A 288,351-nucleotide genomic window follows, 5' to 3' on the forward strand; every position below is an offset into this window, starting at 1 on the left:
CAAAACAGACACTCATACACACTTACACACATTCCTTAATCCCCCCCCATATGCTGACTTCCCCCCCAAAATAGAAAGCAGTAGTTGATAGTATACATCTGTTAATATCAGCCCTCGAGCCACACCGTGCCCACGCCTTGCTTCAAATGCATCCCCTGGCTTTGTCTTATTCTGTCAATTCTGTCAATCACAGATTGAGCCAGTCTTCTGTATTTCTCAGGTAAATAGCATCCTATTCCCTACGTAGTGCACTACTTTTGGCCAGAGCCCTATGGGGAAAGTAGTGCACTACGTAGGGAACAGGGTGCCATTTGGGACGCACCCAAATGACTTATCATGGAGCTGCCAGAGCTTGTTGGGTAATGGAGGTCATTTAGAGACGTGGCACATTATTAGACAGGGGCTTAGGTTACATTTTAGCTGCAATTTGGGGATATTTAGCACCCCCCACACACTTCCTCCTCTAGAGTGGCACTGAAACAGGCCCCCGAGACTACGGATTTGATCTTGCTGGGTAATGTGTGCTGCCGTGTTCTGACTCTCCATACCCCCCCTCTTTGTCTCGCTCTTTCACTCTCTCTCTCCCTCTAGTCTCTCTTTAACTAGCAGTTAAGTAATTAACTGCTAGTTAAAATCCTTTAAAATTCCCAGATGGATTTTCATGGTGTCTTCTCTGGACTGCATCAGAGGAGGAGAGGCCAAAGCATGTTGCGTCCTCTACTGTCAGATAAAATGTCACCGCAAAATTGCCAGAAAGACACTGGTCTGTCAAGGACAGAGTCTTAAAGAAAATGGTCTAAAAATCAATGCTGTATCCCCATGTCACACAATCACTCAATAATGTAGGATAATAACAGTAAATGACAGTAAACCCTTTGCATTTATGCATGAACATTTCAGTTATCAGGAGCGCACATCGTCAGTGTTATCGCGAATACACCGTCCACTTCAGGTAGAGCAGCGCCAACTGCAGCAGTTTCACTTCGACCGCCCTGCTATATCCTGCTACTTCCTGTTCCCCACCACACTGTGGTACAGCTTCCTCTGCTACACCTGCCGAAAGGGTACTCAACCTATTTTAGTCAGTCTGTCAATTCTACCAGACCTTCCTATATCCAATGTCTCGTTGCCGCGAGGACATAGGTGAGAACACAATGGGTGCGTCCAAAATGGCACCCTATTCCCTATTTAGAGTACTATTTCCGGCCAGGGCCCATAGGGCAGAATAAAAATATTAATGCATTAGAATAAAAAGTAATGCATTATATAGGGTATAGGTTGCCGTTTGGTAGGCAGACAATGTGCCTCCTGCTACAGGCAGGGAGCTGGCTGGCTGTGAAGAGAAATGCATTCATTTCCTTTTCCTGCTAATCCCCAATTCCCTTGAGATCCCCATAGAGAGCTACTGAATACAAAATCTGATTCACTGAACCGGTGTTCTGTAGGCTACTGTTCCCCGCGATATCCCGTTTCCCCTGCATGCTTCAGATTCATCATGGCAGCTCAGTCTTTATTGTTTAATTGTTGGTCAAGAGTATAAAGTGCCTCCTCTGCTTTTTCCTTCCGGTGTGAGGGGAAAAAGGCTCACAAGAACGCATGCGGACCTGCGCACATACGCACGCACGCACACACGCACACACGCACACACACACACACACACACACACACACACACACACACACACACACACACACACACACACACACACACACACACTGCACCCCATCAAAGGTTAGATAAATCTCATTACGAAAGACTGTGGTTATGGAACTCAGTTAGTGTGTGTCTGTGGGTGTACTTTTATGTAATCATGTCATTTACATATGCACTGTCTATTTACCTCGTCATAGCCCTTGCCATTACACACTGGAGCAAGCAGCATATTCTCCTACTGTATTTGAATAACAACATGGTATCACTTATCAAGGCCTGTTGTGTTGAGTTCAAGGAACAGATGCTCTCTTAAAAAAACAGATTGTAAATGGTCAGATGTATATCTTTCTCTCTCTATAGTTACTCTCTGACAGACAGAGGAGTGTCGAATTGCTGACCTAATGTATATAGTTACTAAACATGTTACCAAACTGTTACCAAACATTCACGATTACGCAAAGGGTGAAACTCAAGACAGGTGTTCGACAAAGTATAACAGCATGGTATACACTTTGGTCTTCACCGAGTTCCGGAGGTCCGCACTGAAAATGCGTTATATTTCGCAAAAATTTGCAAAAAAAATTTGCAAAAAAGATTCCCATATCCATTGCTTTTGGAATTTACGATGCTCCCTGACTCTCTAGCATTTGTTTCGATGACTGTTAGCAAGCTGGGCAGAGTGAAGAGACTATAAACTATACAAGGTCCATTATAATTTTTACACAGTTTTGATTGGGTTTCAGTCATTTCAATGTCAGTTGAGAACATTTTTCCAGAAAAAAAAAGATTTCTGAAATATATATATACAGTGGCTTGCAAAAGTATTCGTACCCCTTAGATTTCTTCACATTTTATTAAAGTGGGATAAAAATGGATTTCATGTCTTCAAGCTCTGTCAAGATGTTGGGGATCATGGCTAGACAGCCATTTTCAAGTCTTGCAATAGATTTTCAAGCAGATTTAAGTCAAAACTGTAAATTGGTCACTTAGGAACATTCACTGTCTTCTTGGTAAGCAACTCCATGGTAGATTTGGCCTTGTGTTGTAGATTATTGTCTTGCTGAAAGGGGAATTCCTCTCCCAGTGTCTGGTGTAAAGCAGACTGAAGCAAGTTTTCCTCTATAATTTTGCCTGAGCTTAGCTTCATCCCGTTTCTTTTTATCCTGAAAAACTCCCCAGTATTTGCCGATGTCAAATATACCCATACTATGATGCAGCTACCACTACACTAGAAAATAAGGAAGTAATTACTCAGTGATGTGTTGTGTTGGATTTGCCCCAAACATAAAGTTTTGCATTTAGGCCAAGAAGTGTATTCCTTTGTCTTGTTTTTCTACCCAGTATTAGTGCCTTGTTAAACAGTACCGCAAAATAATTTACTTACAGAGTGCATCAAACATGATTTAGACCTTGTTTATAGAAAACTGTTTATAACTGTATTTCATGGTTGCAACTTGCTGAAAAATGTCCACAGTGTTCTTATCATCTCGTTTAAATACAAGTTTTTGAATATTTTTATTCTGTATATTTATATTCTTCTTTTCACTCTGTCATTTAGGTCATTATTGGGGAGTCACTACACTGTTGTTGATTAATCCTCAGTTATCTCCCATCACAGCCAATGAACTGTTTTAAAATTACCAATGGCATCATGGTAACATCCCTGAGCAGTTTCATTCCTATCCAGCAGGTGAGTTTAAAAGGACAACTGTATCTACGTATGTGTCTGGTTGGTTTAATACACAATCCACAGCATACTTGTTAACTTGACCACGCTTAAAGAGATATTCAATGTCTGATTTGTTATTGTTACACATCTACCAATCACTGCCCTTCTTTATGAGGCATTTGACAAGGTCTTTGTAGTTTCATCTGTGCTTGAAATGTAATACCCTGACTGAGGGACCTTACAGATGTTGAATGTATGGGGGACAGAGGAAGGGTTAGTCATCCAAAAATCATGTCAAACCCTATTACTTCACACAGAGTCCATGTAACTTATTATGTGATTTGTTAAGCCAAATCTGACTCCTGAATTAATTTAGGCTTGTCTAAACAAAGGGGCTGAATGCAACAACAATGTTTTCGTTATCAAATGTTTATTCATCTTTAAGATGTTGGAATTTTTCTTCCACTTTACATTCCAGAGTATTCTGAGTAGATTGCTGCCAAAAAAAAATACAATTAAATACATTGGAATCTCACTTTGTAACAAGAAATCCAAGGGGTCTGAATACGTTTGCAAGGCACTGTATACAGTATACAGTGCATTCGGAAAGTATTCATACACCTTGACAGGATGCACCTGAGCTCAATTTCAAGTCTTGTAAAGGGTCTGAATACTTATGTAAATAAGGTATTTCTGTTTTTTATTTTTTATATATTTGCAAAGAAAAAAAACTTGTTTTTGCCTTTTCTTTATGGGGTATTGTGTGTAGATTGATGATTTTTTTTCTTTTAATCCATTTTAGATTTGTTTCACCTGTCCTTGTGCTTGTCTCCACCCCCCCCCCCCCCCAGGTGTCGCCCATCTTCCCCATTATCCCCTGGGTATTTATACCTGTGTTTTCTATCTGTCTGTGCCAGTTCGCCTTGTTTGCCAAGTCAACCAGCGTTTTTCTCCTAGCTCCTGTTTTTCCCAGTCTCTCTTTTTTCTCGTCCTCCTTGTTCTGACCCTTGCATATATATATATATTACCTTTACATTACCTTTATTAAAATGTGCATTTTATTTATTGCAAATGTACCATATGGACAATTCCTATGATATGTCCGTATACCTTTAGACATTTACACCAAATCCCGACTGACAGTGTGGCCCAAAGATACCATAATGTGTCACTACAGAAAAGTGGTGGTGATCTGAAAAGGAAAGAACCTTGGTGCTGTAAACGTCAACATCTGACACCTCTCTATAGCTACCTGTCTGCCTCCAGCCAGCTCCAAGGCTATAATCAACATCCATCAGGCCATCCGGCCCAACTGGGTCTTGCCTATATATACCTACCCTGCATCCCAAATGGCATCCTGTTCCCTATATAGTGTACTACTCTTGCACAGGCCCTGGTCAAAAGTAGTACACTACATAGGGAATAGGGTGCCATTTGGGACAAATACTATATATACACCTAGCCATTACTGGCAGAGGTAGAGGAGGAGATCGAAGTGGAGGTCACATCGGTTCTCCCTGACGAGTGCCTTGGTTCCTTGACCTTACGGCCGCTAATCACAAACAAAGCCAGAATTCTGTCAAGCATGGGAGAGGGATAACGTGTTGGAGTTGGAGGGATGTATGGATCTGGCCTGGTGATGAGAGAGAGAGAGGGCTTGTTCACACTTTTAGGCCTGGCGGAGTGTGTGTGTGTGTGTGTGTGTGTGTGTGTGTGTGTGTGTGTGTGTGTGTGTGTGTGTGTGTGTGTGTGTGTGTGTGTGTGTGTGTGTGTGTGTGTGTGTAGGCCAACTCAAGCTGAGGGACAGATGCCTCTTACTCACCCCACCTCTCTCTCTCTCCCTCACTCTCCATTCCTCTCTCTCACGCTCCGTCTTTCTCTCTCTGCCTGCGATCGATAGCTCTCGCTCAGGGTTTTAATTAGGTAATCAGTAGAACATGGGCTTTTAAGCGTGGTGAAAAAGCTCCCCTTAAAACCTGACGCGTCAATAACAATTAAAATGGCCGTCTGAGCTGGGGCTAGGAGAGAGGCCATTGTTTTTTATGGATTTCTAAGCAGCCTAATGTTGTAATGAAACTCAATTAATAGCTATTGAAATGACGAGTTAAACAAGAGGAGCGGGAGACTGGCATTAACCCTCTGCAAGGTGTATGAAGGACAGATGGGTAGGCCAGGCAGGCAGACAGACAGACTGAGAGAGTATCAAGGCTGTGCCACCCTCAGAAACACATGTAAAACTGGGCTTAAACTTTTTGTATGGTTTACTCCTACCTGTTATAAATACTGGTGCCATAACAAGCTAGACTGTGACAAGTAGACATAGACAGCTGAGGTATTCAGCATATAATTAGCCATGTTTGTGCAGCATGCTTATGTGCTTTTTTATCGGGGGAGTGGGTGTGTTTTATTTGTGTCCTCATGCATATTTACTTACTTGTGTTTGTGTGTGTGCACATTTGTGTGGGTGTGTTTTTCTGTGCGTGTGTGTGTTTACCTTGAACTATAACTGTAAATGGTGGTTTGGTGGTGACAGTATAAGTGGTTCCCTGGTATTGCACCAGTGTAGTCAACAGCTTATCTCCACGCCAGGGGCCTCTGAGTGAAATCTAGCCCCCTCTCCAAGCACTGTGGTGGGATACAGATTCAGACCAAGTTTCTATTGCTGGGTCATGTGAAAGTAGGCCGGAGTCCATTGAAGCCGATATACCTGACAGAGGGACAAAGACAGGAAGAAAAATAAACATGTAATGTCATACTTCCTTTATATTTGTTTCATGGTCTGAAAAACTTTAGGCCAATATGAATAACTATCAACTGACTTAAATAAAGTAAGTGAAACAGAACAGTATGACGTGAGGTAAGGTAAATAAGATTTATAGGACAAGCTGTGAAACACAGGACATTCTTCCACCAGGGACCAAGACTAAACATTGCCTAAACATACAGTATGTGTGTTCAAAGCAGCCATGTTGTTTCAAACATGAAATGAACACCTTCAAAAAGTATATTTAACACATCAACATTTTCTGAGTTCGTATCAACCATTTAAAAAAGCGCCAGAGATGGGCAAAGATACATAAAAATGTATCTTGTTACAAAATACTCCCCAAACAAATGATCAAACTACAAAATACCATTACCTACAAATATATGGTATTTTAAAATACAGAAAACACAAAATACAAAAGTTGAATTCACCTCCCCCTTTTGTACCAGGTTCACTATCCTCGCTCTGGAAGTACACCACTGTCTTTCAACTTTCTTGTCAGCTCCTCCACTTGTTCACCAACACAACTCTCACTGTGGCATTTGGCTTGTTACAAGTTTTCCTTGGGTGTAAATATGGCATAAAACTTGTAACTGGATGGATATTCCCTGTTACTGTTAGAGTTCGTCTGGGCACAAGCCAGATCAGGGAGAGGTAGCTGCTAGACTCCAACCATGCCATTGCAAGAATATTTTTTTTTGGTGTGTATTGTTGATGACCATCGGGAAGCTATTAAAGTCAAGTATTGTTTGTTTGTAGGAGTGGCATCTTGGAGCCCAGCGAGGTGAAGTGCAACCCTTTAATTGAACTGTTTGTATATTAATTTGTGTTAAAGGGGAAGGCTGAAGTTGTGTATTGCTTGGAGCCTCAATAGGTTTCTTATTGTAATTAACCAAGCTTTTTGTAACTCCTCACTGTTTGTTGTGCTGTGTATAAACGAACAATCTGAGTGCAGTGATATCTCTAACATATTTTGGTGTATAATATTGGAGTGGTATGATATCTCACATATTTTGGTGTATAATATTGGAGTGGTATTGTCACGGCCGTCATATAAAGTGGACCAAAATGCAGCGGGAGTGTATATACTCATCTTCTTTTTATTAGGCAGAAAGAAGGAAAAACAAAACAAAACACACGTATACAAAAACAACGACGATAAACAGTCCTGTAAGGCTTACAGCTATACAAGGAACAACTAGCCACAAAATCCTATAGAAAAACACCCCTCTTAAATAGGACCTTCAATTAGAAGCAACTAGGAGCAGCTGCTTCCAATTGAAGGTCAACCCAACAAACACCACATAGAAATATACATACTAGAACTAACATAGAAATAGACTAACAAGAACATAACCCAACAAACCCAAAAACACTCTAAACAAACACCCCTCTTAAAACAGAACATAGCCCAACAAACCCCGAAACACTCTAAACAAACACCCCCCTGCCACGTCCTGACCAAACTACAATAACAAATAAGCCCTTATACTGGTCAGGACGTGACAGGTATGATATCTCACATATTTTGGTGCGTATTTAATCTGCAATGTAACTTCTTTAAGTAAGCTACTGTTCAAGTATCTATTGAGCTGGTGCAAGAAGCAAAGATTTGAAACCATATTCTTGCATTCTAATCCCCTTGTTTCATTGGAATTTGTAATAACTGTGTAATAAAATATATGTTTTTGTAATTCTGTCTAGCATGATCTAATTCCATGGCCTTGTACCCAGTCGTACGTCCTTGTTGACTTTACCCTATCTGCAAAGAATCTGTTTGTTGCAAGCGCACTTCCATTTTCAATGTGCCTGTCTTTCAAAAAGCCTAAAATGGTTGAAAATGCAAGTTGCTTCCATGACATTTTCACTTTAAATGATATTGTAGTAAATTACAATTGCCACTCCTTTCCAATGAACGTAACTTCTATACAGTACATATCCTGTAACAGGCAAATATAATGTGTAGCCCTGTATTTGTATCTAAAATGTACTTTGTAACTGCATGTACCTACAAATTTGATAATTGACATGAATATTCATGAATGTGAATGTGTTTTCATGAAGGTGTATTGGATGCATGCATTGCTCTTTCAGTAAACAGGAAATTTAAGTGGAGTGTTTTCCATAATGGCACAAAATACATTCACTTTCAACTTTCATGTTACAAAAGATCCTGGGTCATATTCATTAGTGCACACCGTAGCAAAACAGTTTGCAACTGAAAATGAAAACAGGTTATTATTGAACAAATTCAGGTAGGTCCCTCCTGGTTTTGGCCCATTTGGTTTTGTTTGGTCTCTATTGAATACCACTCAGAAAGATAGGTTTCATTTCCATCTAGCTGCTCCCATTTTCTCCCAGAAAGATAGGTTTCATTTCCATCTAGCTGCACCTATTTTCTCTACAGGAAGATAGGTTTCATTTCCATCTAGCTGCACTCATTCAAAGAAATGTGCAACAGATGTAAGGGTGTAAACAGAATCTGAAAAGTCAGAGCAACTCAGCACTGCCAGTGGAGCAACATCCATCCACCAAGGTAACTTTTTATTTTTATGAAATACATCTGTATATCACCTGTATCACATTTTTAAGAAAAATAGAGACAGAAATGTAACATTAGAGCAGACACACGGTCAACATCCAACAATATTTATTTTAATTTTAAAACGGTTTATTATTCAAAGTAACAAAAAATAGGTTAAGTTGTAGAACGAGAAGTAGTAGAATTACTAAATTGTTTCCAGCAGTACAGTTACAGTCACCAACGCTCTGGATAACATGAAAACAGCCTAAGCAGCTCTGCTAGGGCAAGTAAAATGGTCAGAGTGAGGTGTTCTCTCATTTGTGTCTGGAAGTAGCTAGCAAGCTAGCCAACGTTAGCCAGTTAGCTTGGGTGCTTGACTGCAGTTGTGAGGCCAGAACGCTCGGATCAACCCTACTCCTTGGCCAGAGCATCCAGTGATACTGCCTGGTAGTGTGCGCTCCGAGAGTGAAACACTCTGAATTTACGAACGGACAATCCAATCTAACAACGCTCTGAATTTACAAACACCCAGAGGGCACTCTGAGCGCACTCTGGCACTCCAGATTGAATTTATGAACGCACCCTCATGTGTGAGTTCCAAATATCTCTAACGGTCGCCCCAGGGTGAGTTGTTTTATGCATGTGATGTCAGAATGCACTCATTGTTCCAAAATGTGATTGTTACGCAACAGGACAGTTAACCCATACTGCCTGCTAATTATCTATAGGTCAATTTCAATAGTCAATTTCAGTTCCACCTCATTAATTCATATAGAATTAGCCCATTTCACTGTTGAGGGCAATTTATGTTTGAGGCTTTACTGAGCGGACAAACTTTTCTCCTCGAGAAGAGGTCAAGCACTTCCCCAGTGTTTCTGCAGATCAAGTAGACATTTGACAGTCTTGCACAAACTTTTCCTCCATGGCACATTTTCTCGCTGGCGCTGGCGTTGCCTTCATTGTTGTTTTCCCTACAAGTAATAACTTTGGACATGTGTGCATTCCTATCAAAATAAGGGCCTTATTTACTGTATATTGTGTTGTTGTTTCTACTGTAGCATGTTTGGAGCATAATGTATTTACAGTTTTATTTACATTTTTAAGTACTGGTGCCAAATAATGCATTCCGATTATTGCATAGCTTGTAATGGACACCTATGATGTGCGTAAAATACTTTTTTGAAGGTTTTACTGAATATGATGAGCTAATGCTAAGCTATTTGCCAGCTATGTGTGGCGCCATGTTTGTTGACATTATACAATGCATTCTGGGTGTCATGTAAATGTCTGTGAGACCAAAGATGTTATCATGAGGTGAAGGAATGGTTCACTCATCTTTTGAGTAAACTTCCAGAAGTGAATGAAGGGAAGTCAATGATCGTAGATGATACACCCCCTTCAACTGCATACTGAAAACAGACAAAACTCATCTTGTCTCCTCTTCTTAACTTTGGTTGACGCAAAAAAAACAATCATGGTTGCCCTCACAAACTGCCCATCGTCTGAATTTTTTACTCAATTATTTCAATCAATGGTGAGCTCACCCATGATGTGATGAATTGTAAATAGTAATTGCTATTAGCTAATTTATGTTGTGGTTTCAGTCAGCCGAGAGTTAGCTAGATATGACCGCTAATGTTATATCAATCTTTCCTCAGATAGCTCTAGGACTAATATAGGCTACATTTTCCGGTTTCGAGGATTGTGTTATGCCACTTCTGTGAATGTCTGAACATTGCAAACAAAAATAAACTGGTCACATTCAGGACATAACTTTGTAAGGACTGTGTTTGTGCAAAAATGTTTCTGTGAAAAAACAGTGTGGCCAGCTCAAACGGTGACTGTTGAGTCAATCGAAACTGGACGTTCTAAATAAGCGTTCTAATCACACCGGTTTGTTGGTAGGTGTCAATTATACAGTCTCCATTCTATTCCCTTGGCTTAGTTTTTCTGAAATGAAATATAACCATTAAGGAACAAAGGGTAGACAATTGCACACACTTCTTATTTTATAGGTTTATTCTCGTATTTGTCAGATATGAAAGTTCAGTGCCATTGCCAATATAATAATTAGTGATGGGCACTGATATGGAAAATCTATATCAGTAACAGTTGGATTTTTTCTAACCATTGTCAATCTCATATCAGTTTTATGAATAACATTGCAACTGTGTGAATGTTTTGATTTTCTCTTTACTTCCACGGTTTTATGAAGTCCAGACAATTGCTTGCTGATTGCCCATTTGGCCAAGTGTGAATGTTCTGGGTGCCTTGTGTGATGTACATGCTAACCACAGTCTAAGCCCTGTCTAAGCTGGGGGGCCGGCTTCAGGCATAAGCGACATAGGATGCTTTGGGCCCCCGGCCACTCAGCCTGGGTCTCAATTTACTGTTGACAGTTAGATTAGTAGAATACATGTTAGAATGTATGTTAGAAATGTGGTTGTGCATCAGCAGTTACTCTCTTGATTTGTCAGTCACTAGCTAGGTTTCCATCCAATTGGCAACAGATTTTAATGCGAACATTCTAAAATCTGCATAAAAGCTATATGCAGATTTTCCCACCAGAGATGTGTTTTCATCCAATTGACTTGTTGCAGATAAAAGGCTGTGCATGATGACATAGTGCACATAAAAATTACTTTTGCAATTCCCATGTACCGAATAAAAAATAAAAGTAAAATGAGTCTCCATCGCATTTTCAGCTCTACTGATGAGTTTGAGTCACAAGAAATGTTATATAGTGAATGCGTTATATAGCGAATGTGCCCACTCTGGTATTGGCACCTACACTCTACCCAACAGCTCACAGATACAGCGCGGTGCTGTATCTGAGATTATTATGGACGAGAGTGATATTATTTTTATTTGTCAAATGGCAGCCAAGCATTGATCAGCATGTCACCAGAATAAGACCCTTGATAATTATTGGAAAGGAGCTCAAGCTCATCACATTGCACTTTCACCACCCTGTGAAGTTCATCATAACTTATTTCATCTGTAGCCTAGTAAATGGCATACTTTCCTGAGTCTTTGATATAGTGGTTATTATATCAATATTTGCTCGTAAAAGCGTTTCCACCATCATTTCTCACGTAATTACTTTTACAGAAATACAAATATCCCACTTTGTCTAGTGTGTTTTGTTTTGCCGACATTTGGAAAGTTTACAGACAAATTTGTTATTCCCATCAGGCCTGTTGTGACATTTTTTATCCGACATGTACTTTACTCACATAATGAAAACCTGGTTACTGACAGTCACTCAATTAGCCATGTTAGCTAGCCATTTTTAGATTGGTAAATTAGTCTAGGGGCCCTGACCTCCAGGGGGCCCCCATTGATTTTGTTAGTCACTCTCACTCAGCTATCGTTAACATGGCATAAGTAATGGCAAAAATGTTCATTTTATTTATATCTCATCTTCTCTTTGTATTGTTGGTAAGGGCTCATAAGTAACATTTCCCAAATTAAGTAGCTGCAGGAACAGGATTGGAAAACCCATAGCATACAGAGTTTGGCCGGAATATCACCTGTCGTGCAGTGAGAGCATACTCCATCAAAGTAATCCGGCAAACTCGTGAATGAGGATTGTTTCAGCTGTGTAGAAAGATTACCATACAGTGCAGCCGTCGTTGAGTGGAATTACTTTTAGATGGACAAATGGGCAAGGCGATGTGGTTTACCAAAAACGGTGAGTAAAAAGCTAGCTAATGTTACTGTGTCGTGCATTGTTTCACGTTAGGTAGCTAGCTAGATAGCTTGGCATAGCTAGCTAGCTCAAACTAGGTTTCTCACCCAGTTTGGCTTTTTTTTTATTTTACTAAACTAGCTTGGTCTATTTCCTGTCTCTGAGTTAATTTAACATGGTTATAGCTAGTTGTCAAGCTTATAACTAACTCATGCTTTTATCTTGGTTCAGTTACTGTATGATGTTTTTGTTAGCTAGCTCGCTGGCCTCAGCCTGGATGCAGACAGTTACTTTAACATTATATTGAAATGAAAGGAGTGGCTCAATTGTAAATTCAACTTTTGGGTATCCATTTTGACTCTCCACTTAATCTGTGTTAACGTTATGTCTTTGTCCCCCTACCTCCAAGATACTAAAGATGACAGAGTCCTCAGAGTATTTTTCCCCATCACCAGTGTGTCACGTGTGCTCCCTCTCTGGCCTCTAGGTCACCAGGCTGCTCGTTATGGTGCACACCTGTCACCATCATTACACGCACCTGGGTGTCATCAGACTCACCTGTACTCCATCACCTCCTTGATTACCTGCCCTATATATGTCACTCCCTTTGGTTCCTTCCCCAGGCGTAACTGTTTCTGTTTCATGTCTGTGTGCTGTTAGTGTTTCTTGTTTTGTATTATGTTTATTTTATTAAAACACTCACTCCCTGAACTTCATCCCCGACTCTCAGCACACTCTTTACACAGTGTAATGATTTGGAAAGAAGACTGCCCTCCTGTAACGCCTGTCGTTAGAATTAGACCAAGGTGCAGCGGAGGATGTGTATTCATTATTAAAGATTTTAATGAACATAAACACTCTATACAAAACACGAAAAGAAACAACAGCAAACAGTCCTGTCTGGTCCCAACTGAACACAACAGAAAACCATCACCCACAAAAACCCAAAGGAAAACCAGGCTACTTAAGTGTGACTCCCAATCAGCAACAACGAACTACAGCTGTGCCTGATTGGGAGCCACACACGGCCCAAAACAAAGAAATACAAAAACATAGAAAAATGAACATAGAACGCCCACCCAATGTAACACCCTGGCCTAACCAAAATAAAGAACAAAAACCCCTCTCTATTGCCAGGGCGTTACAGTACCCCCCCCCCCCCCCCCCCCCCCAAAGGTGCGGACTCCGGCCGCAAAACCTGACTCTGAAGGGGAGGGTCCGGGTGGGCCTTCTTACGGCGGCGGCTCAGGTGCGGGACGTGACCTCCGCTCCACCCTCGGCGTCGCCCACTTAGGTGGCGCCCCTGGCCGCGCCGGAGGACTGGTGGGTGACCCTGACTGCGCCCGCCTGGCGGGCAATTCTGGAGCTGCCGGAGCGGCTCCGGCAGCTCCGGGCTGGCGGGCGGCTCCGGCAGTTCTGGCCCAGGATTCACCAGGCTGGGGAGACATGAAGGAGGCCTGGCCCTGGGCGCAGGCACAGGACTCACCAGGCTGGGGAGACATGAAGGAGGCCTGGCCCTGGGCGCAGGCACGGGACTCACCAGGCTGGCGGGCGGCTCTGGCGGCTCCGGCGGCTCCGGGCTGGCGGGCGGCTCTGGCGGCTCTGACCCAGGATTCACCAGGCTGGGGAGACATGAAGGAGGCCTGGCCCTGGGCACAGGACTCACCAGGCTGGGGAGACATGAAGGAGGCCTGGCCCTGGGCGCAGGCACAGGACTCACCAGGCTGGGGAGACCCACAGGAAGCCTGGTCCTGGGAGGAGGCACAGGATAGACCAGGCTGGAGAGACCCACAGGAGGCTTGGTCCTGGGAGGAGGCACAGGATAAACCAGGCTGGAGCGACCCACTGGAGGCCTGGTCCGAGGAGGAGGCACAGGATAAACCGGGCTGTGGGGGAGCACTGGAGTTCTGGTGCGTAGGCTTGCCACCCAAACTCCAGGCTGAATGCCCACTTTTGCCCGGCACGGGCGGAGCGCAGGCATTGGGCGAACTGAGCCCTCCCAGCGCCCTGGAGACACAGTGCGCAGAGCCGGCGCAGGATAGCCTGGACCGAAATGGCGCACTGGAGACCAGACACGCTGAGCTGGCACAATCCGTCCTGGCTCGATGCCTGCTCTCGCATGGCACTTGCAGGGGGCTGGCATGTAGCGCTCCGGGCTATCAACGCGTACTGGGGACACCGTGCGCTTTATCGCATAACACGGTGCCTGACCAGTACTGCGCTGCCTTCTGTAAGCACGGGGAGTTGGCCCAGAATTAAATCCTGGCTCTGCCACACTCCCCGTGTGCCCCCCCCAATTTTTTTGGGGGGGCTGCCTCTCGTGTCCGTCACGCTCCCTTGCCTCATACCAGCGCCTCTCTGCTCTTGCAGCCTCGATCTCCCACTGCGGGTGGCGATACTCCCCAGCTTGAGCCAATGGTCCTTTACCGTCCAATATCTCCTCCCATGTCCATGACTCCCGATAGCTCTTCTCCTGGTTCTTCTCCTTCCTCCGCTGCTTGGTCCGTTTTTTGGTGGGTGATTCTGTAACGCCTGTCGTTAGAATTAGACCAAGGTGCAGCGGAGGATGTGTATTCATTATTAAAGATTTTAATGAACATAAACACTCTATACAAAACACGAAAAGAAACAACAGCGAACAGTCCTGTCTGGTCCCAAATGAACTCAACAGAAAACCATCACCCACAAAAACCCAAAGGAAAACCAGGCTACTTAAGTGTGACTCCCAATCAGCAACAACGAACTACAGCTGTGCCTGATTGGGAGCCACACACGGCCCAAAACAAAGAAATACAAAAACATAGAAAAATGAACATAGAACGCCCACCCAATGTAACACCCTGGCCTAACCAAAATAAAGAACAAAAACCCCTCTCTATGGCCAGGGCGTTACACCTCCCAAGCATTAATGAGGCCCAAAAGTCATAATGTAGCGTAAGTATACATGTGGAATATTGAATACTATTTAATATGTAATTGTGTAAACCAGAGGTGGGAAGTAACTAATTATAAATACCCTCAATATTGTAATTTAGTAGCTTTACCAAGTACTTTTTATTTTATTTTTCAAAGTCAGTCATTTTACTTCTACTAGAGTAAAATGTCATTAAAGTAACAGTACTTCTACTTGAGTAGGATGTTTCAGTATTCTTCCTAACCCTGCTGTAAACCACACACAAAGTGGCTGGTCTCAACTCAATGCAGATTAATGTTCTGCACATAGCAATAGACTGCATAGGAGTATAGCATGTTCTGAGTAATAGGAAAAGCCACAATTTGTGTGTGTGCGAGAGGGTGATGAGTGTCTTGATTATTGTTCAACATTTTATAATCCTATTCTCAAATCCCCAGGCTGGAACCAATATGGCTGAATATACCGAAACCTTCGTTCTGACTCTCTGGGACAATTACCTCTACTTCTTGGCATTCACCATCATGCATGGGCAGGCTCTGAAGCAGAAAACATTATGTTTTGTTGTTGTTTTACATGAATTTATATCGTAAATTGATACCTGGTAGGGCTTGGGGGTGTAGAGGGTAAAGTATTTACTATATTTGTGTGTTTCTTATTTGTTGTTTATCTTTTGCATGAATTCATTTTGTAGCTGAAATTAATATCTGAAAATAAACATTTCATATTTGATCTACAATTTGTCATGATTGGCCATATGTCATAGACTGTGTTGTAACATTGACCGTTATCGTTAGAAATATTTTTTCCTTTAGAAAATGTACAGATTCTGTAATAGAGAGAAGGTAGAAAGAAATAACCCAGCAATAAAGCAAGAATTTCATTCAAAATAACCCAGCGGTGGGTATGTACTATAGAGACCCCGCGCTGGGTATGTACTATAGTGACCCAGCGCTGGGTATGTACTATAGTGACCCAGCGCTGGGTATGTACTATAGTGACCCCGCGCTGGGTATGTACTATAGTGGCCCAGCGGTGGGTATGTACTATAGTGACCCAGCGCTGGGTATGTACTATAGTGACCCCGCGCTGGGTATGTACTATAGTGACCCAGCGGTGGGTATGTACTATAGTGACCCAGCGCTGGGTATGTACTATAGTTACCCAGCGCTGGGTATGTACTATAGTGACCCAGCGGTGGGTATATACTATAGTGACCCAGAGCTGGGTATGTACTATAGTGACCCAGCGCTGGGTATGTACTATAGTGACCCCGCGCTGGGTATGTACTATAGTGACCCAGCGCTGGGTATGTACTATAGTGACCCCGCGCTGGGTATGTACTATAGTGACCCAGCGCTGGGTATGTACTATAGTTACCCAGCGCTGGGTATGTACTATAGTGACCCAGCGGTGGGTATGTACTTTAGTGACCCAGCGCTGGGTATGTACTATAGTGACCCAGCGCTGGGTATGTACTATAGTGACCCCGCGCTGGGTATGTACTATAGTGACCCCGCGCTGGGTATGTACTATAGTGACCCAGCGCTGGGTATGTACTATAGTGACCCAGCGCTGGGTATGTACTATAGTGACCCCACGCTGGGTATGTACTATAGTGACCCCGCGCTGGGTTACGGGAAATGACCCAAAGTGTGTCATTATTGACCCAGCCTTTTTAAGAGTGTAGCATATAGGACCTGTTTCAAATGATCTCCTTTGAGCTCAACATAGCCACTTCATATGTGTATTCACTCTGGAATGGGAAAAATATCCTTACTATTTTTTTCAGCTAAATTCAATTATTTCTTCTTACTATAAAATTATATAAAATAATGGCACGGGACTTACAAGCATATCTAAATGAACAAGCCTACAGCCTATGGCATGGAGCATCGCCAGAGAACATATAGTTGGCCAACTCATGCTCTGTTCTTCTGAAATGCATTTTCTTCATATCATGTTTCTTTAGACTTGACTAAAATAAATCATGTATTTATTGTGATGGTATATATTAAACTGACTTATTCAACTTTTTAAAATGTAAATGTTCAAAAGGTGCTCATCAGCGGCTTGCATGCAGCTTGTTTGCGTGGAGGCCTGGAGATGCAAAACTTGTTTGTTAATTAACAATCAATTCATTTTTGTCTTCTCTAGTGTACATCATTTCTTGGTCCATATCTCTGAGGCCATTAAAGCCTGTTGTCCCTCTGAGGGGACATTCTGGGCCTTTCAATGATATCACGTGTGGGGGTGTGACCTTGACAACTTTTGTGTAATTATTAATTGTCATTGTGTAAAAGTTATTTCACATTAAATAAAAGTTAAATAAGAGCTTATCAAGAAATGTCCTCAGTAGTGTGCACCCGGATGCCACAGCTATGTTTTTTACCTTCTGTACCCATTGACTGTAATGTACATTTTTTCATATTTACTTCCTAATGACCACTACAGAGGACATTATTGTACTTACAATAAAATATAAAAAAATAAATAAATCTGGGTCCACCCCATGGCAAAATGGGTAGAATTGCAGGAAATTTGCTTTAAAATTGAAAAAATGTATCTCTGCCCAATGGCAAAATGAGTAGAATTGCATGAAGGTGCTATAAAATTGCAAAATCTGCTCTCCACCCCATGGCAAAATGTGTCAAACTTCTGAAAACTTGCTATAAAACTGCAACATTGCTGCTTTAAAACTTATATTTTTCTCTCCACCCTCAAGAGGGGGGCCCTCAAAAGGTTAGAGCTGGCCCTGTCCTTATGTAATAAGAAACGGGTTATACAATGTAAGAGTACAGGACAGAATGTAAATAAACTATCCCTTATTACTAAGAACAGCTACACCACAGGCCTAACCTAACCTACCTATCAGCAGGCAGTTAAAGATCAAATCCACATTTGGGGAAACAGCGCAACTGTTCGCCCCAGCCACTTTGTTATTGTTTTTGTGTTGTTGATGAAATGGGGGAGAGGAGCATCCTGCAGCGTGGCAAACGACATGTGCAGTACATATTCTGCTGTTCTACCACATGTGCCATGATGTCTGAGGGGAAAAAACAGTGTTCGTTGTTTGCAGTATCTTTTTTGATGTAATATCCCAAACGGACGAGGCAGTTTCACCATTTAAGGATTCTTTAAGTATGCTATAAAGTTGAGAGCCTGTGAGAGGGTTTTGTGTTTGCTAAATCAGTCATGTAAGCTTTTTTACATAATAGTGTAGGTTAATAAGAGGATAAACTGATATCAAGATATGCTTTATTCATATCGATATCGAATTATCGATGTTGGTGCCCACCCTTAATGTTTGAATGTTTTACCTTTATTTTGTTCTAGATGGATAAGATATTCAATCTTCTCGCGCAGAACAGACTGGAGGCCTACTACAATCAATTCCTCACTTTGGGTGTCCAAGATGAGAGAGATTTCATTGATGGCGTAAATGCTGAAGATTTAGACAAAATGAGTAAGGACACAGACATGCAACTGACTCTATGACACCATATTGACACTGTGTGGTTCTTCGCTAGATGAGCTAGGTATCCCCTTTCCCATTTAACATCCTAGCCAAGAGTGATTTATTCTTATACCACCCCATGTCGTTATAGACAAAAATGCTAACATACAATCAGTCTCAACCTGTTTTTATTGCCTATCTGATGCATTTGGCCTACAATAGCTAGTTACTATCAAGCTGACTAACCTACTGGTGAAAATCTGATTAATCACAGTTTTGGTTTCATTGTGAATGTATCGCTTCAGACTGAATTAATAATATAATATAATATATGAATAACATATTCATATATAATATACTTAAGACTGGCAGTAAAGGGTGCATCACAAAGTACTTAGATGAATAGGGGGTCAATGAATATTTCACTTTAAAAAAGGAAGTCCTAGTTTTTATGGCTATCAGGCCTCAATCCAAGTAATATGATCTAGACGTGACATTGTGACAATGTTTCATTTAGTCATAACATCGAAAACATTGTTCTTGCAATATTGGGCCCCAATTCATTTTCCACTTGTTTGGTTGAAGTTATTTGCCATTGTGGGGTACAGTGGGATTATTAGCAAGCTGCATGGCTGTTCAAAAAGGGTCTGTGGTTTATTTTTTCCTAACAGATTTCAGTCATGTCGAAAAGAATCGCTTTGAAAAAATGAAAGATCTCATCCAACGACTCAGAGCGCCACAGCAAGCAATGCCTGTACAGAAATCGATGGAGTCTTTCCATCTGCGGTACACATATCCCCACTGTCCTGAGCCGAGAGACATCAGAGGTGAGACATAGTAGTAGGTCATATAGGAAAGAGGAGAGCATTTTATTCAAAGGGATTCTAAAACTCCTATCAAAAGCATCATATCACTAAAAGTCATTACTTTGTTGCATGCCTCATGTTTGACTATATTTTGAATATAGACATGGATCCTGCCCAAAACACAGTTGAAGATCTGATGCTCAGGATTTGTCACCAAGAGGCCATTGGGAATTCTAAAGCCGTGTGCCTCTACACCATTGAGGGAATGCCTTTAACTGATGACCCTTTCTTCAACACATGTACGTATGCAATGCCTTTAACTGATGACCCTTTCTTCAACACATGTACGTATGCAATGCCTTTAACTGATGATCCTTTCTTCAACACATGTACGTATGCCAGATACAGTATGCTTTTATAAACACCCCATTATGAAAACACATTCACATTAATGCCTAAAAAGGATATTTTGTTATAAGCTGTCCAGAAGTATTTTATGTTAGTTGGAGGAGTTAAGAAGTTTAAATTGTTAGAGGCTAGTGTTTAAAGTTTGAGGCTAGTATAATAGTGACTGTATTATAAACGTTAATTTGAACAGGGACAATAACAACACGAGTCTCAGTAGACATGTGAAATTGTGTTGTAGCAGATTTAGCTAACAGCTAATTCCATAGCCTTTATTGACTATAGCCCAGAAGTAGTACATTTACATAATTTAGCAGACGCTCTTATCCAGAGCGACTCACAGTAGTGAGTGCATACTTTTTCATACTGGTCCCTCGTGGGAATCAAACCCACAACCCTGCCGTTGCAAGTGCCATGCTTTACCAACTGAGCCACACGGGACCTTAGTACTACTAGTAGTAGTGAGTGTGTTACAACTAGGTCTTATAGTATTGCCAGTTATTGTTGAGTAGAGTGGCTGGCTAAAGTTCATGATGCCGTTGACCTTAACAAGGGCCCCAGGACCAGTGGAATTGTATTAGTATAACATAATATAATTTCCCTTTTTTTTGCATACAATATAGCTCAGTATTTGAATTATGAAAATAGAGCTCTTCCGACACCCACAGCAGTGGTGGGTTTGGGATAGAAATGAGAAAATCATGTAGTAACCAAAAAAGTGTTAAACAAATCAAAATATATTTTATATTGCAGATTCTTCAAAGTAGCCACCCTTTGCCTTGATGACAGCTTTGCACACTCTTGGCATTCTCTCAACCAGCTTCACATGGAATGCTTTTTGATTTGTTTAACCCTTTTTTGGTTACTACAAGATTTCATATGTGTTATTTCATAGTTTTGATGTCTTCACTATTATTCTACAATGTAGAAAATAGTAAAAAAAAAAAAAAAATTGAATGAGTAGGTGTGTCCAAACTTTTGACTGGTACTGTATACACATGTAATATAATTTGAGGTGAAATGGCATGGAAGATCCCTTGAATCGACAAGCATCTTACATTACAACCATTTTAGGGTCTTTGAAAGACAGGCACATTGAAAATGGAAGTGAGCTTTATGCCATATTTACACCCAAGGAGAACTTGAAACAAGCCCCCATCATGCCACGACAAGAGATGACTGACATCTCAGGAGAGGAGAATGTTCGATGCCACGTTATGCTCAAGGTGAATTCATCATGTTATTCAAAAATACTAAGCTCAAATTGGCAGGACTCAATTTATGTATATATTTATAGCTGTTTAGCTGTATGTAAAACTGTAATTCTAACCCCTTACTTTTCCAAACCTGTATGTATTATGAAAGGGTGTAATACCAGAGGGGTATACTACGACGCTGGCTAGATCTATTGAGGATTTTCTAAAGCTAGCTAGCTTCAGTTAGCTTCACATTCCAATTTATGCTTCATGGATAACACAAAGGTGGATATTGACACCTGCCGCTAACTCAAACCAGGCATGTGTATTGCTTACTGTTTGGGGGTTTAAGCTGGGTTTCTGTACAGCACTTTGTGACATCTGCTGATGTAAAAAGGGCTTTATAAATACATTTGATTGATTGATTGATTGATTGATGTGGATAGCCCAGCTAGGTGAACGCCGATATTGAGACAATACGCAAACAGAAATTCACGGTCGAGCCAGTGCCACCTTTTTTTGTTGTTGGTCGAAATCAAAATGAAAGAAAGGTTATCCTGCAAATTCAGGTTATAGTGGTAAGTAGGCTATTAGAAGTGCTGTCTTGCTTTTACTATGGCTATTGTTAATGCCGTCTTTGGTATGCTTATCCATGAACGAGCAGGCTGTTTTCTACGTCGATAAATAATTGTATTAATACAGTCATACCAGAGTTTTACTTACTTTTTTTAACACAAAATAAGATTTGATTAATAAAATATTTAATCAGTCGTCTTCATCAAATATTGTCTGTATGAAGGGAATGATGTGACGCAATCTTTGCGAAAGGTAGGGAATGTCATTTGATTGGTCCTCAACTCAAGTCTCACATTTTATAAAGGATAAAGTGGAGTTAGCCTGCCACCGAGCAAGTTAGAGCTGAAAGATTTGTTGCCATAGAAATGGACCTAGCTAAAATGTGAGCCTGCTTTGTGTCAATGGTTGTCCAGAGTTTAAGAGTTTACCAAAGTTAGCTCGCTAACTCCTCTATCTCGCTCGTGGTATAGCCCTCTGGTAGCAACTAAGCTGTCTCTGTAAATAATGTCTGTCAATTATTGAACATACTGTGCTTTTCATCAACAGGGAGACTATGAGGTCAAGGTGGACTTGACAAGTGACACAATTAGAGTCTTGAGACGAAAGCTCTCTAATGAAAGCGGAATCCCAGCACATGTCCTCCTTTATAAGTAATGTCATGTGCATATATAATTGTGATTTAATCATTTATTAATACATTTAATAACAGACAGAATTATGTCAATTAATAAACCACAGCGCATCTTATCATTTGACCTTATATAGCTTCAATACAACTTCTTTCTAACTTACCTTTCTGCAGAGGTGAACACGGTGGAACTTTGCAAGATCGTGGAATCAATGAGGAGACTACTGTGCCCTTTTCTTTGTCCTCATTCCCCGATGAGAATCAGAACAGCATGGAATTCTTCTTGAATGATGTCGTCCCCTCAGTGCAACAAACCCAGAAAGGACTCAGTGCTTTCTTGTCTTCACTATATACCGTTGTGAGATATTCAGATATTTACATTGTCTTGTTACAGTCACGTTGACCATGACGTTTTAACCCTTTATTAAAACTTCAGATGTTTTGTATTACCATGTCCAGACAAAGAGTGCTACGGTGTTCCTTTGCTTGTGCTATTAGAATTTCAATGTACAGTACCTTGCCCGTCGAGCCACCCATCATGCATTAAATGATCTTCCCTAATATCCTTACAGAAAGAGAAACATTCTGGAGAGGGATTCAAGAAAGTGAATGCGTACATTCGAAAGCTCAGTGGATGTAATCCCCTGGCACAAAGTTTGTATCAGCTGCTGGGTAGAAATGAAAGTGGGAGTAGGACCCAGAAGGTGATGCATATGTTGAACACAAACTTACTGTACAGTACACATATAATAAATATCATGTAAGTCCACAAATAGATTCACAACATTTATTTGTTTTAGATTGCCATTGTTGAGGGGTTGTATACTCTCTTCAGAGAGCTGTTGCCAAGCCTCAATAAAAAAAGAGGTGAGAAGATCATTGAAGACCTGGAGGTGTTTGAGAATGCACCAGTTTGCTGGGCCTACCTGATATCTAAAGCAGAGGTATGCCCGTTGTTTAGGTTTTTTTTTTTAGATACCATTGATAACAAATTATGGATCGTATTGTATTGCATGTTATAAAATGTTTTTAATAGGGAACTGAAATACTGCACCTCTATTTGTTTGGCAGGTAACATATAATTCAGACCATGACTTTACAGGTCAAAATGAAACATTACTCAAACAAATGACCATAATATGTATCTGTTTTCTATCTCTCTGTCTACCCTAGAAAGAGAGTTCACAACATGAGGTCTTTGCACCGATATGTTTGACCTCTCAACCAGGAGTGCGCTTCTGCGACCCAGTTCATGTACCTGGATTACCAGATGTCTTTGAAAGAGAGTATGTCCTACAGAAAATTAAAGGTAAAACATCAGCAGTTGTGGGTATTTGTAATATGCACAGCACTGTGGGCACAAAATATTTTCAGTAACATCTACATGTGGCACAATGGCCAATAGTACTGGCCTGAAATCCGGAGCCTGTTTTGTGCTTACATGCCACAACCAGTACTCTGTCATGCCAAACATGTTCGGCATAACAAGGAGTGGCAAGGAGTGAATGGATAGATAAAACAGACTGGTACTCAGGCTACAATAGTACCCTTCTAATGGGAAACTGCTCTGCACAACTTAATTCTACAGTACATCAAAAGTGTATGCAAAATGCCATCAAATGCCATCATATCATATATCAAATTCCATAACGCAAGATCAATTGGCTCTAGAGTTTAAACATTGGTTTTAAATCAATAGCTGTGACTTGACTGGCTCACTGCAGCCATAATGTTAAACATAGGAACGGGTTTGCTAAAACTTTGGCATGTTCCCTCAGAGTTAAGAATTACAGGGCTCTCTATAGAGCGTGCATTTTAATTCTTAGTCAAACCCAGAACTAATAGTCCATGATTGCTGAGATGTGTTAGTGTCTGCACTGGAAGAGCATAATAATGTCTTCTTTTTTTGTAAACAGAAAAAAGTATCACTTTTGATATGTGAATTAAACTTTGACATGTACAGTAGTTTCATGATCAAATTTTGTAATTGCCTGACGTGTTTTACCAACGCTAAGATGGAGAAAGAATCCCAAACTGCTCTGCTGAGATCCTGACAGAAACTTCAATGTGGAGAGCTACCGATGTTGAAAAGATTTTACTCAGTCTGCCTCCATCCATCAAAACGTTCCCCGTTTGGGTTTCATATGGACTTGTGACTGGTCAAAAGTATGATTCTTTCATTGTATCGTTCAATACTTTATCTGCATTGATAGTGTAACTTCTAATTCATGTTTTATTGTTTAATCAAATGAAAGCTTTCAGATCCAACTAGATGAGACATTTGCCAAGATGACTGAAGAATTGAAAGCATACCCTCACCTGACAGCCACTCCACCACTGCTGCTGAAGGATGTAGGACTGGATGGGCCACGTCTCGTTCTTTTGAAAGAAGGTAGGCTACTGGGCCTTGTGCCTACTAGTTCAAGTCTTGGTACGATGTATCATTCATGGTTGAGATTATTATGGTAATGGAAAGTCCTATACCATGGTGTTCGCGCATTGTTGCTTAGGCCTACGCAGATGAATACGTGCACAATTCATTCACATTGCAGCAGAACTATTGATGTCTTTGGTTCATCAGACATATGATACACGGCATTTACAGATAGCACTTTCACATACTGTCAGTTTATCACATGCTTGTTATTGAAGCGTGTATTTTATGGGAATATAAACTTTTGGTAGCATTTTAGTTTACAGTGCTGAAACAAGGGAAGGGAAAGGGGATACCTAGTCAGTTGAACAACTGAATGCATTCAACTGAAATGGGTCTTCTGCATTTAACCCAACCCCTCTGAATCAGAGAGGTGCTGGGGGGGGGGGGGGGGGGGGGGGGGGGGTTGCCTTAATCGACCACCACGCCATCGGCGCCCAGGGAACACGCTCGGAATTTACATAATAATTACTTAAGTATAGTCAATAACAACATGGTAAGGACTGGAGAATTATGCACAACAAGGAAAGACCCAAAAGGTACATTTTGAGATTGGCCCACATACATTATAAGTATGATATAGTTTCTCAAATGATTCTGTTAAATAACCATTCTTTCTACAAAAGTTCCAAGTGTATTCTTAATAAGTACGGTGCTGCTGAGAAGAGGTGAAATGGCCAGAAATATTTATTACATAACTTGTACTTATTAGCCTCTATTATTTATAGTTCTTAATTAAGTAACAAATCATTATTTCTATGTAACAACCAGGAAACTTCATCACACTGTATATCTGTATTTAGCAGCTAAATATTAACTATGAATGGGTTATTACCACGTTGTTACCCTGTTGTTGCCATCTTATTTCCCAGTTGTTTCTTCTTACTTCCCAGTTATTTCCTCTTACTTCCCAGTTGTTGCCCTGTTATTTCCATGTTGTTTCTTCTTACTTCCCAGTTGTTTCTTCTTACTTCCCAGTTATTTCCTCTTACTTCCCAGTTGTTGCCCTGTTATTTCCATGTTGTTTCTTCTTACTTCCCAGTTATTTCCTCTTACTTCCCAGTTGTTGCCCTGTTATTTCCATGTTGTTTCTTCTTACTTCCCAGTTATTTCCTCTTACTTCCCAGTTGTTGCCCTGTTATTTCCCTGTTGTTTCCTCTTACTTCCCAGTTGTTGCCCTGTTATTTCCATGTTGTTTCCTCTTACTTCCCAGTTGTTGCCCTGTTATTTCAGCACCGTAAACTAAAGTGCTGCTAAATGTTTTTATTTGAATCATTGCGTCTGGTGTTTTGCCATTTAAAATGCTTGCCTACTGTTGTCCTTTGCGTGGTTAGCAGGATAAATAATTGTTTGTTGTTTTACAGATAACATGGGTGTTTACATTGAAAAAGCCAAAGGATCTCCTCAGGATTTCATTGCTTTTGATTTCTTAGCTGGGAAACACGAAAATGTGAATGTGGACGAATTGGCACATGAGTAAGTACTCATAATATGAAAACAAGTCAAACATTTTGTTTGAAACTATATGAAGCTTCATAATTACTGGTGGGCAGTTCATGAACATGGATCACATTGATAATGATTTAAATTAATGGAAGTACCTATAATCTCCATCATACCCCTTCATTGCTTATTGTATGTTTTGAATTTCTCTGTAGAATGAGAGACACCAGAAGTGACCAGACTTTCATGACCACCAGGACTCCTAAAGAGGCAATATTGGTAATGTATGATAGATTATATTTGAATATACTGTATCCGTTTATATTTCTGCATCTAAGGTCAGTTTTGACACATCAGGTATTAGCCATTGATATGGTTCCAATGATGAGATGTTGCAAAGACCAAGGAGCAGCCCAAGGCCTTCACCTTAGAATGTATGCTGGTGCAACAACATTATACATTATAACAGTTAACTTAGCTCCTCCTTTGCTGTTTTCTCCATCCAACATTGTTAAGGTGCTAGTGGATTCAAGCTCCTCCATGAAAGAGACATGCTATGATTCAGATGACAAAATGACACGGTTGGACGCAGTCAAACAGCTGTTTGATAACTTCACAACTAGAAGCATGGCTTACGATTTCCATCACGTCATTGGCTTGGTGAAGTTTGACTCATCAGTTAAGACTCTCCACACATTTACAGAGACTCTGGAGACCTTTAAGGTAAATATATGTTTGTCATAATGTCTATTTTCTGAATGCAAAATAGCAAAGCAGTTCCATAAAATACAGACCTTGGTGTACTGAGATCATATACTCATACTCCCCTCAAACATGGGATTTTGTGGGATTCATGGTATCATTCTTTACCCTTTTTCAAGTGAGGTAAAATAAAATTTGCTATGTTATATCAGCTAACGTGACATCTTATTACATGTAAAACAAAGAACGTTGGTTATCCCCATTAGATGTTTGGGAGTATACAGAGTGTGCGTATTTTTCTCTTTAAAAAAACCGAACAATCGATTTACATGTAAACAATTTTGGCACTTACAGGAGCACATACACAATCTTAAGGCAAATGGACGCACTGCGCTGTATGATGCCTTGAATCATGGCATATCTGAACTGGAAAAAGTTGGACAGCAATTTCCAGACTGCAGACTTCGCATCATATGTCTCACAGATGGGAATGATGTGATGTAAAAATGATTTATTTATCTTTAGACTTTTTCTGTGTGGAAAACTGTGACTACAATCTGTTTGTGGATATTTGTATATTTTTGATTGTTTTACATGCAATGGAATAACATAAAGGGTAGTGTTCCATTTGGGATTGTATTTATTAAGAATTGTGTTCATAGGTCAAAGACAAAACCAGATGACGTCACGACCAAGTTGATACGCTTTAACATTATTGTTGATGCCATCATTGTCGGAAAGGTGGATAACCACATGCTGCATGGAATCAGCAACGCAACAGGTATAATGTCTAAGGAGATTCTAGCTCATCCCAGTGGGCATAGGACATCATAATGATGGCTTCCTTGTGGTTCAAATCTGGATGAAGGTCAGAATGAATGCATTTTTTGGTGCTAATACTTTCTCATTACTTTTGCATGACTTCGACATTTTAAACAAGTGGAAGAGAGGCAACATTCCAAATGTTTCAACTTGGCATTTCAAAAATATTTGTGTCAGTGTTTGGTGTCAGTATTCAATATTACAGTCAGTAACGAAATGTGACAGAAATCATTACATATGCCGTGCCTTTCAGAAACTAGTCAAGATGCAGGGTGTGATAATATTTACAAGTAGGCAAATTTCCTCACAATTATTGGGACAAATTCTAACCTGAAAATGTGCCCCTCAACTCGAACTACAGTAGCTTGCAATTCTGCTAATAAACGACCTAAGTGCCTATTCCAATAATACTTCCTATTACTACACAAGCCAGAGTCGTTTTTCCCTTGACACATTCAGACCGCATTCGGCAACCTTTCGCCCCCAATTTCATTGTAATACTAAAGTATAACGTAATAGTAACACTTGAACACTCTGCTGCCAGTGACTGGAACGAATTGCAAAAATCGCTGAAGTTGGAGACTTTTATTTCCCTCACCAACTTTAAACATCAGCTATCTGAGCAGCTAATCAATTGCTGCAGCTGTACATACGGTGGGAAATGTACAGATGGACAATCTACCTACATCATCCCCTTACTGTTTTTATTTTATTTACTTTTCTGCTCTTTTGCACACCTGTATCTCTACATGCACATCATCATATGCTCATTTATCACTCCAGTGTTAATCTGCTAAATTGTAATTATTTGCTCCTATTTATTGCCTACCTCCTCATGCCTTTTGCACACACTGTATATAGACTTTCTTTTTTCTACTGTATCATTGACTTGTTTATTGTGTTATTGGCTTGTTTATTATTTATTCCATGTGTAACTCTGTTGTTGTCTGTGTCACACTGCTTTGCTTTATCTTGGCCAGGTCGCAGTTGTAAATGAGAACTTGTTCTCAACTTGCCTACCTGGTTAAATAAAAGTGAAATAAATAAAAAAGTATACCTTAGAAAGGGATTGTAAAGGGTTTAGAATTAGTTTGTTTTTAAACAATGACTTAGCTTCTAAATCACTTTTCTGGTCTAAATTGTCTGACTGTCATTATGATGCGTTCTTCTACAACCAGTGTGCATCTTTTTGAAAGCTTAAATTGCATTTGGATCAGACTAAACATCAGACTAAACTAGAGTCTATTGAAATTTGTTGTAGCCATCTGGTGTGTTTTTGTGGCTCAACAGATGCCCTATTTTTTTCCTTCATAATTGCATCAATTAATATCATTGAGGCAACTTATTCTACTTCGTCCATGTCTTGTAGGAGGATGCTGTTTCAAACCAGAGACGGGTACAGCTGGTCTGAAGCTCTTTGAAATGGAAACGGTTCTATCTTTGGAGATGAGGAAGCCTAAGGAAAAAATGAACCCATCCTCCATTACGAGCAAGGTAGGACTTATCAAGTCAAATCTATTCAAACAGGACACTAATGTTTGTTTCCATGTATTTGATATGAAATAAGTTAAAGGGACACTTCACCACTTTTTTGCCCCAGCACCATGTCAGTGTCTACATATGTGAAAATGACACGTTTATACATTCTCTATAGATAAGAAGAAAAGGTCCTAATAAAAGGATTTAAAAAAACTGAACAGTGATTTTCAAAGTTTATTGTGGCACGGAGACTTAGCTTGAAACTTCTTGTCGTTTTGTAAAATCACAGAACGTTTTTTCTCAGGACCTTTTCTTCTTATCTTTTTGACTACAGAACGTAGAAACGTGCCATACAAAGGTATGGTGCTGGACATAATGATATACACTGATTCGGAAAGTATTCAGACCCCTTGACTTTTTCCACATTTTGTTACGTTACAGCTTTATTCTGAAATTGATTAAATAAACAATTTTCCTCATCTACCTACACACAATACCCCATAATGACAAAGCGAAAACAGCTTTTTAGAGTTTGAGTTTAAAAACAGAAATAGCTTATTTACATAAGTATTCAGACCCTTTGCTGTGAGACTCAAATTGAGCTCAGGTGCATCCTGTTTCCATTGATCATCCTTGAGTTGTTTCTACAACTAGATTGGAGTCCACTTCTGGTAAGTTCAATTGATTGGAAATGATTTGGAAAGGCACACACCTGCCTATATAAGGTCCCACAGTTGACAGAGAAAGAACCAAGCCAAGAGGTCGAAGGAATTGTCCGTAGAGCTCCGAGACAGGGTTGAGTCGAGGCAAAAAAATATTAATCATTCTGCAGCATTGAAGGTTCCCAAGAACACAGTGGCCTCCATCATTCTTAAATGGAAGAAGTTTGGAACCACCAAGACTTTTCCTAGAGCTGGCCACCCGGCCAAACTGAGCAGTCGGGGGAGAAGGTCAGGGAGGTGATCAAGAACCCGATGGTCACTCTAACAGAGCTCCAGAGTTCCTCTGTGGAGATGAGAGAACCTTCCAGAAGGACAACCATCTCTGCAGCACTCCACCAATCAGGCCTTTATGGTAGAGTGGGCACTCTTCAGTAAAAGGCACATGATAGCCTGCTTGGAGTTTTCCAAAAGGCACCTAAAGGAATCTTAGACCATGAGAAACAATATTCTCTGGTATGATGCAACCAATCCAGAACTCCTTGGCCTTGAATGTAAAGCTTCATTTCTGGAGGAAACCTGGCACCATCCCTACGGGGAAGCATTGCGGATGGCAGTATCATGCTCTGTGGATGTTTTTCAGCAGCAGGGACTTGGAGACTAGTCAGGATCGCGGGAAAGATGAACGGAGCGAAGTACAGAGAGATCCTTGATGAAAACCTGCTCAGGACCTCAGACTGGGATGAAGGTTCGCCTTCCAACAGGACAACGACCCGAAGCACAGAGCCAAGACAACGCAAGTCTCTGAATGTCCTTGAGTGGCCCAGCCAGAGCCCGGACTTGAACCCAGTTCAAGTTTTTTATTTCTTATAAATTATAAAAACCTGTTTTTGCTTCGTCATTATGGGGTATTGTGTGTAGATTGATGAGGGAAAAAAACTATTTAATACATTTTAGAATAAGGCTGTAACGTAACAAAATGTGGAAAAAGTCAAGCCTTCTGAATACTTTCATAATGTACTGTATAAGGTAAAAAAAATTGTGAAGTGTCCCTTCCTAAGGGAAATTAGTAACACTGATATTATACGGATTGTAACGAATAATGCTAATGTCTTATTAATTCTTTACAGAGTGTTTTAACTACTCTCTTTGCCAAAAATGGCTATGATGAGCAGCCAGAGGTTTCTCTACCAAGTGAATTAAACAGTAAAGTCACTGTGACAGAGAAGTAAGTGATGTTCCACTACCAAAATGTCATATTTCATTCTGGGGTGATTTCTGCATGCACAATATCACTACCTGTTCAAGCCCATTGTTCTTTAGCAGTGGGTTTAGTAAAAGTCTCAAAATATGGATTGCTGTCTCTCAATCACAAAATGTCAAAAAGCAAGTCTTGTATATAACTTTGCAATTTAGGTAAACTACTGTATTTCGTTAACAAAATAAACATCTCCCAAAATAGTTCATTGAAAAAGAACATCAAGGAATCCAAGAGCAGTCGGTTTTTGGAGAAGGACAAACGCATTCTGGAAGAGCTGAAGAGTCTGCATTGTGACCCACATCCATTCTGCACAGTTTTGCCATTAGAGTCAGATTTCAGTAAGTAAGCAGTATTGGGGTATTGTTTTTAGTGTTATTGATTCGATAACACTTGCTATGAATACACTTTTGCTTTATAATGACATTCTTAATATGCTCAGGATAATGCCTTATAATTCACGGCACAGATGTTTATAGACATAACTGCCTATACATCTATAACTGAATTAATAAAGCATTGTGAATTGTTAGATATTACTTGAATTGTAAGATATTACTGCACTGTTGGAGCAAGAAACACAAGCATTTTGCTACACCCGCAATAACATCTGCTAAACACGTGTATGTGACCAATAAAATGTGATTTGATTTGATTATGAGCAGGTATAATAAATCCTTATGAAACAAAGTGGTTCAGTGGCACAGCAAATAAAGTGTTACAAGTATGCCTATAATGCTTAATGATGGGAATTCCTAGGAAGTGTGACAAAGTAGTCACAACCCCAAGATATGGGTATGCTTACTTCACTCAAATTCTTATTTACAATGACGGCCTACCCCGGCCAAACCCGGACGACGCTGGGCCGATTGTGCATCCCCCTATGGGACTCCCAATCACGGCCGGTTGTGATACAACCTGGAATCGAACCAGGGTGTCTGTAGTGACGCCTCAAGCGCTGAGATGCACCAATCAGGAGCCCGTATGCTAACAGGATTCCTGTTATGCATGCTCCCACAAACAATAATATTGTTGTTTAGGTTGTCTCAAACATTTAATCCCTGTATCTCATTCCATACCTTTTCAGCGTTTTGGAAGATTCTCATGCAAGGCCCCCCTGATACACCTTATGAGAATGGAGCCTTTGAGCTGTACTGTCAGTTTGGTGCTGAGTACCCTGTCAAACCTCCACTTGTGCGCTTTGTCACACCTGTATCCTTTTACACAAATGAATACATGAAGACAGTGTATTTTGTATTCTGTGACTGCATACTGCTGTTACAATGAATTTATTCCCATTACCCAGGACTTCTACATTTTCAAAGACGGTGGAATTTACCTGCATGTGAAGTAATTGTTTTGCTTCTACAACATCATAATTATCCCAACTCACGAGAAAGTATAACATCGTCTAAATCGCAACAGCTGGGAAACATTTATAACATTTACACTTTTTGATTCGCAAAGCAAACTATAGTTACATGCAAGTGCAAGAGGTTAAATTGAGGCAGGCTAGTGTGTGGTTAGGGTTAGGGTAAGGTTCGAAAACGAAAACACCTCATAACAAAAACACCCATGGATTTGAAATGCCGCCACTCTCAGAAGATCAGACTAAAATGGACCACAAATATAGCTCTATTGATACGTTTCTGGTGTGATTTTAGGCTGAAATATCATGTTTGTTAAATGCTTTCATATGAACCATTCTGAAATATCCTTAATGTGGACAAAGGTGTACCACTGCAACGTAAACAGTGTGGGCCGTATCTGCCACAACATATTTGACCGTAACTACTCGGCTCACATAACCATGAGAGAGATCTTGGATGCTGTGTATGGACTGCTCATCGCCCCTGAACCTGAAGATCCGCTGGACAGGTTGACTTGAACAATTATTTGACACTATACAACAGTAATTCTAATTATTTTGATGTAATTTCAAATCCATCTTAGTTTCCAAATGGTATATTGTATATATTGACTATGTTGAATTCATGCCTACATTAATATTATCTAAATGAAAATGTTTTGTAAAAGTATTTTGGCAGAGGAATTCCTAACCAGCAGAGAAAAATATGAACAAGAGGCCAAGAAAAACACAGAGGAAACTGCAGGCAATTCAGTGGATGACATGGAACAGGTGAATGCACATATTCCCCCTATTTATTAAAAAAAAATATATATATTATAGTTCAGCAATTTTACATATTTAGATGTGTTTACTTACCTTAAAAGCAGTCTAAGGACAACGAGTGACTGCATTCCACACTTTGGTTTACAATGGCTAGTATATCAAAACCAATCTCCCCTGTTTAACATGTTATCAAATGTAATGCCCAATTCACCTCTTAAATGTAGTGTCACAAGAAATTTGAAATGTAAACATTTAAAACATGTGAACAGAAATGTGACTTTTTGCTTTTAACCCATCCTGAGACACACACACACACACACACACACACACACACACACACACACACACACACACTGGGATTTGAGGGAAGGCGATTTGAAGCAAGGCGTCAGACTAATTCTCATTATCAATAAGAATAAAATGCTGAAACACCATACCACTGTTGTGTGTAGTATACTGCTGTGTATATACAGCACACTTTCTTGGTTTCCAGGTTTGTCAGGTTCTACATTTGTTTGAACAGCAAGTACTTTTGTTTAACAGCATACATGGTAAGATAATCCTTTATTGTTCACTTACAGAAATTGGTGGGTGAAGAGTTGACTAAGAAGTTCACACCCTCACATCTAATTTGTCCGCTAACCAAGAAGATGTTCATTGATCCAGTGAAAAACCAGGATGGAACGGTTTATGAGAGAAAGGCCATTGAGAAACATCTACAAATGTAAGTGGGTTGCTGGATTCTGAATATTGATTAAAATGATACATTCATGTACTACTACTAATAGTGCAGTCAAATTATTACAACAAGTAAATATATGGTCATTCAGTAGTAACAGAATCAATTGTTTGTCATTCCTTACGTGCACAACTGTAGAACTGAAGCAACACATTGACAGCAACAATAATTTGTTGTCCGTAGTTAAAGGCTATGAAGCCTGATTGAGTTTTTCCTCTCAAAATTCTCCAAACAAAAGTATAAACAAGTATTTGTCAGGACTGGGAGAATCTTGTGTAGTCCGTTATGTCTATAAACATTACAATGGAATAGCTAAATGAATGAATGAATTGACCCCATTTTTATGAGAATGGTCTACACTCTTACCCTTTAACAGGCAAAGGACTGATCCAAAAACAAATAAACTTCTAAGACGAACTGACCTCAAGTCAGACACAACCATGAAGAAAATGGCGATGGAGCATCGCAAAAAGGAATATCTGGAGACAAGTGTTTGAAAACACAACATGGCAGCCAAAATGTATGTCTTCCTGTCGAATGCATTTTTGGGAGAAACATGATGATGGTGAGGGTGTTACTCATTGGGTTATTGAATGGTATGAGATTTTCCAGAGGGCCTTCATCTATGCGGGGGTTGTATCGACGCACTTCATGGGCAACTAGCTAAGATTTATATTATGCACATTTTCTGTTAAACTCTGTTATTAATCAGGAGCATTTGTTTTATGTTAAGATGAGTTGTGTATCACAGTTGTCAATAGACTGTTGTGATAATCAGATATCTAGGAGATTCCCAATATCTTGATATAATGACATGGGTTACTTTTAAATATGCTGTTAAGCCAAATTCAATGATTCAAAGTCGAGAGCCCACATTAATGATGGTGTTTTCAGTAGTTTACTTGAATTAAACTTAACACAGTGATTTAAAGAGGCAATCTGAAGTTACAAACAATAACAAAGAGGACACCCCACCACTGATACTGTAAACAGCTGAGGGATGGTGCTGGAGGTACGTAACCACTCTCAAATTCATAGACATAGCTATGGATGCAAATACTGACCATCCATGATATCGAAAGCATCGTTTTAACCTTGTTTGAAGGCTATGCTGTGTTTGTTTACACGTATATTGTTTACAAACAACGGTGTAAAAAAAGCTTATAATTTGGTTTCTGACGGGTTACGACAGTTGAACTAAGCACATGAGGCATTTATACGTTGTTTCCCTCAAGAATCAATGTCTATATGTGACTCATTTCAGGAAACTAGGCGTATGTCGCGCGTCACTACTTCACAGGAGAGCCATTTGAACTTAAACTTTTTTGGGGGGCAGAAATGCCTTCTGGAACATGTGAACTTTCATGTGCCTTAACAACAAACTTGTATGCCATCTGTAAATACGAATACAATTGTAAAGAATTGGCACCTTTTTTTCAATTTTCGACTAAAATAACATACCCAAATCTAACTGCCTGTAGCTCAGGCACTGAAGCAAGGATATGCATATTCTTGGTACCATTTGAAAGGAAACACTTTGAAGTTTGTAGAAATGTTAAAGGAATGTAGTGATGTGTTAGCCAGCAGAAAATACAGAGCATAGCACCGTGATTGGCTCAGTGTTCAGTCACTCATGGTGACACTACGTCACCGCCAAGTCTAAGGGGAGAGCTACAAAATTCTAGCCCCTTGGGTACTGCCATAGAGTTACTGTAGATTAAAAGTGCACATCCAAGAAGGCTCAAGGTCATTGGCCACAGATAAAATGATGTCAGTTATATGTACAGTAGCTTTGATTGGACTGATCATGTCAATATCATACTTTCAAAAATGTTGCTAGCAGTCATCATCATGAATCAAGTCGACAATCTACTGGCAAATCCTTTTTAATCCTTGTCATATGAAGATAAATAATGGAGAGAAATGATAGATAAAACGTATTGGTGCTCATTGGCCATTGGACATAAACATTACACAAAAAGTTGGAAATTGCAAATTCAACAATGAGTGGTTTGGAAGTAATCAGTGACAGTGGCTAACATTAACTGCAAGCATTGCAAAGCAATCACTAGTCTGCTATTCAGTGGAGTGGCTGTGTGGTCCCAAATCTGGGATTAATGGGCTCTTTTCCAAGTTTAAAATGATAAACATTCTATTGTGTTATTGACTGAACGTTTGTCTATCCCATGTGTAACTCTGTTTATTGTCGCACTGCTTTGCTTTATCTTGGCCAGGTCACAGTTGTAAATGAGAACTTGTTCTCAACTGGCCTACCTGGATAAATAAAGGTTAAATAAAAAATTTGAAACCACATTTGTTTTAGCAAGTCAGCCTTATCAGCTATGTGTTTTAAAAGGCAGTAAATGAGGCTGAATGAACAGTTTCGCTGTCAGACAAGGCTCAGCTGATAGCCAGGTGTAGCAGTGGTAAGATGTTGGGACTCTGCTGTTGGGACAGCTTTATGTAGGCCCTAACAGTTTGTGGGCACCCTTTTGTCACCGTTATAGTACAATTCATGTATTGTTTAGTGTTGTGTAGTGGCTTTGCTGGCCTGCATCAGACATGATTTTGTTTTGTTTGCCCCACCAAGATTTACATGCTAAAATAGCCACTGCTTTTTCATAACGACAACGACAAGTTTGATGTTGGACAACAATAGAATGTTCATGATGTCAATGCGACAACTGTCGATAGACGTAGTATAAACCAGCCTTTCGTCTTGAAATCCTTGGTTGTTTAGTACATGGCCTCACATGTGAATCCTTAAATGGATGGTGGGGCTAAGGCTTAAAAGGGTGTGAACGATGCTGAATGGGTGTAGACAAAGTAGTGCTCTCCAGTAGGTTTACCAAAACATTCAAGGGCCATTTTCTCAAAAGTGGGGTTACAAGTTTATCAACTTTCAAAGCAGAATTACTTTCCCATTGTTCCTCAGCTGCAGTGTATGATATGCCATTTTTTAGCTCTGAGTCTCTACTTTTATCCAATGTAAAAACCACAATTTCAAGTTTTGCTACATAAGACCGAATCGAGCCCGTCGGTCACATATAGTCATTCATTTAATAGTCTAAAGATGTATATAGCAACTGCAGATTGCCCTTTTAAAGAATTATATGATATCAATTTTAAAAAGTTAAGAATAAACTTTGGTTATGATCCTATTGTTTAAGTATTTCTTGCCTTTTTTCCTCCATTTGTTTGATCTATTTGAAATATTAATTGATAATTAGCCTTAGTGTTTTTCTTTAGTGATGAATCCACCTTTGTCGGATCAACACCACCTACACACCACACAACTCACCAGGCCAGAGCCAGGACTCTCAAAGGGGGTGGGACTCCCAAACTGATGCAGCTCTACGCAACTGTTTAGTATGTGTAAAGGTGGTGAGAGTGCTTTTGTTCTGACTGCTAACACATGTACGCACGCACACGCACACACGCACATGCAGGCACACGCACACACGCACACACACACAGTGGCAGAAATAACTGTAATTTTCAAATAGAGTAAAGAAAATACATTAGAAGTAAAGATAAATATAGCAATTCTATTGTCTTTCATTACTTCTAACAAGGTCAAACTAGCAGGTTCTTGTCTCTTCAATTGAATTGAAACGACAGAAGATGTTTTATCACCATATCCATTCCATTCTGATGAACTGATCTGCGTAACGGTAAGACAAATTGGTGGTTAATGCACAGTGTTTGCACTCTATCATCTACTGCACATGCTGTGGGCTCGGGCTAATGTTATTGCTATACAACTCATGAGGCCTTTCAGAGCTCTGATGCAAACCTCAAACGTGGTGCAAATCTGTCTACTACAGTATTTCCCCGTAGAAAAACATACTGGCACTTTTTCAGAACGGCGCACTTCTATTGAGAACGAAACATTAGCGAAATAAAATCCATTGCAATTTTTGGAAGCATCGAGATCACCAGTATGCTGGGGTTTTTCTTTCAATGAAATAACATTTTTCTTTCAATAACAATTATTGTAGGCGAGGTGGAGCAGGTGGGTCAGAGAGAGAGAAAGGAAGGGAAGGTGAGAAACAGAGAGAAAGGAAGGGAAGGTGAGAAACAGAGAGAGATGGAGTGGACGGAGTGTGTATTTCAGAGCTGAGAGCTTTAATATGATGAGTAGTCTAGCTGGCTACTAGGCCATTAACAGAGAGAGTGAGAGAGAGAGAGGGGAGGAGAGGGAGAAGAAGCGAGAGAGCAGCATCTCTGCGTTAATAAAAGAGGCTTTTTGCAGGAGACTGATTAGAAATATAATTTCCTGACTCTCTCTTTTTTTTTCTCTCATTAAATTGGTTGATGTAGGCCTGGGATATATATAATAACCTGGAGAGGGGTGTACAATAACAGAGGGGTGATAGAGTGAATCCTCACTCACTCAATCACACACACACACAGAGTTCCTTGCATGCACACACACACACACACAGTGACAAAACGCTAGCTGAAACCTGACGGCGGGCACGTGGCGCAGGCGCTTAAATCTAATTCTGCCCTCGCCGCTGTGATTTGTTTCCACGGTAGTTTAATCTCGCCTGTCTCTTCTGTCCCTCAAATAAAACCCAAGCATAAATAAACCAGCAGCTTTACTGTGAGACCAGCCAGGCACACGAACACCCACTCTATTTTTCTAACACCATGGTCGTGACCTATTTCTTTAAGATTCTACCACTGCTGTCAGGCCTATACACCCATGCAGTGTTAACTGCTATATTACATCATTATTGGCATTACTAATTACTATTTTTAACAGTCCGCATAATTATAATTATTAATTCGTCTTAATAGCATTTGATAATAATATTAATGTTAGTGCTAGATACCACTACTACAAATGTACAGTTGAAGTCAGAAGTTTACATACACTTAGGTTGGAGTCATTAAACCTCGTTATACAACCACTCCAAAACTGTCTTGCTAACAAACTATAGTTTTGGCAAGTTGGTTAGGACATCTACTTTGTGCATGACACAAGTAGTTTTTCCAACAATTGTTTACAGACAGATTATTTCACTTATAATTCACTGTATCACAATTCCAGTGGGTCAGAAGTTTACATACACCACTAAGTTGACAGTGCCTTTAAACAGCTTGGAAAATTCCAGAAAATGATGTCATGGCTTTAAAAGCTTCTGATAGGCTAATTGACATCGTTTGAGTCAATTGGAGGTGTACCTGTGGATGTATTTCAAGACCTACCTTCAAACTCAGTGCCTCTTTGCTTGACATCATGGGAAAATCTAAAGAAATCAGCCAAGACCTCAGAAAAACTATTGTAGACCTCCACAAGTCTGGTTCATCCTTGGGAGCAATTTCCAAACGCCTGAAGGTACCATTTTCATCTGCACAAACAATAGTACGCAAGTATAAACACCATGGGACCACGCAGCCGTCATACCGCTCAGGAAGGAGACGCATTCTGTCTCCTAGAGATGAATGTACTTTAGTGTGAAAAGTGCAAATCAATCCCAGAACAACAGTAAAGGACCTTGTGAAGATGCTGGAGGAAACAGGTACAAAATTATCTATATCCACAGTCCTATATCGACATAACCTGAAAGGGCGCTCAGCAAGGAAGAAGCCACTGCTCCAAAACCACCATAAAAAAGCCAGATGGACAATGACCCCAAGCATACTTCCACAGTTGTGGCAAAATGGATTAAGGACAACAAAGTCAAGGTATTGGAGTGGCCATCAAAGCCCTGACCTCAATCCCATAGAAGATTTGTTGGCAGAACTGAAAAAGCTTTTGCGAGCAAGGAGGCCTACAAACTGACTCAGTTACACCAGCTCTGTCAGGAGGAATGGGCCAAAATTCACCCAACTTATTGTGAGAAGCTTGTGGAAGGCTACCCAAAACGCTTGACCCAAGTTAAACAATTTAAATGCAATGCTACCAAATACTAATTGAGTGTATGTAAACTTCTGACCCACTGGGAATGTGATGAAAGAAATAAAAGCTGAAATAAATCATTCTCTCTACTATTATTCTGACATTTCACATTCTTAAAATAAAGTGGTGATCCTAACTTACCTAACTAACAGGGAATTTTTACTTGGATTCATTGTCAGGAATTGTGAAAAACTGAGTTTAAATGTATTTGGCTAAGGTGTATGTAAACTTCAGACTTCAATTGTATTACAAAAAAAGATTGTTGTACGTAGAGTTGATCATATGCTGTAAATGTATACATATTTTCTAAATACACATTTATCTTGATTACATTATTACGAGTTAGCAAGGCCATTCTGGGATGAACCAGGCAGTGTTTCCCTGCAGAGTGAGAGATGGCCTGATAAGTAGAGGTAATAAATAGCCCAATCCAGGCGTGAACAGCCTTTTCTCTCTCTCTCCCCTTTCTCTCTCTCACTCACCCCAGCCCCTGTGGCCAAAAAGGCATCTGCTGCTCATGCTGATGTCATCTGGAGATAATAACCAGGCCCAGCGTGGCACCAGACCACAGCCAGCGCTACGCCTCCCTCCTCTCTGCCGCGCATCGGCTTACTGGGAGAAGATCTGGCAACCTGAGGCTGAGGAGGCTAGCAACTCATGCACTACTGCAGTCAGCCCCATAGACACAGGGTTGGGGGAGCAGTGAGGGACCGCAATAAGGGGTTACTGGGATCTGGCAACCTTCGGATGGAGAGTTTCAAGGATCTGGCAACCTCGGAGGTCTGCGGTAGAGATTGCACCCCCTGCAGGAAGCCCCATAGCTGAAGGGTGTTAGGGACTCAGCGAGGGGGATCTGCAGCGCACTGCTGGGATCTGGCAACTCGCAGCTATGGTGAAATACAAGTGCAACAACTCAACAGTCACCACACTGCTGTATAAATACTGAAATAACTGGAGAACCTTGTTTCCAGTGTGTGTGAGAGGTATTTGGTTGGCATGGCTAATCGAGTCTAACAATTTTACTCCCCTTGTCCTAGTCCTAGAAGGCTCCATCCAGCCCCACTACCACCTGCCTTACCACAGCTTTTCTCCCACAACCCACCAGGGACTCAAACCCTCCAAACCCCCCAACACATTACCACAGAGTGGCCACTCTCACCCTAATCCCCCTCCCCTGCCTCCTCCTCAGTGGTTTGTAGGAAATCTATTGCTGTGTCTCAAATGGTACCCTCTTCCCTGTTTAATGTTCTATAGGCCCTGGTCAAAGCTAGTGCACTGTATAGGGAGTAGGGTGCCATTTGGGATGCAGTCAATGTGTTCACTTTCCTAGAGTGGTTAAGAGCACCAGCAACATGGAATTGGAAGGTACATGTAACTAACTCGACACTCCTGCCATTTCCTAAAGGGTTTTTAAAATGGGTGTGAGTGGGAGAATTGAGTTACTTTGGGTGGGTAAGATGATTCAGGCCTGGTCTCTCCGCCCACCTGCACTGCGGACCATTACAATGGCTATTAAAGCTCCTGCTAGCACGTGTCAATCTCTCCATTTGGACTCTGAGGACTATTAAATGACTGGATGGGCTGCTGCTTTCTACTTCTTAGTCTGTCTGTTTCCCTCTTTCTCTGTCTGTCTCCTCCTCCTCTCTGTCTCTTTTTAACTCCATCTCTCTCTCTCTCTCTCAGTAACTGTCTGCTGTCTGCGAGCATCAACTCCTCGGCTGACACCGATGCCTGCCTGCCTGCCTGCCTGCCTGCCTCTCTCTCGCTCTCCATCTCTGTGGAGGAGAGGAAAGTTGGAAGCAGGGTAGACAGAGAAATCAAATTGTCTTCCATCTAATTCCCTCTGACATCCAATTCAGACTGCTGGAGGAGGGGGTGGGCTGTGGTGGTAACCTGAGGAGGAGGGATGTGTGTGTGTGTGTGTGTGTGTGTGTGTGTGTGTGTGTGTGTGTGTGTGTGTGTGTGTGTGTGTGTGTGTGTGTGTGTGTGTGTGTGTGTGTGTGTGTGTGTGTGTGTGTGTGTGTGTGTGTGTGTGTGTGTGTGTGGTGGGAGGGGGGTCAGTTAGCTGCGGGCAGATATTCAGAATTCAGATATTCAGAATCCCCCCTCGCTCCGTGTCAGATGGAGCGCAGATCAACCAAGGGATGAAGGCTCCCCTCAAGTTAACTCACACACACGCACACGCACACGCACACGCACACGCACACACTTCAAGGATAGACTGACCAATACTCTTTCTTTCAAAATAACGTTTTCTTTCATGTAACAACCACGCATGAAACAAATACCACCGAAAGCAATTTAAAGAGGCAATTTAGATTCATTTGAATAATCTACATACATTTACATAAATTGCAATCAATTGCGCAAACAAATATCCCAAACACTGTGACCGACCTAAGTAATACACACCAAAAGAAGCAGTATCAAGAGACCGAAGCTCATCGCTATCCAGGGATGGCTTGAGAGGAAATGATGTCATAATTAAAAGGTATTGGTATTTTTCTCTCAGGGTCTCAGCAGTGCTCAGCAGGTCAGCTAATACATGGTCATCGTAGAGCCACAAGGACCGTGCTGGTCAGAGTATCTATCTCCATGGTGACTGGGACATGTCCACTCATATACCATTTTCACTCTATCGTGCCGACCCCAACCACAAACTGCTAGTGCTGGTATAGTATGCTCACCCTGTACCAGCATGCTTCCAACATCTTTATAGGGCACCAGGTAGCCTAGTGCTGGTATAGTATGCTCACCCTGTACCAGCATGCTTCCAACATCTTTATAGGGCGCCAGGTAGCCTAGTGCTGGTATAGTATGCTCACCCTGTACCAGCATGCTTCCAACATCTTTATAGGGCGCCAGGTAGCCTAGTGCTGGTATAGTATGCTCACCCTGTACCAGCATGCTTCCAACATCTTTATAGGGCGCCAGGTAGCCTAGTGCTGGTATAGTATGCTCACCCTGTACCAGCATGCTTCCAACATCTTTATAGGGCGCCAGGTAGCCTAGTGCTGAGGGTGTTGGGATAGTTACCGAAAGGTCGCTAGTTTGAATCCCCAAGGTGAACGATCTGTCGATGTGCCCTTGAGCAAGGCACTTAACCTTAATTGTTCCAGGGTCTCCCGTTAATAATGGTTGACCCTGGCTGTGACCCCACTCTCCCAGGGCGTCTCTAAACACATTTCCAATTCACATTTGTATTCATACACAATTGTACATGTGTGAAATAGGACAAATATAAGCAGCCACTAAAGTGGATGAGTAACCAGGCAAGAGCAGTTCAGCTTGGCTCAGCAGTGAGAAAAGGATAACAGTGGGACTGACTGCCTGGGCCGTTCTGCAGACCAACTCCTTCTCTTTGTCATGCGTCTGTTTCTGTTATCACAGCGCCCTTCAGTCCTCCTACACAGCCTATGGAAGCCCCTAAATCCCCCTTTCTTTCTCTTTCTCATTATTTCTGTCTCTCTCTCTACCCCATTCTATCCATCCCTCCTCTTTCTCTTCCCCATTTGCGCTCTTTCTGTTACTTCCCTCCGCTCTCTTTCAGTCTCTTTCTTTCTTCCCCTTCTTCTGTCACTTTCTCTCTCTCTCTCTCTCTCTCTCCCTCCCTCTCTGTGTGTTGGCTGTGTTGGCTGACTGCTCTGTGGATGGCCGCTCCGTCCCGTGAGTTCTCTGACCCTGACTCTCCTCGACCCCTCACACAATGGTGCTTCACACACTGCCACCAGCCTCACTGCACCCCCGGTATTCACTGGGAGAAACACAGCGAGAGGGTGAGATACAGAGAGAGAGGGAGGAACAGAGAAACAGAGGGAGAGAAAGAAAGAGAGAGAGAGAGAGAGAGAGACTACTATTTACTATAACCTACTACAGGTGTGCACAGTGAACCAAAAGTGTGCCCCATGGAAATCGGTGGCTACAAATGATAAGATCTTGCTGGAGCAGTGCAATGCTCTGATCTGTAATGGATTCAAAAAAACACCACCAATTCTATTTCTAACTGTGTGTACAGAAAATATTGATGGAGCAGAACATGCTGGTACACACAGGGGGCGGGAGCTGGCTGAGTTCTCTCGTGTGTGTGTGTGTGTGTGTGTGTGTGTGTGTGTGTGTGTGTGTGTGTGTGTGTGTGTGTGTGTGTGTGTGTGTGTGTGTGTGTGTGTGTGTGTGTGTGTGTGTGTGTGTGTGTGTGTGTGTGTGTGTGAGAGAGAGAGAGAGAGAGAGAGAATAAGTGTATGTATGACAGATTTCTGGACAGATTCACACGAGGGAGCTGCCACTCCTCGGTCACTTGCTTCACACCATGCCAGGTCAGCAGTGGGTCAGCACTAAGCAACGAAGAGAGAGAGAGAGACAGAGAGAGTGAGAGAGAGAATGACAGGACCCTGAATGTAGATAAGAGAGAAGAAATGTGAAGAAGTGGAGCTGTACAGAGAGAGAACGAGAAGCAGAGAGAGAGAACGAGAAGCAGAGAGAGAGAGAGAGAAGCAGAGAGAGAGAGAGAGAGAGAGAGAGAAGCAGAGAGAGAGAGAGAGAAGCAGAGAGAGAGAGCGAGAGAGAGAGAGAGAGAGAGCGAGAGAGAGAGAAGCAGAGAGAGAGAGCGAGAGAGAGAAGCAGAGAGAGAGAGCGAGAGAGAGAAGCAGAGAGAGAGAGCGAGAGAAGCAGAGAGAGAGAGAGAGCGAAAGATCAAGCATTCATTTCTTGTACAGCACATAGCAGCAGGAACCATGGCACAGTACCAAAGGAAACGAAAGGCAAGAGTTGAAATGAGAGAGCGTTTGTTTTCGATGGGTTTCGGTTTGCAATGACTGAAGTGAAGAGCACATTTTTAAGTTCTAGTTCAGAGTTATGAGTGGGCTGTTGTTTTCAATTAGAGCCATGGTTTCCCTCCCATGTTTAAATATGCAATGCTTGGTTGTGAAACCATTTCCTTTGATGGACTGCACAGCGAAATGAGAGGAAACCAGTATAGAAAAGGCACAGGAGGCATGGGAGAGCGTGCAGACACACTGAAATAAATCTGGAGTGATTGCAAGTGACATGCCTCCGGCTCCGACATCCAAACTCGATCAATTAAACATCAAATCCTGGTCCTCCACCATAGTTTTCCCTGCCAAACCCGTTCTTCATTGCTTTAATCCTCAATGCTGAAACCCAGCCCAGTTCCCAAGCTAGTGTGGAGAAAGAAAACAATCAAAGCATGTTAAAGTAGCCCTATAGTGCAGGGGTGTTTGGGGGAAGACAGTATGTGTGTGTGAGTGTCTGTGTGTGAGGCATGGTGTGTGTACGTGTATGTGTGAGCGAGGGAGACAGTGTGTGTGTGTGTGTGAGAGGCATGGGGGATAGGGTGTGTGGGCTGTGGCCAAACCCCTCCTCCTCTCCCCTCCATAGCAGGATCTTGGCTGCATTCACAGTGCAGGCATGTCACTGTCTTTAACGAACTCTGACATCACACAAATCACTGGAGCGGTTTCTCGGCAACCGGAGGGGATTTTGGACCCCGGTGGAGCCAAAACCGTCTTCCAGTGGGTAAATTGATTCAGTGGAAGTCTTCACAGATAAACAGCCAAGTCAATAATCACCGCAAGAGCTAAAGTGGGACGTTGATTCAGTCTTCTGTTTTCCTGCCAGTAGACAGATATCAGAGAGGTCAACTCTGACATACGGCCAGAGAAACGCCTGCCCAGTCTGCCACATGCCCGTCAAGATAGGAAAGACGTGCTGTTTTCACATTGTGGCGAAATCCCCAAATCTATTTCCCACTCACTCTTAATCTTCCCTCATCTTTTTTTCTCTTTCAACCACTCCCACCAACTGTTGTTCATTTCTTTCTGTCTCCCCCGTGTGGCCGTTGACATTTATAGGCAGGAACGCAGTCGATGCACCGGAAACCCAAACCAACATTTGACAGTTGAGTGTTAATTTGAGGCAAAATTTGAAAGTGGTGAAAACTCATAACTCCCAACTCCAAAGTTAAGAGTATGATGTCATATCACATGTTTATCTTGTGAGAAACCCCATACAATGTGAGTGATACGCCAGAGGTTGTGGGCATGAGGTTTGTTAATTGTAAAATACTTCAATTGACTATTTTTTATCATTATAAAGTAATTTAGCACACGTCTAATATATTCTGGTAGAAAAATGAACGAGCGGTTCTGCAAGCATCTCCAATTTTATGCTGCAGGTGTCGGAGCTTAATTTGACCGTTTTCTACAGCAGGAAAATAATCCTGCAGCGAAAGGATTATTATGTGGATAAAAATTTCTGTACATTTTTGTAGGGTATCTACATTTTTCGTAAGTGAAGAACAAGTCTGATTTCTTACTGGAGATTACAAACTATTTAAACCTCAAATACACTACAAGTTTTACATTTCCTGCATTGCATGATGGTTCTCCTGCAACAGGGTGATCTAATTAAGATCCTACACACTCTCCCACCTTGAGATAAAGAGTGAATGGTAGGCCTCAAAGGCTGCATTTAGACAGGCAGCCCAGTTCGGGTCTTTTTTTCACTGATTGGACTTTTGGCCAATCACAACAGATCTTTCAACATCAGATTTTCTTCATAGCTGATCTGATTGGTTGAAAGACCAATTAGTGAAAAAAAAGATCAGAATTGGGCTTCCTGTCTAAATGCAACCAAAGGTCTGTAAAAATATCACTTGTTCCATTCAGTTTCATCATTGCTCTATAGATATTTTGGCAAATCAAAGACACCCCAAATAAAACCTATTAGGAAGTATTTGCATTGCAAATACTACTGTAGACACTTTATTCAGCCAAACTCAAAAGTATTTCGATACAAATCTTGCTATGAACGTCCATGTTGTTGGTGTCTATTGCTATGACCTAGTTTTAAAATAACGGTACACTCATTTTCTTGTTAACTAACCTGTGTTTTCAGACACGGGTTGTAACGTTGTCAACAATTCCTAAAGACGCTAATTATCTACGCTCTTACGTTAAGCATAATTGTTGCTTTACCTAAACGTTGGATAAGTAATAGGCTATAACATAATTTACAAAATACAGTATGTTTGACAAATTGGAGAAACAGAAATGTTGCGGGTTGCCTTCGTTCAGCTTTTAATCTTGCCCCCTCTGCTGGTTACATTGGAGCATCAACCGTTAAAATGTACCTGCACAAACACACTTCAAGCTTAAATGCTAATTAATTGCAAGTGTTAACAAAATTAATGACATTTGGAAGAAACCAAATCATATATTCTTCTTGAGGACTTTGCTTTCTCATAAATGTGCAAATACGAAAGGAATATGATGAAATGTATGTAGTTACAAAATAATTACATATTGTATAGTATTATTTCCATTCAGTGTCCAAAAGATTGTAATCCACCTGTAAACACATTTTGCAACAATCGGATGGCAAGACAAACACATCTTAAAAATGTTTAATTACACAAAATAAAAAAAGTACTGCCATAACTCTAATCCACCGCCATCTGTTAATATCTATGATGACAAGTATCATAAACATTCTTACCAGAAATGATGGCACAACTGACATAACACAATCAGCAGGTTTTAGACAGCTGGCTCAGGGGCAGCGCCTAATACTGTACCTGGTGGTTATTTAGGAGGGCAGGGAAAGATCATAAAGAGAGGATGTAGGTGGAAGAGAGTGGGAGGGCTTAAGCGCCGCACAGGAAGTTGAGCTTTGTTCTCATTCCTAGAGTGAGTGACTAAGGGTCAATGATACCTGAGCTCTGTGTACAGTCATCGTATATATCGTAAAATACAACGAGTTGTCATCTCATGTAATACCAGTTACTTGGTCACCCTTTTAAAAAAAGTGGTATTCAAAACATTTCTGAGGACCCCATTTGTCCTTCAAATCTGTAAATCAAATGACCGTCAATTTATTAAATCTCTTATCAAAATGAAAATAAATCAATAAATACATTTACTTAATTACATTTTTTCAAATGATCTTTCTATATATTGATCTTTCTGTATATTGTCGAATAAAATAATCTGTACTCTTCATTTTTATATTTTCTTATACATTTTATTTTTGCGGCCCCACTGCAGTTCCCCCGCGACCCCAATAGGGGTCCTTAACCCAGACTTTGAATACCACTGCTTTAAAAACATGTTCCAACATAAATCCATATAATGCCTACTATCATAACATTTCACCCTATTTTTAGTTGCACACTTCAGAATAGGTAATTAAAACCCTCATTGTATGGAAACTTTAAAACTGTCTGACAATTAGTCAACATAGTCTGACTGGAATTCCTACATTACATTTCAGGTGTGACTTGGGAACGACTATGGTTAAACAGGTTTGTTGAAACCCTGTATATAATACAATACACAGTATATAACACGATCATATCTTTGTGATAAAGATCATTGAAAAACTATTCCCAAAAACAATACAAGTAAATATAGGTTGGAAAAACGACAAGAACTTAATGAAGCTAAACCAAAGTGCAGGTACATCTCCTCATACTACCTTGATTACAGAATTCATATGTATAGGTAGCTATCATAGGTACACATACACAATCCATTTTCCCTTGTCCCATAATGGTATGTAATAGGTATGTAATGCCTATTGGAACTAAATAATTTATTTTACAAATTTGGAATTCAAAGACAACCAATTTGGCCACGAGTACCTCATCAACAAACTTCACATTGATGCCTCTGATGCCTTAAAATCACCACAAATCAGGCTCCACCCACACAATCTTCTTCTGCTCCTCCAAGATGATGGAATGCAGGGTGGTGAGCAGGGTGGTTTTGTCGTCCCATGAGTCAGGGCTGACGATGCGGTAGAGGCAGGGCAGCTTGTCCAGCAGGGACTCCTCGCTGCGAGAACACTCCAGCAGCTGCTCCTCAGACCAGCCCAGACACTGCACCTTAGACCTGGGCAAGAGGGGGAGGAGGCAGGGGGGGAAAAAACAAGAGCGATGAATGAATAGAGCGATAGAGAGAGAGCGAGAGAGCGAAGATAAAGACAAATAGGGTAGAAGGCGAGATGGAGGGAGAGAGAACATGAGACATAAACACAAAGACACACCATGCAGGAGGGGGAATGGAACAATATTGCTACCATTCATATTTCATATCAAAAGTCACACAATGGCCTACTTGAGTTTGCGTGCTGCTCTGGACTTGGACTGGGCGATGAAGATGATGATGGGGAAGATCTCTGCCCTGTGGAGGCGGCGTACACAGTCCAGACCTAGAGGCAGCACACAGTGGGTACCCTGAGAGTAGAGACAGGAGAAGAGTTTCGGTACGGTCAATACAGAAGCTGCACAGATTCTTCTGGATTACAGGGTACATCAATAACAGGGCCACTGAAAATAAGGGAGGCATTATTGGTTCTTTTTGTGACGTTTGTGGAAAACGGTTCCAGTAAGTCATAAACCATTATTTTTCTTCTAATATCAGTATGTCAAATACGGTGTTGTCATTTCGACTATCCCACCTGCTTCATGACCCTCTCAACACTCTGCAGGGTGTAACACCGCTGACCCCCCTGTTCACACTCCTCCAGTACCTCAGACCTCTGCAGCCTGGTAGCGTGCTCACTGGAACTCAATAACTCTGGGGATAGGGGGAGGGAGGGAGAGAGGGGGAAAGATGGGTATAGGATAAGGTGAGACAGCAGGTACAGAGGAAAACAAAGATTTGCATCTTCATTAACATCACCTTCCGCTACTGTGCAAATATTAGATCATCTCATTGGAATTCCGCTCTGGGCATCGGGCAAGTGATGGATGAAAGAAAAAAAAGAGAAGAGAGAGAAAAAAACATCAGAAAAAGAAAAAAAGAAAGACTCCTCCCTAACCTGGCTCACACAACTGAAAGCCCTGCCACTTGGCCAGCTTCTGATCCAGGACACGGCCGAGGATTGTGGGTAGCAGGAGGACCGGACGACAGATGGGTGGGAAGTAGGGCGTGACCAGGGTGTAGGGCATGAGGGTCAAACAGCCTCTGGGTGCAGAGGCATCCCCTAGAGCAGAGGACAATATTAGGACACACCGGGTTCAGGTCGATAACTAAGGCGACATTATTACAGGTATAAGAAATGTGACGATACCAGTAACGCAATACTGTTTCCTTGGAAAAAATGAAAACACGATACTTGCCGCGATACCCGTATCATCCCAGCCCTAACAGGTATGGTAATATCATAGGGCTGGAGTTAATCCAACCTGCTTTAGCAATGTTTATGCACAGTTTAGCAGACTTGGTTTGATGCAGAACTTCAATGGGTGCCATGTTGACAATTCGATGGAGTGTTTGGCTCCAACATGGAGGATAGTCTTATGATATGGCCTCTATGGTTCTGGCTCTGTTATGTTTTGTATATTCTTGTGTACAAAAATGACTTCCTATCCAGCTTTGACTGTATCTGATATATACCTGGCCCAGTGCTCTTGTCCTTGCTGTCTTCTACACAGACCCACAGAGGATTCCTCCCCTGTCTCCCCGTACTGACAATCCTCACAGTCTTCTGCTTGTCCCGGGCCTGAGGACCCAGCAAACAATGTGTTAACCCGAACGTTGACAGCGGTTCAGAGGGATATTCACATGACTACAACCTTTTCTTCGTGAATATTCGGTTAACACATTCTAGAAACGTCAAAAACAAACATTTTTGGAACACATTCGCGGGAAAGGACTGTCACTTGGCTGTAACTCAGAACCCTAAAGCGAGTTGCATTTTGGTCCGAGTAGTTCTGCAAACTATGAAACTAGTGAATGATGTTACCTTTCTAAGTGCCATGGGTTGGAGGCTCATGTCCTCGATGGCTCTGATCAGCAGGCGTTGGGCCCTGCAATGACAATGAACACATCTTCACTAATATCATTTATACAGCATGTCATTTATGTATTGGCCAATTCAAATCCTACAGTAATTCTTATCAGTACATCATTGTATCAAACATAGATTAGATGTAGTAGGTGTTAGTTCTCCAAGGGGGATAGATATAGCCTAGTCCCAGATCTGTCTGTGCTATAGTGGTCATAGGAGTTGGTAAGATCGCACAAACAGATCTGGAACCAGGCTAGGCTAGAAAGAATCCATGTCAACAATCCAAGCCCCCATGGTGGGTACTGGGCCTACTACCTGTAGTAGTTGGGCAAGTTGCCAGTCTTGAGGTCCAGCAGTTGGCAAGGGTGGACGTGGCTGGCCCTCCAGGAGCAGTCAGTGCCCGCTGGTCGGGTGCATGTGACGTGGAGGATGTCGTTACAGGAAACGGTCAGAGTGTCCTGCGAGCCCCCGGTTAACGACATGTTGACACGCACATAGAAGGAGTCACCTGACATGGCCTCGCCACTCTGCAGCAGGAGCTTCTTATAGGCTGAGAGAGAAAAGGGGAGGAACCATAGAGGATTATGACTGTGACAGATCTGGGTCACGGCACCAATGTAACAGGTGTGATATATACACACACACACACACACACGACCAACCAACTTGAATACAGAAACATTAAAATAGCATATTTATGAAATATCAAGTGGAAGCATAACTTCACCTGTTTCATGTGATTATTCTTAGTGATACACATTACATAGAGAATGGTACTTGTGCATGCCAATAGCTTTCCAGTGAGAAAACAAGAGAGCACTCTTTGTTGTTGTTAAGAATATTAGCCAGGTGCTGAAATGGACTACTTTGAAGTTGTCATGGGTTAAGTGTCCCCAGCATGTCACTCTGTTTTTCACCCCTATGTTGCTATGTTACCTCAAAACAAACAGTCAACCTAAATACCTATGAAACAGGAAACGGATAACCCTCGACTTTCAACCTAAATCATGAGAATGAGGCACTTTTGTGACGAGATCCACAGACACACACTAGTCAAACAAAAAAATTTCTAATCAGCTAAGAACACATTTTTCTCTCTCTAGTGCCTGATCTGGGCGATTTGACACTCCATTAAAGTCACGGTAACATTTTGAAGAACCTCCTTGCTTATACAATTCTGTCACATCAGAAGGATAACGTCAAGCAAGGGAGAAAGAAAGGATGCATTTTACAAGTATTTGCACCGGGTATTTGCAGGGTATTTGAATGTGATGACGTATGAATTATTTTAACCAGACTGTATTTGAATGTAGTGATAACATATTCATATTTTAACAGGGCCAGGGTCTCACCATCTTGGTTGGGCCTCAGGGAGAGGTGGCAGAAGCCTCGGACCTGCCCCAGACCCCAAATGGCTTCTTCCAGGGTGGAGTCCTCCAGAACCATTCTTAGAGCCTGCTGAGCCTGCTCATACTTCACCTGGAACCCAGTAGCACAAACACCCATTAGAATTATAGTGCCTTCACAGAAACTATAAAGAAGAGCGAGGAGTTATGACACAAAATGGCTGCCATGAATCGATCTGTCAGGTGCGTGCTAGATAGGAGACTGGAGTTGTGGAGACACAGACACAAACACACACCTCCAGTATTTGCGCCCCCGAACTAATGCCCACTGTGTTGGCGGCGGAGCCCTCAGTGACCTGGTGGATAAACACGCCCGTCTTGTTACCCCCCACCACCTGCAGCTGGCTCAGAAGCTCCTCCCCCTGGAAGGAGATGGTCAGGACTCGGCCCGTGATGCGCATGGCCCGGGGCCGGGAGCGCAGCAGGAACGGGGGGGCTGATGCCCTGGAGAGACTGGGGTTGAGATGGAGAGGAGATGAGAGTATTTCATTGTCACATTAATCTATCCTGGACAGACTACGGAAAGTTTAGAAACAATCGAGCATCTGACCAAAATGCGTGTGATTTTAGTTTCGGGTTAACCAAGATTATTGTTAAATGCATACGATGTACGTGAGGTGCTTTGAGTTTGGTAATGACGCCCTATAGGAGCAAATCATTTTCATGTGTCATCATCATAATACCATCTCCTTGCAATATGCAGGCTAAATGGCTTTCTTCCTCTGTACTTATGCTTGCTTTAGCCTTCCCTCCACTCATCAGCAACAATTCAAGGTAGGGAATGTGAGCACATCCCATAGATTTCAGTACATCAAGGTAAATTCAAGTTCCTCACCCATCACTGTTGTTGCTTTGGCAGGAAAGTGTAGGTGACATAACAGATTGCTCAACCTCATTGCCTGTAAATGAAATAAAACAAAAGAGACTGTTCAAGAATGTGTACACAGAGAGAACGCCCGACTGTTAATGTGTTACCTAGCCTACCAGGCCAGGATCCAAACTTCACCCGAGGCTAATTTCGTCTCTGTTCGGTAAATGGCCAACCAAAACATTTCCATTTGTTTTCATTAAGACTCATCTGGGTGTTCCCCTCAAAGACAAACACGGAAGCACACGCTTATATGCATGTATTTAAGCACAAAAATGCACACACACAAACACACTTGAAAGTACACACGCACACACAGAAGCTGTTAAGTCCCAGTAAGGTGAGAGGTTGTTAAAGGTTGGAGTTCATTCAGTTACGTACCACTGGGGATGAACACAAAGTCATTGTCACATTCAGCCGTCTCCGAGCTAGGGACAAGAAGAGGGAATAACACTTGTTTACAAAAATGCTGTGTTCTTATTTCGTCCTTATGTTCTCTCTCTCTCTCTCTAACCTCTCCTTCCCTCCCTCTCTAGGTATCATGTATGCTACGACATATAAACTGGTTGGGTGAGTTGTACTGCAGAAATCCAGAATTGCCATCATGGCCTTGAACACTGTCTTCACTGTAAACACAAAACTATGACAACAAACATGAACATGGGCAGCCGTTCATCTGTGAAAACAACCTATAATTAGTTCCAAAAATAACACCTGAATCCTCAATCAAATATGACCACAAAGGGTGCGTTTCCAATGGCACCCTAATCCCTATATATAGTGCACTACTTTTGACCAGGACCCCCGCTGCTCTGGTCAGACCTACTGTACTATATAGGGAATAGAATGCCATTTGGGACACAGACAGAGAGACCCCACATAGTTTATAGGAAGATCAAATCTACCTTTATAATGAAATGATCTCATGTTACTAGAACAGAAAGAAGGGCTATGGACGCTGGGGGGAAAAAGCCTTGAAATGAAGCTCTTCCCGGCAACACAGAGTAAACATACCTTCCTGGTAAAAAAGCGGACTTTGGACAGCGACATCACATCACTCAGAATATAGAAGGAAGCATGCCAACTGTACTACTGTGTAAGTGTCCAACTGGTTCTGAATGAGGAGTCAGACTGTGTCTTAAACATACACAGAGTATAAAACACACACACACACACACCTTACCTGTCTCGATCGCACCATAGGGTCTTTTCTCGTTTCCGCAGTGTCTCTGGGCATGGAGGCTCCACATTCTGGGACCGGACACTACCTGGAGGGACATTGCCACTCTACACACAGACAAACATAATTACCAGAAGTCAAGTCTATGATGCAAATCATTAAAGACAAATCAGATGATATAAACAGCTGACATGACTGATACAAATCCTGCATGGCACACACACCTCTATACTGCATCCCCTCATGGAATCGGGGCCAATTGCATGCATGCGGCGGAGGCGGGGACGAGGTGAGGGGCTGGAGGGGAGGCTGTCACTGCTGGAGCCCTGGCTCTCCCAGCTAAACTTCCATTCCTGGAGACAGACAGACACACGTTAGTCGTTAGTATCTCATTTAGAATCTGCTCTGTATGTTAATGCGTGTATGGAGTGTCCGTGGGTGTGTATACAATGTGCATTTGTGTGTGTGTGTGTGTATGTATACAGTGTGTGCGCTGCGCAGCGTGTTCTTCTCAGCCAGGCTCCTGGCTATCTGGGCCTGGGCCTCGTCCCTGGACTGGCACGCCTGGAGGGATAGACAGACAGACAGATAAAGAGGCAATAAAACAGACATACATACAATGTGTGTTCAAAACATGAAGGACACCTTCCTGATATTGAGTTGCAACCCCCCAGCAGCGTTGCAGTTCTTGACACAAACCGGCGCGCCTGGCACCTACTACCATACTCTGTTCAAAGGCACTGAAACCTTTTGTCTTCCCATTCACCCTCTGAATGGCACACATACGCATGTCTCTGTTGTCTCAAGACGTCAAAAACCTTCTTTAACCTGTCTCCTCCCCTTCATCTACACTGGTTAATGTGGATTTAACAAGTGACCTCAATAAGGGATCATAGCTTTTACCTGGATTCACTTGCTCAGTGTATGTCATGGAAAGAGCAGGTGTTCCTAATGTTTTCTACGCTCGGTGTATGTGGAGTGACAAGCAAAGACAGACATGCAGGCAGGTCAGTATGCAAACAGGTGGATATAGGCAGACAGACTGACAGGCTGGCGGACAGACTGACAGGCTGGCGGACACACAGACAGGTATGGCATTCCAATAATTGATTTTAGGATGAGCAATGATGCCATAAGGTAATAGCTCCTTACGTGGTCTCTCTCTGTCTGTAGCTCCCTCAGTTGGCTCTGTTTGACAGTACCATTCTGCTGGTACATCTCACAGTCCAGAGTCAGCTTCTGAACCTGCAGCGCCAGACACTCCTTATGTTCCTCCATCTAAGAGCAAACACACCCACGCAGTGGTTTAGAGTTTGGCCACTCTAAAATGTACCGTGTAACACAAAGCATATTGCCTTTCAGCAGATTATTTGCTGTTGAATAAAATGGCCAACTCAAAAGGGTTGTTCACAATCTCCTAGACACACACACCTCCTGCCTCTCGCGGATCAGCTGCTCATTCTCCTCTCTGTAGCACCTGAGCTGCTCAGCAAGCTCCATATGGCCATCCCTCACCTCAACCAGGTCTTGGGCAAGGATATCCTCGCGTGCCTGAAGAGAGAGAGGGGAGTGTAAGGATACAGAGAACGGGGGATAGAAAATTTGAGAAAAATAAAGGGTAGAGGGATAGTGAGAGAAACAGGAAGACAAGAGGAAGTGACAATAGTCAGAACCACAGTGTGTCTGAGAAATTCTAGTTTGTTTGTGGAAGTCTGAGCTTGTGTCCTCCTCACTCACCGGGGAGTATTTCTCGGGCACCAGTAGCTGCCTGCGCAGAGCGCTAATCTCGTCCTGCAGTTTCTGCGTCTCGCTGGGGCTGGGGCACTTGAGCGAGCGCTGCCTCTCAAAGTCCCTCTCTGTCTGGGCTTTGCGCAGCTCAAACTGAAGCTGATATACCTGCCCATCATAGAAAAACAGAAGACTACTGTCACAAATACTGTGACCGCAGTATTTGACCACAGTTGCTTCAACATGTTTTCTGTTGTCCCTTGTTGTTTCTTACAGTAAATGAAATGTATCTCTTAAAGATGGAATCCGCAGTAGGGGAACCAGTGCCACTGTCCGCCCCATGGTTGTTGTTATTGTTTTGTTGACGAAACAGAGCTGGGGAGCATCATGTAAAAATGTTTTTAAAAGTGTGGTACATATGCAATGATGTCCGAGGGGGGAAAAAAACTGTTTGTTGTTTGCAGTAACTTCTTTGTTGTTGTAATATCGCAAACAGACATGGCAAATTCACCATTAAGGATTCCAGCTTTTTGAATTGAATTCCTTTTGAGTAACAGACATATACAACAAAATGTACAATGTGGACAGGGATGCCGAAGGAGCTTTAACACGTTTCTACACCAAAATAATGCTGTTATTAGTTCAATCAACTTGACCAATTCTCCCTTACCTCACCTCGCTCATCAACTCATCCTTGACCGCTGGCTACGTCCCATCCGTCTTCAAGAGAGCGAGAGTTGCACCCCTTCTCAAAAAACCTACACTCGATCCCTCCGATGTCAACAACTACAGACCAGTATCCCTTCTTTCTTTCCTCTCCAAAAATCTTGAGCGTGCCGTCCTTGGCCAGCTCTCTTGCTATCTCTCTCACAATGACCTTCTTGATCCAAATCAGTCAGGTTTCAAGACTGGTCATTCAACTGAGACTGCTCTTCTCTGTGTCACGGAAGCTCTCCGCACTGCTAAAGCTAACTCTCTCTCCTCTGCTCTCATCCTTCTAGACCTATCTGCTGCCTTTGATACTGTGAACCATCAGATCCTCCTCTCCACCCTCTCCGAGTTGGGTATCTCCGGCGCGGCTCACTCTTGGATTGCGTCCTACCTGACAGGTAGCTCCTACCTGGTGGCGTGGCGAGAATCCGTCTCCGCACCACGTGCTCTCACCACTGGTGTCCCCCAGGGCTCAGTTCTAGGCCCTCTCCTATTCTCGCTATACACCAAGTCACTTGGCTCTGTCATATCCTCACATGGTCTCTCCTATCATTGCTACACAGACGACACACAATTAATCTTCTCCTTTCCCCCTTCTGATAACCAGGTGGCGAATCGCATCTCTGCATGTCTGGCAGACATATCAGTGTGGATGACGGTTCACCACCTCAAGCTGAACCTCGGCAAGATGGAGCTGCTCTTCCTCCCGGGGAAGGACTGCCCGTTCCATGATTTCGCCATCACGGTTGACAACTCCATTGTGTCCTCCTCCCAGAGTGCTAAGAGCCTTGGTGTGACCCTGGACAACACCCTGTCATTCTCCGCTAACATCAAGGCGGTGACCCAATCCTGTAGGTACATGCTCTACAACATTCGCAGAGTACGACCCTGCCTTACACAGGAAGCGGCGCAGGTCCTAATTCAGGCACTTGTCATCTCCCGCCTGGATTACTGTAACTCGCTGTTGGCGGGGCTCCCTGCCTGTGCCATTAAACCCCTACAACTCATCCAGAACGCCGCAGCCTGTCTGGTGTTCAACCTTCCCAAGTTCTCTCACGTCACCCCACTCCTCCGCACACTCCATTGGCTTCCAGTTGAAGCTCGCATCTGCTACAAGACCATGGTGCTTGCCTACGGAGCTGTGAGGGGAACGGCACCTCCGTACCTTCAGGCTCTGATCAGGCCCTACACCCAAAGAAGGGCACTGCGTTCATCCACCTCTGGCCTGCTCGCCTCCCTACCTCTGCGGAAGCACAGTTCCCGCTCAGCCCAGTCAAAACTGTTCGCTGCTCTGGCACCCCAATGGTGGAACAAGCTCCCTCACGACGCCAGGACAGCGGAGTCAATCACCACCTTCCGGAGACACCTGAAACCCCACCTCTTTAAGGAATACCTGGGATAGGATTAAGTAATCCTTCTAACCCCCCCCCACCCTCCCCCCCAAAAAATATATAGATGTACTATTGTAAAGTGGTTGTTCCACTGGATATCATATGGTGAATGCACCAATTTGTAAGTCGCTCTGGATAAGAGCGTCTGCTAAATGACGTATATGTAAATGTACCATACTTTTGGTCAACCCTGTAAATACCGTAACTTATCACTTCATGTAACGCAGTGCAGTCATCACCACTCCGGAATATCACACAGCTAACCCTTTAACCCTGACCTGCAGGTTGAGGTCGCTACAGTGGATGTTGGCGGCCGACCTCTCCTCGATGACGGCCGTGTACCGCGCATACAGGCCACACTTCTCGTCCTTCAGCTTCAAGATGTCGTGGTGCGCGGCAGCCAAGTGCTTCCTCATGCGGCCATGGTCGGCCTTAAGACGGCGAGACTCCTCCTGCCGCTCCAGAGTCTGACCTAGCTGCGCCTCCAGGGAGGTGCAACGTGACCCCAGCCGACTGGCCTCCTGCCGAGCCTCCTTCAGCTCCTTCTGCATCCCTGTCAAGGCTTTGACCAGGTACTCTGTCAAGTCCGAGTACTTAATCAGGCCTGGGAGGAAATCAGATTAGGATGGACACACTACAGCCTTCTGCTAACCCAGGACTACTGATTGGACTATGTATAATTTCCCACCAAATATTTTTACCAAATGATTTACTCCAATGGGGATTATATGAATACTTTATATTTAGAATACGGTTTACTGATGAATAGAATGAACACATTGTACTGGTTTTCAAGCAACCAGGACAAATTAAAAAAGAGCCATCATTCTTCACACAAGGTACCCGCCCCTCTCCTTAACACATGGCCTCAATGAGCCAGATGGGAAACAGGTCATGTGTTGTGTGCTACTCACCACTGAAGCCAGAGGGCACGGTGCTGGGCTTGCGGCCTGTGACCTGGGTGTAGATGGTGGGGTAGTGGATCATCAGGCTCTCCAGCAGGGCCATTGCGCCGTTCCTCCCCTGGATACGCAGCAGGTCCAGCATGTGACCTAAAGAAGACAAAGGGTTAAATAGGACGACGTGCACAACGTAAATCAAACACGAAGATGGACTGTTTTATGGACTTATTCATAAAAATGTACTGTTGTATTTCCTCATTAATGTAGTAGTTTTATAGGGACAGACACTATTAAAATATGGACATGTTGAGTTAAAAACATTTATGAATCACAGAACTAATTTTCATCACCAGTTATAAGACATGCTCAAGTGCGTAGATATACACTGAGTGCACAAAACATTAGGAACACCTAATATTGAGTTGCACCCTCTTTTGCCTCAATTTGTCAGGGCATGGACTCTAGAAGGTGTCAAAAGCCGGCCCATGTTGACTTCAATGTTTCCCACAGTTGTGTCAGGTTGGCTGGATGTCCTTTGGGTGGTGGACCATTCTTGATACACACAGGAAACTGTTGAACTTGAAAAACCCAGCGGGGTGCAGTTCTTAACACCAACCGGTGCACCTGTTTGTGTCAACTCACTACTACCATACCCCCTTCAAAGGCACTTAAATCTTTTGTCTTGCCCATTCACCCTCTGAACGGTACATATACACAATCCGTTTAAAAGTTATTGGAGTTCTTCCCTTTTAGGATGGCCAGAGTTAGGATGACTAAATCAATGGAGGCCAGAAAAAAAAGTGGTCAAAAATCTGGAGAAAAAAAATGTTTTCGCATCATGTCAGCTAAACTGGATTCTGTGCAAGAATTAAGGGTACTGGCTACCTGACAGGTTCACTCGTCACCTTTCTCCTTAAATCTGCAGCAAATAAAACAATAGATAAGATGGATATCGATTTTGAGACATGACATGTACTATAGTATTTTCATATTTCTGTATACGCTTTTCATATTCATTCGAAATTACTGTCCTTTTTCAAAGATAAAAAAAAAACACGCGTATCCCTGTGAAATGTCAACGGAACACTGAGTGCATACAAAGATTTGTATTTTCAAATCCTTTTACATTTAATTCAGCTTGTGTAATGCTAATTTGACTTTTTCCTGACCCGCGGAAACAACTTTGAAGATGACGACCGCAAAATGTAAAATCCTCAAAAGTTGTTACAAACCTGCACTGCTATGTCAACAGAGCTCGGTGCTTATTAACGGATCTATTAGGTTACGAAATCCAACTTCAAAAAAAAGTAATGCTAATGACATGTTAGAGAAAGAACGATTCAGAACATATATAATCATATTTGTCTTGGTAAAATGTATTTCATAACATAAGGAAGTAAAATTTCCTCACCAAAGCTGGGCAGAGTAGGCGGACACCCTATACAGTGGCCTTGTGGTTAAAGTGTCCACCCTGAGATTGCAAGGTTGGATGGTCGGTTCCTGGTCTATTCATACCAAAGACTCTACAAATGGGACCTGATGCCTCTCTGCTTGAGACTCAGAATTAAGGAGATGGATTGCTGGTAAGGCCCTGTGCCACTAGTGTCCTGCCCAGGGGGTGTATTGCCCATCAGGCTGCCCTCGTGCTACAGAAACAGGACATAGGCTCCTGCTCATATGGGCCGTTCTGGCTGGGACAAGGCCTCTACTTACCAAAGAAATGTATAAACAAAACCAAGTGAAAAAAAAAACTCAACATTGATAGAATGGAATAGAATTAAACAGACTAGAAAAAAATACAAAGAGCGTACAACAGAAGAAAATCTAAACTAATACAATAGAAAATCATAGAAACGAATAGAATAGAAGTCTTACTGGTCCTCATGGAGCTGTTGTTGAGCTTGAGGCAGGAGAGGATCTCGTCTTCATCCATCTCTGTGAGGACCCTGGCCTGGCGCAGGTATGGGATCAACATACATGGTTTCACACCCAGGGAGATACGATGACGGTTGTCGTTGATCAGCTCCCATACATCTTCCTCACTCATCTCCTTAAGGTCGGGCCCCTCCGGAACACATTCCGCTGCCATGGTGAGTGCCGGCGTGTGTGTGAGGCGACACACTTCGAGTGAGTGTCGCAGGCGGACGCGGTCACTGAACACACACACACATTTAATCACACACACCTAGTATTATTGCTGTCCGATGCTGGGAAAAAAGCTAACTGTCAGAGAAACAGGGACTCCACGCCCGGCTGGTGTAGGCGTCAATGCAAGGAAGGGTGTGTGTGAGATAACCTGAAAGACAAGAAACATAAACCTCAGTCAATCAGTGCCCACGCCGAGCCCTGAAGATGTGTACATTTCACAGTAAACATCATATTGTGCCTTACCTCCTGTGCTTCACTGATGTAGGCCTAATGTACCTTTTGCAAAGCTACTTGCCTTCCTCCATGCTCTTTATTACTGAAGACATATTTGTTGAATGGGGCCACGTCATATGAATGAATAATTCTGTATCTTTATGATTCACAACCACTGTCATAAAGTTACAGAATGAACCTCACATTCATTCATTCATTCTTTAATTCATGCCAATTTCTATAGCTCCCGCCGTGGGCCGCCAGTGTCATTTTGTAAATGCCGGATCTCTAGCAAGACGCGTAGTTCACCCAAGTTTCGTCAAATAGTATCTTCTTCAGTGCTGTGAGATATTGCGTGTGACTAAACAAACTGACAAGATTTCATCTTGGCAGACAACATCAACAATAGATCAAGAGAGGGGATATTCACTGGAAATGTACCACCTGTATACATGCTTGGTATTGTGTTGTTACCATACGTGACTGTTATTACCACATGTTGCCTAGTAAACTAATACTATGCCAAAGTTTGTCTATAATAACAAAACCCTAGATACAAAGGGTAGGCTACATCTTATTTGACTTTGGTCTGTACACGATAGTATGTATTCAAGTTGGCTACAAAACTGGCAAATGCATGGAGGAAATACTGAGAAACAGGAATACAGAGATATTACTGAATAACCATGAGGGATTTCAGGAACTGAGTACAATTCACACGCATATATTTAAAGTAAAATACACACAGGCCTACTTAGAGCGTAAAATGACTTCTTATAATATGTACAAAAGCATTTACCATTTCTTTGGAGTTGCAGGTATAGCCTATGTATAATCACCATGAACTACTACTGGTGCGAGCAGCGCTCCTCCCACCAATGACAGCGCATGGGCGAGGAGGACAACTAAACCGACTAATCGTACAAAGTTACTAACCAACCAATCAAAAAATAACAAATTTGGATTATTACTGATGGACTATAGCCTAAAAAATAAACAAACAAAAAACATGAAGCTTGTTCCTGGTAACATTCCTAGGGCCATTGGGTTATTCCTTGGGAAAGTGAATATAAAAAGGCTGTGGTTGGAACTTACACTACATGACCGAAAGGCATGTGGACACCTGCTCGTCGACCATTTCATTCTGAAATCATGGGCATTAATATGGAGTTGGTCCTCCTTTGCTGCTATAACAGCCTCCACTCTTCTGGGAAGGCTTTCCACTAGATGTTGGAACATTGCTGCAGGGACTTGCTTCCATTCAGCCAGAAAAGCAATAGTGAGGTGGAGCACTGATGTTGTGCAATTAGGCCTGGGTACATCCCAAAGGTGTTCGATGGGGTTGAGGTCAGGGCTATATACAGGCCAGTCAAGTTTTTCCACACCGATCTCGACAAACCATTTCTGTATGGACCTCGCTTTGTGCACGTGGGCATTGTCATGCTGAAACAGGAAAGAGCCTTCCCCAAACTGTTGCCACAAAGTTGGAAGCACAGCATCGTTTAGAATGTCATTGTATGCTGTAGCGTTAAGATTTCCCTTCACTAGAACTAAAGGGCTTAGCCCGAACCATGAAAAATGGCTGCTCGGCCAAGGAAACCCATTTCATGAAGCTTCCTGATGTTGCTTCCAGAGGCAGTTTGGAACTCAGTAGTGAGTGTTGCAACCGAGGACAGACAATTTTTACATGCTACGCACTTCAGGACTCTGTGGTCCCGTTCTGTGAGTTTGTGTGGCCTACCACTTCGCAGCTGAGCCGTTTCCACTTTCACTTCACTATTACAGCACTTACGGTTAACCAGGGCAGAAATTTGACGAACTGATTTGTTGAAAAAGTGGCATCCTATGACGGTGCCACGTTGAAAGTCACTGAGATCTTCAGTAAGGCCATTCTACTGCCAATGTTTGTCTATGGAGATGGCATGGCTGCGTGCTTGATTTTATACACCTGTCAGCATCGGGTGTGGCTGAAATAACCAAATCCACTAATTTAATGAGTGTCCACATACTTTTGTATATATAGTGTATAAATTTTTAGTTCATGAGATGTCACATGGAAAAGGCATTTGAATAATGTGGAATCCTTGTTGCTATTTAAATATATTACATTTGCAATGGTGTCATAACTTTACTGGAAAATCAAATGGTCATTGAGATGACACATCAGTAGTTGCGCCTTCAAAATCATATTCATTCCATTGAGTTACTTCCCTACGGTCTACTGTAAAGTAGCCTAGACACTGTGTGTGCAATACATGGGTGTAGTAGTCCAAAGACCAATGGAACTAGGATGTTGTTTTTGTGACAACCAATGAAACCATCAACAACAAGTTGAAGTTATGAGAAACAATATGAATCCACCCCACCGTGACTGATTTCTCAATCAACACTGACAGATGCCCATATATGAGCCTGACTAGACTGGTATAAAGTCAGATCAGTTCTGAAAAATATTGGATGTGAAAAGATCTGATGGTATTGATCAAAAGACCAACTAGATGAAAAAAATATCAGAATTGGACTGCCTTAATGTACACCTCTCCAAGTACTTATGTTGACAATACCTGTTAGACCAGATGGCAAGTGCAGCTATAGGCCATCGAATACAGGTCACACGCAAACACATTACAAGCCTTGTTAGATAACAAAGGGTTAAACATACTTATGATAGTTATAAAGAATTATACCTGGATGCTTTAAGTAAATTGTTACTGAAGAAATTCAATCAAACCCAAAGTATGGAAAAATAATACATTTCCTGTTCCTGTGCTGTAAAATTGTAATTCACTGATTTGAAAGCAAATTCCTAGTAGGCATCCACTATATGCTTTCACCTATCATGCATCCTTAGATCAGAGCAGATGAGCAAGAGGATGCGAGGAAAGGAAGCCTTTATAGACTATTGAGACGCATCCTAGGACGAAACATAACAGGTTAGTGGGTGGTCCACCAGCTAATACTGATCTGTACCAACTGAAGGGCTGTGGCCTCACTAATGTGTAACCTGGCCTTCTCACCCTTCCAATTCAATTCATTGTGTGTATTATAATAGCACCTAAGCGGTCATGTAACAGGCAAACAAAGCCACTGGTAAAGCTATGTGAGTGTTAAGGCCAAGCCTCTAAATATCAGCCATCACTGACAATAAAGATTCCTATAATAAAGGTTTCTCTGACAGTAAGTACACAAACTACTTTTTGATCTGTCAGTGAAACATATATAACAGCAAAAGCTGTTGAAAAGAGGGGGAATGTAATTCGTGACTGGCCTGGTTCCAGATCATCAGTGATTTAGGGACAGCTTCGGAGCGGCAGGTAGCCTAGTGGTTAGAGCTTTGGGCCAGTAACCGAAAGGTTGCTAGATCGAATCCCTGACCTGACAAGGTAAAAATCTGTCGTTCTGCCCCCTAGGAACCCACTGTTCCTAGGCCGTCATTGTAAATAAGAATTTGTCCTTAACTGACCTGCCTAGTTAAATAAATAAAAAATTTCAAACAGTTTGGGAGTTCCCTTCCCTTGCTGGAGCCCCAAACTGTGACAAAAGGCACTTCAGGAATGCATGAGATTAGGGTGATAATCTAGTTATATAAATGGATTAGATATCCAGAGTTGAATAGAGAATAAATTCCAAAGGGGCCTGGTGTTGATTCACAAAGAAAACCCTGGAGAGAGGGGACCATTTGGGTCAACTTCCTGACTATGATGTCAGCGACTGCTTATTGGGTGGGGGAACCAGACAATTGTGATTGATAATTATCCAATATTATTTGACTTTGATGGACAGATCCTTTAAGTGATGCTTAATGGCATTGCATAATGTTGTTTCTCTGTTTGTTATTATCTAAGGAAGTCTCTAGATTTTGCTCGCCTGAAGTAGAGTATCTCGTGATAAATTGCAGACCACACTACCTGCCTAGAGAGTTTTCAGCTATACTTCTCGTGGCTGTTTATTTACCACCAAAGATGGATGCTGGCACTAAGACCACACTAAGTCAGCTGTATAAGGAAATAAGCAAACAGGAAACCGCAACACCCAGAGGCGGCACTCCTAGTGGCCGGAGACTTTAATGCTAGGAAACTTAAATCAGTTCTACCTAATTTCTATCAACATGTTAAATGTGCAACCAGAGAGAAAATAATTCTAGATCACCTGTACTCCACACACAGAGACGCGTACAAAGCTCTCCCTTGCCCTCCATTTGGTAAATCCGACCACAACTCTATCCTCCTGATTCCTGCTTTCAAGCAAACATTAAAGCAGGAAGCACAAGTTACTCGGTCTATAAAAAAGTGGTTAGATGAAGCAGATGCTAAACTACAGGACTGTTTTGCTATCACAGACTGGAACATGTTCCGTGATTCTTCCGATGGCATTGAGGAGTACACAGTCACTGGCTGCAAACATTCATTCACAAGGCTGCAGGGCCAGACGGATTACCAGGACGTGTGCTGACCAACTGGCAAGTGTCTTCACTGAGATTTTCAACATGTCCCTGATTGAGTCTGTAATACTAACATGTTTCAAGCAGACCACCATAGTCCCTGTGCCCAAGAACACGAAGGCAACCTGCCTAAATTACTACAGACCCGTAGCACTCACGTCCGTAGCCATGAAGCGTTTTGAAAGGCTGGTAAGGGCTCACATCAACACCATTATCCCAGAAACCCTAGACCCACTCCAATTTGCATACCGCCCAAACGGATCCACAGATGATGCACTCTCTATTGCACTCCACACTGCCCTTTCCCACCTGGACAAAAGGAACACCTATGTGAGAATGATATTCATTGACTACAGCTCAGCGTTCAACACCATAGTACCCTCAAAGCTCATCACTAAGCTAAGGATCCTGGGACTAAACACCTCCCTCTGCAACTGGATCCTGGACTTCCTGACGGGCCGCCCCCAGGGGTGCGTGCTCAGTCCTCTCCTGTACTCCCTGTTCACCCACGACTGCATGGCCAGGCACGACTCCAACACCATCATTAAGTTTGCAGACGACACAACAGTGGTAGGCCTGATCACCAACAATGACGAGACAGCATACAGGGAGGTGGTCAGAGACCTGGCCGGGTGGTGCCAGAATAACAACCTATCCCTCAACGTAACCAAGACTAAGGAGATGATTGTGGACTACAGGAAAAGGAGGACTGAGCACGCCCCCATTCTCATTGACGGGGCTGTAGTGGAGCAGGTTGAGAGCTTCAAGTTCCTTGGTGTCCACATCACCAACAAACTAGAATGGTCCAAACACACCAAGACAGTCGTAAAGAGGGCAAGACAAAGCCTATTCCCTCTCAGGAAACTAAAAAGATTTGGCATGGGTCCTCAGATCCTCAAAATGTTCTACAGCTGCAACATCGAGAGCATCCTGACTGGTTGCATCACTGCCTGGTATGGCAATTGCTCGGCCTCCGACCGCAAGGCACTACAGAGGGTAGTGCATACGGCCCAGTACATCACTGGGGCTAAGCTGCCAGCCATCCAGGACTTCTACACCAGGCGGTGTCAGAGGAAGGCCCTAAAAATTGTCAAAGACCCCAGTCATAGACTGTTTTCTCTACTACCGCATGGTAAGCGGTACCGGAGTGCCAAATCTAGGACAAAAAGGCTTCTCAACAGTTTTTACCCCAAAGCCATAAGATTCCTGAACAGGTAATCAAATGGCTACCCGGACTATTTGCATTGTGTGACCCCATCCCCTCTTTTACGCTGCTGCTACTCTCTGTTTATCATATATGCATAGTCACTTTAACCATATCTACATGTACATACTACCTCAATCAGCCCGACTAACCGGTGCATGTATGTAGCCTCGCTTCTGTTATAGCCACGCTACTGTATATAGCCTCGCTACTGTTATTTTTCACTGTATTTTTACTGTTGTTTTATTTCTTTACTTACCTATTGTTCACCTAATACCTTTTTTGCACTGTTGGTTAGAGCCTGTAAGTAAGCATTTCACTGTAAGGTCTACACCTGTTGTATTCGGCGCACGTGACCAATAAACTTTGATTTGATTTGACATATGATCATTCATAGGCTGGCTTTTGTGATTCCATACTTAAGATTTAGCTAGTTTGCGGATATTAAGTAAAGAAAGAATAGCAAATGTTGCTTTTAATGTTTATATACTGTGTGTGTATCTTCAGTTTATCCATGGACAATATTATTTTCACACGCTGGCAGGATGTATCAGTGTATATATTAAATCAACTCTTCATTTTATCAACTGAAAATAAACTGAAACAAAATAAACTGTGGGTGATCCTATGATGGGGGTTTTCAGTCATGTAATAGTCAGTGGGTCTCCTGACCAAGCGGTGTCAGCAAGCGCGCGGCCAGGGCTAGGGAGAGGCGTCGTAGCGCCCCTTGGTGCTGGGGGAACTCCTGCTGGACATGGTGCAGGATGGTGGCCACAGCGTGCAGACGCTCCTCCTGCAGCGCAGGCTACAAAGCTTCGCCGGTGGACAGGGTCGCTGTAGCGACCCTCATGCACCGCTTGCAGCTGCTTTGCCCGGCCCTGGAAGGAGACCAGATGGGCCAGGTTCTAGAGGAATGGAAAGAGGAGAGATGAAGGAGACGGAAGAGCGGGGGAGGGAGGAGAGAGAGACAGAGAGAGAGGGAGAAAGGGAGGATAGAGAGAGATTAGGTGTGAGAGAGAAAGAGAGAGACAGAGCGAGGGAACCAGACCGAGAACGGAAAAGAAGGATGGATAAGAGATTAAAAAAGACATGGCATGAGATGAAAAGAGATATTCAAACAGCTATGCACAGTGGAAACCACTTCTCAACTATGGATAACAATAAGCTGGGCAGGAATAATGTTGAGAGTGAATGGGTGAATGTGTCGCGTACCCTCTCCTTCGTGTCCTGCAGACAGTAGAAGTCTGAGGTGAGGACAATTTTGGCTCTATGGAGCTCTCCCAGCTGCAGCTGTTTGTCCCTCAGACTGCTGCTCAGACTGGCCTGGTCCTGCTGCAGCTCTCTGAGGACCCCGTCACACTCCTCCGCTTGCTGTTAGGGTGGGGACACACACAGGCAACATAGACACACATATTAAGCATGTACGTACTGCACACACACACAGGAACGTACAGCCACCAACACGCCAACCACTTCTCACCCATCGACCCATCCACTTTCAAATGTATTTATAAAGCCCTTTTTACATCAGCAGATGTCACAAAGTGCTATACAGAAACCCAGCCTAAAACCCCAAACGGCAAGCAATGCAGATGTAGAAGCACGGGTGAAATAATCAAAAACACATAACACAAACATGTGAAACAAACACACACACGCACACTCGAATGAGGCCAAGATACAGACAGACAGAGGCTCATGTTTCTAGACAGACTACTTGCTACTGTTTGACTCTGACTCCACCAGACTGTTGAACAGCCTGTCCTTCTCCTCCTGGATCCTCTCTAGCTTCATCTGCATCTCATTGGAGTCTCTCTCTGCCTCCTAAACACACAACATTACAGAAATACACTGTTATACATGAAGTGCAATGGTGTGGAGGCATTTCTATACGTCATATTTAAGTCTATATACAGTATGTCTAGCATACTGCCCTTCAATTTGGTCAAAAGTCTTTGATCTGTTGTAATGGCCAGGTATATCTGATAATGTGGTATTTAGTTTCCGGACAAAATGTATTATGGAGTACAGAAATTGCTGTCTGTCTAGACAGAAAAATACTTTGAAATCAGATTTTGTAGGAAAAAAAACCTGTAGTTACTGCGTTTGCCTTTGTAGGGCAGTATAGAATGCAGTGGTTTAGAACTGAAACAGACATATTTCTATGTGTACTGATTCCCTGATCCACCTCTACGCAGACGACACCATTCTGTATACTTCTGGCCCTTCTTTGGACACTGTGTTAACTAACCTCCAGATGAGCTTCAATGCCATACAACTCTCCTTCCGTGGCCTCCAACTGCTCTTAAATGCAAGCAAAACTAAATGCATGCTCTTCAACCGATCGCTGCCCACATCTGCCCGTCCGTCCAGCATCACTACTCTGGACGGTTCTGACTTAGAATATGTGGACAACTACAAATACCTAGGAGTCTGGTTAGAGTGTAAACTCTCCTTCCAGACTCACATTAAGCATCTCCAATCCAAAATGAAATCTAGAATCGGCTTCCTATTTCGCAACAAAGCATCCTTCACTCATGCTGCCAAACATACCCTCGTAAAACTGACTATCCTACCAATCCTTGACTTCGGCAATGTCATTTACAAAATAGCCTCCAACACTCTACTCAGCAAATTGGATGCAGTTTATCACAGTGTCATCCGTTTTGTCACCAAAGCCCCATATAGTACCCACCACTGCGACCTGTATGCTCTCGTTGGCTGGCCCTCGCTTCATATTCGTCGCCAAACCCACTGGCTCCAGGTCATCTATAAGTCTTTGCTAGGTAAAGCCCCGCCTTATCTCAGTTCACTGGTCACCATAGCAACACTGGTCACCCCCAAAGCCAATTCCTCCTTCGGCCGCCTTTCCTTACAGTTCTCTGACTGGAATGAACTGCAAAAATCACTGAAGCTGGAGACTCATATCTCCCTCACTAGCTTTAAGCACCAGCTGTCAGAGCAGCTCACAGATCACTGAACCTGTACATAGCCCATCTGTAAATAGCCCATCCAACTACCTCATCCCCATACTGTTATTTATTTTATTTATTTTGCTCCTTTGCACCCCAGTATCTCTACCTGCACACTCATCTTCTGCACATCTATCACTCCAGTGTTTAATTGCTATATTGTAATTCTTTTGCTCTGTGTGACGATCTGAGACATGTTCTTTTTTGTAAAAAGAAATGGTGAAGTGTCTTGAATTTTGTTTCAGACAGGGCGTGTTTGAGATTGCTCCATTCGTTCACAATGCCTGGAGGAGGAGGATACATGTACTGTTTATGTAGATTGGCTAGATGGTAGCTGTACTGGCCATAACTATTGTATGCGCAGAATTTGTAAAATGTTATTTTATTCTGTAGTGTCTTCTAAGCCCATGTGAGCTGGGTACCGGTAGGTGTATGACACTTAAATAAATCATATTTTGCTCTATATCCACTGTGCGTGTGTTTTACTCTTGTTGCGGATGGAGAGTTGTGTCCGTAGTGTGAGCAGGGTGGTGCTTTGAGCCCGTTTCTCCTGGGTCAGCGTGTGTGCGGGTCCGCCTGTGTTTACGTACACTCGGTGCGGACTTTCCTCTGCTGTAGGATGGTGAATTGAGTCTGCAGTGTGAGCAGGGCGGTGCTCCGGGCCTGTTTCTCCTGGGTCAGTCTCACTAGTTCCCCCTGCTGCCGCAGCCAGAGCTGCTGCTGCTCCTTGATCTCTCCTCCCACCCCTTCCAGCTGCTTGGTCAAAGTATTGGCCTGGATCTCCAACAGGCCCAGGTCCTCGTGCTGTTGACGTACGTAGGGACGTGATCAAGACAACATAGAAAGTTTGGAAAATGTGCATTTTTCAAAGCTGAAACGTTTCAAATCCATTCTAGCTCCAGTCTTATTGTAGAGGATGGTGCTACCATAAAAATAGAATATCATTCTAGATCTGTAGGTGCCACCTATTTTAGATTCAGTACCTATAGTCCTTTATTCTTAGACAATAACCCCAAAATATTCAGCTGGTTACTGGTCAGTGCTTGGTTGTAAGTTAACTCTCACCCCAGTGCTGGCGATGAGCTGCTCAATCTTCTTGTTGTAAACGTTAATGGTGGCCTGCTTGCAATCGATGACGGTGACGCGCTTGTTGATCCTGGCCTCGCTGGCGCTGAGCAGTTCGGCTCATCTCCGTCTCCAGTGAGGCGAGGGTGCGGGCCAGACCCTCCAGACGCAGGGTTACGTCACTGCTCTACAGCGTCACCGCTGCCATTTCATTCTCTAGCCGGGGCAGCTGGGTCTCCTGGTAGGGTGAAGAGGGAGAGACACGCACACACAGAATGGTTTGAACACAGAGATACATCGCACTAACAAAGTTTCATATGTAGCATTGTGGTTGGGGTGGTTATCAATTTACCCTTTGTCTACACAGGTTATTGAAAAACTAGCTCAAGTTATACCAATGTTCATATTAAATAACAACCAGATTAAACTCCTTCTGTGCTGTAATTCTACAAAGTCTCCCATTCTTAACACATCTCCACAATATTATTGACAATACACTGCAAAATGTGTTTTTTAATGTTATGAATTACTTGAAAACTCCCGAAATAAACTTGATGGAAAAAAAGTTATGTGAGCCCCAAATGTTTGTATTGAACTTTTATTTAACAAGTCAGTTAAGAACAAATTCTTATTTACAACGAAGGTCTACCCCACCCTCCCCCGGACGACGCTGGGCCAATTGTGCGCCACTCTATGGGATGCAGTGCCTTAGACCGCTGCCAGTCAGGATCCCCAAAAATACGGCGACCAATGCTCACCTTCTCCCTCTTGTGGGCGGCCGTCCTGTCGGTGCGGCGTCGGGAGTACTTGGTGGCCTTGTCGTGGGTGAGATGCTCCTGCATCTTGGACATGATGCCGACCTCCAGCTCGATGCGCCGCTCCCACTCCTTCTCTGTCTGCTTCCTCAGGGAGGACACCTCCATCTGGTGCACCGCACACTCCTGGAGAGGGGGAGGAGAGAGATAAGGAGATGGGAGGGAGAGAGACAGGGATTAAAAGTGTTTCATCGTACTATCATCCACTTACATGAGTCACGACAACAACAATACAACATTCCAGTCACTTCATATTGAGCGGATATTGCATTCAGAGGAGCCTGCATAGGGAAAGAACAAAAGATACACCAAGAACAATAAACTGTGGACTTGAGGAAAAAAATATAAGAAAACAAACCACAATGAAAGCAAGTCTTTTGACTTCATTGTGTTTTTATCCTTGATTCATTTCAATGTGGGTATTGTTGATTCCACTTGGTTAAAGCAACCTATACGCATTTCAAATGTGTCAAATAAAACCAATTCATCCACTCACTGTGTTGACGCGTTGCAGTGTCTGCTCGGTCTCCTGCAGGGTCCGCGTGTAGATGCTGTACTGGGCCTGCAGCGCCTCCTGCTGGCTGTGGGAGATCAGCTTCCTGGAGGTGGCGCTGTCCAGCTGGGTCCGGTTCAGTAGTACTGTCAGCGGCTCATTGCGCTCCTCCTCCCACGTGATGGACTTCTTGAAGCCCTCGATCTCTGTGTCTAAGGAGCGGACCTGGTGGGTGGCTGTGCTGGATGGAGGTAGGGAGAGAGGTTGATAGACGTGTACACAGTGGCATCACACAGGTGTACGGCATGTCCAGTCTCAAAGAGAACGTTTGACCAGAGCAGACCAGCAGCACTGATGTACAGCAAATACAAATTGTATTGTAAATAGACACTGGACTGGCCAATGTACATCTTGCCAAAACTAGTGCATTATATAGAGAATAGGGTTGCCATATTCTCTCCCACTGTAGAGCGTCTAGCATGGCGGTGTAGGCCTCATCTCGTCATGCCCGCCAGGCTGCTGTTCTACACTGTTTGGTGAGGTGTGTGTGTCACAGGCAGCTGGTGGCATCTTAATTGGGCAGGACAGGCTCATAGTAACGGCTGGAACGGAATATGTTTGATACCATTCCATTCACTCCATTCCAGCCCTTACTATGAGCCGTCCTCCCCTCAGCAGCATCCTGTGATGTGTGTAGACTCTACACAGTGCTAGGCATTTAAGCGTCCTCACCATAGAGCCTCCAGCATTGCGGTGTAGGCATCGTCTCGTCTCCTCATGCCCACCAGGATGCTGTTCCACTGCGGCAGCAGCTGCTTCCTCCCCATCTCCAAAGAGTCCATCTCCATCTGGGCCTGTATCGAGAGACACACAGGCAAAATGCACACCGTTCCCTATTCCGTCTGTGTGTACAGATTTTGCCTCAGCCTAAGCAGTAACAGATTCATATTTTTTAATTTTTTATTGTTGAATCAGGTGTGCTACTACTTGGCTGGAACAAAAGCCTGTACCCACCCGGAGTGGACAGTGGTGTACCCTCAAAGAGGGCCTCCGTGGCTGCCTGGGCCTCCTCAGACTGGGCGATGGTCTGGACTTCATACAGAGCTGCTCCGTCAGACGCTCCATGTTTTTGGTCAACCGCTCCACATACAAGTCCTGAGAGAGAGAAAGAAAGGGGGGTAGAGAGAGGGAGAATCAGTTACAGAACCCATAGCCCTTCATGGTTGTGAGGTCTGGGGTCCGCTCACCAACCAAGAACTCACAAAATAGGACAAACACCAAATTGAGACCCTGCATGCAGAATTCTGCAAAAATATCCTCTGTGTACAACGTAAAACACCAAGTAATGCATGCAGAATTAGGCCGATACTAATTATCAAAATCCAGAAAAGATCCGTTAAATTCTACAACCATCTAAAAGGAAACGATTCCCAAACCTTCCATAACAAAGCAATCACCTTCAGAGAGATGAACCTGGAGAAGAGTCCCCTAAGTAAGCTCTGTTCACAAACAGACCCCACAGAGCCCCAGGACAGCAGCACAATTAGACCCAACCAAATCATGAGAAAACAAAAAAATAATTATTTGACACATTGGAAAGAATTAACAAACAAACAGAGCAAACTAGAATGCTCCATGGCCCTAAACAGATAGTACACAATGGCAGAATACCTGACCACTGTGACAGACCCAAACTTAAGGAAAGCTTAGACTATGTACAAACTCAGTGAGCATAGCTTTGCTATTGAGAAAGGCCGCCACAGGCAGACCTGGCCCTCAAGAGAAGACAGGCTATGTGAATACCGTCCACAAAATGAGGTGGAAACTGAGCTGCACTTCCTAACCTCCTGCCAAACGTATGACCATATTAGAGACACATATTTCCCTCAGATTACACAGATCCACAAAACTCCGATATCTACTGGGTGAAATATCAGTGTGCCATCACAACAGCAAGAGTTGTGACTTATTTCCATAAGAAAAGGGCAACCAGTGAAGAACTAACACCATTGTAAATACAACCCATATTTATGTTTATTTATTTTCCCTTTTGTACTTTAACTATTTGCACATCGTTATAACACTGTACAGTATATAGATATAATATGACATTTGAAATGTCTTTATTATTTTAGAACTTCTGTGAGTGTAATGTTTACCGAAAATTGTTATTGTTTATTTCACTTTTGTTTATTATCCACTTCACTTGATTTGGCAATGTTAACATGTTTCCCATGCCAATAAAGCCATTAAATTGAATTGAAATTGAATTGAGAGGGGGGTAGAAAGAGAGAGAGGGTCATATTAGCAATCGCTTGTAATACACTTCTTGAGAAGATTCAGCCATAGTAATTACGGGGGCTGAGTCACTGGCTTACTGGTGTTCTTCCATGCCGTCCCTGGGAGGGGTGCGTCACTTGAGTGGGTTGAGTCACTGACGTGGTCTTCCTGTCTGGGTTGGCGCCCCCCCCCCCCCCTTGGGCTGTGCCGTGGCGGAGATCTTTGTGGGCTATACTCGGCCTTGTCCCGGGATGGTATGTTGGTGGTTGGAGATATCCCTCCAGTGGTGTGGAGGCTGTGCTTTGGCAAAGTGGGTGGGGTTATATCCTACCTGTTTGGCCCTGTCCGGGGGTTTCATCGGATGGGGTCACAGTGTCTCCTGACCCCTACTGTCTCAGCCTCCAGTATTTATGCTGCAGTAGTTTATGTGTCGGGGGGCTAGGGTCAGTCTGTCACATCTGGAGTATTTCTCTTGTCTTTTCCGGTGTCCTGTGTGAATTTAAATATGCTCTCTCTAATTCTCTCTTTCTTTCTTTCTTTCTTTCTTTCTTTCTTTCTTTCTTTCTTTCTTTCTTTCTCTCTCTCGGAGGACCTGAGCCCTAGGACCATGCCTCAGGACTACCTGGCTTGATGACTCCTTGCTGTCCCCAGTTCACCTGGTCGTGCTGCTGCTCCAGTTCCAACTGTTCTGCCTGCAGCTATGGAACCCTGACCCGTTCACCGGACGTGCTACCTATCCCAGACCTGCTGTCCCAGACCTGCTGGAACCCTGACCTATTCACCGGACGTGCTACCTGTCCTAGACCTGCTGTTTTCAACTCTCTAGAGACAGCAGGAGCGGTAGAGATACTCTCAAAGATCGGCTATGAAAAAGCCAACTGACACTTACTCTTGTGTTACTGACTTGTTGCACCCTCGACAACTACTATGATTATTATTATTTGACCATGCTGGTCATTTATGAACATTTGAACATCTAGGCCATGTGCTGTTATAATCTCCACCCGGCACAGCCAGAAGAGGACTGGCCACCCCTCATAGCCTGGTTCCTCTCTAGGTTTCTTCCTAGGTTTTGGCCTTTCTAGGGAGTTTTTCCTAGCCACCGTGCTTCTACACCTGCATTGCTTGCTGTTTGGGGTTTTAGGCTGGGTTTCTGTACAGCACTTTGAGATATCAGCTGATGTAAGAAGGGCTATATAAATTCATTTGATTTGATTTGATTTAGTAATAAGAATTATTTTAAATTCTATTTATAGACCCTTAGCAACTGGTCCAGGACCAGTTTTGCGGTTTGGCTCAGAAAGGTTAACATTAGAACTAACATGCCATTCGGTTGATCTTGAATCAGTTGTAAAAGAAGGAAGGCGTGTGTCCTGACCTGTTTGTGTTTCTGCTTCTCTGCCCGGGTCTTCTCGGAGTGGGCCTTGCGCGAGGCGTTCTTCATGGCCGTGATGTCAGAGTGCAGGTCGGTGTTAACCTCCTGCATGTAGAACAGACGCAGTGCCAGGTTCGCTACCTCACTCTGCAGCTGGGACACTGAGGAAGGAGGTGATAGACGTAGTTAGGGACAGGAGTTTTTCCTGACTACGTCACCTGACCAGGAAAACCTTTAGGTGACCGTTATGGACTATTATAACTAGGATAGGGTCCTGATTTTTTCCTTGATTAGGTCAAGAAAAACTCCTGGCCCAAGCCATAGTACAGATATAGGATCTTAATTTGACTTATATTACAGCAAAATAAGTGCATAATGTTGCTCGATCGGTGGTTATATCTCTATGGGTCTCACCGTGTGACCTCTGCTTGCCGGCCTGACTGGTGCGGTACTGGCTTCGGACCCCCTCTAGCTGATCCTGGGCCTGTCTGCGCTGCCGCCTCGCTATCAGACATCTAAATAGCCATCTAGGGAGATGGGTGGAGGAGGGGAGGGAAAGAGAGGATAGCTTGGGGTCAGAATTACATAGGGCAAATGCATTAGAAACGCACTGCAAGACCTATGGATGTTTCTTAATGTTATAACAATAGTGATTAATCCTTGTAAATCAATTGATGCTGCTTATAGATCATTTAAAAAAAAATGAAAGCACAGGGTAATGTTTCGAGATTGAGCCAAAACAAGTCAATGGCGCCCTCTCCTGGGAAAAGAGTGAATTCCAAACGGGGACCCATAAATGGCATGAATCGTACTGCATGTATACTGTAAAGTGGATGTCCATGTTGATTTGATTGTAAACCATTGTAAAGGATTTAGAGTCTTTGCTTCAGAAGGTGAGACCTACTTTACCTTCTCTCGCAACTCCATGTTGAGTCTCTCCGGTTGCTTTTCTGGTGGTTTTTCTGTGCAGTCTGGAACCTTTTCATCAGCGGCTGCAGGCAGATAGGAGAAACCATACTACGACGTTCATCTGATAAGCATAACAGGGTTTAAACCATAAGGTAATTAAAACAATGTTGGCAGTGATGTTAAGCGGGAAAACTGCTTACGTGTTCAGGGTCCAGCACGATTAGCTCATCTTCATCATCATCCTCTTCCGCCACCCTGCGTAACTCGTCCCCATCGCTGTCAGAGAGGGGGAGTGAGAGGTGCAATGAGGGGTGAGGTGGCAAGGGCATCGTTCCGTTAACTGGAACCCAAAAAAATATGTTTCGTGATCAAACCTCAACGGATACCGTGCTTGACAAGTCACAGTGCTCAACTCAATTTCAAAGATGATAGAAATCAGTTAAGATTTCCACCATTGTTCTTTCCCTCCCTCTTATTGAAACCCAGCTGACCTGAGTTGCTGGTGGGGTTGAAGGCTGCGCCTGTACCACTGTCTCCTGACTGTGACACTGGGTCATCAGCCCCCGCCTCAGCATGCTCTGCAGATCCACCCTGCATGGAGGACAGATAGGACAATCAGGAAGTCACTTTTTGATCCATAGAGATACAATATAATAGTAATAATAAAGTATTATTTTTAATTCGGCTAAATCATGTCGAAATCGTCTTTTGGAAATAATTTCATGATTTTGAGTGATTACAAATAAAATGCCGATGAGACAATATCATGAGACTCACAAATCGAAAATTTGAGAAAGGTGAGAAATGACGTATCCTATGCTGTAGAGCAGTCTCTTTCACAAACCTCCTGCACAGGTAGCACAGTAACCCCAGAGTCCTCTGCTGCCTCGTCAGCACCACCTGGCTGTTCATCGCCTCCTCCTGTGGCGGGGTTCCCCTCCTCTCCTCTTCCCCTCCTCCTTCACTTCCTCCACCCTCCATTGGACACGGTGGGGACCAAGATGGTTGACTCTGTCAGCACTACAAGAAGGTTGCCTTTGTGACACCCAAGTCACAACAACATTGGATTTCATTGCAGTCATATAGGCAGGTAGTCTACCGGTTAAGAGCTTTGGTGCCAGTAACCGAAAGGTCGCTGGTTTGAATCCCCCAGCCGACTAGGTGAAAAATCAGTTGATGTGCCCTTGAGCAAGGCACTTAACCATAATTGCTCCTGTACTGTAAGTCGCTCTGGATAAGAGTGTCTGCTAAATAATGTCACCTGCTCTTTTAACGCCCTTTCATTGAAAGCCTTACCTGCTTCTTGAGTTATTAAGGCGTTGTCTCTTCAGAGCTGAAAGAAAGGTCAGAGAATGAAAATAATGTATTGAAGCAATACTGAAAATGTAAAAGTTGTCTGACAAAGCCTCCTGTCATCACCTGGGAAGACATGACAGGGTAGACACAAATATTTTTATTCACTAACGTTATGAAGTTGAAGATATTAATCATTTATTAGGCCCTCATACCTTTGCTTCAAAATGAAATACCTATGATGGCTATGCCTACTATGCGCATAATGTTTCTCATTACATGCTGCTTTCCACTTGTCTTGAAGTTAGCGTGCTTATCGTTTATATGCTATTAACGCTAACTAGATAGCTAATTTTTCATTTGACAACAGCTTAAAATACCAGAATGTTTTAAATATTCTCGAATGCATAAGTTACTAAACCTTAGGGTTGCTTTATCACCTCCTCAGCAACAACAAATAATCCTGTAGCTAGTAGTACGAAATTGAATTTGAAACTAAAAACAGGTAGACTCACCACTGTTTGTAAGCCGGTCAGAGGTTGCTAGGAAACGATAAACTCCCGTGAAGGGATAAGGGGGTAGAGCCTAGTAATTGAATAGAGCCGCCCCTCATGAATATTCATGATTGAAATTTGTGGACAATTCAAGCTTTGCAGTATATGGATTTTCAGAGATGAATGAACTTGAACATTTGAAATATTGATGCATGGGCATGTGAGTGTGGCAGTTAAAATAACTTCAGAAAATGACCAAAAATAGGTTCATATAAAAAAAAAAAAAAAAAAAAAAAATCTTTATTTCAATCAAGAGCGAATAATTACAAAGCAAGTTGATATTTTATAATCATTTGTACCACAATACCATTGCAATTCATAGTCGTACAAAATCGATAACAGAAAACAACAATGCCTGCTAAATCAACATTTGTAAAAATAAAAAGGCATCATTTTAGAGAACTTCCTTTAGGGAAACTTTGTCTCTCCCAACTAAGAGACATGTTCCAGCCAAGCAGCAGACATGGATGAGGCTCAACAAATTTGTCCTTAAAAACCTAAATAATCCATCTATTTGCAGAATCATCAACTCTTTATCGTATACATCTGATGTGATATTCATATTCTGTCATCGTACATTGTCTTTCAGAAAAGCAGACAAAGCTTTACAAAACATTCTAATTCCAACCTGGTACTATGCCTACATTCAGGTCAATAATTATTGGCACCCTTGATAAAGATGAGCAAAGAGACTGTATAAAATAAATAATACAAATACTGAGCTATATTGTATACTGCAAAACATTTGAAAATGTAATTATTTTATACTAATACAATTGCACAGAGAAAGATTTTGATTAAATAAAAAAAAAAATGAAATTAGGGGTTATTGCCACCCCTGTTTTCAATACTCTTAGCACGCTCCCCAGATCCCTCCCACTGTGTTTTCCAATCTTTTTTTCTTTTCTTTAAAGGCTCAGTGTCATTATTTGTTGCTGGGGTACTGAAAACAGGGGTGCCAATTACTTTGACACCTACCTTTTTGAAAATCGTTTTATTACTTTTTAAACTAAATCTCTTTCTCTGAGCAATTGTGTTAATATACAATAATCACATTTAAAAAAAAAAAAAATGCATGCAATATTTGATAGTCTTTTTGGCTCATCTTTATCAAGGGTTCAAATAATAATAATATTACCAACCAAATAATCAATAAAACAAAAATGAAGAAACGAATTAGAAGTACTGTAGACGGAAAGTGAAAACGAGATATTCCTTCATCAATGACATTCTACAACAGTGCTTAAGTGTCCTGACAAATAAAAGGAACGAATGGAAACAGATAGGAATTCACGTAAACAAATTCAATACTAATACTGCGCATTTAAAACTTAACTGCAAAATTAAGAAAACATAACAGCACAGTATAGAAAGTGATTCAGACTTCAATAGTGATGATCTTTGAGATTACAAATGTTTTTGGAGTCAAGTTTATTTTCCCAGTATTAAATGATAGTTTTGGCAAAGGGTACACTACATCATTTAGTTTAACTCTACCAAGTGTCATTTAGCACGTGGCAAGGTGGCTCATTTCCAAGCATTGGCAACTGTTGATGACGGCCATTTGAAAATACATTAAAAAAAACACAACACTGTTCCTACATCATTTGAAAGAATAAATGAAAACCTATGTGGTGCCGAGCACCACAGGAATGGTCTCAACGTGCCATGGGTATTGTACATGCTAGAGAGAGTATAACACAATAGCACTGCAAATATGCAATACATGTCTGTAGATACTATTGCATTAGTGTTTACAGGGGAAAAAAATAAATCAAAACTTCTGTTTAAGTTGTGCAATACTTGGCATACCCCAATCAAAATAATTGATGTGATTGGTTAGGAATAGTTTCCATACAACAAACAATAAAACTGTCCAACAATCTGTCAATATAGCCATACATACATTCAACAAAAGTGTTAGGCCCCTTATGTACACCTTTTCAGAAATACATTTCTATGAGATATATATATATATATATATTACTATTTTCTCATTGCTCACCTCATGTCCATGTCCTTAGTTAGCAAGGAATTTGCATAGGCATTAGTGAATTAAAGACACGTGTTGCCTAGGTAATGACGGCTAACCCTATAGCATTGGCTTCCAGAGAAAAACGAGGGGAGGGGCTTCATATATCTGCTTCCATATAGATATGGACACAGTGATCATTTGCATATTAAGAGGTGTGGTGTACAGTTAAGAAGGGAATAGGTAGAACTTTCCCCCTTACCACTGATATACAGTAGGGTCAGACATATTCTCATCCCCAAAACAGAATTTGGGGTGGAGTAATCTGATTTTAGACCTGTAGTAAAGGGGAACTTCTACCCCGAGCAGTAAAATATGTGGGGTCACGCCACAAGTGTATATACTGTTAGTGTTCACCTGGACACAGACCGTGAGCATTAGGACACAAAGCATAGGGTACATTTGATGCCTCAAATCATATGGCAAATAATACATGTGACATTGTCAAAAGTATCCATTCCTGCTTTTAGTGTCAGGCTTCACACACACAAATGCAGACACACCTGTACAATAACAAAAGTATAATCTAGCGGTTGCATGTCTCATTCAACTATTTCTTTTCACTTTATTCTCTTGATTTGGGTCCCCAAACAAAAGTTGTTTCCTATCTAGGACGTAAGGTGAACGGTGAATGCGAGATAACCATGTGTTCATAGGACACTGTGTAACCTTATAACCCACAAAAAAAACTCTCCACACCGTTCCACCTATACCACTAGCCTCTAACCTGCCCCTGTCAAAGGTTGTATCACTGTTACATGTGACATTCTTAGAAAAATGTAATTTTGTAAGTCTGTTCATCCTCCACTGATTAAAAAAAAAAAAAAAGAAAAGAGCAGCAAGTGACAGTTTTTATTTTTAGTGTTTGTCCTTCCTGGTTGGTTGACTGACCTCTGTCTTGTTCCGTCAGTGAGCTTATTAAAGATCACAGTTCATCTGATGAGGTCATCCTGTTCTGCCAGTGACAGAAAAGACCCTTGGGTATGGAGCTATTGGAATGTCAATGTGGTAACGGATGTCTTTTTGTGTGTCCTTATACACCAATAGGCCTTATACTACTACAAGGCCCCCTGGCACCCATTCTAATTCACATGTTTCAGGCAAATACTGTAAACAATCCTTCATATGCCGTTAGTGGCGCCCCCCTCTACTTCGGAGAGCTCCGTTTCCCTCTGGGTCGTATCGGCTGTGGAGGGCGTTCCAAAAGAGCGGGGGTCCATGGCAGAGTGCATGATGGTCAGCCACAGGTCGTCCATGTTTGGCATGACAAAGATTTTCTACGTCGGAGAGAAGACGGGAGAGATTCAGAGGTGTTACATTTGGATGTAGTATGCGGATATACAGTTTGGACAAAGTACGCACACACAGGCATGCAGACACAGGCATGCAGACACAGGCATGCAGACACAGGCATGCAGACACAGGCATGCAGACACAGGCATGCAGACACAGGCATGCAGACACAGGCATGCAGACACAGGCATGCAGACACAGGCATGCAGACACAGGCATGCAGACACAGGCATGCAGACACAGGCATGCAGACACAGGCATGCAGACACACACACACCTGAAACTCCTGGTCCAGTTTCTTCTCGATCCAGTCGGTGACGTGGGCCAGTGTGACCTCTCTCTCTCCCAGTTTGGGCCGAGCCTTCAGCTCCAGGTGGGGTGGACTTCTGAAGCCATACCTGCGATTCAAAACAGAGTCAACAAACACACTAGAGAAACACCAGAGTGTAGATTTCAACTATAACAGATCATGCAGCACTCATTGGGTCATTGGTTATTGTACTGTGTGGGCAAGTTAATGGTAAAGGTTACTCAGAATAATAAGGTACATAAAATGTCAGTTTTCCAAGGATCTGATCAGTCACCAGCAGAGGGCACATGTGCATTGCAGAACAGCATTAACTAATGCACAACAGTATGCCAACAAATGTTTGATCGGCACCCCTATAATACTATATTAAAGTGTATTCATTATGTATTGTGGTGGTATGAATGTGTTGGGGTATAGCATATCCTGTTGGTGGGCGGAGGTATGATGTATAACTATATGAAGCTGTTAAGAACATACCATATCCTGTCAGTGGGTGGGGGTGGGATGTTAACGGCCAGCGTTCCTCGGAGCTCCTGTACCTCCACGGTGAGCAGCAGGGGCGTGTTGGACACCTCCTCCATCTTCTTCTTGATGAACTCTGTCTCGGTGGCCTTCTGGAAGTACTTGGACTTCGCGATCTTGTCCACGAAGCGCATGATCTTACTGGGCTGGCGGCCCCCCATGTATCTAATGGAGAGGAGAGATTTAGGGGTGTTACTTTGTCGCGCAAATCTACCTTGATTTATGTAAAAGTCTGAATTAAGTTCAAGTCTGGATTAGATACAAGTTGTACAGAAAGGTACTTTAAAAAGGTAAACAAGGTAAATAATTAGGGTAAAAGTTAATACACTGTAATTAGTCTCACCCCTCTGCTCCAGGGACATCATTGGTGACTTCTGAACTATCCTCTTCGTCTGAGGACCCTGCACTGGATGACTCCTCATCACTGTCCGCCAGGCAGTACGTCCGTGGTCTGTACCTGGCACACACACACACACGATTCAGTATGGATTCATCCCCATTTTTTTCAGAGGGAGAGGTGCAACTTAGAACTACAAAGCCTGTTCACACGAGGAAATACAAGTGTTTACATCTACCAGAAGACTCTTCTTTAGCATAATCGTTAATGACTTACACAAGGTGGTAGACCCACGCACCACACACATACAGACAGGCATTTTCATTGCCTCTTCGTGAAGTTGCATTGATGGATTCTGTTCATGTCTTATGATAAACTTGGGCAAATTAATTACAGTTCAATACATTTAGTTTTTTAAATATTGTTGAATTCCATTTTAATGCCTGCATTTTGTGAGGGCCCTAATTATCATATTTGGACCAGAATGAGGCTCTCCACTACCTATTGTTTCTGCAATGATGATTCACCATCTTCATCGAATGTTTCCAGAATTTGTCTGCGTGTAAGCGCCAAAAAGCCTAGGCCTACCAGTAGCCTATGAAAATTAGGGAGACAAGTGAACGACTCTCTCACCGATGCGATTCGGTAGACTACACTGACAGACGAGAGTCACTCACTTCAGCGTCACTGTCTGGCAAGACACCGACGTCCTAGGAAAGGAAACCTAGGAAAATCTTTTGGTTTACTTGTCCCGATGTGATACCATGGACATATAACCACGTTGTATGATTTATGAATGGCAAAGGGATATAGGAGAACGACTATATTCAGTCAGTTCGACACCTATGATAAACTAGTAAACACTTGCTGTTCAATTATTAATCAGTGCACTGTAAATAGCATACAACGTTCCACGACTCCACGTTGCCGGCTATGTGGAAACACCCAAAAGAAAATAAATGTGTCAGAAATTAAAATAGGCTAAGTCGTGGATTTCAAGAGCACTCTCTCTACCTACTCCGTGTAAAGAAATTTGACTGCAACCAGAGATCTGTATATAATGACCAGATGCTCATGTCTCCGCCCTAACAATGGGGGAAGTCGTCCCAAACGAGGGAAGACAGGTGACAAGCTTAGGTCTAAAACAATCCCATAGAAACGCATTGGGCTTATTTTGGAAAGATTTTGGTGAGAGTGAAACCTCACGCTTCGCCTCCTCCTCTCTGCTGCGTTTCCCTGTCAACGCTCGCTTTGTGACCGACAGGCGCCTATCCTATCAATAGATCTTTAGTAGAATCATATCGTTAATTCGAGCGGGACATGGCTCGATGGACTAGCGGATTGAAACTTTTAAAATGAAAAGTAACCTAGTTAATATGAAGTGGAAAATGTAGCAAGCTAAAAATGAGTCTAACTGGCTGATTGGCCGACAGCATCAGCCGGCGCTAATGGAAAACACTGAGTATGGATTGATGCGTCACCTTGAGATCCCCTTTGTTTTAGAGTTCACATGAGGACACACAGAGTCTGAACACCGACAAAATGAACCCATTCACAATGTCAGTTAGATGGAAGCTATATGTAATGAAATGACTACAAAAACAGATTGAAATGAAAATGGAAACGAGAAGGCCCCAGAGAAACTCCGCACTCACCAGGTAAAGACAATATCCATGTAAGGGTGCGTCCAGGAACGGAAGGAAGGAAGGAAGGACAGAGGAAAAAAAGGTAGAGAGTACAGAAGACGAGTTAAGAGAACAGGTAGCCCACCCCTGATCCTGTGGAAAGCTCATTCTGTCATTATGTGTTCAGAGGAGGAAAACAGTGTAAACCTTTAACAGTTGTTTCAAGAAAACCTAAACGTCAGTGCAAATTTGTCAACAAAGCAGCTATTAATAAGGTTAATATCCCACTGGATAGTGAAGAGAATGTCTCATACTTCCCATACACTGAGTAGGCTACACAAATGTTTACTGTGGAAAATGAAGGTTATTCACTAAATGTTATGTTCACTAAATGTTTCATAGTTAAAATACTGTTAACCCTACACCGTAAACCAAGAATGAACATTTATAATCATTATTAGAGTAGGTGTTGTGTTTAGTGAGGACCGTTCCTTCCCCTTACCCATCCTTGCTGATGTCTCTGATGCGCACGCCGTCTCCGTCCTTCCCCAGTCTGATCAGGTTCATCTTAGTCTCCAGGGTCATCAGGAAGGAGCCGCTGTACGAAATCTCCAAGTCAAACCACAGACCTGGGGGAGACCGACAGACAGGTTGGTGTGTGTGTGTAGGGCGGGGGACGACAAGTCTGTGTGTGTGTGTGTAGTCGAAATTACACATCTCAGTGTGTTTGGAAGAATCACAATGGAGTGGAGGAACACATATCAGATGATCATTTTGACATACCAAACTACTTGACCCAGCTTTGAACGGTAACCTACCACAATTGACCGTAGCATGAAGACAAATGGCAGCGCTTCAGGTAAAGTCATTGGAAACTACAGTAAGTGATGAACTTTCCAGATCTGCAGAGCATAAAAGTTGAGTAGATCTGGCTAAAGGTTCTCAGTCTGTGGCGAATGCTCCAGGACACTGGCCTTCAGTCTGTCATTGACTTCTCCTGCCCAGTCCTCCTCGCTCCCCTGCCTCTTCCCCGCCCCCTAGCATCTCGGACCCCCACCTTCAACACGCTCTCAAATCTCCCTCTCTCTCCCTCTTTCCCCCCCATCCTTCTCGCATTGCCGGACAGTGGAAGAGAACCGAAGTGAGGGATACAAAAAGAGAGAGAGATCACAGGACCCTTTCAACAGAGAGGAAACAGTTGGACACCGTACGATACCCCTCATAGGGCTCGTTTGATGTCAGCGGGGCGCTGTTCGCTGCATTAACATGCGTCTCTTCTGAAAGCCCCAGCTCTGCACTCCTGGGTTGATAGACGATGCAGGCGTGTGTGTGTGTGTGTGTGTGTGTGTGAATGTGAGAGCGAGACAGACCATACACTTTCTCTTAGCAACACAGTAAGACTTCACACTAACACACCACTCCACGTATCTCTCCCACAGCAGGAATGATGGGAATTCTAGCCGGCTGAATCAGACAGTCAATGAATAGACGACACACAGACACATACAGTGCATTCGGAAAGTATTCAGACCCCTTTACTTTTTCCACATTTTGTTAAGTTAAAGCCTTACTCTAAAATGTATTAAATTAATTTCTTACACCCAATAACCCATAAAGACAATACCTTATTTAGATAAGAATTCAGACCCTTTGCTATGAGACTCGAAATTGAGCTCAGGTGCATCCTGTTTCTATGAATTATCCTTGAGATATTTCTACAACTTGGAGTCGACCTGTGGTAAACTCAATTCAAATTCAAATACCAAGCCATGAGGTCGAAGGAATTGTCGTCGAGCTCCGAGACAGGATTATGTCGAGGCACAAATCAGGAGAAGGGTAGGTCCCCAAGAACACAGTGGCCTCCATCATTCTTAAATGGAAGAAGTTTGGAACCACCAATATTTTTTTTAGAGCTGGCCGCCCGGCCAAACTGAGCAATCGGAGGAGAAGGACAGGGAGGTGAACAAGAACCTGATGGTCACTCTGACAGAGCTCCAGAATTCCTCTGTGGAGATGGGAGAACCTTCCAGAAGGACAAGCATCTCTGCAGCACTCCACCAAATCAGGCCTTTATGGTAGAGTGGCCAGACGGAAGCCACAGTAAAAAAGGCACATGACAGCCCGCTTGGAGTTTGCCAAAAGGCACCTAAAGGCCTCTCAGACCACGAGAAACAAGATTCTCTGGTCTGATGAAACCAAGATTGAACCCCTTGGCCTGATGCCAAGCCTCAAGTCTGGAGGAAACCAGGCACCGCTCATCACTTGGCCAATACCATCCCTACAGTGAAGCATGGTGGTGGCAGAATCATGCTGTGGAGATGTTTTTCAGCGGCAGGGACTGGGAGACTAGGATCGAGGGAAAGACGAACGGAGCAAAGTAAAGAGATCCTTAATGAAGTCCTGAGCAGGTTCTCAGACTGGGGCGGATGTTCACCTAACAGGCCTACGACCATAAGCACACAGCCAAAACAACACAGGAGTGGCTTTGGTACAAGTCTCTGAATGTCCTTGAGTGGACCAGCCAGAGCCTGGACTTGAACTCAAAATAACATCTCTGGAGAGACCTAAAAATAGCTGTGCAACGATGCTCCCCATCCTACCTGACAGAGCTTGAGAGGGTCTGCAGAGAAGAATGGGAGAAATACCCAAGAACACTTGAGGCTGTAATCAATCAAATCAAACTGTCACATGCGCCGAATACAACATCTGCAGTCGCCGCCAAAAGGTGTAAATAGTAAATGGTCTAAATATTTATGTGAATGTGATATTTCCGTTTTTATGCATGCACATGCGCACACACACACTTCAAAAAACATGTTTCTGCTTCGTCATTATGGAGTATTGTGTGTAGATTGATGAGGGGAGAAAAACAATTTAATCAATTTTAGGCTGTAATGTAACAAAAAGTGGAAAATGTCAAGGGGTCTGAATTAGAGGTCGACCGATTATGATTTTTTAATACTGAATGAACAATGAACACTTATTTTAACTTAATATAATAAATAAATAAAATTAATTTAGTCTCCAACAAATAACAAAACGTGTTCAATTTGGGTTAAATAATGCAAAAACACAGTGTTGGAGAAGAAAGTAAAAGTGCATAATGTGCCATGTAAAAAAGCTAATGTTTAAGTTCCTTGTTCAGAACATATGAAAGCTGGTGGTTCAATATTCCCAGTTCTTTAATATTCCCAGTTAAGTTTTAGGTTGTAGTTATTATAGGACTATTTCTTTCTATACCATTTGTATTTCATATACCTTTGACTATTGGATGTTCTTATAGGCACCTTAGTATTTGCCAGCCTAATCTCGGGAGTTGATCGGCCGACCTCTAGTCTGAATACTTTCCAAATGCACTGTACACTGTACACACGACAATTGGAGACTCATATCCCCCTCCAAACAGTGAAGCTCTGTATGAGTCTAATTGAATAACATACATCCTGTATATCACAGGGTCTTTATCATGGCTTGTCTTAGAACACTGTTGTACAGAAAGACAACTGTATGTCACACTGCTTTGAAATGACAGATGTAAGGCCTACTTACAGCTAGAAGAGACTTGATAACTAGACAGACAACGTTTTGGTACAAATGTAATTAGCATTGAGTATTATATTCATTTTCAATAAGTATTGTTAGCCAGTTTTTCAGTGGGCTTTCATCCAAGGTAATTGACCTAGGACTATCCTTGAGAGGAAAATCATAAACAGTAACATTTGAGTTGAAAGCTCATAAGCCATCAATGTGCCAGGCTGACCTGTAGCCTCACTGTTCTTGTTGCTTTCACAGAAACACAGCAGGTTGAAAAAACGAGGAACTATGCATGAAAACCAACTAGTGACACCATTCGCCTACTGGGTGAACACTCCCAGAGAGTTGGAGAAGCTGTGCTTCTTTCTCCACACCGTCCTCTCCAAGCCTGAACGCTAGCTGTGCGAAGTGACCACAAGACAATGCAAACGCACACAAACGCACCCCAGCCCTGTCCACTCAGACCACATCCCCATGGTGTGTGAGAGAGAGGAAGCCTTGTGGCCCTTGCCAAACCTTGTGTGGCCCTGGTGATAATAAGGCTGTGTCCGACAGCGTTAGGGGTTAAGGGAGGGCAGGGCTGATAGCGTGGGGAGAGGAGCACCAAATCGCTAGCTGCGAGAGATGTATTGAACGGCCAACTCTGGCCTAATTGGGGTGAGCTGGCCTGGTGACGAGCAGGACCAGACAGACCGAGACAGACAGACAGATATAGATAGATGTGGGTCCTTAGGTCCACCCTCTATTCCACTGCCAGTGAGTTTTATTGATCGTGGTTGCCCAGCAGTTTCCAGTAAGGGCAGAAGGCAGAGACCTTGAGCTGCCTGGAGGACAGACAGGGCCTCTCTAACGGTCCTGGATTATATAAACGTTTCTTTAGAATGTAAGCTAGAGGAATCTTTTCCTTAAGAAACATTATAGTTGCATACTCTTGTTCCAATGCAAATGATTGAAACGTTGGTGAATTCTAGCAAAAATGTGTGTTTATTAACCTGCACATTGCCAGTTCAGCTGTGTGTTAGCCTCAGTCTAGAACAGTGATATTCAGTGGTCGGGGTGGGGGTTGGCACGGCAGTGGGGTTGCCAAAATAAAAACAATATACAAACATGTTTCAGAGATGAAAATGTAATGAATTGAAGGTTGTTTGTTGATGTAAAATGAATTATGTTTTCCAGCAAATTCTACTGTTAGTGAGAGTTCAATATTGACCTAATCCCTACTTACTTGGGGGCCTATTTCGAAACGGTTGCAGCATATGATCATTACTAAGTAACATTCGGTTGCGAGATAGAGGGACTCTGTAACCTAGTTGGATCGAACCACCTTCTCATTGACAACATCTTACACTGCAAAACATCAGGCAATAAACACAGTATTTTCCCAGAAAGCTGATTACTCTTTAAACCCATAACAACTCACAAAAAACACAATTAACAACCCACAAAAAAAAATGTCTGTGGAAGCCTGGGTTGTGTTCATTCTTATTGGAAAAGTGTAAGTAGCCCTTCTCATTTCACTCAATACTTTACTGTTTGGTGACTAATGAACATAACCCAGTCCCCCTGAGTGTAGTGGAAGTGCATTCCTTCAACTCTGATCCAACAGAATCTGTTCCCCTCTTAGCCTGTGGTGGAATCCATTTCCTCTCTCATTAAGTCTCATCAGAGCGCCGGGTAATAGAAATGACAAAACACTGGTGGCAGTGACTCACAGAGGAACAGCAGGGAGACACCGAGAGACAGAGAGTGTTTGGCAAAAAGAGGAAGAAATAGTACGAGAGGAACAGAGAGAGGGAACAGAGAAACTGGTAGAATGAAAGATGGGTAGTGTAGAAAGACAGAAGCGACAACCCAACTGCCAGACATAGAAAAACACATATCACTAGTGTTCATCTCTTCCTGTCTCTAACTCAGCCCCATGGGGGAAGCAGATTCAAGACCGGGCCCTAGCTAAACATTTTTATTTATTTATTTAACCAGGAAGGGCACATTGAGATTTAAAATATATTTTTAAAGAGCGTCCTGGCCAAGATAGGCAGCACCAAGTCATTACAAAAATTACAGACAAACAACATGAAAAACTACAAGTAATCTTGTAAAAACCATAGAATTCACAAGAGTATAACAAAATCAAAAACAGCAAATTAAAAACATTGACAGGTCAGGGAATCAGTCTCAAGATCATTCATCAGTGATTTAAAAATACCAATCGGGACAAGTCCTTCCAGTTTTAAAGTATTTTGTAAGGCGTTCCAAGACGATGGCACAGAGTACATAAAAGCCATTTTACCAAATTCAGTTCAGACATTTGGAACAGTTAGCAGGATAAAGTCCAGCGAATGAAGAGATTACCCACCACATTTCTGAACAATAAAAATGTCCAAATAAAAAAAGGTAGTAAACCCAAAATGGCTTTGTAAATAAAAGTATACCAGTGACTGAGCCTACGAGTGACTAGAGAAGGCCAGCCAACCCTGGTATACAAAGTGCAGTGTTGCGTAAGGGTTTTGCAGTTTAAAATAAATCTCAAAGTGCCATGGTAAAGGGTGTCAAATTGATCTCAAACACTGAGCGGAAGCATTCATATATAAAATATCCCCATAGTCTAGTAAAGGCAAAAATGTAGCTGATACTAGCCTCCTTCTGGCTTCAAATGAAAAACAGACCTTATTCCTAAAATAAAATCCCAATTTCAGCTTCAATTTTTTTGTAAGTTGTTGAATATGCAATTTAAAAAGAGAGGCCGTCATCAATTAAAATTCGAGGCCATAGGATGTAGGCCATAGGAGGGCCATGCCCCAATAGAGTGGGGCATTCAGTGGGCCAGTCATCTTTGGCCATTACTAGAATGTAAAGTACCTAATCTACATGTCATATGAATCCATCTCTCCTAATATTCACACACTAATAAGATGCAAGAAAATCTATACTGTGGGGCATAACTTCATTAAGGTTGTATGTACCCAGAAATGACATGTGCTGTGTATGCACCCAATAATGATTACCTACTGTGCAAATACGGAAGGTAAGGAGCTGGACGGTTAGATGTTACGAGAGACACTCCGCTTCTGCTAGAAAGCAACCAACCGACAGTCACTCTACTAAAGTTGAGGCATTTATTACTAGTAATATTCATATTATGTACTGGTCTAAACTTCTGCTCAACTGTACTTTACAAACTGCAGTGTGTTTGTACTGAGAAGCTGGTTGTGCAACTAACAGCCAAGTCTATGGCCCCTCTAGTGTACCTCAGCCTTTATTTACTCAGTCTAACAGAACCATGTGACCCATTCAACAGCTCAGGACTTGATTACATTGTACTTAGCAAGGCATTTTCCCACAAAACACATTCCACCACTGTAGCATAATATTCTAAACAAGAGCTTAATTAACATAGCATGGTACTCATCGATAACGTTGTCAATGAGTGATATTGAGTGAGTAAACGCCTATCAGGATTGGGTTGACTCCTTCGGAACATAATGATCAAATTCTTCTTATTAGATATATTGATTGATAATGTTGTCAATTTGTGATATTGAGTTGAGCTATTGCCCCAACTGGGATTGGAAATGCTCCCCCTGTTGATGAACGGAAATGTTACAATTCTTAGTCTTACAATATAGAATGGAAGTATTAAGTCATCACCGACACGGACCAGTCTGGCGTCTCCTTCAATGAATAACCTATTCCCATTACTTATCGATCATATGACGGTCTAGTTTGTGTGGGTGTGTGTGCAGCCTTAACCCTTTCCAAACATTTATCCTCCTTCGCCATCATTGCTTTTTCGAATGCTGAATGAATGACCAGCCTATAACTTGTTGTTGTGATCGTTGCTGTTGTTAGCATGACTGGCTAAATGGCTATGTAAAAGATACTTGTCTTTTGTTCTTGTTGCTGCCGTTGTTAGCGTTGTGGCCATCACCATTGCCACTGTTGTTGTTTGCATTGTTATCTCTGCTGTCACTGTGGTCTCTTTGGTTGTTGTTAGCTAGCACTACATTGTTTCTGTCAGTGGCGTTTTTGTTAGCACTTAGCATTGCTATAGCTGCTGTCATTGTGGTCTCTTGGTTGTTGTTAGCACTGTTAGCTAGCATTACATTGTGTCTCTCAGTGGTGTTGTTGTCCCCTGGTCCAGGGGTTATGACAGAGCCGATGAACTCAACACAGAGCCCTAATATTACAATCTTATTAATCAGAGAAAGGGGCTGGATAAGGCAGCGGTGGGGAGTCATCACAAAACACACCGACACGTCCATACTAGGACAGAGCAGAGTGTGGAGTGTGAGTGAAAAGAGAGAAAATGTACACGTGTTAAACAGTAGTGACGTGTGCAAATAATTAGAGGATGTAAATCAACAGTGCGCCTGTCAGAACAGAAATTACAAGATTATGTTATACTACTGTTATTGCATAAAATGGTTGTTTTATGCAACAGAATAGGGGATTTTTAGAACACTCATCTGTGTGTGGGCTGAAAGCGGGCTTCTTTAACACTGACAGTGGATTTACAATGGACTGGTGATTAGACAACATTCCATTTCATGATTAGTGTCTGTGTGTTTGTCTGTCGGTAACAGGGAGAACTAATCTCCAGTTTCTTTAAAAGAAAAGATTTAGTATTCTAGGTTGCATTAGTATTTTTGTACAAGCAAGCAGTAAATGAACTGGGGACAGATATTTGGCACCATGTAAATCTTGATGTCTGTTGCATGAGAGCAAAATGTGCCTTTGAATAAATTCTCTCATCTGTGATTTGTCATGAACATCCAGGAGGACGGACGTTGCTATAAAATGCTGTGGCTTAGTCCTGCTGGTTGTCAATCAACTACGGGGGGGGGTCCTCGTTGACAAGCTCCATTACTGCTGGAATTAAATAATAAAGTTGACTTGTTTTGAAGAAATGTAATAAGATCTCTCCTTTTGATTGCAATAATTCCACAACATGACATACAAACACCCACAAAACTTCCCGTATGTTTATAGAGAACCACGCTAGATTGAATCTACAGTTCATGCCTTCTGGTAAAGGGCCTTCCGGAATGAAAGAGTGATTCTAATAAACAGATTGCACAGCACGGCTCCAAATGACAGCCCTGTCTCTGCCACAATGTCACCACGCAGCGGAGGGGATCAAATGCAACGCAGGGGCGGTGTGAAGTGGAATTCAAACCTGCTAATAGCACATCGCACAGTGGGAGCCTGGCTGAGCGAGCGTGTTAGTAGCACAGTATGTGTGTTTGAGTGAGTGTATAAATACAATGCATTGCAGTTTTCTTCACTGGTCAGGATTTGGTTGATGGACAGTACAGTAGCACACGTCCAGGGTTCTTACCTTGATGGTCCACTGAGGGTTTGGAGGCGCCAAGGATTCTGGGAGTGGCCACGCCCATGTCCAGCTCTGTCAGGGTCAGCTCGTTCATGAAGTAGGGGAGCTGGAGGAGAAAGAAACAGTCAAGCAGATGTCTTTACACACACACACACACACACACACACACACCAGCAGGGGTATAGTAAGTGCAAGTTAGAGGTTGATGGTAACAGGCCACTCACTCACCTCCAACATTCTACTAGTCATTCTCATCTGCCACAAAGGCCCCTATCGACTCCCTCACGCCAGCTAGCTGAGACAACAAGACTAACAGCCAACATCACCACATGACATTGGGAATATGACCAGACGAAGGGCTATCGTGGGGCTAGTAACAACCCCAAAGATGAAACAATGGGGATAATCGAAGGACCAGGATACAAAACAGGGATAGAGAGACAGAGAGGAATGGGTCTCTCGCTGAGCCCAGTGCGGAGTCTCTGAGTCCTGTGGCGGGGCTGCACAGCGGAAGTGGCTGACATTTAGAGCGTGTGTGAATGTGTGCATGTCCCTGCAGAGTCAAAAGGAGGCATAAGTCCCCTGGTCAATTTTTATTTTGTTTTTTTCTTTATTAGGCATGCATGGCCCATTCTCGCTCTCTACTCTTCTTCCCTCCTTCCGAGCCAAATCAACCTTGCGCTCTCCCTCTTCTTCATCCCTTCTGGAGCTCAGTGGTAACAGAATACAGTACAGATACAACAGTGTAAGAATGCTCTTTTAAGCACACAAGCCCTTTGTCATAACAGGGCCATAGATGAGAGGCAAGAGGTCAAAGGACACTCACCCGGATCTTGCTGAGTTTCATCTGGATCTTCTTGGAGACCACGTCGGCCCAGTAGGGCTCGCCCAGGAAGTCCCATGCCACCCGGCCAATCACAGAGTTCACCCAGGCAACAGGCTCCTCCTCCCCCAGCACCAAGACAGGGCCAAAGCTGCTGCTGCTCGGCAACTGGTAGGGAGGCGGGGACACAAGAGGAGAAAAAAAGGAAGCATGATAAACATTAACTTAGTACTGTCATTTGATTTATTTACTGAAATTATGTATAGTAAAAACAAATGATTAATTTAATAGAGTATAGTACAGTAAAGTTTTTTTTTTTTAAGACACAAAAAGAGAAAGAAATAAGTGAGTGTTGATGGTGTACCTTCTTGCCCAACCCAGGGCTACTCTGTGGACTCTGGAGTACAGGACTAGTGGTAGCAATGGGGGTGGCAGAGGCAGTGGCAGTGCCAGTCTCGGGGGGGACCAGGGTGGCCATGTAGACACTGTAGTCCAGTAGTGACTTGGTCTTGGCTGTTATGCCTGCTGTTGAGTCCTTGGTCCTTGGCTGAGACGCTAGCACCTCATCCAGACTGCTCCGGCTGCTGCTGCGGCTGTGGGAGCTCAAGGCTGACGGTGGGGGGGGGGGGGGGGGGGTCAAAGGTGAACAAGATATTAGAAAGAAGCAGCTGGATCAAAATATTTCATGTGCATTATGAAATACAAATGTAGTCTTGCACTTTCCTTAGGTGCTTTCACATTGTCACACTATATATGTGCAAGCATGCTAGCGCCAGACATGATTGTTGAGTCAAGAGACTCAACAAGCGACAACTTCCTGTAAATAACTAGTATGGAAGAATGTGTGTGTAAATTAGTCCGTGAGTGTGTGTGTGTCACCTAGATCCATCCACTCACCAGTCTTAATCCCCTGCAGACTGGTGGCTCTCTTCATCCCCGTCTTGGGGGGCTTGGAAGCCAGCAGGATCCTCCGGTGCCACTCCTCCTTCTCCCTCCCTGTCCGACCAAACAGGTACAGGGTCAGCTCTGGACCACTGGACCTTTTGGCCTCCTCCGTCCCCGCGGTGGCCTCTCCTGTGGTTGTGGTTCTCTCGTGTGTGGTTTCGTTGCGGTTGCCCTCTGCCTTGGACATGAAGTCGTCCTGCTTGGCCAGCTCGATGCAGATAGGGTACTTCTTGTTCCACACGCGCTTCCTGGCCAGACTCTGGGGCACCAGAAAGATCTAGAGAGGGAATACAAGGATTGATTGAGTTGGTTGTGTGTGTGTGTGGCCTAATGGGAACTTAAAATGAAATTGACTCGAAGACCAAAGGCTAAGTACACACACCACGTATACTATATGTAATATATAGCAGATGGTTACACACACCCACAACCCCTCCTCACCCCCGCCCGTAGCTGATTTTGGGTCAATCTGCATTTTCCACTATAAAATGGTTAAGGTTAGGATTTGGGGAGGGGAAGCTGATCCAAGATCTGTACCTAGGCGGAAATGCACCCACCTTGCTGTGAGTGAGGTCGTAGATCTTCTGGCTGATGTAGGTGACGTCGGGCTTGGATTCGTTATGCGTGGCCCGCCGGGCGATGTTGCGGTTGGGTTTGGACAGGCGCAGGATGGAGCCCTCCAGTCTCACATACACAGAGTGGGTCAGAGTGGCATGGTATGTCTCCGGGTCGTAGTTCACTATCTCGTTCATCCAGCCCTGCAGGGTGCGATAGAGAAATTAGTCAGGCAATTTTTTGGTACCCTTCCCCAGATCTGTGCGTCAACACAATCTTGTCTCAAAGCTCTAAGGACAATTCCTTCGACCCTCATGGCTTGGTTTTTGCTCTGACATGCACTGTCAATTGTGAGACCTTATATAGACAGGTGTGCCTTTCCAAATCATGTCCAAACCAATTGAATTTACCCACAGGCGGACTTCAATCAAGTTGTAGAAACATCAAGGATGATCGATGTAAACAGGATGCAGCTGAGCTCAATTTCGAGTCTCATAGCAAAGGGTCTGAATACTTATGTAAATAAGGTATTTTTTTAATTTTTAATACATTTACAAAAATGTCTAAAAACCTGTTTTCGCTTTGTCATTATGGGGTATTGTGTGTAGACTGATGAGACATAAATAATTGCATCCATTTGAGAATAAGGCTGTGAAGTAACAAAATGAGAAAAAAGTCAAGGGGTCTGAAGACTTTCCGAATGCACTGTATAAACCTCCAGTACTGCTGAACCCTTCCGGAAAGACACTACAATGATTTTAGGCACCTGACAAAGCAAATGAAATGTTAAATGCATAAAGATCCGATTCCGTCTATGTATAGAAACTAAATCCCAATCATTGTGTCAAAATTGAGATCACAACTCCGGTGTGTGTGTAAAAATGGTCTAGAACAGATAAGATGGATTTGGTAATGCTCAAAGTAAGCTGCTGAGAAATACGATGCATGTCGTGTCAATAGACCTGAGCCAATCATTTCATTGTCTCTTTGGCTTAGTAGATAGCCTTTCAGCTCCTGTCCTGGGTTTGTTCGCGTTGTCATTTCAATTTATGAACATGCAATAAGTATTCAAATGAAAACCCAGTCCCTTTGTGAGCTAGGGCACCCCATGTGTGTAGTTAGACCAAAATTATTTAGTGGGTGGGTCAAAAAGTCATTTGTTTTTGAAAAATAGCTTCCAAACATATTTGGTGTGGAGGTCAATTATAAAACTTTATGGTAGAAAATGAACTGTGTTGATTTATCTAGCTGTGTTTTCCTCATAAATCACTCCTGCTGGCTTAGACTGCACACTGTGTGTGTGTGTGTGTGTGTGTGTATGTTCTAATGTCACTGCTACCAACAGCTTAATTAAACTGCTAGGCCTAATCAAATCTAAGGGGTGGAAATGAAGTCGGTCTAAATCCCTGGACATGCCCTATGCCACAGACGGGACCAGTAACTTCTAAAATGCTTAACCTTCAAACAACGGTGATGCCATCACAGACTCAAACACACAACAATCCACGACTTCACCTCGACCCTGATGTTCTGCACTGTTAGGTATAGTGACGATTGAGACTGGTTGCTCCTAGTGGCTATCATCGCTTTTACAACCAGTGCATATTGTTCACGTTATTTCATTCCACCATGTGTCGAGAAATATTGCACCGCTGGTTTGGCCTTGAACCATTAACACAATCCTCATCCAACGGCAGTAGATTGAAGAGGATAGTAACATCGCGACAGCAGCCATCTAGTAACTCGCTGCCTCTTCTCCTCGTCAGCTGAGTCTGAAGTAGTGCACTATATAGGGAATAGGGTGCAATTTAGGATGCAACCTTCCAGTCTCATCTCGTCCCTTCCTCTTCGCAGAGATCAAGACGGCCCCTAGAGCTTTGCCATCACAGACACACAAGTCTCCTGCAGGAAACTTGATATAGGCCTAGATGTGCTGGTTCTATTGCTCCTACAGCTAGACATGAAGAGAGGGAGGCGGGAGAGAGAGAGAATGACAGAAAAAAAGAGAGGAGACAGAGAGGGCATGTGAGAGAATGAGAGCGAGACACAAAGAGAGAAGACACTGTCACCAAATTCTCATATTATAGTCCTGAACAAAGCCTATCCCTTTTGTGTCCATAACACCACCATTCACTGTCCCTTTGAGTGACAAGGCCAAGCCCAGGACAGTAAAGCCTGGCAGTTAATGTGTTTGTGTGCTTTCTGCCGGTGATGTTATCATCAGCTTTCCAATATGTGGGGGTCAAACAAGACAGTGAACCCTCTCCATTATATTATGTGACTGACCGACTGGCCTTCGCAGCCAGTCCAGAGGTGACATCATTTGGAAGAGGGCCACGGGACGTGGGGTGACCACTCTACCACAGAGTCTATTACTGTCTGGCAAGCTATGGAGGGCATTAGCAGTGAAGAGAAGTAGACTATCAGGCTTTGAGTATGATATATAGCCACAGTGGGTATGGTCTGTCTGATCCATTTGAGTGCTAATGCTGTTGAATGAGCCAGCTGGCTAGCGCTAAAACAACTTCCCTCAGGTAATTTATTGTCTATTAGCGCTAACAATGGAGGATGAGGTATATTTGCCTCTGCGCCTCGCTCTTTTGCTCCCTCTGACATCAAAGCGGTGAGAGAGACGATCTCATTTGATGCTCACATAGGCGTATTTCTTCTCTGAATGGCACTTTATGTGGTCTGTCACAACAGGCATCTGCATTTGTCTAGAGACTAGTCAGTTGACTAGAGGAGGATTATAGAAGAGGCTGTGACAGGATGCTTGCAGATAGCGCAATGACTGGAAGTCTATGGGTAACGTTAGTTAGCATTGGTTCGCAAAACTACCTCTAACTTTTCATACTGGACACCGAGACATAGAAATGGTATCCACTAGTTCATCTGACTCTGGGGGAGTAGATAAATCACCTCATTGCTAAAATCCCGAAGTATGCCTTTAAGCCAGTCAAGGATCATGATGGGTGGTGAAACGTTGTACAGGTAACAGCCAAAATAAAGGAAACTTGTGTAAATGAGGGATACAAAGTATATTGAAAGCAGGTGCTGCCACACAGGTGAGGTTCCTGAGTTAAGAAATGATCGTCCCACCATGCTTAGTGCCCTTTTGCCCATTATGTTGGCTACAATATCTAGAAGAGATCTCCGTGACTTGTCTCAAAAGGTAGGGTGTCTGTGTGCGTCTCAGTCACCAGATCTCAAACCAATTGAACACTTATGGGAGATTCTGGAGCAGTACCTGAGACATTATTTTCAACCACCACCAATAAAATAACACAAAATTATGGAATTTCTCATTTAAGAATAGTGTCGCATCCCTCCAATAGAGTTCCAGACACTTTTAAAATCTATGCCAAGGTGCATTGAAGCTGTTCTGGCAACTCACGTTGGCCCAACGCCCTATTAAGACACTTTGTTGGCGTTGTCTTTATTTTGTCAGTTACATGTAGGTGATCAATCAGTCTAAAAAGAGACCTGATCTAGGCCTACTTCATGGTGCTCTTACAATTCATTCTCTACAAGGTTTGCACAATTCCCAGCTTCTTAAGAAGTCCCAGTTGGAGGATTCCTGGAATTAGGAGGGAATAAGCAGGGAGGAAATCCTCCAACTAGGATTTCTGAAAAATCTGGGAACATTAGAAGTTTCATGTGAAAGTATTTTAAGGTGCTTTTATGAAAACAGTATTACATTGACAACAGCAGGAACTAAAAAAAAATATTTGCCGCTATTAAGACCAGGCTACAAGATGGTCATCCAGCTTCTTCTTAAATTTACAATGAACACTAATGAGATCAAGGCTAGTGAATTACAGGTCAACCTTGAGAAATCGATCTCTCTAAGGGTCGGTCTAAAGCAGCTTTGCTCTGATACAACACAAGTATTGGGAAAGTTCAACGTGATACCACAGCAGGTCTCTCATTGTTAATGAATAGAAATCCGGCCATTAGCTAGGTAATAATAACATGGTCTTATGAATCTTTCATTTTTGGGGCTGTGTTCAGCACCACTGCCTATTCGTGTGACCATGGATTTCTGAATATCTTCAGTTAATTGGTTTTACAGTGATTTCAAACCTCTCATCGGGGATCCCCAGAGTGTCCAATGAATTTGCTCTATTCCAGAGCTAGCACTACTGATCCCACTTCTCAACTAATCATTAAGCACTTGATTAGTGAATCCGGAGTGGTAGTTCCAGGGTACAACTCAATTGTGAAACATTTGGGGGTCCCTGAGGAGGGGTTAGAAAACCAATAGGTTAGAAGACCATGGAGTTTCTCACCTTGAAGATGTTTGGCTCTTTGATGCCCAGCTGGGCCATGTTCCACAGCCTCCCCTGGTGTCTGGGATGTCTGGTGCGATTGCCAGAAGGCTTGGGTCCAGCCAACCACACCACAGCGATAGCTAGCATGAACCCTAGTCCCACTCCCAGCAGCATACCCCTAACATAGGTGGGCAGGGGCAACACGAAGTACCCGTAGACCAGCGCTGTGATGATGATCAGGGTGTAGTGTGGAATGCTGGGTGGTGGATCTTCCCCCTCTGACTTGTCGTCACTGCATAGTTCCGGACTGCCACTAGGGGACAGTCTGACTTGGCTGCATGTATTGTCCGTTCTGTCAGCATAATCCCCCTCGGTATCATCAAAGTCCTCACTAGACAGGATACAGAAGTCCTCGTCCTCCAGCTTGGCCAGGGCCGACATGGAGCACTTGTCCAGGCCCAGAGAGGCGGAAGCGGAGGAAGACATCTTAGGACTTCTGGTGTGACTGGTGTCAGCGGTGGGATTTGGCAAGCTGGCTCCGTTTCCAGTTCCCTCGGACTCCCAGTCATCCCCGGTTTCCTCCTCCTTGATGCTATAGTTGTTGCTCTCTGGTTGGCCGTTGTTGAGGGAGGCTAGGCAGGTGAGCTCCGAAGCACTGGACGAGAGCGCTTTGGACCGGAAAGCACTGCTGCCAATGCCTCCGCTCTTGTCCTCCATGATCTTATTGAACAGCTGGAGAGGCTCGTAGATGGCCTCAGAGAAACGGCGCTTAGTGTCCTCGATGCTCGCCTCCACAGACGCCTTAAAGAAGTTGCGGCTGTCTGGGGAGGTGAGCGTCGAGGAGGGAGCGGTCTTGGAGTCACCCCCGGCAATGACGCCCACTGGGGCACGGGATTGGGTGAACTGCTTGAAGAGTTGCAGGTGGAGGCGGGAGTCCGAGAGGCGGTAGGGCGAGGAGGAGGGGGATTCCTGGGAGGTGTCAGAGGAGAGTGACTTGACTAGGGTTTTCATCGGGTGGCGGTGGCGCACGGAAGTGGGGGCAGCGGAGGAGATGGAGACAATCTCAGAAGGTTCGACGATGTCAGAGGATAGAGACTTCACCATGCTAAAAAAAGGTTTGCCGCTAGACTTGGAGGGAGAGGAAATGGATTTGGAGTTAGGGGCAGGGGAAGGAGAGGAGCTCTTCGATTCAGAGGGTAATGTGGAGGTAATGGAGCTTTGAGGACCAGTTGAGGACGACATAGGCAGAACTGCAGCCTGAGCCTCAGAGTCCAACCCAGCTCCTTCAAGGATCAAATCCTCGCTGGCCTCCAGGGCCGTCACAATGCCTGGGTCCTCCTTGGGTCCAGTAGGGGGATGAGGAGAGGACACAACTGCCCCATAGAGCTCCTCTTCCTCCTCCTCCTCGCCCAGGGGCGAGAAGTGGATGGTGATGGACTTCCGGGACAGCGAGCCCTGGACGTGAAGCTTGGGCACAGGTGGCGGCCGTGAGGCTGAGGGAGGAGGAGCTTTGGCGTTGTCTGCATGGCTACTGTGGCAGCTGGCCATCGCAGTGCTCCTGCTGAGTCACAGCCTAGGGTGATAAACAGGGAGAGAGAGGGCAAAGGTTACACACATGTCCCCATACTGTATCATTACCAAACAAACTCAACTACAGAGTATATGGCGTTAAATGGGTATTAATATTATTGACCACACATAGCCCTATGCAAACATACACACATGAACCTACATAAACAGGAGAGCAATGTCAGACATGTAGGCTATATAGTACATGATGTCCCCATGTGTCATTATCAAACAACCTCAACTCAGCCAGAATAAAGAATGGTTTCAACAACGGGGATTAGACTGTTAAATCGAGGTTTGGAGGAGGAACCTACTCTAACAGCAGGGCTAGAAGGCGTATTACTTAGCAATTAACAAAAGTTAATCAAGCCGAGTTACAGTAGCCAAATCCTATGAGATGGCCCCTATAATATCCTTCTTGAAAGCAGGGCCAAATCAATGAGGGGAAATGTAATTACGCCCTTAAAGACTTCCCCTGGCTGAGCCCTTTCCTTTGATAGGGGATGGAGTCCAACACAGCTCTTACAGGAAACCCAGTCTTCTGACAAGCATGGCCACCACACTGAGCTGGCTTGCAGGGCTGGTGAAAGAAACCTAAAATACTACCCTGGAGGCCGATACGACTTCCTAGTTTTTGAGTGGCTAACACTGAAATCACGGCTACTATAGCAATGATTAATGGGAGCAATCACAAGGCAATCCCTGTAAATAGCACTGAATCGATCGTAAGAGACAGTCTACGATATCACAAGAATGCAAGAAGCTAAAGCAGCAAGGAAGGTTGATGGTCCTAAGATGGCGCCGGAGAAGAAGGCGGACGTTTTACGTGTTCCTATCCAATTGTTTTTTCATTCGTTTATTTGCGTCGTTTGTAACTTATTTTGTAATTTATTTAGTACATAATGTTGCTGCTACCGTCTCTTATAACGGAAAATAACTTCTGGACATCAGAACTGCGATTATTTTTGAAAATAAAAGCTGGGGCACGATATCTAAGGAAGTCTCAAGGTTTTGCTCGCCTAAGGCATAGTATCTCATGATAAGCTGTAGACCACACTATCTACCTAGAGAATTTTCATCTGTATTTTTTGTAGCTGTCTACACACCACCACAGACTGAGGCCGGCACTAAGACTGCACTCAATGAACTGTATTCCGCCATAAGCAAACAAGAAAACGTTCAGCCAGAGGCGGCGCTCCTAGTGGCCGGGGACTTTAATGCAGGGAAACTTAAATATCTTTGACCTCATTTCTATCAGCATGTTAAATGCGTAACCAGAGGGAGGGAAAAAAAATTAGATAAATAAAAAAACTCAAGACCACCTTTACTCCATACACAGAGACGCATACAAAGCTCTCCCTCACTCTCCATTTGGCAAATTTCACCATAATTCTATCCTCCTGATTCCTGCTTACAAGCAAAAACTAAAGCAGGAAGCACCAGTGACTCGATCAATAAAAAAGTGGTCAGATGAAGCAGATGCTAAGCTACAGGATTGTTTTGCTAGCAGAGACTGAAATATGTTCCGGGATTCCTCAGACATCATTGAGGAGTACACCACATCAGTCACTGGCTTCATCAATAAGTGCATCGATGACGTCATCCCCACAGTGACCGTACGTACATACCCCAACCAGAAGCCATGGATTACAGGCAACAGCCGCACTGAGCTAAAGCTGCCGCTTTCAAGGAGCGGGACTCTAACCAGGAAGCTTATAAGAAATCCCATTATGCACTCTGACGAACCAACAAATAGGCAAAGCTTCAATACAGGACTAAGATCGAATTATACTACACCGGCTCTGACGCTCGTCGGATGTGACAGGGCTTGCAAACCATTACAGACTACAAAAAGGGAAGCACAGCCGAGAGCTGCCCAGTGACACGAGCCTACCAGATGAGCTAAACTACCTCTATGCTCGCTTCAAGGCAAATAACACTGAAACATCCATGAGAGCACCAGCTGTTCCAGACGACTGTGTGATCACGCTCTCCAAGGCCAATGTGAGTAAGACCTTTAAACAGGTGAACATTCACAAGACCGCAGGGCCAGACAGATTACCAGGACGTGTACTCCGAGTATCCGCTGACCAACTGGCAAGTGTCTTCACAGACATTTTCAACCTCTCCCTGTCTGTGTCTGTAATACCAACATGTTTCAAGCAGACCACCATAGGGCCTGTGCCCTAGACCCATTCCAATTTGTATAGCGCTCTAACAGATCCACAGATGATGCAATCTCTATTGCACTCGTCATTGCCCTTTCGCAACCTGGACAAAAGGAACACCTATGTGAGAATGCTATTCATTGACTACAGCTCAGCGTTCAATACCATAATGCCCTCAAAGCTCATCAATAAGCTAAGGACCCTGGGACTAAACAGCTCCCTCTACCACTGGATCCTGGACTTCCTGACAGGCCGCCCCCAGGTGGTAAGGGTAGGTAACAACACATCCGCCACGCTGATTCTCAACACAGGGGCCCCTCGGGTGCGTGCTCAGTCCCATCCTGTACTCCCTGTTCACTCATGACTGCACGGCCAGGCACAACTCCAACACCATCATTAAGTTTGCCGATGACACAACAGTGGTAGGGCTGATCACCGACAACGATGAGAGAGCCTACAGGGAGGTCAGAGACCTGGCCGAGTGGTGCCAGGATAACAACCTCTCCCTCAACGTGAGTAAGACAAAAGGAGATGATTGAGGACTACAGGAAAAGGAGGACTGAGCATGCCCCCATTCTCATCAACGGGGTTGTAGTGGAGCAGGTTGAGAGCTTCAAGCTCCTTGGTGTCCACATCACCAACAAACTAGAATGGTCCAAACACATCAAGACAGTCGTGAAGAGGGCACGACAAACCCTATTCCCCCTCAGGAGACTGAAAAGATTTGGCATGGGTCCTCAGATCCTCAAAATGTTCTACAGCTGCAACATCGAGAGCATCCTGACTGGTTGCATCACTGCCTGGTATGGCAACTGCTTGGCCTCCAACCACAAGGCACTACAGAGGGTAGTGCGTGCGCCCAAGTACATCACTGGGGCAAAGCTTCCTGCTATCCAGGACCTCTATACCAGGCGGAGTCAGAGGAAGGCACAAAAAAATTTGTCAAAGACTCCAGCCACCCTAGTCATAGACTGTTCTCTCTGCTACCGCACGGCAAGCGGTACCAGACCGTCAAGTCTAGGTCCAAGAGGCTTCTAAACAGCTAATCAAATGGCTACCCAGACTATTTGCATTCGGCACATGCGACTAATAACATTTGATTTAAGGTTAGAAGGTAGCCTAATAAACAAAGACAGGGAATGGTAGATTCGTCAAAATCAATGCAGGCTTTCCTGGAAGTTACCAAGTACACATGAATGCATGGTTATATGGATGAATAGATGACTGCATGGTTATCTGAATATGAACCACTGTTTCCCATTCCCAGACGGAGTGAGAAGGAGAGAAAGGGTTGAGTGGGTAGAGGCTGACAGAATGCCATACAGAGTCTCTGTGCTTGTTCTGCGTCAGCCTTCCCAGCAGGCCAATCACCCCACCCACACCTAGTGATTATAACCCCACTGTGACACCACCAGGTGAGACAGACAAACACCCAACTAGCACGCACGCAGTAGCGCACGCATACACATAGGTGTACTCACACACACACACATCATATGCAAGCATTCAAACTGTGTGTCTGACACTCTCCCTCCTTTTCTGGTTCTTTCTCTCACATGCACTCACACACCCCTCAGAGCAATACATAAAATGACAGACTAATTATTTGAAGATAAATCCTTTATAAAAAGGAGAAAGTGGAGCTCGTTTGAAGCTTGTTGACATGGGGACGGAAATAGAACCAAAGTGGGATGGATTGTACTCTCTGTGATTGCCACAGAATGGGAACAAACACCTTCACAACAAGCTATGAGGGACCAAAATATCCACATAATGAGATTGTCCCATCTAGGCCTAATTCCCTAGCTGTAATTCTAGGAATGGATTGAACAGTGTGGGACAGAGTGACATTTGGGACTGATGTCTTGTTGGTTCATCATATGACCCTTGGTCTGGATGGCGATAGAGAGCAAACAGTGAGGTCATCATCCAGCCCACACATGACAACGCACAATACAGGCTTGTCTTATGACTGCTTGTGTCATTGACCATAAACAAGAGACTTTGTTCAGGAAATAATGGCAAGCAAGTGATAAAAACAATGGATGGGGTAGGCATACTGGGAATTCAACTGTGTAGAATGGACCAAACAAAGGCTACTTTTGCCTATAGGTAGGATAGTCATACTGGAATGACAACCATGCCTTTGGCATACAAACATAACTGTTGTTTATGCCATCCTTTAACAAATATAGTCCGTCCTTATCTCAAGCTTCCTAGGCTTTATCATTTAACTGTATACCTTTATGTGGTTCAATGATTATTTTGACCACTATTATAGCAATAGACCCTGGGCAATGGTCTCCGAGTGATGTAACAAGGCGAATGGTGATGTTTCCACTGGGCTAAGACGCCACGACTGCGCGTGGAAGAGAAGTCAGAGAGACTGCTCATCCAATTAATAAGACTAGACTGGGTTTTGTCTATGGTACAAAGTAAACGGATGGAGATGGCTTTGGAAGCAGCTAGGTTGATTAACAAGGTACCGTTTAGACACTTGCACTTATTTGCCCTAGTTGTCAGGTGATATCTCTGGTTTCACTAGAGAGACGAAGTGACCAATGGAACAGCTCTAAGTCGAAGTCACGTGTAAAGGCAGATCTAAGATCAGCCTACCCTCCTCTATTCATTGCCTTAACCATTTAGGAGGGAGAAAGCAAAACGGACGTCACGTCAGCATATACTGTAGGCCTCGGGGCAAACGGTCCTACTCCAATGAAGCCAGTGGGTCAATCACACATCATACAATGATGATGTAGTAGGCCTCACTTATGGGAAGAAGGGTATTAGGCCTAAAGATATAGGCCTATCTCAGAGGCTAGGACAAAGACACGGTTTAACTTATTCTGTATAAGAGATAGTCTAGAACTGCAAACAACCCAACCCCCTCAATACTCAACAGTGACACGGTTCAACCGTGTTTAACATGACCTTTACAACATGAGAGTGAAAGCCATTACCACTTCAAACCCGTTTGATGGTTATTACATTACGACTGTAATTGACTACAAAAGGGGTTGTCTGACAGTAGCCTAGGCTACATAACGGATCTGTTCTCGTGTAACGCTTGATTAACATTTTTCAACGATGGTGGAAAGCCTTGCCATTAGGATCAATGCAAATTTGGATTTACATTTAAAAACCAGTGTTTCATAGAGAGAGAAGTGGGGGTGCATGATAGAGTGTTGAGTGCAGAGCAAGCGCCATATTTAGACACCTCCAGACATCGAGCAATGGTTTTGGAGACAGCAAGTCTTCTGCAGTTGAAATGGACACCTACCTTGACCCTCCAGCGTGCACACACAAGCACAGTTTAACCGTTGCATGCATACCGTGCACTAGGGCTGCACAACTCATCTAATTCTTTAAAAAAAATTGCAATATTGACAATATTTTTATTACTCCATTAATTTAAACATACAAATGTAGTACAGGTCCCCTGAGAAACTGATCAACACTCTGGTTACTACCCTGTCACAACTTTCACCATAATTGTTTTATTTTCATTAGGTTGTCATGCCAAACACTAACCATAGAACCGGAAAACAAATTTTATTTCGATGATTCCAACAGTTCACCAAAGTGTATCGATCTAAATCGCAACTAAAATCACAAATCTCAATATTTGGATAACAAAAACATTGCAATTTGATTATTTTCCCATATTGTGCAGCACTACCATGCATATACAGTTGAAGTCGGAAGTTTACATACACCTTAGCCAAATACATTTAAACTCAGTTTTTCACAATTCCTGACATTTATCCAAGTAAAAATGCCCTGTCTGAGACCAGTTAGGTTTACCACTTTATGTTAAGAATGTGAAATGTCAGAATAATAGTAGAGAGAATGATTTATTTCAACTTGTATTTCTTTCATCATATTCCCAGTGGGTCAGAAGTTTACATACACTCAATTCGTATTTGGTAGCATTGTCTTTAAATTGTTTAACTTGGGTCAAACTTTTAACTTCGGGTAGCCTACCACAAGCTTCCCACAATAAGTTGGGTGAATTTTGGCCCATTCCTCCTGACAGAGCTGGTGTAACTGAGTCAGGTTTGTAGGCCTCCTTGCTCGCACACACTTTTTCAGTTCTGCCCACAAATTTTCTATAGGATTGAGGTCAGGGCTTTGTGATGGCCACTCCAATACCTTGACTTTGTTGTCCTTAAGCCATTTTGCCACAACTTTGGAAGTATGCTTGGGGTCATTGTCCATTTGGAAGACCCATTTGCGACCAAGCTTTAACTTCCTGATTGATGTCTTGAGATGTTGCTTCAATATATCCACATATTGTTCCTTCCTCATGAAGGCATCCATTTTGTGAAGTGCACCAGTCCCTCCTGCAGCAAAGCCCCGCCATGACATGATGCTGTCACCCCAGTGCTTCACGGTTGGGATGTTGTTCTTCGGCAAACATGGTACCTTAAGGCGTTTGGAAATTGCTCCCAAGGATGAACCAGACTTGGAGGTCTACAATTTATTTTCTGAGGTCTTGGCTGATTTCTTTAGCTTTTTGAAGGTAGGCCTTGAAATACATCCACAGGTACACCTCCAATTGACTCAAATGATGTCAATTAGCCTCTCAGAAGATTCTAAAGCCATGACACAATTTACTGGAATTTTCCATGCTGTTTAAAGGCACAGTCAACTTAGTGGTGTATGTAAACTTCTGACCCACTGGAATTGTTTTACAGTGAATTATAAGTGAAATAATCTGTCTGTAAACAATTGTTGGAAAAATGACTTGTGTCATGCACATAGTAGATGTCCTAACTGACTTGGCAAAACTATAGTTTGTTAACAAGAAATTTGTGGAGTGGCTGAAAAACGAGTTTTAATGACTCCAACCTAAGTGTATGTAAACTTCCTACTTCAACTGTATGCGCACAAGTTAACAATACACATACAAGCACAGACACAGGCAAACATGCACGTACCTGACGGCTACACACAAGGTGTGGTCAAAGTGCTGCTCTTAGGTCAGTATCACTTCTACCCTGTTGTTCCCCCGCTCACAGTTACAGACAGAGCTGCTGAGCCGAGATCAGCTTCCTTCTCTCAATAAATAATGCATGATTTCAGCAGACTGCCAGATTGTTATGGATTGGTCTTGGCTGCTAAAAGCTGCTCTCTGTGCCTCTGTAGGAGAATGTGGTTTAATGATGGAAAAGAATGGAGGAATGTCTGACTACTTCTATTCCTTGACTCCATACTGACCCCAAGTTGTCCCCTAGCCTCGGTAATGAAAATGTGTGGCACCTACTGCTGTGACATTTCAAAAAGGGGTCATCTTTTTTTAAGTTTTTCCAAGCCATTGCATTTATCAGGAAACAGCTGCATTATGTCAGTGCACAGCAGTAAATCAGTGTCTTGTGTCTGTCCATGGAGGCTACTGCATTTTATTTAATGGAGATGTAGTCCCGTGTAGCTCAGTTGGTAGAGCATGGCACAAGCGCCAGGGTGGTGGGTTCGATTCCCACGAGGGAAACGTAGGAAAAAAGTTGAAAGAAAATGTAAGTGGCTCTGGATATGAGCGTCTGCTAAATGACCAAAATTTAGATGTTACACTTGGATTTTCTATACAAAAAGTTGGTCAAAATCAAACCACCTCGTAAACCCCCCCCCCCCCCCCCAAATATTTGCAATCTAAAGTGTACCACTGACTTTGTTAGCGTGATCAATAATAACCAATTCATAAAAAATTGCTAATAATAAGAGATGCCAAAATACTTTCTTTGCCATGGGGACAATGAAGTGATGTCAATCCCCAGCCGGTTCACCTAGACACAGCAGGGCGGACTCAGACTGGACAACTGTCACATGTTAGGGGTGAGCCAGCCAAGCCAAGTCATTTACCACCCCCGTCCCTGCCTGGTCTCGGGGTCAGCAGCAGGCAGCAGCAGCACAATGAGGCCATTCAACAGCCGTGTGCTGTAAACCAAAGTAATAGCTCTCCTTATAAACCGCATGGTTCGAGCCATGAATGCTTATTGGCTAAAAGACATGGTATATCAGACAGTATACCACGGGTATGACAAAAAAGTACTTTTTGCTGTTGTAATAATGTTGGTAACCAGTTTATAATAGCAATTCGGCACCTCTGAGTTTTGTGGTATATGGCCAATATACCATGGCTAATGGCTATATCCAGGTATTCTGCGTTGCGTCGTGCTTAAGAACAGCCCTAAGCCGTGGTATATTTGCCATATACCACACCTCCTCGGCTTTATTGCTGAATTATAACACATGGGATGCATCCCAATGGCACCCTAATCCCTATATAGTGCCCACATGGCTCTGGTCAAAAGTAGTGCACTATATATGGGGCGGCAGGTAGCCTAGTGGTTAGAGCGTTGGACTAGGAACCGAAAGGTTGCAAGATCAAATCCCCGAGCTGACAAGGTAAAAAATCAGTCGTTCTGCCCCTGAACAAGGCCGTCATTGAAATTAAGAATTTGTTCTTAACTGACTTGCCAAGTTAAATAAAGGTAAAATATATATATTAAAGAAAGAATAGGGGGGAGTGGGATATACAAAAAAAAACATTTCCATTTCACACCACCCACACTTGTACAGGTCACTTGTCCTCAGTCTCTTCCTCAATTGTCCCCATTTCTCTCTCACTCATGAATACAGAACAGCACTACTTTGTTCCATATTACTGACATAAATCATCATGACTAGACAACATGAAACAACAAGTGGTTGTGTGTGTGTGTCGTTGTGAGTGAACTGAAGTAGTCCCTCCTATAGTTGTGTGGTTACATGTGACAACAAGTGTGTGTACTGTACACGTGTTAATGTGAATGTGTATACAAGCACTAATCCCTCCTCCCCTGCTCTTCCAGTGGAGGCCTGTATGACTGAAATGGAGTCATCAGATGCAAAGCAATGGGAGGAATTAGTGCAGTGACGGGACCTCATTCGATACTGGGCTCTGAGCTCAGACAGCTGTTCACGCAGGTTCACTCCCACCAGATGAGTCACACAGTGCAGTAGTGTTTGTACGGTACACTGAAACTAGAACATGAAAAATGGTTTGGTACTAGAATTGTGTTACTTTCGGTTCTTCTATCAAACGTGGCTCACGTTTGGAAATCAATTAAATGTTTGCAACTGTATCACAACCGGACATGATTGGGAGTCCCATAGGGGCGGCGCACAATTGGCACCAGAGTAGGTGTAGGCCGTCATTGTAAATAAGATTTCTAAACGGACTTGCCTAGTTAAATAAAAGTTTAAATAAAATGAATAAATAAAAGATGGAAAGGCTTTCTAAAAAACAAAGTAGCCTATGCCTACCTGGCAGAAGCATACATTTTTGCATCAATCCAATTGTTTAGCCATTTGTTTTACAAACTCCCTCACATGTGCGCTACAGAAAGACAGCTAACCAAACAGCAGTGCTGAGTGCATGCACACTTGAATTAAAGGGTAACTACACTCAAATCTACATTTCTATCATTTTTACAAGACAAGTGATCCCCTGATGTGGTTTAAGCATTTCTGTAGAGATTGAACATCCAATAATGTTGTTTTTCTAGTAAAGACTGATTTCAAGACCTAAAACCTGAGAAATCTGGGAAAAATCTGTATTCGGTATGGTTTTGGTTATGGAGTATCGTGATACTAAACCTGGTATTGAAGTCATAAGTCTAGTATCATGACAACACTAGTGGGAATGACAGGAGACATCTGGAAAGGTGATGAGTGGGATGAATGACTTAGGTGTTCATAGTCACACACACTCACCAGATAAACACACACACTAGTAATGACACTAATACAGAGTTATCATACTGCTACAATGAGTGAGGACGGTGTATGGTTAAGTAATGATAACACCATCAATGTGATTGACTTCATGGGAGAGCATGACCATAGTGGGGTGATGCTGAGTCATGTGAGTTGAGTTCTCAGACTCGAAGGACACTTTCTTGAAATTCTATCCAAATATCCTGAGGATGGTGTTCATTGTTATAACAAGTTGGGGCTCATATAGGTCTTATTAAATGTAATGCAAACAAGTGACAAAACTATACAACCTACTATAATTCTCTGAAGAGGCTGTAAGCTCAGCTAATTGCTAACAGGTGCGCACACATTACTAAGAATGGACCACATGCACAGACACGCGCACAAACTAGGAAAACATAAATAGGCCTAGGTAAAAGCAATTATTTTCAAGATAACAATACTAAAAAACATTTCGTAACAATGTAAACTTGCCCCTGTTAAGAAAAACAACAATGGGGAGAGAAAACAAGAGGATTTAGTCTGACTTCACAGAACAGGCTTGGCAATGAGCTGCCTGGTGCACTGACCTCTCCTGCTGCAGGTCATTTCCTCCTTGGTAAGCTTTCCAGGACCAGTGACCTCTGACCTCTATCCATTCTCTCTCTGGCCTTGACACAACAATACGACCCTTCTCTTCAACCCATCAGAATTATACAAGGTAATGTAATGTCAATAGTATCAATATTATTCATCCTTTCCCCAGCATAGGTGATAACCTGTACAATAGCAACTTTCGTATGCCTTCTTAAAATAATGCACAACAGGAAAGGCTGTGTTGAAGGAGAAAGAACAACGGATAATCCTATATTCCTTAATGGAAGATTGCGCAACCAGCAGTTTAAGCATCAAGCTACTTTAAACAATCTGATATCCAGTTGTCACGCCGACTAACAACTTCCTTACAATTCCCAGTACCAACAAACCTTTCCTGGAATGAATTACGTTGTTGTTAAGGTGACACGTTGTTGTTTTCTACCACGACAACACTAGGAATCAGGGGGGGGGAAAAAATTATGTCTATGCTTTAACTTGAAAATTAGGAAAACCACCACGGTCCCGATATCTCATTTGTTAGCCTTAATCCAATTAGCATGTTAGCATCTGCTTAGCTTTCACATCAATTTAGCGGCTAGCTCACCCAGCAGCAAGATAAATGGGCCCTGCTGAGTTTAGCTGGACTGCTAATGGCAGTCAGAAAGAAATAGGGCTAGACAATAAGACAAGACTGTCAATGTGTGGGAGCTGGTGCTAAAAATTCTCCATGCAAAAAAAAAAAAAAGAGAAAAGACGTGATTTCAGGTCACTAAGGATATCCAATACCAGACATTTTTTCAACAGCCCTGCTCTCAGTTCACACTTGAAACTGAACCACATCAAACCATTCTGAGCTGGTATCTAGCGGAAAAAAGGTTCACTTGGTTTGATGGCATAGGAGGGACTGAGCAGGGAATATCACCAGTATTTTGATGTTCTTTCCTGTGGTTCAACCACTAGGGACAGCATTATAGGCTCACACTGCATGTTGATAGTAGTATTATCCTGGGTTAAAAAACAGCCCAGGGCTGTTGGTACTGCTCTTTGGGTAAATATAGAACATTTGCCCTGGCAATGGACAAGGAGTTAGTCTCATCCTTTGAGCGTTAATAGCATGTTGCCTTGGGTCTGACAGCCATAAACCTCTGAAAAAATGTTGTTTCCATGGTAGCTTGTTTTACCCTCAGGAGAGGGGTATTTTTGCAAGTCATCTTATGTCTGCCATGTGACAGAAATAACAGGCTGCTAGAGGGAGGGATAGCACAATAGCCTCATGTCACCAGCCCCCTCCGAGGCCTTCTCAAATGTCAAACGCTGTTTTTCCAAATGGCAATCCAGAATAAACATGATAATTCTAGCAGCTAGCATTGAGGGGACATTAGGAAAGTGGTGAGAGAATAAGTCTGTGTGAAGGAGGGGGGAGGGGGGCAGGGGGAGTCAAGATGAAGTCAGAATGTTGGAGAGATTGTGTAATCCCAGCCCATGTTTCCTAGGCAGGGATTAGCAATAATCCCCCCACACTACCATCCCTCTTTACTTATTCAACCTCTCCCTCTCTTTGCTAACACAGCAACTACCTGCTGAGTCACTTACTGAAACCCCCAAAGCAATGACAACCCACACAACCCAACACAAAGCCAAAGCCTCTGGTTATTGGTGAATGGTGAAAGCATCCTCTCCCCATGTGTCGTGAACAATTCCTGTTGTTGCCGCCTTTGAAAAGGCAATTTACCAGGGTATTTAAGATAACACTACCTAAAGGTGTTGAAACGAGGAAATGGGAAGTAAAAACATGTTTGTAGCTCTCTCCCCCTGTGAATCGCTCTCAGTGATGCTTTTGTGCCCTTACATGATGTAATACACAGCAAATTCGCAATAAACTGCGAGACGGGCCTCTACAACCAGGGGGAGATAGAATGTAGAATAAAAGCATGTGGCGTAATAATTTTTCCAATTATATTGAAATGGTGGGTGCGAGTCTGTCGGGTATGAAAATGCCTTTGTGCTAATGCCATTGACACAGAGCACAGGCAGGGGATAAGAAAGAGGGGATTACGGGAGAGAGGGGCGGCGGGCTGAATAGGTGTAAGCAGCGCAGTGTGCTGGAGCTTAGCTAACAATGACTGAGCTGACAGCAACGCGTGCGTCTTCTTGAAGTACAAGGTGAGAACCTGGGAGAGAGAGGGAGGACGGGATTGGAGTTAGGGAAACGAAGAGTGAAAGAGCGCATAGTGAAGGAGGGTGTTGAAGGGAGAGAGAGGAGAGAAAGAAGAGGGGGAGTAGACAGGTGAGGTAAAGGAAGATAGAAAGGCCCATGAGTGTGCTTACACCTGACCACTGTCTGGAGTCTGGACAATCTTAGTCTAGCAAGCCTCCCTCACCCAACAGACTTGCTGTGGTTAAACTTGCGGGGCAAGGATAGAGAGAAATGCCGGGCAGTGAAATGATGTCATGGCTATCAATTGTCTGTCTTTTGCTATAGTAAGGGGAGTATAGAAACCTTCCATGCTCTGGGTAGAATTTGGCACAGATCTAGGATCAGCTTACGCTCCCCTTCACCCTACTCCTGATAGGCTACTTCTTTAGTGCTAAAAGTAATATTTTCAACCTCTCCCTGTCCGAGTCTGTAATACCAACATGTTTCAGGCAGACCACCATAGTTCCTGTGCCTAAGAACACTAAGGTAACCTGCCTAAATGCCTACTGACCCGTAGCACTCACCTCCGTAGCCATGAAGTGCTTTGAAAGGCTAGTCATGGCACACATCAACACCATCATCCCAGAAACCCTAGAACCACTCCAATTTGCATACCGCACCAACAGATCCACAGATGATGCAATCTCTACTGCACTCCACACTGCCATTTCCCACTTGGACAAAAGGAACACTTATGTGAGAATGATATTCATTGACTACAGCTCAGCGCTCAACACCATAGTGCCCTCAAAGCTCATCACTAACCTAAGGACTCTGGGACTAAACACCTCCTTCTGCAAATGGATCCTGGACTTCCTGACAGGCAGCCCCCAGGTGGTAAGGGTAGGTAACAACATCTGTCACACTGATCCTCAGCACCGGGGCCCCTCAGGGTTGCATGCTCTCCTGTACTCCCTGTTCACTCATGACTGGATGGCCAGGCACGACTCCAACACCATCATTCAGTTAGCTGATGACAACAGGGGTAGGCCCGATGACCGACAACGATGAGACAGCCTATAGGGAGGAGGTCAGAGACCTGACCATGTGGTGCCAGGACAACAACTTCTCCCTCAACGGGATCAAGACAAAGGAGATGATTGTGGATTACAGGAAAAGGAGGACCGAGCACACACCCATTCTCATCAATGGGGCTGTAGTGGAACATGTTGAGAGCTTCAAGTTCCTTGGCGTCCTCATCACCAACAAACTAACATGGTCCAAGCACACCAAGACTGTCATGAAGAGGGAATGAAAAAACCTATTCCCCCTCAGGAGACTGAAAAGATGGGTCCTCAGATCCTCAAAAGGTTTTTCAGCTGCACCATCGAGAGCACATTGACGGGTTGCATCACTGCCTGGTATGGCAACTGCTCGGCCTCCGACAGCAAGGCACTACAGAAGGTAGTGCGTACGGCCCAGTACGTCACCGGGGCCAAGCTTCCTGCCATCCAGGACCTCTATACCAGGCGTCAGAGGAAGGCCCAAAGAAATTGTCAAAGCCCTCCACGCTGCTGCTACTCTGTTATTATCTATTATCTATACTCTGTTATTATCTATAGCCACTTTAATAACTCTACCTACATGTACATAATTAACTCGACACAGGTGCCCCCGCACATTGACTCTGTACCAGTAGCCCCTGTATATAGCCCCACTATTGTTATTTACTGTTGCTCTTTAATTATCTGTTATTAATTATTCTCTTACTTTTTGGGGGATTTTCTTAAAACTGCATTGTTGGTTAAGGGCTTGTAAGTAAGCATTTCACTGTAAGGTATCCTGTTGTATTCGGCGCATGTGACAAATACAATTTGATTTGACATTCATTGCCTTATACGAAGTGTTTGATTGTGAGAGTACAACCTGTGTGCCAGTGTTAACATACACGGCTCCGCTTGACAAGTGAAGAAGACACTCAGAGAGGTGTTCCAACTCCATTTCTCTGGATTGTACTTCTCTAAAAGTGAAAGCCTCATTGACTAATGCGTGAGCACAGCCAGCTATTAAACTAGGACACCGCTTAAAAAAAAGAAAAAAACTGATGACAGCGTCGGCCAGTAAATACACGGGACAGAACACAAGCTGCTCTACCACCCACATGCTAAGGACATTGTTGTTGACACTTTTAGAGAACTCGAGACCACCTGACAGTTCCCACACACACTCCCACACAGACGCTAAAACACCTGCCATTGGCTGCCTGCTTTAGGCCTGGCTGTGTGTGTGTGTGTGTGTGTGTGTGTGTGTGTGTGTGTGTGTGTCCACAGAGAACACTAGATGAGAGGATCAGAGAGCTGGAGGCCTGACTGTTTGCATATGTTGTGTTTACCAGTAAGTGTGTTGTACTAGTGTGCATGAATAAACATGTTTGTGTGAGAGTGAAAGCGAGAAAGAGAGGGAGAGTTTTGACACACAAGCCAATTTAAAACCAGTGTGCGAGTTTTCTGATGCACAGGCCAGGGCTAACAGGCTGGGTAAAAATATCCCAGTCAATGAGACAGGATCGCCACAGGGCAGCCTGTCAATGCAGTCAGAACTCCATCATACTGAAAATACCACTTCAAGAGTGCATGTGCACAGGCTTAAAACAGTATTTTTGGAATGAGGATGTAGTAGTGGTGGTGGTGTGGGGGTGGGGGTATAGCAGTCTTGCAGGAAGTTTCTTCAAGCCTCACTAACTACCAATTCAAAGAGACACTCGTAAACAAGGAGCCGACTGTGTTCCTGAGGCATCTTCCAGGGAAAAGCTGTGTCACTGCTGCCAGGGCAATGCTCTGGGCCAGGGCTTGATTGGGGAGCGTGCTCAGTTACCCAGAATAGTTAGAAGTCTATATAAAAAAATGATGTAAACGGACCTGATGTTTAGAGAAGTTCTCTCATGCTCTCTTTAAACAGGAAAGGTCCGGGTTAGGGCCTGATACTTCTCCCCCAGGCCCGATACTGTACCGTACATTCACTACTGTGCACACTATATAGGACCTACCCACTGGTCTATACAAAAGCCCAAAGGCATTAACAAACATGCTGCAGGCCTAACGGTAGCCTATCCCATGTCTGAGCTGCTACTTACATAACAGTAGCCTATTTCTTTCCAAATGGCTACATTATTACACAGATAAAAAGGTTCAATAGATTTCCAATACATTCCAAACAACATTTCTGGTATTGTTGTGGTTCAGTTGTTCTTTTCAGTGAGAAAGGGACTGGCTGGCATGGGTACAGTATGTGACGCCATGCCCAGTTTTATTTTTTTTTATTTCACATTTATTTAACCAAGTAAGCTAATTGAGAACAAGTTCTCATTTACAACTGCGACCTGGCCAAGATAAAGCAAAGCAGTGCGACAGAAACAACACCACAGAGTTACATGGAATAAACAAGCGTACAGTCAATAACACAATATAGAAAAAATAAAAAAGTCTATATACAGTGTGTGCAAATGGCATGAGGAGGTATGGCAATAAATAGGCCATAGTACCAAAGTAATTACAATTTAGCAGATTAACACTGGAGTGATAGATGAGCAGATGATGATGAGCAGATGATAGTGTGTAAGTATTGATACTGGTGTGCAAAAGAGCAGTAAAGTAAATAAAAACAATATGGGGATGAGGTAGGTCGATTGGGTGGGCTATTTACAGATGGACTATGTACAGCTGCAGCAATCGGTTAGCTGCTCAGATAGCTGATGTTTAAAGTTAGTGAGGGAAATGTAAGTCTCCAGCTTCAGCGATTTTTGTAATTCGTTCCAGTCACTGGCAGCAGAGAACCAGAGCACCAGTGTCCACTAAGACTTAGGACACTTAGCCTAGTGCAGGATGCCAGATGTGAGAACTTATGAGAGGCAAAGAGAGTGCTCATGACATGCCCATCAGCGAGACAGAGACACAGAGAGAGAGAGAGAGACAGAGAGAGGCAAAGCATCAGAGGGAGGCAGAGAGAGAGAGCTGGAGGGTGGTCCTCCATGTCCCTTCTCTTCTCGCTCGCCAGCGGCCTCCGGTACGGTTCACTGGTCCTTCGTGACGACCCTGACCATATGCTAATATAAAACAAGCGGTCACTCGAGGTTAACAACCCCAAAAACATGCTCTTGGCTTGTCCCGCCACATGCATCTTCCAAAACATCCGTATCGCTGGCGTCCCAAGTCCACAGTGTATCTAGTAATGTTGGATATGTACGAACACAACATAGATCTGAAGTCTGTGTCTCAAGGTAAAGATATAGGTTGCAGGTGAATTCAACAGACCATTTCTAGGGCCCTATAAAAATCCACATTGCGGAAAACGCAGAGGGATTCACAGAATCCAGACATTAAAAGGGATTTAATATTTTTTATTGAACTAAGTAGGCAAGCATTACATGGCGATTGCAGATGTTCTGGCGGTGTTGGAACTGCATGGAAGCTGTCAAAATCGGTGAGTACCCCACATCGGTGATCCCCCAATCGCGTTAGAAGTTCAGAAAGAGTAAATGAGGATTTCTATCAGCCTAATGGAGGTGTAGATTACGTCTCACATTCCAGCGTTCTAACGTGTAAATAAGGCTGCATGGGATTTCACATAATGCGACTCCTTACAGCCAATGGCAAATGTCCTCTAATGACAGGAGCCGCTTGTGGATTTGAGAGGGCTGATGCAGTTCCACCTCGACACCGCCAAAACAACTGCTATGAGGATGTTGCCTGAAGTGGATCTGATTGAACAGAGCCTTAAATGTATTGAACTTATTAGACAATTCATTGAATTTGCCAAAGTTAATCACAGGACTTGAACAAAATGCATCAGATTTGTATTTTCCTGCAACTTTCTGAAACGGCACAGGAATGCCCGTCAGTGTGTGTCGTGTGTGTCTAGTCTACACTTTTTTCTTAAAAAAAATAAAAAAAAATAAAACCGTCTGCTGGTAGATGGAAAGGCTTTCCCAAAAACGTTCAATGAAATGTTAACTATAAAGAAGCCTATGCCTACCTAGCAGAATGATATCACTTTCATAGATTTTTCCCAGAACTCAAAACTGGTCTAATGATGTGGTTTAAGTACTGTTTTGGACTAAAAACATAAAATATTTGTTCTATTTTGAGCTAAAAACTTTAACCTGGAAAAACAAAACGTGGCAAAAAAAAAAGAAGATTTTATAGGGCACTACATTTCTATAGCAAGCCAAGGGTATTGGTTTCAATATGTAAGTAATAAAGCCTACCAGACGGCATAAATGCCTTTTATGCTCGCTTCGAGGCAAGCAATACTGAAGCATGCATTAAAGCACCAGCTGTTCCAGATGACGGTGTGATCACGCTCTCCATAGCCAATGTGAGCAAGACCTTTAAACAGGTCAACATTCACAAGGCCGCGGGGCCAGACAGTTTATACCAGGACGTGTACTCAGAGCATGCGCAGACCAACTGGCAAGTGTCTTCACTGACATTTTGAACCTCTCCCTGACCGAGTCTGTAATACCTACAGTTGAAGTCAGAAGTTTACATACACTTACAGTGGTTGAAAAACGTGTTTTAATGACTCCATCAATTTCTTGTTAACAAACTATAGTTTTGGCAAGAAGGTTAGGACATCTACTTTGTGCATGACACGTAATTTTTCCAACAATTGTTTAGACAGATTATTTCACTTATAATTCATTGTATCACATTTCCAGTGGGTCAGAAGTTTACATACACTAAGTTGACTGTGCCTTTAAACAGCTTGGAAAATTCCAGAAAACGTCATTGCTTTAGTAGCTTCTGATAGGTTGACATCATTTGAGTCAATTGGTGGTGTACCTGTGGATGTATTTCAAGGCCTACCTTCAAAGTCAGTGCCTCTTTGCTTGACATCATGGGAAAATCAAATGAAAATTAGCCAAGACCTCAGAAATACTCAATAGTATTGCAAGTATAAACACCATGGGACCACGCAGCCGTCATACCGCTCAGGAAGGAGACGGGTTCTGTCTCCTACAGCTGAACGTACTTCGGTGCGAAGTGCAAATCAATCCCAGAACAGCAGCAAAGGACCCTGTGAAGACGCTGGAGGAAACAGGTACAAAAGTATCTATATCCACAGTAAAACGAGTCATATATCAACATAACCTGAAAGGCCGCTCAGCAAGGAAGAAGCCACCGCTCCAAAACCGCCATAAAAAAGCCAGATTACGGTTTGCAACTGCACATGGGGACAAAGATCGTACTTTTTGAAGAAATGTCCTCTGGTTTGATGAAACAAAAATAGAACTGTTTGGCCATAACGACCATCGTTATGTTTGGAGAAAAAAGGGGGATGCTTGCAAGACGAAGAACACCATCCCAACCGTGAAGCACGGGGGTGGCAGCATCATGCTGTGGGGGTGCTTTGCTGCAAGAGGGACTGGAGCAATTCAAAATAGATGGCATCATGAGGCAGGAAAATGATGTGGATATATTGAAGCAACATCTCAAGACATCAGTCAGGAAGTTAAAGCTTGGTCGCAAATGGGTCTTCCAAATGGACAATGACCCCAAGCATACTTCCAAAGTTGTGGCAAAATGGCTTAAGGACAACAAAGTCAAGGTATTGGAGTGGCCATCAAAGCCCTGACCTCAATCCTATAGAAAATCTGTGGGCAGAGCTGAAAAAGCGTGTTATTTACATTGACACCCCCCCCATTTTTATAATGCTGCTACTCTCTGTTTATTATCTATGCATAGTCACTTTACCCCTACTAACATGTACAAATGACCTTGACTAACCTGTACCCCCACACATCGATCCCCTGTATATAGCCTCGTTATTTTGTGTTACTTTTTATTTCATTTTTTACTTTAGTTTATTTAGTAAATATTTTCTTAAGCAACAATGCAGTTCAAGAAATAGAGTTAAGGGCTCGTAACTAAGCATTTCACAGTAAGGTCTACACCTGCTATATTCGACGCATGTGACAAATAAAAATGTAGTTGATTAAATTAAAGAGAATGACAATCAGGGTTCCCATTCTAAGTCACTTACATAATTCCATGGCCCCAGTAGAGGGGAAAGGATTTAACATGCACACTTTAGGCTGAATCAATGTGAGCTATATCGGTTCATTGACCCCTCATGCCGTCCATGTTAAATAATGCACTCCTCACTTAAACACCACTCAACTTCCTAAACAGGCCCTCATTATCTTTGAATGAGCTACACGGCCTTGACAGCAACAGAACTGCTACGCTGCCCGACAGACAGGGATCTTGTTCCACTGCTCTGGTTACATGGCCGACGCAGCTAGACAACTTTGGCTGTTGGCACAGTCAGCCATTACGGCTACAATGTTAATTTCTTCTCCCTATGGCTGAGCCGACACCCAGAGCCATTTGGGTCTGCTACTGACTACCAAGTTGAACCAAGGGTTCAAGAGTTCACGCTGTTGTTATTAAACACAAAAAGGCCACCCACAGGTGAGCTCGTTTGAACTAAAGCAATAATTCCAGACATAACAATTGCAGTTCTCCTTTGAGGGGGCATGGTCTACATAGTCTAGGCTAATTATTGTGATATGGGAGCTTCGTTTCCACTTAGAAACTTGGAGCAGTTTTAATTGCTGTACCAGGGTGGGACCTACGCACTGAAAAGTGGTGCTGTACAACAGTTTATGGGTACAACGTTTTTCTGACACTGTTGACAAAAGGCAATAAATTAAGGTGGACATGTTCCAAATCCAACAATATAAAAACCAAGTGGAACAATATGAACTTCATCAGACATTCCTATAAAACTGACTGGATTTACTAGTTTTAGCACGGTAAAACAATGTATTTTACAACTCTTGGACGAATCACTCCGAGTGTTATAAAACACATTTTGATACGTCTGTTATTCAGATGCTAACTGAAACTGATTCCACAACAACTTGATTCTGATGAGGTGGAAAACTCAGATTGGTGTCTAATTGGCTGTGGATGCAGACACCAGATGTTATACCAGGTATTACATAGGAAAACCTACTCAAGTTGATCATTATCAACTAGTCTACGTCAAGAAAACCTAGGAGTTTTCTAGCTTTCTGGCTGTGAAAAGAAGCCTTGTTATGTTTAGGGGAGTTAAATGAGCAGCTCCGGCAGTAGTCCTCTTGTCTAAGATTTGTTGTCATCCATCTCAAATCAAACCAAAGTTTATTGGTCGTGTAAACAGTTTAGCACATGTTATAGCGGGTGCAGCAAAATGCTTATGCTACGAGCTCCTAGCAATGCAGTAAAATGTCCAACAAGTACACCATTCTTTAAATATTTTAATTACTGTAACAGTAAATGAAATGCAATCTATACGTACATACAGTTGAAGTCGGAAGTTCACATACACTGGCTGGAGTCATTAACTTATTTTTCAACCACTCCACAAATTTCTTATTTAACAAACTATAGTTTTGGCAAGTCGGTTAGGACATCTACTTTGTGCATGACAAGTAATTTTTCCAACAATTGTTTACAGACAGATTATTTAACTTACAATTCACTGTACCACAATTCCAGTGGGTCAGAAGTTTACATACACACTTGACTGTGCCTTTAAACAGCTTGGAAAATTCCAGAAAATTATGTCATGGCTTTAGAAACTTCTGATAGGCTACTTGATAGGCTACTAAAAGTCAGCGTGGAGCCTCCAAGTATGGACATTATCTGAATAGAAAATGTGTACAGCAGTAGTTACATTTAATGAGCCTTGACTAGAATACAGTATATACACATATGAAGTGGATAAAACAGTATGTAAACATTAAAGTGACCAGTGTTCAATGACTATGTACATAGGGCAGCTGTCTCTAAGGTGCAGGGTAAAGTACCGGGTAGTAGCCGACTAGTGACAGAGTAAGGTTCAGGGCAGGGTACTGGGCGGAGGCCGGCTAGTGTTGACTGTTTAACAGTCGGATGTCCTGGAGATAAACAGCTTCTATCAGTCTCGCGGTCCCAGCTTTGATGCACCTGTCCCGTCTCCATCTTCTAGATGGTAGCGGAGTGAACAGGCCGTGGCTCGGGAGGCTGCGGTCCTTGCTGATCTACTTGGCCTTTCTGTCCAGCCGTCTACTGCTGCAGTGTTCACCAACACTGACTCTAATCCTTCCAACTTTGTCTCCCCCTTGGCTAACGGACACACTCAGTCATCCAGATACACAAGCACATGAACGCACAGTCGCATACAAGTGAAAGTGTGCAAACAAGGACAGACACCTAAGAGAGTGAAAGCCTAACTGGCTTATCTGTCTGGAGTAATTTGGTTTTCCTGCCACTTCGACACAGTTCCACAACAGCCAACTTCCAAGGCAACCGTACGCTACAGCAGACAACAGTGCTGAAGAACTGATACCTAGCTAGACAGACTGTAGAAAATGAGGAACAAACCAACATGGAAGAACAATCAATAGTTTGTGATACTGCACTGCTAATAACACTGTATATAACAGAAACCAAAGGGGCTAGACATTTCTAAGCTGACTGTTAATGATGAACTCTGGTACTTTGATCAATAGTGAAAGTGACTAATGTGGTCTGAAATGGACTGAGCTGCCAAGAAACATCCATGACTTATCACTTAGGTAGCGGCCTCGTGTACTGGAGGATCTGGAATAGCACAGCTCGGGTCCAAAATGACAGTTCATCTGTCTGTGCTTTGGCTTTCTGGGATGAGACTAGAGGTCGACCGATTATGATTTTTCAACGCCGATACCGATTATTGGAGGATCAAAAAAAGCCGATACCGATTATTCGGCCAATTTTTTTTTTCTTTATAATAATGACAACTACAACAATACTGAATGAACACTTATTTTAACTTAATATAATACATACATACTATCAATTTAGCCTCAAATAAATAATGAAACATGTTCAATTTGGTTTAAATAATGCAAAAACAAAAGTGTTGGAGAAGAAAGTAAACGTGCAATATGTGCCATGTAAAAAAGCTAAGGTTTAAGTTCCTTGCTCAGAACATGAGAACATATGAAAGCTGGTGGTTCCTTTTAACATGAGTCTTCAATATTCCCAGGTAAGAAGTTTTAGGTTGTAGTTATTATAGGAATTATAGGACTATTTCTCTCTATACGATTTGTATTTCATATACCTTTGACTATTGGATGTTCTTATAGGCACTTTAGTATTGCCTGTGTAACAGTATAGCTTCCATCCTTCTCGCTCCAACCTGGGCTCGAACCAGGAACACATCGACAACAGCCACCCTCGAAGCAGCGTTACCCATGTAGAGCAAGGGGAACAACCACTCCCAAGTCTCAGAGCGAGTGACGTTTGAAACGCTATTAGCGCGCACCCGCTAACTAGCTAACCATTTCACATGGGTTACACCAGCCTAATCTCGGGGGTTGATAGGCTTGAAGTCATAAACAGCGCAATGCTTGAAGAATTGTGAAGAGCTGCTGGCAAAACGCACGAAGGTGCTGTTTGAATGAATGCTTACGAGCCTGCTGCTGCCTACCATCGCTCAGTCAGACTGCTCTATCAAATATCAAATCATAGTCTTAATTATAACATAACACACAGAAATACGAGCCTTTGGTCATTAATATGGTCGAATCCGGAAACTATCATTTCGAAAACTAAACGTTTATTATTTCAGTGAAATACGGAACCGTTCCGTATTTTATCTAACGGGTGGCATCCCTAAGTCTAAATATTCCTGTTACATTGCACAACCTTCAATGTTATGTCATAATTATGTACAATTCTGGCAAATTAATTACGGCCTTTGTTAGGAATAAATGGACTTCACACAGTTTGCAATGTGCCAGGCGGCCCAAACTGCTGTATATACCTTGACTGCTTGCACGGAACGCAAGAGAAGTGACACAAATTCATGTTAGCAGGCAATATTAACTAAATATGCAGGTTTAAAAATATATACTTGTGTATTGATTTTAAAGGCATTGATGTTTATGGTTAGATACATTGGTGCAACGACAGTGCTTTTTTCACGAAAGCGCTTGTTAAATCATCACCCGTTTGTCGAAGTAGGCTGTGATTCAATGAGAAATTAACAGGCACCGCATCGATTATATGCAACGCAGGACACGTTAGATAAACTAGTAATATCATCAACCATGTGTAGTTAACTAGTGATTATGTTCAGATTGATAGTTTGTTATAAGTTTAATGCTAGCTAGCAACTTACCATGGCTTCTTGCTGCCCTCGCGTAACAGGTAGTCAGCCTGCCATGCAGACTCCTCGTGGAGTGAAATGTAAGGCAGGTGGTTAGAGCGTTGGACTAGTAACCGGAAGGTTGCAAAAATGAATCCCCCCTGAACAAGGCAGTTAACCCCCGTTCCTAGGCCGTCATTGGAAATAAGAATGTGTTCTTAATCTTACTTGCCTAGTTAAATAAAGGTTTAAAATATAAAATAATAATTAATCAAAATAATATATATATATATTTTTTAATATATATATATAAAAATAAAAACAATTTTTTATAAAAAATCTATAAAAATATTCGTCAAATCGGTGGCCAAAAATACCGATTATCGATTGTTATGAAAACTTGAAATCGGCCGCAATTTAAAAAAATAAAATAAAAATAAAATATCGGCCATTCCGATTTCGATTAGTCGGTCGACCTCTAGATGACACATCTCTATTTCTGTCTGTTTTCATCTCAGAACCAGAACTCAAGCCCTGACGCAACTAATCACAGCTTGCCTCGCCATCTCCATTTTTAAAAGCGACAGACATTGGCTTGGGAAGTATCATTTATACTCTGTCTATATTTATTTCCCTCCCACCCTCCTTGTATCAGCGCTGTTTCTCCTGGTAAACAAGTAATTGTATCCTGGAGGTAGGGGATGATGGACAGGCCTGTTGCTAGGTACAGAGACTATGCCTGACCCACCTCCGTTATCGCTCATAGCTAACAGGTTGACATGTTTCTGTAATGGTCATTATTTCTGAGGGAAATCCGAGGGCATTGACCCTGTCTGCACAAACAACGGTCTTCAGAGACCTGGGAAAAAGACAAGACCGCTCTCAGGAGTACGAGGAATCACTGAGCTATGAAGACAAAATGAATAGCTGCCATATTGAAATAATCTTCATTGGTGTTGGAGGGGCCTGTTAACAGAACGGACAATGTGATCCGCTGTGATTGGAAGTCTCGGCCAGGTGTCTTCAGTTGATGTATATAGAAGTGTTTTAATCAAATCAACTATATCCACTGAGATTGTCTGATGCTTAAAGCGCACGGTTTGCTAAAAAAAATTAAGACACACAGAAGGCTAATGGGAGTCCGACCGCAATTGATTTGATTGTGCCAGGTCAGGCTCAGACTTGCTGCGTTGTGTAATTTTTTTTTAAATGAAAGCAAGTGACTGTGACTAGCACCCGTTGTTTCTCTCTCTCTCCTCCCTGCTGCAGCGACCACCACAGAACATCAGTGTCAATCTCGCTGTCCATGTTGCTGAAGCTGCAACATAATTACAGCCATTTTTGACTGTTACTGAAATACGTCATTTGTTTAGTAAAAACATTCCCTATTCAACCCTGGCTCACTTTACGTGACACATGAATGCATCGCATGCACGTGACCAATAGGGCCTGACATATAGTGTATCACAGTCACATGAATAAATTGGTTATAACAAACTGTGGGACCTTACATAGACGAGTGTGTGTCTTTCCAAATCATGTCCAATCAATTGAATTTACCACAGGTGGACTCCAATGAAGTTCTGGAAACACCAAGTATGATCAATGGAAACAGGATGCACCAGAACTCAATTTTATGTCTCAAAGAAAAGGGTCTGAATATTTATGTAAACGTGATCCTTTTTTAATTTTAATACATTTGCAAAAATGTCTAAAATCCTGTTTTTGCTTTGTCATTATGGAATATTGTGTAGATTGATGAGGGGGAAAAAACGAATGAATCCATTTTAGAATAAGGCTGTAACTTAACAAATCGTGGAAAAAGTCAAGGGGTCTGAATACTTTCCAAATGCACTGTAAGTATTGAAATAAAGATCTAAAGTAAGTTACAGCTCAATGGTGGTTATACAAGGATGCTATACTAATGATAATGACATTAGCCTACTTATTATAATGATCATAATAGTAATAATAACAATACAAAGGAGATCAAGAAAAAGGAGGGTTATTAGGCTATTATTATTATTATTATTATAATAAATATAATTTCTCTGACAATTAGGAACAGTGTAAACACCAGAGAGGCTGTTTAACGGAAAACAAGTGCAAAGCCTTGATTACAGCAAATATTAAAAACAGCCAAATTTGTGAAATTGTTTATCTGACATGTGGTTGCGTGAGGCTCGGCGCTCACGGAATCAGTAGGCTATTAAACAAACACTCAAACAGGCAAAACAAGTAGGATCTGTCTTATTTCTGTAGCTAGACATACACTACATGACCAAAAGTATGTGACACCTGCTCGTCAAACAAAATCATGGGCATTAATACGGAGTTGGTCCCCCTTTGCTGCTATAACAGCCTCCACTCTACTGGGATGGCTTTCCACTAGATGTGGGAACATTTTCCTCTCTCCTCACTTTTCTTAGACTAATAAGGCAACGGCTGTTTGCTCGTCTCCTAACTCTGCTGCTGCCTCCGCCGCATTGCTCTCAACAACAATATGCTGGTTAACTTTGCTATTATACACACAGCACATGGTCTAGGAAAAGAAGTAAATTCAACAGCGCACTGATGTGCTGCTCTTGGTGCCCCGTGTGAGAACAGCGGGCCTAACTGTGCAACTATTCACCGCCTCTCAATAAATTAATAGGACTATAAATCCCTGTTGTTCACCAGAAGCTGCCTGAGTTTTAGAGAAATGTTGATCACTGTCTCTGTCAATGTACCAGACCGTGTCTGGGTAGCCTAGTGGCAGGGTAGCCTAGTGGTTAGAGCGTTGGGCTAGAGCGTTGGGCTAATAACCAAAAGGGCTAGTAACCGCTGGGCTAGTAACTGAAAGGTTGCAAGTTCGAATCCCCGAGCTGACAAGGTACAAATCTGTCGCGCTGCCCCTGAACAAGGCAGTTAACCCACTGTTCCTAGGCCGTCACTGAAAATAAGAATTTGTTCTTAACCTGTTAGGGATAGGGGGCAGTATTGACACGGCTGGATAAAAAACGTACCCGATTTAATCTGGTTACTACTCCTGCCCAGTAACTAGAATATGCATATAATTATTGGCTTTGGATAGAAAACACCCTAAAGTTTCTAAAACTGTTTGAATGGTGTCTGTGAGTATAACAGAACTCATATGGCAGGCAAAAACCTGAGAGATTCCTTTACAGGAAGTGGCCTGTCTGCCCCCTACCCTCAACAGGTTAACTGACTTGCCTAGTTAAATAAAGGTTAAAAAAAAAGCCCAGTCTCCCGGGAAGAATATCGGTCTTGCCAAGAACAGAATAATGGTGATAGAAACGGCCGACAACTAGCATCAAGCATATTTCAAAACAGATTACTCAAGCACTGGCACTTCTGCCTCTTTCTCTCACATGAGGCTCTGCATAAAACACATTCCATAGAGCACATTCCATAGAGCACAAATCACAACAACGATGAGTCATTGTGAAACATCGATAAGTATTTTTCCTCATAAAAGACAAACTGATAAGGGGGATTGATTTGCATAATTTGTTTCGGGATGCACTTCAGAAGAAGGTTCAGTTAGCCCAAGCACCTAATGCTACAAATGTCTGTCTGATCTGATAAGAGAGTGCATTTCATGACTACATTTTACATTTACATTTTAGTCATTTAGCAGACGCTCTTATCCAGAGCGAATTACAGTAGTGAATGCATACATTTCATACATGGCCCCCCCGTGGGAATCGAACCCACAACCCTGGCGTTGCAAACACCATGCGTTGCAAACACCATGCTCTACCAACTGAGCTACAGATAGGGCCAACTAGGGAAATGGGTAACAAGGCCAAAAGAAAAGCCTGTTTATTGAACCATTGTGCCCTCCTGCCTTAATCCAAGTCAAACCTGTTGAGATCAGAACCAACAACAATGCCATTCCGTGGAGTTAATCGTCACCAGCGTTGACCTGCATTTGCATAGACATGCTCGGGTTGATAGGAAGAGCCTGTTGGACTTGATCAGCTGTGGCAGGGCAATGTGGTGAGTTTCTCCTCTGTGCCTTAGTGTAATAGGGAAAGTTCCTCCACAATTGCTCAGCTTTCTGCCACACCTGTTACGACCTCTGAACGGCTAATGTGTGACGTGGACCATGACGCAACAAGACAACAGTACAGTTGAGTCAACAACTCAGTGCTCTGCTCTATAAAGAGCCATTACAAAATGGTATGAATGCTAATTTGGTGACTGATGCAGGAGGAGAAATGAGCCTGAGTATAAAAATAGACCAACATCTTGGAAATATTTAGGTGGCCAGATGGCCAAGTAGTGAGTCAGGGGTAAAGCCATGAACCGGTTCCGAGTCAACAGAGTGTAATCCGTAGGCCCAGCATAAAACTGTGATAAGCAGCACATTTTCCCAGTCTAACGACTGAGAAAACGCACAATAACACAGTGTGGTATTACCAGCAATCTACAGGGAGGCCTCTGCACTGTGAAGAGAACAGCCTACACACACCTGTTCTATGACATTGCAAAACAGGATAGATGGAGATCCGTCATCAGTCGCAAAAGTTAAACAACAAGCATGGGGTGTTCGGCTTGAAAAAAAACCCATAACATTTCAGCCTGTACTCAAATCAGTTAGCTTTCTGCTAACTTGTTATGTAGGGGCTCACTATCTGGCCTAAAATTAACATGAGACCTTCTGAGACTTCGAGACACATTGTGCCAATGTGGTCAAAGTGAACAGTCGCCACGACTACCAGAGGAAAATCAAACATTTGTTTCACGGCAGCTTTTGCCTGACAGGAACTGAAGGCTTGATTTGATTTCCCTTTCTACTGTATAACAGACATCCATTTCACTATGCCTCCTGTTTTGCTGTTGATGGACAGGTGTGACTTCTCTTTCTGATGCACCTGCTACACAAATTAGACTAAGCTTAGTGAGTCTTAAACAGGTGCTTAAGGCACTCTATCCATTCTCTCGCTTTCACATGTTCTAACTCTAGCCCGACACACAAATCCAGAGGATTTCACACTACTCAAGGCCATGTCTCTTGTGCGGATGACGTTTTCAGATGTGGGAAAAGTGCTTTTGACTAAAACACACAGCAATTCTATTAATAGCCTTAGTGTTAGGCTAGGTGATGTGTTGCGAGAGTGAAGTAAAAGATGTAGAGCCAGAATTAGTAGAATTTGATTCCAGAATTTGCCTAACGGTAGCTTGCCTAGCACATAGAATATCGTATTGAGTACACATGAGGAGGCCCCTTGAAATGACTCATGCTAGAGGGCAGTGTAAAAAGGGTGCAACCAACAGTGGATCATTAAGCAGGTTTCGCACACACTATCAGGACATTGCATAATGATCAATAGTACAAACATATGATCAAGAGCACAAACAGATAAGCCCTTACATATAGGCCTATGGAAAACACCCTGGGGAAAAAAATACTTGTTGTATATGAAATAAACAAGCCTAGGCCTACAACAAGTGCAAAAGGTTGCTAAACCCAAACTGCTGAGTCTTTCTTGGGATACATTTGTTTCAGGAAAACGGTTGAATAATCATTTCACAGGACTTGTTTATTTGACGTGTTTATTTTATCACAGTGCTGAATGACAGCCACAGACAGCCATTTACTTTTCACTTGGCCAATTAGTCAAATCTATTTCAAGGTACCTAACAAATACCTCAGTCTGCTCAAAAAGAATAAACAGCAGAGGGCATCTTGCCCTCGTCTCAGCAGCAGAGAATGTCAGTGATGACGTTTATTTTCTTGTATTTGTTTGGGCTGAAAAGAGACATACTGATCTGTGGAGGCTGCTGAGGGGAGGACGGCTCATAATAATGGCTGGAAAGGAGCGAATGGAATGGCATCAAACACATACTTGATACCATTGCACTCATTCTGCTCCAGCCATTACCACAAGCCCTGTGTGTCTTACTATGGTTCGCCTAGAACCTATCCTTGACTGCCGCTGCAATCTCAATCTTTTCCAATAGAATAAAGGCTGTGTGTTACAGAAATCAGTGTCTCTCTTTATCCTTATCTTTTATTTTCTTTCCCCTCTCTCTCAAAGGTCAGTTGTGTCACAGAGAATGGATCAATGATCAGTTTAAATTTACCGGCAAAGTGCTTACCTCGTATCCTCAGTGCCATTCAATCCAGCATTGTCTCAGCATCTGCATTCATGTAGAGTCAACTCTCACATGTCCATAGTGTTCAATGATCTGCTAAAGAGAACAATTCAACAATGGTCATATAGATGTTTGTACATCAAACGTGTGCAATTGCACAACACACACTAACTGAATGTCACGTTGGACTTGCCATACAAATCCTTTAGTCAAAAGTTGTGTAACTATGTGGTTTTCATCATGTCATCACTCAAACATTTGCCCAGGTGAGAAATGTTTCCAAAGATGTATTCCAATTTGCCCATAGTCTGCATTTGAGATAAATGCTGGCCACAACAGTATAACTAGCTACTAACGTTACCCATCTGGCTTTTTAGTTGCTTCAAAGAACAGTTTAAAACATATGAAAGCAACTTCCTGCTTATGTTATGAACTATAAGGAAACACGGGCAATGTTTAATCGATTAGTAAGCTTATGTTCAATAAACTATGCATACACTGCTAGCTTTGACAGCTAACAGTAGCTCGCTAGCGTTTAGCTATGGGTGAAACAAAGCCGCAGCAAACTCCCTAGTTTAGTTTTGGATGCAGCTAAACCTAATGACTAGCTAACTTAGCTAGTTACTAGTAGCTAGCTAGTTAGCAAACGTTAATTGTCTCAAAACAACTCTCGCTTTTACATTTCAACATTCACTCTTGTGAAACCCCTGATTGAAATGGTTTGTTTTACGAAATAACAACGAAGTCGTTTGTGAAAAACAATCTTTGTAAACCACTGGCTACGTGACATTTCACGACAACAAAGCCAAAGGTGTCAAAACTGAAACTCTGATAAAGAGGTGTGTTTTGCCTAAACAAGCGCGAGCTTACCGTGTCCCGAGTTCATAATCTCTCAAGCGAGCAGCATTACAAAATCCACTGAATGAATATGAACAGTTCACCGGACAGTAACAAAACGTTGTATTGTTATCACTTCCAAGTACTGCGTCGTAGTCCGAGCCTCATTTCATGCCCAGCCTGTTGACAGCTACCTGCTGGAAGCAGAGTTCCTGAGTGAAAAAAACCATTAATGTCTCCCAAGGCTAGAGTAATCAAAGTCGATAAGAAGGATCATCAACCCGAACCCGTTCGGGGATTGATTATACAGACATTTTGGGATTGTTTCCCAATATTTTTATTTTAGGACTACAAAATGGACTTGAAATACATGTCACAGATAAAAAGGTTAGGAAAAATGTTAAATGAAAATGACATAGGCCTTTGTAGGTTATAAATGGAGCACAGTTAGAGCACACAGATACACTTTGTAACTTTGGTCTCTAGATCTTTCTGCTGTGGATTGTCTCATAATACTACCAAAAATAAGAAATAATTGTTCTTGACTATCTAGCCATCAAATACACTAACATGCACACCAAATGCACAGCATTCACTTGAAATGATGCTTCAGTCCGTCTCTTGATTTCAAAGAGTAGATTATTATTTGTGTCATTGAATCCGTTGGAAAAATAAACATAACTTTTGTGGGAATTGCTTGTTCTCAGATAATATAAAGGGATTCTATCTTAGATTTTTTTTTAACCCGTTGATGACCATGACATTGATGCGGTATTGAATATAATCAAGATCATAATGTAATTTAAATCACAGTTGGATTTTTTTTACGACCTCCTGAAAGCTATGCCCATTTTATGACTTTCACACAGCTTGAGATTGTCCTTGGTTGAGAAAAGTGCAATTTAAATGGACTTCACTGATTGGAATAAAGGCTTGTATGGTAATGAAAGCATCGCCATCTAGTGTTAATGATTTATAACTGTTGCTACTCTCCCAATACATTTGGGACATGTTTGTATCCACCACAGAAAATAATCTCAGGAATCTAGCTACATTACATTTAATGAACATTTTTACTCTATAGAAATTACATTTAGACTATGTTTAGATTAGTCACAGACTCTATTCGAACTCTTATAGAATACTAGGCAATACCAAAAATAAACAAAGAGAATTGAGAAACAACTCTGCACCATACCTTGCTTGTTCAAGATGTCTTTAATCAATTCAATCACTCCCTTCCTAACTATCTTTCATCTCTCAAATACAGAACCACAAGCAAGATAAGTTACAAACTCAAAGTATTCTAAATTAAATCACTAAGCCCCTTGCATGCAGACAAGCTGAAAGATAATTCTGCCCAGAAAGAAACATGGCAGTTGGCACAGTATCTGAAATCTGCAGTGTGATGACGTTTGTCTGCCTACCAACTCCCCCGGCCAGGTTATGGTAATGAGTTGTGACACAGAATAAATGTAATGTTTGTCTTGTTTTTATTTATTCCCTTAATAAGTCCTCACTGCCTCTCAAGTCCGTCAAGCCCCACTAACTGTTAGTGAAATATTACTTTACTCTTCAACTGTAGTCTTCTTATGTATATGTGTACGTCTCAAGATCAGTCAAATGTATTTGTATTATGTCCGTTTCAATAGATGAAAATTATTGATTATTTCAACTTCATTTTACAAATCTAAGAATATAAAAATAGTTTACCAAGTTACCAATTACTTCACACTGGAAGAAGAGCTAGAGTAAAGCTACACCGAGTATACAAATATACACTGACTATGCAAATATACACTGAGTATACAAATATACATTGAGTATGCAAATATACACTGAGTTTTCCAAACATTAGGAACACCATCCTAACATTGAGTTATTATTATTATTATTTTTGCTATATATACTTTTTAATGTAGTTAGGTTGTTCCACGAAATGAGTCCCTTTTGATATTTTAAGAAGAAATTGTGCACCAATATTACATTTTAAAAAACACTTATTTTCAATGAAGTGCCCTTTAATATAGACCACATGGAGAATTCAATCAATCCGAATTTTTTTATTTGAATAAAGATTTGCTAAAGTGCCAAAATCCAGTATTTTCAAATAACACTCCATGCACCCACTGTGACTTCCAGGAAGATTGTAACCCACTTAACCCCAAAATATATCCAAGTATTTATTCACCATCATTGTAAAGCCTTAGTTATTTTGTTGCATTGACAGTCATTTCTAAAGATGATTATTTATTTCATGTTATTAGTGATTCGTTTTAAGGAATCTGTGGCTCATTTTAAGGTCAACCCTGTTACATGAACTGAACTTTTGTTTTAATATGGTCAAACTATTCCTGCTGAAATATTTTTTTTACTAAGGGAGCATTGAACATCTAATAGTCAAATAATAGTGTTAAAGCAGGGTTGGCTAGTAACATGTAATCTGATAAAAAAAATATTTTACCATAATCGGTTATGCTGCCAGCAAAATCATTGTAATCAGATTCCAGATACTTTTGGAAGATTAGATTATACATTTTTGGATTACTTTTAAATTTAGAAAGGGTGTTTACAGAAAAAAAATACATTATGACACTTTTCTGTTTTTTCAATGACATTCAATTCAGCACTGAAAAAAGGGGCAAGTTTAATGATGCTTTTCTAACCAGGTGGGAGGTATGAATTAACCAGTAAGTCGTAAATACCAGTTGGGTGCATTCATGTACTTTGAACTCGTTGCGCAACGCTGATTGGCTAAAGGCCAACAAGCTGCGTATACTAATACACTAAAAGTACAGCTATCATGCTTGTAAAGTAATTATAGTGTTCAAAACCATATCAATAGATTGCTTTTTATAAATAATGTTTTGTTACATTTAACTGCAGAAAATGCTGCTATCAAGGTAATGTGCTGCTATCAAGGTAATGTCTTTAGTAGGTGACGTCAGCATGTGAAAGAAGTGGGAGCTCAGGATGATAGACGAGTTTCACACTAGTAATGACCAGTTGGAGGGTCGTTAAAGTGGGATTTTACCAGTCATATGTGGTAAATTCGCACTTCCCACTTGGTATCAAATGCAGCATAACTTCGTTCCACCTGAGTCTGACCCCAAGTCAGAGACCACTATGATGACACACAAAATACATTTGATGGATTCATTTTGTCTTCTTCTAATGCCTCTTAATAAGGGGAAAGTAATCCAAAAGTAATGGAAAGTAATCAAATTATGTTACTGAGTTAAGGTAATCCAAAATTACGTTACTGATTAGAATTTTGAACAGGTAACTAGTAACTAACGGATTACATTTAGAAAGTAACCTATTCAATCCTCTGTAAACGTAGGTGGGCTGGTTATACTCTTTTTTTTTAGCTATTTTCAGTTTTTTTGTGGTGGAAAACTGAGTGGGTGGAGCATAACATGTCAACCCAGTTACTCATAGATAGGCTAGAAATGTTTTAACACTTAAAGTTTTTGAGTGAAGCTTGCGTTCAATTGCCCCTACTTGTTGCACACAACAAGCTTCTATTCCACCTGTCACAAGGGGATGCATGGCTGATTTCAGATGAAATCGTTAACCCTGTTACTGTCAACCCTGTTACTTCATTTGGTACTTAATAGGCACTTACTATAATCATTCTTATTTATTTAACCTTTTCAGATAGGAAAACTTGTTTTTTATTAAGTTGAACATGTGCTCTTTATGACAGAATGTTAAAATTAGTTGAAATCAAACAGGTTTTTTTCACCAAATTAAACAATCTCAAAAGGCACCTAATTGGTGGAACCACCAAGTTGTATTAATAGCTACACCACTACATGGCAAACAAGTAATTGACTACTGAAAACACGACAAAGACTTGAATTTAGTTAAACTACCACCAAGCTACCGAAAAATGTAGTTGAATTACTAGTGGAATTACATGTCCTGGAACTACTTCCCAACACTGTGCACATGATAACGTACATGAAAATATCTATGACATTTGTTTTTCATTTTTCAAGGCTCCAGTACCCCTGATTAGAATCAATATAAAATTGACATCAACAGAAGTTAATATTTCATGGACTTTGGCAATGTGTCCCCTTCTCCTATAATACACTATGACTATGTTAATATTCATAATGTGCATGCTATGTGTTCTGAAGGTCAACTATCCAGGTGTGTCTTCTTCAGGCATGACTCCTATCCCGCAGCAGTTTGATAGAGAAGGCCAGGTCCACTGTGTAAGCTAGCAGAGTAATGCTGGCCATCACCGCTTCCATGACGACAAGGGTGGGCCCAGTTTTCATGTCTGTGAGGTCTTGGTCACGTTTCTGTAGCTCTAGAACTCTGGTAAAACACAGTATGGTGGCGACCACATAGAGAAGCACCCCTGTCAGACTGAAGCCGGCCAGCAGGCGGTCAAAGGGCAGGGGGCATCGCCCAGCACAGTCCCCTAGAACCACTATCACTGTACCCAGGGACATTAGGAGACAGAGGGCATACCACGCCCCAGACACCCATAGCTGCCAACCCACAGCTGCCAACCCTACTTTTACCAAAGCTCCACGGACCTGCTCCACCACCAGGACGATCATCTCACATCCCCCCCAGAGCTGGAGCACCTTGAGCAGGCCGGGCACGCTGGCCATGTAGCCCTTCTGGTCCTGGGTCTGGTTGCGGATGAGGTAGGCCTCGGTTGCATAGGCCAGGAAGGTGAGACACGACGCAAAGGAGGCGGTGATAGGACGGGGCCAGGCACCTTCATGACACATGACCGCCCAGGGGAAGGTGACTGTGGCGCTGAGGGTCATGAGGGTGGCGAGAGCCGCCACGGTCACTGTCAGGTTCTTCCAGGAGATGGGGACCAGGCTGTGGAACTGGATGATGTTGACCACGTGGATTAGGAGAGTGAGGATGAAGAAGAGGCACCAGGTGAACATGCAGAGGATCCTGAAAGAGGGCTGGTGGGTGTCAGAGGTCAGCTCCGAGGGAACCAGGGAGGCTACCAGGCTGAAGGTAAGGCAACCGGACAGGAGAGCCCACATACGCACCAGCGACAGAGGGCTGGTCAGGTCACTGGCCTCCAGTACAATTACAGGCATGGTGGTGGTTCCCAAACAAAGTCCAAAACCAGAAAGTCCAAAAAGGCTGTAGACAGAGGTTTATAATGTTGTAACAGGCTTTGCTGTAGAGCAACAAAGAGGTGTCTTGCTTCCTTTAATAAATCTCCAAACCTCAGTTTGGACAAGCTCAAATTCAAGTTGTAACGTCTATTTAGGTTAAAGCAGAAATTTGCTTCCACCTTCCGAAAAGGATGTCAACAACCTTAACCAGGACAATGTACCACACCAGGATAGAGTCAACTCACAAAAAGATTTCCCACCAACTGAGAAAGAAAATCTAAGAATGCCGTCTTGTTGAGCTCTTTCAGTCAGATGACAAACCCCCTTGTATATTTCTCATTTCTGCTAACTCCAAATCCAGGAAAGAACCCTCCGGAACTAGAATATGGTAATCCCAAAATGAAAGGCTCCAAAAATCAAATAAACTGACAGTTCAGCGCATGAGACAGCGGTCATCTCCACTCTGTTCCATAGCACCAATTACTTTCATAATGCAAACCTGATTAAAACCACCACTCTTCTATCCCTTGCTTCCTATACCCCAGCCTGGTCTCATAGACCAGACGTAACATAGTAAGCATAAAGTAGAGACACTCAAATGAGTATGGTTACATAAGGCAAAAAACAACAGTAGGGTGGGTGGGCATATAATGCGAATGTCTAGCAACCCAAAGGTTGTGAGTTCAAATCTCATCATGGACTGCTTTAGCATTTTAGCAACTTTTCAACTACTTACTACTTTTTAGCTACTTTGCAACTACTTATCGTGTAAGCTAACCCTTCCCCTAAGCCTAACCCTAACCTTAACCCTTTTAGCTAACCCTTTCCCTAACCCAAACTCTTTAACCTAAATCCTATACTTAACCCTAATCCCTAACCCTAACCCCTAGCCGAGCAACTAGCCACATAACTAGAATTCGTAACATATCATAAGTTTTGCAAATTCGTAACATATTGTACGTTTTGCAAATGAGTAACTTATAATACAAATTGTAATTCGTAACATATCATACAAAAGGGTTGAAGGACATCCACAAATGAATACATACCATACGAAACGTAACATATCATACTAAACCCTAGACTTCCTGATGGGCCGCCCCCAGGTGGTAAGGGTAGGTAACAACACAACCGCCACACTGATCCTCAACAAGGGGGCCCCTCAGGGGTGCGTGCTCAGTCCCCTCCTGTACTCCCTGTTCACTCATGACTGCATGGCCAGGCACGACTCCAACACCATCATTAAGTTTGCCACTGACACAATAGGGGTAAGCCTGATCACTGACAACGATGAGACAGCCTATAGGGAGGAGGTCAGAGACCTGGCCATGTGGTGCCAGGACAACAACCTCTCCCTCAATGTGATCAAGACAAAGGAGATGATTGTGGATTACAGGAAAAGGAGGACTGAGCACACCCCCATTCTCATCAACGGGGCTGTAGTGGAACATGTTGAGAGCTTCAAGTTCCTTGGCGTCCTCATCACCAACAAACTATCATGGTCCAAGCACACCAAGACTGTCGTGGAGAGGGAACGACAAAACCTATTCCCCCTCAGGAGACTGAAAAATTTGGCATTTGGGTCCTCAGATCCTCAAAAGGTTCTACAGCTGCATCATTGAGAGCATCCTGACTGGTTGCATCACTGCTTGGTATTGCAACTGCTCGGTCTCCGACCACAAGTCACTACAGAGGGTAGTGTGTACGGCCCAGTACATCACTGGGGCCAAGCTTCCTGCCAGGACCTCTATACCAGGCGGTGTCAGAGGAAGGCCCTAACAATTGTCAAAGACTCCAGCCACCCTAGTCAGACTGTTCTCTCAGCTACCGCACGGCAAGCGGCACCAGAGCGCCAAGTCTAGGTCCAAAAGGCTTCTTAACAGCTTCTACCCCCAAGCCATAAGACTCCTGAACAGCTAATCAAATGGCTACCCAGACTATTTGCATTGTCGTCCCCTTCCTCCCCTTTACGCTGCTGCTACTCTCTGTTTATTATCTATGCATCGTCACTTTAACTCTACCTACATATGCATATTACTTCAATTACCCCGACTAACCGGTGCCCGCAGCACATTGACTCTGTACCGGTACCCCCTGTATATAGCCTCGCTATTCTTATTTTACTGCTGCTTTTTAATTATTTGTAACTTTTTTATTAAATTTTTTTACTTACCTATTTTTTACTTAACACGTATTTTTCTCAAACCTGCATTGTTGGTTAGGGCTTGTAAGTGAGGATTTCACTGTAAGGTCTACACTTGTTGTATTCGGCAAATGTGACAAATAAAATTTGATTTTAAATGGAGGTTCTTGGATTTACATAGAGAATAATACGAAATACTCTGAGACCAGGCTGTATACCCCCACCTCTCTCCACCACCCTACCCCGCTATATCCGCCCACCTCTTCACTCCACTGGCTCCCCTTCCTGTTATGGTTGCAGCACTCTCAGTCTCATGGTGTAGGTAGCTGCAGGTGACCGCAATAACACCGTCGCAAACGTCACTATCGTTTTCCCTGACACAGTTCGCATGACATGCTGTTCCCTTTTCTAGAATTATGACGAACAATTCATTTCTGGTTACTGTAAATAATGTGTTACTAATACATACATATGTACGCATGCACGCAAACATACACACACACACCACACACACAATCCCTTTGGCCACGTTTATGGAGGCATAAATGCGGTCAGTGTGAACTGAATGTTGTTTACATGGTGTTTGATTCTATGTATTATATATCAGGTCTGGATTTACAGCTGGGTACTCCTAATGCAAGCCAAGGCCCATTGACAATTGGAGGGTGTCGTAGATTATTTGACTGAAGTGCTTTTCAGAGGAGCTATATGCGGAACATTTGATTCTACACAGTCCTCGGGGGAGTGGTACCGGAGGTGGAGAAGAATATCTCAGTTGCTCTTTCATTTGACAACACTTGTATGTGTGCTTGAGATGTGCAGATAAATGAGTGTCTGTTTGTGTGTGTGTGTGCGTGAGTGCGTGTGTGTGTGTACAAACGGTATATAATGTGTTTTTCTGCATATGCATGTGTTTATTTGGGTGTTGTGTGTAAGTGGGTCTGAGTGTGTTTGCAAGTTTATGTGTATGCGTTTGTTAGTGCGTGTGTGTGCACATTGGTTTATTTGTCTGTGTGTGTGTATGCGTCTGTGAATTCTGTTCATGATGTATGCGTGCGTATTAGACACGTTCAGTTTTTAAGAAGACTAGCTATTTGATGACATAAATTATAGAATAACTCTATTTTACCAACATAGAGACAGAACACATCATCAAATACATTAAGAAAGGTTTTATGATCATCAGACGAATTACTGTCATCACTGCACAACGACGTGACATCATTTACTTTTTTTTGCTTGGGTGCCATTATTGCTGTCTAGACTAGCCTAAACCATACTTAGAGGAAGATGGTAAAGACGTGTTCTGATTGGGCGATCTCTAATTGTTCAGACTTGTGATTGGACTGCACATAGAACCTTATAGTGCCAAGTTCCAGTGGCTTTATGCAGATCTTTGTAGTTTTTCATTTTTTTCCCCACTTAAAATCTAACTTCACTGACATATGAAGAACCATCTAAAGATCTATGAAATGTGACTAACTAATTTCTGTCGATTTGTAGTTGAACAAGTCATTGCATGTATAGATTTTTTTTTTACTTGACTTGGGAAAACTTGTGACTCAACTTGACTTGCTCTTAGAATGCATGACTTGGACTTGAGTCGAGACTCGACCCTTTCTACTTGGGACTCGACTCAAGACTCGGACCTTGTGACTTGAGACTTGCTTGTGACTTAAATAATAGTGAATTGGTCCCACCTCTGGTGTGTTCTGTTTATGATGTGTGTGTGTGTGTGTGTGTGTGTGTGTCTTTGTCTTGTCATGATCCCACACAGTCACTTCAGTTGTGAACCTGCTTTCTGTGTTATATATAGACACGGGATACTTCAATTCCCGTGTGTCACACTGCTCAAGTTCAAATACGGCCTTGTGAGAAGAGAAGACACATTCCACAAAGACACACAATAGCAGATGAACAACAGAAACACCTACCAATGCCAATGCAAGGTACATTGTAGTCCGCTGTATGGAAGTAGTGTATGGGGCTTTAGCACTTCAAGGTTGGGGATGAATTTATTAAATTCTAATTAGAAGAACTGGAATTTAATTTCAAAGTAGAAATTGTCCATTGATTTCAATGAGTTCAATTTATAATTGATATGTTAATTCATTTCTTGAACTGACTGCATTGTGATGGAACTTCTCTCATTCTGGGGCGGCAGGTAGCCTAGTGGTTAAAGTGTTGGACTAGTAATTGCAAGATCAAATCCCGGAGCTGACAAGGTCAAAATCTGTTGTTCTACCCCTGAACAAGGCAGTTAACCTGCTGTTACTGAAAGTAATATTTTTTTCTTAACTGACTTGCCTAGTTAAATAAAGGTAAAAATTACAATTCTATGTAGGATGGTGTCAAATATCTCAGGATGTTTTGGTTTTAAGAAACTTTAGTCAAATCCCCCTTCTATTGATTGGGTGGCTGTTTGGATTCATTCTTCCAAAGCTGCCAATCAAGGCAGCTTTGTAAAAAAGGTGCATCTGTTGTATGACTGGTCTTCAATATCTACAATGCTAAAAGTGGTCTCTATTACCTGCCATGTGTATAAGGTCATAATTTGGGAAACAGTGCCACTATGTGGTAGATATATGAATTACACTGACTCTCTAGAGCAGCCAGACCTCGTACTAATGCAGGCCTGGAGGGGGGACCCAATGTATCACTATGAGGTGAACTCTCACACTGCTTACAATCTCTATACAATTTTACTCATTATAAACAACCATCATTTCTGTGTACAACTTAACATTGTCATTCAGTCTATTTGAATCAATATTTCATACACATCATATTAATAACATCACATCACGTAACTGTTTTAAAATGACGATTAAAAAAAATACTGATTGGAATAGGTAACCAATGAATGCAGACAATGACTAGGCATTAGACAACAGTGAAGAAACTGTGTTTACAAAGTGTGAAGATGAACTGCGGCTTTCTGCAACCGAATGTAAGGCACAACCAGAGAACTGAGAGTAGACCATATCCTTTACGTGGCTTTCACATGAGTCATGTCGAATTTTTTTCTCATGCTGTGCAAATTTCTGCGCTGCAGTTTTCAGTGCATGTATCCTTTACCGCTATGCATTATAAGGAGTCACAGACACTGACTGATCTATATCATTAACTATCTGCTATTGCCAGGACCATGTGATCTGACCAGGAAAAACTCAGGGCCCTAATTATTGAGTATTTATATCTTTGGCCGTAGATGGTAAAACACAGCAACGACCAAGGGCACCACTGACTACCCACAAGGACACAGCCGCCTCACAGAAAGAGGAGGAGTTGTCCCCCACTAGCCTAACTAACACAAAAAAAGAGATGAGCAACTCTTTCATTTTGGAGAGAGAGGGGAAAAGAGAGAAGGAAGGAAAGAAGGGAGGGAGAAGGAAAGAAAGGGAAGGAAAAGCAGAGGAGAGTGAATAATTGATGTGGCCCCGGTCCCGGTGCTGGTTCCAACAGCTCACACTATCGCACAAAGACATTTAGCAATGATTCAGATCAAAGCACCACAGACTCCCGCTGCTAAGCTGAAAGGCGAAGCCCGCCGATTGCCTTCTCCCCAGCACTAATAACATCGTCTTTATGCAGTTAATAAACTGCACACTTCAGTCAAACTATATCATTACGTCCGACTTAGGAAGCTAATCATTCAAAAGCAGAGAATCGCCTCTGTTCTACGCGTTAAACCAAACAACATTGTATTGCATGCTGGGGCTGGAAGCAGGCATGTGTGTGTGTGTGTGTGTGTGTATGTGTTTTTGGAAGGGGACATCAAAGCTTTGTCACAGTGTACAGTGAGCGTGTCAGGCAGGCTTGCAAACACACCGTCTACTTCGGTCGATACGGACATAAAGAACACTATTGAAGTTGCCGGGCCTTATATGACCACAGGGTAGCATCAGGTTTGGTCAGAACCTCCCACACACACACACACTCGCGCGCAAGCACACACGTAAACGCGCACACACACACAAACGCACACACACACACGCATGCACACACGACACACACATGCATACGCACACATGAACCCAAACACCCGTACACACACACATGCACACGTACACACACACGAATGCAGGCATTCACGCACACACGCATACACACACACATACCACAGGAGGTCAGTGGCACCTTAATTGGGGAGGACGGGCTCGTGGTAATAGCTGGAGTGGAATCGGTGGAATGGTATCAAATACACCAAACACATGGTTTGATGCTATTCCATTTACTCCGTTCCGGCCATTATTATGAGCCGTCCTCCCTCAGCAGCCTCCTGTGACACACACACACAATCACGCCATCCCCTTTAGTCTTGTTAGGAACCTTTCATTTCATCAAATCAAAGGCTTCAGTAGGTGTGTGTTTGTTGTGTGTGAATGTATGTGTGTGTTTGCATGTGTTCATGGTAGAGTAATGGTAGAGTAATGGTAGAGTAATGGTAGCAGTAAAGCCCTCGTTCTGTCTGATGTCACCTTGCTTCCAGTAGCGTATCTTAACGAAAAGCTCCACTGTTCCCATTTGCATTTCATAGTCATACTCTTTCTGACTGAAAAGACTGCAACACAAACAGGGCTTTAGACAAAGGGATAGCTGGGAGTACAATATCATTGGGGATGTCATTGTAACTGAACATTCATGTGGTGCTCATCCCAAAACAGCCACTAGCTTCTATCCCTTAACCCTACTCTCATGCACTTGTGGAGACCTGAGAGGACTGGATAAGGAATATGGTAAATACTCCATCATGACCTACAAATGCTGAGGGGTAGGGGACGGGTTGATATGGGATTGGGCATTCAACCACATACAGTCTTCCAGTCTATAGAGGGCGCCCTCGAACTGAAGAGAGCAACTAACATTGTCTTTTTAATCAGAAAATGGTTAATTGAATAAAGTAACTCAGCTCTTGCTGCTGGTACTATGTAATGATTCCAAAAATACATTCTATTCTGTCTCTCTTTAGATATAGTATGTTTACCCAGTTGGAATAGAAAACGAGTTATATTCACACAATAACACAATGAAACACAATAATCCCAAACTATACTCGGTGTGCTTCATGTCACCACCTCAGGGTGATATAATGACAGTTGCTTGAGACGTTACATAAATGTTCTTAAAATAACCCTTTATGACTTTAAAGGTGATATCCCCTTTTTCGCTTTAGATTGAAAGGGGATATTTGAGCAATCGTCAGTTAGGCCGCAGGCTCCTATAGCCGTGTTGCGTGAATACGGTTCCTATGTAATAGAAACGTACTGTAAAGGTTAAGTCTCTGGTTCTGTGTCAGTGATGTGGCGTCATGTTGTGGTTATGGAATGGTTGAATGGCACTGTTCTCAAGGTAGCCCAAGGTGAAAAATCTGTATCTCCCCTGCATTTTAAAACAGGATGGATCAACTCCACAGAACAACTGGACTGAGATCAGTGTAAACAAATACAGATTAGTGAGGGTGGATGGTGAAGTTCCGCAGTAGAGTTCTGTTACAGTGTTACAGGGATCAGATTATACACCAGATCAGCACCTTGATCTGGGACGGGGCAAGCACACACACACACACACACACACACACACACACACACACACACACACACACACACACACACACACACACACACACACACACACACACACACACACACACACACACACACACACACACACACACACACACACAGGTACTGTAGGGGTCAGCAGCTGTTAGGTTGTCTGACCAGATGGAAGGAGCTCCAGGGGTCAACACACACAGGACACTGTAGCTGTATCAGACGGCCCAAACATCACTAGAGTTACCCAGTCAATCCTGGGTTATAACATCACTAGAGTTACCCACTCAATCCTGGGTTATAACATCACTAGAGTTACCCACTCAACCCTGGGTTATAACATCACTAGAGTTACCCACTCAATCCTGGGTTATAACATCACTAGAGTTACCCACTCAACCCTGGGTTATAACATCACTAGAGTTACCCACTCAACCCTGGGTTATAACATCACTAGAGTTACCCACTCAACCCTGGGTTATAACATCACTAGAGTTACCCACTCAATCCTGGGTTATAACATCACTAGAGTTACCCACTCAAACCTTGGTTACGACATCTCTAGAGTTACCCACTCAACCTGGTTATGTGGCTTCGCTCACCTCACTTCTCGTCAGTGCCTTATAAGAGACCAGACTACCTGGGTTGAGATATTCAATTCAATTGACATGGTATTGGTACTCCCTGTACTCCCTTCATTCTTGTGTGTTTTATTTGTCTTGTATTTTATCTTCTTGTTTAACTCTGCATCGCTGGGAAAGAGCTTGTAAGTTCTAAGGTCTACACCTTTTGTACTCGTCGCATGTGACAAATACAATTTGATTTGATTTGAATTCAATTTGGCACCACAAAGTATCAAAGCTTCTAAAGTAATGGTACTTGCACAAGCTGAAGCCATTGATTATTCAGCAATAGCTGACGTTGACTGCATTGATATCAGAGGAGTGATAGACAGACAAACATCATTTGAGAACATCAGAAATGTAGTCCAGAAGAAGATAGGAAGCTGTGGATCAGTTGAGAAAGTTCGTCAACAATAACTATGAAGAAAGTTGTCATCGATGACCTGATTTCTCGTGTCGATACCTAAACGATAATGATCAAATGCTGTCTACATTGGGTGAAATGTGACAAGACTAAAATGAGAGAAAGGTGATGAAAACCTATTTTAAAAACTCACAAAATGTCCTGTTGATTGCAATAGGCCTGGTGCTGCTATCCAATGGGGTTAAAGCTTGTCGGTTATCTCACCACTAGAAAGAAAAACATGCTTATTATTTAAGAACCTCAAAAAGAACGTTTCAAATGCTGTTCTGCTTTGTTTATTTCACTTTTAATTAACAGTTTTTCTTCATTGTGCCAGAGATTTGTCTTCATTTTTCTGCCTAGCTATACAGTATGTAAAGTTGAAAAAGCACACTACACATAGAAGTCCTTAGACATGCAGGGAGGTGTCGAGAGGGACTGGTAGAACACACAGCAGTCCTAAGCTGAGAGCCACCAGTCTGTAGAGTCTTCTACCTTTAGGACCTGAGAAACAACACACACATAGAAGTCCTTAGACGTGCAGGGAGGTGTCGAGAGGGACTGGTAGAACACACAGAAGTCCAAAGCTGAGAGCCACCAGTCTGTAGCATCTTCTACCTTTATGACCTGAGGAACAACACACATATTACACATTACTCTCCTGTGCCCCATATGGCACCCTATTCCCTAGGGCTCTGGTCAAAAGTAGTGCAGTACATAGGGAATAGTGTGCCATTTGCGGCACAACCCCAGCACCACCGAACATGGCTGGATTGCAGTTAATGACTTCAAAAACTGTCTGGTTTCCTGGATACAGATTAAGCTGAGTTCTTCACACAAAAACACAACACCAGTGTATTGGATATTTAATCTTAACATACAGAAATGTTTATAGTACAATCTTCTCTCTTACCAGATCTTTGGACCACAATGTAGGTGTTTTGTCGTGTTGGACTTCATATTGACATACATTCCTCAGAAAGGTTTGTTTCAATCTCATGGATTTCAGAATCCCCTGCACTGACAAACACTGCCATATGTGTTACAGTGTGTTTCTCTACACTGATGTACAGCTCTGTGTGTGTTTTTCTTTTAACCCATCTAAAGACAGGAAACTGTCATATCAGACAGGAAAAAAAGTAAGGGGACGTGAGTGACTATTGTGTAAACTAGATATTTAATCACTATGGGCAAACTAGGGCCCACAGGGTACTGGTCAAAACTACGTAGGGAATAGGATGCCATTTGGGACCGACACATTGACTAGTGAAGTCATCACCAGTGATGTATTGAGCTCCACGTGGACGAGGAGATGGGGAACGTGTGCTTCATTCTATAGCAAGAGGACTCCTGGTATCTCCAAGAGTGATAAGTATCATTTTTGTCTTTATCTGTTGTCTGGTACTGTCTTTTTGCTCGCTAGGGCCATCTACTTTAAGTGTTGCCTGTCTTCCCGTTAGCCTACTTGGTGTGTGAACTGTTGACTGCTCATCATTTGCAGATGGTTGTTGACATATCAACCAGAATTAAGGGGCAGGGCATTTTGTAACTTGTTTTGATAATCAGTGGCAGGAGGGGGAGTGGTTTCTTGTCTCCTAGGCAATCAGCAATTAGTTGAAGGCGGCGTGCTCTTCACCTCTGCTAGGTAATTAGTGTTAGCACTTCAATCTCCCCTGGTTTCTCAGCAGCAGCTGTAAGCGGTGGTCATGTCAGTCTTGTCGGCAAAACTAAGACCGTTCCCAAAACAAAGCTCCACACGACTCTTTCACTGAAGAATCTTACCTAGTTATTTTCTGATGATATCATTTACTCTTTTGTAGCTTTGGCAACTCTGTGTTTCCTCTCCAGTATGCTTTACAGATGCTCCCCACCCCTTGGCTGCAACCCTTTTAATTTAGTGTACCCTGCACGCACAACCCATGTGGAATTTCGGGTCTCTGGCAGCGTTTGCAACTGCCAATCTGAGATCAGCCTGTGCTGCCCTAAAGTCCCTGGACTTGTTGGCCCTGAAGGAGACATGGATCACTACAGAGAACACTGCTACTCCAGCTGCTCTCCTCATCGGACTAAGTTTTCTCTCATAGTCGTTGTGGTGGTGGCTGTCACGTTCTGACCAGTAAGGGGTTATTTGTTATTGTAGTTTGGTCAGGACGTGGCAGGGGGTGTTTGTTTTATGTGGTTCGGGGATTGTTGGGTTATGTTATTATGTAAGAGGGGTGTTTGTTTAGAGTGTTCCGGGGTTTTTGGGCTATGTTCTTGTTAGTTTATTTCTATGTTAGTTCTAGCCGTTCTATGTTTAGTTAATGGAGTTGACCTTCAATTGGAAGCAGCTGCTCCTCGTTGCTTCTAATTGAAGGTCTTATTTAAGAGGGGTGTTTGTTCTATGGTATTTGTGGTTAGTTGTCTCCTGTTTAGTGTCTGAGTTCCTGATAGGACTGTTAGTGTCGTTCGTTTGTTTTGTATACGTGATTTGTTTGTTTTTCTTTCTTCACATTAAAAAGAAGATGAGTATACACGTTCCCGCTGCGTTTTGGTCTGATCCTTACAACACCCGTTACAGTGGCACAGGGCTACTCATTTCTCCTAACTGGAAATTTTAGATTCTTCTCTTTTCTCCCTCTCTCACCTTGTCCATCTCCTCATTTCAATTCCATACTGTCACTTATCCACTCAAGCTTAACATTGTTGTCATCTATCACCGACCAGGTGCCCTTGGAGAGCTCATCATGACGTCTGCCTTCGATTAATTTATTTCCAACTCTCTCTTAACTCTCCTTGCCTCTTTTGACCTCACACTTTCCCAATCCCCTCCAAATCACAAGGCTTGACCTCATCTTTACTAGAGGCTGCTCGCCTACTAATCTCTCTGCAACCCCCCTCCAGGTCTCTGATCACTACATTCCTACAACCCTAGCCACTCAGCCCCTACCCACATAGTCATGTGCTGTCGCAATCTTTGTTCTCTCTCTCCCACTACTTTCTCCTCTTCTATCCTATCATCTCTCCCTTCTGCTAAACACATCTTCCTTCCTGATTCTGCCTCTTCCTCCCTGGTTCCACTGCCACAGAACTACTCTACGCCTTCTCCCCTCTCTCTCCAGATGAAATCCTGTGACTAGTGACGTCTGGCCGCATGACAACCTGCCCGCTCGACCCGGTCCCCTTCTCCAGACGATCTCTGGAGACCTTCTCCCATTCCTCACTTCCCTTATCAACTCATCCCTGACCACTGGCTGCATCCCTTCTGACTTCAAAATATCCTGAGGAAACAAACACTTGACTCATCTGACGTCAAACTATAGACCTGTATCCCTTTATTTTCTTTCCAAAACGCTGTCTCTGACCAACTCCCTCGTTATCTCACTCAGAACAATCTTCTTGGCCAGTCAGGCTTCAAGACGGGTCACTCAGCCGAGACTGCTCTTCTCTGTGTCACGGAGGCTCTCCTCACTGCCAAAGCTGACTCTCTCTCCACTGTTCTCATCCTCCAAGATCTATCGGCTGCCTTCGACACCGTGAACCATAAGATCCTCCTCCCCAGCCTTGCAGGGCTTGGAGTCTCAGGCTGCACACTCTTGGATTGCAAACTGCACACTTCGCTCCTACCAGGTGACATGGAGAGGATCTGTGTCTGCACCACGTACTCTCACTACCGGTGTCCCCCAGGGCTCTGTTCTAGGCCCTCTCCTCTTTTCTCTATACACCAAGTCACTCAGCTCTGGTCTCTCCCATCATTGCTATGTGGAACACACTCAACTACTTTTCTCCCCCCCTTCTGATACCTAAGTGGCGACACCCATCTCTGCGTGCCTGGCAGTTATCTCAGCTTGGATGTCAGCCCACCACCTCAAGCTCAACCTCGACAAGACAGCGCTGCTGCTCCTACCGGGGAAGGCCTACCCACTCAAACACCTGTCCATCACGGTTGACAACTCCAGTGTCGCCCTCCCAGAGTGCAAAGAACATTGCTGTGACCCTGGACAACACCCTGTCATTCTCTGCAAACATCAAAGCGGTGACTCGCTACTGCAGATTCATGCTCCTAATCCAGGCACTTGTCATTTCCCATCTGGACTACAGCAACTCGCTGTTGGCTGGGCTCCCTGTTTGTGCAATCAAACCCAAGCAACTTATGAAGAACGCTACAGCCCGCCGGGTTTTGAACCTTCCCAAGTTTACCCATGGCACCCAGCTTCTCTGCACACTCCACTGGCTTTGCATCTACTACTAGACCATGGTGCTTGCCTACGGAGCAGCAAGAGGAACTACCCCCTCCCTACCTTAATGTGCTTCTTCTTGAGCCACTCCTTTGTTGCCTTGGCCGTGTGTTTTGGGTCATTGTCATGCTGGAATACCCATCCACGACCCATTTTCAATGCCCTGGCTGAGGGAAGAAGGTTCTCACCCAAGATTTGATGGTACATGGCCCCGTCCATCGTCCCTTTGATGCGGTGAAGTTGTCCTGTCCCCTTAGCAGAAAAACACCCCCAAAGCATAATGTTTCCACCTCCATGTTTGACGGTGGGGATGATGTTCTTGGGGTCATAGGCAGCATTCCTCCTCCTCCAAACACGGCGAGTTGAGTTGATGCCAAAGAGCTCCATTTTGGTCTCATCTGACCACAATACTTTCACCCAGTTGTCCTCTGAATCATTCAGATGTTCATTGGCAAACTTCAGACAGGCATGTATATGTGCTTTCTTGAGCAGGGGGACCTTGTGGGCGGTGCAGGATTTCAGTCCTTCACGGCGTAGTGTGTTACCAATTGTTTTCTTGGTGACTATGGTCCCAGCTGCCTTGAGATCATTGACAAGATCCCCCGTGTAGTTCTGGGCTGATTCCTCACCGTTCTCATGATCATTGCAACTCCAAGAGGTGAGATCTTGCATGGAGCCCCAGGCCGAGGGAGATTGACAGTTCTTTTGTGTTTCTTCCATTTGCGAATAATCGCACCAACTGTTGTCACCTTCTCACCAAGCTGCTTGGCGATGGTCCTGTAGCCCATTCCAGCCTTGTGTAGGTCTACAATCGTGTCCCTGACATCCTTGGAGAGCTCTTTGGTCTTGGCCATGGTGAAGAGTTTGGAATCTGATTGATTGATTGCTTCTGTGGACAGGTGACTTTTTATACAGGTAACAAGCTGCGGTTAGGAGCACTCCCTTTAAGAGTGTGCTCCTAATCTCAGCTCGTTACCTGTATAAAAGACACCTGGGAGCCAGAAATCTTTCTGATTGAGAGGGGGTCAAATACTTATTTCCCTCATTAAAATGCAAATCAATTTATAACATTTTTGACATGCGTTTTTATGGATTTTTTTGTTGTTATTCTGTCTCTCACTGTTCAAATAAACCTACCATTGAAATTATAGACTGATCATTTCTTTGTCAGTGGGCAAACGTACAAAATCAGCAGGGGATCAAATACTTTTTTCCCTCACTGTATGATATGTGATATGCGGTTGTCCCACCTAGCTATCGTAAGATGAATGCACTGTAAGTCGCTCTGGATAAGAGTGTCTGCTAAATGACTAAAATGTAAAATGAGAACAAGAGGATAAGAAGCAATGGCTCTAGTTTATGGTGTTACACCGTCGGAGAAGGAGGGACACAGTAGTGTGCAGTCTTCACACAGACTACTAGCGTACAGTGACGCGCTCATCTCAGTTACAGCCACATTATGGTAGGGACATATAGTACATTTCTAGCCTGGGTACCAGCCTGCATGTGCTAACATTCCACTTCATGTAATGCCAAACTTAGCATACATGTTTGGCATATGACACAGAGTACAAGGACTGAAATGTTAGCACATAACAGGTCTGGATTTCAGGCAAGTTAGCTACAGATGTAGGATCTTAATTTGAGCTATATTGTCAGGCTTCGAACTTTGAGTCCAGAATGATGCTTGATAAGTGGTTGGGCTATTAGCTGGCCAAAAGTAGGCTACATGAAAAGTGCAATACTGTTAACATCACTGTGTTAGTATGGGTTCAGTGAATTCATGTAAATCACAAATCTCATTAGCATTTCCTGCGGTGCAGGAAAATCCTCAGCAACAAAAGAGTGATCAAATGAAGCTCCTACATATGTACACTTCTGTGTTCTTCTCTGAATTGTGATAGAAGTTATTGTCACAGCTGTCTTCAGAAAGGGAAGTGGACCAAGGTGCAGCAGAGTTAGTGTTCATAATTTTAATTTAAAAAACGATCACTGGAACACTACAAAAACAAGAACATACCGACAGCTAAACCGTACTGACAGCACATCACACTGAACAGAAACAATTACCCACAAATGACAAACACAAACACACCCTAATATATGGGACTCTCAATCAAAGGCAAATAGACCACACCTGCCTTCAATTGAGAGTCCCCACCCCAATTAACTAAACATAGAACCAGACTACCTAGACTAAACATAGAATTACATGAATCTCAAACAGTGCCTAAAAACCCCGGAATAGTTAAATCAAATGCCCTTAGTACAAAACCACCACCCCGAACCACATAAACCAAATATCCTCTGCCACGTCCTGACCAAACTACAATGACAATTAACCCTTATACTGGCCAGGACGTGACAGTTATTCAAATTCTGAGTTGCATCTAGCTACACATAATGTCAAGAATCTATTGAATTCTGCTGTAGCTACAGCACAGTAATAACAACAATATAGCCTATTGTCGCTTGCTGAGACAGTCATATTTCTGTGTCCATAGAATGTACTGGTCGACTGTAACAAGACAAACATCACTGTTACAGAGCTGACCCAAGATCTGTTTCTAAGGTAAACATCACCATTAAGCATTACCACCAGGCCCGGCCAGGGTAGGTCCCATGGTATCCATATCCACGCTGGCAGCACTATAAAGTCCAATAGGATCTCTCTCCAACACCCGCTCTCTTGTTTGACCAGGAGCCAGACCGCTCTGTCAGCCAGCCTCTATTATTCACGGGCCCACAAAAAACGCCCACAAAAAAAGGCAAGCTAGTTTTTGAGCTTGACAATCCCCCGCTGCCTCGGCTTATCCACACCCCATTCCTTTCTCATTCCCCGTCTTCTCCTGAAAGAAAGACACGGAGATGGGGGGATTTGCCTCATGGTAGGTTGCTGTTTTATATGAAACGTATGAGGGAAGAAAGGAGAGAAGGGGGAGAGAATGAACGAAAGGGAGACTTGGGTCTTGGTGAGGGTTGGTATGTAGAGCCAGGAGCCACTTGAGAAGTAGTGGGTCTTAGAGTGGATGGGTTTGTTTGGAGAAGCCCTCTCCAGCCAAATGCGGGATTACCCAAACGCAGGTTCCCATGAAACACCACCGCCTCAGTCATAAAGGGGTTTCTGGGTTACACACATGCACGCACACACACACACGCAAATGTGCAAGCAAGCACGGGCATGCACGCACACACACACATGCACACACACACACGCATGCACATACAGTGCCTTCGGAAAGTATTCAGATCCATCGACTTTTTCCACATTCTGTTACGTTACAGCCTTATTCTAAAATTGATTAAATGTTTTTTTCCTCATCAATCTACACACAATACCCCATAATGACAAAGCAAAAACAGGTGTTTTAAAATGTTTGATAATTTATTAAAACTGAAATAACACATTTACATAAGTATTCAGACCCTTTACTAAGTGATTTGTTGAAGCACCTTTGGCAGCGATTACAGCCTCGAGTCTTCTTGGGTATGATGCTACAAGCTTGGCACACCTGAATTTGGGAGTTTCTCCCATTCTTCTCTGCAGATCCTCTCAAGCTCTGTCAGGTTGGATGGGGAGCGTTGCTGCATAGCTATTTTCAGGTCTCTCCAGAGATGTTTGATCGGGTTCCAATCATGGCTCTGGCTGGGCCATTCAAGGACATTCAGAGACTTGTCCCGAAGCCACTCGTGCGTTGTCTTGGTTGTGTGCTTAGGGTCATTGTCCTGTTGGAAGGTAAACTTTTGCCCCAGTCTGAGGTCCTGAGCGCTCTGGAGCAGGTTTTTATTAAGGATCTCTCTGTACTTTGTTCCGTTAATCTTTCCATAGATCCAGACTAGTCTCCCAGTCCCTGCCACTGAAAAGCATCCCCACAGCATGATGCTGCCACCGCCATGCTTAACCGTAGGGATGGTGCCAGGTTTCCTCCAGATGTGATGCTTGGAATTCAGGCCAAAGAGTTCAATCTTGGTTTCATCAGACTAGAGAATCTTGTTTCTCGTGGTCTGAGAGTCTTTAGGTGCCTTTTGGCAAATTCCAAGATGGCTGCCGTGCCTCTTACTGAGGAGTGGCTTGTGTCTGGCCACTCTACCATAAAGGCCTGATTGGTGGAGTGCTGCAGAGATGGTTGTCCTTCTGGAAGGTTCTCCCATCTCCAAAGATGAACTCTAGAGCTCTGTCAGAGTGACCATCGGGTTCTTGGTCACCTCCCTGACCAAGGCCCTTCTCCCTTGATTGCTCAATTTGGCCGGGCGGCCAGCTCTAGGAAGAGTCTTGGTGGTTCCAAACCTCTTCCATTTAAGAATGATGAAGGCCACTGTGTTCTTGTGGACCTTCAATGCTGCAGAATTTTTAGTACCCTTCCCCTGATCTATGCCCCGACACAATCCTGTCTCGGAGCTCTAACGACAATTCCTTTGACCTTATGGCTTGGTTTTTGTTCTGACATGCACTGTCAACTGTGGGACCTTATATAGACAGGTGTGTGCCTTTTCAAATCATCAATTTACCACAGGTGGACTCCAATAAAGTTGTAGAAACAACTCAAGGATGATCAATGGAAACAGGGTGCACCTGAGCTCAATTTCAAGTCTCATAGCAAAGGCTCTGAATAGCCTGTAAATAAGTATTTATTTTGTGTTTTTTTATATATTTTCAAACATTTCTAAAAACCTGTTTTCACTTTGTTGTTATGGGGTATTGTGTGTAGATTGCTGAGGAATTTTTTATTTATTTAATCAATTTTAGGATAAGGCTGTAACGTAGCAATGTGGAAAAAGTTAAGTGGTCTGAATACCTTCCGAAGGCACTGTATCCACGTACACACACGCACACGCACGTACTGTACATGTACACACAAATCTCAACACTCTCTGACCACTTGTAATGAAGAAAGGAGAACTCCTCCGCGGACCCCTTTCTCTCACCACGTTCACTCTGAGGAGAAACAGTTTCCCAGAATGATAGGAAGGAGGGACATATTGTACTGTAGAAGCCTGGTGCTGGTGTAAACAAAGGAAGGCACGTAGACACCTCAAATATTTAACAGGCTCAATATTTTGCGCGAGTGAGGGAAGTTGCTTGGAATTGTGGATAGGCTGTTCAGTGCACAGGCCTGGCCCCTTTCTGCTTGCGTGCCGTCTTGTGGTGATGGTTTGTCCCCTCTGGTGACATCGCCGTGGGAACAGCTGTCGTGACAATCTCCCCCCAGTTGCCATGCCGATCCGGCCCATCCTCGTTTCCCTTTGATCTCCCTATGCCACCCTAGTGGCAGACTGAACAACTAGAACAACTGTTAGCCCCTTGTCCTCACCTCACTGTCCACTCAACAGACAGCAGAGCTAGCCTAGCCTACATAGCATATGCATCCATCCTCAACATCTCTGTTAGCATCATTAGCACTGGTAAAGTCAGGAGGCATCAGAGGCAGCTGTCAAATTAACTAGATTCCAATGCTAGGTCCAAGGTCGCTCCCACGCTAGGCGCTAACTCTGTTGAGCTAACTGTTTAGCTTAGTTTGTCTCTTTGAATTTGAAGACCACTTAAAGGGATAGTTTGTGAGAGGCCCAGTTGAGCTAGCCTCAGCATGGGGTGTAGCCTGCAGTTGTCACCTGTCATGAGACAACTCACCAAGAGAAGACAAGGTGACTGATGGACTAGGGGATCCTCAAAGTTCCTCATTTTACCTTTAGATTTGAGTAATTTAGCAGATTTACAGAAGCAATTAAGGTTGTGCCTTGCCCAAGGGCACATTGGCAGATTTTCACCTAATCGGCTTGGGGCTTAGAATCAGCAACCTCTCGGAGCAGAGAACATTCTCTTATGAACATGCACTCAAGCACATACACACGCATGCCACACACACACACAGTCTGGAGCAGACTAACACATTTACATTTTGCTGGACACACACTCACTGACACCTGGAGAAGATTAGGTTGTTTCAGTACAGGGCATCAACCTCCATATCTCCCATTACTAGCAGTGGTGTAAAGTACTTAAGTAAAAATACATTAAAGTACTACTTAAGTCGTTTTTTTTGGTAGCTGTACTTTACTATTTATATTTTTTACTTCCCTACTTTCCTAAAGAAAATAAAGTAGTTTTTACGCCATTTTACGCCCTGACACCCAAAAGTACTCCTTACATTTTGACAAGAAAATGGTGCGATTGACTTATCAAGAGAACATCCCTAGTCATCCCTACTGCCTCTGTAACGGTCGCCGTACGTAGTGGACCAAGGCGCAGCGGGTTGAGTGCTCATAATGACTTTTATTGAACACAAACATAACAAAACAAGAAAACGATCGAACGAACAGGATTGCAGGCTAAAACACACAGCTATGCAACCACATAAAACAAATACCCCCTGCCACGTCCTGAACAAACTACAATAACCAATAACCCCTTATACTGGTCAGGACGTGACAGTACCCCCCCCCCCAAAAGGTGCAGAACCCGGATGCACCTCACACAAAAAAATAAACACAAAATAAACCCCCCAAACTAAAGGGAGGGCCCCTTCCCTCCCTTTAGTTTGGGGTGTTTATTTTGTGTGTGAGGTGCATCCGGGGTCTGCACCTTTGGGGGGGGGTACTGTCACGGGGTGCGTGTCTCCAGTCTGGTCTGGAACCAGACATCAATTTTAGGACACGCTCCGTAGGGCGAATGTCGTGCCTAAAACACCAACACAGCAGCTCTCTCATAGTTTTCTCCTCCCATTTTCCCATCAACTCCTTTACAGTCTCTGCTTCACTCACCTCTAAAAGTGGCTGCCGTCACCGACGGTTCCCGTGCTACAACCCACCCCTCCCCAATCCTCCTACTGTGGAGGTAGCTCAGGTTCTGGCCTTAGTCCCCCACCTAACCTGTCCACCCCGCTGAATACCTCGGGCTGAAGCGCATCGCTGTAGACCTCGGGCTGAAGCGCTTCGCTGTAGACCTCGGGCAGAAGGGCGACTCTGAGAGCTCCGGACTGTAGTGCGACTCTGGGAGCTCCAGACTGTAGATCGACTCTGGGGGTTGCGGACAGTAGGGCGACTCTGGGGGTTCCGGACTATAGGGCGACTCTGGCTGCGCCGGTTCCAGACTGTAGGCCGTCTCTCTCGATTCCGGACTGTAGGCCGTCTCACTCGGATCCGGACTGTAGGCCGTCTCACTTGGTTCCGGACTGTAGGCCGTCTCACTCGGTTCCGGACTGTGGGCCATCTCTAGACGGGGCATTGTCGCCGGACACTCTGGACGGGGCACTGTTGCCGGACACTCTGGACGGGGCACTATTGCCAGAAGCTCTGGACGGGGTACTGTCGTCGGAAGCTCTGGACTGGGCTGACGCACTGGAAGCCTGGTGCGTGGGACTGGCTTTGGATACGCCAGACTGGATACACGCACCCCAAGGCTAGTGCGAGGAGCAGGAACAGGACGAGTTGGACTGGGCTGACGCACTGGAAGCCTGGTGCGTGGGACTGGTAGTGGAGGTACCAGACTGGAGACACGCACCCCAGGACAAGTATGGAGAGCTGACTCAGGTGATATCAATTTTAGGACACGCTCCGTAGGGCGAATGTCTTGCCTAAAACACCAACACAGCAGCACTCTCATAGCTTTCTCCTCCAATTTTCCCATCAACTCCTTTACAGTCTCTGCTTCGCTCACCTCCAATTTTACCCCGACTGGCTCTGGTTCCATCCTCGGCTCCTCCAATCTGTCCGTGTGCCCCCCCCAAAAAAAAATATTGGGGCTGCCTCTCAGGCTTAAATGCCAACCGTGTGTATAGAGCCTCATACCGGCGCCGCTCCGCCTTGGCTGCCTCTATCTCCTCCGGTGGGCGACGATATTCCCCAGCCTGGTGCCATGGTCCAGCCCCGTCCAGGATCTCCTCCCATGTCCATGATTCCATATAGTCCACATAATTCTTCTGTTGCTCCTTACCCCCCTGCTTGGTCCATTTGTGGTGGGAAGTTCTGTAACGGTCGTCGTACATAGTGGACCAAGGCGCAGCGGGTTGAGTGCTCATAATGACTTTTATTGAACACAAACAAAACAAAATAAGAAAACGATCAAACGAACAGGCTAAAACACACAGCTATGCAACCACATAAAACAAATACCCCCTGCCACATCCTGACCAAACTACAATAACCAATAACCCCTTATACTGGTCAGGACGTGACAGCCTCTGATCTGGCAGACTCATTAAACACAAATGCTTCATTTTTAAATTGTGTCTGAGTGTTGGAGTGTGCCCCTTGCTATCTGTAAATAAAAAAATGAAAATAAAATTGTCCCACCTGGTTTGCTTAATATAAGGAATTTGAAATGATTTATACTTTTACTTTTACTTTTGATACTGAAATATATTTGAGCAATTTGTTTACTTTTGATACTTAAGTAAATGTAAAACCAAATACTTTTAGACTTTCACTCAAGTAGTATTTTACTGGGTGACTTTCACTTTTACTTTACATTTTCTATTAAGGTATCTTTACTTTTACTCAAGTATGACAATTGGGTACTTTTCCCACCGCTGATTACTAGGAACAGGGCCCCGATCTCTGCCTTTCTACCTCTCTCCCTTTCTCTCCTTCAAACTCACCCTTTACTTCTGATCCTCTCACTTCATCCACTTCTTAATTACAAAATGAGCTAGTGACACTTTGCTCAAATGTGGACATCAAGGTCAGAAATACAACTGATTTTCCTTCTTCTCCTCCAATCTGTGACTGATTTAGACCTGGGAGTCCAATCATTAATCAGTCAATTACCTACCAAGGAGAAAATAAAACCAGCAGTACTCTGGACCTCCAGGCTGAAATTTAACTAGTGTATCAAGAAGACTAGTCAACAGTACAATGCATCCCCCTTTTTTTATATGAATTGCATCTTCATGGTGTAACGTAATGTATTAGTGTACAGGCCTACTGAAATGCCAGTTTTGCAGGCCTTTAAACTGTTTGTGTGCATAGGTGTACATATATCTGTAGGCAAGGGCATAGCCTAAGTGTGAGTTCGAGACAAAGCAAGTCAGAGATAGACAGAGAGAAGGCCACACACACAACTATGCTTTGTGGTTTGCAACAGTCAACTTCACTGCAAGACAGACGTTTGTGTGGCATGTGTGAAAGGTAACATTCATTAACTCTCAATATGGTTTCTACGTGTCTCCAAAAGCGAAGTTTGTGCAGAGGGTCGCTGGGGGTTAGCCATAAGCAAATTCAACGATTCATGTTGATTCTAATTATAGGCAAAGGGAGGTAGGCGTTGTATTATTAAAAGCGCCAAAACACATAGGGGCTCCCTTTCAGACACAAGTTCTCTTTCTTTCTCCTTCTTTCTCGCCCTCCCTCCACGTCCTTCCATCCCCTCCTCCCGAGCTCGCTTTAATCCCGAGGCGGAATTTTGCTCGACAAGTGATCAAAGAGTAGTCGCGCGTCGCCAGGTGCGGCTGCAGCAGCTTCAACCGCCGACAACGACATAGCCTCATTTTTTTTGTTTTTTCTTCACTGAAAGAGAGAGAGAAAAAACAATGCTTGGGCGAACTGCTGTTGTGTCTGAGGGAGAGAGAAATACTTTTATTCCCATTATTTCTGAAGGCCTTTTCTTCTCTCTTTCGGAAGGAAGAGATCTGGTGAGTGTGACGGTGAATCGGTGGAGCTGCCTCCCCCGTGTGTGCCGTCCCCTAGTGCGCCACGGCGGTTTGAGATGTTTCTCTCGGCAAATTACAGCGCCACTCAAGACACACGACCAGCGGGAGCGAGCGAACAGAGAGAGGACAGCGCGGCAGGGATTAGGCTTTATTAAATCTCAGTCATGAAGGATGGGCACGACAACAGTCACAAAACACACAACAACACACTGCTACACACACTGTGTGTGTCTTGCTGGGCCAGAGAGTGAAGGGTTGAGACACAAAGTATATCTTTCAATCTATAGGCTGTTCTCTGAAGGAGGGGGTGTATGGGGGAAGCTGTAATAAGTATCTCAATCCCAAAGTGTTTACAGTGCAGCACTGTTTGGAGAGTATCACCTCACAATACGCACATGATGATATCTAGCCCTAGGGGGCTAGTGTGATGTTATTGAAATGGAGGGATTGGACCGACTAAGCATTGACCATCCTCACACTCTCTAATATGACTGACAGTTTAGGAGATAGGGAGTGCATTGTGCACAAGGGTTTTGTTGGCGCACACAAACGCAATAAGAGGCCAAAGGTAAACATAACAATTGGTAGACCTAATTCTGGTTAAAGATGGCTGTAGAAAACGGATGAGTCTTGGGACCAGCTCTAGGCCCTGAACTTGTTCTAAGTGGCTGGCTATTGTGTTTCTTTGTCCCCATCTGGCCTGGACCCAGAAACAAAATGGCCGCCTTTTGAGTGAGTCAAGTTAAGACCTCATGATGACATTATCAAATAGACACTTCCATTAACCTAACTTGATGCCTTTCCTTTCCTGGACTGTGTCTGTGATGGTTTAACTGCTAATACTAATGTCAGGGTTGAGATACTTTATTCCACTGAATTAATCATCAAAACTTCCTTCTAACAGAAGATTCCACAAAATGGCTTTGTAATCCTTAATTCTCGGAAGCTCTAAAATGATGCACTAGCCCTCTGTTGTCAAGTAGTGAAGCATATGAAATCCACATTCTCCAGATGCCATCACTTTCAAAAATCCTTTGAAGTTTTGTGACATTTGTTTCACTTTGAAGCCTCATATTTGTAGACAGACACACACATTCCTGCCACGATGCCTTTTTTTCACAAGACCACAAATCTCCACTCAATGTCCACCCAGTAAGCATCAGTAAGCATCTGTATCCTACACCCAGTCAACAGCATGAAACATAATGCTATAAGTTTCCTTACAACACCACTCCATGGTGTGCGAATGAGCTCACCAGAAATCAGCAATGTCCACTCACGTATGCATGTGTTCACTGTATGTGTGTGTGTGTGTGTGTGTTGGGGCCAAGTTCACAGCCGGTGGCCCTTGTGGTTGTCACAGTAGCTTTATCCAGGCATTGTAAAGGGGTAGATTGGAGGGGAGGGAGGGGGCCCTGACAAGTGGGTATCAGGTCCAGAAGCGTGTGAACCACGGCCACGATCCAGCTGTCTCCGCCACACCCCCAATCTCCCCTACCCCTCTATATACCCCCTTCTATCTCTCTACCCTTCCAGCCCTCCACCCTCCCTTCTCCTTCAGCCACTGCTGCCTCCAGCTGGAAGCTTTGAACCCCCTCCACCCCTCCCCTCCACCCCTCCTCCCTCTCTTCTTCCACATAAGTCCAGCGATTGGGGAGGAAGAATAAATAGACGTCACGGCGGCCCTCGTCTTTCATCGCGGCGATGGGGATCAGGGGTCAGAGTGCGTCAGGCGGGTTAGAGTGACGTGTTTGTCTCTGCCGACAGTCAGACAGACCATCAATACTGCCTTGTGTATAAACAGATGCCAAAGTGTACGTGTGACATCATGGGAATATTCAGTTTAACATTTACTCTGTACTGTGATATTGGGTACTTTAACTAGTGTCAAATACAGTCCAGGGATGTTAAAGGGTATATGGACCCTCAATATAAAAGAGGTCACAGAAATAAAACATTTAAACTGATATGGAGGGAAGACCTTAAAGATAACCTCACATATCTGACGGGTTGCATCACTGCCTGGTATGCTAACTACTCGACCTCCGTCCACAAGGCACTACAGAGGGTAGTGCGTACGGCCCAGTAGATCACTGGGGCTAAGCTTCCTGCCATCCAGGACCTCTATACCAGGTGGTGTCAGAGGAAGGCCCTAAAAATTGTCAGACTCCAGCCACCCTAGTCATAGACTGTTCTCTCTGCTACCACACAGCAAGCAGTACCGGAGTGCTAGGTCCAAGAGGCTTCTTAACAGCTTCTACCCCCAAACCATATGAATCCTGAACCGCTAATAAAATGGCTACCCAGACTATTTGCACCCCCCCCACACTGCTGTTACTCTCTGTTATTTTCTACGCATAGTCACTTTAATAACTCTACCTACATATTGTACATATTACCTCAATTACCTCGACACCGGTGCCCCCGCACATTGACTCTGTACCGGTACCCCCTGTATATAGCCCCGCTATTGTTATTTACCGCAGTTCTTTAATTATTTGTTATTCCTATGTCTTACTTTTTTTGGGGGGGGGGGGATTTTCTTAAAACTGCATTGTTGGTTAAGGGCTTGTAAGTAAGCATTTCACTGTAAGGTCTACACCTGTTGTATTCAGCACATGTGACAAATAACATTTGATTTGATTTTTTTTTTTTAAATGTTGAAGAATCTAAAATCTAATTTATATTTTGATTTGTTAATTAACATTTTTTAGGTTACTACATGATTCCATATGTGTTATTTCATCATTTCGATGTCTTCACTATTATTCTACAATGTAGAAAATAGTAAAAATAAAGAAAAATCCTTAAATGAGTAGGTGTGTCCAAACTTTTGACTGGTACTGTATATTCATGCACATGCGTTTCAAATATTTCAACGGTGACGATCGGATTGGAAAAACAAGGGCAAATATGCAGCCAAATCTTTACATACGTACATACGTTAAAAGGGGGGAAAAGAAAGCCTCTGTGTCTGTTAAATTGGATGTGCATATGACATTTCAAAGGCCGTCAAAATGGAAAAGGGACGAATAAAGGAGTGGAACAAACTTGATTTACATCATAAATGCACAGGTTTCTTTTCAACAGGCCTCTTCAGAACTCTCTGGCTTTTAATGGTGGGCAAGTTCAAAGTGCCACTAGACTCCCACTGCTTTGGAGAGATGGAAGTATAGCACAGCCCTAGTCTCTCTGCGTGTGTGCGCGCACTACTTCTCTCCCTCTGTCCCAGTTAATCAAGCCCACCCATGCCAACGTCCTTCTAGTGAGTACGGGAGGGGTATAGGGATGAGAGGGAAATGGTGCCCTTTCCTGTCTTCCTTTCTGTTCCCCCTTTCCCATCACATCATTTTTCACATCACACCCCTGTTCTTTTTCTCTTCCTCACGAACCACTACTTTTACTTTTCGTATTTCTCATCCTCTCTTTTCTCTCTGTTCCCTCTCCTTCCGCCTCGTTCCCTTCTTCTTTCCTCAGTCCTCCCTGAGTGTTGGCTTGGGATTGCTAGAAATGGTATCTTGGGGAACGACGCTAACATCCCGGCTCCGAAGCATCTCCGGATCCCGAGCAGAGCCAACCAGCCATTGCCCCACGGTGAAATCCCAGCATCAAAGCCGCAAATCTTTCCCTTTTCCTCCCCTCCTTTCTCTGTCTTTCTTTCTTCCATGGTGGCACTTCAAGGGGCTCCGAATGTTTAACTTCACACATCGTCCTCATTAGGGGCCCTCAAAGCCTTCCATTGATTCTAAAGGCGCTCATTTGAATTTTTAATCGCACATACTGTATGTATTGTAGCTGTGCTCAGCGCTATGCGTACTCTCGATAGTACTCGCGTCGCTTGTTCTTGGAGCCGCTTCAAAGTCCGCTTAACCTCTTGAAGTCTTGAAGTTAAGACTTTTACTTAGCAGAAGCCACACATCATGGAGTATGAATGGAAATTACTTGGAATAGGGAGTAGAGATATTAGACTTACATGGTGGCTGTAATGACATAGTACTGTGATGGTAATACAGTGAAAGTGATATGTTGTTATGATGGTAACATTGTATTGTGATATCAGGCATCATTTGTGATGGTATTGACACAAATGATGAGTTCTGATGGAAGGGCTACATTGCAATGGTGGTGATAGTTTTGTGATTGTGATGATAGTGGCATAGTTTTGTGATGTCTTGGAAAGGGTTATATTGCGTTGGCGGTGACTTAGTGATGAGATTGTGAAGTGCAAGGTTATATTGAGATGAGTAAGATCACAGTACTGATATTTATTAGGTACGGGAGTAGAACCTCCTTGCCTAATAACCTAACAAGCACAGGTACTAGTGTTACTGCTCCTTCTAGTGTCACATGCATATTGTAGTTTGCCTATTGAACACGTCATCCATAATGTATACAGCAATGCATCACTCAGTCCGCATGGTTGATATAGCTATATATAATACTCACACACAGAAACTATATGCATACAAAGCCTCAGCTAAGCTACAGAGAGACTTTGTCACTCAAGCAATAACAGGGAGGGAGAAAAACCCTCAGATCTTTCTGCAAGAAGTACACCTTTGAATCAGAATTTCCTTGCAGAAAAAGCGCTTTGAAAATCTAATGCATAAACATTATCTTTGTTTTTTTTTTCTTCTTCTCTCCTTCCCTCCCCTCACCTAAAGCGCAAGCTTCTGAGCAACTTGAGAACTTCCCTTTTTAGAGTCCTCAGTAACTTAAATAAGAGGCGGTTGGGGATTTGGATATTGTTATGTCTCATTAAAGGGAAAGATCTTTAGCTATCCTCCCTGCGTGTTCTCCGGGTGTCTGTCAACGCCATGTCTTTGAGAGAGAATTGTCTCCTCCAGACTGACATCTACCGTAATTTGATTTTTCTTCCCTCTCTAGCTTCATATCACTGGGTATGTTTTCAATATGTTTCGCAGGGCACCAGTTCCCCCAGTGGAATAGGTTAAAATGTTAGCACTTGTTCTACTTGCAGGGCTAAATATCATAAAAGTCGTGAGAAAAGTAGTAGCTAATGAAAATGACTTCATGTAGATGAAATGACCGTGCGGACTACAGTATGTAGGAAAAACTAATCGTAGATTAAATGGATAATGAATCCATTAATACCCAAATCTGACAAACGGCAGCCATTCTATATTGTGGGGACTAAACAGTTATTCATTTGCAACTTATGATAACATTGGTGGCATCCACATTGGTGTCATCTGCTGCCTTCTCTTTTTACATTCAATGTCATATAAACCATGGTGTGTACAAAAAAAAACACTTCAAGGCAAAGAAATGTAATTCTATATTTGATACTCTGCACCACCGCCACCCCTTGTGAGATTGAACGTCATCACTGCATACAAGTTCAAGGGTTTATAACGAAAACCTCAGTGGTTCCACATCAAAAAGGGTTCGCTTCATTTCGACCCATGCAGGGGTTCTCTCTCTGGGACTTGATGGTGTAGTAGTTGCAGCCAATGAACGTTACATGTTACCTCTCTCTCTCTCTCTCTTCCACAAAACCACTCATATCCCCTACTCTCTTCACCCCCCCTTCCCACTCACCCTCCCTCGCTCCCTCTTGCACCTGCTGCTGTGAACAGCATGATCCTTCTGTGTTTCTGTTCATCCCTCGCTTCCCTACCTCCTCTCCCACACTCCATCCATCCCTCTGTTCCTTTCATGTGTGCTCTGCTGTCAAGCCCAGCTGGATCATGGTTGCCAGTGTAGTCACACGGTCTTTGTCGATGTGGCAGCCCTGTCTCGATACAGTGGGGTGGTATCATAGTATATATGTTACTGTGGGGTGGTATGATAGTACAGCTGATACAGTGGGGTGGTACCATATTATATCTGTTAGTGTTTGGTGTTACCATAGTAAATCTGATACTGTGGGGTGGTACCATAGTATATCTGATACTGTATGGGGTGGTATCATAGTTCATCTGATACAGTGGGGTGGTACCATATTATATCTGATACTGTGGGGGTGGTATCATAGTATATATGTTACTGTGGGGGTGGTACCATAGTACATCTGTTACTCTGGGGTGGTACCATAGTATATCTGTTACTGTGGGGTGGTACCATAGTATATCTATTGCTGTGGGGTGATATCATAGTATATATTTACTATGGGGTGGTATCATAGTATATCTGATACTGTGGGGTGGTATAATAGTATATCTGATACTGTGGGGTGGTATCATAGTATATCTGATACTGTGGGGTGGTATCATAGTATATCTGTTACTGTGGGGTGGTACCATAGTATATCTATTACTGTGGGGTGGTATCATAGTATATCTGATACTGTGGGGTGGTATCATAGTATATCTGTTACTGTGGGGTGGTACCATAGTATATCTATTACTGTGGGGTGGTATCATAGTATATATTTACTATGGGGTGGTATCATAGTATATCTGATACTGTGGGGGTGGTATCATAGTAAATCTGATACTGTGGGGTGGTACCATAGTATATCTGATACTGTGGGGGTGGTATCATAGTATATCTGATACTGTGGGGTGGTACCATATTGTATCTGATACTGTGGGGTGGTACCATATTGTATCTGATAATGTGAGGTGGTTCTATATTATATCTGATACTGTGGGGTGGTACCACAGTATATCTGTTAGTGTGGCGTGGTATCATAGTATATCTGTTAGAGTGGGGTGGTATCATAGTATATCTGTTACTGTGGGGTGGTACCATTGTATATCTGATACTGTGGGGTGGTATCATAGTATATCTGATAATGTGGGGTGGTATCATAGTATATCTGTTACTGTGGGGTGGTACCATTGTATATCTGATACCTTGGGGTGGTACCATAGTATATCTATTACTGTGGGGTGGTATCATAGTATATCTGATACTGTGGGGTGGTATCATAGTATATCTGTTACTGTGGGGTGGTACCATAGTATATCTATTACTGTGGGGTGGTATCATAGTATATATTTACTATGGGGTGGTATCATAGTATATCTGATACTGTGGGGGTGGTATCATAGTAAATCTGATACTGTGGGGTGGTACCATAGTATATCTGATACTGTGGGGGTGGTATCATAGTATATCTGATACTGTGGGGTGGTACCATATTGTATCTGATACTGTGGGGTGGTACCATATTGTATCTGATAATGTGAGGTGGTTCTATATTATATCTGATACTGTGGGGTGGTACCACAGTATATCTGTTAGTGTGGCGTGGTATCATAGTATATCTGTTAGAGTGGGGTGGTATCATAGTATATCTGTTACTGTGGGGTGGTACCATTGTATATCTGATACTGTGGGGTGGTATCATAGTATATCTGATAATGTGGGGTGGTATCATAGTATATCTGTTACTGTGGGGTGGTACCATTGTATATCTGATACCTTGGGGTGGTATCATAGTATATCTGATAATGTGGGGTGGTATCATAGTATATCTGATACTGTGGTGTGGTTTCATAGTATATCTGTTACTGTGGGGTGGTATCATATTATATCTGATAGTGTGGGGTGGTTTCATAGTATATCTGATACTGTGGGGTGGTATCATATTATATCTGATACTGTGGGGCGGTAGCATAGTATATCTGTTACTGTGGGGTGGTATCATAGTATATCTGATACTGTGGGGTGGTATCATAGTATATCTGATACTGTGGGGTGGTATCATATTATATCTGATACTGTGGGGTGGTACCATATTGTATCTGATAATGTGGGGGGGGTACCATAGTATATCTGTTACTGTGGGGTGGTTTCATAGTATGTCTGATCATGTGGGGTGGTATCATAGTATATCTGATAATGTGGGGTGGTATCATAGTATATCTGATAATGTGGGGTGGTATCATAGTATATCTGATACTGTGGGGTGGTACCATATTGTATCTGATAATGTGAGGTGGTTCTATATTATATCTGATACTGTGGGGCAGTATCATAGTATATCTGTTAGTGTGGCGTGGTATCATAGTATATCTGTTACTGTGGGGTGGTACCATAGTATATCTGTTACTGTGGGATGGTACCATAGTATATCTGTTACTGTGGGATGGTACCATAGTATATATGTTACTGTGGTACCATAGTATATATGTTACTGTGGTACCATAGTAAATATGTTAGTGTGGGGTGGTATTATCAATTATCTGTTACTGTGGGGCGGTATCATAGTATATATGTTACTGTGGGGTTGTACTATAGTATATATTTTTTTAATTATAACTTTGTTTAGCTAGGCAAGTCAGTTAAGAACAAATTCTTATTTTCAATGACGGCCTAGGAACAGTGGGTCAACTGCCTTGTTCAGGAGCAGAATTACACATTTTTACCTTGTCTGCTCGGGGATTCAATCTTGCAACCTTTAAGTTTACTAGTCCAATGCTCTAACCACTAGGGTACCTGCCACCCCAATATACTGTATGTTAATGTATATGTTACTGTGGGGTGGTTTCATAGTATATATGTTACTGTGAGGCGGTACCATAGTATATATGTTACTGTGGGGCGGTATCATAGTATATATGTTACTGTGAGGTGGTATCATTGTATATCTTTTACTGTGGGGTGGTATCATAGTATATATGTTACTGTGAGGCGGTACCATAGTATATATGTTACTGTGGGGTGGTATCATAGTATATATGTTACTGTGAGATGGTATCATAGTATATATGTTACTGTGAGGTGGTACAGTGCCATAGTATATATATGTTACTGTGGGGTGGTATCATTGTATATCTTTTACTGTGAGGTGGTACAGTACCATAGTATTTCTGTCAGCTACTGTACACCTGAGCAGCTCACCCAAGCTCAACTCAAGTCCTGTGAAATGAAGTAATTGTCCTGTGTGGATCAGTTGTTAAGAGCGTGGCACTAGCAATGTGAAGGTTGTATGTTCAAATCCCGCAAGGATCACATGCTGAGAATGTATCCACACACTGAATTTGAACTAACTTTCTAAATGACACATGCTGTATTGGAAGTCACTTTGGATAAAAAGCATTTTCTAAATTACACATACTGTATATTAACTGGACTCTTAGTTCAGTTGTTGGAATTGTTGAAAGCAAACAATTACAGAAATGGTGCCTATAGGATACTGTCGTGACTGCTCTATTCTACTGTAATTTCCCATCCCAGCGTCCCATTGAAGATGATGTGAGTTCGACTTAATAGGAATTGAGACTATTGTAATCGGACCTCATGGCCTCATCAAAATGCAGACTGACCGACCCCTTCTCTTCATATTTGGTCATTTGAATCATGTGTGGTCCTCTCCCACTTCTGTGGTCCATGGCTCTGTCAATGGCACTGTGGTATCAAACACCAGCAAGCCAACGCTGGTGGTGGAAAGTGCGTGTGAGAACAGAGAGAGGAAAAAGAGAAAGAAAGAGAAATAAAGAGAGATATTGTGAGACATGCCCTGTGGTCTCCATTGTGATTGACTGACAGTGTTGAAATGGTCAGAGAGAGTTATGAACAGAATACCCCACAGTGGGAGAATTACCAACAGAGCTCTGGCGTCCCAAAGAAAGATTACTTGTTTTTCTTTACAAAACGGGCAAAAGCCTTGTTTGGTGAGGTTTGTATATAAAATACGTATCCATAGTTTACTTTGGAGGTTCTTGAAATGCAATGTTTCTCATCGAAAACCCCATGGAGCCACACAGACTCACACATGCAAGCACACACACACACACACACACACACACACACACACACACACACACACACACACACACACACACACACACACACACACACACACACACACACACACACAAACGCAGAGTCCGCTGTATAGCATTTCCTGAGTGTGTGCTTTCCAAAGAAGGCGCCTCGCTTTGGTGGTGGCAGATATATCGCCAGGGCTCATTGACTTCAGCCTAATCCTCCACCCCTCTCACCCCACACCCGCAGCCCTCATGCTTAGCACCCTCACCCTCCACTCCTTACCCTCCTCATCCTGCACCCCTAAGCCCATGACAGCCTCTCCTCATCCAGCCACAGATGGGAGGCCCAGCCCCTTGATCTGTATGTAAACCAAGCCCGGCCAGGCTGAAAAGGTCACACGGCTGCTGCTCCCTTTTAAACAGACGGCTTTAACAACCCCTCACCCTCATCCCACGGCTCCTTGTCCTCCCAGACACACACACACACACATTGACTTTGACTATGTAGAGGAATATACACGCAGACACACACACACACACACACACACAATATGCACACACTTCTCTCATGATCTTCCAACCCATTCCTTAGTCTCTGTAAACTTCACTTCTAACGTAGTTTAACTTCCAACATACTTTGAATACTCAACCAGAAATACCTGTCTTCTACCCATGCTCTCATTTGCATATGCAAAAAAAAAAAAATCCTCAAAGGTGAGCCTCCGACAATCAGCAATCATTCAATTAGAGTGCAACAATTTTCCCTCTCATTTGCTCTCCAAAAACGAACACAGGGGGGAAGAGTCTTTGAAAAGCACACTTCTACTTTATCGTTTCATCTCATGGCAAAAACAATTTCTCCCCATTATCCTCGCAGCAGGGGAGCCACTGTCTCGTGCGTTTCAACGCTTTATGGGTAAAGAGAAAAATGATATTTTATTCTGATACCTTGTACTCCGGATATATTAAACAGAATCAAAGCCGACATTTACATACAGTTACCGTTTCATGTGTGAGGAGTTTGAGACAGGAACAGCTTTCTCTCCGAATAAAGGAGGGGGGCTTCACCTTTCTGAACTGAGCAGAGAGAGGGAAGGGAGAGAGCAAGAGAATCGAGCGACAGAGAGAAAGAGACTCAGGAAAGAGACTAAGGAAAGAGATAGGAGGTTCCCGCTGACTCCTCAGTGTCTGATGCAATTTCCTTTTGTCATATTGTCAACACAACTCCTCCTTTTCCAAGTCCTTGTCTTCGTGTTACGCACCTGTCATAATTTGGCGACGAAAGACGCGAAAGCCCAGGATGCCTTCCCCTCCTCTACCTCCCTGCTACGCTAATCAGTGTTTGTAATCTACAGTAAGTGTAATGGTTCCTGTCATATCCCTGTGTGTTTCACCACTCTCACAATGCTGCAAGGCAGCAGAACTATCAGTTCCTCTGTAATGAGAGAGACAAGCTCAAAATGAGTGGGACCTCCTCCTGGCAAGATGTCTCCCACTGCTTGTAGCAAATAACACTCAGTGAAATTGATCTGTGCGTTTCCTCTGTCTCGGTCTAGTCTCAGTGTCACTCATTTCAGACTTGTATTGAGGCACTCTTATCATGAATAAGGGTCTACATAAGGCTGAACTTATTTTGGGAAACCTTCCTGAACGTTCATGCAAATCTCCCATTGATGTCACTAAGATGTACATGGTTAAATTAAAATTCGTCCAGTGCAGTATAATGTAAATTAGAAATGGTTCGAGCCCTGAATGCTGATTGACTGACAGCAGTGGTATATCAGACCGTATACCATGGCGATAACAAAACATTTACTTTTACTGCTCTAATTACGTTAGTAGCCAGTTTATAACAGCAATAAAGCATCTCGGGGGGTTGTGGTATACCGTATGGCGTTGCGTCGTGTCTAAGAACAGCCCTTAGCCGTGGTATATTGGCCATATACCCCACCCCCTCGGGCCTTACTGCTTAATTGGCCACTAGAAGATCTATGCTATGGTCTTCTGTATGTCCATGAGTGATCGATTATGTTGTAGTTAAAAATGTTGATTAGTTTTGCTAACATACTGTAACCCACAAGAGCTACAGTTAACTACTGTTGGTGTTGCCTAAATACTGTAGTCCACACAGACACATTTCATCTAGGTAGCATATGTGGACATTTAATCCAGCTCACTATAGATCAGAGCTCACAGATTCCCTTCTGTATATGTGCTGTGTGTCTAACCGTCCAGCTGTGTGTCTAACCATCTAGATGTGTGTCTAACCGTCCAGCTGTGTGTCTAACCGTCCAGCTGTGTGCCTAACCATCCAGCTGTGTGTCTAACCGTCTAGCTGTGTGTCTAGCTGTGTGTCTAAGCGTCCAGCTGTGTGTCTAAGCGTCCAGCTGTGTGCCTAACCGTCCAGCTGTGTGTCTAACCATCCAGCTGTGTGTCTAACCATCCAGCTGTGTGTCTAACCATCTAGCTGTGTGTCTAGCTGTGTGTCTAAGCATCTAGCGGTGTGTCTAAGCATCCAGCTGTGTATCTAATCGTCCAGCTGTGTGTCTAAGCGTCCAGCTGTGTGCCTAACCGTCCAGCTGTGTGTCTAACAATCCAGCTTTGTGTCTAACCGTCTAGCTGTGTGTCTAGCTGTGTGTCTAAGCATCTAGCTGTGTGTCTAAGCATCCAGCTGTGTGTCTAAGGGTCCAGCTGTGTGTCTAAGCCTCCAGCTGTGTGTCTAAGCGTCCAGCTGTGTGTCTAATAGCTGAACACACCACTCGCATCGAGATTTACAAAATATATTTAGAAATCTATGTTATTGGCAGGGGGTATTTGTTTTATGTGGTTCGGGCTGGTTGTGTTAGTAGTTGGGTGTTTGATTTATTATTCCGGGTTTTGGGCACTGTTCTATGTTTATGTATTTCTATGTTTAGTCCAGTCATTTGTATTTCTATGTTTAGTTAATTGGGGGTTGGACTCTCAATTGGAGGCAGGTGTTTTCTAGTTGCCTCTGATTGAGGGTCATATAAATAGGGAGGGAAGGGGGGTGGCTGCCGTCGTGCATACACCCCCCCCCCCCCTCCCCAAACCTCCTACATTGGAGGTGGCTTAGGCTCGGGCCTAAGACCACCCCCTGACCAGTCCACTCCTCCCAAATACCTCGGCCTGACACATGTCACTGTAGACCCTGTACTATATTCTATGAGCTCTAGACTGTGGGATGACTCTATGAGCTCTGGACTGTAGGACGACTCTAGGAGCTCTGGACTGTAGGCAGACTCACTCGGTTCCGGACTGTAGGCAGACTCACTCGGTTCTGGACTGTAGGCAGACTCACTCGGTTCCTGACTGTAGGCAGTCTCACTCGGTTCCTGACTGTAGGCCGTCTCACTCGGTTCCGGACTGCACACTGTTGCCGGATACTCTGGACGGGGCACTGTCGTCGGACACTCTGGACGGGGTACTGTCGCTGGATACTCTGGATGGGGCACTGTCGCCGGACACTCTGGACGGGGCACTGTCTTCAGAAGCTCGAGACTGGGCTGACGCACTGGAAGCCTGATGCGTGGGGCTGGTAGTGGAGGAACCAGCCTGGAGACACACACCTCAGGGCTAGTGCGGGGAGCCGGAACAGGCCGAGTTGGACTGGGCTGACGCACTGGAAGCCTGATGCGTGGGGCTGGCAGTGGAGGTACCAGCCTGGAGACACACACCTCAGGGCTAGTGCGGGGAGCCGGAACAGGCCGAGTTGGACTGGGCTGACGCACTGGAAGCCTGATGCGTGGGGCTGGTAGTGGAGGTACCAGCCTGGAGACACGCACCTCAGGGCTAGTGCGGGGAGCAGGAACAGGCTGAGTTGGACTGGGCTGACGCACTAGAGGCCTGGTGCGTGGTGTTGGTACTGGACGTGCCAGACTAGGGATTCGCACCTCAGGGCCAGCACGAGAAGCAGGAACTGGAAACACCGGGCCATGGGTAAGCAATGGAGGTCTAGAGCGCACCTCTTTCACAACCCGTCCTGGCTGGATGGTAATAGCAGCCCTGCACGAGCAGAGTGCTGGTACAGGGCGAACTAGGCTGTGCAGAAGCCTGATGGTTGCCGTGCGTAGAGCAGGCGTAGGGTAGCCTGGGCCTAGGAGGCGCACTGGTGGCCAGATGCGCTGTGCAGGCATCCTCCTTCCAGACTGGATGCCTACTCTAGCACGGCACTTGCGAGGGGCTGGGATCGCTCGCACCAGACTGTGCGTGCGCATGGGCGATATCGTGTGCACTACAGCATACTCCGGCGCTCTTCGCTCCAAATGCTTCCCATAATAAGCACGGGGAGCAGGCTTAGGGCTCACCCTTGGCCCAGCCAAACTACCCGTGTGCCCCCCCCCCATTTTTTTTTTATTGGGGGTGCCTCTCGTGCTTCCCCATTGGAGCGTACAATGCCTCATACCGGCGCCGTTCCGCCTTGGCTGCCTCTATCTCCTCCAGTGAGCGATGGTATTCCCCAGCCTGATGCCAAGGTCCAGCCCTGGCCAGAATTTCCTCCCATGTCCAGGTTTACACATAGTCCATATACTTCTTCACCTGCTGCTCCTTTCCCCGCTGCTTGGTCCGTGGTTGGTGGGAGATTGTAACGGCTGTCTTCATAAATGGACCAAGGCGCAGCAGGTATGTGAATACTCATCTTTAATTAAAATTAAGGAGTAAAGCATCCACTTAATAACACAAAAAGGTGACAACAGTGACAGTTCTGCAGGCTATAAACGCAGTGCAAAAACAACCACCCACAAACCCCAGTGACAAACATACTCCTACATATATGACTCCCAATCAGGAACAACGATCCCCAGCTGTTCCTGATCAGGAGTCACAAGACACAGAGAACATTCAAACACACACACAAGACTGCCACGTCCTGACCCCCAAACTACTACAACAGCTCCATCTGCTGGTCAGGACGTGACAGAGATTCTGTCATGGTTGTCGTAGGGTTGAGACCAAGACGCAGCGGGAAAATGTACACTCATCTTCTTTTATTAAAGTGAAGAAGGAAAAACACCAAAAACGTATACAAAAACACAAAACGAACTTGACAGTCTTGTCAGACACACATAGCTAAACAAGAACAATCTCCCACAAAATACTAACACAAAAGCATACCTATTTATAGGACCCTCAATCAGAGGCAACTAGAAAACACCTGCCTCCAATTGAGAGACCAACCCCCAATTAACTAAACATAGAAATACAAATGACTAGACTAAACATAGAAATACATAAACATAGAACAGTGCTCAAAACCCGGAATAATAAATCAAACACCCAACTACTAACACAACCAGCCCGAACCACATAAAACAAATACCCCCCTGCCACGTCCTGACCAAACTACAATAACAAATAACCCCTTTTACTGGTCAGGACGTGACACCACCAAAGGACCAAGCAGCGTGCCCAAGAGAAACAGGAATGGACTTGGGAGGAAATTCTGGACGGGAAAGGACCCTGAAGTCAGGCTGAGGAGTATCGCCGTCCGAAAGAAGAAATCGAGGCAGCAAGAGCGGAGCGGCGATACTACGAGGCATTATACCAACCACGAGGCAAGTGCGAGAGGCAGCCCCCCCAAAAAAAAATTGGGGGGGGGGGGGGCACACGGGGAGATTGGCAGAGTCAGGGTGGAGACCTGAGCCAACTCCCCGTGCTTACCATGGGGAGCGAGTGAAGAAGCAAGCACCATGTTATGCGGTGATGAGCACTGTGTCGCCAGTGTGCATTCACAGCCCGGTGCGATCTGTGCCCATGCCCCGCATTTGCCATGCTGGGTTGAGCATTCAGCCAGGACTCAGTGCTCCTGGTCTCCAGTTCGCCTTCTTGGTCCAGGATATCCTGCGCCGGCGCTGCCCACTGTGTCGCCAGGGCATATTCACAGCCCAGTTCGTCCTGTGCCAGCTCCCCGCGTTTGCCGGGCGAAAGTAAGCATCCAGTCAGGACGGGTTGTGCCAGCTATATGCTCGAGACCTCCGGTGCACCTCCACGGCCCAGTATATCCTGTGCCTGCCCCACGTACCCGGCCTCCAGTGAGTATATCAGCCTGGTACGTCCTGTGCCTGCTCCTCGCACTTACCCTGAGGTGCGTGTCACCAGTCTGGTGCCACCTATGCCACCCCCACGCATCAGGCCTCCAGTGTGCCTGCCCAGACCAGGGTGTCCTGTTCCTGCTCCCCGCACTCGCCCTGAGGTGCGTGTTATTAGTCTGGCATCACCTGTGCCAGCCCCACGCATCAGGCCTCGAGTGCGCATTCCCGGTCCAGAGCCTCCGGCGACAGTTCCCAGTCCAGAGCTTCCGGCGACAGTTCCCAGTCCAGAGCTTCCGGCGACGTTCTACAGTCCGGAACCTCCTGAGACGGCCTGTAGCCCGGAACCTCCTGAGACGGCCTGCAGCCCGGAACCTCCTGAGACGGCCTGCAGCCCGGAACCTCCGGCGGCGGTCTGCAGTACAGAGCCTCCGGCGATGATCTACAGTCCGGTTCCTCCGATGATGATCCACGGCCCGGTGGTACTGAAGCAGAGGGATCAGCGGGTGGAGCGGGGGTTACGCCCCGAACCGGAGCCGCCTCCTTTGTGGGAGGATCCGCTGGATGATAGGGTTCTGGGTATTGCACCAGAGCCGCCATAGACAAGTTACCCACCCTGCCCTCCCTTTTTTTGGGGGGGGGGGGGGGGGGGGGTGTTGTTGTTTTGTCTAGGTGCGGTCGGAATCTGCACCTTTGGGGGGGGTACTGTCACATCCTGACCATAGAAAGATGTTATTTTCTATGGTAGAGTAGGTCAGGGCGTGACAGGGTTTTTTTCCCTCTGTTTTCTATTTCTATGTTTAGGTTCTAGTTTTGTATTTCTATGTTGGGGTTTTGTTTGGGATGATCTCCAATTAGAGGCAGCTGGTCCAAATAAAGGCAGCTGGTTGTCTCTAATTGGAGATCATACTTAAGTAGGGGTTTTTCCACCTGGGTTTTGTGGGTGATTCATTTTGAGTTAAGTATGTGTTCATCTCTGCGTCACGTTTTTTTTTTTCATTCAGTGTATTTATGTATTGCATAGTTTCACAGTATAAATAAAATGTGGAACGACACACACGCTGCACTTTGATCCGCTCATTCCTACGACAACCGTGACAGTAACAGGGTGACTGAAGACGAACGAGGTCAATAGCGGTAATGCACCTAATTTATGAAAGTTGCCAATCGCAATATAAAGTCAAGAGAAGAAAAGGCCTGGAAGGAAGAGAGATGACTAAAAACGATTCGGTTGACCGTTTTATGTGTGGATTAATTGTCGGAGTAGAGGACCTTGGGCATTTCAGGTAAAATAACAACGCAATGTTTATATCCCAGGACAAATTAGCTAGCAACAGCAAGCTAGCTAAATAGGACAAATTAGCTAGCAACAGCAAGCTAGCTAAATAGGACAAATTAGCTAGCAAGTGCAAGCTAGCTAACTAAATTGGCATAAATGTTTAATGCTTTTCGACCTGTCCCCAAATTAATGTAATTGGTTCAGAGTTTGTTTTGATATTTTAACCTGCGTGTCGAGATCGCATTTGGTGTGGGGGGACAAAAAAAATGTATGCACGATGGCGCACACACGCAGCCGGTTTAGGTTCCGTGTAACCGTCCAGCTGTGTGTCTAACTGTCCAGCTGTGTGTCTAAGGGTCCAGCTGTATGTCTAACGGTCCAGCTGTGTGTCTAAGCAACAAGCTGTGTGCCTAACCGTTTAGCTGTGTGTCTAGCTGTGTGTCTAGCTGTGTGTCTAAGCGTCTAGCTGTGTGCCTAACCGTCCAGCTGTGTGCTGCGTCTAGCTGTGTGTCTAAGCGTCTAGCTGTGTGTCTAAGCATCTATGCTAGGTATTTATGACCATGGATTCTCTCTTCTTGCCTGGGGAGAAAAGCACGCTCTGTACCTTGTCACTCCCATTGGCCTTGCTGTTATTCTAAAGCTCTGTCGTTTACGAGCTGACGCTCTACATTTTCCATACGGATCCCAGCTCTGTTTATGTCCTCTCCTGCACAGGGATGGACATTCAACAGTCAACATCACAGAGTCACATAGCAGTTTCCTTTGGTTCTGAGTGTCTGAATGGACATTGTGTAAATACTGTCTCAGAACAGACTCTCACTCAGAGATGGGGTGGTTGGATTCTCCCAACACCTAGTAAGGTAAACCTGTTGATACGGATTAGATTTAAAAACCGAGTGGGGATCTAGCAGAGCTTTTACCTAGGAATAGTTCTTTAGATCTCTCTGTGGAATGCCTGCTTGGAGTTGGGATGTACGCCATGGAGAGATTTCTCCTGCACAACTTTTTAAAGGAAGAGGTAGAGTACTATGCAGTGTTTTTGTACCAGCGCAGTAACAGAAATACACACAGTTAAATACAACCACACAAAGAAAACAGGACCATATCTATTCTCTCTCCCCCTCACCTTAATCCCCAAAATACCTCCATTGCCCTTCCATCTCTCCACCCTCCCTCCATTTCCCGGGCCCTCTATCTCTGGTTGCCCTCCTCTCTGCCCCAGCTCTAGTTAATGAAGTCTGTGCTATTGTGTAATCTCCCCGTGATCAGGCCCTCTCACCTCCCTGTGCTGACTCAGGTGTCTCCCAACAGAGGGCCATTGTTACCCTCATCCTTCACTGAGGCCGACTGGCACAAGCACACACCTGCACCCAACAAAGGAACCCTTATTCTCCTACCTAACTAGGGCTTTACCAGGATACTAACACACTCCAAATAGCTAAAGAGCTCACTGAATCACCTCTGTATCTCTTCAGAGAGAGAGAGAGAGAGAGAGAGAGAGAGAAAGAGAGAGAAATGTTGGAGACAACACACCCGAGTTGTTGTTTGCACAAGCTGGTGTCATATTTGATTATGTTGGACAGCAGATCAGGGGGGTTGCTGGGGGAGGGAAAAAAGCAGCAGAGGGAGGGAGAGGCGCAGACGGGCACAGCCGAGAAACAGTCGCTTGGCAAAACCAGGATGTCTGGAAGTGTGTGGGTTGTTGGGTTTCCGTACAGAAGCATTAAAGAAATGAGTACAGGTGTGAGTACTGTTCCTCCTATCCTTTCCATCGGGGATAACTTACATAGATGTGGCTCACGCTTTCTAAAACAAAAGACATCACTGATTACTACCATTATTCCCCGCCTAAAAGCAAAAGAGCAGGGGTGGCTCTGCTGCAGTACATGTTTCGGAAAATGCCCAAACAATCCATTTCCCTGTTAAATGTGTTGTTGTTGAAACCCATTCTCTCTTTCCTTGGAGCCCTGGAGCCTCAATGCAGATGACAAAAGTCGTGGAAGCTCTCAAGGATCTCGGTTTGCAGAGATTTCTGAGATGTGACACTGGCATCACCTGTAGCCGGGGCCCGGGGGAGGTCCAGGTTCTGCAGACGGCTGAAGCATATCATTACGGTGTCGGGAAGTGTGGCGTCCTCTGGCAGGATGCTGTGTTTACTGCACACCAGGGGGTGAAACCTTAACACAACAACATCAACAGAGAGGACTCATCTCACTGGGAGCCGACTAGGTCACAGAGAATGGAGAAGCTGCAGCAACACACACAAGCACACAAATGCATGAACTCGCGCACGCATTTGCGTATGCACACACACACACACACACACACACACAAGTGCACAAGCGCACATGCACGCACACACACACCCCCACACACCCTCCTCCCTTCCCTCGGGCAAAGGCTTACTTTACCCTGGCAAGCTGAGTAGTGTGATTATACAGAGATATTTCCTGCTTATTTCCTCCTGATTCTGGGAATCTTTCAACCAGGATTATTTTTTTTAAACCTATAGGAATTTTGTGAAAGTTTTCATTATTTTGCAACCCTAGACAAATAGCAGTTCCTAGTTGGGATGTTCCAGGGAGTAGGTGAGTATGTAAGGAATTCTAACAATATTCTTGGAGGAGAGCGGCAGTGTGGTTTGGGGGATACATTCAACTATGGCCGGACAAACTCAGGAAGTGGATAACTTTGTCCCTGTTCCCAAAATTCAGATACGGTGAAACAAAGAATAGACAGAGAAACTCTTGATAGTCTGAACACTTAATTTCCCACATCCACCACCCCCGATATCATAAACTCTACCCTTCAGCGGGCCACTGTAAAAGTTGGTGCAGAGAAGAAGTGTTTTTTTTAAATAATCTAAGTGGGTTATGTGCCACACCACCGGTGGAACATGGCAGGAGGGGGAAGAGAAAGGGGGAAGGAAAGGAGGAGGAGGCCTTTTGTCATTTCACATATGACAGGAGAGAAGCGAGGGATGGAAATAGAACAATGGAAAAAATGCAATGCTTCTGAAGAGGCCCTCAAAGACTTCCAACTCAGACTGATAAAAGCTCCTCTCCTACTTCATATAACCCCCTACATACACACCTCTGTAGAGAATATCTTCAAGCTTTGCCACACACACACAACAAACTTAAACATCCGTTCTACCAGGGGTATATGACGATGGTGACAGTTTCAAGCTAAGAACATATGTCAGAGAAACAGAGTTGCGTCTCTGTTGACACCAGTCACACCGTGATGAAAGTTGAGTAAACAACAACGTAAACAACATGGACAAACCCTGGTCACAACAACTCAATGTAAAGACACACAAAAACAACACACAATACTATCATATAGGCATAAGAAAAGGCCACTACTGTTGTGTTGATATGACAGAGATGGATTGTGGGTTGTTGCATTGATGTGCTATTATGACAAATGGACAGTGTAGGACTGTGGTAACAAAAAACCCTCTGTGACACTTTGTTCCTCTGTTGCTCTCTCTCTCCTCTGCTATTGCATGCATTAGGTCTATTGACATCTGCCATGTGATTGAAATTAGGTTCACCTTAACTTGAACTTGATATGTATAATAATACGGTGCAATCGGGCAACCACAGAGCACACCCTACTTGTTCAGTTTACTTACCCCTGGCAATCGTGCAGGCCTTAATGCCAATCGCTGATACACCCAAGGTAGAAGTAGGGTAGGATATCAGCTTCCACTAATCACAGCCCAGCCCTCAACCATAAGGGGGAAAAGATGCATAACTGAGCTGAGATCAGTGTCTAGGCATAACTACTCAAAGAATATCAGAAGCAGTGCTGTGAAATAGATATCAAATAAGTAAATACCCTGTATGCACACCACTCACTCTCTTGCTTCATGTCAGGTAATGCTGGGAGATGTTTAGTGGCAAACACTAGACTGATGAAGCCTCAACATGAAGGACTCAAAACTAGTCAATTCTTAGACAGTGCTACTATCACTATATTAGTGACAGTGATGGAGTGTTTCCCCTCCTTCCATGCACGTCACAATATGACTTAAAAATGAGAGGTTGTCAGTGTAGAAATCAAATCTCAACCAAGATTTGAGCATGTGTGTGTGTGCCTGTTCGTGTGTGTTCAACAATTTTGTGTTCAAGATTTGTGTAATTACTTCTTGGCCCATTGCTGGAAATTGGTTGAATGTGTGTATTTGGTATATGTTTGCACCTCGTTATTTGTCATGACAACTCTTCATAAAAAATATTCTGCCTCTCTTTCATCTGGTCCCTCTTTCTTAACGGCTCTGGTGCTACGGAGGGAGCCGCCATGGGAAGCTAATTAAGGTTGCGTAGGCTTGGTATGGGGCGGAGGGGCTGCTGGCTGGCAAACCCACGGCGGCTCCCTCCATGTGACATGATTGATTCGGACTGTCACAGTGCTCAGCTGGGCATCAGCGCACGGTGACAAATAAATAATTACATCGTCTTGCGCTAACCCAAACCCCACCACCACCACTACCCAGCGCCATTGTTAGCCAGACATCAAAGCACAATGGAGGCATATTAGCATTTTAATCAGAGGGTTAGGCAGAGGCTGGCGCACGGTCACCCGGTGGAGGGGTACTCACTTTCATCTGGGGGCGCCCCCTCTTACACCCCCCACCCTCGCCCTAAAACGGCACAAAGGGCCGTGTCGGGGGTTACGTCGTGACCTGTTGGTGGAACATTAACAAGACCCATCTGCAGTCAGAACTTCAATTAGCACTTCAGACTTTGGCCCCGTTTCGTCCACAAGTACCTCTCTTTTTCATCTTTACCGGTGACGGCGTTTGTTCGGGGGCAGCAGACGGTCCCGGAATACAGAGCTGGCTAGCTACCTCCTCTTGCCTTGTGTACAGGGCCTCCCTTGGACATGCAGATAATTAGGCCTATATTTCTGGTGAGAGGACAAAGATAATGCTAATTCTATTCATCATAGAGGTTCTCGACTAATTATGAACGGAGCCTCTCTCGTTCTCCCTCTGTCTCTCCCTCCCCAAGTGAACAATTGCACGGCCGATTGGTTAAGGTGAAAAGGAACGGGGTTGGAGTTGGGAATCAAATGACATTAAGCCTGTATTCTTATGTCCTTCAACCCTCTCCGGGATAATTCCTCTAATGAAGTACCTGGAATAATATTTTTGCTCTTTTTGATGGAGAGAGGCTGGACTCAGGGAAGTAACTGGAGCCCTGCAAAAACAGAAACCAGACAAATGGAATAAACTTTATCACCTGGTGAAATCCCTAAACCCTTCGCCATACTCACAGTGACACTTTAAAATGCTTCACAATTATCTAACGTACCTAAAAACACTGGTCAGAGTGTTGTACTAAGACACTACTAAGCTGCTATTACTACTTAGTGGGTGTGCAAGTGTAGGAGTGGGAAGGTATAGTAGTAGGCATCGAGAATCAAAAAAGCGTCTGCATATCATCAGCCTTTTCAGGGTGGCACGTAACTTTCCCACTCTATTGCCCTGCCTGTGGCAGGTGCCACTGTCAGTGGCTCTCTTTCATCGGAGAAAGACAGTGAGGGAGGAAGGCAGAGAGCCTCAAGGCCTCCTTTCAACACCCTCTCGCGACCCCCCCCCCCCTTCCACCCAAGCCCCTCACTCCCCACTCGGCCCTCACTCCCCCTGATCCTCAGGTTCCAGACCCTTGTCAGTCTGACTCATACTGCCTTACCGCAAAGAGCCAGTCCCACACCACAGCCATGAGAGTCAATACGGATCTGAAAGTCTCTGCTGCCCAAAACCTGACGACCTAGATGTCTCTGTCACCACAACATACCAGGTGGCACATGCACAGTTCAGAGGATGCCTGTCTGGGACATGCTGTTCGGTTGACTCATGTTTGCATTGTTTAAACACACACCTCAATTATTGATCTGACCACAAAGACTGGTGCTCAAAGGCCAGCACTGTGATACTGAACAGTCGACAATATCGACACTACAGAGGATTATCACATTGGAAATAACCGGGGGGAAAAAAGAGAGTGTGATCTGTGACTGAGTGGCAAAAACCTACGAACTATCACCGAAACAATACAAAATGGGGTTAGCAATAGCGACCCTAACGCTAACTCGAGAGTCTAATCTGCATGATCATCATCACACTAGCGATCAAATAGGGAGAGGGGCTAAATAATAGATCACAGTAGGGCCTGTCACCGCAGTTGTTTTGATGTACTCAGCAGCACCATGATGAGACTAAGAAGATGTGCCTCGCAGTTTAACTCTGCATCTTCTGTTTGTCTACCGTGGAATTTTGGCACGTTTGCCCCCGCATGTTTTGCAACTCACCTGTCCTCGGTTGCATGTGTTACGGGTGCATATGACCTGAATTCAAAAAGGAGGTGGACAGGGAAGAGGGAGAAGAGGGAGAACGATCCAACAGATACACGAGATAGATACAGTACATTTATCGGGGCGATTTAATAAAGGTCGATGTAGAGCAGAGGTTACGTTGTCTCAGCCCAACTCCTCCTCGAAAGACGACTATGAAAGGGACTGATGTGCGCCACAAAATGAAAGGGACAAAGACGCAAGGCGAAAAAAAAGAGGGGAGAAAGGGTGCTGATTATGATGATGGAGAAGAAAGGGAACAGAGGCGAGGAGAAAAACAAACTTGAGTCATCATCGCTAATCGGGTTATGGTTACTTTCATGTGTCACTGGCGAACACAGTGTACTTCTATCACTAGTGACTTTTAGCAAACACTCGATGGCAAAGGATTACGTTCGTCAGAGGGGGGCCCTTTGAAAGCGATATGCTAATTTAGCCATGAGTGCAAAGAACAACATCAAATATGTGCCAGTGAATAGCCAAGGGACTTTCAAGTCTTTAATATCCTTCAGAAGTATTTTATCTCCGCACCACAACCTGCGTTCGCAGCACAAACAGGAAAAAGACAGTCGAGGCTTCAAAGCAAAGCGCCAGCAGTCCACGGGTTTAATTTCAGATCAGGCTTAATAAAGGTTATCGTCCGGTACGCTAATGAAACAAAAGCCAGCATCACATAAGTGAGGGTTGCGCTAGCATGTTTTGTATGTTTTCAATTAGTTTTCTTCTTCCTTCTTCATCCACGAGTCGTTTGATTTTTTTGGCGGTGTTTTAAGTTCCGCATCAAAGCGACTGGAAACAATATGCGACCCGTCTGACTCTAACTCTCTTCTTGGTCTCTTTCCTCGCTCTCTCTCACTCTCCCGCAGTCTGCGTTCGGAATCAGAGCGGGGTGGTGCTCGTTTGATAGCTTGATAGTGATTTGTTTTGATCGTCGACTCCTTTGTCCCTCTGTTTGGGTTTGAAAAAATGGGGGATTAGAACGAGACAGAGGGTGCCAGAATTTAAAAAATAATACATGTTTTCTTTCTCTTTCCTTTTAAGTTTCTTATTTTTTGGCCAAACTCTTACAAAAAGATTGCCGTTTTGAAACTGCAGTAAAAGTGCAGTAACTGCAGTCGACTGTGGTTTTTTGGACTCAGTAATTGCAGAATAACTGCAGTATACAGTTGAACTGCAGTTATATTTTACTCTAACTGCAGTTACACTGCAAAATTATGCCATAAAGAAATTGTTACTTTGGACGCAGTATTTCTAACATACTGTAAATATACTGCACTCTAACTACAGTTGGCTCCCTGTGGCTCAGTTGGTAGAGCATGGTTTTTGCAACGCCAGCATGGTGTGTGAAACGCCACGGTTGTGGGTTCGATTCCCACGGGGGGCCACAGTACCAAAAATTTTTATGAAAATCTATGCATTCACTACTGTAAGTCGCTCTGGATAAGAGCGTCTGCTAAATGACGTAAATGTAATGCAGTTATAGTGTACTCTGATTGCAATCTTTTTTCCTAGGGGAATCTTGCAAAATCGTGAGCCTCGAAGTGTCTCGCTATGCTCTCAAAAACTGCAAAATTAAAAAATCTCGCAACAGGCAAAAACAGGCGGCAATGCCAACGTAAAACAGACCAAATTTGTTCCCGTGGACTTTATAGTACCCCAATTAAAGAACCAAGAGGAGTTAGGATAGATGTGATTTAAACGTGGCAGTAACTGCTAAAGAACAGTCTCTTTACCATCCCACATCAAGGCAAGAAGAGAAAGGGGAAGGAGAGAGAAAGAGAGACTATCAGCAGAGGGCCCTGTCTGTAGATGAAAGCGTTGGAAAAATCAAAGTGGCCCCTACTCATTATACCTTGGTGGGATGCCTTCATCCACACTCCCCACCATCACTGCCCATGGGGTGCCACACTAGGAGTGGAGGGGGGTGAAGGTGAACCACTTTGTGTGCACATTTCGTGCACATAATGGCCAAACGTTGGGTTTTTACTGGGGGGGAAGAAAATAAATCACACATGCTAAACCTATGCTCAAATAAAGTGGATGAGGGTATTTGTAGTGTGATCATCAATGTATAGGTAGGTCTATGTTCCTCAAACCTAGCTGTTACCTGACCTCCATTGTTTATGTGTACCCCCAGACATTTAGAGTAATAGAATGGATTCCAGGCTCACTCATTTGATCCACTATGGGTCTGCAGACCTTGGGGGTATATCAAAGCCTTGAAACCACGGACAAGTGAGTCAAGCCACTGGCATTGAGGAGAGTAGGCTGCAGGGAGCACTGAGAATGAAGCAGCACTGCACCCTGCCTGATATGAAAGCCCCAGACACAGACAGCTCTGTCTGTATGACCAGCAAAACTCGGAGAGAGATAAGAACCGCACAGAAAAGAAAGGGATCTATAGAGGAGGAAAATAGGGAGGACAAAAGGACAAACTATCTGATAAAGACATGACTCCATGTGTATGAAACACATTGCCACTTTTCTAGGGGGCCCTGTCCGGGACAGTCATCCACCATCCTTCTCTCATCTCCCCTTCCCCGCCATGTCCCCTCCCCTCCCTCTGTTGTTCGTTTTATCTCTGTGAAAAAATTATGAAAGCGAGCGCTCGCGACTGTGTCTCCATTGATGTTAGAATACACAACCAGCAGATTCAAAAACGCAGTCTGGGATCAAAGCGAAAGGGGTTCTCGTTCCAATAAAATTATAAGCGCGGAGGAGTCTGGGGCACAGAGCTAATTTGCTAAGACTGTGAGGCAAAAAGTCGTTAAAGAATGGCCCATAAGTAGGCATTAAATGAAAACGCCTGCGATTCTTCAGGATTAACATAAGAACCTTTTCTAGCCAGGCCAGTTAATAATATTCATTTAAAATAAATACATGAGAAAATGAATCTGTTTGAAAAGAGGGCGATTGCACATATTTATTGAAGGGTGCCGTCGAAATGAAAGAATGAGAATCTCGGAGAGCGCTTGAAGGAATGTGAACTCGCCGGCCTTTGAAGTTCTGGAGACTGGGAAAATGAAAGTCCTTACAATTTTTTGGGGAGGAAGAGTCAGGTCCTAGTCTGAGTCTGAAGTCACACTCTATTTAGTGCACTACCTTTGGCAAGTAGTGCACAGTATAGGGGATAGGGTGCAATTATGAATGTTGCCTTAGGCTCGGTGGGCCTATGGGTAAGTCATTGATAAATGATGTAATTAGTGAGTTGACACAAATGAAGGTCATTTATTGTGGAATACTGTTCTAATAGATGAATGAACGTTGGTTATTTACCATGGCTAATGATGAGGGAAGCAGTCATACTGTATTCCATTCATCTCAAAACAAATCAAAATCAATTGTGATGGGTTCCTTTGATTCATGCGCTACTTAAAAGACCAACAAAGCGTGTAAAAAGGTGGTTTTACAAATAAAATATAATTATTAAATCATTATAGAACGTAATTAAATTTTTCTTACAGTACACATCATTGTAATCATTGTCCAAAAACATTGTTTTATAAAGCTCACAACCCACTGGACACACCACGTCATTTCAACATGGATAATTGGGTAATATTTGGTTGAGACATTAATCAACGAGATTTCCACCTTTTTTCTCCCTCTCAAAAAGACAGCAATAAGTTTGTTGAATTCCCAATGTGTCATCAATGCGCTATCAACCATTTAAAAGCACAACAAAGTTCAGATGGGAATACAATGTCAGATATTTTGTATTTATACAACTTCATTTGTTATCACTGTGTTTCATCTAATAGCACAACAAAATGACCTGGATTGTAGTTGAGATTACATTCAAATTACATAGTGCAAGTGATCAATGCTGTTCGATATTCTCCGCAAATTATTATAGCAATTGGGAAGATCTCCACAGACCTGCGACTTTTGTATGCTACCTTGAACATGAACACTTTCTATGATTACATAAGAAGACATTTATAGTCACAGTTACTTCAAAATGTGTCCGTGGATTTGTCACTCCTATTAAGGTTGAATAAATATGATTACATTAGTTTGTAAGATAACCTAAATGTTAGGCTACTGTATTACAAAAGTGAAATTGAATCGTGTTTGGTTGACAACGCAACCAAATATCAACATTTAAAGAAGAGGTATCTAATGCTGAGCCACTGGTTTACTCCTATTCTTTAATAAGTTTTATTTTTGGTTTAGTTGGAGACGTGAACATGTCATTTGTTCACTTGCCGACAAGTTATTTGGGTATTTACTGTATTGCAAAAGTGATATTGAATTGTGTTTGGTTGTCAACACAACCAAATATCTACATTTGAAGGAGATGTATATTTTGTGCCACTGACTTAGTCCGGCTTTAATTCCAGTTTGACTACAAATTAATAATTGATATGTTCGATTCATGTCTCCATCTCAACCAAAAAGCAAAGTTAATGAATAAATCAAATCAAATTTAAATGCAATTTAAATCAAATTTGATTTGATTTAGTCCTATTCTTTAACTTAGATTTTTAGTTGAGATGGAAACGTGAATCCAACATATTAATTAACACATTTGAAATCAACCAAAGCTTGAAATCCTAGGCCTATATGTATTGTCTACTTTTTGTTGAACCCTGGGTTGAATTGAAACAATAGCTTTTGATGACTTCGCATATAGTGTCACGTCCTGACCAGTATAGAGTATATTTGGTTATTGTAGTTTGGTCAGGACGTAGCAGAGGGTAGTTGATGTATGTATTATGGGGTTTGTCACTGGTCTATGTCTGTGTTTCTATGTCTAGTTGATTGGGGTTGGACTCTCAATTGAAGGCAGGTGTGTTGAGTTGCATTTGATTGGGAGTCCTATATAGTAGGGTGTGTTTGTCTTTGTTTTTCGTGGGTAGTTGTTTGAGAACACTGCTTTTTGTTGAGCCTGCTTTCACTGTTTCATGTCGTTAGTTTGTTTATTGTTTTCTTACGTGGTGTTCGCATTATTTTATAAATAAATATGTTGAGCACGAAACCCGCTGCGCATTGGTCCCTTTCTCTCTACGACGACAAGCGTGACATATAGGCCTAAATAGTATCATTGATAATAAATGACTCATTAAGTATGGTTACATTTCGCTAGGGGGCAGTATTTCCACGGCCGGATGAAAAATGTACCCAAATTAAACAGGTTACTACTCTGGCCCAGAAACTAAAATATGCATACTATTAGTGTATTTGGATAGAAAACACTCTGAAGTTTCTAAAACTGTTTGAATGGTGTCTGTGAGTATAACAGAACTCATATGGCAGGCAAAAACCTGAGAAAAATCCAATCAGGAAGTGGAAAGTCTGAGAATTGTAGTTCTTCTTTTGATTCTCTATCAAAACTACAGTGTCTGTGGGGGACGTTGCACTTCCTAAGGCTTCCATTGGCTGTCAACAGCCTTCAGAAAGTGGTTTGAGCATTTTGCTGTCACTGGGCAGATAATAGGAGCTCAGTTACTGAGTGGTCTGCCTGGCAACAAAGGGATTGGATATGCGCAGTCACGCGAGTGCGCCGTTCCTTCTTTTTTTTCTTGAATGAATATGCTATTGTCCGGTTGGAATATTATCGCAATTTTACGTTAAAAATACCATAAAGATTGATTTTAAACAGCGTTTGACATGCTTCTAAGTACGGTAATGGAACATTTAGACTTTTCGTCTCTGGTTCCGCGCTCGTGCGTTATGCCTTTGGATAAGTGATCTGTATGCACGAACAAAACGGAGGTATTTGTACATAAATGTGGATTATTTCTAACAAAAACAACATTTCTTGTGGAAGTAGCAGTCCTGGGAGTGCATTCTGACGAAGATCAGCAAAGGTAAGAGAATATTTCTAATACTAATTCTGAGTTTAGGTTGCCCCGAACTTGGCGGGTGTCTGAATAGCTCGCCGTGATGGCTGAGCTATGTACTCAGAATATTGAAAAATGTGCTTTCTCCGTAAAGCTATTTTAAAATCTGACACAGCGGTTGCATCCAGGAGTAGTCCATCTATAATTCTTTAAATAATTGTTATATATTTTGTCAACGTTTATGATGAGTATTTTTGTAAATTGATGTGCACATTCACCGGACATTTTGGTGGGAATACATTTTCTGAACATCAATCGCCAATGTAAAATGCTGTTTTTGGATATAAATATGAACTTTATCGAACAAAACATACATGTATTGTGTAACATAATGTCCTAGGAGTGTCATTTGATGGAGATCGTCAAAGGTTAGTGCTTCATTTAGCTGTGTTTTGGGTTTTATTGACACATGTCCTTGCTTGGAAAATGGCTGTGTGATTATTTTTTGTCTATGTACTCTCCTAACATAATCTAATGTTTTGCTTTCGCTGTAAAGCCTTTTTGAAATCGGACAATGTGGTTACATCAAGGAGAACTGTATCTTTAAAATGGTGTAAAATAGTTGTATGTTTGAGAAAGTTGAATTATGACATTTTGTTGTTTTTGAATTTGCCGCCCTGATATTTCACTGGCTGTGTCCCGCAGGTGGGACACTAGCATCCCACGTAGCCCATAGAAGTTAAACCTACCCTTTGGAATGACTTGGATAGCAACAGCGAATCTATTAAGTTACCTTTTACTACAATCATGGTCACACAGTGTTTCTTGATAGTCTTAAACAAATCTATAGTACTTTGAAACAAAAGTATACACCTCACACACTGTGTGAGTGTGTGGTCCAAGTCTCTTTTCCAAGCTTAAAAGGATAAACATCAATCCAGCATGACTTCTGCCACATTCAAAACAACTGAAAACTTGGAACTGGGAAATCTCAGACTTCAGTGAGTTCAAGACAACAGGGATCTCAGAAAAAAATGAGTTCCGACTGGGAAGATACATTTTAAACGGTCATCCAACTCGGATTTCCAAGTCAGGAACTCGAGCCTCTTCTAGAGCTCTGACCTGAAGATCACTGACGTCATGATTCGACCTTGTTTTTTTCATGTTCCCAGTTGTCTTGACACCATCATAAATCCAGAGAATGCCAGAGTTGGATGACAAAGTTTGATGAGAAAATTTGCCCGCGAAGGACCATTGCTCCACCTTCCTGTTCAAGTGAGCAGAGCACAACAAGGTGAGACCAAAAATGTATTGTATACTGTTTCATAAATTATGTAATATGCAAGGGAGATATGTATGCCCCCTTTTTTCATCCTACAGTTCTGACTTGGTGTACAGGGACAACACTGTAAGAACGGCCCATGTTCTGAATTCTGTCTCTGTACATTTCAAAGGTGCTGTACAAATAGTTATATTGACTACATCTGTCCTAGCTCGCTCATTAATGTTTTAATCGAAATTATGGATTTTCTCTTATTTACTCGTTGTTCCCTTATGCCATAGTTTGTACATCTCTATTGCCAGTGGAAACCACATTTGTTTAAGCAAGTCAGCCATATCAGCTACATATTTTAAAGGCAGTAAATTAGTCTGAATTAACTGTTTCGCTGCCAGACAAGGCTCAGCTGATAGCCAGGTGTAGCAGTGGTAAGATGTTGGGACTGCTGTTGGGACAGCTTTATGTAGGCCCTAACAGTTTTTGGGGACCGTTTGTCACCGTTATAGTGCAATTAATGTATTGTTTATTGTTGTGTTGTGTAGTGGCTTTAATGGCCTGCATCAGACATGTTTTTGTTTTGTTTGCCCCACCAAGATTTACATGCTAAAATAGCCACGTAATGTATTTAATTTTGAGTTTGCATCCTAATTTTACATGTTATATACATCACAGAAGACTGAAATATAACAAAACCGTTTGACGGAATCCCCAGATTTTCAAAAATATATAAAATAAATTGTATTAATTATGAAATTATGAAAAATATTAATGACATTCCACCCATGAAGACACTAGATCATTTGACTGCAGGAAAGGGCTACGAAATCTATCAATAAAAACTTTCACGATGGCTCATTGGTAGTAGTCATTGACAAATGTCAATGCTAAGCAGGGGGCTTGGTTAAACCCTGGATGGAAACCAAATGGATAGCTGTAGATAGATCAACTGTCCAGTAGGAGATGCTGCCCTGATAGTGGATATGCCATTGAAGATCTGAAGTTGTTTCAAAGATAGAAATTCAACAGATTCTATAAGGTTTGTCTATGATGTCATTGTCCTGTAGTTGAAATTTCACCTGCAAAACATGTAAATCTACACGTTGAACTGACGTCTTCGCCCAGTGGGTAGGCTAACCCAATTAAAAGGAACCCCCCTCCCTCCAAAAAACACACACTTACACAGGCTTTTGTTTATCTAGCCCGTGTCAGCAAATGTGTCAATGTGTGTCTACGTTTTAATGACTTCAACCCGCAGAGCAGCAGCCCAGCCAGACACTGACAGCTGCGCATAAAGTGGAGAAACTCCAGCCGTTTCTATAGCTACTGTAGAGTTCAAAGGAGGCCATCTTTTTCTGGGCATAACAAGAGAAGAAAGAGCTACTGCCATTACAGAAGGGAAGAAGACCAAAGACGACCTCTGGGTTACACGTCAAACCTGCCCCCCTCCCCTCACAAACCCTGCCTCCTGGCAGGTAAGGACTGTTCCAGGGTCTGTGGCTCGGCTTAAGAAGGTACAGATGGGGTCACGAAGCCAGGTAGAGATCTTCATATCAGTACAGTATTAGCCCACTTTCTTAAAGTCAAGCCTTTGAAGTGACACCAAAGCCAGCCGCTGGTATCTCTCATCTTAGTGTCTTTTGTCCTAAAAACACTGCAGTGTCGACATTTCAGGCTACGCTCGCTTAGATTTTTTTCTCCAAGACGCTAATTTGAACATCTTCAAGGGAAAGTGAAGCCTCAACGTTTGGGGTTATTTTGTCTGCAATCTTCTGCCCTATTCGTTCTCTTTTGATATGAAGAGAGCTTGAAAGGAAACAATCAAAAGTAACGTTGAATGTTTTTGGGCGATTTTGTCACTAGTAGATGTGACTCGTATCGTTTTTAACAGAACTAATTTGATCTGAAAAAGGCATAATTTGTTTGTGCAAAGTGCACAACAGGACGGCTCGAATTCAATGCTTTCAAGAGACATCGCTTCAAACAGACTGAAATTGGGAAACCTTTGAAATATATCAAACAAACATGAATAGGGACCAAAGCAGGCGTAACAAGATGAAGTCAGTATTCATAGCTCCTTTGTCTTGTGAAATCAGGTCGGCCATCTTGAGTGTTGAAATATCTGCTAAGCATCTGGTAAAGAAATTGGCCCCAATATTTGCGGAGGAAAATTTAATACATATTGAATTACAAAATGGTTATTTAAGAGGAGAAGACTAGGTATGACAACAGATTAAAAGTTAAAAGATGGAAAAGAAACATCTGATTCTTGACATCGAAGTTTCCATCATGCTGCCAATTGAAGATTTGATGTAATGTCGGAAATCTTTACAATAAATAACCCAATTCCTGTAGCCGTACTATGCCACCTATTTATACTTGTTGGTCTGATGTGATTAATAAGAGCATCCAGACGTTGCACTAGAAATTGCTTCTTGCAATTATTGATAAACATGCACCTGTTAAGAAACTGACTGTTAGAACTGTTAAGACTCCATGAATTGACGAGGAATTGAAAAACTGTAAGGTTTGAAAGAGATGGGGTAAAAGGAGTGACTTATAAATCTGGCTTCACATCGGACTGATTTACTGCAAATTAAGAAATTATGTGATTAAACTCAACAAAAAGAAGAGAACTGTGTTATGAAGCCAAGATCAATGACATGAAGTATGATGGAAAAACACTTGAGTACTTTAAATGTAATGATGGGCAGAAAGACAAATTCAACTCCATCTTTCATGGAATCAGATGGCTTATTCATCACAAAACCATTTCATGCTGCCTATTATTTTAATGATTACTTCATTGGCAAAGTGGACAAACTTAGGCAGGAAATGCCAACAACGAACAGTGAGCCATCATACTCCAGCATAAAAAAAACTAATAATGAAAGAAAAGCATTGTAACTTTGAATTTTGTAGTTAGTGTAGGAGAGGTGGAAATACTATTGGTAATAATCAATAATGACAAACTGAAACGACAACTTAAATGGAAAGCTACCAAGTATGGTAGCTGGCTCAATAGCCACTCCAATATGTTATGTCTTTAATCTGAGCAAGAGGAAAGTATTTGTCCTCGGGCCTGGAGGGAAGCCAGTCATTCCTCTACCCAAGAATGATAAAGTGGCCTTTACTGGTTCTAACAGCTGACCTATCAGCTTGCTGCAAGCTCTTAGCAAACTGTTGGGAAAATGTTTTGACCAAATACAATTTCTCTGTAAAACAAATGAAGACGTTCACATGCTTATAGAGAAGGGCAGTCAACATGTACTGCACTGACACAGATGACTGATGATTGGTTGAAAGAAATGTATAACATTGTGGGAGCTGTACTGTTAGATGTCAGTGCAGCCTTGATATTATGGACCATAACCTGTTGAAAAAAACATGTTTTTTCCATATTGTGGATTCAGAGATATCTACAGTATCTAATAGAACACAGAGGGTTTTCTTTAATGGAAGCTTCTCTATTAAGCATTTAAAGTGCGGTGTATCACAGGGCAGCTCTCTTGGCCCTCTGCTGTTTAAATTTTTTAACAATTACCTGCCACTGGCATTAAACAAAGCCTGTGTGTCCATGTATGCTGATGATTCAACCCTATACGCGTCAGCAACCACAGCTAATTAAATCACTGCAACCCTAAACAAAGAGTTGCAGTCAGTTTTAGAATGGGTGGCCAGTAATAACCTGGTCCTGAACATCTCTAAGAGCATGGTATTTGGTACAAATCACTCCCTAAGTTCTAAACCTCAGCTAAATCTGGTAATGAATTAGAGCAAGTTGAACGCTAGCTAGCAACTTAACTTGGCTTCTTACTGCATTCGCGTAGTAATGCAGTAAGTTGCATGAACTTGCATGAATGTAGAGCAAGTTGAGGAGACTAAATTACTTTACTTACCTTAGATTGTAAACTGTCATGGACAAAACATATAGATTCAATGGCTGTAAAGATCTGTCCGTGATAAAGAGATGCTCTGCTTTTCTGACACCACACTCCACAAAGCAAGTCCTGCAGGCTCTAGTTTTATATTATCTTGATTATTGTCCAGTCATATTGTCAAGTGCTGCAAAGGACCTAGTTAAGCTGCAGCTGGTCCAGAAGAGAGCAGCAGGGTTTGATCTTCATTGTAATCAGAGGGCTAATATCAATAATATGCATGCCACTCTTTCTTGGCTATTTTGAGGAAAGACTGGATCACTTCTTGTTTTTATAAGAAACATTAATGCATTGGAAAATCCAAATTGTTTGCATAGTCATACACTCAGCACTGACACAGACTTACCCCACCAGACATGCCACCAGGGGTCTTTTCACAATCCCAGGTCCAGAAGAAATTCAATGGAACGTACAGTATTATACATAGCCATAATTGCATGGAACTCCCTTCCATCTCATATAGCGCAAGTGAACAGCAAAACTGATTTAAAAAAAACAAATAAAGCAACAACTTAATGCCTCTCCACCATGTGACCTACTTTGTGTGCATGTACTGACATGTGTAACTGATAAATGCAAATACATGCACACTAGAGGTCGACCGATTAATCGGAATGGGCGATTAATTAGGGCTGATTTCAAGTTTTCATAACAATCGTTAATTGGTATTTTTGGACGCCGATTTGGCCGATTTTTATTTTTTAAATATTTTTTTAGACCTTTATTTAACTAGGCAAGTCAGTTAAGAACATATTCTAATTTTCAATGACGGCCTAGGAACGGTGGGTTAACTACCTTGTTCAGGGGCAGAACGACAGATTTTTACCTTGTCAGCTCGGGGATTCAATCTTGCAACCTTACGGTTAACTAGTCCAACGCTCTAACCACCTGCTTTACATTGCACTCCACGAGGAGCCTGCCTGTTACGCGAATGCAGTAAGAAGCCAAGTTAACCTGTTAGGGCTAGGGGGCAGCATTTGCACGTCTGGATAAAAAAAATGTACCCGATTTAATCTGGTTACTAATCCTACCCAGTAACTAGAATATGCATATACTTATTATATATGGATAGAAAACACCCTACATTTTCTAAAACTGTTTGAATGGTGTCTGTGAGTATAACAGAACTCATTTGGCAGGCAAAACCCTGAGACATTTTCTGACAGGAAGTGGATACCTGATGTGTTGTATTGCCTTTAAACCTATCCCATTGAAAAACACAGGGGCTGAGGAATATTTTGGCACTTCCTATTGCTTCCACTAGATGTCACCAGCCTTTACAAAGTGTTTTGAGTCTTCTGGAGGGAGATCTGACCGAACAAGAGCCATGGAACGATGATGTCCCATTAGACACCTGGCGCGCGAGTTCATGTTGGGTACCCTCGTTCCAATACGTTATAAAAAAGTATGCATTCGTCCACCTTGAATATTATTCATGTTCTGGTTAAAAAAGGCCCTAATGATTTATGCTATACAACGTTTGACATGTTTGAACGAACGTAAATATATTTTTTCCCCTCGTTCATGACGAGAAGTCCGGCTGGCTTAGATCATGTGCTAACAAGACGGAGATTTTTGGACATAAATGATGAGCTTTTTTGAACAAAACTACATTCGTTATGGACCTGTGATACCTGGAAGTGACATCTGATGAAGAGAATCAAAGGTAATGGATTATTTACATAGTATTTTCGATTTTAGATCTCCCCAACATGACGTCTAGTCTGTATCGCAACGCGTATTTTTCTGGGCGCAGTGCTCAGATTATTGCAAAGTGTGATTTCCCAGTAAGGTTATTTTTAAATCTGGCAAGTTGATTGCGTTCAAGAGATGTAAATCTATAATTCTTTAAATGACAATATAATATTTTACCAATGTTTTCTAATTTTAATTATTTAATTTGTGACGCTGACTTGACTGCCGGTTATTGGAGGGAAACGATTTCCTCAACATCAATGCCATAGTAAAACGCTGTTTTTGGATATAAATATGAACTTGATAGAACTAAAAATGCATGCATTGTCTAACATAATGTCCTAGGAGTGTCATCTGATGGAGATTGTAAAAGGTTAGTGCATCATTTTAGCTGGTTTTATGGTTTTGGTGACCCTGTCTTTGACTTGACAAAACATTACACACAACTCTTGTAAATGTACTGTCCTAACATACTCTAAATTTATGCTTTCGCCGTAAAACCTTTTTGAAATCGTAAAACGTGGTTAGATTAAGGAGATGTTTATCTTTCAAAGGGTGTAAAATAGTTGTATGTTTGAAAAATTTGAATTTTGACATTTATTTGGATTCAAATTTGCCGCTCTTGAAATGCACCTGCTGTTGATGGAGTGCACCACGGGTGGCACGCTAGCGTCCCACCTAGCCCATAGAGGTTAAGTTGCTAGCTAGCATTAAACTTATCTTATAAAAAACAATCAATCAATCATAATCACTAGTTAACTACACATGGTTGATGATATTACTAGTTTATCTAGCCTGTCCTGCGTTGCATATAATCGCTTAGGTACATGTTGCTCCAACCATAAACATCAATGCCTTTCTTAAAATCGATACACAAGTATATATTTTTAAACCTGCATATTTAGTTAATATTGCCTGCTAACATTAATTTCTTTTAACTAGGGAAAATGTGTCACTTCACTTGCAAACAGATTCAGGGTATATGCAGCAGTTTGGGCCGCCTGGCTCATTGCGAACTGTGAAGACTATTTCTTCCTAACAAAGACCGCCGACTTCGCCAAAAGGGGGATGATTTAACAAAAGCGCATTTGCGAAAAAGCACAATCGTTGCACGACTGTACCTAACCATAAACATCAATGCCTTTCTTAAAATCAATACACAGAAGTATATATTTTTAAACCTGCATATTTAGCTAAAAGAAATCCAGGTTAGCAGGCAATATTAACCAGGTGAAATTGTGTCATTTTGCGTTCATTGCACGCAGAGTCATGGTATATGCAACAGTTTGGGCCACCTGGCTTGTTGTGAACCAATTTGCCAGAATTTGGCGTAATTATGACATAACATTGAAGGATGTGCAATGTAACAGGAATATTTAGACTTAGGGATGCCACCTGTTAGATAAAATACGAAACGGTTCCGTATTTCACTGACAGGAAAAACGTTTTGTTTTCGAGATGATAGTTTCCGGATTCGACCATATTAATGACCTAAGGCTCGTATTTCTGTGTGTTATTATGTTATAATTAAGTCTATGATTTGATAGAGCAGTCTGACTGAGCGATGGTAGGCAGCAGCAGGCTCGTAAGCGTTCATTCAAACAGCACTTTCGTGCGTTTGCCAGCAGTCCTTCGCAATGCATTGCGCTGTTTATGACTTCAAGCCTGTCAACTCCCAAGATCAGGCTGGTGTAACCGATATGAAATGGCTAGCTAGTTAGCCGGGTGCGCGCTAATAGCGTTTCAAACGTCACTCGCTCTGAGACTTGGAGTAGTTTTCCCCGTTGCTCTGCATGGGTAACGCTGCTTCGAGGGTGGCTGTTGTCGATGTGTTCCTGGTTCGAGCCCAGGAAGGAGCAAGGAGAGGGACGGAAGCTATACTGTTACACTGGCAATACTAAAGTGCCTATAAGAACATCCAGTAGTCAAAGGTATATGAAATACAAATCGTATAGAGAGAAATAGTCCTATAATTCCTATGATAACTACAACCTAAAACTTCTTACCTGGGAATATTGAAGACTCATGTTAAAAGGAACCACCAGCTTTCATATGTTCTCATGTTCTGAGCAAGGAACTTAAACCTTAGCTTTTTTACATGGCACATATTGCACGTTTACTTTCTTCTCCAACACTTTGTTTTTGCATTATTTAAACCAAATTGAACATGTTTCATTATTTATTTGAGGCTAAATTGATAGTATGTATGTATTATATTAAGTTAAAATAAGTGTTCATTCAGTATTGTTGTAATTGTCATTATGACAAAGAAATAAAATGTAAAAATCGGCAGCGGCTTTTTTTGGTCCCCCAATAATCGGTATCGGCGTTGAAAAATCATAATCGGTCGACCTCTAGTGTTGTCTAACTCCGAATAAACTATTAAAATAAAGAAAGTCACACTCCATATATAAACTCCCAGTAATTTATTGGGTATTTTCCAATGTTTCGGCATCACTGTGCCTTCTTCATAGTAATGTCATGAGTACTTGGACCAGGTTATATAGACAAACAGTGCAATTAGTGCAACCAATGACAATAGTGAGGGGTGTGTCATAATTATTATGTTAATTAGAATGAATTAGTGACACTGTTAAAAAACAATAGTTTTGGCATATAAAATATATTAGGCTATTGTTATCATATAGAAACATAATTGAATATTGTACATCATATTAGCATCAACATACATTATTGTTTAATTCAATTTCACATATTTATGTCACGTCCTGACCAGCAGAGGGTGTAATTGTGTTAGTTTTGGTCAGGATGTGGCAGGGGGTTTGTGTGTGTTAAATGTTGTGTGGGTGATTGGACTCCCAATTGAAGGCAGGTGTGTTGAGTTGCCTTTGATTGGGAGTCCTATATAGTAGTGTGTATTTTTCTTTGGGGTTGTGTGTAGTTGTTCTTGCATTGCGTTTTGTGTGCCTGCAAGACTTGCTGTCGTATTGTTTTTGTCCGGTGGATGCTTTACTCCTTTTTTTAATTAAAATATGAGTATCCACATTCCCGCTGCGCCTTGGTCCATTTTTGAAGACACCTGTTACAGAAATACCCACCACCAAAGGACCAAGCAGCGGACGAACGAGGAGGAGGGATGGACCTGGGAGGACAAGTTAAGGGAGCTAAGGGAACCCGAGAGGCAGCCCCAATAATTATTTTGGGGGGGGCACAAGGGCTGTTTGACGGGGCGAGAAGGGAGCCCCAGGTCAGCTCCCCGCACTAGCCCTGAGGTGCGTGTCTCCAGGCTGGCACGTCCAGTACCAGCTCCACGCATCAGACGACTAGTGCGTCGCCCAGCCCGCCGCGAGCGCCGGCTGCCCGCCAGTCAAGAGTCGCCAGAGCTGCCCGCCAGTCAAGAGTCGCCAGAGCTGCCCGCCAGTCAAGAGTCGCCAGAGCTGCCCGCCAGTCAAGAGTCGCCAGAGCCGCCCGCCAGTCAAGAGCCGCCCGCCAGTCATGAGTCGCCAGAGCCGCCCGCCAGTCATGAGTCGCCAGAGCCGCCCGCCAGTCATGAGTCGCCAGAGCGGCCCGCCAGTCATGAGCCGCCAGAGCGGCCCGCCAGTCATGAGCCGCCAGAGCCGCCCGCCAGAGCCGCCCGCCAGTCATGAGCCGCCAGAGCGGCCCGACTGCCCGGGTCTGCCAGAGCGGCCCGCCAGCCAGGAGCCGCCAGAGCCGCCCGCCAGCCAGGAGCCGCCAGAGCGGCCCGACTGCCCGTAGCCGCCAGAGCGGCCCGACTGCCCGGGTCTGCCAGAGCGGCCCGACTGCCCGGATCTGCCAGGGTGCCCCGCCTGTCCTCCGGTCTGGCCAGAGTGGCCCGCCTGCCCGGATCTGCCAGGGTGCCCCGCCTGTCCTCCGGCCCAGCCCGAGTGGCCCTCCTGACCTCCGGCCCAGCCCGAGTGGCCCGCCTGTCCTCCGGCCCAGCCCGAGTGGCCCGCCTGTCCTCCGGCCCAGCCCGAGTGGCCCGCCTATCCTCCGGCCCAGCCAGAGTGGCCCGCCTGTCCTCCGGCCCAGCCAGAGTGGTCCGTCTGCCAGGGTCAGCCCGAGTGGCCCGTCTGCCCGGCGCAGCTATCGGCGCCACCAAAGTGGGCGACGCCGAAGGTGGAGCGAGGTCCACGTCCTGCACCTGAGCCACCTCCAGGATAGGTGGGTTGGGGAGGGAGGGTGTAGCACAGTGCCGTCGTTGACGGCAGCCACCCTCCCTTATTGTTTAGGGGGATATTTTTTGTTGTTTGGGGGTTTGTTTTTTCTTTTAGATGCATTCCGGGGTCTGCACCTTGAGGGGGGGTACTGTCACGTCCTGTGTGTGTTAAATGTTGTGTGGGTGATTGGACTCCCAATTGAAGGCAGGTGTGTTGAGTTGCCTTTGATTGGGAGTCCTATATAATAGTGTGTGTTTTTCTTTGGGGTTGTGGGTAGTTGTTCTTGCATTGCGTTTTTGTGCCTGCAAGACTGTTGCTGCCGTGTATTGTTTTTGTCCGGTGGATGCTTTACTCCTTTTTTGAATTAAAATATGAGTATCCACATTCCCGCTGCGCCTTGGTCCATTTTTGAAGACACCTGTTACAATTTAATTGTTTCGTTTTTCATATTTGTTATATGTAATTTTTTGGTTCAACCTTAATGTATAATGAGCATCATCAACAGGGGGGACATATTAGGTGTACACTAATAAGCTGTAGAAAGAGTATATCAATTTAAGACTTGTTCATAAAAGAAAGAATTGTTCATAAGAAGGGCCTGAGATCAAAGTCAATATTCAGACCACTAGGGGTCAATGTTTTTAGATATGATATCCAGTAAGCCTCCCTTTGTTTTATAAAGGAATACTTCCTCAAATTGTCCCACATACAGGTTTGCATAGTTGGGGGAAAAGGGGGAGCCCATGGCTACACCCCAAATCTGAAAGAAAAGGTCTGACTCAAAGACGAAGTAGTTATTGGATAATACCATTTCAATGAGCACTATAAAAACATCCTTCTTCAGACACCCACATACAGGTCGAAAAATCCCTGTTAGGGGTATCATCTCATGCAAAACCAAGAGAGTAATCCATCTCATCCATCACCTGTTCATGTGGAAAAGCCTACGTAGGACAAACAAAAAGACAATGAAAACAATGCATAGCTGAACACCGCAGCTCAATCAGGTGTAAGAACATTGACTATCCAGTAGCAGCTCACTTTGTTGAAGCTAACCATCCAACCTCCTCCCTCAAATACACATGCATTTAGCATGTTGCTCTACCAAGGACAGGAGATAACATCGAGATCCTACTACTGCAAAGGGAGGCTTTTCTCAGCACATCCCCCTCCGACTTCCCTCATGGAAGTGATGACACTGCAAACCTTACACACTCACCCAGCCGCCAGGTCACGCACCAGGACAACAGTGCCTCAGGGCACCTCCGTCCCACTCACTCAAAAACATACAGCATACCAGGCTTCAGAGGCTCTCCACCAAGGCCAACCAGGGCTAAATGCACCAATACATATACTAACACGATCCCTTGCCAAATAAATAAACACTTAATTCCCATGCTCCGGTCCCTGATCCTGCCGACTACGCCAAATGTAACATGGGGGATTTACACATATCAATTTCCTGGTAGCCGTACTACGCAATCTGTTTTATACGCGAGGTGAGGTACTCAAGACTAAGCTAAACATAACAGGTTCTTTGCATTAAAGAGTGAAGAATGGGAATCAGACAAAGTCAGGATGCAACCACAATTTATTTTCATTCTCAGCATAACAAAGGCACAATCTCCATAGGCCTACACCATTGACATATATCATCAGCTCCAGGTGCTCCATAAAACTGTCCTACAAGGCAGAATTCAACAGATAGCCATATCAGATTTCTCAAACAAACTAGGTTTATACGTTTCATTCACATACTCAAACAGACAATAATAATGTTTTGCAACACTCACGGAGGGCGTGCCCAGAGAGAAGGAGAGCAGGTCTAGGTGGAATATGGGCGCCAACACCTAAAAACTATTTCCATTTACAATAATTACTATTTCTCATACTCTGACAGTACTTTGATTGAAAAAAACACCATCACCACTCCCGTCCTCCCAATACAAGGTGACCAGCACATAGTAAGGATCCCCTGAATGAATGAAACAGACAAGCATTTATACCTTGGGACACGCCCTTAATTACAACAAGTTACACCTGGGACTGGCAAGAACAACAATCTCAACAGTTCAAACCCGTTACAATTCCATGCCTGACTTTGGTTTATTACATTTTTTCCCCCCCTTCCTTCGTTCAACCTCTCAGCAAGATCTGAAGGATATGTGGAGCAACACCCTTCCATCATGGCCACAACTCAATAGCAGGTGTGGTGGAGCAAGTGTCAATCTTTCTGTCCACTTTCCCTTCTTCTCCCTGCTTCTTTTTCTCATCCCCCTTTTTTCTTCCCTCCCTTTCACACTTTTTTTTTTGCCTGGTTTACCAGTTTGTATCTATGTATCAAATCATCAAACAAAAGTAAGCTTCACATCACATCAGGTAAAGAAGGCATGCCCGGGCACTTCCATCAGCCTCCCAAAGACGTCCGTTTCAAGTCCTCACAAGAAGTCAGCCTCCCATTGAAGTTCAAATGGATAGCTCTCAGGCACAAGCATTGCAGGGGGGTAGGAGGGAAGCTACCTCACCTCTGTACTGAACTCACATCCTACCAGGGAACCGCACAAGGGGGGAAGAATTAAAAGTGCAGCTCACGGGCAAAGCAGTCGATTTATTCTCTTCTCTCCCTCTCGCTGCCCCCCCTTATCACCCCCATCCCCTCAAGCCCCCCTTGGAATGTCAACAAAATTGGGAGTGGGAATGTGGCCCTCTGATGAAAATCAGCTTGCTCAATGGGGTTCTCACATGAAAAGAACAGCGCCAGAGAACAAACAGATTCCCCCAACTATCATTATCATAAGCCGTTTCTATAGTGAAAATGAACTAATCTTCTAGTTATTGGCATCTGGCTCGTTATTCTCAATATGCCCTAGCCTAATGGTCTTTTAGCAATAAGGACTTGACATTGAATAAAGACAATTAAACTACAAGGGGCTCGACTACAAGTCCGCAATTTTTTCATCAGGGAATAATAAATTCTAATCTAAAAACCAACTCAGTTGGAATACCTTGGACTTAAACACTTAAGGAAAAACAGGGTAAAGCACTATGTAGCAGAAAATTATGTTGAGAAAAAAAGCTCAATTAATAGCTTAAGGAAACTCTCCATCTCGGGCTAAATATATTTTTTCCCCATGAGCCTTTGCCCCGGTGCCCCTCCCCCCCTCCCCACAGCAAGGCCTAATTTTCCAGGTTTTGCTGGGAAGATTTCACGGTTCACGAGATCAAAAGCTTGCATAAGCTCTGGGTTTGTTTACATCAGCCTCCAACCCAGCAGAAAGCCACAATGATTATCTTTCCCCTTCACTTTTTTGGCTCGCGTCCCTCCTCATCTCAAATGAGCTCCCCCTCCCCTATTTTCACACCTCCTTACTGTACCTGTTCTTACTCTTTTTCCAAGAAACACCCCCACATCTAGACCCGACGAAGAGATCTCATCTTGCCAACTAAAACCCGCACTCCTCTATTCTCAAGTTGGTCCACATTCAAGAAATTCAGGAAATGACTCAAAGAGTTCATCATCGCCACCTTCAAAGGTTTCCCATCAGTAACAGCCCTCTTTTAGATGATGTTCCGGTGGCTTCTTTTTCCACTTTGAGTGGGGATTTCGACACAACCCAAATGTAGCCTAGTTCTCTTGACATTTGAAATGGGAGTGTGACATTGGAGACACAAACAACCACCAAAGCAACATACAGTATAAATTAATGATCTGTTTGCTTTTCCAGTGTCCCATTTCAGGAGCCACGGGGACTCCCCTCTCTTCAGGAAACCGGGAAGGCCTCCGATGCCATTTAACAACGCTAAACTGACAAGTGGGTTTACTTCTCTTTCGGACAATCTATCTTTCTATCCATCCTCATCAATTTATTTTTACATACACATTGATATATGCATTTGTGAATTAATTTACAAATGTATTCATGCTCTTCATTTGTCTGTATTACAGTATGTATGTTTGAGCCATCTATCAATGTGATCTACTTAATTGATATGACCTTTACTTCCTGTAGTGTGACATAACTTAGAGGTTCTTAAACACGATTGCTTCCCCCATTTTTTCCACATGAAGGCATAAGCTTTCAGAGAGAATTACAAGCCAGAGGTGTGCGAAAGGGAATTAAATGTTCACCCCTACAGGACATTTGGATGGGCCCAGAACTTTATGGCTCTGGACCGGCCTATCTTAGAAATGTGGGGGAAGAGGGGAGCATAATACCTGGTGCTGGTTCTCATGAACACTTGATAATAGCCAACTCAGTGCCAAGTGTTGCGGTACCCCAAGGCATCCAGGGTGAATCAGTTACAGCAGGAGACTGCCCACCTCTGAGTTGGAGAATTCTCATGATTCATGAGCCAAAAAATGTATGTACCTCTTCAGCTACTAAAACTTTTAGTTCAAATAACGGAAGAATCTGCTGCCTCCTTCGACCTAAAGAGCCAAATTCAGACTTTTAGGAGACTTCTCACAGCTCCTAAAACAACGGATCTGTTTATGTGTTTTCATCCCTTATTTAAAGGAAAAAGCCTAATCTCTGAACGGGAGAAACCATATTTGAAGATAATTATGAGAATGTATTCCTCTGCTCATCGCAGAGAGCAAACAGACCAGCTCTGTCCTAACCCACCAAACAAGAACCATATGCCTGTATTTCTTCTCCACCCCCCCTTTATCCACTACCTCCTTCCCTCATTCTCCACCATCCACCTATTTTCCATGAGAAACATGTAAATACAAAGACCCAGAAACACATGTGGTACGTCATAAAGCCTGCAAAATGTACTTTTTCGTTCCCACCCCCAGTGTTGTCCTTCCACCCAAGCAACAAACCCGCAAGAGCGAGAGTATAAAAAAATAAAATAGGGCTCGGATTAAGGAAAACAACAAAAACTAAAGAACAAAGAACGTGGGGAAATCACAGCATTGGGAAACAGACTTAATTGCATGTGTGCAAAGAAGGACTGGCGACAGAGAGGCAGGAGAGTAAAGGACAGGGAGCTGTGGGCTCTGTGACTCCAGTTTCCTCACAATGCCCGGCTATGTTGCGCCAGGGGGGCACACGGCGCCCGTCAGCGAGTGCTGTGTGGGACGAACAAACACAAACAGGGAAGACAATGCCGCTTCAGTCGTCTATTCAGAATGACTGTGTTCTACTGTTCTTCGGTGGTCAGTTTCCCCACAGCATGGAGATGGATAGATTTCCTCAGAGGCCCCTTTTTCGTGTCTGTACCTCCCTCTCCCCATTGTCTTTGGGGACCCTCCTTTACCACCCTTCCAACCTGCCAAATCACAGTGTGGTGGATCCATCTGTTCACTGTGTGCCCCTACCAAGTCCCATAGCTTTCCCATTGTTGAAAAATGCTCTGGACTTTTTAGAAGCTGGATCACTTCTTCATTAGCCCAATTGTTAGTGCTTTGGAGATAGTTATCTTCTTGGGTGTTAGCTGAAATGGCTTGCAGCTGGGTTGTGTACGGCTCAATCTCTAACAGGTGTTGGGCACTGTGGGTAAACAATGGCAGCAAAGCCCGTAGTCTTTCAGCGGAGAGAAGAGTGCCTATGATGGGAACCAGTCAGATGCTGAGGACTCACACATACACAACCCAGGTGGTTTGAGACGATTCATTTAGCCATGTATAAACACCAGGCCTCATTTGACTCAAAGCATTTCTAGATGGTGAGAATCAATAAAAATCACTAGGGATTCATGTCCTTTCGAGTTTAACTGATGTTGGTTGCCGTCACTTTGCTCTGTTGCTGTACGTGTAGAAATTATATCTTGAAGATGAAGCACATCCAATGAAAACTTCTACTAGAACTAGAAGGCCTGAAAAAATGATCTAGAAAAGAATACACTGTCTTCGTCTGGTTTTGTACCCTTTTCTGTCTCTGACCGACGAACATGCATCTTCCTATACCACAGGATTAACCCACACGATTGGCTGAAGAAGGCCGTGCTGCCTTAGCTGCAGGGCAAGTTCCGAAGCGCCGACGGGTCACATGAGCAGCTCACATGACAGGGGTTTGTTTTATCCCTGTGGTGCCTGGGAGGCCTCCAAACCCAGAGTGGCCGCACCACAGCTCCCACAGACGTCTGGGGAATGGACTGTGGGCCCAGAGTTACGTATGTGTGAGCCACAGTACTGCAGCACAACTCCAAGTCTCCATAGATTAAGGCTCATACGTACATAGAAAGTCCCTGGTTGATTCTAAAAGGAACCGGGGTGTTCGCCGTGTTCTTCTCCTCAGCAGCCACGCCCGATCCGTCTGCTATGGTACGATGTCAACGTAAGGTCACAGGTCTTCAAAGAGATCCCCATTTCCCATGTTACTAGTAGTATTGGGGCGTCAACGTGTAGAGTATGTTGTTTCTTTGTGCTTCGTTTATCAATCAGTAAAAGTGTGGCTCCTCACCTTACTCAATCAAGGTTTGTTATATAATCTACTATTGATCTAGTCCAGGGGTTCACAACTGATCTTCAAGGACCACAGTACATGCTGGTTTCGGGTCTGATCCAGATTTGACTTGTGTTTATTGGTCTCATCTGAATCTATTGGTTTTATGTAACTTCATGACAAAGTACTGTATGTTTGCTTTTTAAGCCTATGGCTTTGACTCCAAATCCCCATGGCGTACCAGCCTGACCACAATGTGATGTAGGGCCAAGGTGTTTACATGACACCAGGTTCCGATATCTTTACACCTTAACATACCAATGCATGGACAACGCCGGCAAAGCTCAGAACATCGTATTCCCACATTCAAGGGAAAAACCACAGCGATTCGATCGTCGTATTCTCGGCAACGTGGTTCTCAATATCTGTGATTGTCTGAGAAAAGACGGGCAGTTGGTAGGTTTTAAAATACACACACCAATCAATTGAGGCCACAGGCGAAGCCGTTCTGGTGACAAGCGCATTCCGATGGCTCGCTCTGGAATGCTGGGGGTTCGTTGCGTGCCATCAAGTTAGTGTTATCGGATCATTTGGGACATTCTGAAGTTTGGCACTCCGGTCTTCCAAACAATGGAGTCCTAAGCGGCAGTCTGCGTTGACCGCTGAGTCCCGTCCCATCTCCGTTTGCCTCCCCAGATCTGAGAGACACACACCGACCGGTAGTGTTTAGCCGAACGGAGCTACCGCGTTGCTAAATACGGCTGTGGTTCACCCCTTTGTGAATACGAACCCTGCCAGCCAAATTGCTCCCCCTTGTTGACAGTGGTTTTGGGCCTAAGGCTCATGTCTCTTGCCCAAGGAACACAGGCTTCTATGGGGGTTAGGGAGGGATCCTCCACAGAGGTAGTTAGTGGAAATAGACAATGTCTATATCCATCCATCCATCCATCCGTGTTTCAGAACTGACAGGGGTAAAATAAGAGAGAGAGAAGGAGGAGGGAGAAGATTGATGCACCCTAAGATAAAGAGAGCAAATCAGAGGAGCATGATATTACTTTGTGTTTTTAAAGATATTGCGGCCGAGGACATTGAAATGCAATGTCACATTGTGTGGTTTGGAGAGACCACCTAACCATAAACCGGTGATCAGTGTTACTCTAAATGCTATCAATTCTCCATGGGGGACTTGTTTAGCGATCCGAATGGAGCCTATCTTTCTGCTCACCTTCATGGCACTCCCACAATTCTTTAATCTACAAAGCCGAAAGTGTTATTTATCGCTCTCTATTTTGGTCTATATAGAATAGGACTGGGCAGATCCACCCTGTACAGTATATCCTGTCTCATATGGATGTGTTTGCTGTGTCTTACTTAGTGTCGACTACATTCGTTCCTAAAGTTTAGGAAGAGGAGTGCTGTTATGGATACTCAAAAGAACACACCACAGACAATATCATGTTGAACCTAGACCCCCAAAACACTCCCCCTTCATAGTGGCATATCCATATCATGAAAGAGAAAAAGAGAATGGGGGAGTGAATGAGAAGGAGAAAAAGAGAGAGAATAGACAAGTGAGAGAGAAAGATGCAAAGAGAGAGAGAGAGAGAGGGGAATAGGAGAGGGAGAGAAAGAAAAGAAACAGGAGAGAAAATAAGCGTGCGAGAGAGAAAGAAAAGACAGGATAGAGAGAGAACCAGAGAGAGCGAGGGAACATCTCTGTGCTCGCCCCTGGAGGATAAAGGGTGTTTTGGTTCCATTTCAGACGTAAGCTCCTGTTAAAACCCCCAGCCTGGACCGTTCATACGCAAACGCTAAGCCCCAGCACAAATATAATGAAACACAAGACTGCATTTAGGTTGAGACCAAGGGCACTATGGCAGGTGAAGACACGGAGATCTCTAAAGCTGTCTACCAGCTCTGCTGACCATGAGCACAATATAACCTAGTCTGGACTATGACACACACACATATGCACATGTAAATACAAAGCACACACTCACAAGCACACATACACACACACACACTTTGACCTAATGAAGTTTGATGGGCAACATATTTTCTCAATATGATGTCAACCTGGCGCTCTTTGAGGTCCTTGGCATGTTTATACAGTAAATGTTACCTATATAAATGGAGCCAAAATATTCCCACAGCGAAGAACTCCTAAAATAACCACGGGCGGTTGCTATTGTTCACAACAATGTGATCTGATCTTGACTATAAAAATAGCATGGGAAATGCATTTTCAAGTAGGTCTCACAACCCATAGCGTTAACGTTTTCTTGAAATAAACATTGTTGTGGAACTATTACATCTATTCTGTCAGTAGCTACACAACTCTGCATCTCTATGATGGCTTCCGTCTGAAGCTAAGCAAGGTTGGGCTTGGTTAGTATAGGAGACCAGATGCTGCTGAAATTGGTCAATGGAGACCGATGCCCTAGGGCAGTGATTGTGGACACTGCCCTGCAAAGGGTGCCATCTTTTGGATAAGAGTGCAAGAGGTCCTGACTCTGTGGTTATTAAAGATCCCAGTGGAGGTATTGCAAGACTAGAGTTGTTAACCCCATTGTCCTGGTTATATTACCAACCTGTCATCTCATGCAGCCATGACCGCCAGCTTCCGATTGGCTCATTTCCCCAATCTCCTCTCCCCTGTAACTCTTCCCCAGGTCGTTGCTGTAAATGAGAATGTACATTCAACATCCCAACCCATTTATTTTCTCTCTCCTTCTTTCTCTCTCTCTGGCACAGGGTTCCAATGTTCATGCATCTACTCAGATTGCTGGCGGGATTGTCAGAGAAGGGGGGTTTAATTTTTTTCTTTCTCTCGTTCTTTTTTTCCATGCAATCGCTTGCCTTCAGAAAACCATTAATGCCTATTCAACATCAACATCAAGGCAGGCCTTTGATGTGTATTCTGGCAGCAGACCCTTCTCTCTCCTCTTGCTGCCTGCTGCTCCCTCTTTCTCTCTCTTTATCCCTCCCTCCCTCGCTCCCTTCTTTCACTCTTTATGGTTACTGTACAATCAAAATATTAAACGGATTGCCGACAAATTATTTTACCTGGCAATTAAATATGTAAACGGAGTAAGTGCGGTATGAGAAGGCGATTTAAAAAGCCCAAAGGCTCACCAGTACAATAGTACCCCCTCGCCTGCCTCCCGAGCTAGCGTAGCCCGTGGAGCGAGTGGTGCCGCTTTTAACAGTCTCACACAGGCATGTTTACAATAGCCTCAACCATGCTAAATGCCAATTACCACAACACAAGGGGAAATGAATGGCACAGTTAGCACACTGTTTAGATAGAGAGAGGGAGAGAGAGAGATAGAAAGGGAGAGAGCGAGAGAGAGGGAGGAAAGCGAACGCTGCCAACAGAATCAATGTAAAAACCAAGTCTCATTCATTTCTCTCGTCTTATGAAGGTGAAAGAACACAAATTATGAGGAAACTTTTCAAAGAGTCTCAACATGAAAGTCAATGGAAGTTCTCCGCCACTATTAATAAATGAAAACCTTTGGACTACAAAGCATCTGTATGGAGTTGTCCAAGGACTCTAAACTTCACCAGTGAGATGAGATGGGAGATGGGGGAAGGTCTGGGGCCTGTTGTGGGGAGAGGGGAATGCAACAGTCATTGTCTATCTATCAACACCTTTGTGGGGAAAAATGCCAGCAATTTCGGTTTCCCTTCAAAGCTAGAGCCCAGAGAGGCTATAAATTTAGAGCTAGGAGCAGGGGAGGGGGCAGGGGTGGAGGAGAGGGCACAAGGGCGCGGGGTGAAGGGTCCATCTGCCCCCTTTAAACTTGCAGTTCAACAGAACCATAGACAGTTTTTCCTGTAGAGTCTGTTGTGAATCCTAAATGGCACCCTATTTCCTTTATAGTGCACAAATTTTTACCAGGACCCATAGAGCTCTGGTCAGAAGTAGTGCACTATATAGGGAATAGGGTGCCAATTTAATGCAACCTGTGCCTGCGTGTCTATACAGTTAAAGACGGATTCAAGAAAAAGACCAGATCTGTAGAAAATGATAGAATAGAAACTCACTCATTAATGTGTGTTACCAGGCACATTTGCTCGAGGAAATGAAAAATAGATTTTCATGTCAGTAAGGCTATTTTAAGTGATTTCAAATTCAGCTCAATTGAGTCAGTGCGCCTTGGCTTGGACAACGTCTTTCTGATTCGCTAATGTAGCAGGACTGTGGTGACTGAATTCATTCTGTAGGGTATTTAATCATTTCCTGCAAATAAAAGCCAGATAATTGATGCAAATATGGCTGAGCCGTCTCGTTGGGATCTGGGGTACTTCATTAAATGTTTGTGTTGACTGCAGGAGGGAAAGCAGTTCTCCCAGTTCTGCTCTCTAGGCTACCAATTAGCCCAATGGCCCCATTTGGATCACTAATGTCTCCCATTAGGCCACAGTGGAGACTGCAGTGTACCTGGGTCCTGTTAAGGAAGCAGGACATTTTTTTTTTCAACTGGTAGGCACGACCTGATCTTGTCCAATGAGAGCACAGATTTGTGTTCATCGTTGCAAGAGGTTGCGCCCTATTGAACATGACCCAGGTCTGTGAAGAGGGCTAAAGACCACAGTACAAAAGGGATAGCTACCCATTGGGCAAAAACAGGTTAAATTACATTTTTTTCCCACGCAATTTTAACCCCAAAAATCTGTGAAAATTAATTGGATTTGCTAAAAGTCATCTTTTTTTCACCCAACTTTTAATCACATTTTTTGTTGATTTCACAATGAATTCACATTAGTTGACAACTCAACCAAATGTAAATCAAAACTAGACGTTGAACTGAAGTCTGTGCCCAGTGGGTAGGGTTCCCCTGGGGTTTCTCCCTGTGAGGTGTCAGCTGCCATGGCGATCTGCCATTCCTCTCCTCTAATGCAGAGAATTAGAAAATAAAGGAGAAGAGTCCATGGGGATCTCACAAAAGGCAACTGTTGCCTTGTAACTGGAGGGGACTAAGGGATTGAACACAGGATCTGTCCAAAATGGCACCCTGCTCTCTATATAGTGCACTATTTTTGACCAGAGCCCCATAGGCTTTGGTCAAAAGTAGTGCACTATATAGGGAATAGGATACCATTTAGGACTCACACACAGTTTATTTCTACCCTGACATCTGTCTTAGCCTGGCATCCAAACTGCAGTTTGTACATTTCACTGAAACGTAGAAAAAACAGCTTGTATGCCAGGCTACTGTTGAAATGGCACCCTATTCCCTATGTAGAATCTATGGACTCTGGTCAAAAGTAGTGCACTATATAAGGAATTGGCCACCATTTGGGACACAGGGCTACATCTGTCTACCCCATGGGCCACTAGTACGCGATGCACACTTTAGTATTGAGCCCCTTCAGCTTACAGTCATCATTCTGCAGCTGTCTTGTACTAACTTTCTCGATCATACGGATTCCAATCCTGTATAGAACTATAGAGTCCTAACTTGAATTAAATGTTCAATTGGAGTGATCTGAAGAAAAAGGTAGAAATGTAATCTTGTGTCTTGAATGTTTCTCCAAAGAGGAGAGTTTTGTTGTTAATGTCATATGCATTATCACATAATCAAGCATTCCCGTTCTCGTTTGCAATTGAACAACAGAAATGAGCAGACAAAAGCTTTCATTTGAAAAATATAAAGCTTTAATAAAGGCTACATCTCTTAATAATTACAATAATTATAGGTCCAGGTAAATCTTTAAATGAAACTCTGTATATAATGTATAATTTACAGTTTAGATAGAAAAAAAAAAAAGCCATGGCGTAAAAACAAATAACATGATTACAGGATATTATTAAATGCATAAAACAATATTTTCAACATAAGACCCTTCTGAAAACCAAGGGAATAATTATTAACACCCTGAATCAGGGTAGTACATGGTATGGCATCCATGTAGGCACAGGAGCTGTACTCATAAAAACACTACCCATAGTGTTTGTGTCCTTTTATCCATACTTCAAAAAATGCATAATTACAAATGTATACAGGAGCTCTGTCGTTTATGATGTTATTTTCACAACATTCAAAAAGCTATTGGAGCAACATTTCTTAAACGTTTTTTTTTCTTTGCTAATAAATATGGATCGGAAGCCATTTTGAAACGTGATGATATTAAGCCACCGCCAGGAGAGGTGGGTATTTCAATAGAAGCGCGACAAGGTTATTTTGGTGTGCTCGCTGTAAACACTTTATTTCTCCAGGTCCTCTCTGTTCACCTAATCCTAATTCATGTTTCTTTCTCGTCTTTCCCTGTGTGGTGCCTGGTCCACAAACAAAGGCACAACAACTAAAAAGGATAGAGTTCTGTGCTGGAGTGAGAGAAAACCAACTACTCTTACTCTGGCTTAGAAACGGAAGAGAACACATATCAGCAGCAGCATATATTAAGACTGGGTTGTTGGTTGGTTTACTACGACAGTGGAAGGTTCAGTCTCAGCAGACCCCTGGTATAGTGAGGTTGGACAGGGGTAAAGGGGGGGGGCACTAGGCTAGTGTCATGACCTTTGACTTTACAAGGTAAAAAAAAAATATAATAAATCACCACAGTATTCTCCCAATACTCGAAGCAGCTTGTCCATCAACTGGACATGGGGGGGGGGGGGGGGGGGGGTAGACAAGTTGAAGGTGAGGGAGGGAGAGGACATTTTTTTTAAATAAATACTGAAAACTTTCAACTCATGATAAAAACGCATCAATATAATATAATACATGTATATATACACATATTTGCATGTATGTATATGCACACGTATAGAAGTTTCATTTTGTAACAACGTTTGCACAACGTTAGCACAATGTTATAAGAGCAGGTGGCGGCACTCACAGGGCTTCTGGTGCTGTAGCCAGTCCACTGCGGGTGATCAGGGAGCAACGTTCTCACAACGTTACCATTATTTAAATCGCAACGTTAGTCTCTCGTAATGGACAAACAGTCATCTGCATCTTCAGTGGTTAAATTCAGGGAGCCTAGAGGCTTCCAGTCGCCGTCTCTCTCTCTCTCTCTCTCTCTCTGTAGTGTCATTCCCTTGTGTTTCTAAGGCTGATTGGTTTAGAAAGTCGGGGGGGCGGGGCCTCTTCTGGGTTCGGCATACTTCATTGGCTCGTGTTCCTTCAATCACACTCCTCGTGCTGGATATATTAACTCTTATTTAGCTTAATAGTAGAAAAGAAAGTCTGGAGCGTTTTCCCCTAATCAAGTCGATCACTCCGGTTCCTCGCGACAGTCTGCCCTGGAGGTTGGGTATTTGGTTGATGGGTAAGGTAGGGTGGGTAAGGGTGGCATCAGTCCATCCTCTCCACCTTACCCAGGACCTTGCCCTCGTACATGGGCAGAAGGGCGCCGTCCTCCCATACCTCCTCGAACACGGCCCCGCACTCAAACTCGTCGCTGGCCTTCTTGAAGTAGTACCTGGATAGAAATGAGAGAGAGAGGGGCATTGTCAGAAAAGATGTTTCGAGAATACAAAACAAAACTAGCATGGTATCTTCCTCTTTAACTTAACACCATGGACGAGTGAGTGCTAAGAATTGTATTTTGTACCATGAAAACAGTTTCTCGGCACCTACACAACCAACTCCACACACATAATGACTCAAACCCGTAACCAAACTGCCTTAGGTCACACAGTTCAGCGCCATCCTTCTTACTTCAAAGAACAAATCTTGCCTACATTACGCACCACCAACACCACTGACAAACAGAACTCTGCCAAACCTGGCAACCCCAACCACTCCAAATAGTTTGGGTTGCCAGGTTTGGTTTGAACTCTGTCAGTGATCATTTCAAGGAATTAGCAGCAGCAGCAGCAGAGACTAAAAAGAGAGAGAGAGGGAGCTAAAGGAACTTGACTGCTAGGCATTTGTACAATGGCCATCTGTCCTGGAAGGTCTCATTAAAGTTGAAGGGCTAATTAGGACCTGTCTTAAGGCCCCCCCTCCCTCTCCTGTCTTAAGCCCCCCCCCCCCCCCCCCCCCCCCCCCCCTCTCCTAGCACTGAGCTCCCCTTGTCTAGCCTGGCCTTTTAATTGTGCCCCACTGTCAAATGAAGGGCCTTCCTTTCACTAGGGCTGACATTTCAGGTGCCTGAGAGTCTGCCTGCCACCGCATGCCCCACACACACCTACTAACACACTGCTAGAGACAACTATGGAGACACACACAGAGAGAAAGACAAAGAGAGAAAGACACAGAGAGACACACACAGAGAGAAAGACAGAGACAGAGAGAGAGGCAATGAAACACAGACAGACAGAAACTCTGGGCAGCTTTCCGATCACCAGCAGAGAACAGAGGGAGAGAGAGAAGAGGAGCAGGCCTCTCTCCCAGACCCCCTCCGTGGGTGTGATAGATTGGACGCAGGCCGGGCCCGAAGGCCGATACCCCGCGAGGAGGAGGACACCAATCCAGACAGTCTCCTGGAGGTCAAGGAGTCACCTCACCAACACCCCCTCACCCCCCCCTTCCTCAAAGATCCAAGGGTTGACTCAGCTCAGTCTATGAAGTCTACTGCCTAGAGTTGAATGATTTCTTCTCCCCTAGCTTTAAAGGCAGTGATGACCAGCGGGGGAGATTTAATGATAAGCTTTGTAATGGAAAATGCATCATTTTACCCATGTATGCCTGGGCCCAGGAATTCCGAAACGTTTTTATGAGCGACGCCGACCTACAAGTCATACAAACAACACGTGTAGCGTGTAAAAAAAATATATATGTTTTTTCCCCCCACTCCAGTTCTTCATTGTGTTTTTAAAAATCGTACTTAAGCGCGAGCGGAGAGGGTTGGCAAACGGCGGAGGAAATGGTGAGGGAGGGTTGAGGAAGTGTTGTACAGCTGCTCTGATCAAGGTTTGTGTGTCATAAAAACTCCCGACTGGGATTTCTGGGGTGTGGATGGTTGGGTGTTGCTATGGGTTTTTGGCATGATGCATTTTCAACACGGTTGAAGGTTGTAGTGAAGGGCCTCAAACCTTTCTGGAAGCGTGAACACTGAAACTACTGATACTAACACAAACTAATAAAAGGTCAGGCCTTAGCCAAGTGCATCTTCGCGGCATAAATCAAATCTAAATAGATGCTTGTGTCTCTTGACATTTAAATCACAACCCTACGCTTCTTCTCAAAGAGAGAGAATGGGGGAGAAAGAGAGGGAGAGAAAAGTAAAGATGGAGAACGGGGAGGGAGAGAAAAGGAGTATTTCCATTGGATCATGTTATATATGGCAAAAGATTTCTCTCTGTGAAACATCTGGCACCGATATCGTCTGGCAGCGTGGCCGAGTACTGTTCTCCTGCCATGTTGAAATGAACCAACTCCACACATTCTGAACCATTAGAGCCATCGGCTTCAAGAATCGCCTGTTCTTTCCCGGAAGAGTTACAGTATAGTGGGGGTGGGTTTAGCTCGGACTAACAAGCAGATGTGGATGAGGGTTTAGAATCGAGATACGGATGTCTCGGAATACTTTGTCTCTTCGGTGTGCTACAACCTATACATATGACGGTCATAAAATACTGTACTTTACTGTAGAGTCCCCTTTAGGTGTAGGTTCCTTGAATGTGAAATGATTCAGTCCCTCTCTAATTCTTAACATAATGAAGTCATAGCCACTTTCAACGACTACTAAACAAAACACCAGTCATTTTGACAACTCGTGCAACCCTTTAAAAAAAAAAGTGAAATCAACATATAACTGAATCTAAGAAGGAAAAAAGTGCCCGTGATTCTGCCTGATGTAATCCTTGGGAGGAGGAGGATTTTGGGGGCCACGCAGTGGCGTGTTGAGTCTTTGTGCACAAAATAAAAGGCCTGGACTTCAAAGCCATCCTTATTAAGACTGCCTTACTATGGAAATCAATAGCAGATGTGAACCAAATATCACTCCAGTAAATCCCCCCCCTTTCCTCTCTGTACAGTGGATCGACCCATCCCTCCTCGTGCTCAGCCTGAGTTCTACTCTTCCTTCTCACTACTCCACATACAAAGCTGAGAGCTCCAGCTTTTCACACACATTTAGTTCATACACAAACACACATGTACATGGATAAATACACACAAGTCGTGGGAAAAAAGTGTGTCTTGCTCTTCAGCAAGAGAGTGTGTTGTGCATGAAATGTGTGTTTGAAAGGGGTGTGTTTATCTATAGTTGTATATTAAAGGTGTGTTGTGTGTGTGCTCGTCTAGGTGTTTACCTGTAATTGCCTTTTTTGCTAAGCTGCTCCTTGAAGTGTCCCAGGGTGAGACTGTGTGTCTTCATCATGCTGCGGTAGGGGATCTCCTCACCACAGAAGAAGTAGGTGACCACCAGGTCACAGCCAGACACACTCACGCCGCTGATCGACTTCTTTGGCTCTTTCCACCTGGAAATAGAGAGACGAGCAACACTTTAGATAAATAAAGCATAACCTGATCCCATAGCTAAAACTAAACATTTACATTTGACTCATTTAGCAGAAATTCTCATCCAGAGCGACAAACACTTAACACGGCCAGTGTGTAAGGATTAGCTCAGCTAAGGTGAACCTGACCCGATTACAGGTGTGTATATGTGGGTTTCATCCCACACACACACTTCCTCGTTCACTTCCAGGGGCCTTTTCGAGGTCCTATACTTCAGACGCGGGCGCCTGCTATCCTTAGACAGCTGGCCCGCTGAAGGTCAGCCAATTAAATCTCAAAAAGACCCTGGCAGTCAGGTGGCTACGGCCCTAACATCAAACACAACCAAGCTGCCCTACACACACACACACACCAACACACACACAGGGCCAAGGTAGCGAAGAGAGGGCCAAAATAACAACCAGGGGTTGTGTGTGTGTGTGTGTGTGTGTGTGAGGACTGAGTCAGACTACACCCATCATGTTTAATCTTAAATGATTAAAAGAGGACTTCAAAAAGGGAGAGACATGCTGACTCACACTATCCCTATCGAGGGGAAATCAGAGAGAGAAAGAGAGGCAGCGAGAACAAAGGGAGAGAGAGGAAGATGAACACACTCGTCTGTTTGAAGTGCGGGGCTGGACAGAGGTGGGTTTCCACTGGGGAAAGGCACAGGGTGACTCCTGTCTCTTTGAAGGCTGGTCGTTGAATGCCTGTCAGTCACATAGAAAGACAAAGATACAATAGAATGAGATTGATGGCATCAGTATTCACGACACAGGTGGAGGAAACACTGGAAAACAGGTGTAGGCTTCAACAGTCGCCTGAAGTCAAACATTTTCAGATAATCCCTAACTTAATTTGGATAGAGTCATTTGGCTCATTGTAAATGACTATACATTGCAAGCTAGGACAAAGATATACGAGTGTGTGTATGTGTGCCTACCTCTGTTTGGGGGGCTTGGAGACCTCCTCTAGCCTCCTGCAGGCTTCTTCTAACTGGGCCAGAGTGTTGGGTGGGGGCAGGGGGGGCATGGCCGGGTCCTGGATGAAGGGGTGGGCCGGATGGTGACCTCCACGGAGGTGACCCCCTGTGCCGCACACGCCTCCCCAGGAAGAGTGCGTTCGGACGGGAAGCGTCTTGGGCGTGGAGGGGTCCGGGAGGTGGCTCTTCTTCAGGCCCTGAGTACTACCGTGAGGTTTGTTCTTGCCCTGCCTCTCGCTCTCCAGGATCCACTGCCAGACGTTCTGCGAGCGGTCCGTGGAGTCCAGGGGCAGGTGGGGCGGGGACGTGACCCCGTCGCTGCCGTTGGCCTGGCTAAGGCGTATGCCTTCGCACGGCTTCCCCGGTCGCTTGGACAAACTGCTGCAGCGGCTGGAGGAAGACAGAAAGGAGAGGGTTTACATGGGACTATTCCATGAGGAGAGGCTACATCTACAACAAGGACTAGTGATAGGAATGATACAGCTCGTCACATCAGTCTAAATGAAACTCAAGTAGAACGGTCATATCCATAAGATAAGTGCACAGTTTAAATCACTGACCCAAGTACAGCCCTAAGGTAAATTTAGTTGTATGTGAAGTGTATGTGAACTGACCCCAGCACAACTCTAAGGTAAATGTAGTGTACTTGATGTGAATTGTGAACGAACCCCAGTACAGGTGATATTGTATGTGAACTGACCCGGCGGTGAAGTCGGAGTAGTCGGCACCCCCTGGGGGACAGAGGCACTGGATGCGCTGCGCCGCCTCGGCCTCGATCTGCTCCTTACTCTTGGGGCCGGTGGCGGTGTGGTGGTGGATGTAGTGGTGGTGGATGTGCTTGGTCGACTGCCTGCTCCCAGCCAATGGGCCCTTGGTGGCCCCCGGATACGAGGGCCCCAGGAAGGGGACCACAGCGGCGGAGGGCCGGTCGGGAGAGCACGAGCGGGGCGAGTGGCGGATCACGCCGGGCGACTGGCATCCGGGCGTCTTGAGCACCCGGGATAGGTGGTCATCTAGGATAGCCTGAGCGTCCTCGTCGGCGCCGGACGAGGGAGGAAGCAGGGGGTGGTTGAGCGGGACGGTGGTGGAGGGGTCGCTCTCGTCCCTCTCCTCCTCCTGCACACACACAAAGACATATTGCTTTAAAACATGGACGCAATATAGAAGTACAGGGACAATATAACCTACTCAATTTCATAACACTACACATATAAGCATCGCTAGCTTGCTAAACCCAACCAAAACACTACTTCAGTCAGTCGACAGTACTTCGACGATTCGCAGCAAACTTCACACTGCAACAATCACCAGGTACTGTATTGGCTTGTGAAGTAGCCGAAGTAAATTCTATGGCATAACTTGATTTGACTACCAGTTTCTTTCACCCTGGTTCTACTTGCTAACAGGCTTTGGGTGTGCTAGCGTCTTCTTTCTTCATCTATAATGCACAGCAAGCCCAGACTCACAAAGAGACCAGCACTACACACACTCAGCAATACGCCACTGGAGAGTTGAGCGCTAAGCGCTAACCATTTCAATAAACTTCAAGTGTGCCAAGAAACATAAGTTTGAAACTTCCTCAGAAGAAGAGACTTTAAGAGAAGAAGTCGCTAAACTGCACGGCAGACCCTTAGTCAGTTAAATTCTTTCTAAAGCAAGACCGCACGCAAAGTCTCTTTGAATCAAGGAAGAAGAGTCAGCTAGCAAGCTACAACCTTAACTTCTCACATGGCTCCTCCTAGCTACATTGTCTTTCTAGGTAGCAAAGACAGGGTTCAGGACCGGAGGGTCACCTAAACTAGGTCGCAATGGAACGTTCCAAAGCTCATTGCTCAATGCAGGTGGGTTGGGGAAATGAGGTGGGATGTACCAATGTAGTTTGGGAAGGGGGGTTTTCTTACCTCCTGGATCTGCTGTAGCCTCTCCTCCAGGGAGCTCATGGTGTCCTGCTCCCTCTTCAGTTTCTCCAGTCTGGAGATGAGCTGGGCGGCGAATGCCGAGGGCTCCACTGGCATCATCTCCTTAGGCAGCCTGTGTGTCCTCTGTAGGGGCGAGATGGGAGAAAGGACACTTTTGAGTGTGTGTTTGAGTGTGTGAGTTAGTTGTCCCCAGTTTGCCCCCTGATTCCTTCAGTGCCCTCTCCTCTAACTCTATAGGCCTCCTTTGATGCCCTTGCCCCTGGGCTAACCCCTAGCCCGATACCCCCTCCCCATGCCCGCTGTCCTTGGCACCGCCTGCCAGGCGGCGGGGTAGCGGGATGGGGGGGGGGGGGGTAGCAGTTGGCCTGGCTCCGAGGAGGAGGGCCCCCCGCCTGCGCCCTCTGTACTCTGACCAAGCCATCAGCGGAGGCAGCCTCTGAAGTCAGCACACTTCAAAGGGGCCCTTGTCAAACATCAAACACTCCAACCCTTGGGGTGGGAGGGACACGCGGCTTTAAATCTCCCCGAATAAAAGACAGATATCGACAGTCAGAGAAAGAAAAAGGAGGGGGACAATATTAAAACAAAAAGAGGAAGGAAAAAATGAGGAAGAGGATTGAGAGATGTGTGGAATGGTAGGAGGGAGGGAGCGAAGGAGAGGAGTCAAATACCGGGGAGATCTAAGGGGGAAGTGGTAATTTATTTCCTGACTGCACGCAGGGCACCACTGAGGTACTGTAGTCGCATTATCCTATTTTTCTCTAACTATATGTGCCGGCTTCTCTCATCTTCTTTTCTGTATTATTATTTGGCGCACTAGCTTTCTTGATTTTACTCTTTTTTTGTTGTTCCTCTCATCTCTTTGTAGAGACGATGAAGGGAAGTGAGAAGAAAGGAGCGAGAGGGGCTGCTGGCAAAGGCGCGTCAGCGCCGCGCAGAGCCCCCGCTGCCTGGGGCTGGTGCATCTTGGGAGCCCGAGCCATCTCCAAATCAGGAGGGAGACATTAAAAGGAGAGCAAGTGGAGAAGGGAGGGAGCGAGGAGAGACAGAGAAACAGACAACAAGGGCCCCTTCTACTTGGCTACAGCCCTCCCTACACAACACAACACACCCACACAAAGCCTTCCCTATGCATCAAGACAGTACACAAACACATTGTGAAGGGAAGAAGACAAAACTATTTGCATTAGTTGCTTTCTGACACGTGTGCCCAATCTAACCACTCCAAGCCCTAGACCTGTGCCATGAAGTACCAAGTATTTAGAGGTCCCTGCTTGCACATGACACCACATGTAGTGGGGGTGGTGAGAGTCATATGGGGGCTGGGTTGGGGGTAGGGGGGCTACTGTCACAAAAGGGGAGTGTGTGGGTGTGTGTGGGGGGGGGCTCTGTTGGAGGTTGTCAATAAAGAGGCCAGGCAACCTGGGTCCCATTCATTCATCGACCATGATCAAAGCACAGGGCTGAGTAGTAAGCTGGCTGATTTAGGGAGCATCACAAGGCTTGGTTCTGTGACCCCTGACCTCTAATGATAATCATCCTCACCACCGTCATCATTATCAAAAATTTTTTTTTTTACATTATGCATTTATAACATTCTTGACTAAGTTCTGGAGGTGAAACACAAGGAAGGAAAGCAACAGGGGTCTATAGATGACAGCTATAAATGACAGCTGTTGGACGGGGGGAAGGGAGGGGGTGTATACGGTTGAGCAGGAGAGAAAATAAGTGATATGCAAATTCCCCCTTTCATTTACCCTGACTTTTTATAGGAAAATGAGCAGGGGGGAAAGAATATAGTGTTCTATCACAACATCATAAAAGAAGAAAACACAGTTCCCAACGGGGCGAAAGCGAACCGGTTGTAAAGGGGGATTGACAAAAGTTTGTGGAGTTTTAAAGATATAAAGACACTGTGTATGAAGACAGCAGACATCAAAAAACAGGAAGTAAACAGGAAGCGGGACTCACAGGAAAGTGGGGTAGCGAGACCAGGCCGTTGATCTTGACGCTGCGGTGCATCTCTCGCTGGAGCTGCTTCTTGGTGCCCAGCTTGTACGGAGGGATCCCATCTCTGTCAGAAGGGACACAGGTAGGAAACAGGGTCAATAACACAGTCACAGGTCACTCAATGTCCCCTGAAGAGCCAGGGGTTAGTTAGCAAACTAGCATGCTAACCCCTACATATCTATCTCCAAAGAAACATTTCAATTTTCTTGCCTCCCTTTCTCTTTGCTTAGAACCAAGTAATACCCCCAATCTACTAGCGAGGTGAAAGACATTAGCCTAGCGATGTGGACAGAACCCTGAGGGGAGGCTGATCATCACTGAAGTGAACAACCCAGCACCACCCTGACCCCCCCCCCCCCTTTCCCCCCAGGTGGGCACATCACAGCCCAAATCAAAGACCAGAGGAGCCCTTGAAGGGCCTTGAAGCCAAGGCAACAAAAACACACCGGGACAATGGGGGGAGATATGCTAAACATCCCGACGCTGGGGTTCAAAAGTGTCCCACTGATAAGTTCCCATCAGTCCTTGTCAACACTGGAAGGGCCTGATTTTTCAAAATGGCAGCCAAGTGAGGTACTTTCAATTCCAGCCTCAGTAACAAGGACTACCTTGAGAAAGCTGGCTAAGAGGAGGAGCCTAGAATGCTGCTACTCGAGGGGTGAGTGATCTTGCTTAAAGCGGTGCAAGACGTGTAGGTTTGACATAAAGAAAAATTGCCATAATGTGGCTGAAAAAAACAAGTGTCTCTGGACAGTTCATCCTTTAGGCAGTGGCAAGGGGGAAGAAAATACATATTCTTCTCTTTCTCGCCCTCCAATGTGTGCTTTTCCAGTTCGTTGCCATTTAAGCCTGGCCAATTATCTTGGCCTTTTTGGTTGCTCAGAAGTGTCTGACCTAGCCCAAATGCTAGCTTTTCCGCTGCCTCTTTGAAATCTCACACTCATGCACATATGCACACGCTGCCATCTTCATTTGGCAAGTGTTCCGCCAGCAAGCCTCTGATCTCAGCAACATCAAAAGGCTGGTTTGTAAGATAAGGTAATGTTTGAAGTTAGCGCAGCAGCATTCCCTAGCGTCCAAGTAAATCCATAAATAAGATATAAGCAAAAAGTGAGAAGGGAAAAAATCTGCCCCCCCAAAAATCCTCATCCTCTTGTTCTTTATCTGGAAATGAGATTCAAATTTGCAGTGTGCCTTTTACCAAACTATAAAAGGACACACTAATCAAATTGTTCCCCCCAATGAGGAGGAAGAAGCTGTGGTTTTTATTACAATCGGTGAGGGGTAGAGAGAGAGAGAGAGAGAGCAGGCGGACAGGAGATTGTCAAAGGCTCAAAGAACTCTGTGCAGGGCAGGCCACTGCGAGGCGCTACACTTTGTAACATAAGATGTTTTAATAATTAACATGAAGACGTTTGCAGGAAAAAGACGGGACTGAATTCCAGTGGGGTCTATTTTTTTTCACTTAATATATAATTTGGTCAAATGACTCTGGGTTTGTATGCCTCGGGGCCCTACTTACTCTGCATTACCAGATGGTGCCTAGATACCACTGCCAACAATGCACATTGAAGAGCGGGATACTTCCCTAACCATTATCCTAGGATTACAAGCCATGAACCTTCAAGACACTTGAAAAAAAAAAACTCTAGAAACTCATGACAAAAAAAAGTTACAATTCACAACAAAACAACGTACCAAACAAAAACCCAACTCCTTCCAAAACACCACTCAATCTATCCCTTTCCCATTCTCTCTCTCGCGCTCTCTCTCATTCACTCTCTCCTGTTGCATTTTTAAATCAACCCCAGCTCCCCTCCCCAGCGAGCCAGCCCTATGCGATGGCCGAGGCCCTTTGTGATGATTGTGGTGGCGATGCATATGGGCAAAGAAGAAGAAAACAGACCGTGCACTCTTTCACGGGCCCTTACTTTATGGGGATCTCCTATTCAGTTGTGCAAGTCATTTTCAAAAGCAGACAGCCACCCCTCTTATCCCCCTAAGCTCCCCTCGGCTAACAATAGGCTGAAAGCGATTCAGTTAAGCCTTTCGTCCGCCGTGCACTTTATTTTCTCACTCCCTTGCACGCCAAACCCTCACCGTTCCCCTGCTATTGGCTCAGAGTGCAGGAGGAGAGGGAAATTGGGGGGCCGTTGGGGTTGGAGGGGTGAGGGAGGAAGGTTGGGGGGAGATGGTGGGGGAAAGGGTTGATTTTGGAGGTGCCCTAATCTGGGCAGTGGGAGTCCCTCCTGACCCTATCCTGGGGTTCAGGAAGGAGTAACCTCCATGAAAGCCTCGCTGACACATGATCGCAGCAGCAGTGGCGCTGCAGCAGCAGAGAGGGAGAGAGAGGGCCAGTAGCAGAGCAGGAAGCCGAGCCACCATGTGAGTAAGCTCCCTTTCATTTGCTGCCAAAATGTTTCAATGAGTTTGTCTTAAGGTCCAAATGGCTATTTCCCCTCACTCTCTCTCTCCCTCCCCACCCCCTCTCTCTTTCCCTTCTACTCCTTCAAAGGGAAAAAGCGATTAGATAATATGTAAAAAAAAACAAGGCTGTTGTGGCAGAACGGTGGGTGGGTGGGATGGATACATTTCTCATTTCTTTGAGGATAACTGAGGCAACACTCCACAACACCCCCCCATATCAAGAAGTTCTGCCTGTAACAGAATAGACATCAAAAGATTTTTCCACATAATGACTTTCACAGACCCCCCCCCCCCCAGGCCTAGAGGCACTTTATCCATTAATATAATTACCTGAACTCAATCTGAAAGGATCATTAAAACCTAAACATCCCATTCCATTTCACAACACAAGCTTCCCAGATAAACTTGATATTTAGTCCAATTTTTTCCCGTATATACATATATGTATCCATGAAAAGTATTCACTGAATGGCTAAATGAGCAAAGTCATTTTTGAGCTTCAGAATATATAGAAGTTCAGACATGCTTCAGAAAGGCAGGCCTGGAGTCAGCTTTGAATGTGAAATGGTTTTCAGAATGGACATGGAGTTGACATGGAATTGACCCCTAACCCAGGTCAAAAGGTAAGAAACCAATTGGGGAATGCTGAGAGAACACTACTTACACACTACTGTCGGTCATGGACATGGAGTCGTCCGTCATGGCGTCGCTGGAGATCTCGCTGTCGTTGGCACTGGTGGCGGGGGCAAACACATAGCCCGAGTTCACAAAGTAGGGACTGGCCGGGTCTCCGCGTCTGTGTGACCTGCCAAACACAACAGCAACAGACCTTGATAAAGTCCATTTTACACTACATATTTCACCGTTTCATTACTGAAACCCAAGTAAAAACGTCAATGCCATGCAGAGACTTCTATTGGTGAACCTGTATTAGCTATGTAAATGGAGTTTGTGTGTTAACTTGTGTACATATTTTAGTAAGAGTCTTTGCTTTGGAGTAAAAGTTTGATTTGAAGCGTTTCGAGTCCGAGTTCCTACAGATTTTAATAATTAGTCACTTTCGCAAGACTTTGGGGCCTCAGGAATGTGACAACACTCTCTGAGGAGCTGTTTTTCCATGTATTTTCTCTCTCCCTTTCATGTCCACTCCCCATCATGCAGGCAGGGAGGTGGGGAGGGGGTGAGGGAAGTGAGCAGCTCAGCTGTATGTGAATGGACAACAGAGCCACTTCCCCTCGCTCTCCTGCTATCTCTCTACCCTTTTGTTTGGGCAATGCCCCTACTCCCGCACATTTCCACTCTGAAGCAGTGTACTCTTTTCTTGAAGTGTTTTTTTCCCCCTCCCCTTCCTCCCTCCCTCTCGCTCTGCTCTCTCTCATGTCTTCTCTCCTTAAATCCAGGCCCCTCTGTATACTCCCCTCCTCCTCCTACAACCAAGCCCCCCTCCCATCCTTCTAAAGTCTCTCTCTCTCTCTCTCTCCCCCTCTCTACTTCTACTCTCTCCTGCTGTGTTGCATTCCTGTTCCACTAGTGAAGGAGGTGGACAGGGAGGAAGGAGGGGAGACCTTGAGCTTGGGGGGGGGGGGGGGGGAGAGCGCAAAACAGAGAGAGTGTGGGAAGGGGAAAGGAGGGCCTCTTTCTTTATGAGAATGCCTACTGCCGGGAGGATGACTAAAGCCGTAGGCCCCAGCTCAAACCTGACCTTTGGAGGTTCACGCAAAGAGTCAGGTATTTAGCGCAGCTGGGCTCTCGCCCCCCCCCCCCCTCTCTTTTTCTTTCTTTCATTATTCCCCTGTTCCTGTCTCCCTCCAAAGCACATGCTTAGGCTCTGTCAGAGGGATTTCTCTAAAAGACGAGATAAAAGCAGTGGGTAGAAAGGACGAGGGAAAAACATCACAAGCGAAAGGGAGAATGGGGGTTTGACGCCGAACTGCGCCGGCTATGTTTTTTCGCGTTATTTTTCCGGAGGAGTGGCTACATTTCTGAAGGAATCTGAGTGCAGTTGCGAAATTAGTTCCACATGTTTCAGATGGAAATGTGTTGACCTAAACAGTTGGTGCGGGGCAGGGGAAAGAAGAGATGAGAGGGGAAGGGTGGGGAATAGAGGAGAGGGGTGGAGGCTATCCCTTTCCTTCAGTGAAACACAAGAATGTGCAGATCACACCAGGAAGCTGAGGAGATGCCCTCATGTCAATAACCCCCTGAGTCCCCCTTCAGTTCCCAACTCAACATGGCCCCTTCTGAACATCCTGTCTGCCACAGCAACACTGTCCCCCCAGCCCGCTAGCTAGCTATGGCATGTAGAAATATCATGCCATAGGAACTAACACTCCTGACAGTCAACCCATAACCCACTGCAAAACTATGGTAAAATTATCTGGCACACTATTCTAGCATGAAAGTTGAATATGAATTAGAGAAAACACTAGTAATTAAAACTTGTCATTAAACTATCATACACTTTTCTCCTCAACAAACATTTCTTCCCAGCATTACTATTTTGTTTAAAAGGAAAAATGTGTTTCCTTGAAAACTGCCCCTTTTTCACATCCCTCTTTTCCTATGGACACCGAAAGGAACAAGACACTCTCTAACCACTCTGTGATAATTGTGTCCAGATGTTGTTTTTATTGTATGGACATACTAGTGGAACAGTTCGGTGAAAAACTTTGGAATGGCTCTCTTTGATGCAACCTCGTGCATAAAATCCACACTTTCACAATGTTCCTGACTTGAAGAGTTTGCAGCCGGTTGGACAATATGTGGGACGAGATCTTAAGAAACAAACCCAAAAATGCTTTCCAGAAACACTATCTTTGATCTCGGACCAAGAGGCCAATATCTCTTCTGGGCATTACTCACTCACTATCTCTCTGTGTGCGTGTGTTACATTGTAGTCTGTAATAATAGGACTACTTAATAATAGGCTGAACATTTTTGAAATATTGCATAACTTCACAATGGCATCACTAGTTTCAATGTACTAGCTGCAACAGCCAGCCAGGCAGGATTGGTGTCTGAATTCATGCCTCTACTGGAGGAGCAATTTCAAAGCACAGGAAACTTGAGCAAGCCAACAAAGGGCTGACTGCAATACACCATTTACTTTACAGGAAATACCAGATCCATTGATGTGTTGCACCCCCTAACTAACTGCAGGGCAGAGGGGACAAACAGACATTTTTCCACTTTCAGATTTTTTCGGTCCATCAAGCAGCTTTTATCTCAATGGAATTTGAGGGTGAAAAACGTTGTATTGACATGGCTGGGCAAATAACTAGTTCAAATGCATATTTGCTCTTTACATGTTAATAACTGGATTATATGCAAATGATATGCTATTATCTAATCAGACAACATGCCCAAGAACTCATTAATTTACTAATACTATACGCTTAAGTAACCTTAGGATCTCTATTCAACATAAGCATATTGATAAACAGTCATAATAAAAAACAAACACTTAAATGACTCGATAGACTGTAAACATAATCAATTCAATGAAGACATTCTCTTACCTGTACCCATTCTCCAGCACTTCCGCCGCAGTCCGAATGGAAGCAGTGGCCCGTAGCGCATTGGCAGATAGTCCAACCACAGAGGCTAACGTTTTCGCCTTCAAGTCACAACTCCACTCCTCTTCCTCAATGAGAGGTGGCAGAAATCCGCACATCAATTTGAGGCTCCCGAGACCGCTGTGGTTGGCATACACCGTGTTTTCGCACCCCGTGTGCACATATTCAAGGTATATGTCAGAAGTTAAAAACATCTGGTACGCATTCTCCTCCATGGTTGACTGAATTTCCGTTTGTGCTTGGTCAAACATCGCAGAGTCTATTTGTTGCTTCTTAATACTATCCCTTATGTAGGTTTTAGTGGCAGGTTTCAACTGCTTGGCAACAATGCTGTTGTTTTCAATGTACCGCTTGAAAATAGCTTTGGCAACTCGTAGCGTTTTGGTATCACTGAGGTCCATTTGCCTAAAACCGTTGCAGGCGAACCAAAAGTCCAAAGTGTCCACGCATTTCTCCCGCTCCAGAAAGGTCCTGAACAGGTGAGCACCGTCTTGGTCACCCAGGAGAAAATGCAACGACTTGGTCCACCGGGCGAGGGGTGAATCCGGCGACGCGCTACCCTCCGGTTCCCCGAGTCCATCCTCGTTCCTCCTCGGTGTGGAGCCGGGAGACGCGACGGTGACAGCTTTAGCCTTGTTTTGGGCTCTCATTTTGGCATGTTTGCAGGGAGTATGGCATGACGCCTCTCCCTCCTCCCCCGGCACCGGGGGACGGGGAGCATCTTCTCGGAAGCTACTGCTGATATGGTCCGTAAGCGCTCTGCTCATGGCTCCAGCTCCGGTTGCCGTGTGTGCCGTTGTGCCTGCTATGAGCTCCACTGTATTCCTCCTCACTCTCTTAAATCCGCGGGGGAGTTTCTCGGCTCCTTTTCACTCTGAAACAGAAAGTATTGATCTAATCAAAGCCAGATCCAGCTAACTTCAAAGAGAGACATGAAGTAAACAGTCCCTTTCAGATCCCCGCCCGTTTACAGAGAAAGAAAAATGAAAGGTTTAGTCTCATCAATCTATTTATAATCTAAATGGGGGTTTAGCAACCTATATTTACAGTCTGCATCGATTTGTCACATCAAACGACCGTTGACAAGAACAATCGTTTCACATCGCCAACATTCCTCACCAAGTACGCACCTAAAATATATTTTACGCATATCAAAGCGATCACCTGAAACAGCTTTCATTTCAAATGAATTATCAGTCTAAATGTGCTTCCGATACTGTTATCTGCATTATGCATAAGGTTTGCGTTCCACGAACCACTTGTCCTCATCCATCCAGTGTTGCACATCACACAGCCAGCCATCCAAGACAGTGAAAACACATCCTATGCGCCACAATGGACTAAGGTTCCTATAATGGTGAGGATAAGAGACCCGTACAATGATCACGATCAACAGTAGCCTATAATTCCTTAAATCATTTGCAGTTAGCCAACTAAATTTCAGCTCACATGTAGGCTACAACACAATTATGGCAGCGAACACTAGTCAACGTGTCTGAGCAACGCGATATGATTACCCTGCAAAATACAATATTACTAGGCGACTAGACAAGATATATTCTTATTCGTTTTTTTAAGAAGCACTTTACGTCATCTTCAATAATGTCACAAGTAAAACTGTCATTATTGTGCCAAATGTGCCATAAGCCCACGCGCCACTAAACTATTTTGCGCAATCAAAACAACGTACATTATATCATTTCTACTAGCACTTAGTCTGTTTACAAGATTTGCATAAACAATCGATGTGTCCCAACTACTCATAAATAACAACGTGAAAAGAAAACAGCTCGCGAAGTGTATAGGCTACATCACATACCATTGTAAAATGAAACCCGAATCCAGCAGAAAGTGAAGAAAAAGCTATTCCCATTTGTTTATGCTCGTCCTCTTCAGTGGTATATATCCAACAAAAAGTCCGATGGAAGTGATGGTAATCCGACAGTGGACTAGAGTTACTTAGCCACATGTGTGCTTGACGCAATAGGGATAGTCTAATGTACCCTGTCCCATTCAACAACTGACCCCAAAGTACGCAGGCACTGCTTCTATGTAGATCAGAGGGGGTGTCGACATTTCGAGGAGGCGGGAGAGGGGGACCTTGCCGAATACATCCCACTTTTCCCCTTCTTTCCGACTATGGTAAACTATAATAAATAACTAAATAAATAACTTTTCCCTTTCTTACCATAGTCGGAAAGAACTGGAAAATGTTTTTTATTTATTTAAAAAAAATTACAAACTTTTCCCCTTCTTTCCGACTATGGTAAACTACATCAACCAATATTAGTCTCTTCTACAGCCTTCACAATCACGAAAACATTGATCCCCGATCACTGAGTTGCCTTACTTATCCATTTTACGGTATTTTCTCGCCCACAAACAACAAGTGTAGCATACATTTCTCAACTTCAAAGCTTTGCAGCAACACATCAAAGCGACCAAGAGAGGGGGCCTTGGTTAAGGTTGCAGAACTGCATTCTTGCAACTTACCATCGATGCACACGAGTCCTTTCCCGTATGATCAGAAACGGTTCACGCAGAAAAAAAGTAACAACCCAAAAAGTATTACAATAACACTATCAGAAAGATGGTATTAGTCTACTCCGCTCTGATGTTTATCTGAGAAAGAAGAGGAATATAAAATGTAACTCTGAGAAGAAAGCTCGTTTCCCCTTCCCCAGGTACTGTTTCAAGTAGTCATAGCAAGCTGCAGATCTCCTCTAGGCTATTTCAAAACGAACAGGCTGAGGGTTTAACAGTGGACATCAAAGTAAAGAACCGCCGGCCTGGTCCCGGAAGATACATAACAACATCTAAACATCTTTCCGATAACAAAAAACATAGAAGCAAATAAAATTCACTGAATTACATCGCCACACGCTTCAGCCAATATATAGACCCCAAAACACACTGTTGAACAATAGTCGGCCGTACTTAGAAAGCTGTCAGGAGGTTTTCTGGAACGACAAAGTTTTTACTAGGTTGTAAGGACCTTATCAAAGACTGGCAATCTCGAGCCAACTCGGAGGCTTTGGAACGTCTGAAGTAAGTGATCTACCGCCCCAATAGCATTATCCCTGCAATCCTTCTGTTGCTACATAAACTTTAAAGAGACATACCTCCTTTCCTAAATATTTGGTATTTTAACCTGGTTTCTGCATGGTAGACAATAATACAAAATTCCTGTAAATTCCTGTAAACAGTTTATGTAAATAAAGTTGGCTACATTTCACTTTGATTTCTCATAAAAACATGATTTTTTAAATTTGCCATTAAAATGCCAAAGCGATATAATATATCATATTATGTCAAATAATAATCATAATATATCAAATAATCACATGAGGTAGTTATCTAGCAATATATTTCAATATTTTCATTGAGACACTGGGATGATACTGACAAATAATTCAACACATTTTTTTGTATTAGCCTACCTTTTCAGGAACCACCATAACATACATGTAAATTCCCACACACGGAGAATCCATAGCCTACTATGACATTAGCTGAAATTGGCTATGGAAGATAGACAAGACATGTTTCCTGGGCTTTTAATTCGGATGACTTTCACTAATGTCATTGTGAAGGCATCTTAAAGGAAGGGTTAGACAGTGATCCTATCCCAGGGTACTTCAAAGACTGTATTGTCCCTTTGATGTTGAAAATCAACTTTAAAGGAAAAAATATAATTATATAAGAGAATTCAGACACACAACACTTGAATCATGACAGAGGAGAGGAGAACTAACGTACTATTACTTTAAAATATAACTCTTCCATTGAAGCTCATTAGTCTGTACAATCATGCATTCTATAGGTTCTGAACAGTATACTTAATTTGCATACATTGTGACAGCTGGCCATGTCAGGTCCCAATATAAATATCTATAACCCCTACTTCTCCTATCACAATCACATCTCAACTTAGTCCAGTCACTCCTATACACAGGAATGTATAGACATTCTAAAATGTATTTAGTTCCATCCCTCACACAGATGCTTGAGGTTAAAGCACTCTAGATGACGGTCACTTTCTCTATGTTGAGTCAGAATATAAATGTCCAACCATTTCCGTAGAAATTTGTCATCTGCAGCAGAATTTAATTTCATATATGGACATTTTGAATTTAAGCGCTTAACCTTTCATACTATTTTCCACCGTTGATACTAAACCTTTAGCTCTGTGCACTTGCAAAGACAGTACCGCCACTGTGTTAAAGAAGCTGTACGGAACTTTAGCCTCTAGGGGTGCTCCTGAGCCAATCAGGGTCCTCTAAATGGGTTTCCTAAATGAATAAAATTACAGAAAAATTGTCCAGAAATGACCAGAAAGTGTTTTGCCTATCATATTTCCTCGAACCCCAACAACAATAGCCACATTGCTTGGTCTGGATGAATGTTATAGGAGGTCATTTACTGCCGCTGTTTATGTGGGAGAGCTCTGTAAAACAATCCAGGCCCAAAACACACAATGGTTTCCAACACTTCTAAATGGGAAGTGCCTACAGTATTGTCTGGGTGATGGAACGCAAAATTAGGTCATTGGCAGACACTGTGAAGTTAAAAGCACCAACTCAGTGATCTGTGAGTCTAAATTTAAGTCAATGTGATATTTGAAATATGTAAGCCGCATCGTTATCGGCCAGTGGCTTCTCCAACGGCAGTAACGAAAGGATGATTGAGATAGAGAGGGTTTTTCTGAAGAGGAGTATATTCTTTAAGTGGGATACTTGACTTGTAGGATAAGATGCTTAACTTCAGTCAAATTAAATTATATACCCTACATATCACTTCTAAGAGACCAAGTGGACAAATATGCCTCTCTGAATAGAGAGTGCTGTTGAATTTTGTGCTGATATGGAAAAAATGTCCCAAGTTGTAATGACATTTTGAGTATTTTAATATGATTGACTGTGTTTCTACTGCATATACATATAAAGAGGAGCAAAAAAGACAATAAAATAAATAATGCAAATACTGAGCTATATTGTATGCTACTGTACATTTTCTGGGAAAATTATATTATTTTGTACAATTGCACAGAGAAAGAGATTTTGTAAAGTTCATGATGTCATTGACCTTAACAAGGGCCCCAGGGTCAGTGGAAGCCAAATAGACCCATAGCATCAAATATCCACTACCATATTTTACAGTAGGTATGAGGCCACACACACCAGTTGGTTTGGCTTCAAAAAACGGAAGTACATTTTGATACTGTACCTCATACCTACTGTAATATATGGTGGTGGATCTTTGATGTTATGGGGTTATTTTACTTCCACTGGTCTTGGTGCTCTTGTTAAGTTCAGCAGCATCATGAACTTTACCAAGTACCAGGACATTTTAGCACATCACACAAAATCCACAAAGAAATGGTTAATTGACGACAATATCAACATTTTGCAATGGCCATCTCAGTCTCTGGATTTGAACCCCATTGAAAACCTGTGGTTTTAATTGAAGAGGGCAGTCCATAAACTCAGATGAAGGATACCAAGGATCTGGAAAGAGTATGTATCAAGGAGTGGTCTAAGATCCCTCCCAATTTGTTCTACAATCTCATAAAACATTTTAGAAAAAGGATAAATGTCATTATCCTCACAAGGGAAGGGTGCTGGAGGATTGAAACAGGGGTGCCAACCATTTTGAAACCTACAGTCAATTCGGAAAGTATTCAGACCCTTTGACTTTTTCAACATTTTGTTACGTTACTGCCTTATTCAAAAATTTATTAAATCGTTTTTTTTCCACTCATCAATCTACACACAATACCCCATAATGACTGAAATATGACATTTACATAAGTATTCAGACCCTTTACTTAGTACTTTGTTGAAGCACCTTTTGCAGCGATTACAGCCTTGCGTCTTCTTGGGTATGACACTACAAGCTTGGCACACCGGTATTTGGGGAGTTACTCCCATTCTTTGCTACAGATCCTATCAAACTCTGTCAAGTTGGATGGGGAGTGTCGCTGCACAACTATTTTCAGATCTCTCCAAAGATGTTCGATCGGGTTCAAGTCCGGGCTCTGGCTTGGCCACTCAAGGACATTCAGAGACTTGACCAGAAGCCCTCTTGCATTGTCTTGGCTGTGTGGTTAGGGTCATTGTCTTGTTGGAAGGTGAACCTTTGCGCCAGTCTGAGGTCCTGAGCGCTCTGGAGCAAGTTTTCATCAAGGATCTCTCTGTACTTTGCTCCATTCATCTTTCCCTCAATCCTGACTAGGCTCCCAGTCCCTGCTGCTGAAAAACATCCCCACAGCATGATGCTGCCCCCACCATGCTTCACCGTAGGGATGGTGCCAGGTTTCCTCCAGATGTGACGCTTGGCATTCAGGCCAAGGAGTTCCATCTTGGTTTCATCAGACTAGAGAATCTGGTCCTTTTGGAAAACTCCTTGTGGGCTGTCATGTGCCTTTTACTGAGGAGTGGCTTCCGGCCGGCCACTCTACCACAAATGTCTGACTGGTGGAGTGCTGCAGAAATGGTTGTCCTTCTGGAAGGTTCTCCCATCTCCACAGCGGAACTCTGAAGCCCCGACAGAGTGACTATCGGGCTCTTGGTCACCTCCTTAACCAAGGCCCTTCTCCCTTGATTGCTCAATTTGTTTTGGCGACCAGCTATAGGATGAGTCTAGGTGGTTACCAACTTCTTCCATTTAAGAATGATGGAGGCCACTATTCTTAGGGACCTTCAATGCTGCAGACATGTTTTGTTACCCTTTCCCAGATCTGTGCCTCGACACAATAATGTCTTGAAGCTCTACTGACAATTCCTTCGACCTCATTGCTTGTTTTTGCTCTGACATGCACTGTCAACTGTGGGACCTTATAGAAAGAGGTGTGTGCCTTTCCAAATTATGTCCAGTCAATTGAATTTACCACAGGTGGACTGTTTCTACAATCATGTTGTAGAAACATCTCAAGGATGATCAATGGAAACAGGATGCACCTGAGCTGAATTTTGAGTCTCATAGCAAAGGGTCTGAATACTTATGTAAATAAGGTATTTCTGTTTTTTTATTTTAATACATTTGCAAAAATGTCTGAAAAACATTTTTTCCGATTTGTCATTATGGGGTATTGTGTGTAGATTAATGAGGGAAAAAATATATTTAATCAATTTAAGAACAAGGCTGTACCGTAACAAAATGTGGAAAAAGTCAAGGGTTCTGAATACTTTCCAAATGCACTGTATCTTTTTATTTGCTCTTTTATTACTTGTTAAAAAAATCTATTTATCTGAGTAATTGTATCAGTATCAAATAATATGATTTCCCATTGTTTTTTGCATACAATATCAAATCAAATCAAATTTTATTGGTCACATACACATATTTAGCAGATGTTATTGCGGGTGTAGCGAAATGCAACGTAGCTCAGTATTTGTATTATTTATTTTGTACAATCTTTTTTCTCATTTTTATGAAGGGTGCCAATAATGTTGGACCTGACTGTAGTTGGCACTATAGACAGAACTTGCTAGAACTGAAAAACCAAGATGCTCAAGCACATTTTGTGAGTATCATTCTTTAGTCTGTTTCTTCTCTCAATACTTCTCAATGGGGGCATTGTTTCAAAAATATAAATTTATTACATAAGCGTGTGTGAACCAAAATATTGGAATGATTGAACAGAAATGTGACTAGACATACTGCATTGTAGGACCATGTGACCACAGCTGTTGACCACTCAGTGCCCACAGCCCCACACTACTATCTAGCTGTGGCAGCCAAGGAGGGTGCTGTGAAAGGGGCAGTGGCCCTTTTTTTATGTTGACCCTACCCTGACCCCTTTGTAGGGGCCCTAACCATTTCACAGGAAGACCACAATGCTTTAAAAGCACAATACAGGATGAGACCACCACCGTCTTGCTATTAAGCCCCAATAAAACAGAGTGACCCAGGGGCTAATTGAGGCCTCGTGCTACGGAGTCAAATTAAAGGCAACTGCTGCACCACCACAGACTGGAAATAATGCCTCTAATTAGGAGTTGAATTAAACAACATAGGGAAAGTTATTTATTCACCGGTGAAAATACAGGTGGTACGTGAAATAGGAAATTAGTACTTAGGCCTACAGAAAGACCTCATACTGTCTGTATGGAAAACAATAGCTAAAAACCAACAGAGGTTTACTAGCAGTGGTGTAAAGTACTTAAGTAAAAATACTTTAAAGTACTACTTAAGTAGTTTTTTTGAGTATCTGTACTTTACTTCACTATTCATATTTTTGACAACTTTTACTCCATAAATTTTCCCTGACACCCAAAAGTACTCATTACATTTGCAATGCTTAGCAGCACAAGAAAATGCTCCAATTCACACACTTATCAAGAGAACATCCATGGTCATCTCTACTGCCACTGATCTGGCGGACTAAACACACGTGTTTTATTTGTAAATGATGTCTGACTGTTAGAGTGTGCCCCTGGCTATCTATAAATAAATAAAAACAAGAGAATTGTGCTGTCTGGTTGGCTTAATATAAGGAATAAGAAATAATTTATACTTCTACTTGTACTTTTGATAGTTAAGAATATTTTAGCAATTACATTTACTTTTATACTTAAGTATATTTAAAAAATATACTTTTAGACTTTTACTCAAGTAGTATTTTACTGGGTGACTCACTTTAACTTGAGTCATTTTCTATTAAGGTGTCTCTACTTTTACTAAAGTATGACAATTGAGTACTTTTTCCACCACTGTTTACTATTCAGGCATACTCTAAGGTTATAAGTGGCAAAAGTCAAGCTGTAGGCTACAGTTGAAGTCGGAAGTTTACATACACTTAGGTTGGAGTCATAAAAACTTGTTTTCAACCACTCCACAAATGTCTTGTTAACAAACTATAGTTTTGGCAAGTCGGTTAGGACATCTACTTTGTGCATGACACAAGTCATTTTTCCAACAATTGTTTACAGACAGATTATTTCATTTATAATTCACTGTATCACAATTCCAGTGGGTCAGAAGTTTACATTCACTAAGTTGACTGTGCCTTTAAACAGCTTGGAAAATTCCATAAAATGATGTCATGGCTTTAGAAGCTTCTGATAGGCTAATTGACATCATTTGAGTCAATTAGAGGTGTACCTGTGGATGTATTATAAGGCCTACCTTCAAACTCAGTGCCTCTTTGCTTGACATCATGGGAAAATCTAAAGAAATCAGCCAAGACCTCAGAAAATAAATTTGTAGACCTCCACAAGTCTGGTTCATCCTTGGGAGCAATTGCCAAACGCCTGAAGGTACCACGTTCATCTGTACAAACAATAGTACGCAAGTATAAACACCTTGGGACCATGCAGCCTTCATACCGCTCAGGAAGGGGACGCATTCTATCTCCTAGTGATGAACGTACGTTGGTGCAAAAAATGCAAATCAATCCCAGAACAACAGCAAAGGACCTTGTGAAGATGCTGGAGGAAACCGGTACAAAAGTATCTATATCCACTGTAAAACGAGTCCTATATTGACATAACCTGAAAGGCTGCTCAGCAAGGAAGAAGCCACTGCTCCAAAACCGCCATAAAAAAGCCAGACTAGGGTTTGCAACTGCACATGGGGACAAAGATCGTACTTTTTGGAGAAATATCTTCTGGTCTGATGAAACAAAATATAACTGTTTGGCCATAATGACCATCCTTATGTTCGGAGGAAAAAGGGAGAGGCTTGCAAGCCGAAGAACACCATCCCAACCATGAAGCACAGGGGTGGCAGCATCATATTGTGGGGGTGCTTTGCTGCAGGAGGGACTGGTGCACTTCAAATTATGTGGATATATTGAGGCAACATCTCAAGACATCAGTCAGGAAGTTAAAGCTTGGTTGCAAATGGGTCTTCCAAATGGATAATGACCCATGCATTTTTCCAAAGTTGTGGCAAAATGGCTTAATGACAGCAAAGTCAAGGTATTGGAGTGGCCATCACAAATCCCTGACCTCAAACCTATAGAAAATTTGTGGGCAGAACTGAAAAAGCGTGTGCGAGCAAGGAGGCCTACAAACCTGATTCAGTTGCACCAGCTCTGTCAGGAGGAATGGGCCAAAATTCACCCAACTTATTGTGGGAAGCTTGTGGAAGGCTACCCAAAATGTTTGACCCAAGTTAAACAATCTAAAGGCAATGCTACCAAATACTAATTGAGTGTATGTGAACTTCTGACCCACTGGGAATGTGATGAAAGAAATAAAAGCTGAAATAAATCCTTCTCTCTTTTCTTCTGACATTTCACATTCTTAAAATAAAGTGGTGATCCTATCTGACCTAAAACAGGGAATTTTTACTAGGATTAAATGTCAGAAATTGTGAAAAACTGAGTTTAAATGTATGTGGCTAAGGTGTATGTAAACTTCTGACTTCAACTGTATATGTTTCTTCTAGCTGTAATAACATTTGAAAACTTCTTACCACATGTTAACCCACATTGCATGTTCATGAACAGTGACAACAATAAACTCATTTCATCCTTCTTATTCCTACACCCCATACGCCCTAGCCCCAACAGAACAGTTGAAAACAGAGAGGGGGATCATTATAAATAACCCAATATTGCTAGTTTAAAGAGTGTGGCAGTTGGAGGAGTGATAACTCTGGCTGAAGCCTCCCCATAAACACTAATAAAATGAAGTGTATCAGAAGGGGGCGTGGCCCAGGGTTCCCTTTGAACAGGCTCTGTGATCGGTTCCCCTCTCAATTAGCTCATTGTCCACTTCAGCTGGGGGGTTACACTCTCTGCTGGCTCCCTTTGAAGTGATTATCCCTTTATCTCAAGCCTGACCGAGGAGGAATATCTGGAGGACAATAGAAAATTAATGCCCATATGGAGAAGAGCTTGAATGTCTGTTTATATATATATATATATATATATATATATATATATATATATGTATATATATATATATATATATATATATATATATATATATATATATATATATATATATATATATATATATATATATATAGGGCCACAACAGAGAAAAAGAGAAAGGCACACATAAACTGTTTTGTTGGTAGTGGGGGGAATAAATATGTTAAGGCTTGTGCCCGAGTTGACACTTGAGACAATACTTTTTTGGGTGAAAATTTAAGGAAAGTGAAAGATTTTGGTAATGAAGAACAAGCAAGTAGGGATAGATAGATAGATGATAGATAGATAGATAGATAGATAGATAGATAGATAGATAGATAGATAGATAGATAGATAGATAGATAGATAGATAGATAGATAGATAGATAGATGATAGATAGATAGATAGATAGATAGATAGATAGATAGATAGATAGATAGATAGATAGATGATAGATAGATAGATGATAGATAGATGATAGATAGATAGATAGATAGATAGATAGATAGATAGATAGATAGATAGATAGATAGATAGATGATAGATAGATAGATAGATGATAGATAGATAGATAGATAGATAGATAGATAGATAGATAGATAGATAGATAGATAGATAGATAGATGATGATGATAGATAGATGATAGATAGATAGATAGATAGATAGATAGATAGATAGATAGATAGATAGATAGATAGATAGATAGATAGATAGATAGATGATAGATAGATAGATAGATAGATAGATAGATAGATAGATAGATAGATAGATAGATAGATAGATAGATAGATAGATAGATAGATAGATAGATAGATAGATAGATAGATAGATAGATAGATAGATAGGAAGATAGGAAGATAGGAAGAAAAGAGAGATAAAGACTCTTGGTGGCAGTCTTTTGGGGTAAAGTGAGGGAGAGTAAAAGGGAAAAAAACAGACACGAGTATCCATCCATAATGACAGATAAATGAAAAGAGAGAAGGAAGGAGGGGGAAGAGATAGAAGAAGGAAGAAGGAGAGAAGTTGTCAGCGGAATCAGATGGCGTTCAGGCAGCTAGCTCGGTTAAGATACAATTAGAGTGTGGAGTTAAGACGGTCTTTGAAGTTGGACATGGTGCATAACACCCTTAACGTTAGAGAAGCCCGCCATTCATACCCTCCTTATGGTTTGTTAAGAGGATCCTCTTTAAAGGGCCAATTTAAAAAAAATTAACTTTCATTTCCAAATAAGTTGAGAGTGGGCGACGTGTGGACGTGTAAAAATATCTGGCGTGACAGAAAGAAACCTGATGATGGCATATTAAAAGTTGTTGTCCTTAGCCACATACATTTAAACTCAGTTTCTCACAACTCCTGACATTTAATCCTAGTAAAAATTCCCTGTCTTAGGTCAGTTAGGATCACCACTTTATTTTAAGAATGTGAAATGTCAGAATAATAGTAGAGAGAATGATTTATTTCAGCTTTTATTTCTTTCATCACATTCCCATTGGGTCAGAAGTTTACATACACTCAAGGTCAGGGCTTTGTGATGGCCAGTCCAATACCTTGACTTTGTTGTCCTTAAGCCATTTTTCCACAACTTTGGAAGTATGCTTGGGGTCATTGTCCATTTGGAAGACCCATTTGCGACCAAGCTTTAACTTCCTGACTGATGTCTTGAAATGTTGCTTCAATATATCCACATCATTTTCCTGCCTCATGATGCCATCGATTTTGAAGTGCACCAGTCCCTCTCGCAGCAAAGCACCCCTACAACATGATGCTGCCACCCCCGTGCTTCACAGTTGGGATGGTGTTCTTCGTCTTGCAAGCTTCCCCCTTTTTCCTCCAAACATAACGATGGTCATTATGGCCAAACAGTTCTATTTTTGTTTCATCAGACCAGAGGACATTTCTCCAAAAAATACGATCTTTGTCCTCATGTGCAGTTGCAAACCGTAGTCTGGCTTTTTTATGGCGGTTTTGGAGCAGTGGCTTCTTCCTTGCAGAGTGGCCTTTCAGGTTATGATGATATATGACTAGTTTTACTGTGGATATAGATACCTTTGTACCTGTTTCCTCCAGTGTCTTCACAAGGTCCGTTGCTGCTGATTTGGGATTGATTCGCACTTTTCGCACCAAAGTACGTTCATCTCTAGGAGACAGAACACGTCTCCTTCCTGAGCGGTATGATGGCTGCGTGGTCCCATGGTGTTTATACTTGCGTACTATTGTTTGTTCAGATGAACGTGGTACCTTCAGGCGTTTTGAAATTGCTCCCAAGGATGACCCAGACTTGTGGAGGTCTACAAATTTATTTTCTGAGGTCTTGGCTGATTTCTTTTGATTTTCCCATGATATCAAGCAAAGAGGCACTGAGTTTGAAGGTAGGCCTTGAAATACATCCACAGGTACACCTCCAATTGACTCAAATGATGTCAATTAGCCTATCAGAAGCTTCTAAAGCCATGACATCATTTTATGGAATATTCCAAGCTGTTTAAATGCACAGTCAACTTAGTGTATGTAAACTTCTGACCCACTGGAATTGTGATACAGTGAATTATAAGTGAAATAATCTGTCTGTAAACAATTGTTGGAAAAATGACTTGTGTCATGTACAAAGTAGATGTCCTAACCGACTTGCCAAAACTATAGTTTGTTTACAAGAAATTTGTGGAGTGGTTGAAAAACAAGTTTTAATGACTCCAACCTAAGTGTATTTAAACTTCTGACTTCAACTGTACGTGGGTAGAACATGGGGGTGGGTTTTGGCACCTAAGGTAAATAATTGCTTTCTCTCCCACTCTCGTTTTTGGTTTTTAATCCTGTTTTGCGGTGGCTTAAAAGTTTAATAATGTATAGAAACAATGTCTGATGTTCAGCCTAATCCATTTGGCCAGGGAAACCTTTGTGTGTGTGCCTACAATATGGTGTCCATTTTATCCTCCTCCTCTCTCCTGGTGGGGGTGATGGAATTGAACTGGAAAAAGGTCTATCCTTTTCAGCATTCAGCAGATGCCCCTGGAAAGATCACTGAGATTATTGGCCCAATGCTGATCTACTTTGAATAACCAAAACTCTCTGATGTGGCGGAGCGGGACCGCCAAGGGAGGCAGACTGGTCTGGATGGGGTCATCGTAGGCATTCTTTTCTTTCTCTGTCTCTCCTCTTCCTCTCTTCACTAGCTCTTTATCTCTCTCTCTGTTTCTCATTCTCTTTCTTCTCTCTGTCCATGCAGTTTCACCTGTGTGTCCTTTATGTGTCCTTTTGAAAATATAGAGGTGTTTTTAAGAGAAGGAAGTAAAAACAGTGTGTCCTTTAATCCTGATATACTAAAGAGGGAATATTGTGTAAAAAAGGGTTCTGCAAGTCCACTGTCCATCTATTACAGCAATATGACCCCTGTTGTATTAATAAGCATGCAGTCCCTGCATGGATGCTGCTACCCACAGGCCTCAGCACTAGAACAGTACTTATTAGGTTACTAGTCACGTGGTTTGGAAAGGTGTTGCATGGTTAACTTATGTGCAAACAAACCAATCAATGACTTCATTTTGTATAACAATCGGACAAATAAGACAGAAAAGCGACCCGCTTGAAAGGAAACTAAAGTGGATTGGACATGAAGAGCAGGAACAGCACTTGGGCTCTCCACTCTGCTAAACTGACAAAGTACAATGTTTATCCACGTCTTGTGCTTCTGAGGCTAAGTCCTGACAGGAAGTCAATGAGGCGATAAGGCAAATAAATTGTCCCTATTGATCAAATGAGTGTCCAATGACAGTTGGCGCTGTGACAAGTGAAACAGACATCAGTGTGCTGCTAACAGTTTAGGTTCTTTCCTGTCCCCATACCGGGCTTGAACTAGTTACCCTATTCTTTGCAACACACGTGACCGCCCTCCTTGACAACGTACCAAATGTTGAGCTATACAAATAGGTCCAATTGGGTAGCTCCATCGGCTACATTTCAAGCTACGGTACATTCTTAACTCCACTACACAAGCATTGGTTCCCAACAGACCTGGATTCAAGTACTATTTGAAATAATTTCAGATACTTTATCTGTGCTTGATTGAGCTTGCCTGGTACAAAGTAACCAATAGAATATTCTCAAAAGTGCAAACCCCACCCATCTGTCACTCCAGGCAGACAAGAGCAAACACACAATGTATTTGAAAGATTTCAAATTTGATTTAGACCCAGGTTTTGGGTCCAAGAGAAAAAACAGAGGGAGCTAAAACAATGAGGTGATGGAATCAAATTCACACCCCAACACATGTGTCACAACGTCCACAGAAGGTGGCGCCTCTCCCCGTTCGGGCGGCGCTCGGCGGTCGTCGTCGCCGGCCTACTAGCTGCCACCGATCTCCTTTTCTGTTTCTTTTGGTAATGTCTGTGTAGGGTAGCACCTGTTTTGTGTTTAGTAATTAGTGGGGTATTTAGTCTGTCTGTTTTTTGTTTGGGGTTGTGCGGGATTGTTTCGTGTCTGTGATTGCATGTTGGGGATTTATCGTTGTTCAGGATATTACGCATTTTGGGCATTAGGGTTACTGGGCTGCGTCCCGGCTCGTTCCAGGACTGGTGTCTTCAAGGGAATCGTTCTACCCTGCCTTGTTTTGTTCAGCATTGTGGACTGTGGTTTTATTAAACGTGGGTCCACGTACTTGAGTCTCCTGCGCCTGACTTCACCCCTCCTGCATATCTATTATTGTGACAACATGTAGAAGTACAATATTTACAGTTGGCTATCCTGCGCTGGGAAGTTACCTGGAAGTAACCACATCAAACCTTAACCAAACCACTGAATAGGAGGAGATGTTTATCATATTTACAGTGTCTATACGCAGTGTGGAATTCTCCAGAAAAGTAATTAAAGGCAGTTACATCGATGTGTAATAATCATAAAGCTATCAAATGTCTACACAGGGCTGGTGACTCCTCCGACAAAGTCAAATAGACCACTGTGTATTAATCGTAAACCTATTAAATATCTCAGTGACCGGTTTTTATACACATACGCCCTATTCTTGATAATAGGATATACTTAGCCTAAACTTGAACTTACTCCAAACTTAAATCATACCCTAAACTTACCCTAATGCTCAGGTTCAAATCAAATCAAATCAAAGTTTATTTGTCACGTGCGCCGAATACAACAGGAATAGACCTTACAGTGAAATGCTTACTTACTGGCTCTAACCAATAGTGCGAAAAAAAAAGCTATGTGTGTGTGTGTGTGTGTGTGTGTGTGTGTGTGTGTGTGTGTGTGTGTGTGTGTGTGTGTGTGTGTGTGTGTGTGTGTGGTGCGTGCGTGCGTGCGTGCGTGCGTGCGTGCGTGCGTGCGTGCGTGCGTGTGTGTGTGTGTGTGTGTAGGTAAGTAAAGAAATAAAACAACAGTAAAAAGACATTTGAAAATAAGAGTAGCAAGGCTATATACAGACACCAGTTAGTCAGGCTTATTGAGGTAGTATGTACATGTAGGTATGGTTAAAGTGACTATGCATATAAGATAAACAGAGAGTAGCAGCAGCGTAAAGGGGGGGGGGGGGGGACTATGCAAATAGTCCGGGTAACCATTTGGTTACCTGTTCAGGAGTCTTATGGCTTGGGGGTAAAAACTGTTGAGAAGCCTTTTGGTCCTAGACTTGGCACTCCGGTACCGCTTACCATGCGGTAGTAGAGAGAACAGTCTATGACAGGGGTGGCTGGGGTCTTTGACAATTTTTAGGGCCTTCCTCTGACACCGCCTGGTGTAGAGGTCCTGGATGGCAGGCAGCTTAGCCCCAGTGATGTACTGGGCTGTACGCACTACCCTCTGTAGTGCCTTGTGGTCGGAGGCCGAGCAATTACCGTACCAGGCAGTGGTGCAACCGGTCAGGATGCTCTCGATGTTGCAGCTGTAGAACCTTTTGAGGATCTCAGGACCCATGCCAAATCTTTTTAATTTCCTGAGGGGGAATAGGCTTTGTCGTGCCCTCTTCACGACTGTCTTGGTGTGTTTGGACCATTCTAGTTTGTTGTTGATGTGGACACCAAGGAATCACCACGTTTGTATGGTTTAAGTTAGTTAAAAAAAAGCCAATTTAAACATCTGCTGTACTGCATACTGTATATAAATTATTCTGTCCCACAAGGTTATCATGTTTTCTAAACAGTAGGTACACGTTCGGTGGATCCAGTGGAATTGTGGGAGCTACAGATACAGAAGAGAGGGCCAATCCAGGCTTCTCTGACCTCACCCAGGGCCAGCTGCAAATTATTCATTATCTCGTCAGTTTCTCTTCTTCTGAGGTAAAAGTCTGAGATAAGACCAGTTCAAGACAAGAGAGAATATGGGAGCTCTGCTTTGCTTCTGTGACCAGTGTTGTGGGATGTTGCTGCCTTCCCTGCTTTGTGTCAGCCTTTTCCACAGGTGTGAATAGGGGGGTGAGCTTCAAAAACAGTGCGCACAGATAGGCGAGGAACATCAACAAATGCAATGGTGCAATGCTTCTCTCTGTGCTGTAGGACAGGAGATAGGGAAAACATTCCCACAGAGAGAGAGAGAGAGAGTGGGCAAAGGAAAGCATGCTGGGAAAACATTCAAATTCCTTTCATATCAGTTCCAATCGTGCTGTTAAATGTGGGGGAAAAAAACACATTTCGCTTTTGATGAAGACTATAAACATCATGAGGAATAGATCCGTGCTCTATTGTGGCTACTGTATATCTCTTGGCAAATAAGGATTTTTGGTACAGAAGTCTAATGATAGTACACCATCTATGTGGTGGCAGCGGAACGGAGAATAAAATAGAGAAACAAATGTACATTATGCTTCCTGATGTTGAGGGCAACAGCGTTCGAAAGGCCGCGTTGCAATAACACTCATGCCGTACTCATTCTAGTAGTCTCTTTTAACTTGGTAGACCTCCAAGGCAAAGCACATCTAATCACCGCTAGTCCCCAACGGTATTGAAATGTGTCAACAGAGCAGTTTAAAAGGAGCATGCTCCCATGTTTACCCTCCCGCACCTGCGATGGGGTGATTGAGAGAGAACAAAGGAATAAGATAGAAAGAAGGAGAGAGAGAGAGAACAAGGAGAGAGACAGAAAGAGAGAGAGAGAGAGAGAGAGAGAGAGAGAGAGAGAGAGAGAGAACAAGGAGAGAGACAGAACGAGAGAGGGGGAAATAAAGACAGAAAGAGAGAGCACAGAACAGGAAAGTGAGAACATAGGGATCGTTCCCTCCCCTCCCTTCATAATCAAATCCGGTGCCATAAAGTGTGAGCAAACAGCTACTCCCCGGTATCGTTGCTGAGTTTGTTTTCAAGTGGAAATGAGCTGATGGCTCGGTGGCGATTAGCCCCGCGGCTAACATGAAAGGAGAGGAAAAGACAGCTGCTAATTTCCTCCTCTGACCTTTCTGCTCCCGCTGGTATTTCATACAAGCGTTGTGATTTATGGGTCTAACAGCTCACTGCTACTGGCGGGATTACAGTAACAGAGACCCTGACCCCTCTTTCTACGAATCTTTCTCTGAAACACGCTCGCACACACACACACACACACACACACACACACACACACACACACACACACACACACACACACACACACACACACACACACACACACACACACACACACACACACACACACACACACACACACACAACTGCCCCCAATTTTACACAACAGTAATACAAGGTTAAAAAATACATACACTCTTAAAAAAAGGGTGCTATCTAGAACCTAAAAGGGTTCTTCGGCTGTCCACATAGGAGAACCCTTTGAAGAACCATTTTTGGTTCCAGGTAGAACCCCTTTTGTTCCAGGTAGACCAAGTTTGGGTTCCATATAGAACCCTTTCCACAGAGGGTTCTACATGAAACCTAAAAGAGTTCTACCTGGAGTCAAAAGGAGTTCTACCTGGAACCAAAAAGGGTTGTCCTATGGGGACAGCCGAACAACCCTTTTGGAACCCTTTTTTCTAAGAGTGTAGGGTAAAATGCGAGTAAAGGGATGAGGTTCTTGACTGAGTTCCAGTGTCTGCTGTTCTCTTTACAAGTCAACAGCCCTGACAAACTCAAGTCCTTCGACCCCTGTGGCACAAGGAATAGGAAGATGACACCAGCCACTCTAAAAGGGCCTTTCCTCTTGTCCTTCTTGTCTTTCAACTTTTTACACTAGGACAATCCTCACACTTCAAACTAAATGTTTCATAAAGACCGACTTCCAATAAGAACAAAAATATCTGCTGAGAAGCTGATGAGAAAATGTGATTTTTAGGTCAAGGATCAAGTATGGGCACGGCAGTGGGAAGTGACTTCCATCAAAATCCTGTCGAATACAAATGCATTGGAAATGCACGAGGCACAAGGAAACAAGAAGCCCCACAACGGCCTCCAGGGAGGCAGATACCCAGGAAGCTAGGATCCGGCTGAGCATTCCTCTCCCTCTTGCTCCACTAGCATTGTTGTCAGTCTTATTACCCCGTTCGCCTAAAGGGGAAAATACCCACAACTACTTCAAAAAAGCCAATAGTTTTGAGGCTCTATTTCAAACACCAGGGTGGCGATTACCTCATAAATCATGATGAGCTATAGGTAGAGCTTATTGGCCAGTCGGTAGACCTGCTCTTCTGTTGTGATAAAGGGAAAACACTTTGTTGATGGAACGGACTACGAGGATACACTGATTTGGGCCCAAGACTCAGGCTCATCTCTATCCTGTGCCACCATGGCAAGATAAAACATTTTTTCACACAGTGAAACAAAACAAAAATGTGAAACGGAATCCTATGTTTAAATCCAGGCTAACATTTTTTCCAACCAAGTTCATGGTCACTCCCCTAGATCTCCCTCCCCTTATCCCGTCCCCCCTAAATTCTCCCTTCTGATCAGGCCCTCTAACCCTCTGACTCCACCTTCTGTTATCACCATCCTCGTCAGGCTTCATTCAGAGTTCAATTGGGTCATTAGCTGAGTGATTACAGTGAGAAAGGATGTCCATTAGTGTGTGTGTATCAATCAGTCGGTGTGGGTGACGACGCGGTGCTGTTTGTCTTTCATGAAAGGGAGAGGGGATCAAAAGGGTGGCCACCAGCTGGACCTTCAATCACACTGGGCCAACGTCACTTTAGCGCCCCACGGCAGCTGTAGTGCTGTGGAGCCAGTGTGTGTGTGTGAAGACTGTTTGATTGTTTAGCTGTACTTGTGGGGACCAGAAGTCCCCACAAGAATAGTAAACAAACATACAATTGACCCATTGGGGACATTTTGTTAGTTTCTACAAGGTCATATGCTATTTCTAGGGGGTTTACATGCTGACCAGACCGATCACGCACGTGCGTCCACCTGCGCCATCGAGTGCATGTTGATTTTGTCCACCCATACCTGACGCGATCAGGACAAGCAGGTTGAAATATCAAAACGAACTCTGAACCAAATATATTAATTTGGGGACAGGTCGAAAAGCATTAAACATTTATACCAATTTAGCTAGCTAGCTGTCACCGAATATGTCGTACTCTTCGGCGAATATGTCGTATGTGAGAGAGAAGGACCAAGGCGCAGCGGGATTGTGGATGCTCATGTTTTAATTCAAAAAAGGAGTAAAGCATCCACTGGAAAAACAATGCACACGACAGGAACAGTCTTACAGGCATACAAAAACGCAGTGCAAGAACAATTCCCCACAACCCCAAAGACAAACACACACACCTATATAGGACTTCCAATCAAAGGCAACTATACACACCTGCCTTCAATTGGAAGTCCCAATCACCAACACAACATTCAACAAACACAAACCACCTGCCACATCCTGACCAAGACTAAGCAATACGCCCTCTGCTGGTCAGGACGTGACACTAGCTTGCTGTTGCTAGCTAATTTGTTCTGGGATATAAACATTGGGTTGTTATTTTATCTGAAATGCACAAGGTCCTCTACTCCGACAATTAATCCACAGATAAAAGGTTAAACAGAGTTGGTTTCTAATAATCTCTCCTCCTTCAGTCTTCTTCTTTTCCTCTTCAGACTTTATATGGCGGTTGGCAACCAACTTTAAGTTGCATTACCACCACCAACTGGACTGGAGTGTGGACCTCAGTTCATCTTTCAATCACCCACGTGGGTATATGCTCCTAAAATTCAATGAGGACATGGGATTGTCGGGACTTTCAGCTCGTCAAGCGTCACAAATAGAACAAAGTTCTATTTTAGTGCCTGGCCACGCAGACGCTCATTGACGCGCGTGAGCAGTGTGGGTGCAATGATTGAATAATGTATGTGTACATTTATTTTTCAACACTCGCGTGGTCAGCATGTTCAAATTAGTGTTAGGGTTAGAATTAGGTTTAGGGTTAGGAGCTAGGTTTATTTTTAGGTTTGGGAGCTAGGGTTAGGTTTAGGGTTAAGGTTAGGGTAAGGGAATGGATATGGGTACAGGTTAGGTTTAGGGTTAGGGTTAGTGGTTAGGGAAAATAGGATTTTGAATGGGACTGAATTGTGTGTCTCCACAAGGTTAGTTATACAAGACTGTGGGTGTGTGTGCGTGTGTGTGTGTGCACGCATGTGTGTGTGCATAGGTGTGTGTGTGTGGTCATGCAAGGTCAACCCTCTCATTGTATTGTGTCTTTCTGGGAAGTGATTGGCTCCAGACTCTAGTGTAATTCAGTGCAAGAGCCAGTGTTTGATAATGTGTGGTTGATGTGTGTATGTGTGTGTGATGTCAGGATCGATGTCCTATAGGGACTTTGTCACTGGTCTTTTTAAGCCAGTATAACCAATTGTATTTGTGATCTCTTCTCCAATAGTCTCTTCTAGATACAGCCCAGCTGCAACCAAATGCAGAAGTTAGTATTTGTATTATACAATATGTACATAGTATAGTAATATCTAGATAGGACGATATACTGTATGTTTACAGCAGCAAAATGTCTTCACTAACTCCAAAATGAAAAGGTCAGTATTAATAAAAGGTCAGTATTAATAAAAGGTCAGTATTAAGTGCCTAAAATCTCCTATAAGTTAATATGATCTAACCCAAGATTGAGGACAGAGACAGGGAAAGAAGATAAATTGTTTTTACTGTGAATTGGACTTTTACTGTGAATTGGCTCCACTGGCTCTGCAAGTTTACAGTTCCACTCTTTCATCCAATCAGTCGTGTTTCAGTGTCACAAAAACATGATCATGTGTGACATACTTTGAGGTTTGCGTAAGTATTTTGTTTAAATGCTTCAACCAAACACTTAATTATCAGGAATGCACAGCCCAGTGTGGTCAGAGTTCAACAACTACATTTAGGAACCTTGAGGTTGTCTCCCAAATAGCACCCTATTCCCTCTGTAGTGCACTACTTTTGACCAGAAACCTATGGGTCCTGGTCAAAAGTAGTGCACTATATAGGGAATAGGGACGCAACGCGAGTTACAGATCCAGGCGCCCACTCTCAAAGACATTCCACAGGCATACCTTATCATATTTCCTTTCAAAGCTTCCATCAGCCTCCAAGGTTCAAAATGTCACCCTACTTGCTTTTCTCCCCGATATAAATCCCCCTCGCCTCTCGACAGAGAGGATGTCACTTGTTTTGTGTGTGTTGATGTTGAGTGGAAGAAGGTCATTGACGAAATGCCAAGTTTTCGGGGGAGATTTACCTTTTTTCGTATTTTTTTTCAGTTAGAATATTTCCAGTGCCAAATCCCCCCTGTCTTACACACTACCTTCCTGTCGGAGTGTACAAAGGTAGTCCCCTTGTTTGTTAAATCTACTCGGTGTCCTTTGATTCTCATAGCCTTCCTGTTCTATGCCCTTGTGTTTTGGCATGGCACGCCATGTAACACTATCCGGGGGCATGGAGTGATGGGACGCTTTTGGTTCTTTTGTTCCCCCCCGTGCTACTGCAGACCAGGGGAGGACACTGAGGGACACATATGCACGCACACACACACACACACACACACACACACACACACACACACACACACACACACACACACACACACACACACACACACACACACACACACACACACACACACACACACACACACACACACACACACACAGGGGTGCGCTCAGTGAAGCCCGGAGATGATGTAATAGCCAGGTATACTCTCAGGTGCGGTGGTGAGGTCGCCTACAATGACATCACCGGGGCTGCGCTTATTGAAGAGGCTTAGCCTGTCGGACGGTAAACAGGGTTTAGAGGAAGACGTAAGGAAACTAGAAACTACATCATATCAAAGGGAGAGAATTACAGGGTGAATACCAGTGTTGGGAACCGGTGTGCAAACTGATTCATAAACTTCCTCAAAAGGATCAGGAAGTTATGTGGACGCAACAGTTTGTGTAGAGGCCAATGTCTGAGCCTATATATTGCGCTCTGAGGAAATTCCCCTTTGGAAACGGTCGGAGATGCATTCTTTGCAAATCCTCAGAACACATCGCTCTCTTCTTTGTCCTCAGGAATCTGAGTAAGACTTCAGAGGAGAAAAGCACCAAAAGCCTGCGGTCATGTGGCAGAAATTCAGATATCATATAATGTTCAAACCTTGAAATATACATGCCGCACAATGTCCAAGCATTTCTGTTCATGATTTACAATGCGTAAACAAACGGGCTAAGAACATTTAAAGAGCCCAGGGTGATTATTTGCAATGAGGTCTAGTTACATTCTGTTTCCAGTTTCTAACCCTAGAAAGTGCTATTGAGAGTGTTAACCACTGGCCATCCAACCTTGGTGAACACAAAACACTGACTGTTTAGACTTAAAATATCTAACACAGAATGTTCCGACATCAAGTTCTCAACAGGAACCATACCGCATTTGAGAGAAAATAAATGTAGTCTTGATGTGGTTAGATGGTCTTTAAACTGATCTGGGATACTAGAAATTGTCAGGGGCAAATTAAATGAGCGTCTCTATGAAGGAACCGTTTGCTTCTTATCATTGACCAAAATACTTAAAACAAAAATGTGACAACACCCCAGAAATATCCACTTAATCATGGTTTTCTCTTAAAGTTTTTCTGTTTGTTGCTAAATTGTGTTATATCCTTATTACAACATCTGCCGTTTCTCTGTTGACACCTAGCTATCCGATGACAGCCACTGCACTTAATTCAAGGGAGTTTTTAGGTTGAATGTCCTGTGGTTATACTTTAGTGAATACGGTACAGACAGAGGGCTTTATCCCTCTTTAAAACAAGAGTGCTGTCCATTAATGGCAGTACAGTAAAAACAACATACACGTCCTGCTCATAACTGGTCATAACTGGTTATTATAACACTTTCTGTTCATAACCTACTTTCTTTCTGCTTATAACTGGTCATAGCTTATTATTACAATTCCTGCTCATAACTTACTTTCTTTCTGCTTATAACTGGTAATAACTACTCATAAGCGGCAGGTATCCTTGGGGCGGCAGGTAGCCTAGTGGTTAGAGCGTTGGGCCAGTAACCGAAAGGCTGCTAGATCAAGGTAAAAATCTGTCGTTCTGCCCCTGAACAAGGCAGTTAACCCACTGTTCCTAGGCCGTCATTGTAAATAAGAATTTGTTCTTAACTGACTTGCCTAGTTTAATAAAAAATAATACAAAAATCAATCTCCTCTTTTTAAATGGAAAAAAGTTCTGAAAAACCTAAGCTTAGCAGAGCAGCATTTCCACAAGGATCTGCTCATGTAACTTGAAAGACTTTGACTTCTCACTTATAGTGTCTCTTTAGCAGCTAGGCGAGGCAGCAAAAGAAAGACAGGACTCGCTCCTGACTCTTAGAAGTCTAGTCAAAAGCCTTCTCTGCTTTGTCCCACCGATATTCATCTTGCCAGTTGAAAAGTGAAGACGGCGAAACTTCCCGGCTTGAAAAGAACTTTTCAACCACCAAAAGAAACCTTACAACAGGATTGTAGTCTTGAAATGTAAACGGTCGGAACATATGGGACTGAGACTGTCAAGGATACTAAAGAATCAGACTTCACACACGAAAAGGGGGTTTAAATGAATATGTTTTTGTCCCACACTGAAAGGATAACCAGACCCATCCAGTGTATGCTGACTCTTCCACAATGCCCATATCACTGAAATCCATTTTACATTTCTATATACACACTTACACATAAGAGTCCTACAAGGTCATTTGTTTGTTGTATTATTGTGTGTTAGCGTGCTTCATCCGCTCTACAAACAGTGGAGCAGCATTTTAGTAGTATTTTCTCCTCAGTATCGCTGCCCTACAAATCAAAGTTCCACAAAAAAGTTTAAATACCACTTATCTTTCCAAAAACCGTTCAAAGTTCCCCCTCCCCCCAAAATATCAATTTTCAAATGGGCCACAGCTCTCAGCCTCATCTCACCACACAGCTTGACAAAGAAAGCTGACTTCATCAAGGTACCTCTGAATTTGACGGAAATTAAACACAAACTCTTGAATCCTTTTCTTTCCCTCAATGGCAGGGATGAATAAATGATATTTGTCTCTTTAATCGACGCGCTCAGCGATAACAAAGATACTTTGAGACACTTTGAGGACACCTAACGATCAGACGCCACATCGGGAGGTGCTGCTCGTTTCTCCTTGACTGATGGGCGGCTCAACACACGAGGCCCTTAAACGCTCCTGTCTACTTGGGAACAATCTCACTTTTTTGTTTTTCAAGCAAAACAAATGGAAAATCGCTTAATCTCTTCCAATTGTTCAAAGTTTTTTGGGTTCCTGATAAAGCACTCCGTATTGACTACTTTGAAAGAGCTTCTTCTCTTGAAAAAAGAAAGTGACATGTCATCTAAATATAGCCTTTGAGAGTGTACTTCGATTTAACTTCTCCTCCTCCTTCTCTGCCGTGTGTCGTGTGGTTGATGTGTCTGACAGCTGCCTGTTGAAAGACACCGTTCCCGAACGGAGATTCAAATTAAGTTTGCGGTTTGACGACAGGAGCTTGATGTATGCTAATGAACCCGCGGAGAAGAATGTGCTCACTCTCAGAAACAGGAGAACGTAACAAAATCTCGTCAGACACCACTCCCCGGGATATCAAGAAGTCACGTTGCTCACAAAGTTTGCGTCGCCACAAAAGAGCACAAAAGAGCTCAAATCACATGAGGAAAACGCAAGGAAAATGGCAGGTTTGACTTCTAAAGTGTTCGATTTGAGGTAAAGGAAGGGAAATTAGGACTATCTCCATATGGAATGAAAGTAAGCGGGAATCTTTCCTGGCAAGGGAGGGGGAATTATTTTCTCTTCAATAAGTGTGTGCGACACCTATGGTAAATTCCTGAGGAAGTGTCTCAAAGTATGTGTCTACAATCCCTATCATTTGATTCCATGGACACCTTTATTATCTGCAGTGGAGATGAGTGAACAACAGACAATGCAAAGGTCAGGGACAGAAGTTTCACAACATTGTTCCACTATCTGCTATGCCCAGTTCATCCGCTGGATTGATTAGTAAGGTCTTTTATGTGTCAAAAACAAACAGATTAAGATGCCTCCTTCAACTGAATCAGCCTGAAAGAATAACAATGGAGGCAATAGACCTAGATTACATAGATTTAAGGGTAACTGCCTTTTTCAAGGATTCAGCTGTTTTGTCTACCATCTTCAAAGGTTATTTTGCTCTACGAGTAAAGCCTTAATTGCGCGAGGTTGTTCTAGCTACTGTGAAGATCTAATCATGGCCCGTACTAATAACGAAAATAGAGCAAGTTCATTGAGACAACACAAACAAGGTAGATCCATAAAAATAGGCCCGCAGGAAAGACTGAATTCCATGAACACACTGACTTTTAACTCTGCCGCCACACACACGGGCAGCCACCTGCGTGCGCGCGCACACACACACACACACACACACACACACACACACACACACACACACACACACACACACACACACACACACACACACACACACACACACACACACACACACACACACACACACACACGTTTGTTTTACTATCCATGTGGGGACCGAACAATTGATTCTCATTCCAAAAACTGTTTTCCTAACCCTAACCCTTAATCTAACCCTAACCTTAACCCCAAATCCCTAAGCCTAACCCCAACCCTAATTCTAACCCTAAAACTAAACTAGCCTTTTTCCTTGTGGGTACTGGCAAATGTCCCCACTCGTCCTAATTTTCCTTGTTTTACTACCCTTGTGAGGACTTCTGGTCCCCCAAGGATAGTAAAACAAAAAACACACACTCACACACACACACACACACACACACACATTTGTACTGTACTGCACAGACATTGTACCGTTAAAAACAGTACATTTGAAGTTAGAACTCTGTACATTCTATCTAATATGAGCCTCAAACACAAACCTTCCTCCTACACAGTATCCAGAGAGCTAACATTAACAGCAGTCAAGCGTCCCTTCAGATGAACTGGGGCTATAATGGCTTCAGCCACACAATGCTCCTCTCTCTTCCATTATGACAGTAGGAGCGTGCCATACCAATGTCAGGGAGTAGAGAACAACACGGCCCATTGACTCTAACAGTACACAGTGACATTGACTCTAACAGTACACAGTAGAACTGGAGGAGGCAGTGGACTCGTTGTGACAGATGATGTCACCCCCTGACAACATCAGACACCACAGAGGTCATTAGCAGCAGGGCAGGGCTGGGGGTGGAGGGGAACAGCAGAGAGGAAGATGACAGAGGGGCAGGGGTATTGGAGGGGGGTAGGGGTTAAGGTACATGGTAGTGGTACATGACAGTGGTACATGATAGTGGAGACAGTGTGGAGACAGTGGTACATGATAGTGGAGACAGTGTGGAAACAGTATAACATGATAGTGGAGACAGTGTGGAGACAGTGGTACATGATAGTGGAGACAATGTGGAGACTGTGGTGCAGGATAGTGGAGACAGTATGGAGACAGTGGTACATGCTAGTGGAGACTGTTACAGGATAGTGGAGATAGTGGTACATGATAGTGGAGACAGTGTGGGGACAGTGGTACAGGATTGTGGAGACGGTGTGGAAACAGTGGTACAGGATAGTGGATACAGTGTGGAGACAGTGGTACATGATAGTGGAGACCGTTTGGAGACAGTGTGGAGACAGTGGTACATGATAATGGAGACAGTGTGGAGACAGTGGTGCAGGATAATAGAGACAGTGTGGAGACAGTGGTGCAGGATAATAGAGACAGTGTGGAGACAGTGGTACATGCTAGTGGAGACGGTGGTACAGGACAGTGGAGAATGTGTGAATAGAGTGGTACTGATAGTGGAGCTAGTGGTACATGATAGTAGATACAGTGTGGAGACAGTGGTACATGACAGTGGAGACAATGTGGAGACAGTGGTACATGATAGTGGAGACAGTGGTACAGGATTGTGGAGACAGTGTGGAGAGAGTGGTACATGATAGTGGAGACAGTGTGGAGACAGTGGTACATGATAGTGGAGGACAGTGTGGAGACAGTGGTACATGATAGTGGAGACAGTGGTTCAGGATAGTGGAGACAGTGGTACAGAATAGTGGAGACAGTGTGGAGACGGTGTTACAGGACAGTGGAGAATGTGTGGATAGAGTGGTACTGATAGTGGAGCTAGTGGTTCATGATAGTAGAGACAGTGTGGAGACAGTGGTACATGATAGTGGAGACAATGTGGAGACAGTGGTACATGATAGTGGAGCCAGTGTGGAGACAGTGGTACATGATAGTGGAGACAATGTGGAGACAGTGGTACATGATAGTGGAGACAGTGTGGAGACAGTGGTACATGCTAGTTGAGACAGTGGTACAGGATAGTGGAGACAGTGTGGAGACAGTGGTACATGATAGTGGAGACCGTGTGGAGACAGTGGTACATGATAGCGGAGACAGTGTGGAGACAGTGGTACATGATAGTGGAGTCAGTGGTACAGGATAGTGGAGACAGTGGTACAGGATAGTGGAGAGAGTGTGAAGACAGTGTAACATGATAGTGGAGACAGTGTGGAGACAGTGTGTCCAAAGAGGAGTAGACATGTTTGTGCATACATGGACAAACAAAGATACACATGCACGCACGCACGCACGCACGCACGCACGCACGCACACACACACACACACACACACACACACACACACACACACACACACACACCCACGCACGCACCGCACGCACGCACGCACACACACACACACACACACACACACAGATATGTTTCAGACATGGATCAGAGAGAGGCCCGGCTCCTTCCTTTGAACCGTAGCGTGGTGGCGTCCGATAAGCCAGCCGTGTGGGTTAGTCAGGAACTCTGCATAACTCAGCACATTCTTCCAGCACACAGCGCTGGATGCCAGGCCACACTGCGGTCACCCTATCCACCACCCACCATGGAGAGGCCACAGCCCCAGAGGCGACACCCCAAGCAAGGCCAGGCAACACGAACACAGCTCCCCCTCCGTCCTCAAACTCAACCATGGTTCCTCCAACCATTAGAGCAGGATTTCTTGGGACAATCACAGTTGGACATACTCTATGATTAGGGCCTGGAGTTTTTCCTGACTATATGACCTGACCAGGAAAAGGCTCAGGGCACCGAGTTATGACCTATAACTACAGATGTGAGATCTTAATTTGATCACCCTGTTGCATTTAAAACTTGTAGTGTATTTGAGGTTTAAAAAGGCTTCTGAAGTTAGTAATTTCCACTTAAACATTTCAGACTTGATTTTCCCTTACAAAAACTGTCCGTTAAGAATAGCCCGCTTTTTTTCAATTTCCGCCTAAATGACATACCCAAATCTAAATGCCTGTAGCTCAGGCCCTGAAGCAAGAATATGCATATTCTTGGTACCATTTGAAAGGAAACACTTCGATGTTTGTGGAAATGTGAATTGAATGTAGGAGAATATAACACAATAGATCTGGTAGAAGAAAATACAAAGAAAAAACCAACCGGTCTTTTTCTACCACCATCTTTGAAATGCAAGAGAAAGGTCATAGTTCTAGCCATCACTCTGGTTGTAATTCCGATGGTGTCCACAAGATGGCAGCAGTGGATGTGCAAAGTTTCAGATGGATAACTTGAAGAATGACTGACCCACAAGACTTTTAATGTGAAGTCCCCAAGTACATTTGGGCAAATCGTGAAGGAGACATTCGCATTCATATTCCATTTTTCTGCAAGAATATCGTCAAATCTGTATACTTGGACTTTGATTTAGCTTTCCAAGTATTAGTAGCCATATTATAAGTTCAACATTTGCAAAACAACCAGTTTTCATAACTTCATAACTCTGAATATCTTTATAATTTTTGTCCAAAATGAAAAGGCATGCTGTCGTTCAAGGTTATTACGTACATTTTATGACATATACATGGTTTCCGGATAGTACCGTAAAGCCCAGCTCATTGGCTATCTAGCTAGCTTTGTTTGACCCCGATTGGTGCTTATTTGACAAAGATACAGTCGTTCAAGTGATGGCCACCCGCATCATCGGCGTGGCATGAAGGCGTCGCTCTCTGACCAGATAGGGTGTCCTATAAGATATACTACACCCCTAATGAAATAGTGAAGTCTTGTTACCTTCTAGGATCTCTGAGGAATTGAATGAGTGGAAATACAAAATTGATTGTGCGTGCTATATGGACCTTTTTAAGATATGAAAAAGGATTTTATCTAACAAAACGACACTTCATGTTATCTCTGGGACCCTTTGGATGATAAATCAGAGCAAGATTTCAGAATGTAAGTACACATTTCACCTTCAGAGGTGAATTTATCAAACCTATTGCGTTGAAAAAAGTGTTTTGTTGTTAGGAGCTCTCCTCAAACAATAGCATGGCATTTTTTTTGCAGTAATAGCTACTGTAAATTGGATAGTGCAGTTATATTAACAAGAATTTAAGATTTCAGCCGATATAAGACACTATTATGTACCGACATTAGTTGTTTCTCTAAAATCTGCGATCTTGACATAAAGCGCTGCCTGATTTACAACTGTCCCATTGACGGAAAGCCGATCCTTTTATAATCCACATAATAATTCACATTTCCTGTTGCTGCAAGATTATTGTCCTGCTGTAGCAAACTGGCTCAAATTAAGATCCTAAATCTGTAGGGCCCAGTGTTTTTCCTGGTCAGGTCAGGTGGTCAAGAAAAAAATGGGCATTGTATAGGATTACAACACTAGCAATCTCAAAAGACACTCAATGTTCAAGAAATGTACAATACACCACAACAATAGTATATTCCACACTTGCATCTATCTTGGTGGTAGGGGAAAAAGCTGGCTAGGTAGATGTTGTCTTGTAGCTTTTATGGAAGGATACAGCGCACCAGGACTCCCATGTAGGTCAGGCACAAATCCTGTGCCTCCAGCAGAGAACCCAGAACCTCTTTGAGCATCTGAAGGAGCCAAGGAGAAGAGAGGAGAGCAGAGTTTCTTCCAGGTGCTGCTTTCACAGTGGTAATCCTTCCTCAGCGTGACTGTGGGTTTTACAGAGAATCTCTCCAAACAGGTCCCAGATGGTGGGAGGTAGACAGTAACACAAATAAAACACATGCAGACACACACGTACTCCATAAGCTTGCAGTTACTTAGGGACACACACACTCATACACACTTGCAGTTGTTTAGGCACGCACACACGAGCTTGTACATACCCTAGGCCACACACGCGTACACACACAACGACTGAAGGTGAGAACTGATTTGTCACTCCTGGGTGGTCCTTGTGTAAAGATAAGGTGAGCTCTGCTAAAGCCCTCTGTTAAGTAGAAGCAGAAGTTGGGGCTGTTTTGTTAGGTTAGCAGCGGAGACCTCTTTACAACACGTGTGGAATGTCTGCGGCCTGTAGAGCCGTAGAGAGCTAGAAGAATACCTCTAAGTTTAACTCCCATCACAGAGCTTGTTTAATGACAATGAGTCAGGAGCATGACGAGTTGAAACTAATATAAACCTCCTCTTAACAGGCCCTGTGGCTTTTTCTGCTCACATCAGCTCCCCTGTTTGTGAAAGATTAGCACCCAACATACAGGAGGCCTCTGCTTTGTAGCAGAGCTGGTCAGGCGTTAAGATCAGAAAGGTGGTTAGAAAGAAGAGGAAGACGTTTGAAATGAAGAGATAAAAGAGTCAATCTTTCCCCATTTCAAACCCAATCCTCCGTAGCTGCCTATTTCTGTCAAGAAGGGAAAAAAATCCCAGTCTCCTCACTTCTCTCTCCTTTTTTTATGTGCTTACCGGAACAACAATGTACATTCGAAGTGTTTCGTTCTTTGATGTTTGCATTCACCAAACCGACTTAAAGTGGAGGAGAAAAGAGAGGGCGAGAAAGACGCGGGAGAGAGATTTTGTGGTGTGCTTTCGCTCTCTCTCATTGGCAAGGCATCTGACGTCTAGCCGGCAAAAGACAAAATTTGGTTTCGCCTGTTAAGCCGTCTGTCAAGAGGGTTTTCTCTTTTTTTTCTTGCCCGTTTCGTGGATGTGGCTGTGCCGTTGTGAAGGCCGCTTACACGCTTTTCAAACAATAACAGTTCAATGCTCCCCCTTCTGCTTCCTCTGCCAGGGCCCTGCACATGCCAACACATCCTTTTGAGAGCCTTGAAACGACAACAAACACTAAGCGTTTTCACCACTGAGAGAAAAGAGGCCCATCCGCGAGTCTGTGTAATTAAAGTCGATCTAATACTGTTACATTTCTGCTCGGAAATACACAAAAAAAGGAGCGTTTCCAAGGTTCTTTCGCTGTGGCTAATCCGGCGCTTCTTTGTTGAGGTCGCCACAAAGACGCCTCGCTCACAGAGAAGCAGAGAAGACTCAAAATGGTGGAAATAAAATAGCCAGGTTTCGAAACTTGAGTTTGCTGGCTTGAATTAAGTGTAGGCCGCTACACTACGACAGCAGGCTCAAAGAGCACATGGATTCTGAATTTCTATCTTTACCCCCTCTTTGATATGAGCTTCAAACCGACTATGTGTCATCTCTCAGTCAGCCAACATTCTCTCTTTCTTCACCCCGGAAGGTGACCACACAGGGCATACTGTACGTTTGATCAGATGCTAGCATCATCGGGTTGTCTACATATATATCTATGTCACAGCGCTAATTGTACGTGACACATTCAGAACACAGGCGTTTTTTTCTCGCAACATTGTTACATATACAAGCCCTTCAAAAACAACAGAAAACCAACATCCTCCAATGTGTCTGTCACCTTGGAAGAATTCCATCTCCATTTCGGTTGCTGTAATCCTTGGCCATTTATTCACCTCAACCCCTGCGCGGCTGTGCTGTAGGAGGCATCAACAGCTTCGAACATTAAAGAGACAATCAAAGAGTGAGGCATCAGAGCTGGGCTAGTGCCTCAGGAATGCAAAGTGTTATCAAAAATACAGCTGAACTTGATCCTCTGTGCCAGTCCTTCCCACAGGCAAAGTTATCCTTTCAACCGGCTGCTGCCTTCAATAACCCCAAACAACAATAATGTCAGCGCCAAAAACTTCACAAATGGATTGGGTGCTGATGATGAATATGCAAACGTGTCTGAATGCAAAGTACGCACTGATTATTGACTTTGTGTATTCAGGTCTGATGTGTTGGTTTGAATGGGGTTGAACACAAAGGCATACAGTTGAAGGCGGAAGTTTACATACATTTAGGTTGGAGACATTAAAACTCGTTTTTCAACCACTCCACAAATTTTTTGTTAACAAACTATAGTTTTGCAAGTCGGTTAGGACATCTACTTTGTGCAGGATACAAGTAATTTTTTCAAACAATTGTTTCCAGACAGATTAATTCACTTATAATTCACTGTATGACAATTCCGGTGGGTCAGAAGTTTACATACACTAAGTTGACTGTGCCTTTAAACAGCTTGGAAAATTCCAGAAAATGATGTCATGGCTTTAGAAGCTTCTGATAGGCTAATTGACATAATTTGAGTCAGTTGGAGGTGTACCCGTGGACGTAATTCAAGGCCTACCTTCAAACTCAGTGCCTCTTTGCTTGACATCATGGGAAAATCAAAAGAAATCAGCCAAGACCTCAGAATTTTTTTTGTAGACCTCTACAAGTCTCCCCAGTCTCTCTTTTTCTCGTCCTCCTGGTTTTGACCCTTGCATTATTAAAAACATTTTTTTTACCTTTATTTAACTAGGCAAGTCAGTTAAGAACAAATTCTTATTTTCAATGATGGCCTAGGAACAGTGGATTAATTTAAAACTGCCTTGTTCAGGGGCAGAATGACAGATTTTTACCTTGTCAGCTCAGGGATTTGATCTTGCAACCTTTCGGTTACTAGTCCAATACTCTAACCACTAGGCTACCTGCAGCCCCCATGTCCATGTCCTGACTCTGAGCCCGCCTGCCTGACCACTCTGCCTGAGCCTGCTGCCTCTGGATTATCGACCACTGCCTGCCTTGACCTGTAGTTTGCCTGCCCCTGTTGTTGCAATAAACATTGTTACTTCAACACAGTCTGCACTTGGGTCTTACCTGAAACCTGGTAAACTTGTTTCTCTCTGCCTTCAAGAGGGGAGAGGGGCACTAAAATTTCTTGCTCCTGAGGTGGGGGAGACCCCCCAATTTTTTTTGCTTAGACTCCCAAAAGGATAGGGAGCCCTACTTATGACCTCTGTGCTCATGAAACGGTACCAAAATATAAGTGTGTAAATATCAATATATATTTTACTGTAGCTTTCTACCAGCTTTCTACCAGCATGTGGTATCTTGCAACTAGAGACTGTATGATTTAACAAAGGTCAGGTGGATTACTGCTTTCATGTGTAATGGTATATGTGAAAGGTATGTACCTGTATGTATCACGTATAATGTTAAAAGTTATCTTTTAAGCCTTAGGATATGACGTGGTTGAGCACCAATTGTATACAGGTCAACAGGTTTGTTTCCCCTTTAAGGTTGAGTATTTTAAACGGATCATACACTGAACAAAAATATAAATGCAACATGTAAAGTCATGGTCTCATGTTTCATGATCTGAAATAAAATATTTTCCATATGCACAAAAAAGCTTATTTCTCAAAAATGTTGTGCACAAATTTGTTTAATCCCTTTTAGTGAGCATTTCTCTTTTGCCAAGATAATCTATCCACCTGACAGGTGTGGCATATCGAGAAGCTGATTAAACAGCATGATCATTACACAGGTGCACCTTGTGATGGGGACAATAAAAGGCCACTCTAAAATATGCAGTTTTGTCACACACACAATGCCACAAATGTCTCAAGTTTTGAGAGAGTGTGCAATTGGTATGCTGATTGTTGTACCATAAGCCTCCTCCATAAGCCTCCTCCTCTACCATAAGCCTCCCTCAACATCGTTTTAGAGAATTTAGCAGTACGTCCAACCGGCCTCACAATCGCAGACCACGTGTATGGCGTCGTGTGGGCGAGCGGTTTGCTGATGTCAATGTTGTGAACAAAGTGCCCCATGGTGGTGGTGGGATTATGGTATGAGCAGGCATAAGCTACGGACTACGAACACAATTGCATTTTATCGATGGCAGTTTGAATACACAGAGATTCCGTGAAGAGATCCTGAAGCCCATTGCCGTGCCATTCATCTGCCACCATCACCATGTTTCAGCACAATAATACACAGACCCATGTCACAAGGATCTGTACACAATTCCTTGAAGCTGAAAATGTCCCTGTTCTTCCATGGCCTGCATACTGACCAGCCATGTCACCCATTGAGCATGTTTGGGATGTTCTGGATCTGTGTGTGCGACCATATGTCCTAGTTCCTGACAATATCCAGCGACATCGCACAGCCATTGAAGAGGAGTAGGACAACATTCCACAGGCCACAATCAACAGCCTGATAAACTCTATGCAAAGGAGATGTGTCGCGCTGCATGAGGCAAATGGTGGTCACACCAGATACTGACTGGTTTTCTGATCGATGCTCCTACCTTTTTTTAAGGTATCTGTGGCCAACATATGCATATCTCTATTCCCAGTCAGGTGAAATCCATAGATTAGGGCCTAATGAATTCATTTCAATTGACTGATTTCTTTATATGAACTGTAACTCAGTAAAATCTTAGAAAATGTTGTATGTTGCGTTTGTATTTTTGTTCATTATAGAGATAGAAATCCACTGAAGCAGCACACACATTTTGTTTTAGGAAATGTACCTTTTCTAGTTCTGTAATACTATTTCTAAGACACTGACAGCACGTAACGCTAGTTTCAGAGAAAAAACAGAACACAGTGGTGTTGTTGTCACCAGAAGAAGAAAAAGAAGGAGGAGATGTGAATATGCATATGGAACCCGCAAGAGCCCTGCAACATCCCAACTTTGCTAGGATGAAAGGAACGGCAAAGCCAAATCACTTTATCAACCCCAACAGCCAGTCTTATTGTGGATGTGCTTCAGATGCTAGCTAGGCCTAAAAAGTCACAGAGCTAATTGCAAGACACAACAAGGAGATTGTTTGGACCGGCGCTAACCGTTGTGTACGGCTAACGGTAATCACCACAATAATTTGGCTCCCAGAACATCAAATGGTGGTTTGGAGCTGGAGGAATTTGCATTGAGCTCTTTGATCTGGGAAATTTAAACAAAGCATGACCCGCTATGCAAAAAGCATGAAGGTTATAGTCCCCCCCCTCCTTTACTCCCCTCCCATCCAGCTAAAACCACTTCTACATTGGAGATTATTGTGACTAATAAAGCAGCAAAGCGTGAAAACAGACATCAGAGACTAACTTCATAACTTAGAGGTGAACTTTTAACCAAGGTAAGTATTGTGGTCAAATGCAGTGAACTGTGTGATAACAGTAATTTACACACATTAAAGGCTGCAATATTTTGGTCTCATTCCCCTTTAAGAGAATCACTTGAACGATATAGAGGTAGGAGAGATTCACATCCACATATATAAAATACAGTATTTATTTAATACAGTATTTAAAGAGGTAGGGGAATTTTGAACCGTTCGACTTCAGTTCGTGCATTACTATTTCTATGAAAAAAATAACTACAGCAGTAAAAGGCTTTTAAGTAAGTTTTGCATGAATATCACTCTCTCACATTTTCTAGAAGTCCCTAAAGTGTTCTCTCTCTCTCCTTGAATACAATCTGTTTCCTTGCTCACCCGTGCATACAGACTTTTAATCAACTGCATTTAACCCACCAAGTGTTCATGTGATGCGTACCCAGAGATAATGAAGACACTAGACTACAGTCAGGCCTTTTCTCACCCAACCTTTGTTTTAAGGTGACAGAATCGCCTTGTCAATGGAATGGAATAGATAGAACTATAGGCTGACTGGGTAACCTGTAAATACTCCTGTATTATTACCTAGACTGCTATTGTGACTGACTGGGTTTGAACCCAGGTGTCCTGTTTGCAAGAAGACTGTGTTAGCCTGCTGAGCTAAAGCCTAGGCATGGAATGTGATAAATAGGCTGACTGGGGAACAGTCAGATACCCAAAAGGTTATTACTCCTGCGTTATTCTCCCAGGCTGCTATTGTGACTGACTGGGTTCGAACCTGGGTCTCTTGTGTGTTGCAAGCCTGTGTATGTTGACGGTTATATTGTGAGACCGCTTGTATGAGCACTTGTGTGTCAGTAGCACAGAAGGTTGGGGAGCACCTTAATTGGGGAGGACGGGCTCATGGTAATGGCTTGAGCGGAATAGGTGGAATGGTATCAAATACCCCAAACACATGGTTTCCATTTGCTCTGTTCCAGCCATTATTATGAGCCGTCCTCCCCTCAGCAGCCTCAGTCAGTAGGTGTGGTTGTGTTGTGTCCACACCTTGTCTGTGTTGTTTGATTGTCCATCTTCCTCTCTCACCTGCTATAGTAGTGAAGGGAGCTGGAGGGCGATGGCCCATGTGTTTTCTGCTTCTTGAGGTTCACCACATCATCACTGCAGGACAGCATGGTAGCTCTAAGACAAAAGACACACATGTAATGCAATCAATTACATGTGCATGTAATTAGGATGATAATGTTTTGCATCCAGAATTACAAAGAGCAGCAGTTAGGTGGGAAACGGTCTGTAAAGAACGTCAGGCAGGTGGAGATCTTGTAATCGTAAAACTTCTTGACACACAAACTGAAACACTACAGGATCAGTAAGGGAGGATGAGACGTGTCAGTCAATGTTTCTTTCGACAAACTTTTCAACAAACATCCGTTGACTCGTTGAAAAGCTTGATACAACAATAGCAGGAGCGAGAGAATACAATATTTTTCTACCCGCAACTGCACTCAAGACGAACTTTGACCCCGTGAAGAGATTCATAACAAATGCATAATATTATCTATTCAAATGCCTGGCGGAAACCATATTTTAACAATGACACATCAGTCTATCGGTCCCGCATGGGGGAAGATGTTTATGTAAAAAGTGACCATCAGAACAAACATCTAAAGAGGAAGACAGCTCCATCTTTACATCTAGCGTCTTTAGGGATACGACAGACAAAGGAGAGAAAACTCATAGAAAAATGTACAATTCCACCTTTTTATTCAGAACCCAGCATGAGTGTGTCGGCGAGCGAGCTAGCTCGTGGTATGTATGGAGATGAAAAGTGGACGCCATCCCTTTGAAATCCTCCTCAAGTACAAAATTACCATTTCATTTCAACTCCAGCCAGGAAACTGAGAGCCGGCTAACTGCTAACTGCTTTGGGCATATCATTATTTATTGTGTGTAAACTTTGGAATGAACAGTGTTGCTGGGAATAATATGTTGTGTGGGAGGTGGGAGTGAACGGTTGGAGCAACCACAAAGGCAAAGATCAGGCTTATTTTCTCTGTAGGAGGACCACATAAAAGTGAAATAATACCCATTATTATGGCTCAACAACATGAGACTTCTCTTAGCATAATTTTCTAAAAACTCAGAACTTAACATGCAAGCTTAACAGGCAAACCAGTTTGACCCCCTTGTGTTAATAGCATTAGTATTTTTCTTTGCTAATTAGCGATATTGTTATAATTGAGCCATTAGCTGAGTTTCTCTAAACACTTTTTCCATAGTGGTCACATTAAGTCTGTAACTTCCTTTTATTTTAGTTGAATATATTTGCCTTACCCCAGCAGGAGTGAGTTTTACCTATGCACCCACTGCAAACACTATGTCAAAATTAACTTCCTCACAAAATGTACCTCTTAAAACTTCAACCATGGAGAGGGGGAGGAGAGAGCTATAAGAAGAGAGAGAGGGGAAATTGAGCCTCAATAACCATATAGGCAAAGGCCCAAGGGCTTTGTCTCTCATTTTCTTATCTTCCATTTGAGTTTAAAAAAAAATACGATTTAGCACCTGGTCAATAGGTCTTTTGCACCCAAGAGCCTATAGCTTCTTGACCTGTCACATGTACTCTGAACCTTTTGATGTTAGCCATTCTGCCTATTATGTAACCTAATATGATCATGTTTTATCAAAGAAATAGGCTCAGATCATGAGACTGTTAATCATTATAACTTAATAGTGGTAATGCTCTAGGCGTTCACTAAGCCAACAGGCCACGTTTGTGCTAGCACAACGTTAGCATACAGAGAGATTCCTGCTAAAATGGAATGCTACACCTGTTGGTTAGTGTAGTTAATTGGATTAGCATAGTTAGCATGCTATCCAAAACAACACCTACCTGAACGCATAGTTTTAAGCATAGCCTTTTAAAGCTAGCTGCCAAACGTTTACCTTTGGATTAACATTGCTACTGGATGCTAACACTTATTGCTTCACAATAAAACAACTACAGCTGATAATACTGGCTCGTGTATCGTTTCAGAATAAAAGTGATGACACCAAAACCAAGGCTACATTTTCAAGTTTACTTTGGATCAGCATACCTATTCCGTGCTATCATACTTTACATTGGATGTACATACACTATGTAATGTGTGCTAGCTCAGAGTTTAATGGGGAAGGAACGACAACAAACCATAAGGAGAGGGTGTGGAGTGTGATTCACCATCAGCGGGGAAGAAGGAACATAACTCTGTTGACTGCTCTCTGCTCTGACATATAGTACATATAATGTTAAACATATGGCTGGAGCAGGGGATTCGCGCATAACTGCATGCAGCATGTGGAAAAAACAGCTGGTGTCCTTTTTTTCTCCTCCTAAAATGGATGCCTAGTCCACAGTCTGAAGAGGAAAACATTTAAATGATTTCAGACATTTTGACTTGATGCTTAGGAGGGGAAAAAATGTGAATTTATGATGCAGAACAGGAGTACACAGAGAAAACAAATGCACCGAGGAATCGGATCAGTGAACGAATCAAATCACATTTTATTGGTCGCGTACACATATTTTGCAATGTTGTCGCAGGTGCAGTGAAATGCTTATGTTTCTTGCTCCAACAGTGCATTAATACCTAGCAATACAAAATAATACACAAATACAAGAAAATAAAAAGAAGGACATTAAGAAATATCAGAACGAGCAACACGAGCACGACGGTGGATGAACGCCTTACAGTTCTCACGTTTATGAAACACCTTGAGAAAGAAAGAGGATACAGGAAGTATTTCCCACAGATGGCATGATGAGCAACGAGGACCAGGGGACTCGACATCAGACAGGGCCAAATATGCTCTGAACGTACTTCAAATACACCAAATGTATTACAGGTGAGAGTCATATGCCAAGTATTTTCAGCAATGGAGGGATGTAAAAAGTTGTGCTTGTGTTGAAATAGGAACCACGGTCTTTAACAATAAAATGCACTGAGTGTACAAAACATTAAGAAAACCTTCCTAATATTGAGTTGCCACCCCCTTTTTGCTCTCAGAACAGCCTCTACAAGGTGTTGAAAGCGTTCCACAGGGATGCTGGCCCATGTTGACTCGCCCATGTTGACTTCCACAGTTGTGTCACATTGGATGGATGTTCTTTGGGTAGTGGACATTTTTGATACAGTACACACTGGAAACTGTTGAGCGGGAAAAACCCAGTAGAGTTGTAGTTCTTGACACAAACCGGTGCGCCTGGCACCTACTACCATACCCCGTTCAAAAGGCACTTAAATCTTTTGTCTTGCCCATGTAACCGATGTGAAATGGCTAGCTAGTTAGCGGGGTGCGCGCTAGCAGCGTTTCAATTGGTGACGTCACTCGCTCTGAGACCTTGAAGTAGTTGTTTCCCTTGCTCTGCAAGGGCTGCGGCTTTTGTGGAGTGATGGGTAACGATGCTTCAAGGGTGGCTGTTGTCTGTGTGTGCAGAGGGTCCCTGGTTCAAGCGCAGGTAGGGGCAAGGAGATGGATGGAAGTTATACTGTTACACCCATTCACCCTCTGAATCACATACATACACAATCCATGTCTCAATTTTATCAAGGCTTAAAAATCCTTATTTAACCTGTCTCCTCCCCTTCATTTACAAGTGACATCAATAAGGGCTCATAGCTTTCACGTGGATTCACCTGGTCAGTCTATGTCATGGAAAGAGCATAAGGTTTTCAAAATGTTTTGTACACTCTGTGTATATTAAAGGTCCAATTCAGAAATTTTTATCCCAATATCAAATCATTTCTGGGTAACAATTAAATACCTTACTGTGATTTCAATAAAAAAATAGTTTCTTAGCAAAGAGAAATTTCTCAAGCAAGAATTTAGCTACGACTGTCTGGGAGTGATTTGAGTGGGGAGGAGAAAACAGAAAATCTGCTGTTATTGGCAGAGAGGTTTGGAACTATCTTTCTTATTGGTCTATTAATTAATTTACCGACTGGTGACTGGTGTCACACCGACTGGTGTCACAATGGTAGGCCAAAACTCCATCCCACCAAAACAGGAAGAAATTTCAGCTGGTATTTTCAAACAGCTCATTACACTAAAAGCTCTTTTCACAATTTCACAGTATTATTCCAACCTCGTAGTGTGAAAATATATATAAAACACAGAAAAGTCAAGTTTTTGACTGCACTGGGCCTTTAAGGCCTTAAATTGGAATGACTATGTTTTAGAGTAAGCTAGCATAATCAAGACTTTATTTTCATCAAATGTTTGCCAACATGTATTACACATGTGAACATTCTGTCAGTTATACTGTAGTTTCTGGAATAGTCGTCTTTGATCAAGGCTATGGGAGTAATCGTCACTCTGCCTCGCCTTCTTCCCATCCTCTTCTAACTACATTTCTGCAAACGTGTCAAATGCAAAGGGTTGAAAACTAACAGGGGTCTTGGATATGTTTGGGCTACGAGGGCTTGTTCATTTGTTTTACCTACCTCGCTTTTTTGTGTCCACAACCTCAATTTATTTGTTCTAGCCTTACACACATCTGACTGGGGCTACAGCATATATATATATATATATATATATATATATATATATATATATATATATATATTTATATATTTATATATATTTGAACAAGGGCTGTTGAGGGGAGAGGGATTTGAAGTGTTCCACTGAACTCCAGTCAGTTCTCAAACATTTAAACAGGGGTTCTCCATGGGGAAGATATGTTTACCTATAGCTGCATGGGTCTCAGCTCAGTCTATGCTTCAGTCTGCACCTTCAACCTGCTGCCATTGATCTGGACTCTAGAGCACAAACAGAAGACAGTGTGAGAGACAGAGAGAGAGAGAGGGATAGAAAGGTAAAGGGGAGAGGGATTAAGAGATAGAGATATAAAGATAAAGAGGGGGAGAGAGAGAGAGAGAGAGAGAGAGAGAGAGAGAGAGTATAAGTAATGTGAAACCGGACTCAGCAATGACTCAGACACTTTTTGCCATTGACCCTTGTGCAGGGCCCACCCCTTGCCCCATACACACTGTCTGTCTGTCTGTCTGTCTGTCTGTCTGTCTGTCTGTCTGTCTGTCTGTCTGTCTGTCTGTCTGTCTGTCTGTCTGTCTGTCTGTCTGTCTGTCTGTCTGTCTGTCTGTCTGTCTGTCTGTCTGTCTGTCTGTCTGTCTGTCTGTCTGTCTGTCTGTCTGTCTGTCTGTCTGTCTGTCTGGCTGGCTGGCTGGCTGGCTGGCTGGCTGGCTGGCCTGTCTGGCTGGCCTGTCTGGCTGGCTGTCCTGTCTGGCTGTCCTGTCCATGTAGCTGTACAGCACCTTGCCCCATGCCACCCCCCCGACGCCCCTTTGTGGTGGCTAGAGTGGCGCAAGGGTCCGCCTTTGATCCCTGGCCAACTATTCATCTCTCCAAAGGAAGAGGAAGAGCAGAAAAGAGAGGGAGAGAGAGAAAGAGAGAGAGAAAGAGAGAGAGAGAGAAAGAGAGAGAGAGAAAAAAGCTACTTCTGCTGCCAATTATTGGAAAAACATCAAGGTCTGCTCTGTGTAAAGAGAAAAAGAATAGGGAAGACAGAGGGGTGGGGAAGAAAGGATAAAAAAGGGTTTGATAGTTTGACTTGGTGTTAGTTTGAGGATTCTGGTGATAGAGGCTATGGGGAGGCTGACCTGCTGGAGGTAATTATGGACAGGTGTATATATCTCTGGGTCTGCTTTTGCTCTTTCTTTTTCTCTCTCTCTGTCTCTCTCTGTCTGTCTCTCTCTCTGTCTCTCTCTCTGTCTCTCTCTCTGTCTTTCTCTGTCTCTCTCTCTGTCTCTATCTCTCTCTCTGTCTTTCTCTCTCTCTCTCTCTCTCTCTCTGTCTATCTCTCTGTCTGTCTCTCTATATCTGTCTCTCTCTCTTTCTCTGTCTCTCTCTCTGTCTCTCTCTCTCTGTCTGTCTCTGTCTGTCTCTGTCCGTTTCTTTCTGTCACTTTCTCTCTCTGTCTTTCTCTGTTTTTCTCTCCCTCTCTCTCTCTCTGCCTCTCTCTGTCTCTCTCTCTCTCTCTCTCTCTCTGTCTCTCTCTGTCTCTCTCTGTCTCTCTCTGTCTCTCCTTCTCTCTCTCTGCCTCTCTCTCTCTGTCTCTCTCTCTCTCTGTGTCTCTCTCTGTCTCTCTCTGTCTCTCCTTCTCTCTCTCTCTCTCTCTCTCTCTCTCTCTCTCTGTGTGTTGGTGTGCAGTCAGTAAAAGCATAAGGGAGCATGTACTGTACACACTCAAATTCATCTATATCAATGGATAAATATATCAATATCAACATATATTACAATATCCATACTATACTATATATTACAAGATCCATACTATACTATATATCTCAAGATCCATACTATATGTACACACTCACATTCATCAGATCCATACTCAATATACACATAATCACAAAGAAAAAAGCCAGCATCGAGACAACCCCTATGACTTGAAGCGTGTCAACTCTGCTAAATTATGAGGGACATGCCCACCACAAACAGTGGAGAGGATTCGAATGTTTGCGGTAAAGCAAAACAGATTTGTCAACCGATGAGAACGGGTAAATATCCCCTCGTAAATCATACGGTGGTACGAATTCAGCAGCGGTCACCTTGGTTTTAGCAACGCTCCTGATAGTCATTTATGTACTGTACTTTATGTATGGGAAGCTACTGTAATGCTCTGCACACTAACATAATCACAAAGTAGCTTCCCATACATAGTATGGATATTGTAATATATGTTGATATTGATATATTTATCCATTGATATAGATGAATTTGAGTGTGTACAGTACATGGTCCCTTATGCTTTTACTAACAATCATTATATTCAAGTATGTCAATTCAGAAGACATCAATATGTTCAAGTATGTCAATTCAGAAGACATCAATATATTCAAGTATGTCAATTCAGAAGACATCAATATGTTCAAGTATGTCAATTCAGAAGACATCAATATATTCAAGTATGTCAATTCAGAAGACATCAATCTATTCAAGTACGTCCTTTCAGAAGACTGTTCATCAGACCAGATCAGTTCGTTTAGTTTTCACACATGCTCACTTGTGAGGTGACATTTCAGTTCAAGAACCTCTACGTCAAAGCGTACTATAAACATTAGCACTTATGTCAACAAGGACACACTCATAGACAAGCACTAAGGCAAAGCTGTCAAGCAAGATTCTGAGGGAATAATCAAAAGTGCATGGTTAGCTAAAATACTCCATCTCACAGATAGCTAGGTGCGGTTACACTAGTACACAATATCCTCACAGACAAGACAAGTGCAGTTATCCTTTCTGCAAACGGCCCTTTTGCGCAGGCCTAAGCACTGTACACAACTGCAATGCATCATACTTGTCTCCTCTTCTCTCCCCTCTTGTCCAAGCGAGGAAAGATAACTGACAATAGCGCAGACATTGATCACCAAGGACGAGTTTCTCTCACTCACTCACTCACTCACTCACTCACTCACTCACTCACTCACTCACTCACTCACTCACTCACTCACTCACTCACTCACTCACTCACTCACTCACTCACTCACTCACTCACTCACTCACTCACTCACTCACTCACTCACTCACTCACTCACTCACTCACTCACTCACTCACTCACTCTCTCTCTCTCTGTCTCTCTCTCTCTCTCTCTCTCTGTGTCTGAGGGTTTTTTCCGTGGCTGTTGTTTTATTCGTGTGTCTCCCGAGACCTTCTCAGCCGACGAGAGAGAGAAAACAAAACTGAACATTAAAACCCCCTCAAGCCCTTTAAACACTTGTCATTCGTCCTTTATACAATCACTGCTAGAGTTGCTATAGAGACCATTTCGTTTTACAGATTCTCTGTTTCATTAGCTTCTCTAGTGAGGGAGAGGGGAGTAAAAAAAACTTGAGTCAATTAGGGTGTAGGGAATGATCAAAAGGAAACCGTTTAAAAATCCAATTTGCCATGGGAGGTGCTAGACGAGATGTTGAGTGAAGGACAAACACTGAACGCTGGACATCTACTGGAATATTGACCAAAAGGTTCTGCTTTCTAGACAGAGAGGATAGAGCTCGGAGGGTTAAAACATAGGGCTTTGAAAGCACAGCTGTGAGAATGGAAATATACTCGAAAACAGTGTTGTGTGTATACGTCTGCATTTGTGTGTTAACGTGTGTGTACATATGGCTGTGTCCACCTCAGTTTGAGTATTTGTACATTGATCTTTGAGTAAGTGCACATATGTGTGATTTCATATACATTCAGGTGTGTGTATGTGTGTGCACATTATAGCTGAGTACCTGCACCATTTAGTTGTGCAGGCAGACTGGGGCGCTATCAGACACTACCATCACTAATATCAACGGAATGGAACATGGACACTGGTGAATGTGAAAGAACGCTGGTGTAGTATTTGGAGGTAAGACCATGCATTGCTTACAAACCTTAATTAACAATCAATCCATAGCTGGACTCTGGCCAGACACACAGCATAGAGGTGCACTGGTAAAGGGAGAGAGAGAGAGGAGAGGGACGAGAGGGAGAGGGAGAGGAGAGGCGAGAGAGAGAGGAGCGAGAGAGAGAGAGAGAGAGAGAGAGAGAGAGAGAGAGAGAGAGAGAGAGAGAGAGAGAGAGAGAGAGCGAGAGAGAGAGAGAGAGAGAGAGAGAGAGAGAGAGAGAGAGAGAGATGAGGAGAAAATAAAACACCTTGGAGGTACAGAGCTGCGGGCAGGTTAGTGAAGCATAATAGCACACACACACACTCGCACACGTGTAAATCTACACACACACACACACACACACTCACACAACCCTGTGCACACATAGAAAATAATGGGGCTCTGAGTAACACATCTCAGATCCCTCAGGGTCATATTGTTACTGAATTTGAAATATGGCCACAGACGAGGAAACAGGCCGTTTCTTTGGGATTGATGTTCCATTCACGCAACATGCTTTCATGTCCTACAGCAGCATTGTCCTAGAACCTTCACAACACTGCCAAGAGCTTAAGCACAGGATGGTGATGTAATCGCCTACACAATGAATCTAAGTGGACATCGCCATTAGGCAAGAGCGACCTCACGAATCCCTCACTTCCTTCTCGAAAAACACGTAGGACGTGGAAAACGAGGAAGAGGAACAAGACCCTGGAACGCTCGTTGGCTGACCGAGTCTCAGGCATTCAAGGGCTTTGTTTCTCTTGTCCACCGTACTTTTTTTTAACCTAGCGACAGAAGATCCATTTCTGGCTACAGAGTTTGTGTGGTTACAGACGATCCATTACGAGAGACTTGCTAAGTCAATACGCATTCAAGGCCCGGTTCCTCATTGTACATGCTGTTCTTTTGGCTACAGAATTTGTCTGGCTACAGAAAATCAGTTTCTGGCTACAGAGTTTGTCAGGCTACAGAAAATCCATTTCTGGCTACAGACTTTTCTGGCTACAGAAAATCAGTTTCTGCCTACAGACTTTGTCTGGCTGCAGAAGATCTGGTATACTGAAGATCAATTTCTGGTGACAGAGTTTGTCTGGCTACAGAAGATCCATTACAGCACCGTCAACACTCTCTGAGCCCCGTCCTCCTCGACGAGGAAGTGATATCATGGCGTGTCAATGTCAGAGTGTGTCACGTCTAAGACCTAATGCACACCACACACACACACCTCCTGTAAGAGGATAAGAACACACACCAAAGACTAGCCCATCAAAGGAAGGGATGTGAGAGATTCTTTCCTGAGATGAAAGCAAGGGATATTCTCTCATTTCAGAGAGGGATCGAGCTCAGCTCTTCTCCCTCCATCGCCACGAAAAGCCTTGAAGTAACACTAACACATTTTTTTTTTTAAAGATGGAGGAAGGAAAAAAAAGTGATTTACGTCCCACTCGGTGTTATTTGGTCTGTCACTTCCAATTTTCTACCACAGCTTTCCTCTTAGCTGGCTTCACTCACTCTGCCTCCACCCCCCCCCCCCCCCCCCCACATCTCCCTCCCTATCCAAGCCTGTATTTGTTGAGGTAATTACAAAGTGACAGCTTCAAATCCTCCGCCACACACTCTTCATTATAGCCACCTCCGCTTCAGAGGCCCCGCTGATGACTGGTTTTGATGGGCTTTTGCTACTGTGACACGGTCGAGCATGGAGGGTGGATGCTCTTTTTGGTGTTTGTATGTGCATTGGTGTATAGCTGGGGTAAGCTTCTGAAGCTCAGAAAGGCAAAGAAATGCCTTTCGACAGCAGATTTGGGTGGGGACTCCATCTTCTCTATTTTCCATCCCCCTTTTCTCCCCCTCTCTTCCTCTCTGAAGATGTTAGAGAGCGTGTACCCCCCCCATCCCCATGTCTTAAGAAGCTGGGACCCCTGCAGGTCAGCCTATTTGATGACCTCCAGAAGCATTTACTGGTGGGGTGAAACCTGGAACCTGGCCAAGGGACTCGCCCGAATCAATTATGTTTCTTTTGAAGTGAGAAACTCTGAAGTTGATGGGTGTAGAAGACATAATATCTTAACAGTCTGACCATGACCAAGACTTCGGCCATATCAGCCATTTTTTATTTTTAAGCCGAGCTAGCACAAACCTCTTTTCTCCCTTAATACAGGGTCTTCATCATTAAAACGAGTGACACATGCTCACACGTGTGCCACATAAACATTCACGTGTGCGCACACACATACACACACACACACACACACCCTCCTTCACCACTAGTAGGTGATTGTGAAACATCTTTGATCTTTTTCTTCTCTTCTCTGATATGTATTGCCTCTACATAATCCATGACAAACATAATGTGATTTGATGTATCTCTAAGTGACAGAAAAACAGCTGACAGAAATTAATAAGTTACCAGGGCGAGGAGAGAGAAAAAGGGGGAGGAGGAGAAAGAAGGGGGATAACCTGGCAGCAAAACAGACAAATCACCAAATCATCTTTCAGGCATATCGGTATGGAGAAAGTCAACCTCAGACAGAACAACAGCCTTGCATTTCTCCTACTACCCAGGCCTATCTTCTCTGGCTCCAACCATTCTCAGAAAACAATGGGGGTTTATGTCACAGCTTAAATGGTGCATAGCTAGCTATGAGCAATTTTCAGGATTTCTCCCCCCTTCTCTATTTGGTCTAGTCCAGACTCATCTGAAGCTAATCTGTGATAGGGAACGTGCAGGTCTACAGAAGTGTGTGTGTGTGTGTGTGTGTGTGTGTGTGTGTGTGTGTGTGTGTGTGTGTGTGTGTGTGTGTGTGTGTGTGTGTGTGTTGTGTGTGGGGGTGGGGGGGGGTTGGTTTTACTATCGTTGTTGGGAAAAGAAGTCCTCACAAGGATAGAAAAATAAGGAAAATACGGACAAGTGGGGACATTTTTTCAACAGGAAGAAGGTTATTTTAGGCTTAGGGGTTAGGTTTAGAGTTACAATTAGAGTCAGAATTAGGAGTAAGATTTAGGGATAGGAGTTAGGGTTAGGTTTAATTTTAGGTTTAGGAGTTAGGGGTTTGGGGTTAGGTTAAGGTTAGGGTTAGGGTTCGGGGTTAGGGAAAATACAATTTTGGAAGGGAATACATGTTGGTCCCCACAAGGATAGTAAAACAAAAGTGTTTGTGCGTGTGTGTGTGTGTGTGTGTGTGTGTGTGTGTGTGTGTGCGTGCGTGCGTGCGTGCGTTTATTTAGAGCAGTGTACTGTATTTCTTCACAGTCAGCATCTGGATTTATTTCTATACTGGTATGTAGTAAAAACACGGATGAAGGTACACTACATTCACTTTGTTGATAGATTACATCCGACATCCAAAGACAGGTTACAGTAAGATACAGCCTGAGATACTGGCATGTCCTATAAAGTGGTGGTGAGAAGTGGGACAGATGTGGGCTTTATAGCTTGTTGTTGGCAGAGGGGCTCAGTGTCGGTTGTGTGTGTGTGTGTGTGTGTGTGTGTGTGTGTGTGTGTGTGTGTGTGTGTGTGTGTGTGTGTGTGTGTGTGTGTTTTGAGCGCACAGTTTTCAAGTTTCAAGTTTTAATGTCTTTCTTTTAATGCCTTTCTTGCAAATGCCTTTCTTGCATAACAATGTATTACTAGGAAACAAATATCAAATACCCAATAAAGTAACTAAATAATGAAGTTAGCAAGAATACTATATACAGGAAGCAAAGTTGGGTTCGGAGCTTGCAAAACGGAGGCCATCCAGTACGGTGCCATCTTACAGTAAGCCTGATTTATTTAGGAATTCACAGGTGGTGGTCAGTGCGAGGACCACCTTTGCCATTGCCTAACCTTTGAACTTGAACCAGGGGGTGCCATGAGACCCTCTAAATCTAATTTGGGACACACAATCATGGTGTGGGAAAAGGAGATGATTGACACAAGCCAGGTCAAATTTAATAAGCCTTGAGAAAAGCTTCCCTGATGTCTTTAGTGGACAGAGAGTGCGCGAGAGAGAGAGAGAGAGAGACAACGAGAGAGAGAGAGAGAGAGACAGAGAGAGAAAGAGAGAGAGAGAGAGAGAGAGAGAGAGAGAGAGAGAGAGAGAGAGAGAGAGAGAGAGAGAGAGAGAGAGAGAGAGAAATAAAATACATATACACAGACATTATGGATTTAGCTGTTACACTCTAACCAAGGTCGTTTCCCATTCTGATATATTCTGATATGGTGTAGGTCCTGCCTGTCAAGCCCTACCCTCTCCTCTCTTTCCCTCCTCCCCCCTATTCAGGTGGTTCTAGGCAACAACCTTGGATACACACACACCTCAATCTGCTCACACTTAGCCTCCCCCTCTCTCTCTCTCTCTCTCTCTCGCTCTCTCTCTTTCTCGCTCTCTCTCTCTCCCTGCCTCTCCTCTCTTCCTCCCTTTGTCATCCCTGTTGTTCTTTCCATCCATTTGAAACTTAAAAATATCCTGGCCCGATTGTGTTCTGTTCTGTGCATTCTGTTACCATGGTAATTGCCATGCAGAGCATAGGGAGGGTGTGTGTGTGTTCATGTGTGTGTGTGCATGTGTGTAAGGGTGTGTGTGTGCATGTGCTCGTGTGTGTGTGTGTGTGTTCATGTGCCAGTGCTGTCAGCCAAGCACAGAGGGTGTCCAAATCTGTTTAAAAAAGATCAACTATAAAATCTGAATACCCCACCACCCCTCCCTACCTCCCTCCCTCCCTCTTTCCTTCTCTCTGCAGTGGCTGCACCAGCTCCCTCCTTCAAACAAACCGTCCCCCCTTTCCCTTTCTCTCTCTCTGCAGCAGCAGTTGAGAAGGATGGAAGAAACTCACAGGTCTAGTGGGAGTAGAACGTGATGATAGTGAGGAAAGGAGCGAGAGGCTGGGGCTCATCTGGCTTACAGATTGCAGCAACAGCAAAGTCTCAGTAATCATGGCATCTCGGTGTCAGCTTACATTACCCTCTGCTCTGACCATAAACCACAAGTGCAACTGGTTTTAATGGAACACCTGACTGGGATGTGAGGGGTGTGTGGGGTGGGGGGGAGGGTTTGTGTGTGTGTGTGTGTGTGTTTGTGATTGTGTGTGTGTGTGTGTTTGTGTGTGTGTGTGTGTGTGTGTGGGGGGGGGGGGCAGGGTCGTTCCTGTTGATTGAGAGAGCAAGAAAGCTTTTTATCTCGTTTATCCAGGGTGGTCCACAATCATCCAGCCTGAGGAGAATCAACCAACCAAGAGAAGGGGAATGGGAAGGAGAAGTAGTGTGTGGTTCGTGCTCATCTAAAAAGCTCCACACGTTCACCTCAATGAGCCTGACAGTGTTGTGGCACAAGTGCTTACTGAGGCATGGCAAAGACCAAATCATGACCTTTTCATTGGTGTGTGGGTTCCATCTCAGTCATCCATAACATACAGTTGGGCTGTGGTCAAAATTAGTGCACTATAAAGAGAATAGGGTGCCATTTGGGACGCACCCTGTGTTGGAACTGTGTGAACTGAACTATTCTAACTGTTCTTATTATTTCATCTGTCGGGTGCTATATAGTTTTGACTGGTGACTGGTGTAAAAGAGAGAGAGATAGATAGAGAGACAGACAGACACAGAGAGAGAGAGAGACAGACACACAGACAGACAGACAGACAGACAGACAGACAGACAGACAGACAGACAGACAGACAGACAGACAGACAGACAGACAGACAGACAGACAGACAGACAGACAGACAGACAGACAGACAGACAGACAGACAGACAGACAGACAGAGAAAACCTCAAATGGCGCCGACAGAGATGGTCACCTCGCTTCGAGTCCTTAGGAAACTATGCAGTATTTAGTTTTTTTTATGTATTATTTCTTACATGGTTACCCAGGAAATCTTAAGTATTACATACGGCCGGGAAGAACTATTGGATATAAGAGCGACGTCAACTTACCAACATTACGACCAGGAATACAAATTTCCCGAAGTGGATCCTCTGTTTGGACCACCACCCAGGACAATGGATCTAATCCCAGAAGCCGACGCAGAACAACGGTGCAGACAGAGATGCCTCCTGGTCAGGCTCCGTAGACGTGCACATCGCTCACCGCTCCCGAGTATACTACTTGCCAATGTCCAGTCTCTTGACAACAAGGCAGGCGAAATTCAAGCAAGGGTTGCCTTTCAGAAAGACATCAGAGATTGTAACATTCTCAGTTTCACGGAAATATGGCTCTCTCGGGATATGTTGTCGGAATCGGTTCAGCCACTGGGCTTCTCCATGCATCGCGCCGACAGAGATAAACACCTCTCTGTGTATGCTACATGATTAACGACTCATGGTGTAATCATAACAACATACAGGAACTCAAGTCATTCTGCTCACCCAACCTAGACTTCCTTACAGCCAAATGCCGACCATATTACTTCCCAAGAGAATTCTCGTCGGTTATCATCACAGCTGTGTACATTCCCCCTCAAGCAGACACCACAATGGCCCTCAAGGAACTTCACTGGACACACTGGACTGCATTTATTGTGGCTGGGGATTTTGACAAAGCAAATTTGAGAACAAGGTTACCTAAATTCTATTAGCATATTGATTGCAGTACTCACGGGGGTAATACACTCGATCCTTGCTACTCTAACTTCCGCAATGCATACAAAGCCCAGCACCTCTCATCCGGTCCATAACCCTCCCAGTCAACCAGGTACTGGAAACCCCTGCCCCGTGGTCGAACACTCAGGAGGCATCTCACTGTGTATGCCGGATGGCCATCGATGACACAGGGAGGAGGGGTGGGCCTGGAAACAGAAGACAAAGGGCTGTGAGACACGGGCTTAATCCTAGACACATGGAAAGTAGGGTGAATACGGAGGGTACGAAAAAGACAAAAGACAAACAGCAGTGGGGCTAATGACTCTAGAGATGGGGAATGGACCGATGAAACGGGGGGAAAGTTGACGGGACTCCACTCGAAGCGGCAGGTCCTGGGTGGAGAGCCATACCCTCTGCCCGAGCCGACAGCATGCAGCAGTGGTCCAGTGGCGATCTGCTTGTCGTCTATACCTGGAAGTGGTCTTCAACAGAAGGGCTCTCTTCCAGGTATGGGCTCTCTTCCAGGTATGGTGACAGATGAACATCTGGGCAGAGGGATTGCTGACCTCCTCCTCCTGCTCGGGGAAGAGCGGAGGCTGATATCCCAAGGAACACTCGAAGGGCAAGAAACCCGTGGCAGAGCAAGGAAGGGTGTTGCGAGTGTACTCAACCCACACCAGTTGCTGACTCCAGATGGTAGTATTGGCGGAGACTACAGCGAAGAGTCGTCTCTAAGTCCTGGTTGGCTCGCTCTGACTGGCCTTTGGACTGGGGGTCAAATCCGGAGGACAGGCTGGCCGACGACCCAATGAGCGTGCAGAATGCCTTCCAGAATTGGGACGAAAACTGCGGAGACCATGTCCACCGGGAGAGGAATGAAGTTGGCAGCTTTGGAAAACCGGTCGACCACAGTCATGATGGTAGTGTTTCCCTCAGACGGAGGGAGATCCGTTATGAAATCCAGGGATATATGGGACCAGGGATGGTGAGGGACAGGCAGTGGTTGGAGAAGACCAGACGGAGCTTGCCGAAGAGTCTTGTTCTGTGCGCAGACCGTGCATGCGGTGACAAACGCGGCAACATCCGGAACCATAGTAGGCCACCAAAAGCGTTGTCGCACGAAGGCCAGGGTCCGACGAGAGCCTGGCCTTGGGGGAAGCAGAAGAAGACGAGGATGTCATCAATGTAGACAAAGACGAACCGGTTCAGCATGTTGTGGAGAACATCATTCACCAGAGCCTGGAACACGGCAGGGGCATTGGTGAGGAAAAAAGGGCATGAGCAGATATTCGTAGTGGCCATTGGCCGTGTTGAAGGCGGTCTTCCACTCGTCCCCCTCTTGTATCCGCACCAGGTGGTAAGCATTTTATAGATCCAGTTTGGAGAAAACAGTGGTCCCCTGGAGTGGCTCGAAGGCTGAGGAAATGAGTGGTAGCGGATAACGGGTCTTCACAGTAATGTCATTGAGTCCCTGGTAGTCAATGCACGGGCGCATGGTCTTGTCCTTTTTCTCCATGAAGAAGAAACCTGCGCCAGCGGGAGAGGAAGAGGGACGGATAAATGCTGTAGCTAGGGAGTCTCCAATTTAGGTCTCCATCCTTGGTCTCTGATCCCGACAGAGAGTACAGATGCCCCCGGGGTAGCATGGTGCTAGGGAGAAGGTCAATCCTGCAGTCATAGGGGCGGTGCGGCAGAAGGGATGTGGCCCGGGACTTGCTGAACACCTCCCAGAGGTCCTGGTACTCTGCGGGAATGGCGGAGAGGTCCAGAGCCACTTTCAAGCCCCCAGGAAGACGTCCCGGGGCAGGTTGCGTCGACTTCAGACAATGATCGCACACATAGACCAGTTGATGAGGGGATTGTGTCGCTGGAGCCAGGAGAATCCCAAAACCACGGGAATCTGGGGGGACTTGAATGGTCTCGCTATGATTCCCTGACACATGTAAGTTGATGGGAGTGGTGTTATGGGTGACCAGACCTATAAAGCGCCCGTCCAGGGCTCTAACATCCATGGGAATGGAGAGGGGCTGAGTGGGGATGTTCAGCTCGGAAGCCAGTGTGGCATCCAAAAAGCTCTCACCGGCCCCAGAGTCAATGAGGACCCGGAGAGATTTGGACTGGTTTCCCAACAGCAGAATGACATGAAAATGGGTGCGAGTAAGGGAAGCAGAAAAGTTCTCCATATGGCCCACCAGTGTAGTTGCTCCTCCCGATGAGCCTGGTCTTTTACCGTGCAAGAGGACACAAAATTACCAAAAGTCCAACAACACAGACAGCTCCTTGTGTTGATCCTGTTGCCGTTCCGCTGGCGACAGCCCAGCTCTGCCTAGTTGCATAGGCTCAGGAAATAGTGCCTCGGCCGTCTTCGGTGACTCTCGAGGAAGGTCGGGAAACCTCGGGTGCTCTCGGCAATGGGACCATCGGGGACTTCCAGGATTACTCAAGGCGAGGTGGAATCCCTGGACGTGTGAGCAAAATCGAATTTCCTCTCCATCTGTCGTTCCCACAATCGCCCATCAACGCGGATGGTCAAAGCGATGAGGGAGTCAAGATCCGTGGGTAACTCCCGAGCAGCAAGCTCGTCCTTAAAACCTGTTAGGGACAGGCGTTCCGCTAGCCCAAAAATGCAAAAATTTCAATTTCTCCAACATATGACTATTTTACACCATTTTAAAGACAAGACTCTCCTTTATCTAACCACATTGTCCGATTTCAAAAAGGCTTTACAACGAAAGCAAAATATTAGATTATGTTAGGAGCGTACCCTCCCAAAAATAATCACACAGCCATTTTCAAAGCAAGCATATATGTCACAAAAACCAAAACCACAGCTAAATGCAGCACTAACCTTTGATGATCTTCATCAGATGACACTCCTAGGACATTATGTTATACAATACATGCATGTTTTGTTCAATCAAGTTCATATTTATATCAAAAACCAGTTTTTTACATTAGCATGTGTTGTTCAGAACTAGCATACCCACCGCAAACTTCCGGTGAATTTACTAAATTACTCACGATAAACGTTCACAAAAACATAACAATTATTTTAAGAATTATAGATAGAGAACTCCTTTATGCAATCGCGGTGTCAGATTTTAAAATAGCTTTTCGGTGAAAGCACATTTTCAATATTCTGAGTAGATAGCCCGGCCATCATGGCTAGCTAATTTGATACCCACCAAGTTTGGCACTCACCAAACTCAGATTTACTATAATAAAATTGGATTACCTTTACTGTTCTTCGTCAGAATGCACTCCCAGGACTTCTACTTCAACAACAAATGTTGTTTTGGTTCGAAATAATCCATAGTTATATCCAAATTGCTCCGTTTTGCTCGTGCGTTCAAGTCACTATCCGAAGGGTGACGCGCCGGCGCATTTCGTGACAAAAAATGTCTAAATATTCCATTACCGTACTTCGAAGCATGTCAAACGCTGTTTAAAATACATTTTTATGCTATTTTTCTCGTAAAATATCGATAATATTCCAACCGGGCGACGTTGTGTTCATTCCACTTTCTGGCGCCTTCCTAGAGCCAATGGAAGCCTTAGAAAATGTCACGTTACAGCAGAGATGCTGTATTTTTGATAGAGATGCCCTAGAAGCAGAACAAATTGTCAGACAGGGCACTTCCTGTATAGAATCTTCTCAGGTTTTGGCCTGCCATATGAGTTCTGTTATAGTCACAGACACCATTCAAACAGTTTTAGAAACTTTAGAGTGTTTTCTATCCATGCATATTCTAGTTTCTGGGCAGGAGTAGTAACCAGATTAAATCGGGTACGTTTTTTATCCAGCCGTGAAAATACTGCCCCCTATCCCAAACAGGTTAACCTCCTCCGAGACACCGTTAAGGAATAAGTCGAACAGTGCTTCCTGGTTCCACGCACTCTCCGCTGCCAACCTGCGGAAATCCACTGCATGGTCGGCCACTCTGCGGGCGTCCTGCCTGAGCTGGATTAGCTTCCGGGCAGCTTCTCTCCCGGAGAACGGGGCATCAAAAACCTTCCTTACCTCTCTCATGAACTCCTCCAGACTCACGCACATGTCCAGCTGTTGTTTCCATACTGCGGTAGCCCAGGTGAGAGTCCTCCCTGACATCAGCGTGATGAGGTTGGCTATCTTGGAGCCATCCGAGGGGAAGGAGGAGTGCTGAAGTATGAAAATGAGGGCACACTGAGCTAAAAACGCCCGACAGGTGCTCGGCTCCATTAAAGCGTTTCGGGAGAGGTAAACGGGGCTCCCGGGAAGGTGGAGTGGCTGGCGGTGTAGCGCTGCTAACCGCCAAGTTACTGAGGGGCGGCAGGGTTACCACCGTGGCAGGCTGCCCCCCAGACAACCTGCGGAATTGCTCCAGCAGCATGTCCAACACCCGGTCATGGCGCTCAGCCAACATTTGGACCCCCTCCTATAAGACCACGAAGCAATTCCTCGTGCCTACCAATGGAGGCTCCTTGGGAGGAGATGGCGTTGTGCAGCTGCCCCGGGTCTGCTGGGTCAGACATGGCCAGTTCGAACTGTCAGGTATGAAGGTAAGACCCAGATGCAGACAACGTCGAACTAACAATGGTTTAATAATCCAACAGGGGCAGGCAATAGACAGGTCAAGGCAGGCAGGGGTCAGTAAACCAGAGGTGGGGCAACGGAACCAGACGGCAGGCAGGCTCAGGGTCAGGGTAGGCGCAGGCAGGCTCAGGGTCAGGGTAGGCAGAGGTCAATAATCCAGAGGTGGGGTAAAGGTACAGGTTGGCAGGCAGGCAGGCTCAGGGGCAGGGGCAGGCAGAGTGGTGAGGCTTGCGGGCTCAGAGTCAGGACAGGCAAGGGCAAAACCAGGAGGGCGAGAAAAAGAAAGACTGGGAAAAGCAGAAGCTGAGACACAAAAATGCTGGTTGACTTGACAAACAAGACGAACTGGCAACAGACAAACAGAGAACACAGGTATAAATACACAGGGGATAATGGGGAAGATGGGAGACACCTGGAAAGGGGTGGAGACAATCACAAAGACTGGTGAAACAGATCAGGGTGTGACAACGGGAAGAGGGCCAGCCACATCACGGACACCGACGTCACACTTCCGGACGGGCTGGGCACCTTCTTTGCCCGCTTTGAGGATAATACAGGGCCACCATCGTGGCCCGCTAACAAGGACGTTCTCTGTGGCCGACGTGCGTGGAACATTTGGGCTTGTTGGCCCTCGCAGGGCTGCTGGCCCAGACGGCATCCCTAGCCGCGTCTTCAGAGCATGTGCAGACCAGCAGGCGGGTGTGTTTGCAGACGTGTTCGGTCGCTCCCTGTCCCGGTCTGCTGTACCCACGTGCTTCGGGATGGCCACCGTTGTTCCTGTGCCCAAGAAGGCAAAGATAGATGAACTAAATGACTACCGCCCCCTAGCACTCACTTCTGTCATCATGAAGTGCTTTGAGAGACTAGTCAAGGATCATATCACCTCCACCTTACCAGCCACCCTAGACCCACTTCAGTTTGCATACCAACAGGTCCACAGAAGATGCAATCGCCATCACACTGCACACTGCCCTATCCCATCTGGACAAGAGGAATGCCTATGTAAGAATGCTGTTCATTGACTACAGCTCAGCATTCAACACCACAGTACCATCCAAGCTCATCATCAAGCTGGAGGCCCTGGGTCTCAAAGTCCTGGACTTTCTGACGAGTCGCCCCCAAGGTAGTGAAGGTAGGAAACATCTCCACTCCCCTGACCCTCAACACTGGGGACCCACAAGGGTGCATGCTCAGCCCCCTACTGTACTCCCTGTTCACCCACGACTGTGTGGCAATGCATGCCTCCAACTCAATCATCAAGTTAGCAGACGACACAACAGTAGTGGGCTTGATTACCAACAACAACAAGACAGCCTACAGGGAGGAGGTGAGGGCACTCGGAGTGTGGTGACAGGAATACAACCTCTCACTCAATGTCAACAAAACAAAGGAGATGATTGTGGACTTCAGGAAACAGCAGAGGCAGCACCTCCCCTATCCACATCGAAGGGACAGCAGTGGAGAAAGTGGAATGGTCCACCCACACAGACAGTGTGGTGAAGAAAGCGCAACAGCGCCTCTTTAACCTCAGGAGGCTGAAGAAATTTGGCTTGTCACCCTAAACCCTGACAAACTTTTACAGGTGCACAATGTAGGCAGCAGCCTCTCTGACTGATGTTTTGAGATGTTTCTTCAATATATCCACATCATTTTCCTGCCTCATGATGACGTCTACTTTTGTGAAGTGCACCAGTCCCTCCTGCAGCAAAGCACCCCCACAACATGATGCGGCCACCCCCGTGCTTCACGATTGGGATGGTGTTCTTTGGCTTGCAAGCCGTCCCCTTTATCCTCCAAACATAACGACGGTCATTATGGCCAAACAGTTCTATTTTTGTTTCATCAGACCAGAAGACATTTCTCCAAAAAGTACGATCTTTGTCCCCATGTGCAGTTGCAAACCGTAGTCTGGCTTTTTTATGGAGGTTTTGGAGCAGTGGCTTCTTCCTTGCTGAGCGGCCTTTCAGGTTATGTCGATATAGGACTCGTTTTACTGTGGATATAGATACTTTTGTACCGGTTTCCTCCAGCATCTTCACAAGGTCCTTTGCTGTTGTTCTGGGATTGATCTGCACTTTCGCACCTCAGTACGTTCATCTCTAGGAGACAGAGCGCGTCTCCTTCCTGAGCGGTATGACGGCTGCGTGGTCCCATGGTGTTTATATTTGCATACTATTGTTTGTACAGACGAACGTGGTACCTTCAGGTGTTTGAAAATTGCTCCCAAGGATGAACCAGACTTGTGGAAGTCTACCATTTGTTTTCTGAGGTCTTGGCTGATTTCATTAGATTTTCCCATGATGTCAAGCAAAGAGGCACTGAGTTTGAAGGTAGGCCTTGAAATACATCCACAGATGCACCTCCAATTGACTCAAATGATGTCAATTAGCCGATCAGAAGCTTCTAAAGCCATGACATTTTCTGGAATTTTCCAAGCTTTTTAAAAGCACAATCAACTTAGTGTATATAAACTTCTGACCCACTGGAATTGTGATACAGTGAATTATAAGTGAAATAATCTGTCTGTGAACAATTGTTGGAAAAATTACTTGTGTCATGCACAACGTAGATGTCCTAACCAACTTGCGAAAACTATAGTTAGTTAGCAAGAAATTTGAGGAGTGGTTGAAAAACAAGTTTTAGTGACTCCAACCCAACTGTATATACTGTATTTTATTCCATCTATTGCACCTTGCCTATGACGCTCGGCCATCGCTCATCCATATATTTATGTGTACATATTCTCATTCACCCCTTTAGATTTGTGTGTATTAGGTAGTTGTTGGAAAATTGTTAGATTACTTGTTAGATATTACTCCACTGTCGGAACTATAAGCACAAGCATTTTGCTACACTCGCATCAACATCTGCTAACCATGTGTATGTGACCAATAAAATTTGATTTGATTTGACGGACAGACAGACAGACAGACAGACAGACAGACAGACAGACAGACAGACAGACAGACAGACAGACAGACAGACAGACAGACAGACAGTAACAGAACAATAAATAAAAAACAGCTAGAGTAACACAGTGGACAGTGAGAGGGGGGTTCCATGTCTTCAGCACCCCCTTGCCAGACACATTCTAGGATGGGGGCAGCAGTAGTGTGATAAGCC

At 43.6% G+C, this 288,351-nt stretch overlaps 6 protein-coding genes across 10 annotated transcripts; 1 reads left to right on the forward strand and 5 right to left on the reverse strand.

The window, feature by feature from the left end:
• Positions 1 to 8,520: 8,520 nt before the first annotated feature.
• LOC106564892 (uncharacterized) lies at positions 8,521 to 37,114 on the forward strand. 2 transcript variants are annotated; one of them, XM_045691273.2, is made up of 25 exons: positions 8,521 to 8,625; positions 18,552 to 18,681; positions 19,344 to 19,499; positions 19,640 to 19,777; positions 20,958 to 21,109; positions 22,202 to 22,305; positions 22,458 to 22,641; positions 22,856 to 22,987; positions 23,084 to 23,227; positions 23,457 to 23,592; positions 24,299 to 24,449; positions 24,539 to 24,675; positions 26,082 to 26,193; positions 26,376 to 26,439; positions 26,677 to 26,883; positions 27,217 to 27,362; positions 27,525 to 27,643; positions 29,054 to 29,178; positions 30,953 to 31,050; positions 31,285 to 31,421; positions 32,168 to 32,292; positions 32,813 to 32,958; positions 33,118 to 33,220; positions 33,796 to 33,938; positions 34,330 to 37,114. In XM_045691273.2, exons 2-25 carry the CDS (start codon positions 18,552 to 18,554, stop codon positions 34,448 to 34,450), a joined length of 3,210 nt encoding a protein of 1,069 aa, XP_045547229.1. In that variant the 5' UTR covers positions 8,521 to 8,625; the 3' UTR covers positions 34,451 to 37,114. The 2 variants fall into 2 exon arrangements, with proteins under 2 accessions (XP_045547229.1, XP_082814998.1); XM_082958872.1 differs by lacking the exons at positions 8,521 to 8,625; positions 18,552 to 18,681; positions 19,344 to 19,499; positions 19,640 to 19,777 and adding an exon at positions 19,858 to 19,867.
• Positions 37,115 to 46,934: 9,820 nt separating this feature from the next.
• On the reverse strand, positions 46,935 to 61,291 carry LOC106564890 (caspase recruitment domain-containing protein 14). The gene is made up of 20 exons (XM_014131380.3): positions 60,735 to 61,291; positions 58,872 to 59,009; positions 58,236 to 58,561; positions 55,865 to 56,023; positions 55,559 to 55,678; positions 55,280 to 55,405; positions 54,611 to 54,691; positions 54,352 to 54,480; positions 54,131 to 54,234; positions 53,329 to 53,375; positions 52,915 to 52,978; positions 52,316 to 52,532; positions 52,026 to 52,152; positions 50,989 to 51,223; positions 50,629 to 50,692; positions 50,280 to 50,385; positions 49,702 to 49,866; positions 49,339 to 49,457; positions 48,996 to 49,114; positions 46,935 to 48,770 (listed from the first exon to the last, which is right to left on the reverse strand). Exons 1-20 carry the CDS (start codon positions 60,946 to 60,948, stop codon positions 48,563 to 48,565), a joined length of 2,868 nt encoding a protein of 955 aa, XP_013986855.2. The 5' UTR covers positions 60,949 to 61,291; the 3' UTR covers positions 46,935 to 48,562.
• A 4,751-nt stretch (positions 61,292 to 66,042) lies between these two features.
• On the reverse strand, positions 66,043 to 77,755 carry LOC106564889 (coiled-coil domain-containing protein 40). Its single transcript, XM_082959549.1, has 16 exons — positions 77,615 to 77,755; positions 77,266 to 77,365; positions 76,975 to 77,114; positions 76,775 to 76,857; positions 76,280 to 76,392; positions 75,869 to 76,026; positions 73,225 to 73,365; positions 72,943 to 73,064; positions 72,214 to 72,451; positions 71,645 to 71,843; positions 70,903 to 71,021; positions 70,423 to 70,641; positions 68,587 to 68,689; positions 68,318 to 68,337; positions 68,078 to 68,236; positions 66,043 to 67,770 (listed from the first exon to the last, which is right to left on the reverse strand). Exons 1-16 carry the CDS (start codon positions 77,753 to 77,755, stop codon positions 67,510 to 67,512), a joined length of 2,316 nt encoding a protein of 771 aa, XP_082815675.1. The 3' UTR covers positions 66,043 to 67,509.
• Positions 77,756 to 80,035: 2,280 nt separating this feature from the next.
• On the reverse strand, positions 80,036 to 132,753 carry LOC106564888 (testis-expressed protein 2). 3 transcript variants are annotated; one of them, XM_014131378.3, is made up of 13 exons: positions 132,544 to 132,753; positions 131,677 to 131,766; positions 100,219 to 101,773; positions 95,932 to 96,132; positions 95,327 to 95,651; positions 94,794 to 95,038; positions 94,433 to 94,597; positions 93,613 to 93,712; positions 85,243 to 85,369; positions 83,122 to 83,235; positions 82,734 to 82,943; positions 82,224 to 82,344; positions 80,036 to 81,930 (listed from the first exon to the last, which is right to left on the reverse strand). In XM_014131378.3, the coding sequence occupies exons 3-13, from the start codon at positions 101,746 to 101,748 to the stop codon at positions 81,775 to 81,777; spliced, it is 3,294 nt and encodes a 1,097-aa protein (XP_013986853.3). In that variant the 5' UTR covers positions 101,749 to 101,773; positions 131,677 to 131,766; positions 132,544 to 132,753; the 3' UTR covers positions 80,036 to 81,774. The 3 variants fall into 3 exon arrangements, with proteins under 3 accessions (XP_013986853.3, XP_013986854.3, XP_013986852.3); XM_014131379.3 differs by having other exon boundaries at positions 83,122 to 83,229; positions 131,677 to 131,769; XM_014131377.3 differs by having other exon boundaries at positions 131,677 to 131,769.
• A 3,929-nt stretch (positions 132,754 to 136,682) lies between these two features.
• Positions 136,683 to 137,597, reverse strand: LOC106564971 (myeloid-associated differentiation marker). Its single transcript, XM_014131525.1, has one exon. It carries the CDS (start codon positions 137,595 to 137,597, stop codon positions 136,683 to 136,685), a length of 915 nt encoding a protein of 304 aa, XP_013987000.1.
• Positions 137,598 to 212,446: 74,849 nt separating this feature from the next.
• On the reverse strand, positions 212,447 to 230,890 carry LOC106564887 (axin-2). 2 transcript variants are annotated; one of them, XM_014131376.3, is made up of 10 exons: positions 230,614 to 230,890; positions 228,064 to 228,994; positions 225,210 to 225,350; positions 222,080 to 222,182; positions 220,091 to 220,231; positions 218,890 to 219,305; positions 218,151 to 218,579; positions 217,822 to 217,917; positions 217,018 to 217,185; positions 212,447 to 214,238 (listed from the first exon to the last, which is right to left on the reverse strand). In XM_014131376.3, the coding sequence occupies exons 2-10, from the start codon at positions 228,885 to 228,887 to the stop codon at positions 214,112 to 214,114; spliced, it is 2,445 nt and encodes an 814-aa protein (XP_013986851.1). In that variant the 5' UTR covers positions 228,888 to 228,994; positions 230,614 to 230,890; the 3' UTR covers positions 212,447 to 214,111. The 2 variants fall into 2 exon arrangements, with proteins under 2 accessions (XP_013986851.1, XP_013986850.1); XM_014131375.3 differs by lacking the exon at positions 230,614 to 230,890 and adding an exon at positions 229,940 to 230,584.
• Positions 230,891 to 288,351: the final 57,461 nt, after the last annotated feature.

Source organism: Salmo salar, chromosome 12, assembly GCF_965601325.2.
Source record: "Salmo salar chromosome 12, fSalSal1, whole genome shotgun sequence".
In the NCBI taxonomy this organism is placed as follows: Eukaryota; Metazoa; Chordata; class Actinopteri; order Salmoniformes; family Salmonidae; genus Salmo; species Salmo salar.

Coding starts and splice junctions, on each gene's coding strand:
- LOC106564892 (XM_045691273.2), top strand. CDS start 18,552: ATGGATAAGATATTCAATCTTCTCGCGCAGAACAGACTGGAGGCCTAC. Junction 23,593..24,298: donor TGTCCTACAGAAAATTAAAG/GTAAAACATCAG, acceptor ACCAACGCTAAG/ATGGAGAAAGAATCCCAAAC. Junction 32,959..33,117: donor CCTGAAGATCCGCTGGACAG/GTTGACTTGAAC, acceptor GTTTTGTAAAAG/TATTTTGGCAGAGGAATTCC.
- LOC106564890 (XM_014131380.3), bottom strand. CDS start 60,948: ATGGCAGCGGAATGTGTTCCGGAGGGGCCCGACCTTAAGGAGATGAGT. Junction 56,024..58,235: donor GTAGCGACCTCAACCTGCAG/GTCAGGGTTAAA, acceptor TATGATGGGCAG/GTATATCAGCTTCAGTTTGA. Junction 48,771..48,995: donor AGAGCAGCACGCAAACTCAA/GTAGGCCATTGT, acceptor CCTCTTGCCCAG/GTCTAAGGTGCAGTGTCTGG.
- LOC106564889 (XM_082959549.1), bottom strand. CDS start 77,755: ATGGAGGGTGGAGGAAGTGAAGGAGGAGGGGAAGAGGAGAGGAGGGGA. Junction 76,027..76,279: donor CGGCAAGCAGAGGTCACACG/GTGAGACCCATA, acceptor CTCCTTCCTCAG/TGTCCCAGCTGCAGAGTGAG. Junction 71,022..71,644: donor GAAGGTGAGCATTGGTCGCC/GTATTTTTGGGG, acceptor GACGGAGATGAG/CCGAACTGCTCAGCGCCAGC.
- LOC106564888 (XM_014131378.3), bottom strand. CDS start 101,748: ATGGCCAGCTGCCACAGTAGCCATGCAGACAACGCCAAAGCTCCTCCT. Junction 94,598..94,793: donor GCCCTGGGTTGGGCAAGAAG/GTACACCATCAA, acceptor CCTCCCTACCAG/TTGCCGAGCAGCAGCAGCTT. Junction 81,931..82,223: donor AACTGGACCAGGAGTTTCAG/GTGTGTGTGTGT, acceptor TCTCCGACGTAG/AAAATCTTTGTCATGCCAAA.
- LOC106564971 (XM_014131525.1), bottom strand. CDS start 137,597: ATGCCTGTAATTGTACTGGAGGCCAGTGACCTGACCAGCCCTCTGTCG.
- LOC106564887 (XM_014131376.3), bottom strand. CDS start 228,887: ATGAGCAGAGCGCTTACGGACCATATCAGCAGTAGCTTCCGAGAAGAT. Junction 220,232..222,079: donor TCTCGCTACCCCACTTTCCT/GTGAGTCCCGCT, acceptor TCGCCCCTACAG/AGGACACACAGGCTGCCTAA. Junction 217,918..218,150: donor TCCAAGCCCCCCAAACAGAG/GTAGGCACACAT, acceptor TGTGACTGACAG/GCATTCAACGACCAGCCTTC.